This window comes from Nelusetta ayraudi, unplaced genomic scaffold, assembly GCF_046127955.1.
Source record: "Nelusetta ayraudi isolate G7.1 ecotype Tasmania unplaced genomic scaffold, CSIRO-AGI_Nayr_v1 ptg000090l, whole genome shotgun sequence".
In the NCBI taxonomy this organism is placed as follows: Eukaryota; Metazoa; Chordata; class Actinopteri; order Tetraodontiformes; family Monacanthidae; genus Nelusetta; species Nelusetta ayraudi.
In genome coordinates this window covers 3,562,533-3,850,890 of record NW_027466140.1, presented here as the reverse complement: position 1 = coordinate 3,850,890, position 288,358 = coordinate 3,562,533, and the positions used below count along the sequence as shown (strand labels likewise).

Sequence of the window (288,358 nt, the reverse complement as noted above, 5' to 3'; positions counted from 1 at the left end):
TTGATGTTTCTATCCCTCACCTTCCAAAGCAATTGCTTGTGTTTGTGGAAAGGCATGCAGCCTAGTGGGGTGTATTGACTCAGCTTGTTGACTAATACTGCTCTATTGGCATGTTTTAATGCTCTCCCTTTGTTTGACGAACAGCCTCGGCCGTCGAGTCGAAAGCACACCTTTAAGCAAGGGGCGCTTCCATACATTTTTCCCAGCACGACAACGAGTTGGAAATAAACAACTTTTCTGGCCGTGTGTGTGTGTGTGTGTGTGTTTGTGTGTGTGTGTGTTTTCCATGCCTGCTTTTAATGATCCGGCTTTAAGGCTCGGCTCGGCAGATTATCTGCCTCTTTGTGTTAATGGAAGTAAAGATTGAATGAAATTCTGCCATTAATCAGCCTTCAGAAGGTGCCTGTGGAGCTCCTTCTTCAACATTATTGATCACTGACTCGTGTCACGCAACAGACCAACGCACGGCTTAAAATTCATGCTTAATAAGAATTTTTGTTAGTTTAAACTAAAAACAGTGGATTTACAACACTTTACCTTCATTTAAATCTAGTATTTTAATGTTTAAGTAATGTATGTATATGTAGATATGCTCTCGGAATGACTTTACTTTTAATTTCAAACTTAATGGATTTTATTAATCTAATGACCTGATTTACTGTGGCAGTATTGCCTTACTGATGTCACTGATGGTAATTTTACTGTGGTCAGATACCGATTGAGCCAAACATCAAATTGCTTCTCGTGTAAGTAGTAGGTACAAGAATTTGCTTCTTAGGTCTAGAATGAAAGTAGCAAAAAAGACAATATGTTTCATGATATATGGTTTAATTATGGTAAAGATACAATGGAAAAATTGCAAAAACAAATGTTTATATCATAACAATTAATATTGTCACTTTTTTTTTCCAAAAAACAAGCTGCTAAAGACATTGTTAATATGTTAGTAGTTAAATGACATTTGAAAACATCCTCAACAATATACAATTGCCCTTTTTAAAATTATTACTGTTACTTTATGAAGCTACAACGTCGCCTGATGTCGTTCCCAGAAATATTGCAGCACTTTCAACATCATTTTAATAAAACAAAACACGTCCGTCTGCATACAAAACAGTGTTGTCTCTGCCGCGCTGCCTGTAGCTAATGTAGACGTTGTGGTATTTGTCTCTGCCTGCTCCGGAGAGAAGAAAAGCCTCATATTTCATCTGCTTGCCGCCGTGTTTGTGAGCAACACTCGTCTTATAGCTATTTTGGTTTGTCAAAGCAAAGCTGCGGCAAAGCAGGATTTTTTTTATTTTTTTTACGGAGGTGTGTGTGTGTGTGTGTGTGTGTGTGTGTGTGTGTGGTTGGGTTGGTACATTTGAAAGAACTACCGGGGTGAGAGGGTGGGGGTGGGGGGTTGGTTGGGGGTTGGGAGGTGCAAAATAAATAAATAAAAGTGGTCCCAGCTTTGCTCTCAAGCGCCTGCATCCACTTTACACACTTAAGTCTCGGCTTCGTTACCTCACAGTATTCACACAGCTTTATTGCTCAGCACCAGACCTGAGGCGGAGGGGAGGACGGTTAGCAGCGCGGCAGAGGGAGATAAACAAAAGGTTGCGCTTAACTACAGAGAGGTGCTTGGATATGCGGACCCTTACCTTTTAGTAGCTCTGTGACCTGGAAAGACCAAGAGAGGTTTTCATTTGGCTTTTAGCAGCAGGAGCTCCCCATCACCCCACCGCCTCCCACACCAAAACGTAAAGGTTTCCTCTGAGAGGAAGGAGAAGGAGAAGAAGAAGAAGAAGAAGAAGAAGAAGAAGAAGAAGAAGAAGAAGAAGAAACAGAAGAAGAAAAAAAAAACATTTTTATTCCGTCTTTTCCTCCGTCTCCCCCTCTCCCTCTCCAAAAAACCCACTGGAATCCAGTTTAGCATATCTATTTATAACTTGTTTCTGATTCATGGCATCAAGTATCATCACATTACCCCTGACAAAAAAAAATAAAGCATGTCTTCATGCTTGTCTCCCCGAACCCCACGCAGAGTTCTAACCCTCTGATAACTGCTCGCGCCATCTGACTCTGACAACAATGTTGTGGCTGAGAATCTATTAATATCCTCCTGAGCCCAAACGCGCTTACTTGCTGCCACCTTAATGCATCCGTTTATACGCTTACTGTGGCTGACTCGCAGTGGGCTCCTGTGCAGGGCCTGCGTTTCAGAGGTTCTTTGTGCCGCCTGGAAACGCACCTCCAAAACACGTGGATGTGTTTAGGGTATGGCAACGCAATGACTCAAGCATTAAGATTATGACTCCAAAGTAGAGAGTTCTTAAAATATAGTGGATAGCCACTGGCATCAGAACATGTTCATCACATTTTTCTTCACTGCTTCTCCTTTATTTCCCCCTCAACGTTTTGTAATGACACTTTTTTCTTTTTTTTTTTATAAAAATGACATATAGACATTGCCGTGTCGTGCTCTCGTGCATATTTAGCCCTCTGTTTGCAGCCTGTAGCTAAATAATGCACAGTTTTAGCTGATTGTCCCCCTCCACGTGTTTGGAAGGGGACAAAAGTGAGGCAGCTTCAGCAAATGAAATCACCACCCAGCAATTTACAGAACACATCACAGAGAGTTGGTTTCCAGAACTTTGTGTTGAACACACACTACACAAAAAGTGGCGCAAGATAAACAAGCAAAGGCTGGACTTTTCTCATTTTTCTGGGAAGTACGCTGGCAGATCGGAGACACTGACTGTTGAAAGAGAAAAAATATTGGCAAAGCACATTCAATTAGAATTGAGTTAGATTTTAGCATATAATGGATGGTGTAAGTGTTGCGCTCAGAAAATTCTGGCACTCCAACAGCTCTGCTGTGGAAACACAAATTCGACGCGATCCTGTAGATTAATCTGAAAAGTCAGCCCCCCCGCGTGCCAGTGCATTGAAGCTCGCTGCCATTTTTAAGACCTGCCAATGACTCCAGTCTTCAGATACAATGTTCTCCTGCCTTAAATAGCTCTTTTTGGAGGGGCAAAAGGAAATTTTAACACTGTCGGCACCTCATCTATTTCCCCACAACCCAGCAAACAGATCTTATTTTTGTAGCTTATTTAAATTGTCCACCAAGTGTCTTATTCCTTCTTTCGGTGTTTCTCAGTGAGTCACTCTAATCATTATGTATCAGGCCACCACGTTATTCCTGTATTCCAGTCAGTTTCTTTAATGTTACTGCTTATTTTCAGATAATTTGGTCCCGGCAACAAAACCACCCACACTTCATCATGCCTGCGTGCAGTTGTTGTGGCAGCATCGACAAACTTCAGTTAACCTTTGAAATGTTACATCTTCTTCATGTTTTTACAAGCACATACAAACTTGCTCAGTTCAGGCTTTGTGTGTAGCGTGCTGACAATCTGAAAGAGACATTCCCAGAAACTCTGGAAAACAGAAGAAGACAGATTTACTCAAAATTGGAATTAATTAGCATTTTAAACTTGTGTTTAGCATAGGATTTGTCTGTAATCTCAGAGGATTCTTCTCTGCACTTTCTGAACATTTCACATTTAAGGTCTTTCCTATAGAATTCGGTCTGCTAAACCTGCCCAAATCCGTGAGCATTAAGGAAACTGACAGTGTTTTTCAACTTCTCCGGCTAATTTCCATCTCACCTGTTCTGCTCCAGAGTTCCTCGTCGATTCCAAGTTTGTGGCTCCACTGCAGTCTGAGGGCGACAGAGAGAGTTTATAAAGCCCCTTATTGCTATTTAGGGCGATGCAAAGACATGTTGCACCATCTCAATCTGTGTCGGCCTTGTATGCTATGTACACTTGGAAGAGGGTAGTGTCTGTTTATGCCATATACATGTGACACCTCTTACGTTTATGACATTTCTGGAGACTAACACACACACAAAAAAAACAAAGCGATCATGCCACAGACGGACTGGGGGTGGGGTGGCATTTGTCAGTGCTCTGATTGGGGTTCAGAAGAAGAATGTAAATATCTGTCTTTGTCTAATCCAACACATTTTATTTCTGTAACTGAGAAATCTGTTCAGCCCCCCCAACCCTAACATTTTTACTTCCAACTGTCAGGGTGTCATTTGTCAGAAATGATGATAAAAAAAAGCAAGAAGTGAAACTGACTCCCCACCCCCGATCCTTCTGTATGTTGCGAGGGCATAGCTGATTGAAACATGCGAGGTGGGGGCGTGTGAGGAACACACGTGGACGTCGTCGACCCATGCAAACCCAAACAAGCACTACACGGTCACCTCTTGGCTCATCTCAGCACTCCGTCTTCATGTTGTTGTCGTTTTAACGAAGAGAAGTATCACTCTGGGAAAAGACTGATTGAAACTCTGACATTCAAAACAATGAAAAAAGGTTCTCGTGATTCCAGGGGTTGGTTTTCCCGGAACACCAGGCAACGTTCCTGGCAGCAAGAAGAGCAGCATTACGTTGGTGTGAAATCTGCCCTTGTTTTTAACCCTGAAAATTAAAAAAAAAAAAAAACAAAACCTATCACTACCTCCTCACCCCAGCACCAACTGGCCAAGTTCTTCAACTTGACAACACATCTAGATCTCCACCGTCTGTTTACGGCCTTCAGTAAAAGTCCTCAGTTTGGCTGAAACTGGTGCTCGCTGTGCTTCTCCAAGTCTGAAACGAATATTGTTACTGACCTTAGATTGGTGTGAGCCCTTTGTGGCATCATTATTCTAATTTCTAGAGTAGACACTGGCACAATGTTGTTGGGAAACTGGTATAATTTATTTAGCATAATATGGGACATTCAAGAAGACAAATTAAGTTTTGGCTTGAGATAATTGAGATGTCAGCCTTCAGGGCGAACCTTTCTTCTTAAGTGCCTTCTTTTCTTTATTTCTCACGTCTTCCTCCTCCTTGTGCACCTCCTCAACCACCATCTTCTTCCCACCGGTTGGCCCCCGCCAGCAGCGGCAGCCTGCGCAGTTTGCGGCAGGCGAGCCATTAGCGAGCTCCAGAGTTGATAATGAAGCCTCAGAGGTGGTCCGAGACGGCGCTGCACAGGAGCTGCATCGCAGGAAGAAGGTAGATTAGGATAATTACCCGGCCACGGGGGGAACAAACGTCGAGGAAGGTGTCTCACTTCCTGCGGACCTCCATCAGGGGGAAGGACCCAGTGCAACATAATCAGGCCCTACTCCCGTCGCCCTGAATCATCGAAAATGTGAAACGATGCTGCCTCTGATTGCATTTTTCGCACTGATTGCTCCGTCTGCGTCCTTGCAGGTGTCCTGCCAAACCTTCTTGCACTTATGCATTCGCGCTGCCTCCGCTGTCTCTGCCCGCGCTCCAGCGCTGTACATAAGTCCCTAAATATCCACACCGGCACGGCGACTTTGAAGAGCCCGTTAGGGTCAAGTTTTAAATTATGGTCTGCACCCACAACCTGGCAATTTTTTCCTCCCGACTCCTGTAAATCCATTTTCCACACAATGCATTTCAAATCAAAGCGGCGTCACCATAACACGCCTTAGGAAACATTAAGCCATAGTGCATTACTTTCATGTATGATAGCATAGCCCCCTGTATGCTTTGATGTGTGCTCACTTTTTTTTTTAATGCTTTATTAATAATAACACACTGGGCTCCTTCTCACACCGGCATCAGCTTCTGGTGCTCCTTTTTCTCTCCTCCCGAACTGCATCCCTCTCTCCTTCCATGCCTCACGTCTCCTTTCATCCCTCCCCAGCCCCTCAGCCTTGTCTTGGGATTGGCCTGTTTGTGTTTGGGAGGGGGGGGGGGGGCGGTGGTTACAGAGGCGGTGGTGCGGCGGTGCAGGGTGGAGCCTCTTTAAAGGGGATCGGCACGGATCTGGCGATGAAGAGAGAGCCAGAGACCTATCAGAGGGCAGCGAGCGAGAAGCGCCGCATGATCATTGGTCGCGGCGAGAATCAGACACGTCTTCATTTATCGCAGCCATCCTCTCTCTCGCTCTCTCTCTCTCTCTCTCTCCAAGTGCCTGTGCTTTTATTTACATGCCCGAGGAGAGGGAGAGAGAGAGAGAGAGAGGGATGGGGGTGGCGGTGGCGGTGGGAGTGGGGGAGGCGGGGGTAGTGTCAGGATTAGAGTATGTGTTTGCACATTTAAGTGTGTGCACATGAGTGTTTGCTCGCCATGTAGCGTGTGGTAAACATCCTGAAGATACAGTAGGGGAGCCGCGGTCAACACGAGATGGGTGAGCAGATTCCTGGTGTTCGGGCCGCCTCGCAGCATCCAAATGAACGAGTGGTCGGACGCGCAGGGAAGCCCACCCGTAGGAAATGGATTTCACAGTGGCTTAAAGATGCCGCGATAGGCGCCTGATCAGATCAAAAAAAAAATTCACTCCCGGACGCTAGCGTGACCGCCAAAATAAACGATCGATACTGCGTCTGGCCCTGTTTGCACTTGGTCATTTCATGCGTTTTTCGTATTCCGATCAGCAAAAAACACATGAAGTAACCAAGTGCAAACAGTCCAAATCCGTATTGTCATCCGAATACCAAAACCACCTCCCGAGGTGGTTTTGGTAGTCACATCACATAAAAACGCATTTGTCACGGACGTGCGAACAGAATGCGACTTCAGTCCACATTAAGGACCGCCTACTCCACTCACCTCTCCCGTGTACGTACTTGGTCGGCGCCCCACCTCCCGGCGTCGTCATTATAAAGTTACAAACAAGAAAACAAATCATTTTTGTTAGACTCCTTTATTAGGATGCTAATAAATGTCATTCCGCATTAGCGTATTTTGGCAGTGGAGCAGCGGTCGCAGTTTCCCACATATGAGATTAAATGTGCGACGTTGCATCCCAAATTTACCAGCCACTGTTGATCCGAAAATAAAGTCGTCACCACTCTGTCCCACCAGTCGTTACTCCTCGTTCAGATCCATACGAGCTGTAGTAGAGTTAAAACGAGTGACTTGATATAGTCCGCAAACAGGAAGTTGATTCTTATTCGCTGTCATGTAAAACTCGCCGTGGTTTTGCGCTTTACTGCCCCCAGTCGTTAAAAACGGAAATGACGCATGTTGCATTTGCATAGGTTCGGCAGGGGGGGGGGGGGGGGGTGATGCGATCACAAATGGCACGTCCGAGACACATGTTAATGGCTAAGTGCTAACAGATGCTTCGAGATCCGTTCTCGTGATCCAATCCCCCAAAACAGTTACAAGTGACCAAGTGATAACAGGGCCTAAAAAAATGTCTCTATTGTCACTGGCCACCAATAGGTCCTCTGAAGGTCCCATAGTAACACCCTGTCTCAGATCCTTAGTTTTCATCTTCGGCAAAGGGGCGTCACCTTTGAGGATTCAATAAACTCTGTACATCTCCAGAAAATTGCATCATTAGCCCTCTGTTTGTGGCCCCCTGGCGGGAAAATGCCTGGTTTTAACTCTCTGCTAAAAGTTGTACTTTGTTGGGCCTTCCACATGTTTTCAAGCAGACATACCAAGTTAGCCGGAGGCAGCTTTGGAGTGGAACAGATGTGAGTTCTGTCAATGGCCTCGGAGAGTTATGAGTACTCATTGTGACATCACAAGGGGCTGATTGTCAGCGTCAGGAGGCCAGAAGGTTTTTTTTTTTATATCTCAGGGGGGGTTCTCTGGCGGAATATAGAGATAAATATTGTTGTTGGAAAATGTTGTTTAAACTGAATTTCGGATCATCGGGGGCCTTGAAGGCTTGTTAGGAGACATTTCGCGTTGAGAAAACAGAAAACTGCCGAAGCACCGACTGGCTGTAATTTACTGGTATTTTCTCTCTCTCGAGATTTCAAAGCAGTGTTTCCTGCCTCCTTTGGCAGTTGCCTTTCGTCGTGAGCGTGTGCGCTCGGGTGTTTTGTGCGCGAGCCGCTGATTTAACTCCCTGCCTTTGTGATATGTTTTTGTTTGTCATCCTTCGTGATTTATGTTTCTTTTGCTTGTTCATTTATGTCGTTACCGGATCTCAATTTGTTTTGTTTATTATAAACGCGGCACCTGCAGCGGTTACGCTGCGCAGCCCGCCGTTATCTGCTTCCCTTTGATTAAATAAACATTTTTAAGGTTCTAAACTATGTGGTTTTTTTTTGTATCTCCTCCAAAGCGCTTTCTAGGCGGCTGCCTTTTCCAAACGGTTAACTGACCCGCTTTTAATTTGTTGCAACTGTCTCGCCGCCATTTCTGCACATTCACACCAATTATTCAGCATCCTGCAGTGATTTATTCACGGCACTCTCTGAAGGAAAGTCTCCTAAAGAGAATATGAAAAACACGACTGTTGGGCCTCCTGCTGCAGTGCCAGACTGCTGTCGGTCTCCTTGTTAGGATGCAGCCGGTCTCGACTTGGTACATCTGTGATGGAGGAAGAGGCAATAGCTTTAGTCTTCTCTCCTCTTGATGGCCAGATCGATCGCTGAAACCAGCACTAGGGTTCCCCTTCAAAGTCCTCCTGCCCACTTCTGGCCACCAAGGGTGCCAGTTTTGGACAAAGGGTCCGTTTCTGTTCATTTCAGCCTCCCTGCTCCGACCAGGTCAAGGAGGGTGAAGACCACTGGTGCTCCACCCTGCCGTCCCTTGTCGCGAGTATGAGAATGAAGATGAAAGAACAATTTCATCTAAATACCTCACCATCAATTGATGCGATACATCCTCTCTTGACTTGATCGCACCTGGAGTTTGCATCCCTGGTGTCAGCGTGCCTTGAAACTCCACTCTTGAGTTCACTCTCTTGAGCTCAAACATTCTGCCTTCAAAATCTGGAGAAATAACCGCAAATCGTTAACACCCATTTGGTGGATATTATTTTAATCAGTCTTTTTGCACCCCATTGGGGTGGGATGGGAAGTTAATTAAGGTAATGCGGTGTTTATAATGATGCATTAAATGAATTGAACTTTTTGGCACCCACTTGAAACACGTTTCATTATTAACTGATCAACAGATTTGCCGTGGTAGGAATATATTCCCCCTTTTCCTTCCCCGTTGGTCAAGTAACAAATGGCAGGGCTATCGAACACACATTTTATCTCCATGAGGGCTGTTGGACAATTAGCTCCAAGAATACATATTAATCAATCGAGGATTCTGAATCTGCTTATTAAGCCCAGCCATTTTTCCCTCTCCCTCTCCCTCTCCCTCGCTCTTGTTCTCCCTCCTCCGATACATTAGCGGATCTCAGTATGTCCGCTACTCTTGTGAACAGGGATGAGAAGGAGCTAGAGGGAGAGGAAATAAAGGTCTGACGAGTTTGGCAGGGAGAGGATGGAGGCTGAGACAGATGGCATGAAGTCTGCAGCACTCTGGCGTGGCTCGCCTGGTGCTAAAATCCTCCTCTCTCACATTCCAACAAATCCTACCAGGAGGCTGGGGAGTCTGTCACACCACTCCAAGGATCCACACGGGCTCTCTTCACCCCTCTACCCTCCCTCTACCCCCACATCCAATATATATATATATATACACACATATATATTTATATAGACGGGTAGATATAAAAATACACTGCGCCTCCCCTGTCTCCTCCTTCGCCCAACTGGGCTTCTGACCACTCCAGCATCCCATTCCTGTCACTTTGGCCTCACATATGTGTGCGTTCACACTGTCACATGTATGGAGGTGGATCACTTGGAACATTTCAGGCCTGCTACGACGGGAGAAGCAGCAGCAGCAGCAGCAGCAGCGGGGAGACTGCCAGTATGAAGAAACACCGCCTGACTGCTCTTCTGCGCTGGGGTTGCGGGGCTCCGTTGACAGAGGTGGCCTTTTTCACTCACTCCACTGTAAGGAATCTTGTTCTGTAAACTGGGCCAAATCATGGGGGCCTGGGGGTGGTGGTGGTGGTGGGGGGGTTTGTACAATTCATTTATATCAGAGGAGGAAGACATAAGAGGCTTTTTGATTAGTCTCAGCACAGCCTGCATCAGGCGGAGCAAACACTGCAGCCCAATCTCGGTCCAAACATGCAGCGCTTAGGCCCCAATTTTTTTTTTTTTTTGGGGGGGGCTCCCTGCGGTCCCCCCCCCAACAATCCGAAGTGGACAGTAAGTGTGATTACACACATCGCAAACGGCCCAACAACTGGATCACTCGGCTCCACGTGACATCTTCATCTCGGCAACACTGCGCCGTTAGACACCCCTTTGAATTTATGCCGAAGTCTTTTTTTTTTCCTTCCGCCCCTTTTTCTTGCGTCTCAGGCGGCTTCATCCGCTCCCTCTCACGTGCGCAATCTCATTTATTTTACACGGCGCACCCCTCGCTGTCCCCCTGCCTGCCTTCTGCTAGTTCTAATGAATGACTTCTGAGATGAGGTGCCGCTGCGAGGGGGTCACGCTGGGGGGGTGGGGGGGTTGGGGGGGCCTCGAATCACATTACCGTTAATGATAATAAAATGAACAATCTGCGCTGAACCTCGCCGATGCCCCCCCCCCCACCATCACCACCACCACCACCACCAATCCCTCACCACATATGGGATGGACGTTTTATCTGCTTTTGTTTTCGAATGCTACAAAATGCACCCACCCCCTGCACCCCCCACCCCCGCCCCCACTAACCCCCTGCGGAAGCCATGCTATTGAAATACACTGTAAATACCTTCCCGTGCACATGTTTCTTGTCGACATAAAGGCTGCTGTGATACGGTTTTGCAGTAGTGAGTGAGCCATCTGGGCAACAAAGTAACATCAGGGAAGACACAGGCTGCTGTGTGTAGCTGCGTTTCCATTACCCCTGGAATTGCGCAAAACCTAAATATCGCAATAAAAAACTGGAAATGGAAAAACCTAAATTTCGAAAAACCTCTCAAATATGGCTAAAAGGTTTTTACGCTCTCATGAGGTGGTTTTTCAGACGTATCGATATATAGGTATGTAACAAGAGTCATGGAAACACTTTTTTTTACACACTTACGCGTTAGCGGACGTGACATACGGGGTCACGTGACCAGTTCACTTCAAGTGAAAATCGCACGTCATGTTTGGACGGAGGAGGAGACGGAATATTTTTTAGAAGTCATCAACGATGACGAGAATTACGTCCTGCGAGACGAGATTTTACGAGAATTACGGCTTATGCGCTTCACGCCATTCAGTGGAAACACCTGCTTTTATTTTGTGAAAAAATGTAATGGAAACGCAGCTCGTGGGAAGACATTCCCAATGGCCTTATTTTAAGTGAAAAGAATGTTTATAACGCCTTCAAAACAACAAAAAAAGGTTTACAGGAGTTCTCGGCTTTTGCTGCGTTATAAAAAGCACTTGAGTGCGATCCGTCTTGCAAGGCGTGCGGCTGAAGGACGACAGCTTTATAACTCTTGACAGCTGCGTGCCTGAAAACGCCTGCTTGGACCGCTGAACTGCAGGTTTTTGGCCGCTGCATGTTCGCAGAGGTTTTACTCTGGATGAAATCTGACATTCACAAGCAGATCACCGCCGTCTTCTCCGCACGTCCGTCACTGGCCGCCCTTCCTCTGTGGCGGGAGCGGCATGACAGGCGCAGCTGTCGCCCGCAGGTTGGGAGAGTGGCGGGGTCGATGGCTCCGTGGCGAGGCTCCTGGCAGCGTCCCACCTCCTCCACCACCACCACCACCCCTCCCACCCCGGCTGGCCCGGGAAAGGGCAGGGATGGGGAGTCCGATCTCTGGGTGCATTGATCCGGGGCCAGCTCCTCCATTAGCCGCCGTCGGGGGATAAAGGTCATCGAAGGCCAGCGGAAGGGTCCCGGCCCGCGTGTGTCTCCTGTTGGGTGACTCGCTCCCGCGGCCGGGGGAGGAAGTCCTTGTCACTTTTGGTCTGCGCTGCGCCCCTCCGCTCCGCTCTTTGGCGGCCATGCCGCGATGACCACTCCATCAGAGTGGGCCCCGTCTGCCCCCTCCCTCCCCCCCCCACCCTGCCCCATTGTGTCGACGTGTCAAAACACACTTGAATGTCCTCATCCCTCTTTGATGTCGGCGACGCCGTGCATTATTGCTGCTTTTAGTAATATTACCGCCTCCTCCCCAATCAAAAGAGCCTACCGCCACCACCACCACCACCCCCACTTCTAATTTCCCTCAAACTGAAATTGCTTATAAATAAGCGGGCCCTGATTTGCGCTGATGATCACACGGCTACACAATTGCACCAAAATTGCTCAGCCGGAGCTGGTAGCACCCACATCATGCTCATCAATGAGTGGCAACCACTGCCTGGTGTGGTTTACATTAATGCAGGCCGGGCTGTGAAAGAGGGGGATAATTGTGGTGCTAAATGCTGCAGGGGTTGACAGGATCCATTTCTCGACTTGTCAGGGGGAGCGGTGATAGAGTGGGTTATGCCACAGTCTGCACACTGGCAGATGAGCTTTTTTTTTTTTGGTATGGCAACATGCTTGCACACATGTGCGCGCAGACGCACACACACACACACGCACAGACTGACGAAATCAACCACAGCACTCCACATAGAGATGATTGTCTCTTGTCTCTGTCAGGTTGTGCTTTTTATTTTTTTCTCTCTCTCTCTCTCTCCAGCCATGGAGACCTCATCCTGGGAAATTGAGCAATTTCTGATTGAAAACAGTGCCGGCAATTAGAGCACTCACTATTTGTAACCACTTGGCATTGCATTAGTATGCAAAGCTGGCAGCCAGCTTATCTTAGGGAAAACGTTTGTTTCCTTAATTGCCCTCTTAGGACAAAAGTGAAAGGGGGTGGCGGGTGGGGAGGGTGGGGAAGAGACTAAATGTTAACGTGCTGCAGTGAGAATGGAGACTGGTGTGTTGAGGGGATGTGACTCCCTGAACACTGGGTTAAACTCCACTAATGGGGCTGCGAACAACACACATGGGCACTAACTCACACACACACGCGCGCGCGCACACACGTATGCAAGGCACAGAGTGGCAGTGGAGCACTCACATATGCGCGCGCGCGCGCACACACACACACACACACACACACACAGACACTGGCGTTGGCACATGCGGGGCACATGGAAGACAAAAAGACAAGAGCGGCGAGCAGGCATTCCTGGATGGACACACACAATTAGGCACAATTAACTGTGGACATAATGCACGCTGTAAAAATAACAATATAAAAAAATAAGCGTTCTCGGTACTAATTAATTAAATGACCCGGCTTTCAATAAAGGATCCATTAAGGCATGATGCAGGTAATGAGTTTTCTTCAGCTCAACAAGATGGTTAGATGAATAAGTAGCGCGCACTGCACCCACACGCTCAATCACATCTGGCAGCTTCAGCTGTAATATGAAAAGTTTTGTTCACATGTTGGTATCACTTGAATGTGAAGTGCCCTCAATGGAGGAAAACAAGGAAAATTTGCTTTTTATTCATTAAGGGATTCAAGTTTTTAGGAACTTCTAAAAGTGTCCTAAAAGAGACAAGAATATTTGTACTTTAAATCTCGTATTTGCAGTATTATAAACAGTGCTAAATCAGGGCCATAAAAACGTTTTGTCAAGTCTAGGTAGAAAGAGGTTTTCCCATTTTATAAAACATCAATAATTAATAAATAGTTCTAAATACAGACGGTGGATTTAACACTGTCCTTCATTTTTTGTTTTAGCTTTCATTGAGCTGATTTTTCCTTCAATGCTGACATTTATTGTTTGCTCATATTGAGAAAAAAGGTGTGGGTAAAAAAAAATATTGTCTATTAAAACGACAAAGAGTCACGATGTCTCCGCAAGCACGTCAGAGATGCTGTCATCTGTATTTGACAAAGAGATGTTTTTTATTTCCTCTGTGAAATAGGTTTTCTACAAGTTGAAACTTCCGAAGTCTGAGCCGCGCACTCTTAAATAGACACAAAATCACGTCAAATCAAAGTCAGTCATCCAGGGATTTCAGGTTGAGTTTAATCAAAAGGTTTTTTTTTTTTTTGTATTTTAAAAAGACCGTTTTATTATCAGAAAGTTTAAAAATGAATAAATAAATATATAAAAACGACCGAGTATATAAAAGAATTGTTTTTCTCCCCCGTGTAACAATTAGACGGATCAAAAAGCATACAGGAAGAAGTTGAAGAGTTCTGATTTAAAAAAGCGAGCGACTGCGTTGAAGAATTAAGTCATGGAAATAATAATGGAAATAAAGACACAGTCATATAAATTAAACAGCTCATTTTAAATATCATAACTCACATGTTTCACATTGTTCAAAAATTGATAAGACCGTTTAAGATATATTAGTTAGAAAAGAAACAAAACAAATATAAAACAATATCAGAATATTCCGTTTTATTGACGTTACACGCACCGAACAGAGCAGCAGAAGCGGTGCCACAGGTGGATGGATGTGGCCGAGGGCCCAGGGGCCTTTTTCCCCGGACTTAGAGAGACAAAAATAATCTAATTAAAACTTTAAAGGAAACAACTTATTACAAATGTTTAACAGATGCCAACTATTATGACTAAAGGTTCAGAGATCGCGGCGGGTTTTTTTTTTTTGGCTATTAAAAAGTACAATAAAGCTGTATTTTTGCCATTGTAAAAACAAAACAAAAATAACCATTACAATAATTATGGTTACTAAATCACCTCAGGGTGAGGGGAACACCTGACAGATGAGATCAGGTGACCACGAGCCGCCGCACACACCTACCTGTAAACCGTGTGGACTAATAGCGTGACGCTGATTCATCGTCCGTTTAATTAGCCGCAGCGAAATAAATCAAACGCGTTTATCAGTCCTAATTGGCCCTAAAGCGACATTTGGTACAAATATGTGCACTTTTTTGTTTCGGAATACTGCATGCACGTGATGGCCGAGCTCGGAGGTTGCGTGCGTGCGTGCTTGTGTATGTGTGTGAGAGAGAGAAAGAGAAAGAGAGAGAGAGAGAGAGAGAGAGAGAGAGAGAGAAGGAAAGGGAGAGAGATGGTGCCGATCTTGTCACTTAAAACCATCAAATTAATTATTTTTGTCATTTGACATTTATTTTTAAACAATTTCGAGCTTTATTTTATTTATTGTTAGTATTATATTTGATTTTGCGACTGCATCTGCACCAATACGCGTTAGTCAACACAACGTCTGAGCTTTTCTGGAGCGTCGTGAGCTCGAGGTTCCAGACTTTCCTTAAAGAACGAGTGGAGCCAAAGTGGCTTTTTTTTTTTTTTTGTGGCGACTTGAATCGCCGTCCGTGTGTACACAGCACGTCCGACAAAAGCAGAGGCTAATCCAGCTAATTTACACAATGCACAGGGTCCTGTTTACACGGGATATACCCACAGAGGGCCTCAGTCTCGTCCTCCTTCAGTCTCAGACCGGACGCACGTCTTTTTGTTCTCGCTTTGCAGGATAAAAGGCAAAGCGAGTCAGCGAGCAGTGGTACCTTCAGTCGAACAACAAAGCAGGCGGCGCTGCGCGGAAGAGAAAAAAAAAGCATGGGGGGGACAAAACATGCACACTGTTTCTCTCACATCACAGCTCGCATGTTTACATCTTCTTCTTTTTTTTCTTACGATCTTCTAATATGCATATGTGTTGTTTTGCGCGGACATAAAGGGAGCTCAAATGGGTTTTAAAAGTAGACACAGTATCTCTTGCCGTTCAGTTAATAGTCTATTTATTTAACCCTCACTTCGAACAACAAGAATGGACGCAGGCGATCGCGGCAGGCCTTTTGATAAGATGTAGTCACCACATACACACACACACACACACACACACACACACACACACACACACACACACACACACAGCCTAAAGCCGCTCAACACACCGGCAAAAGTATCATTGTAATTATTTCAAATGTCATTATTTCAATGTAAAAATCTAAAATCCTTTTGTTGCTTCGTGGCATCTGTTTGTTGAGATAGATAGATAGATAGATAGATAGATAGATAGATAGATAGATAGATAGATAGACTCGTTTTCTTTAATTAATGTGTTGTTATTAATGTAATTAGAAACACATTAAATACAAATTTAACAAGTCAGACCAAATTAGTGAAATATTACATTATACATTATTATCATTAATATTATACTATTACATATTTTCTAATGTATCATTTATTAAGCGCGACGCGCTCTGATATTTATCTCTTTTGTGGGCACACCACCTAATAACCATTCACCATGTATCATTTAATCTTGGCTGTTGCGAAGACTTGTAAAAAAAAAAAAAAAAAAAAATGCAAGAATAAATCCATACCATTACACTCTTAGATTTTCCGTTTATTTGTCTTTTGCACCTCTTTTTTTGCTTTCTCCCGTCCGTAGGTGGTATTTCCCCCCCTTTCTCCCCCGTTTTTCCCCCCACTGTTCCCTTAATTGCATTTTGCTCAGTAGGGGTGGCTAATTCCACTGGCGCAGCCAGGTAAATTCCGGGTGCTAAATTGAAATATTCCGCTTTAATCCTCACCTAAATCCCGATTGTCATGACACGGGAGACGCGAACATGAACAGCTGGGAGAGGTGCGCGCGTGCGCGTGCGCGTCTGTGTGTGTGTGTGTGTGTGTGTGTGTGTGTGTGTGTGTGCGCGCGCGCGCGCGCGCGCTCGATTCTTCAGGTGAGCGGCGAGACGCGGAGGGGGCGGTGCGGGGGATAAGGAGGATCTCCTTCCGCCGTCACGAGCATAAAACAAGATTACTAGATCCCGATAAAGCGTTCCATCACGCACCTCGCGCAGATTGAAACGGGAGATGTTGCATAATGAGATGAGTGTTTCCCAGGTTCCCTTTGCAGTCAGACGCATGAAGCAAGCATCTTCGTTTTGCACGAGAGAGAGAGAGAGAGAGAGAAAAAAACACTATTCTCCAAATGAGATTGGACTATTTTTTTTTTGCTCCTTTTAAAAACAACAACAGCAACAACACAACATGACATTGGGCCTGCAGACGCCACTGTGAGCCGCCTCAGTTGCTCCCGCAGGAGTAAAATCTGGCACAAGTTTTCTGCTTGTCATGGTGTTGCCTGATTTTTCTTTTTCTCCTTCTTCGTCTTTCTTTTTCTTTTTTTCTTTTTTTTTTTTTACCTTCACCGCATCTTTAATTTGTAGTCACCAGGAATGAAAGGCTGAGTCTCAGCAGCTGGCAGCTCCCATGTCAGTCTTTGCAGGAGTGGGTGACAGAGAACAGCAGAGGCGCGTGGCATGCTAAAATCGCATCGCTAGAGACCCCACATCAAAGCGGACCCCAACCTCATCTTGAGTGAACTTTTAAAGCCAGAAAAGACTGCGTGACATCAGAGCACCTAAAATGTGACTGTCATGTTTTTCAAACTTTTGCTGAACACCCGTGCCTCAAAAGACTTGAGAGGCGTTTTCGACGGCGAGCGCCGTTCAAACGCGCGCCACGCTAAGATTAGCCGCCTTTGTCTTACCGCCGCTTCAAAGGCCAATTAGATTGAGGGACGGCTTGTGGCGAGTTTTGTCAAAAAATAAAGTTGATCGACGGCGCTTTTGGCAGCGAACAAAACATGGCTGGGGATTTCACTCAAGGCGCGTCATTGACAAGGCTCTGTCAGCGAACGTGTCATCTTCAGCAGACCTGCCAGCTGACAAGGATGGAGTTTGGGATTGAGACTGATCAATTCCCAAACTGCCAGGCGAGACGTGGCTCTGATAGTGTCACTTTATTTTGTCAAGTGAAGAAAAAAAAAAAAAGAGTACTTTTTGTTTGGGATGTATTGTCAACTTTTCTCTCTTTTCTCTTCTTCTTTTCATTCGGCACCACGAGCTCGCTCCATCCCTGGATGCCAAAGTCAGACAAAGTGGGCCTGTGAGTGTCAGGTTGGGCACAGACCCGGCGCAAACTTTTTTTTTTTAGTGCTCTGACCCTCCTACCGTCGCTTATTTTTCTTCCTCACCGTGCAGTTATTGCTGTTTACGTGCACTGTCTGATCATGGCTCTTATTGCTTTGGCTCTCCGGGCCGCATTTTTCGATCGCGAAACCCGATACTCAAAGCATTTTCCCTCTTCAAAGTAGCTTCCTGTTGTGCTTTGTGACCACAATAGTGTCAATCTCGCGGCTTTCAAAGCCTCATCTGTGTGTCAGCGTCGAGCCGCTGTCTATGCATGTCTTTGGAATGGTGTCGAAGCTTTGATGGCTGCAGTTTGGGAGCATTACGACCGAATCAGAAGAGGAGGAGTGAGGAGGAGAGGGAGAAAAAATAGGCATTTCTATTGATTTGGCTGCACGTGAAATTTGACCCGAGTTTTGTGAAATCGCCTTTTATAAGATTACAGATGTGTTTGATGGTTACAGCAACCCGGCGCACATCAGCTCGCGAGCTGGAAAAGCACCCGTGGGAGCTATAGGTAGGAGAATCCCAAACAGCTGTGAGTCACACATCACAGAAAGTAGAACAGCGCGTTTGTACTGTACGCTGATTTGCGTTTGAGCGCAGTGGTTGGAAGCAACTATACTTCCGACTCCAACTGCAAACTGATCCGCTCAGAGCGACCAACATCTGGCGCCGCGTTCGTAATGACGCTCGTTTATCTGTATTACAAAATCCGAGATGCTAACGCGGGGCAATTGTTATGGTAATCACAGCCTTAACAACATTTTTGGCACAAACACTTTCAGCCGCTGCCTGCCTATCAGGAGTTACCGGTTTTGGCTTTTTCCTTCTTTTTTTTCCCATTAAAACCTCAAACCAGGCTCTGAATCATTGGTCAGGAAACACGAGACGGCCGTGGTTTAAACAACGGCCTCTGTCGGCTCCTAGCGAGAGGTTTCTCGAAAAACTTGCAGCACTTTCAATGATTAACCCCCCCCACCCCCCATCAAACTAAAGAAATCTACAGATGAGACGAGCTTCAACAAACGAATCAACACAGAGAAACCTTTTGGATGGTCCAGTCTGGTTTTCCCTCTAATAATAGTCACAGATGAAGTTTTGGGTGGCATGTCATTACAAAGGAGCGGAAAATACTCTCAGTGTTGTCCTAAACAATGGCCATTTGAAAAATAAAATAAAAACAAGTGCGTCTGAAGCCGCGCCAAGTGATTGGGAAGAATCGGAACGACGACAATCTGAGCCAATCTCAATAAACTTGGACCATTCAAGGTTCAATCATATCAGTGTTTTGCATAACTATGAAACCTCGGTTCTAATCCTCAAAGGCTTTTTGGGGCTACTTGGCATTGCACTGTAGTCATTCAAGGTCTCAACCCGGTAGGAAATATGGGCTGCCATAGCAACACAAAGATGGCCTCTGAAGGCTTAGCATAATTCTTCCCTAATAGAAAAATAACAGCGGCAAATCCCGTCCTTAGTGAACAGGCTTATTTGACAGAGGCAGACTCCCACCTGTGAAGCACATAGTCACCACACCACTGCGCTAAGACGGCGATAAGATGAAAAAGAGCCCATCTCTGGATGGGGATGGGCGGCCTTAAGCTCAAGCCAAATTCTTTCTCTTCTCTGAAGCTGAAAACAGCCCACAGTGTGTCTCTGGCTAGCTTTAGCTTCTTCTCCTTCTTCTGCTCCTTTTTTGTTTGAAGCTGGACAATATGAGCTGCCAAATGAATCATACTCTCCATTAGTACCTAACTTTGAAGTGTTTAAGCTACACTCTGAGCAAGAAAGCGGATGGGGGGGTAGAAAAGAAAGCCTTTTTGGCAAGAGAAAAGGTGGTTGATTATCAAATTTTCGGTGTTGTCTTTTAAACTTCTTGAAAGGCCTTTTTGTGCCGGCTGTGTAGTCAATGAATGGCAGGAGGAGGCCAAACGCACAGATTAGAGCTTGTCAGAAAACGAATTTCCTAAAAACCTAGGGAGTTCTCAAGAGTTCTTTTGGGGCGGTGGCGAACTGCCTGCGGCAAAGAACCGAGAGTTTCAGAGAGTGAAAGCTACTGCGGCCGGTTCTGGATGGATTTGGGGTGTCGGCGGGACAGTTTGTGGCGCTGATGGTCAGCTTGATGCATGCTCCTTTGAAAAAAATCAAGGCGTTGCTCGTTCACATAACAGTCCCAGTCTGGGTGAAAGGACTGGCGCCCTACTCATCAGTCTGAACGATGAGATTTTCCTCCTTGTGAACCATTTTCATGCGTCCAGGCCTTTATTCTCTACACACCGATGTTCCTCCAGTCCTAGAAATCAGTCACGATCAAGTTCTAAACACGCCCTCCGCTCCTGATCCCAACCCCCACCACCCTCACCCCCGCTCCGCTCGCCCTTCCCCCCCTCACGCTTGTTGCCAGGTATCCACGGCGATGGAGTCCTGTCACTGCGCGAGTTGCATCAGGATGATGAGCGCCGGGGCGAGAATAAATTACTGGCACGCTTTATAGAGCAGGAGGCATGTTGGTATCAGGCACCACAGCAGCCCGCGCTCTTGCCCTGGCACCCCCCCCCCCCCTCCTCTCTCCGCTTATGGAATGGCTAATGAGGTGCGGTGTTGCGGCCCCGGCGCTGATCGAGCTAAAATCAAAGGCTCTATGAAATCATTACTGTCAAAGGCAGCCATGGAAATGAAGTGACTGGCCAACGAGGATTCCCCGTAAGAGGCTCGCACCGCTGTTTGGTCACGTGCGCGCGGCTGGGGCTCTCCGGCGGAAGCGGCGAAGAGTCGCTGCCGAGCACCTGAGTCAGCCATTTTTTTTTCCTTACAGCCCCGACTGGATTTACATTTCATTCGCCAACAGCCGCCGAAACCTCCTCGTCTTCCTGTCAGCGTCTCCATTGTAGACGCCAGCCACTTGGTTTTCTTCCTTTATTTCATTTGTTTTTATTCAGCTGCTCTCCCAGCCTGCAGGGATGAGTCCTGCTATCTCATGGCTGACTGCGTATAATCTCGTCATTGTCAGCGCTCTCTCTGTTTTTACGGCGTTCGGGAGAGAGCGTGCATGCCGAGATGACGGAGCAGAACTGAAGGGAGGATTATTATTATTATTGTCGCACAATGTCCTTTCAGCGCAGGGGCAGACGGGGCTCCATGCCTCTTGACTTGTTGTCTCCGCCACAGAGTGAAGAAAAAAAAAAAAAAAACGGCAACGCGTTCCAGGCATAAAATCTCGATTTTACCGAGGGTGAATTATCCCCATATTAACATCTGGTTCTCGCGCTTCCATTAACCACCAGGCCGATGAATTAGCGCTCTTAAGAGACTTTTTTTTTTAGTCATGCAAATGGACCGCCTTTCTTCAACCCTTATCACTTCATCTTCATGTTGCTTTTGGGCAAATATGCAAAAATCCATATATTAATATTCAATTCCCTCCCCATTATATTAAGAGATATTCAATATATTACCATTAAAAACAATGTATTTTTCTTTGTGCTTCAAACCTGGAGATTCTGCCACTGCCACCTTTGAAACCACCGGTAGGAGAACAAGAAGAAAACCTTTTCGCCCGGATGGTCCTCGTTCCTGCGGCTTGCCTACATAATGGGGCTGATTTGCGCGGCGTTAAATGGCCGAGCGACGTCCATAATGGCCGTCTTTGGGGCTGAATCTGTTTTATAGTGGCTTCCCGGAGTAGCTGAAAAAGATTAATTAAATCAACAGCACGCCGACCGCTGTCCAATGCCAGGGCCGGACTCCCTCATCCCTGAAGGGAATCCCTCTGAATGTCTCCCCCCACCTCAGAATAAGCTTCCCTGCTCCGGCCCTTCCGCCGAGCACCTTTACACATCAAAGCTGGCAGCGCACCACGTCTCAAAGATCCACATCTCCAGGAAAGAATGGCCTCTGCTGAGACGAGGACACCTCTGGCCTCATTTAACGCCCCCTCCCCTCCCCCCACAGCACCACCACCATCCCCACCATCCATCCCCACTGCCGCAGCCTTCAACGCCCGAAAATCCGAGGATAGAGTGGCTGTCTTGGTGAGATCACACAGAGGAGGTACGGGAGGGGGTGGGGTTGGGTGTGATGGTGGTGGTGGTGGGGGGCTTAAAGGCAAAGAGTTAGCGCGCATCCTAGCAAGAGTCTCCCAAAGAGGCCCTAATAACGCACGTTCAATATGCCGGTCAGGGCTTTCAAAGTGCTCGCACACCCTCTAGCCCCGTCAAAACTCAAAGGGCATCAGTCCACATCCAGTGGGGTGGGGTGGGGGATCTGGCCCCCATTAATTTAATGAGTCCAGGGTATTAGTATGCCATAGCCAGCTGTGAAGTCTCCCCTGTTTTCATCTCTGCCATATAGTTTTAAGGAAAAGATCCAGCAACTCGGCAGTGACAAAAGGCGAAGGGTGGAATCCAGGGGGCGCTCGTCTAAAATCTGAAATCAATTTCTGGCTGCCGGTTCCTCGGAGGGCAGTTTTCCGGCGGGGGTTAGGGGCTGCAGACCGGGATTGGTGGATGTGCAGCGTGACACTTTTACGATCACCGGGAGAATCGCCGGGGGTCTCTACCTCAGACGGCGGGCGTGACCAAAAAAAAAACAACAGGCGGAAAGAGCAAGGGGACGGGGGCCCGGGATTGGCGCTCGGAGACGTATTATGCATAACATATTTGGAAACACGCTGTGGTCATTATTGTGAACCCCCCTCCCCACCACCTCACTGCTTGTCTACATTCACGTCACAGTTAATTAGCTCGGAAAACAGCGGCGTGATTTTCCAGGGCTGCGAGGCCCGACTTCCAGGAGAACACACACGTCCACGCAGCCTGTCAGTGTGCGACGGGGGCCGACGTGCGACTGACTGTTCACCTGTAAGAGATTACAAAGACAGCAGAGTTTGAGAAAGCCTGTCAAGCGGGAAAGTAGCAGCTGCTGGAGCTAATTAAAGCCACGGCAACGTGGTAGGAGAGCCGTCTGAGGGCCACATCAAACGCTCCTCCTCATGCCAGCCTCGGAGTCTCATCTCTGGGATGTTTGAGGCCCCTCCGTGACCCGCGCCGGGAGCCCGCTGGGCCCTGGGCCCTGACCCCGAGAGACACGAGGCGATTGGAAACGGGTCGGCGGCACGGCAGGGTGCACCTGGACCCTCCTCACCTGCGTCGGCGCATCTGCATACCAAAAAGCGTGGCCGGCGTGGGCACCCGGGGTTTTGCGCGGAACTCTGACCCGCACAACAAAGCAAGCGGAGGGATCTCGGGGGTCGAGAGGTCAGGAGAAGAGAGGAGGCCCAGAGAAAACACAGCGAGGAGGACGCGGCGGCTGGACGTGATCAGAGAGAGACGCACACATGGCTCGGCTGAAAGGCAGAACCAGATGATCTCAGAAGGGGGCGGCTGAAACACGAGCCCAACGCAAACACCGTCGCCCCCTCCGACCAAACTTCAAATGAGCGACGACGGAACGTCGTGTTTATTCTCTTGGGACGAAGGTGCCGCAAAACTTTTCGAATTAAAAATTTTTGCATTAGTAATTTGGCTTTGTCGGGAGAATTAGAACTCCTCAGAGATGGCGACGAGCCCCCCCCCCAGTCGTAACGAGCGCTCTCGTCCAGGAGAAAGTACCTTGAGCCCACAAGGTTGTTGTTGCTGCCATTATTTATAGACGTGCGATAGAAGAGGAGAGATGAAAAAAAAGAGAGCAAATAGTTCTCGTCGCTCTTGCCGGTCCGTCCTCGGCAAACCTCTCCTGAAGTGTCGCCCGCATGCACTTGGAGCGATAATATAAATAAACAACATCAAACCTTGAGGCAGGATTTTCTTTTTTCTTTCCCTCTATTACTGTTTTGCCATTTCGTCCATCTCCAAATCAAGTCCGCAAGTCCTAAATGTTAACTTTCAGCACAAACTTTCCTCATCCTCAGAATCCAATGTTGGGTTTATTTTCTTGGAGTGAACGAGCAGCATTTCACTTCACGAGTCGAAGAGCAGTTTTGGCGCAGTGGCGGCGCTGAGTCAACCTCTCGTCTATAAGGAGGTTGTTTTTTTTTGCGACAGACGGGTCGTGGGTGTGAACCCCAGGTTGGGCGATCTGGACCCTGTAAAAAAAAAAGTGTGAGGTTGCGCACCTGCGCCGCAGAGCTGCGGTGGCATCTCGGCGGGGGAGAGGGGGTGGAGGATGTGGAGGTGGAGGTTGGTGGCGGGGGGGCACCTGAAGCAGGGCTCCGTTTCCCACCTGTCACAGCGGGGGCGGGGCTGATAAACGCAGAGAGCAAAGTGCGCTATTAAAGCCGCACATTTTCATTTATTTATTTATTTATTTGTCTGTTTGTTTACACCGCCTGCTCCTGCGCCTCGCCGCTGATGTAACCATAATTCAATCCGCCCAGAGGTTTGATATTTTGTCTGCCTGCCGAGTCGCACGCCCGGGCAGAACAACAACAACAACAACAACAACAACAACAACAACAACAACAACAACAACACGAGAAAAAGCAAAAAAAAAAAAAAAAAAGCCCTCGAGTGAGTTTTTCCTCCCGGGCGCCTGATTTTATTCTGCCACCGTGGGCAGCACCAGGTTCCCTTGTTGTGTAAAACAGAGTGACGGAGGCAACTTTTTCCTTTCTCTTCCGCTTCATGTCTCCTGAAGCTGAGGAGGCCTGAGGTCTCGGTGCCCCCCTACCCAGCCCCCGGAGTACCGCTGCCAGGCTCCTCGCCACCAAAACTGACTCATCAGCAGCTCTTCACCTCCTGACCAGCGCCGCCCCGTGCCACGCGTGCAACCCGCCGCTCTCTGCCCACTTCCCATTTTGCCGACACGCACAGTCTTTCCTCTGCCCTGCTCCTCGCGGCGGCGGCCATGTTGGTTTTTTTTTTCTTTCTTTTTTCGAGGGGGTCCCGCCAAATACGCCGTCGCTCAGCAACTTTCCCAGAACGTCCACGGGGGCCGCGCTCGGGTCACGTCGGTTCTATTGTGCCACGGTCCTGCTGATTCACACAAACCGTCCCCGCCGTAGATTCAACACAATCCATCGACCCTCATTAAGACAAAGTCAATCCACCTGAGCGGGTTTTTCCCAGCCGAACGCCCTCGGCTGGGAATTGATGTGAGGTGACCCGGATTTCTCTTTGAAAGCAAGACTAAAAAAAAAAAAGGAAAAGGCAAAAAAAGGAAGAGAGGCCGAATTGTAACTCAGCAAACATGAACTGTATGATAATGACGGCGCCGCAAGTGTGAAGCAACAGCGTCTTTATATTTCAAGGTTATTTGTGGGGAGAAAATTGAAAAGGGATGTGTTTCAATGAAAAAAAACACTTTTTAAAAACATAAATACTGTGTGTATTGGGTGCATTATTTTGGAGAGTGTTAGGTTTGTATTTATATCTCTAGAACAGCATCTCTCAGGGGAAAATATTGTACTTTTTCTTTACAGAAAAAAAAACCAAGCTTACTGTCTTCCTAAATGCATATCGAGGGGATTCAACTTTGTAAATATTATAATTCTCAGTTCTAGTTTTGAGATTGTTACTTAAATTATTTACTGAGATATCCTTTGTCTTAAATATATATATATATATATATCTATTTCAAAGAAAAGCCGGTCAACTTTATAAGTGAAGAAACAAATAATGCAGGAATGAAAATGAACTTAAACCAACCAGGCAGTATAAAGAAACATTTTGCTTCTTTTTTTTCAAATGTTTGGCAAAACTGGTGTGGCTGCGGTTTCACGTTCACCACTCCATCTCTGCATAACAAGCCCAACTGCCAGCACATTTAAAGAGAGCGCTTGCAGCTCTGCGTTCCGCAGGGAAAACAGTTTGCGAGCCTCAACTTTTCTGGCCTGCGCACGGCAACATCCATCCGGCCGTGCGTGGTGGCAGCGTGCATTCTCGGGCCGGCGAGCGCCACCTGGGCACCATCAGGGCACCGACATGGCAACATGCGTTGTGCGTCTGTCACCAACACTGCTGCGGAAGGCGGCAGACAGACGCGCGGAGGGCCGGGCGCTCGAGAGGCGAGCCGTCAAAATTAGCAACATTTTTTTTTTCTGCTTAAGAAAAAAAAAAGAAAAGGCAAAGCGGGTCACACTAGCAGGGCCCAAGAGAGACGCCGGCGACTTCATTACTGCATGTTGCCACGTCGAGGAAATATTTTCACGTTTTTTTTTCTATTTTCTCCCCCTTCCTTTCCTCTCATTACCATGTGAAATGACCTGGCTGTTATGGGAGCTGATTATTTCACTGAACTGTGTCCCAATAAAGTCAGATGACAGTGGAGGCGTGTCCTCTGCGTCCGTCGTGACCTTTGACAGCTATCGCGTTAGCAGCAACTCCTTCAATTCACTCTTCTTCTTTTTCTTTTTTCCATTAATTTGCGATTTTTGCTGGTGTAATGACACAGTGATGGGTGTATGTGTGTGCGCGCGTGTGTACGAGCAAGTGTGTGTGTGGTGTATTGTGTGTATGTGTGTGTGTGTGTGTGTGTGTGTGTGCGCGTGCTAGTGCCATAACTGGCGATGTTAGACTTGTGCACTTGGCAAGCACATTTTTCACTCCATTTGGTGACAGATTGGGTTTAAATGATGTTACATCTTCACAGTTGTGACTCACAAGCTGCGGCGACACAAAGTTAGGGTGAGCTTTAGCACTTCGCATGAGGAGAACCAGGTCGCCTCGCCTTGTCTTTTAGTTTCTCATTTTCAGCCGGGCCTGGTCTCCGTGGGCTCGGCAGACTGAGGCCTTCCTGAGCATCAAAGAAGCAACTTTACTGAGTATATTGAGGCTAAATGCTGTGAGCAACTCTAGAATAATCAGAAAATAGCTAAAAAAAACAAAAACAACAACCAATACTTCAATCGAAAATGAACTTGCGGATATATAATCACAAACAACACCGGTGCGGTAGCATTACAATGCCTGCTTTGGACAAGAAAAACCATTGCGGCTAAGAATGCTCACACCTGCAGTAACTGTTTTTAATTTTTCTTTTTTTCTTTTGCAGTACTCCTGGCTGAGTTAGTGGGAATGTGGGCAGTGCGGGGAGGGTGGACAGGATCTTTACGTCGATGCTCCCGGCTTGTAGAGCTTCTTTAATGCTAATGTTGCACTGAATCTCCCAGCCAGCTTTGCGCTACCTGCCCCGTCCTGATCAGCCATGTTTGTTTTTGCCGCTGTAGCGCTATCAAAAGGCTAACTGCTTTACAGCACCTCCTGGTGCTTCTCACTAGGAACATTTTTTTCCCCTTTCCTACTGGAATCAAGAATTCAGGCCACGCATTTGAGAGTAATAAAATTCTCTCCTCTTTTTTTCCTCTGCTGTTGGGTGAATAATTGTGGTTCTCTGTTCACTTGCCTGTCGACAGGATGCTTTGGTCGCCTTGATCTGGTCTCAGCGAATGGGTGCATTCGAGTTGCTGTTTACAAGAAAACATCGGCTTACTGGCCTACCATCTGGAAGATAAGGCTTTACCTATGCCATGTCTTTTTTTTTTTTTTATGTTTGTGTGTGTGTGTGTCATATTTGTTGTCCACGTCCCAGACTAGGCTGCTTGAATGTGTCCTCGTGCTTCGCTTGCGTTCTGCTTTGCCGCTCCTGTTCTGTCCTGAGCTGTCCTTCAAATCCAGGGCTTAGTATGAGGTGGGGCACCGAGGAGGGGATCAAGGCTGTCATTGCTGCTGCCGCTGGGGCGCCCACGCCAGCAGTGCATGGAAAAACTAATAAAGACACATGCTGGTAGGGACCCCGCCGACCAAGCAATGAGATGTCACCGTAAACAAGCTGCATGATGTTGGCAGTCAACTTTATGGTTATATAATGCTGACCTATTTTCTACCGAGCGGAAGATCGTAAGGTCTCAATCGAGTGTTCCACAACATTCTACTTCTCTCTCTCTCTTTCTTTTTTTTTTTTTTTACGCAAATATTTTAGAATTACTTTCACATATTGTTTTTGTTTTTTTCTCTTACATCAACGTCAGCTGCATGCGTGTCGTGTAGAAAAACAAGCTTAAGATGCCAACATCTGCATGTCAGAGTCCTTCAGTTTTGCATGTGCACCAGGACACACAACTTTCTCTGTTTGACAATTTTTGAAACTAACTGAGTGACACGCAACAGACACTCCCGGAGCAGAGAGTCACAACATGGCAGCGCTCGGCACGTGCAAGTGTCGTGAGGTGTCACGATCTCGGGACAGGTAACGCCAATGCGTGCAAAAAATAAAAAATAAATAAATATGCCAGCAGTCAAAATACAGAGCTGACGGGTGACAAAAATAACCACACTGTAGCCCAGATGTGACAAATGACAAAAAAAAAAAAGAAAAGCAGCGGTTGGAAAGTGTCAATCTATCAAAATGTTTGGTTAAAATAACTTAAACTGTAAAAATAATTTAGCATGTTTGTAAAAATTTTTTAAAAAAATGATGGAGTTCAAAGTGTCTCAGATTGCGTAAATTACATGCTGTCAAAGAGGGGGGAAAAGGGCTGAGGAGCAAACAGCAGGAAAAAAACACACTAATGGAAGTAAAATATAAGAGTGGTTTAATGTGACAGTGTGAAATTGGAGTGCCTTTGAAGAACATCCACAAAAACCCACACCCCGTTTCTCTTTTCCTCGTCGACGCTGCGACTCTGACATCCCTATTGTACACTAGAATTATGGCCCGGATCATTAAAGGTGCATTTAGGGAAATGTGCAACCAGCAGCTTCAGGTAAATCAATTGAACTCATCAAATCAAAAACACAGGGGCCTTCCTGATTTCAAACAGGCCTTCGTCCTTTTTAAATATCCTGACGAGAATCTTACTCTGCATCCTGACCACCACCACCACCATCATCAGTTTCATCATCTTAACTGTCTATGCTCACCGTCTTTGGACTGAAGATACACAAATATTTTAAAACTTCAAAAATTGTGAATAGAAAAACCTTATACATTTTTTTTTCTAAATTTGAATTTCATCGTGCCTTTAAAAAAATAGCCGAGTAAGAATATTTAAAATCAAACTTGATAATATTTATATACACTTTTAGAACAAAAAATAAGTCAAATCTTTGCTTTAAAATTTCAATTGACAATTTTGAATGTAAATTTAAATTTTTTGTATAGAACTTTCAATGTGAAATTTGATGCCGTGTATTTTTTTTCTAATCGGCTCTACGAAAATGTATTGAGCATTTATTTTTTTTATAAAAACAAAATATGTTTGTGATTGATATGATTGTGAAATATGAAGTGAATTTTGATTTTTTTTTTTTTTTATGATAGAAAATGTATCTAAAAATATTGGTTGAATGGACGTGAGCCAAAAGAAAGACCTTTAAAGAGCACAATTCAAATGAAGTCACTTTTATATTTTCTTAATTGCATTTGAAACATTATTTCGAAATGTAATTAAGAATATTTTTATGCAAAATATTTTATCGTAATTATAAAAATTGGTCAAGGTTGTTTCTTCGTGAGAAATTTGAATTCGGTAACAATTTTATCTGGATCTTATTGCAGTTTGTGGTACAGAGAGGGGACAGTTTGCATGGTGTCGGCTGGTGGAAAGAGGATAAGTTGTGCGTGCATCGCTAAACTTTTCCAGCTTATGTCAGACAAATACATGCAATCAGGAGACGATTATGCATTCTATGTTTTCATTTATCTGTTTGTTGAAGGAGCCATCTGCTTGCAAGCTTCTACTGCGGCTCTTTTTAATTATTGTTGCATTTTCAAAACTTCGCCCGCATCAAAAGATGAAATTCATTAGCTCTGCATTTCAAGATGGTATCTTACGGGGCAGAAGATTCTTTTGTTTCAAGCCTTTTTATTTCTTCAAGGGACACTGTGTTTGCAGAATGGGAGGCATCTCATTGTCATCTGATGATGTGTGCCGATAAATAAGACGCAGACTTTTTGATCAAAAACAGCAAGTTTGCTTTTTTCTCTCTCTCTCTCCCTTTCTCTGCGACTGAAAGGTGAAACTTCTCTCAGTTTGCAGACTGAAAGGCCACCATCTGTTTGTGTGTGTGCATGGAGAGAGGGCACTTTACTGTCAGCGGAGACCCTCCTACTTATCAGGACACGAACACATCCAATCGTCCCTGCTAATGACTCTTTTGTGTTTTATTTCCACGGGGAGGTCATCCGTACTGACAGCGCTCCGTACAAAACATTGTTTTACGCTTTAACGTGGCGTTGGCAAATTACAGAAGCCTGTTGTAATGTGGCAGTGGTTGAAGTGCATGATACAAAGCATTTTTATCTTTTGTAAAAAATGTATGCAGTCAATTGTCAAACTTCTCCAAACTTCCAATTGCATTAAACTCAATAATCTGCAGTTTAAAATCTGAGACCAGTTTGAAAAGTACAGTGGGAGAGAAAGTTCTGTGTTTCTCTCGTGATTTCCCAGAGTTAGCGCATGGTGGGGTGTCGGTTTGGCGGGTGGGGGTCGAGTGGTTCGGAGAAAAAAAAGGCAAAAACTGCGAAGCCTCTCCTTGTATCACATAAAGCTTTCAACTCCAGAGTGTCAAACAGACTTTCTTATGAAGCTGTCACATTTCTCTCGTCTCTTAACTTAATATTTCGGCTGAAAATATTTACGCAATCATTTTGATACCGAAATAAAAGCATTTGCGGCCTTTTTAAAAAAAAAAAAAATCTCCAATTTTTTTTTTCTCTAAATGCTGTAAATTATAAAATATCTGATGTCAAGTAAACAAAACTCATACTTTAGCGATACAAGAAAAATGTGAACCTGTGATGTCGGGAGAAGTGCGAGCGGGCGGTTTCCTGGCGTTAGACGTTCTTTATATTTGAAACAAGGTGTTCGAAAGAAACGTTTAGCCGCTTGCAAAACTCAACAGAAGCAAATGAGAGAAAACGCTCTTCCCTGCGCCGCTCGCTTTCGGCGTTTGAACGAAGGAGTTCTGCATTTAAAGTCTGCTCACAGAGATTCAGCTCCATCTTCTTCCGCCTCCCCTGTTAGCTTAGCAACAGCGGCCATTTTGTCTGCTCTTTGCATTGGTCCAGTTTTTTTTTTTCCTAACACCAAAATGACATCAAAATCCCGGCCGAGCAGTGGCGACTCCACTTCATGGAGGGGTGAGCAAGGGTGTAGGCGGGGGGCGGGGGGGGGGGGATTTCTTGTGAGCAGTGAGATCTCTTCATTTTGCGCCTTTAGCCCGACACGTATACGCCGCAAAGCGCGACTGATATCAGGACGTGCGTCGTGCATGTCGGGGGGGGGGCAATGCCTTCATTTCCTGCTCCGAGCGGCGGGCGGCGCGAGTACGTGCGCACGCGAGACCGCGTTAACGTGCGTGGGTGTGCGCGTGCGGCCAGCACAGGCGCACGCACACTTACGCAAGCGCACATGGAATAGGATGAGCTGATCCCTTCTTTTCAGTCTGCATCAACCACCCGCTGCTCACACCACCACACGACGTAGACAAACCAGCCACAGGACGTAGAAACCTGCCGTCCAGAGGTCACCTTGGCTTGTTTACTACGACGGCGGCGGATGCACAGTGGCCAAGTGAAGTAGGACCCCCCACCCCCCCTTTCCTCCCCCGCATCCCACCACTCGCACTCACACACGTTCGCCTTGTGCAGCCCGTTTGGGTAAGTAACACAATCCGCACTCTTACTTCAGTTTATTTTATCTTTTTTTTTTTTTTTTGCGCAGAAGGGAAAAGCGTGACGGGCCGACCTGCAGAGGATTCCTCCAAATTGGCGCGCGCAAACTCTTTGAAAATCTGTAATTTGGACACGAGCGCGTCATCAATTACTCATAGTTTTACCAATTAGAGGCTTCCTCCTCAACTTTGACAGAATAATTCAATGGAAATCAATGCATTTTTAAATCGGCCGGTCCCCAGCAGCGCTTGACTCAACTTTCTTCCGATACTTTGCTAAAATCAAATGATGACAACGCCATATGCCGGGAGATCTCTAAATCGCGCCTCAAGAGGAGGACGCGCGGCTCTGCAATGGGAAACGGCTGCTGCAGCTCCGACTACCTCTTCATTCCGCAGGCTCCTGGGCCCGCTGTCACATCACAGGCCGAGGCAGCAGCCCCTCCACGCGTCTGTGCTAGCTGTCTGTTGTAGCAGACAGCTCGGCTAACAGAAAAGACACACGCACACGCTTGTACGCACACACACACACACACACACACACACACACACACACCAGACACTCACCTGCGACGCTGAAACAAACCACCACGGAAATGGTGGCGTCTCATCTCATCCTGGTAAGTTCCAAAACAAAAAAAAAAAAAAAAGAAAAAAAAAGGAAAGCGTCCGCCGCCGTTGCTGGCACACGGAAGAGGGAAACAGGGGCTGCAGTCTGGGACGTGGGACGACTGGGACTCTGTGTGTTTCCAGAGAGTTGCCCCTGACCACCCTGGCAAATATAAGAGAGCAAATCCCTTTCAGGTTGAGAGTATGACATGGGAGTGCCACATGAATCAGTGCAGGGCCCATCCCGGCGCAGGCTGGGAGCGCCGTTGGGAGTGGTAGGCGGCTCTGGGGTGAGGTTTTTTGGGGAAGGATTATGGATTGAGACGTACAGCTGGGAGGCTAAAGTTACACTTTTCATTAGCACTTCGAGGGGGTCTCGGCCGCCTGGAAGCCACTCAGCTTTGCTGCGAGGACCCCCTCTCCCCCTGGAATAGTTGTAATTCTGCAGGCGCATTCTTCTTCACCTGGGCACAATTGTTTTTGATCTGGCTGGGGGGGAAAAAAAGAAAAAAACAATTTGACAAAACATGACGGGAAATACAATTTTCCCCCCTTCTTACCCGCCCCTTACCCCCCATTTTTTTTTTTTAATCTTTATTTTTTTTTTTGCCAACGGAAGAATGAAAGAATAAAGAAAGAGAAGAGGGCATTGTGAAAAGTCCTCATTCAACCAAAAGACCAGGGAAAGAGAGAGCAGTATGCCCCCTTCTGGCTCTTTTCTTCTCTCCCTCTTTTCTTCTCCTTTCTTCCCTGGCGTCTGGAGATGTGAAGAAATGTCTTTTGATCAGCTCTGACAGAGCCCGGGCCATGTGAAGTAGGGTGGCTGGTGGCTGGTGGGACTCTGCCAATCCGTGCGCGACAAAAAATGTTCCTAATAAGAGAGTAATAAGCTAACGGGTGCCGGGGCGTCCGTCTGATCCGCAGACTGGGCCGCCGCCGCCGCCTGTGCCAGCACACCCAGTGCCTTTTTGACGCGGACCCGACTCTCATCGTTCAGCCTTTTGGACCGTTTGCCAGGTCGCTGCGTTTCACCTGAACTGTCCCATATGCTCCCCGACTATGGCGCAATAGGCTGAAATTTGGAGAAAAAAAAAAAAAAAGAAAAACGTGGCGAAATTTGAAAAGTGGGCGTGTTTGCTGCCTCTGGTTTGAAGACACATTGCAGGGTCTTGGACACCCAGAATGAACAGGGCTGTTTTCTCTTTTTTTTCTCTTAGAGGTCTGCAAAAAAAGAAAAAAAAGGTAAAGGTTGTGTTTTTTCAACTTGGGCTATTTCCACAACTGACTGCCTTCATTGTATGTGCAGGTTTGAAGCGGTCATATATCAAAGGGCTCCCTCTCGGCGGGGTGGATCCTCTGCTAGTCGGCGCGGCACAACAAGGAGATAGTTACCTCTCACAACTTCTGGCCGCGGCCGCATCCCACACCAAATAAACACATCACCTCCGCGGCAGGGGGAGGAGGACACTGAGCACGGCCGCCCAACTGCCCCCCCACCCCTCCCAGCAAGGGTTACCCCGCGGCTCGACAGGTGCATCCCCGGTAAAAAAAAAAAAAAAAAAAAAAAGAAAAGAAAAAAAAATTTGTGTGGTTGGGTTTTTTGGGCCCCAGCGCTGAGTGCCGGATGTGTGAGGCTTCGTCTGGCCAGACTTTAATGGTGTGTGTTTGGTCGAGTCCTGCATGGGCTCACTGCTGGTAATTATGGTGGAGAGAAGGCGATTAGGCTGCGCTGAGCGGCCCAGCGAGGGGGGCGGGCCCACGCCCAGCGGGGAGGGGAGTCTTGCCGCGGGAGGGACCAATCAAGTGTGAAGCCCGGTGCAGACCCTGGGCCTTGGTTCAGTGGGAAAAGGCTTGGCCACCGGTTCAGAGCGCCGCAACTTTCACGGATTAGTAGAGACACTATTCTGAAGGCTGAAAGGGGGGAACACAGCACGGAGGCGGCATCAATGCATGCGTGCACGCACACAAACACGCACGCACGCACGCACGCAGCTTCCCTCTTCCCTGGCTTTCTTTTCCACTTTGCTCTTTCGCACACAAAACCCACCAACAGCTGGGAGGAGGTTCTCCAGCCATTGCCACATTGCCATGGCAACGGCATATCTCACATTTGAGCCCCAAATGAAGACACTTTGGATATTTATGCTTTCACTTAATGGAAGTATTTTAATAGATTTCTCCCCCCCCACCCCCTCTTCCTGTGTGTGTGTGTGCGTGCGTGCATGTGCGAGCGCCCCTGCAGAAATCTTCCCCCTGACTGAGTTGATGAGCTGGAATTGGGGATGCTTTCTGTCTGGGACAAGCATCCAGTCATTCCGCAAAATAACAGGATCGTTTTACTTGTGTCTCAAGCCGGAGGGCTTCCGTATGCATACAGCGCACAGTGAATTAATTCTGGTTCCTCTTTTTTTTTTTCTCCTCTCGTTCTCTCTCCACTCTGGAATAGTGGATCACAATCTGGAGAATCGGGAGTTTTAAAGTACTGTTTCAAGGCTGCCTGCAGTTTGTTCGGACTGAAGCTCACTGACACTTTCCAATGCAGATTAGATTAAGCGTAGTGCTGTCTTTGATGAGTGGGTGCTTTACTAGAAAAATCTTTGGTCAGAACAAAGTGTCCCTTTGAAGCAGGACATTTTGAACTGAATACAAGTGTATTTATTTAGCAGATGAAGTCGCTTAAAAACTGATGTATTCGCCAATGACAACCATTTTCATTCCACTTGAGAGGAGGATGTTGCATCTGCGTGTATTCACTGTGGCCCAGTCTGCGGATCTGGCCAGCGAGTCTTGGTTTCACCACGAACATCCCAGCTGGCATAAGAAAGATGTGGGATTAAGCCGAACATCAGAAAACAGGGATTAGCATCAGCATTGTTGCGCGGTACAAGTTCTTACCCTCAGATGTTGCTAAATCTCACGCGCCGGCCCTTTGAACCTCATTCAAATGCGGCACTTTTGGGATGTAAGTGTCACTTACCAAACTGCCTGTGTTGATACACTCTCCCTGAGCGGCGCAGGTAGTAAAAATGCAGAGTGACTCTCAGCCGGAGTATTTTTTCAGCGGTTTCGGGTAAATGTCGGTTGCTGATTTGTTCCTAAATGGTTTCGGGCTCCGACTCCAGATCCTCCATCTACTCTGTGTTTTGTTTAATGGTGTCTCTTCCACAGACAGCCTGTGTGTGTGTGTGTGTGTGTGTGTGTGTGTGTGTGTACGTGTTTGGTGTTTGTGTGAGTGCATACGTGTGAGCGCATCTGTGCGCGTGATTTAGCGTTCTTTGAGTTGAGCAGAGAGCAGCACGTCTGTATCCACGGGCCTCCACCGCCACCTCACCCCTTCACATCCTCGCCCCCTCACCCCCTCACCCCCGCAACCTCACCACCATCATCCCCAGCTTGCTTAAGGTACCATCATCCTGCAAAGCCGCCTTTCCCCTTGAATCTGCCGCTCGCTCACACTCACTTCCACTCTCTGCTTCCCGCTCTCTGTTCATTGCTCATCATGCTTTGACTTTGAAGTCACAGCTTTCTCTCCCCCCACCCTGTTTTTTTTTTTTTTGTCTCTTTGTGGCTTTGATGCACTAACATTCTGTGCATAGTTCCTCTAATGCCTGTATCCTTGCCGCGTTATTCTCTCTCCTCGCTGCCGCCGCAGCAACGGTGAGTCTCTCCTCTTTGAAAGAGCGTCCATAATTTACAACTTGTCAAGTGTCATTTTCCTTGTTTACAGCCTTTTTTTAGGGGGTGGTGCAGGGAAAGGAGGGTGGTTGGCGGCTTCCACTCCCCCCTCCCCCCCCCCCCCCCCCCGCCGGCCGACCCATGTCTCCCCTCTTGGGTTTCACATTTAATTGCACCAATAATCTTGGCGGGGCTCAACCCGCTCTGCACATGCAGCTTGTTGCCGCTAAGGGGGAGCGGAAACTATTAAAATATTTTCCAGGCTTTACGAGTTTTATGTGCGTAATTTGTGTGGATATGTCCCACTGTGTTACCACCAACTAGGAGAGCAGGGAATGAGATTGTGCTGTGGCCTGTGTTACAATGGGGAGCCAGGAAGAGACGGGGGGGAGCAGGCTGGAGGGGACGAAGAGGAGGAGGAGCAGCGGAAGGGGGGAAGGAGGGTGAGGTGAGTCTACAGGAAATTTGCGCCAAGTGTACCTAAAGAGCTGCCGTTTCTCCCTCCCCTCCTCGCACAAAGAGCCTAATTTATTGCATGTTCACTCAAGTCAACAGCGCTTTGCAACCCCACGATAATTTCCCATATGGTCCATATATCACCGTGCCGAGGCAGCAGCGAGGAGAGGCATAGGTGAAAAAGGACTGAGGCAGCAAACGTGGTCCAGGCCCTTCTGTATATTAATAGAAACACACACATGCATGCACAGGATAGCCAGATGCAGCAGGGACACCACCCTCGCCTTCATCAGACCCGCCTCTCTGTACATGTATGTGATATTCCCCAAACACCTTCAGTGGGTGGGCCATGAAATATTAAACAACCCAGTTTGTGTTTACTTCCATCATTAAGGTGCAGAGCGAGCGCCTGATAATAGCGAAGTGTTCCTCCTCTGGATCTGCGGGGCGGCTGCACCGGTCGACAGGATCTGCCGCGACCTGCTGCTCCTCCAGCAGCAGGACCAGTTTGTTCTTGTCAAAAGTGATGTGCCCAAATGGGGCTGACGAGGCGCGGGAGTTCTAAAATAAGAGGGATTTAGGCGAGCTGCCGTCCAAATCTCCTTCTTAGTTCCCGTGTTTCCGAATGACCGAGGATGGGCTGAGTTAACGTGCGCTCCAATGGCTACGCTCCATGACTAGCGAATTATATTTTTATCTGTGACTGAGTGAGTCGGTGTGTGACCAATGGCGTGTCTCAATATAGAGGCTCCATGCACATAAAGTTGCATGTTTTTTTCTGCGATAAATTTTAAAGTTATGTATTTTATATAGGTGCCCAAATAAGGAGATTTATTCACATTTACGTCCACATATCAAGTCACAGTTCAAATCCATATTGTTGTTGTTATTATTGCAGAAATTCTGTTAATCAAAAATATAATTGACAATTAACGGCTGGAAATATGTTTTAAATGACCTAAAACTTTAAAATACTCACATGTCACAAATACTTATAATATGTTCTACAGGACTGCACTTTGTCCTACAGTCCACATTTCCCCTTCAGTGAAGCACATTGTGAAGTACAGTATATTGTTCGTCACCGGTTTTCATTCAAATCTCGCACTGCGTAGTACTTCACAGAAGTGTTGTTTGTTTTTTTAACTGTCACATTTTTTTGTTCTTTGTTTGTTTTATGACATTTTAACAGCAAACCGCCGACAGACTGTCGACAGCAAAGATGATACTTCATCAATGCTAAACTGACGGCAGCTGTTGATGATTAAAGCCTGATTCAAGCGTGCTGCCATAGCTTAATGTTAATGGTAGCTTGCTTGTCGATGCTAATGTTAGCTAACTTGCTAACAGTGTTAAGCTACTTTCACCACTAGCAGCATCGCTTTGCTGAGGGCAAAATCTCTGTGCAAAACTCAATCTTTGGACAAGAAGTACACTGGATTTTGACAATATTATCAGTGTTAACATACTTTGCACCTTAAAAGAACTATATATCTACTGCTCAATTTGACACATGCCTTTTTTTTTATTGCTATTGTGTATCTGTACGGCAGTAATCTCTGCTTTCTGCAACATAGCATGCATTCTAATGCCACTCATGTAAGAGAAATGCAGAGACAGGCCATGGAGCTGCTGGAGATAGAGGGCGGTCCTGGTTGGTTTGGGGATTGTGGGAGTGGGCTGGGTAGCCGGAGAGCTGATCGATCCCCAGCTGCAGGTGGCAGCGCTGGAGAACAGTGCCGAGCGCTCGCGAACCTGCTCTGACTGCAAAGCTAACGGCATACACACAAACAAAACCGCGCGCACGGGTGGGGGAGGGGGGAAGGGAGCGTGAGCTCTCGCAATAATCGCACCGACTTGAGAAAATAGTTCAGAGATTGAGAGTAGCTTGATTTGATCTTTTGCTGTGATCCTCATACGGAATGCAAAATTCGATGGCTCATTTGTTAAAAGGGAGCAACGGTAGGAAAAGTTCTACAAAAAAAAAACAGAGCAGTATTTGAGGTGCTCAGCGCGTGCTAACATGTATTTATTAATTCATGGATGGCCGTTTCATTTGAAACAGCTAATAAACCTCCGATCTGTTTGTTACTGTGCGGTGAAGGCTTTTGCAATTTCCCACTTTTTTTATTGCAGCACATTTGAAGACGGAACCCTGCGAACTTCACACACACACACACACACACACACGTACCACTGATAAGAAAACATTGTCACAAACAACCAATAAGGTGAATCGAGCAGCAAAATGGTTAAAGCTATTCCCGTCGGCACGCGGCGAAAGAAGAATGAATCATCAAGTTCCGCGGCGAGAGCGGCCTCGTCTCCGGCAAACTCCTTCTTATTCATAAAGAAATAGGTTAAGCCTTGATGTTTAAATCACAGGCGGTGTGAAAATCTCCTGAAATCCCTTCACGCGTGTTGAGACAAAATGTTCTTGTTTGGTGGAAACGGGCCTCTCAGATCGCAGTTTGCCGCACGGCGGCGCCAGGGACGGACGAGAAGACGTCGACGCGCCGGAGTCGGACGGGAAGAACGAGCGTTTTCCAAACTTCAAAGCGTGTCTAACCTGAGCGCTCCGGCACCTCCGCAGACATCGGGAATGCCTAAACAAACAAAAATAAATTGAGGTTTGAATTTAGCGGGGCTCTCCGGGGGATGTAGCCTGTCTGGACACAGTGTGCACTCGATAGCCGATCAATACACTGCAATATAAACCTGAGCCGACCTGAGCTCCTCCCACCGTCCAAACAACACGGAAGCGTGTCTGACGGGCCACCACCACCAGCAGGCGATTGATGGATGCCTCGGGCTTGGAGTGGATTCTGTAGGAAGAGGGAACTTAAACACACCGCTGGTGGTAAATGACTAATTATATCCGCAGGTGCTGCAGTGAAACGTAATGACGTGTTTATGTGAGTGGATGTCAGTCGAGGTCTGTTTCCCGCTCGGCTGCGTGAACATGCTGAAGGTCACGCCGGACGCGGATATGAGCATGTGAAAAAGTCACATTTTTTTCATAGCATTTTTTCCGAATTTTCAGAAATTTTGAGGTTAGCAATTGTTGCTGTGGCCAGTTCCGTTGAAACACCAATGATGGTGGCAGTGTGAACGATGGTCCCGTCCGGAAAATTTTGCCATCTTTCAGTTTATGAAAGTCAAAAACCAACTGAAGGGAGCTCTCAGGTTGTTTTTGTACAACTTACTTCCCAATGTCAATGTTCAAATTTGACCATATCCTTCACTCCTTTTTCCAGTGCAATACCCCAATATTTTCTTTTATCAACCATCCCAATGTCATCTTTAAACACATCTGGAAGTGGCAGCAGGAAAGTCAGCAGGTGCAACTCTTCTTCTCTCTGCTGCTGCTGCATCTGGAGTATGACCCAGTCTCACCTCCCTCCACCTACCCACCCGCCCTCGTCCTTATTTCTGAGGTTTGCTCTCCAAGGATTTGGAGCCAAGTGCATGCTTGCTCCCTTTTTTCTAAATCAAACACTCTTCCTTTAATTCCGACGCGGGGAAATGATTAACCGCGGCACGCGGCGGCAGATAAGTAGTGATGATTCAGTTTGTTACAGCTGCTCATCTCGCCGCCGTCGGCCCCCTGAAAGACTTGCGTGAAGACCGGGGAGGCTCGGCGTGGCTGTGGCTTGAAGTGATTCACCGGCTGCAAACTGCCACTTGGCCAGATGAGTGCTTCTTCTTTTTTTTCTCCCCTCCTCCTGGGGATGGATCCCTATAGCATAAAGCAAAGTCGACAACGACGCAGAATGGGACGGAAGCGGCTGCAGCTGATTGAGGGAAGCGAGTGAAATGTCAAGGGCTTCTCTTCATTACCAGAACGGCCTTCTCAAAACACTGAATGAACCCTTGTGAAAAGGCTGCCGCATTCAGCCGCCGTCCTATGCAAACAAGCTGTACAAGAAGCGCATTGTTTCAAAGGACCTTGTGACACGCAGGAAAAGCGGCCAGTGTCTTGGACGACACATGCGATCCCCCAGACTCTTTCATGGCCAGGCTAAACGTTTAGCCACCCCGGCTAATTAACCGCCGTGAAAGGACGGCCCATCAAAGGGAGGCAGAGTTTGGAGTCTCTGTGACCAACCCACGGGTCCAGAGGTCACCCCTCTCCAACACAGAAGTTAGGACGTCCTGGCCCCGGACCTCTGGACGCTAACCCCTAACCCCCGCCAGAGCAAATCAAAGCCTGGGCTGCACAGACGTCCCCCCCCCAACAATAACAGGGGGACATCAAAGGGCTACTTGGAAAAAGACGAGAGGGCAAGAGAGAGGAGAAAAAAATGATCCAAAACGGCAGCCAATATCAAATTCCCTCTTATTCTGTAGACTTTGGAAAAGATGAATATAATTAATCTGGCCGAGATGTCGCTGGTCTAAAGGGGCCCGTGCTGCGCCGCTGCCTCCTTGGGGCACTTGAGGAGAATTATGTGATTAAACAGACCTGCGAATTTCTGGACACATAGGCAGCGAGAAGAAAGCTGCGGTCCCTCTTCATAATGCTCCTAATGAAGTGGCTGGTGGCTCCGTCATCCCTGGCCGGGGCCCTTGTGCAGCCTGTTCACAATCTGTCTAATGACAGAGCGGGGGCCGCCGAGCGCACCAGTGCTTCCCAATGAGCCACAAAGGGAGATCACAGGCTCCATTGTGGCCAGGCACAGGAGCTTAGCGCTCATCAGGCCCAATAAACCTGTCTCTAGTCAGGGCGGGACACACCCCTTCCCACCGCCCGGCCAAGATCCTGCAAGCAGCACACTCCATCAGTCGGGACCCCCCCCCCCCCCACACACACACACACACACACACACACACCCCGACCCCACCCCTGTCATCGTGACCACCGGGGTGACGCTGTCTTATCACAATCGCAACCCCTGAGCGTTCCTGACGCCGCATTGTTTATTTACACTGGAATAAGGAGGTTCTTTTTTTTTCTTTTTTATTCTCCCTTGGTTTTTTTTGGTTGGGGTGGAGGAGTGGGGGGCTCTGTATACAATGGTGGACATAATGTATGGGTATGTATCTGCACGGAGCGGGTGTCTACTTTACTTGCCCGCCCTTTTGCCTCCATTTTAAACGGGCGTTGGGCGATGGGGCGGGGGTGCAATGAGGGTGCGAGGGGGTGTGGGGGTGGGTTCGGCTCCTTCTCCTCCTGGCCCGGTGCTGCCTCGCGGGCGCTCCCTGCCAAACGCATGCAAATGAGCGCGTTGCACAAAGGCGCCCACAGCTGCACGCAGCCGCCAAAGACAGAGGGACAAGGCGGCCGTCCCTTTCATCCGTAACCTCTGATCCCCTCTCAATGACGCGTCGTGTTCACACCAACATGCCCCCCGCCCCCCCACTAGACCCCCACCCCATCCCCCGCCAAAGAGCCGTGTCACTCGCCGCCACCGGCCCCCGCCCACCGCCCGGTTGCCCGCTGCCCGCAGATGATGCTTTGGCCCGGAGACTCTCGCTGGCGGCGCCGTTGCTGCGGCCTGTCTGGCTCGGACGTTCTTCCTCTCACTCAAGGAGCGAGCTAGCGAGCGGGTAGAAGCGTTAAAATGTAAACAACTTGTACTTGTTTGTGTGTGTGTGTGTGTGTGTGCGATCTCGCTCTTTTTCAACAGGCTTTCCTCCACGGTCATTATTTGGGCTGCGCTGAGCGGACAGGGATGGGGGAAGAAGGAGCAGGAGGAGGAGGAGGAGGAAGGGGGCTACCCCCCCACACCCCCCCCCCCAAAAAAAAAAAAAAAAGAAAAAAAGAGTGGGGGTAAAGAACCTGATTGCTTTAATCTCAGCGCTCGCGGCGCACCCCTTTTCATAAAGCTCTCTGGCCGTGTGATTCAGACCCAGGCCCCAGTGTTCTGCGGCCCCGCCATTGTTCTCATCATGAAAATCAATTCCCTTGAAGACCCTCCTTAATCCCGTTTTTGGCGTCAACAATGGCCACTTGTGCACGGCCTGATGGACTAAGAGCCGGGATGATGCGGCTGTCTGCTCTGATTCCAGCCCATTCAGGTAACGGCGGACCCCGCGTCACTTTGTAGTGCCGAGCGCGGGGACTCGACAGGAAGACGTTTTGCGATCATAATTTCCTGCCGAGCCGAGGCCCCGGCACCGCTCAACACCCGCAAGACTTTTAATTAGGACAGACAAGCACAGAGATTAGAGATCAGCCTGTGACAATGACTGTCCCTTTGAACAGGCGTCAGCCTCTGTCCCCACTGAGCCCATATGGAGAGCGCAGTGCCATGATCGCGCTAATAACGATCAGCTCAGCAAGAGCACGCAGCGAGTCGCCTTCCACGCCGGGCCGCGTGTTCGGCGGGTCCGCGTGCTTCTCCGAGAGCAAACCTGATTACCCGAAACCCGATCCGAATTCCTTTATTGGTTTTGTTTATTGTTGTTCACGTGGAGCAGTTTGAGGAGAGTTTCTACGGGAAGGAAGTATGTTCAGAATTCTCCAAAACTCTTGTTGTTTGTGTTCGGGAGAATAATGATAATAAAAAAAACACAGTGTCTTGGCCTTTCAGCTACTGGTTTTCCTGTAAGTTTTGATGTCTGATGCTGATCCTTTTTATTGGCTCCACACATCAAAAAACAACAACGTGCCGTTTCCGCGTTTGCTGGACTCCAGATATGAGCTTTGATGCCGTCTTCCTCCAACTCTCGACAGACCAACAGGAAGGGGAGCAGAGAGCAGCATCACAGCAACAGTCCACCTTAATTACAGTCAGAGCTATATCTAAAAATCCTGATGAGGGATACAAAGGCCCCCGAGTCTACAGAGGCGTTTTCATTACTCGTTCCTCTCCCTACCTTTTTTTTTTTCCACGTTTGGTGAAGAAAAGGAACAAAGGAGGTACCCTACTGATTGAAAACTAGCAGAACAGTGAAACAACAGGACACAACTGATCGCTCATGCATGGCTGGGATTAGGATAAAAGTAGAAAGAGCGTGGAGAAGAAAGCGCACAACAAAAGAAACAGGGGACTGACAAACTTTTTTCTTCGTCTTTTGTGCTGAAAAGGATGGAATGAAAGGTCTGGTCATATGAAAAGATAAAGAGAGAACGATTACTAATCAGAGGCAGTCCTTTTTAGCCTCTGCACGCATCCACTCTGGGCTCTTTTTAACCGGCTACATGAAAGATGGAGTCTCTCGGGTCTCTGGCGACCAGTTCGGAGACAGATACGCCAGATGAAAATTAATTGTTTATCCCGCCATACCTTTTAATTAATTCATCATTTATTTGGGGACAAGCGACGCCAGCCGAGAATCTCCAAGAGCGCACCAGCGGCGCGTTGCGGCTGCCATTGACCAACCGGCTGGTGAAGCTTCTTCATAGCTCACTAACTAGCAAGACAGCGCCTCTTTTCAAAACTCTGCTAAGTGGAGATCATCCAACAATACTTTCTGAGTGCCTCCCCTGCCTTTGGCCCCGGTTCAAATTGAATTCTCCTCTTTATTTATCTCACCGGACAAAACAGGAGGGGAAGGCAAGTGATTAGAGCGTCCCGTCTTTTGACTTCTCCTCATTTAAGAGGGTGTTTGTGAATGCGGGGAGGCGAGGACTACGCCTCTCTTTCGGCTCGTTTTAAGTGGTGTGCCCCGCTCGTCCGCCCTCGGTTTGGAACAAGGAGGAGACGGGGGAGGGGGCGAGGGCTGGTGGTGGTGGTGGTGGTTAACTTGTCTGGAGGTGAATGGGGTCATGGCATGAGTGTGAAGAGGAGTGTTGGCTTCCAAAAGGAGATGCCGAAGGGTTCACAATGTGTTAAGGGAGAGCAAAAGCACCAGGCCACTCAAGAGTGTAATCAGATAGTCAGTAATAGAACATGTTTATCCCAAATGATGACTGCCAGACAACATTTACTGTTCATTACAAGGAGAAAATCTTATGAATCGATATGTGATCTGGTTTGTAACTTCAATATTATAAAAAATATAAGACCAAACAAAGTGGAAAACTCTGTTTTGTTTGCTTCCTTATTTTTTTGTGGTATCATCAACATAATTAATGTGAAACAATATTAATAGACAGTAGCAATAAAATTCAGTCTCTTCTGCTGCTGTCCGCCACTCTTTAATTCGACCTTATTAAAACCCAACATGCTGACAAGCTATCCGAGTGATAACCCTTTGCTTGGTTGCAAGCTGGACTTGCACATTTGGTGACAGGTGGCAAAAGCAGGAGCACTGCCATGACCCTCACCATGGAAATAAATGTGCCATGCTGTATTGGTCATTTGGCATAAAACAATTGAGTAGTTCCACTGAATTGTAGGGCAGATATTACTTACAATGTGTTATTTATGTTGGAGGTCACTTGCATCCAAATGAGGGTATTATCGCATTAATGAGCTCTACATAAGGAATCTGTGAATAGCCAAAATCCAGATTGACTTTCTTTTGTGAGTGTTCAATGCGAGGGAGCATTGAGGGACATTACTGCCCACTATCAATCACAGACACGCAGATAAACAGACACCATTTACAACCGTGATTAGAATATCACAAGGATTATGCTGCGAGCGAGTCAGTAAAAATAGGAAATGTCAGCGAGCGTTAATATGATGTATTAATCTGGATTTTTTTTCCCTCTCTCCCCCAGTTGTGACATACAGCGTTTGGCTTCCAAAAATACTTGGATTAGTACTGCAACAATTTGGGATGTTTAAAATTGGACTCAAGTTATTTAAACGGTTTCTTGTTGATGAATTTACTGTCGGTGTTGCTGTCGGTGGAGAAGGAAGTGAGGCCAATTCCACCAACAACAAACAAATAAAGATCAGCAGAACTATGTTCTCTTTCATTGGTCTCCTCTTATCGCTTCTTTTCATGAGCATTCGCCGAAGAACCAAAAACTGAACATTAAAAAGTGGGTTTGATAGATAATGTGGTCAGCGCTCTGGAGGGCGTAAACAGTAGGAGTGAGAAGTGGCTGCTTGAGAGACGACACTTCTGCCCTGTGACCTGCACACGCCACCATAAACACGCTGCTACTCTAATGCTTTTCAGACCCGACAGTAAAGGTTATTCAGTCTGCGCCACTCAAAATGCAACATTCTGCCTGATTGTGGGCACTTTCTACAGTTTCCAGTTCTTCCATTTTTTTTATTTTTTTTTTATTCAGCACACACTTTCTTTCCTTTACCCCAGGTTGTTTTCCTCTCTCTCAAACGTTGCATTCCCATCTAAACAATGCCCCGGTGGATTAAAAGAGCCACAAGGTATTGACAGACGCAAAACGCGACCGTGCAAGACCCAAAGAAAGCTTTGTCCTCTCACAGCCGGAGGAAAAATGGAGGATAAGATAGGCTAAATGCACGTCAACGACACCGGGGAAACAGTTGCATTGATCGTACAAAACCACTTGTGGGCATTCAAACACGCACGAAGAGCGATCAAAACACCCGAGACTGACATCGCTGCACGCTAGTCACATGCAAGTGTAAACACTCCATCCTCTGGAGGAGGATCTCGCCATTATCCCAAAGTAGAAACAAACCACGCATGTCGTCAAAGTGGGTTTTTCTTTTTTTTTTTCTTTTTGGTCGGAGGGAAACAATAGCGTCTGTTCTCTGAAGAAGGAGTCCGTGGGGATTTCTGTGTGCCACCCCCGATTCTCTCGCGTCTTGTCGATGGCTCCTCTAATCGCCATGACTGGCTGACCTCTAGGCTGCTCCCCTTCTGGGATTTACAGCTTTCACTGGCTTGACCTTTGGCTCGCAACACTCCTACGCCATATACCCTTCACGTGAATCCCACTCCGGAGCTGGACGGCAGCCTTCACCACCGCCGGCCGGTGTGTAGGCTGCCGCTGCTACCTCAGCATGTCAGAACCTCTCTAGGTGGTACGCTTCATTAAGCCCTTGCCTCCGACACCCCCATCCCCTCCCCTCCTCCGCCCCTCACAACCTCCATAAAGGAACTTTTGGCCTGGAGCTAGGTAGACCTGCTTAAAGGCAAGCCTAATGACGTGTGCCGTGGTGGGAGGTGGGGCGGCGGGGCTGAAAAAAAAATGCCACCGCTGCCGCCACATGTGGGGATGATTACAGGAAGTAGTGCAAAGTTGCGGGGGACCTCGGGATTTCTTGATGGTGGCGGCGGTGGGTCGGACTCCCAGAGGCTATTGTGTCGGAGGGCAACTCAGCAAAAGCCCCATCCTGACCAGGTCACGCAAATTTAGGAGCCAATGAAATGTAGGTGTGACAGCGGGGGGGTCACGCTCTCTTAATCTTTAATTAAACAGCCCTCGCATTTGTCTCAGCAGATTTAAAACGGAGGAGAAGAAGAAAAAAGAAGCAGAGGTGTTCCAGCCGTGGGTTGTGAATGCACAGAGGGCTCACGCTGCAGCTCCGGAGGAGAATGCCGGAGCGGAATTTAACATTCCCTCACAGGTAGGAACCAGAGTTTGATTCAGCAACAACCACTGGACCGCAGAGACTGGAGAACTATAGCTTTTCCTCCTTTCTTTTTGCTTTTCTTTTCTTTTAGTGGGGGGCAGGTGAAGGGGCGACTTACTCACTGATGCTCAGACATGTGTACCGGACCGTGAAGGCACCGTTTCTCGCACACTTCACAATGAACCTTGTTTTACTTCACCTTGCTAGACTGCCCATTATCGCCGAGCCACCAGATTGTTTTTCTGTGCTGACCTGCGATCATTGCAGAGAAAAATAATGGCCCGCGGGGAAAAAAAACAGGTTTGTCCTGCGCTTGGCACACATTTCTAATGGACCAAAGGAGTTTCCTCATTTAGACTTGCCAGAGCGACGCTCATTCTCCCCTCTTTCTCGATCGGCGAGACTTCAAAGGTCACAAGTTATTATTTATTGCCTCGTTTGATTGTGGCTAATCAAATCCCCAGTGTCTTAATAGAGCAAGTCGGTAACCTCCTACCCAATGAAGTGGTCTTTTCTCACCGACAAACAAAAACAAAACAACAAAGAGAGGCGGTACATAAAAGAGCTGTGGTCAGATGGGTCACATGCTGTCTATTGAGTCGCGGGTCCATCAAGACCATTCAGCTGCCGCTATAAAACCGGCAGGCTGCTTAAATGCCTGACAGTAAGAAAAGAAACAAAAACAAAGAGAAAGCGGGGAAACAACAGACAAAATAAATAAGACAGTCTCTGTGACTGATGTGTTTAGATGGTGCCGGAGAGTCACTGACAATTCAAGAAATGTGGCCGCTGCCACAAAAGGCCTCCAGGAAAATACTGAAGGAACTTGCTGGGTACATTTTTTAGGCCTTTCCCACTTGGACCCCCTTTTGAGTCTTTGTCTGCGCTCTGGCTCCGTGAGAAAAGTCAATCACAAGACACTTGGCTGCAGACGCTCGGCTCTCCCACTGCCCTCCCAGTGTTAACCCACAACAAAACTAGATACTTTATGTTGGCGGAACCAGCCAAAGACGGGGATCTCCTCGGCAGCAACGGAACAATTAAAGGGAACAGCAGAAAGAGAAAGAGTCCTTCCCCTGTCACGGCCTGATTAAGATGTTACTCATATTTTTCGCTTGAAAAATATGAGTAACATCAAACGGCGAGTGGAGAAGAAAGATAAATACTGGCCAGTGATTAAAATCCATATTTATGCAGCCCAATTTTCCTTGCCACCGAATTCAATGTGTTGGTGAGCTGGCTCCATTTGATCTTTGTGGAGGAAAGAGATGTCTGAACCTCCAGGCCCTGTGATCTGGGGCTAATGCATGGGCAAAAACAGTCAATTATATTGTAAATTATGGAGAAAGGGACATAAAAATGTTTGACCCTCTCATTTTTTTCTTTAAATAGACCGAATTAAAAAAAAAAAAAAACAGCAGCACAGCTCATGAAAAAAAAATAATGGAATAAAATAAACAGGTGGCTCCAGTCAGGATTTGATGAATCAGGCTGATTATGGTGAGGCATTGCACACTTTTTTTTCCTTTTTTTTTTTTGCGGCACGTCAGCGCAGGCCGACGGGGAGCGGTGCCTTAAAATACCTCTTCAGCCTGACACAACAGTAACACAGGGATTCTTGAAGAGATGAAGACGGGAAGTTGTGCGTCAGTGCCTCTACAGCCGACTTCCATATCTGTCGGTGCTGCTCTGACTCAAAGAGCAGAATGGATGACTGAATGGTAAGATGCTGTTTAGATCTCCCGCCCCCGCCTTTCCCCCTACACACACACACACACACACACACACACACACACACTCTTCTCCCTCCCCATAAGCATTCAAACCACCTCCACAACTCAGAGCACAGATTCCAAAGGCAGTGGCAGCAAACAACGGTGTCAAAGTTTACTCTTAATATGAACGGGAGTGTTTCCACGTTCCAGCCAAGCAAGGAGTAAGTGTATAATTTCCCCAAGGCCTCATTTTCTCGTTGTGTTTGCCGTAAATCAGTGTGCGTGCCATGTGTGTGTGTGTGTGTGTGTGTTTGCCCTTGGGCTTAGCGGAGAGCGTTTACACCATGGCGTTGAGCTGGAATTCAGCTCGCCGCGTGGCTGCAACCCTGCGTCCGCTGGAACCCTGAAGACATCCTCTAAATCACAAATATTAACACAGCGCCGCTCCGCCGGGCTGTCAGACGCTCCACAGGCCTCCGTATACAGTGGCTTGTATTTGAACAGTCTGGCCCTTTAATCCAGTCCGAGACGGCCGGCAAACAGCAGTATCATCCCTCGACCTGCATCAGCGCGGCGTTAGATGTATCATCATTTGTCAGCAAATACCACGGCCAAAACCAATTAATGGTCTCACCAAGCTATGGATCAGTCAGACAGATAAATAAGGTGCCGCAAGCCTTTCATCTCCATGTTCAGTAATTGTCACATGAGGTAAAAACAAAGGATGACCAAGATTATTAGCAGAACGTAATGACAAGATTAATGACAATCCTAAAATAAATAAATAAATAAATCACATGCAGCGTTGCATTCTATTCTGGATGGATGAACTACACAATCCTATCACAGTTTAGCTGTTTTCAGGATCAACGATACGATGCATATTTTGGATTTCTTCATCCTTGGTCTATGTTTTTTTCTCCCCTCCAAATGGAAATTTCACTCTGTCGCCCTGACCAGTGGGCAGGGACTAAATACCAGTTAATTCTCTCGCTTGAAATGGCACGGACGTGATTCCATCTGTGTCATCTTTGCCGTGATCTCCAGTAATCAAATAGATATTATTTCTCGCCTGATGAGATTTGGCCGACTCCCTCTTTGATCTTGTGCACTCGGCGGGAAAAAATTGATTAAAATGCTCATGAAATCAAAAATAAGTCTTAAATTAGTTTTTAGCGGTGTTCTTGAATGAAAAAAAAAAAAAAAAAACAGAGCGCTTTATGCAAAAGACTGGGGGCATGTGCATATGAGGAAAAAAGTACCACCAGCTGTCTCGTACTTGTATAACCTGTAATATTTTCTGATGTCCTCATTTGAAATCCAATGCCAGGGGGTTGGACATTTTTTTAATACATTATTATTTTTTTTTTTATCATTATTTTTTTTACTTTAATTAAGGGCTCAGATGCAAGCTGGAAAAAAAAATCCACACTTTCAGGTTGTGCTTTTCCATGTTCTCTGAGATCACAGTCTATAAAATAATAAGCATGTCTTTGGTCATATCGATGTGTGGTCAGAGAAAGGATGAGGACTCCTTTTAGTGGCGAGGCTGAAGTCAGGGGGGTGGCTATTTGAAGTGAACACAGAGAGCTTGGCTTGATTGGATAAATCTAGGGCTTCACAGAGGAGCTGCCCCTGGTACAGGAGGGAGAGAAGATTTTTTTTCTTTTTTTTTTTCCTTTCCTGTGGCATTTTTCCTCATACGAGGAGAAGAAGAAGAAGAAAAAAAGATGGGCACTGGAGCAAGGCTGGAACGTGATCATAGGCCAGCACCAGACCAGAGAGCTCCCCATTAAGGTTTTGGGTTATAAACAGCATCTGTTTCAAATAGGCCTATAACTAGAGGAGTCCTCACTCCCTCTCTCCCTCTGCCTGCACCACAGATCTGGCACAAACCATCAAGTCTCTCTTCTCTCCTCGCGCTTCTTCCATCTCATCTCAATGAATCTCTATTCTCCCTCCGCTTAAGAGTTTTATATGCCTCCTGCTCATTATGGCCATAAAAGAAAGAGATTTATTTAGTGTAGAAGGAGATGAAAAAAAGAGTAAGAAAAGAAAAACCTTCGGCGCAGCAGTCGTGCGATTTTGTGCTTTGCTCCACTGTCTGCAGCCTTCGGGGCCATTAATGTGACAATATAAACCACAAAATCACCAGTTTTCATAACTGGTTTCCATAACCCATTATGCCTGAAAGCATAAAATTAGGACAGGGGTATTTTCGGCAGCGATGGAAATGACATGTGGCCCCCGTGGAGGGGGAAGAAGTCCTCACAGGTTACTCTCAAATCATCAGTAAAAAGCCTGACATTACAGTTTAAGCAGCTTCTCAATTGATTTTAAGTGAAAACAATCTGCCCGCTGAGGCTGTTTCTGGGCCTCTCAAATAGGCTGTGTGCCGCCCTCTGCTGTACAACATGCGCCACTAATGTGGGAAGTCGTTTTTATCCGGCAGAAGGCGTCACCGTTATACATTTTTTGCACACATATACCTGCGCATACATATGATGCAAATATCGCCACACGCATATATTGTTTCCACTGTGAGCACGTTGAAGTTATTGCTGCAGGTCATATGAGTAAAGAGACGGCATAATGGTCCCACACTGCAAAATTCACAACGTCTTCTAATGCTTGTCTGTAGACTGTCAGTAACTTCCAGAGAATTGAGGGAGTCATTTCCTCGCCTCTTTTGCTTGCTTCATTTTACATACACCCTTTGTGATGTCATATAGGGACCACTACCTCTTCCTGATCAGTGGCAGCATGACTAACCAGGTGTTTGTGCCACTCTCTCAGACCACCTTGTTGCAGCTTTTTTTTTTGTTTAGCAGGACGGAGGGCTTTTAAACAGAGGGCTAAATTTAATCTTTATCTAGACTCTTGTTTTATTTTTTCTTTATTTTTTGGTGGCATGGGACTGGGTTGATCTGTCGTTTGTGGCTGCACCACTCACCACAATATAATATGGGACCTTTACATTTGACCTAGTGGAAAAGTGTCAAGCCATTTCAGTTTTCCTGGCCGCTCAGGGATTCTGGGACGAGGACGGATGAATAGGTTGTTCCTTTAAACCCGGTGCACCTGTGTTGCTAAGTCATGCGGTGGCAGGTTTTCAAGTATACGGTAGTTCTTTGTTCCCAGCTTGCAGAGCTCTAAACTGCACCTATTTGAACACCATACATTGAGGTTTAGAGCAGCACGGGGCCCCTGGAGTGCATGAAGACGAGGTTGAAGGGAAGAGAGAGAGAGGGAGAGGGGGGGAAAAAAGCAAAACAAAAAAAAGTCACAGCTTTGTCTATCCACAAATGACTTGACACAAAGCGTCTGCTTTGTTCTTCCCCTTTTAGTCTGTGACAGCTGAGCTATGATAAGAAGTTTGCGTGGGGGAGTATGTATGTACAATCAGCCAGTCTCCTCCTGACACCCGTGTCAAAATAAGCCCCTTGCAAAACACACTCTCATCCACCAGCCCGCCTCCCCTCCCAGGCTGCCACAGGAGAGGGGAAAAAAAGACAGCGTGCATGACAAACAGTCCACTCCATCATTTCAATGTTTTGTCTCCTTTATTTATGGAGGTTTGTTACCGATACACTTGCCTTTGTAGGAACATTCAGCAGACGGTTACCTGCATTAAAATTACAAATTGATTTATCCAGTTATATCATAAAGGATGAGGCTAAGTCTTCATAAGGTGCACACGCAGCATTTGTCCCCAGAAAACAAACTCTTCTTTGTCCTCTGTGTTTCCATTCTGACCAAAAATAGAAAATAGTTATGAGTCTAACTTGAAAAGTTTGTAGTAAAAAAAAAAATGACACTACGACTCTGATGCAACTGAAGCAGGAGGTGGTCCTGATACATATTGCGTACAGAGGATGTAACGATTACAGCACCTGCCGTTTTGCAATGACCCTCCCAGATCCACTAGAGGGCGCTTCACCAGCAAAATAAAAGAACGGGGGGGAAAAAAACCCCTGCAACTGCTGCTCCTCTCTCTGATCTCTCCCCCTTGCATTGCACTGACTTCATATGAGCGGCAGAGTGGATCAAAAGTGGAGACAGTGTTTTGAGGGCACAGCTGATGAAATATGGGGGTCACAGCGCGAAAGGGGTGACATGAAAGTGCTGATGCCTCACTGTTCACGTCCTCTCTTCCTTCCCCGAGATCTGTCAGCACATCCACTACATCTGGATTCAGACGGAATTAAACGATCGTCGTTATGTGATTTCCCGTCCCGCTGCAACTCCCTTTAAAGTCTCGGCAAGTCTGGCCGAGCTGTTCCATTTGCAGCGTTGTATAATAAATGGTGTGTTTACCCACCTGGAGAGCCTCTTATAATGAGTGTCTGTGTTGAAATACTAACGTAACAGGATCATACAATAGCATGAAAGGGTTCCTGCCACGATCAGTCCCAGTGATCTTACGCCGTCAGCGCGTTTCCCGCGTTTCCAATTACGAAACCGTCTTGTTTCCCACTTGGATAAAAGTTTTCTGGCCCATGTTTGTTTGAAAGTGATGGATGAAAAGCAACAGAAGGAGAGAAAAAGCTTCTTATTTCAATTAAAAGAGAGCGAGAGAGAGTGAAAAGCGTATGTGTAAGCAAGAACAGTTGTCCATAGCAAAGTTCTGCCCTCAGTTTGGCTTTTTATACCGGAATTCTTTTAGCCGCTCGTCCGTTCAAGAAGTCCTCGTATGTGTATCGTGTTAATTTGGCTCAAAGTCATCGTATGGAAAACCTCTTAAATAGAGACTTTGGCGAGACACTTCTCAGTGGGGGGCATGTTCCGCTGAAGACACCCCCCCACACACACACACCCAACACACACAGAGACTGAGGAGTATTTGTTAATCTCAGCTACTCTTATTAATTACCTCTGTGTGGTCTCCTCAGGTTTTTCCCTCTTTTTATGAGGAGCTAGCATTGTGCTCATTTAATTCAATGTAGGTTAGTAAGAGAGTAAGACAGGATAAGAGGCCGAAGAGTTAAGCTGATCCCTCCCCCATCCCCCACCTCCTTCCCCAACTCCCCTCTGTCTTCCACGGCATCGCTCTGAAATCGCAGCCCAGCCAGAAAAGAGGATGCTGTCTGAGACGTGACTAATCTGGCCACAAACCTGAATGTTAGTCTGCTTGCAGAGTGTTTGGCATCTGAGGACCAGAGCGACTCCAGCCGTCGTCATTGTTTTACTACAAACATAGAGCCATTTGGCAGCTGCTAGATTAAAGTGGGCAGGATTAGATTGATTAGATGTCTGCGGAGCTCCTGGAAATAAGAGATTATTTCTCCTGACCATAAAGTCTGCTGCTGCTGGTCTCGGCCTAATTGCCGTTAAGGCAGTGGAAAATCTCTTGTCGTCGTATGATGGGGAGACAGAAAGAGGAGAGTTTAAGGTCACATGTCTTATTCCAGCTCGGCATGAGGCAGTGAGGTGCAACTGAACATGGAATTGCAGCCTCAGCTGCAATGTGCCACTCCCAAACTGTCCCAAAGAAACGCGACTTCCTGTCTGCTTGAATCCTCCATCATCCAAGTTCAAATGTCTTCCGCATCCGGTGCATTTATTTTTTAAAATAAAGTTATCTTTTCTCCTTTTCTTTTTTTTTTGCCCCTCTCCTTGTAATTCCCCACTAAAATTATTTTTGAGTGCTTCGCTAAGAATCTTTTCAACCAAAAGTCTGTTGCTTGTTCTTTACAGCAGGTGGCAGCATTGCACACAGAATGCAACCCAACGCAGTGAGACGCGAGAGATGTCAGTGGGGCCATAACTAATTCCTCCCGTCCCACTGATGTATTTTTATCTAGTGTATTTTTGTTATCTTTCGACGACAAATAGCGCGGGTTGCGTGGTGGCAGGCAGCCGGTCAGAACTTCCGGTGTCTTTAGAACAATGACAGACTGCAAGTGGACATGTTTTGACGTGAGTCTCTCGGGATTTTTGCTCACTTATTTATTTATTTGAACAGTGGGCACCTCTGTAACCCTCTCATCATCTCCTACTGCGCCAATGTTTCTCTGAACAATGACTACAAAAAGCACTCATTTATATTAATAATTATAACACATTTTTTAAAGGCAGGTGTGTAGTTATGAAATCTGCTGCAGAAATGCGGAAAAAAATTAGACATTGCTTTTAGCTGTAGCCGATTGTCTGTGTATCAGGACTCCTGTCATCCTAAAGATCCTTTACTCACTGCTACGTCTTATCATACGCGGCTGGTTATTGACTCTTTAGTGTGAAATGGATGAGCTCTGATAGGCCGTAACCCTGCGGGGAGCGCTTTCCACTCGTGTGAGGGCGAAACCCTTTGGAGCCACTTTGCGAGAGCGCCAATACAGGCTGCGGCTGCCCGTCTGTGGATGCCTAATGCAAAAAGGAAGTGATGGCCGGGGCAATTTCAGGAAGTCGGCGGGGAGCTATGTTGCTGAGGAGAAGGAGGAGGGGAGGAGAAGGAGGAGGAGGAAGAAGAAGAAGAGGAGGGGGTGATGGTGGAGTGGAGGAGGAGTTATGAAGCTGTTAAGAGAAACATGACCCCAGGGCATTTTCCTCACTGCAGAGCACTGCGTAAAGTGAGATTAGCTGGACCACAAGGGGCATTAACTCTGGAGTCTGTGGCGTCGGTAGTTGATTGACCAGAGTTAAGCTCTGAGAATATCACAAGATCAGAGGAGGCGAAGGCCGACGCTCAGGTGGAGCGCCGGCAACGGCGGCTTTCCGTTTCCCCCCCCCCCGAGTCAAAAATGAGCCGATTGCCATCGACTTGTTTCCGGCCGGGTCACATCGCTGCTTCTGTGGACTTTAAAGGTCACATCATATAACCCGCTTTCAAATATATATTCTTTTTGTTTGTTCATTTTTTTCATCCTGAAATCCAGGACAACCGCCTCATGAGATTAATCATCGGTAGAGTTCAGTAGAAGATTTCCTGGAAACAGCCTATTTAGCCCTGTCCTTAGAGCGTCCTACTGAAAATGACACTTTGTTCGACCTTCCAGTGCATTTGGAATCTGACAAACACAAGACGGCCTCGGAGAGTGGGGGCCCTTTATGACATCACTGTGGGATGATTCCCAGAACTGTGCGGCCTAGCAAACACGCTCTGGAAAAAAAAATTGACCAAGCAAGAAAAAAAAAAAGGGTGGACTTGATATGTCCCTTAGAAAACAGTTCAGCAACATGGGGAACCTTTAATTAGCGTTGACTGAACTGCTCTTTCAAAACGACTCACTGTTGTCTCCTGCAAAAATTGATCGTTGCTCTTTTTCAGGAGGAATGTGAACGAGTGCTGTGCAGAGAGAGAGAGAGAGAGAGAGAGAGAGAGAGAGAGAGAGAGTTTGCCTGTTTCTGGCTGCGACATGAATCCTCATGCGCCTCGCTCACTGTTTTCCCCCAGAGGAGGAAGGAGAAAAGTGGCATCAGATGTATCGTCCCTCCACAGTCACACAGCCGCCTACCTACCGCAGTCTGAGGATTGGGAAATACTGAGAATCTATAACTTCACCGATGACTTCATTCAGGCCAAACAGATCTGTTTGCTTCCTCAACCCAGTGGACACGGCTCACTGGACACGGCTCGACGTGGAAACCCCTTGCACCTGCAGCTCCAGAAGATATTCCTGACTGACCCCAAACGGCTCAGCCTTCACTTAGGAGGCGGGGACTGCCCTCAAGAGCTCACTCAGCCCCTGATCTCAGCTTTCAGAGGAAGAGAGATCCACATTCGCAGCCCCAAACATCCAACGCCTGTCAGCCTCCACAGTGCCGGCGTGCTGCGATTACATAACTGCAGTCTCCATGCGGGAGAGAAGACAGGAAGGAGCAAGACGTGCAGTCGCTGATGATAATCATCTTGCTGCTTTTTTTCAGGCACTGTATCAGCCTCTGATGATATCTGCCATGCTGAAGATCACACGGGCGCAGACTTCACTTTCGCAGTTCTCGGGCTGCTTTTGAAGGTGGATAGTCGCCTCGTTTTGAAGGCGACACTAATCTCAAAATAGACTCTTCTTTTTCTTTTTGCGGGAGTGGTGATTACACACACACACACACCTACAGTATATGCATATATGTATAAGCATATATAATGTAATGTTGACAGCACATCGCATCTGAGTTGATTTGTAGAAATCAATGTAAAAATCATATTATGTCATATAAATATCATATTAACACCTAAGAGGCTAATTTAATTAAAAGGAGACATTATTGTTTGCTCTCTGCTGATGGATGACAGTAACTTTCTCTGCAGTTTTTGGCCAGAGGGCCACAAGTCAAACAAAATGTGCCTCTTAAACTAAGAGACACATCATGACACTCCACCTGCCTCCTGCAGGAGACGTCTTTGTGGCTCTGCCAGCGTCCTGCTTCGGTGTTGCGGCTCTCCTGGGAGCTGGAAGGTCGGGGTGACGCGCCGTCAGAGGTCGGGTTCCGTTTAGGTCCTTCGGTCACACGGCTGCGCTCGTAAATCACATGAGAGAAGCACTGAGATAGAAGGAAAGTCAAGCGCCTCTGCTCGGAACCGAGCCGAGCGTTTTATAACCCCTCCGTGCCTCGTGGAAACTTCGCAACCGCATCAGGGCGCGGGTGAAATGAGCGGCTTTCCTGTGATGTGTCATTCCGAGAGAAGTTGAGACACGGACCCCTGGTGTGTCAGCTGAGGAAATGAAAAAGGTCTTTGGATGTAACGCGGGACCGTTAATCTCCGGCCACATCGTGAAACATGAAGCTGAGTAGTCTCACATTACACACGTTTTCAGATCTTTACTGATCGTCATGGATTTAACCGGCAATCATCAATTATTCAGAAAAAAAACAAAACTCTGTAATTCTGTAAAGCTCTAGAAAATAACATGTTTAGCCCTTTACAGCTGTTTGTGTTTGAAAGAGGATAAAAGCACAGAAAAGCCACAAGGATTCTCAAGGAGAGGAGGGCAATATTTAGCCGGACACTTGGTTGAATTTGGTTTGACCAGCAAGAGAGAACCCTTTGAACCACCGATTAAGTGAATTTTGTGTCTAATGCAGCACAAAGTGAGGGTGCTGGTTTTGTGGAGTGGCACATTTTGGAGGCAATAAAAAAAAAAAAAACAGGAAGCAGATTGCAAAAGAACAAGTGGGATCTACACGCTGCACTCCTCATGACGGCGAGGGCAGGCCGACTCTGCTGAACCTGCGCTGCTCTGCCTCTTACCCAACCCACTGAAAAGTGGTTGCTTTTCACTTTTACCTGTTAAATTTTGTATGCGTCTGAGCAAGCACTTACACATGTTTGCGGCTGCAGAATATTTGTGCCGTTGCCTCTCTGCCAGTGTGGTCAACTGTAACCAGGGCAACCTCCTTACAAAATATCTGTGGTGGTCTGCGTGAGGAGACTTTTCTTTTCTTTTCAAAACAGATCAGAATGTCAGGAATCACAGTGTCAGGAACACCATTATATACAGATATGCAATATATACAAATGCAAATTATATACATATATATATACATATATATATATATATTGTATATACAGATAAGAGAGTTTGAAGTTGCTTCAATCGACAGAGTGATTTGGCAAATCCTGGTGAATATCGTCTCGCTTGCATTCCTGCTCATGAGTTCATGTGAACGTTCATGTAAAAGACAATATTTTCTCTAGACAGTTTTCTTTGGTTCTAGGAATTCATGCCCATAAAAGTTTATTCTGAACATCACTATTTTTCATTCTGAAATTGACTTGAGCAGCCCTGCTTTTGTTTTCTTCCTATATAAGTTGATTTAGGCCACTTTTCTTTGAGGCCCAGCCAACATTTTGAGAAGAACAGAGTGAAAATAAAAGAATTGTACTGACAGAGAGAGCGATAGAAAAATAAATCCTTTGCAGTTTGATCTGTTAGTGAATGTTTCACACATTGAGGACAGTAATCTTTCACATCATTGTTCAGATGGGCTGATTCAGACTGAACAGAAGCACTGGTTTGGCCACGCCCCACCTCCCTTCCCTCCCAGCCTCCCATCCCAGCCCCAGGATCGAGCCTCCTTCTCTGTGTCTCCCACAGTGGCTCCTCGGCTCCTGTGCCAGTTGTCCTGGGTGACATGAATTAATGATAACAGCAGCGGCTTCACAGTCCAGGCTCATCCATTACGTATTCCTGGCAGGTCCTGCAGCAGGTCTGCGCCGTTTCACTGCTCACACCTCCAACCCCCTCACCCGTCTCATCCACCGTTCTTTGCTGCTTTTTACGGCTTTTCACAAGCGTTTAGCCACAACCTGTGCGAGCGGACGCTTTTCCCCTTCCGTCATGCAAGTTGCAAAGGGAAAGTATAAAGCAGAGGCAACCTTTCCAAACACTGGCTATTACTTAAATTAATGAGCAAAACATTTGATAATTGGCCGCTGAGACTGCGCTGCAGACACATGCAAGCAGGTTCAATCCTGTTACCAATTAATGGGAGTGGCAATCTGCTGTTTATGTTTCCACTGCTATTATGCAGCAGAAGGGCTGGTGTGCGCGTGTGTGTGTGTGTGTGTGTGTGTGTGTGTGTGTGTGTGTGTGTGTGCATGCGTGTGTGCGTTTGAGCGCGTGCATTGTGTGGCCATTAATAGAGATTCATCTGCCTCCAGCCCCCAGGGAGGACGGAACGCCTTAATTCCACTGTGCACCTGGATGCACCTCATTATATGAACTCTGCAAAGCCACACAGGAGATGCTAACCAGTGAGAGTTGCAGTTAGGAGGCGCTTTAACCAGCTAAGTGCTCTCTCCAGTAACTCTCCAGAAATATCCGTGCATCCTTTTTGAGATGAACTTGAACTTTAGGTGAACTCTCATTATCATAAATCTGAAGACAGTTTCTGTCTTGAATTTGGAATGCATTCAAATGTACTCTTATTCTTATTCTTATCTATTGGAATACTAATTTCAACTTGTCCCTTGCATGGTTGTTTGTCCATCCAAAACCCCTGTAGATCTCCTGAAATCAGTACATGTAGCCCTCTGTTTGCAGCCTACTCCTAGAAAGAGCTCAGGTTAGGTTCCTGAAAAAACTGATGCTTCCTTGGACCCTCAACATGTCTGGAAGCTTCACTGGGGTTGTTGTCACTAAGGTGGGGTCTGTTCCACTTCCAGTGAGGCGACATCAGTGACATTACAAAAAAAAACATAGTAAAGAATTATGTTCACAGACAGGATGGAGACACATGTTACTGTTAGAAAACATGGAAAAGAGAATTTTGGATAAAATGGGAACATGAGCTCGTCCCGGTGCCTGCCTGCTGTGGTGAAACCTTGAGTCACCTCAGGAAAAACACACTGACGTGCTAACAATGACTGATGGCAGCTTTCTGTAGAGGCTTTCTTTGTTTCCCGGCTGTTGTGCGAAGGCAGTTTTCACTCATAAGAGCTGCTTCTGTTTGGGACGTTCCTCACAACAAGCTCATGAAATATTGACTTCTTCTTGCACAACAGCAAATCTACAAGCTGCTGGCCGTTGTTTACTTGCACTCTTTCCTTGTTCCTGGGTTGTTGGACAAAGCCAGCGCACTGATACGGAACAAATTCGGTGCACTCCTGCTTGGGACTTAAAAACGATGAAGTCAGCTGCACTCGAGTCTGTTCAGGGGTTTCGTGGACAAATTGGTTTGGTTTTCTGTTTTTTGTAAAACAAAAGTTCAAAGAAAACATCCACAGACTCTCAAAGTTGTTCTCTATCCTGCCGGTGTTTGTGTTAAATCTCCTCACCCTGATGTGAACAATAGACTTTAACATCTTACGCTTTGCACCACTTTCCCCAAAGAGTGCAGCAGACTCCGCCAGCACTCGCACCCAGTATTGTGTCTCATTTCCTGCTTTTCAACAAAGCCCAATTATCTCCCGACTCAACTCTCCTTCTCTTGCTCCCGTCTCGTCAGTTTTCCGTCTGGCTCGGTCTTTCTGTCCTTCTCGTCTCCGGCGTCACGGTTGAAGGGTGTCATTAAAGCCTCGGGGGGATTTAAAAATAAAAAAACTGTGATGGCCCATTAACCATGGATTAGCCCTAACATCTCCATTTCCTCTTTGCCTGTGCGCAGTTATCACAGTCAAAATGCCCCCCAACCGCTAATTAGAAGCTAGTTGAATCATTGTCTTAGGACAAAGGACTGGGCCCAATCAAGACAAATTCAATTTGCAATTCAATTTCCCCCAGACTCAGAAGGTGTGTGCCACTTTCACTTTTGCAATATACGGCGAATGAGAGCGAACACGGGTGACTCTTGCAAGTGAAACCCTTTGCACGCGTCTTTTTGTGTGACAGCCGCTCACTCCATCCTCCTTCTCTCTTCAACGCGCACATGCTTGAACAAGTATGCTTGGGCCAAAAAAAAAAAGGTTGATCTTAATCGCATGTGACCTCACTCGCATGATGGCAAGTTTGCACAGCTGTTATGAAATGGGGGGCGGGGGGGTATGGAGGTAGCACTATGGCTGTAATGGAAGTGTCATAAATAGTTCATAGCAGTCACTACTCAGTCCTTCCCGGCCGGCCCGGCGGGCAGCAACACACCTTGCTGCCTCCGAATCTGCCGCCACGGTGACGACTCCTCCAGGATTACGTAACGCGTCGGAAGCGAGCTTTCTTTGCCCACCGTGCTGGCACGTGTTGCAAGCATGTTGCCCGCATAACGATGAATCGCTGCTATAGGTGCAGCAACACAAGGTGGATCTGCCTCCGTCTCTCAATTCATCCCTGACCTGTGAAATGGATATTCATGTACGGGCCCAGCTTGAGTTCCCACTTCGCACTGAATTTTAATCCCCCCGGCATGCTGCGATGATATTATAGAAACTATAACCTGATTATGCCGCCTCTCACCTAAAAAACACGGCAGAGAGCTCGACGGTAGGACGTCACGGCGTAAGCACCCTAAATCCCTTGTCTAAATGTTTGCATGAAACAGGTGGTTGTTGGTTGGAATTGCCTTAGAAAGCTCGATGTTTTGCCTCACTGCTGGCTGCAAAGCTTCATGAAAAATGTGTGAGAAGTTCCTGTTGATTGTTCAGTGCCATCACAGTTTACAGCTCTTGCAGAGATAGATGGAAAAGGAGGAAAGTAATATGAAACCAGGCCATTCAGTGGGAGGAAAAGTAAACAAATCTGATTTAAAATGACCAGTGGCCAAGATGTACTTTTGCAATTTTCTGCCGCTTGTGACCTTGGACTCTGCAGTAGGGATCTCATGTTTCCCACTAGGCTGAGAGCGAATTGATGAAATTAGGGGCTCTGCGTCAGTTGTTTTATGGCGTGTGCAGCCACAAGGCTTCAGATTGCCGAGATAAAGAGGAGGATCGGTTGAAAACAGCTGAGACAAGTCCTAACTGTCCTCATATCACTGTGAAGATGCTAACAGCTTTTATAAAGAATGGTGGGATGTCATGTTGGAACGTAAGGAGCAGCTCAGACATCCAAAATATATTTCTTGACCAAATGTTAACTTTACAAATTAACAATGAGCCCCTTTAAAAAGTAATTTTGCAACATAAAATTATTGATGCCTCTTAAGGCACATTTATCACCATCAAGACTTCAACAATGCATAATCAAAAAATGGTGAAAATATTTTTCTATTATTATTATTATTGTGAATGGAATTATTTCCTTTGCGTTTCTTATGCATATATATATATATATGTATGTAGACCGCTGCTTGTCTCACTGATGGACAGGTGTGCCGTCCCTTTTTGGCAGGTCCTCTGCCTGTTCTGCATCCCAGTCTGCTCCCAATCTACTACCTCATCTGTCTGGGCTGAAATAAAATGCAACCAATCTAAAAGGGAACACAGAGGGTTGCCTGCGCTTCCCCCATGGCGCCGTGTCGAGCGGATGGCAGCGTTGAGAAGCGCTTGTAGGAAATGTCATTCTGATTAATGGGTGTGGCAATACATCATCAGTGTCGAAAACAGTCACCACGTCCCCTGCAATCATCGTCTCACTCAGAGACGTGTGCCTGACCTATTTGAAACCAACAGTGAGATTTTATTTTTTTAAAGTTCTAGATTGGATGAATATTCGCTCATTAATGCAAGGAAATAAAACAAAGCAAAAGCAAACAAAAGGAATTAGCCATTTCCATGTCAGCATTATACCACAGAAATGCTCCCGTCATTGATTTCCACATTAGGGAGACCTTTACACTAATATTGTTCCCAGACACTGCTTGGAGAGTTTATTGATTGCGGTGTGCAGCCAGACACCACACATGCATCCTCAATCGCCAGGAGCAAAATTAAACATGTCCTCACTGTTACAAGGCGCCTTATTCTGGTTTGGTCGTAGGGAAGAAGGGTGAGTACGGCAATCAGTGACAAATAAATAAAATGATATAGAAAACTATTAGCGCCGAGTGTTGTCCATCGCACAATATGCAGATTTTACATTAATGTGAAATCTGCATTTATTACAAAACTTCCAACCAAAGTCCGTAAGTGTGTTAGTTACAGACTGGTATATGTTTACTTATTGCTATTTGTCTGTCCATTGTCTGATTGTCATCTTCTGAAAATGCCTCTGTCAGATTTAAGTATCCAAAATCTCACCCCTCTCTGCTGTTGCTGTGGCTGAAAAAAGTGAGGAATGTAACTAGGACTGATAGACGTGCATGAACTCATGGTAACTAGTTCCCTGTTTTGCCTGGAGGACCTTTCATCTGCATTTGCCGAACGTCCACTGCTTTGTTATGACTTGATTCATTTCAACATTTCTCATGTTTGCCTTCTTTCTCTAGGTTCAGTCAGCGCTACGTGCTACATGCTATGTGCTGCATCATGACTCGCCAACCTTTTTGGCACTGAGAACTACTTAATGGGTCCTGAGTCATAAGAAGGGCTACCAGTTTGCTAGACCCTCCTGAAATAACAGAGTTGTATATCATTGTTATTAATGGTACTCATCTATGTGAAGACACTTATCAAGTTAATGAGTTCTCAATAATTATTAACAATGACTTAACAAGGTTGGATAAAATTGAATTTTAGACGCAGCTCAACGTGTTTTTCAAACTACATGCTACGTGCTACATGCTATGCGCTACGTGTGCCGTGCTAGAGCAGCCAACGGTGGCTGCCGTGCCTTGTGAGTGTCGGAGTTCACCCCTCGCAGCACATCACAGCCGCGCAACACCGAGAGCCGACTATTAGCGCCGAGTGTTGTCCATCGCACAATCTCAAGACCGAAGAAATAAAGTGCGAGGAGTCAACTGCAGTCTCCATGACAGCGGGAGAGCGAGGTGGGCGTTCGAGCCATCCATCGGGAGGGGGGGGGAGCGGCCTCCGCAGAGTGACCCTGATCGCTGGAGTCGGCGCGAGCGAGACGCTTTTCGCCTCCGTTGCCTTGGACCCGAACGCAGCCTCTGGGAACGCTGCTCTCCTGCCGCAGGTCGCTCTCGCCTCAAAGGCGCATTAAGGCTTTTTGTGCGGCGCCTTTATCGTGGAGCGCAGTCGGCGCACGATTATAGCCGCGTGCACGGTGCTTGGATGCCGAGTGCAGGAGCCGGTGGGCAGATTGTGTGGGATTGGATCTGTGTAGTAAACTGTACTTGGCTCTGTGTGCGTGCGTGTGTGTGTGTGTTTGTGTGTGTGTGTGTGTGTGTGTGTGTGCGAGCACAATGCGCTTCGAGGAGCTCGGCGTGTGAAATACACATCCGTTGATGCATGCCACAAAAACCAGAGGAGATTTGATGGGTTCCGGATGTGTTCACTGTGCACGTGTAACCGTGTGGGTTGTGTGTGTGTGTGTGTGTGTGTGTGTGTGTGTGTGCCGCTCAGTTCGAGCGGAGTCGCCAGCATTCGGCGGCATGGAAAAACATCCTCCAGCGCTGCGACATTGGTGGCACCCGCCTCACTTGCGCTTGCGTGTATCTGTGGCTCGGGGGGGCCTTTGCCTACTGAGGGCCGCTCGGCCACCTCACGGGTGGCGGTGACACGCGTGCTGGATGGATTGCACTGCCCCCCCCCGCCACACACACACACACCCTCTAAAAAGTGCCGCGATCAACAGAGGGTGTGTTTCGACCCCCTGGCGAGGCGCTGCGGGGGAGGGGAGGGGCATGTAAAGGGGACGTTCTGGGTTTCAAGGGGTCCACAATACGGGTGAGGGGGTGGTGGGGGGTGCCCGGGGAGGGTAATCACCATGGGGCCGGCAACAGTCAGCGCCCTCCCCCCCTCCCCCTCTTCCCCACCAACCACCCCCACAGTCACAAAGACACTCCTCTCCGGAGACACGGCTGCGCCTTTGTGCTCCCGCACACTCCGAGTGTGTCCCACTCCGGGGGGCTGGAGAGGCACTCCGGGGTGCCCATTAAACCATTAGGAGTGGAGGACAGCCCTGACAGCCGCGTACACAAAGATGCGCGCACGGGCACATACACACACACACACACACACACACACACATGCACATACAACTCTCACACAAAGCGTCTGAGAACCTGCGTGCTGTACTGTAAGTACACGCGCGCGGCGTGCGGTGACGGCCGCCGCACATTGTTCACTTAGCGTCACTGTCAGCCGCTTAGAGCATGAATTGCGGAGCAATCTGCCCCCCGCAACACCCCTCCCCCCCCCTTTATTTTTTTTACTCGCTCACTGACTTAGCACTCATTGAGCTGCTCGGGCGACTGACTAAGTCGCTGACTCACGCGCTCGCTGTTTGTATTCATGAGCTAATTGTTGTGTCGCCCGAGCGGAATAATAAAAAAAAAAGTTTGCCTGCTTGCGGCTGAGAAATGAGACTGACTCAGGATGGTGGCTGATGAGTGCAATCATGATAGGTTAAGAGACACACTCAAATATTAATTGCAAAGTGTCATCTTGAAGTGTATATATTTGGGGGAAAAAAAAAACTCACCTAAAATCAAATTAAGTTACAATAGAAGAGAAGCTGCTCAGTTGCACTAATATCATTTTTGCTCCTTTGCACCATTTTTTTAGCCTGAAACTTTCCGCCGTCTGGGACGTCCAATCTGAAGCCCTGCTTCGGGGGGTGCGTCTTTCGATGGGTAACAATGCACGGCTTTGTTGTGAAGAAGTTCCGCAAGTCCTGAGCAGCCACGCGGTCTGGTTGATATTTTATTTTATCCAAGAGTTTGTTGCTCTTGATTAAAATGTCAATATGCAGTTAGGGCAGCCGCAAACAAAGGACCATCTCTAATAACCCCGTCGAAAACAAAACAAGCAGGCCTCCCGGAAGCAACTTACTGTCGACTTCGCCCCTCGATTTCTGCGCACGTGATGCATGAGACTGACGCCGTTAAAACCAAGTCGGGGAAAAAGGGATTTTAAATGGACCTCAATGAAAAATGGCAGCCGCCCCCCCGCAGGACTACTCGCGCTCTAGAACGGCAAAGAGATGATTGCCGCACGCGGACCGTAATGCCTGTCGTCATTAAGGCCGCTGGTGTTTTTCCTGCGGCGCTGAAATAACGAGCAGTACTTAGAGCCCACAGGAGCGATTACAAATGCTACTGAGCGCTTGGAGGCTAAGGGCTGGCTGGAACTGGAGTGTTGATGCAGCCGGCCAGCGTCCGTAGACAGTAAAAGATGCAGATGTCCATTAGTGGGGCGTCGGTAGGGGGCGGAGCCACGGTTCACATCAGCGCCGATCGATAAAATCCATTAATGCTGCTGAAGGGGGAGAGAGGGCGATTCAAACGGTGCTCGGTGTTCTGCGACTATTAAAGGCTGCAAACTTTTTATCTCAAATCTTTCTTCAAAGCTTTTATTTTGTCTTTTGGAATCCCTTTGGGTCATAAGTTTACTGCGCGTCCTTTACGTTACTGAAGACAAATTTTGTTGCAGTAAACTTTTTACTCTTTGGTAATTGTTCCAGTAAATAGGCTTAGTCAGCAGCAGTGACACAGTCAGACTGGTTGGATGTACATTTATGTCTAACATTTCTTCGAAATATAGGATTTACAATATTTTAGTGCAAGAGCAAAATGTAGGAAAGTAATCCCAAAACAGGAGATAAAATGCTGACTATGAAAATTGTGTTGAGGTGCACTTACAATTGTCAGAAGAAAAAAAAAATGCAGAAAATTGGTGTAAACAAAAAAAAAAGTTATATCTAACTTTTTTGAAATTCAGCTGTTTAAAGTTTAAAAATTGGAACTGGCCTTAACATAAACTGTAACACTGATGCCAGTGTTATCATCTGGAGCTGCAAGCAGTTTGTTATCTTTATATTTTTCTCTGATTACTGTGTAACTCGATACAGTAACCTGCTAATGTGAGCAGCATGTTTTGCTCCACAGATGTTTTTCTTCCCTCAAACAAAAACACTTTTAGAAGCACAAAATATTCTGTTGTTGTTTTTCCAAAGCTGCGACTCGATGGGTTTGTGACTCACAGCGGATGTGTGATTCAGAAAACGAGACAAGTGGGTGAGGAAGAAAGCCAGGCCTGTGCCAATCGTGATTTTCATCTCGTCACTACTAATTTATTTTATTTGTCTTTGTCAGAGCACAGTGGGCAGCAGCCTGTGGTGTGTTTAGCCTGGAAATATGAAAGATGCACACTTCACTTTCACTTTCAACTTGTGACCAGGCTGTAAAACGGAGCCAGTGAAAGGTTGGAAGAAATAACATACAGTTATTTTAACCCTGCAAAGAAGCAATTGGGGCAGCAAATAAAGTAAATATATTGAGAAAAGTGCAGCTGATCCTGAGGATTCTGAATGGCTACGTGCTCTAATGTGCAGTCAATAAATCCAATAGAATTGTCTATAGTCCAAGCTTCCCTTTCTGCTCTTCTCGAAGATCACTTTTATTTTCGGACCGTGCCAAGTCTACAGCGAAAATCTGCAAAAGTACAGAAAGCTGAAAGGCTGGATAAATCATTTTATCACACCCGGGGCGTTAGCTTGAATGAGTCATGCTCATTGTTTTGCTGAGGCTTCATTATGCTCGGGACGAGTGTTTTCATATCAGTGCAAGTATAAATGTTGTGATTCTGGTTTGCCTCCCGGCACCGGCAGAAAAATGGAGAGAATGGATGAAAAGACTTCATCATTCATCCTCAGACCGCATGCACGTCATCTTTGAGTGGCATCAGCCAGTAGCCTGGTAAACTCTGGGGGATCGCCCATCAGTATTTCTGAAAATGTCCTTATTTTGAACTCCATGCCACCTTGTTTACATATAATTCAGACTGTAGTCACTGTATAATTTGTTTCCCAATAGGATATAATCTTCAACATGTATGAGACCTGGTTGCCAAAACGTTTGGTCACAAAAAGTGTCTGCGACTCTTGATTCTTGGTTTGAGATTTTTAAATATGTGAATAAGGTAACAGCAAAAACGGTGACATCACATGATGACGTCTGTGCTTATTGCACACAGGATCATCTGTCGGCTTCGTTATGACGTGCATCTCTGACAGTCAGTGTGCCTAAAGATGACGTATCAGCCGCCCACAGCACAGGAGTCACTGCTCGGTCACACAATAACTGCTGTCACACAGGCTACGGCTGTGTAGTGGGTGAACTCTGCCTCTTTGTGACACTATTCTTTGTGTGTTAAATAGCTGGTCATTGCTTGACTCCTTTTATGAACATATTAAGTCAGCCAGTCCTGGTCCTGATGATGTCAGTTACACAAGATTAGATATGTATTCCTCTGTGCCAAGTACAGTTGCGGACTGGTCTATACGGTCTATTTGTGTCAGTGGACAATGCAAATTTAGGGTTAGGGTTTTGGAATTGGGGTTAGGGTTTCGGGGTCCCTCAAGTGCTAGAAGCCCCAAACTTGACGTAGGTGTGTCTTGAGGGATCCTGCTAAACCTGCAAGTGGTCCCATGTCTCTATGACAAAGTTGACCTTTGACCCCATATTGGAACTCAGGGCTACGGTTGGGGTTTAGAGTTGTGGTTAGGCTTTGGAGTTGGGGTTAGGGTTAGGGTTAGGTTAGGTTTTTATGTGGCCTACCTGGTCGCCCTCACCGACAAACTCTGCTCTACACATCACATGTTGCTGCAGCTGGTTCAGCTTTATTCTTAGCAGCCTCTTCTGTCTTTGTCACGGCGGGGGCTGTTTTTGGAGCAGCGGGCGCATTATTAATAATGCTGTCACATCCTCATTTGGCCCACCGCGGAGAAATTAATTATTCTAATTGGCACAATTCCACCGCCGCCGCCATTTCCCCCCACTGCCCAGTGCACGCATGGTATGAGACAGATGACATTGAGCGACTGAGCAGGGAGAATGAATGCACCGCTCAGTGTTCTTAAATATGGTTCGTTGGACCGAGTGCCTCGATGGTCTCGGCCGATGACATTGAAAATCAAGAGTTCACTCACCTGTAGGAGGTCAGCCAAGCAGGTTGCCATGCAAATAGCAATAAAGCCGCTTGACTGACCGCCACACACGCTTTCTGCACTAGCTCCTTCCCCTTCCGGACTCCGTGTCTCTCTGTCTGTCTCCATCTCCCGGCTCTCCTCCACACGTCTCTCCGAAAAACTGCACCGTCCCCAGCGTGCAAACTGTCGCTCGGCTCTATGTGAGATGCTCCTAATTGGAATCACAGACATCGCACCGGCCTGTTGTTTTTGCGGTTTCCATAGCAACTTCACAAAAAAGTGTAAAGTTGTGATGGATTTAATAAGGGGGGGGGGGCAGGATAAGTGCTTCACAGTCTGCTGTTGTCTTTAGTTTAATAACAATTTCGCCCAGCTGCACGGCCGAGAATCGTGGACCAACTTTCATAAGCTGCAGGAAGTTCATCCTCTGTGTGTGTTTTCATATCTCATGTTGCCGAGCTATTATTACAGTTAGCGGGGCTGTGAAGTTATTAAAGTTCAGAGTCGTGGGTTCAGCGATCCGCTGCTTATTGTTTTCAGCTGCCTCCTCTGCTCGTCTCTGCGTCTTAAGATTGAAATAACAGCTTGAGCGCTCACGCACACTCTCACACACACACACACACACACACACACACACACACAGAAATGCAACAACACATGCCCCACACAACCTGCACTAAACTGCATCTTGCACGTATATTTTCGGGGAAACAGCAGAAAACTGGGACTGCTAGCCAACCTTGAAGCGCCGCAGAAACTTGGCCGCTTTGCGTGCGTAGGTGTGCACACGCTTGTGTGTGTATGAGAGCGTTTTTATGACAAAAAAAAAAAAAAATCTCCTTTGGGCTACTTTCATGTGCTTTTTTTCAACAAAAAAAAAAAAAGTACAACAAAGACATGCTACTCCTCTATTTTACAAATCAACAAGGACAAACATTAGCAAAATAAATAAAAGAAATAGAAAGTTGAACAAGTAAAAAGAGGGTCCGTGTGCGACTGCTGAGGTCTGCGTTGTTTTCAGATTATTCCATCTCTGAGATAAAACAGAGAGTACTAAATCCAGCTGCAGTTCTGGGAACCCACTCTGCTCTGCGTCCTGCTGCCACATGAAAGACTGAACCAGGCTGCAGAAACCGCGGCCAGGACCAGCCGTCCATGGGGTAGTGGGAGGGTGTGGGTGGGGTCTGGTCTTTATCCTGGGAGCGTGTGAGCGTCCCAGCCTGAATTTGCCATGTGTGAGTAGCTGGGAAAAAAAAAAAAAAAAAAAAAATGACAGTAACGATATGACACATGTAGGCGAGGAGCGGTGCCTGTGTGTTCTTGGAAACCTGCGCTGCTCCATCTGCTGCTGTTTGCCGACCAGCTGCCTGCCTCCCGTTGGCGCGGCTGCGCCAGCCGCACAACAACTCGGGAACCATGGCAACTGGCTCCGTCTGCGCGGAAACCGCTGACCCTCTCCACTTCCTTCTTCTTTTATCGTATCTTTTCGTGTAAATAATGAAAAAGGGGGGGCTTTAATATTTAAGGTGAACCCGGGAAACTTTTGATCCTCTTGGATTTCAGACGTCATGCGCGAACACTCTCACACTCTCACACTCGCACACACACACACACACACACACACACACACACACACACACACACACACACACACACACACATGCGCACAAATTCAGAGCCCAGTTCAGTTTTTATTGACTGTGTTCGCATTTAAAAGGTGACATTTTGGGGGATTTTGGTGCTCAGCTACTTGAGACCCTCTTCCAGTCACATGTTTTTCTTCTTCTTCTTGCTCTTCCACATATAAAAAGCTAAATTTACCCCTGAGTTAGTTCCTGTAGTGGCTAAAATGCTTTTGTGTGCTGCCAGATGTCTCGGAGGCAGAGGGGAAGACAAAAGGATGCAGTGTGAGAACTTTCGCCGAGCAGGCTGAGTGCTCTTGGCCGCAGCGGCACAGGCAACGTCAGGCTCCAACTCTGATGGTTCATTTCAGCAGAGTTCTGGCGCAAGGATTCATATGATGGATGTGCCAACAACTAATGGCGTTGGTGTCGTTATTCTGCGCCGAGGCTGAAGGAAAAGGCTGGAGAAAAGAGAAAAAAAAATGCACACGCCGCAAACAATGGCAAGATCCTGGTTTTTGCTGCCTTCAAATGTGTCAGACACATAATTGGTTGGCGCCTGCTGAGTTACTGGACACTTAAAATTCAGTGGGCAGATAGACGTTGTAATAAGGGGGGAGCCAGAATTTAAAGGATTTAGTCTCCTGCACAATAAGGTTGTCTAGAGCGGGCAAAATCACGTGGCTATTTGTAGATCGCTTGCAGGCTTCAACTGGCCTCAAATCTCCATTTAAAACAAATAAAGTGAGCGAGATAAAAAAAAAATAAAATCAACAAAGATGAATACATCGGTTTTTTTATCACACCAACATTTATCTTGCCACTGAATAATTGTTTTATTGCTCAAAAGGCCATCTGGACTCAGAAGACGGCTCATCAGAAGAACAGGCTGACCTCTTCACACTCGACCTGTTGACTCTATTCGCTGTGGAGCTTCAGATTTCCAATGCCAGGTCTCAGCAACTAACACTTGCCAGAAGCTGTAGACTCTGTGCTGTGACCTATCAAAACTGTCACTGTGTCACTGCAGTAGAATCTCCAGCGCTTGGAGTCCAACGGGCAGCAGGCACCTATTTCAGCCGGGGCCGTCCTGTCACAGTGCACGTGCTGCAACATGACTCTTGTAATGCGCCCCTCAAACTGCATCGTCCTGCAAAACTCCTACAATGCATTTGTGATAAACGCATGCGATGATCTTCTTAGGTGGAGAAATGGTAAGTCTGGCTGTGTTTCTGACCTGTCTGCCAACCTTTGACCTCCCATCCGTGTGGCTGGCTCGTGCTTTGCACTCCGTCCTGCACCCCTGCACATCAGAAACAGGAAAGCATAACTCATACTCACTTAGTAAGTGGACAACCTAAATGCAGTGCAGATATGAGTAAAAAAAAAAAAAAAAAAATTACAAATGCACTTGTTGCTCTAGATGCTCCCTGATTTAACCCCAGAACTGTACTTCTGATCCCAGCCAGTGTGATCTCCCATGTGTTGGGAAATTGGCTCCGACTCGACGAGTCCTCTGTTGCTGAAAGGCCTATTCACCATCGTGTGAACTCGTTTGGCAGTAGACTGGAGGTAACAGATGTCCAGTTTTTTGTGGGTTGTTTTTCAAAGTCCCACACTGCAGGTTGGTGACACCAGAGAATTATTTTCCAACATCTGCAGCTGGAGAAACATTGCTCTTGCGTCACTGAATCGCACTTTCAGGACGTCGAAAAAAAGAAAGAAGAAAAACAGGACTCAAAGAGCAGAACTCCTCCGTCTCCCTTTGCAGTTTGTGACTTGATCTTTTTCAGGAGGGTCTAACAGAGAACATTTCTCCCTTGAATATGAGTTGGCATTTGTGCTGCTTTAATTTGTCCTGCAGGCTCATCTCTTCACTCATCTGCTCAATGCTGCTGTCACCGATAACGCCGGACAGTCCTGCGTGTCAGTGCTGAGCGTCTGTTTCGCAGAGCTTTGCGCAGGGCGGGACACACGTGTTGCTGCTTTCCAGTGGGCGGCGATGATGCCGCTCCTCCTGCCAGCTCACCCAGAGAGGCCGGCAGACAGCACTGCATCCTGCTGAAACAAGCCAAACTCACTCATGGCACAGCAGACCATTGTCACACACATAGTGCAAGTGTTGTACCTCTAGTCCACACTTGGATTAGATTCCGTGATCACCAAGTTTGGAGTCAGTATTGCTAACAACCAGACCGTCTTGAGCGCTCACAGCCAAGGAATTTAAAAGGCGTCAGTTCTTCACCCGACACACATACTTGCAACCAGCAGACGCCGCATTCATTTGTTCACTTCGAATCTAAACAGATATTAACTGAAGGGTTCTCCACTTGTGCTGCAGGATCCAAAGACCGAGTTCATTCTGCGGAAGCCTTGTGTAAATTGGCCGCAATGCCTGCCTGCCTGCCTGCCTGCATCTACTGCTCCACTGTTGGCTCACTGTGATGAGTGCGAGTTGTCTGGCTCGTCCGGACCCTCTTACGTAATGCCTGGCCTCGTCCACTGCAGCGAGGCAAAAGGCAGGGATTCCCTCCTGCACATGGAAAAGAGCTGTTGGGGGGGGGGGAGGAGTGCGGAGAGAGGAGAAGAGGAGGAAGAGAGAGAGGACACCGTTGCAGCACACAAGGACAGAGCCGGTTCCCAACTGAGAACTGTGACTCATCTGAACCTCAGATATGCTGGATGAGATGTAAACAAACATTAAAAAAAAAAAAAAGAAAAGAAAAGAAATGGCAAGAAAAGAGAACTTGATTTTGTGCTTGGGAAAAAGGCTTTGGTTGGATTTATTATTTCAGTGGCTAATAAACAGGGTGATTCATATTGCCAGAGATGAGTGAACTGAATTGAACAAAGAGCGCCTCCTGGGATCCAAAGGGGGTCGCTTGGCTTTGCAGAATGAGGCATTCGAATAATTTTTAGGTGAAAAGTATTGAGTGGTTTCCAGTTGGACCAGAAAGAACAAAAACAGGTATGGTGGGGTGGGGGGTGGGGGTGGGGCGGGTTTAAAATGTGCAGTTGCATAATACACCATGGTGGTTGTTTGGACTTCTCTTGAATTAATTCTTGTTTCAACATTGGGTCTTTTTACTTCCTGTTTGGGATAGCAATTGCATGAGCCTCAGACTGTAAATTAGGCATTTATTTATACCGTAGAAAATAAAAACATTGGAACAGATTATTGAAGCAGCAGAAACAACATTGTTTTTGTTGTTTTGCTGTCGCTCTACCTTGTTTTTTGTGTTGTTATATTATTCATAATTACCATATAACACTCATCTTTTGAAAGCTGCTTACATTAACTGAGATTACTCATTAAACTAATGGGCCGCTGACGTTTTCTGGATTACAGTGACGTTAATCTGTCTCTCCTGGCCCGAATTGGGCCGTGTAATAGCATTGGTTGGTCAAATGCTTTTTAAATCAGTCTTGCTGCTGCAGCGGCCAATTACTTTGCCCTTTGTTCAAATTACCTCCTTATTTTTTTTTATGTAACATTTCATACAATAGCTCCAGAACTGAGCCAACGTCCGGCAGGACCATCTGTGCAAACCGCAGCATAAACCGTCGGGATGCAAACATCCCTGCATCCAGTGCTTTGACTTTTTTTTTTTTTGCATTAACTTTATTCAGTTACTGAATCAACTCTTGCCTGATGAAAAGGAGAACGTGACACTATACAAGCTGCACCGCATCTCTAATGGGAGAAGCGGCCTGGCCGTGTCCGCCGCTATTTGTGGTGGATGTTATCACCGCGCATGCAGCCTGTCGCTGGCTCTCACGCTGCCGGGGCAGATAAGCGGAGGTGCCGGACGCTTTCTGCTTGGGCTAATCTGCCCTGTGCGTTCCCCCGTGCCAGCCAGGAGGGCATCGGGGCATGAGAAAGGAGGAGAGGTTGTCAGACGGAGAAGCAGCAGACACGCTTTGGATTTCTAAGCTCTCAGAGGGTCGAGGCATTTGGGTTAAACTCTGACTTACACGTTTGGGCAAAGTGCAGTAAGTCAGAATGCATTTTCTGTTGAAAAACCTTAAAAAAAAAAAAAAAAAAAACATTTTCCTGTGTCAGCCAGCACTTTTCCCAATGTTTTTCTCTCCATTGATACCTAGTGGGCATCTTTTCTGTCTTTCTGTTCACACTGTCTTCCACTTCCTTCCACTGTATCACATTTTCCTCAAAGTCGCTCCTGCCAGTTTACCCTTTTCCAAGGTGTGGAGCCATGCTGGCTGCCGTCGTTTCACAACATGTTGGCCGTGAACAATCTGCTTTTGTTTGGCTTCTGTTCGCAAGATGAGGATCAGGACCTGTGAAAAATAGCAGTAAGGAAGAATATTTTAATATCGTTAGTTGTTGCAATATGTTGTGTTTTTGTTAATAAATCATGTGTCAGTTTGTGGGTGAGTCCATTTTTTTTGGTTTTAATGCCCACAGCAGGCAGCCAGAGAGGGAGAGCAGGCGACGAGATGTAAATGAATCAGAGCTGCAGATGCCCTTCGTGGGAGGCTGGTGCACGGCGGTCAATTGGATTCCATTGTCTGTGTCTTCTTCCCAATCGTTGCAACCAGCACGCGTCGTTCCCAGGAAGCTTCATCAAACCCCCAGCCCGTGGCGGCAGCGAGTCACTCTTACATTTTTCATAATTTCAAGAGCAAATGTAACGCCGACTTCCTGATTGGCAAGTGGAAAATTGTTTTATGTATGACACAGCTCTTGAGAGATTACTGTCAAAAAGGAGGAAGGAGAAGAACGAAAAGTGGGGCGGACACAGCCTTCACAGTGACATCCGCTCGTCCCAGAAGAACGGAAAATGAAAGCAGAGTGAGGGGAAACGGGAATGGAGTTAATTTAATTTAATCTGCTCATGCTGCGCATTGTACTTCACTGTACATTACATAATGCATAATTATAAAAAGGGGATTTGTAACTTGTTTTTCAGAGATTTAATCCATTTGTATAAATGATTCAGCACTTCCTGTGTTGTCTTTTTAAGAAGCTCTCTGAATAATTCAGTTTTCCATGATAACAAGTGTTGCGCGATGCCAAAAGTTCAACTTGCAGACCTTGCTTAATGTTCGGCGGAGGAAACTAAAGAAATCTCATTCTTGATTGTGTAACTTTGCAGGCTGAGTTGCGACGGGGAAGCAGAGGGAAGGACGGTGCTGAGAGAGTAAAAGACGCAGCTGCTCAGTATTTGGAAGCTGTTATGGAGGGTAATGAGTTGGAGCTTTCACAGGTACACGGTGCTCAGTGCACAACGCAGCAGCAGCACGGCGCGGCACCAACAGCTGTGTGACAGTTTACTGCACGTCAGTGTCACTGCAGATGGAGAGACCTTGAACGCTGTGGTGCGATGTTGCTGAGGAACGTTTGAGGTGTTGCGAAACAGCACTTGCGCCTCAGACCCATATATCTATAAGTTACATTTAATGTATATTCTCTTCATTTGCGGCTTTTTTAAAAAAAAAAAAAAAACTCAACACCATGTGGGAAGTTTTTTTAAAACTAATGATGAGTTGGAACACTTTTACCCACACTGTAAAATTATAAGTTTTTAATCTTTGTCTGTGAAATGCTCCCTTTTTACTCAATTTCCAGAAAAATGTTTCTATCATATTTCACTGAAGCTATTTTGGTTTTTTCCCCCCAATATAATGATTTAAGATCTTTTCTCCTTTGCCCCATGTTTAATAATTCAATGGTTGATTTTGACTCCTGACTATTTATCACACAGAAAATGAGTCTGGTTGATTGTTTTCAAACCATCACACTGTGAACAAGTGGATCAATTTTCTGTCTTTAGGAATATTTTCCACCCTGTGAAGCGCTTTTTTTGTAAACACGTTTTTTTTTTTTTTTTTTTTAAATCTCTTTTAAATTCATATCATGACTTGTGTAGAGAGTTTTGATCAAAATGTTGTTCATTGTCTCGTCTCGTGTGTCTCAAACATCAGACTTAGAGATCAACAATTGTTTTTGCATAATTTCTTTCTTTGCTTTTTATGACATAGCCATTTCTCCCACCCGAGTTTTGATTTAAATCATTTTTGCCTTTGGTAATTTGAAACTTTACTTGGAAAATTTGATTGGTTATTTGTATCTGGTCTGAACCTTTAGCACTGCCTTGATGACCGGAAGTAAAAGGAGGAAGAACGGGAGCTAAATGGCTACAGACATGAAGAGACTGTGAAGAAGAAAGAAGAAGGGCTGCAGACCCTCAAATGTAATTTCAGAAGGAGGCCCGGCGGCGGACATTAATGAATGGAAGTGTCCCACACTAATGAATGAGGTGTGTAAAGACAAGGCAATCGGAAATTAAGGAAGAGGGGGACATGAACAATAGAGCAGCTCGTATGAGGCCCACAGTACAGGCGCCTATTAGTTTTCCTGTCTCTGCTGGCAGTGCACGTAATGAGACAGTCTCCAAAGACCAAATTGATGGCCACTGAACCGCACACTGCAAGAGTGGGGGGGACGGCACAAGCATGAGATGTCTAATACACTTGTGCTTCTCTAAATCAAACATTTTGAGAAAGAACAGGATTGAATCTTTTACATTAACTACAGTTTAGAACCAGATTGTTAATTTCATCTTTCAAGTTTTGCCTCTGCTTGACAAATATTTTATACTGGTTCTTTATCAGATGAAAACCTAAAATAATCCACATGATATTTTGAAAATGTTGCACCCGGTGTGCAAACTTCTCTCTGTAGGGGCACCGGACGTCTGCAAACCCAGCCTTCCGTACCATTTTACACTACACCAGTGAGACAGTGTTTTGGACAAAAGAACAAAGTCCGACACATTTTAAAAGTAAATCTTAATATAAACATTTTATTCAGTGCATTTTTGTGTATACAACAAATAATAAACAACTGGAAGTTAGCAGGCAGCCACAGCGTCTGCCTGTAAATGTTGTTTTATCAGATTTAGCCTGGAAGTTTGGAACACATGATCCAACATGGGTTAATACACATAGCCTACATCATGCATCTCTAGACCAGAATCTTCCCTGCTTTCTCCCATGCAACAGACAGGTTCACCCAGAAAACAACCTCCAGAGTACCAAGAACAGAAAGCCTCCCAGAAGCGTGTACCAGAACAGAGTAATGTAGCTGGAGGGATTAGTACCGAGGCCATGGAAAGGGTCCATTCTGTACATAACTGTGTTTGTACATGTCCTGTGCAAGAAAGGGAAGGTCTTCATCATGGTTTTTTTTCTCCTTTTTCCCTCAACTTTTACAAATATGACAGGTCCTATAAAATGTTAAGCCACCTAAAAGTCCACAGTATTCTTTTCTTTCTTTTTTTTTTAATTATAGAAAATGTCACCACAATAAGTTACTAAAACACATAACAGGCATCCTAGGAAGGGGACTTGCACCATATTCCTATGGTGAGCTGTATCAGTCAATATAATCTGACGAAAAAGGATGAGGGGTTGGGGGGGTGGGGTGGGGGTGTCGGGGAGGGACAGGTACCAAAGAATGACACGAGCACAGAGAAGAGGAAAAAGATCACGAGGACAAAAGGCAACATGAGACGTCATGACACAGGGGGACAACAGAAGGCGCGGGACACACACACACACACACACACACACACACACACACACACACACACACACACACACACACACACACACACACACACACACGGACGAGTCGTTCCAAACCTCGGTCGTCAAGCGCGTAACGGCAGAGAACACAACATCAAGCGCGCTGCCAGCTCCCAAGTCTTTAAAATCACTTTCTTAGCCCATTTTTGTTTTTCACCACAAAATGTATGCTTTCTTAATCAAGAAAAAAAAAATTGTCAAAGAAAGAAAGAAATAACTTCCAGCTTGGCCTTTACGCTGGCTTGGATGTCAGCGGCTTAAAGGGACACTCTTGTTCTGTCTTTGGTTTGCTGGAACCCCTTTTCGATGATGAAACGGCAACTGAAGTACACATGCCGAAAAGAAGAGAAGAAAAGAACAACGGCGAGGGAAAGGACGAAACCAGCCATGAAATATGACATTTCTCAGCTAATTTAGAAATCAATTTAAAATAGAAAGAAAGAAAGCAAACAAACAAACAAACAAGGTGCAGCTGTGGCATTTCTGAAAGGAAACAAGAAACAAGCTGCAGAGAGAGCCACGCTGTCCCTTACATCTCAGGTCAGCTGATCATAGGCTTTGTTTCCCCATGCTATAGAGAGCTCAAGTCTCTGAGCGTGTGCACTAGGACACAGGAGAGCTACCGTCTGGCTGCTGGCGGCCACAGCGGCGGCGCTGGGCGCTGCCACACCAGGGACTTTATAGGCTTCGTATTCACAGAAGAGTGGACGGGACAGAGGTCAGGGCTCGTGCAAAAACACTGTACCGCTGCACTCGGGCCAGACCAGCGCCGACGCGCCGGCCGCCGAGATATCCTACCGCGCCTCACTTCCTGTCCCTGTCTGACAGATGCGTGACTGCTTAGTGTCAACATGACCCAAGAGGGAAAACAATCGCTGCCTTTTAGCAAAAAAAAAAAGAAAAAAAGAATTAAGAGAAAAAAAAAAATCAAGGTTAAAAATGCTTACTTGGTGTGTGATCGTAATAGTCAAAAAATAGTGTGAGTAGATAAGTCTCAAGCACAAAAGAAAATGTTTTTTTTTATTTTTTTATTTTTTTTTATCATTTGTCCAGAATGGTTAATGTGTTCTTTCTGTCTCCTCTTTAATGCTATTTGTATGATGATGGACGAGGATGATACTTAAGTGTTTGTTATTGATGATGTTTGATTGTTTGTGTGTGTCTGTGAGTGAGTAAGTGAGTGAGTGTTCTTTTTTTTCATCATTTTTCTTGTAGCTAGTCCTGAAGCGCTTATTGGTGATAGGAGTCAGCTTGGATTCACGCTCTGCTGGAGGTAAGGTTATTGGAGGTTCGGCCCCAGGCCTTAGTTCAAACCGCCGGGCTACGTCGACTCGTTCTGGCTCACGGTTTTGCCTCCGTTGAGCACCGCCGAGGCACTCCTGCTCTTGGTGGGCGTGCCACTGCCGGAACGGGAGAACTCCGTCAGGTCGTGGAGGGACGGCTCTCTGTACATCGCCACTGCGGAGACATGGAGAACAGGAGAGTCAGAGCTGAGGAGGTAGAACGTGAGATCTTCCCCCGCAAACTGCTGAATCAAAGACCGGGCTTTTGTTGCAACCGTCAGCGAGTCATTATAAATTCAGGGCGTTTTTTTTTTTTTTTTTTTTAAGTTCTGCCGTAATGTTGCTGCCTATGCATCAGCGGGCCGATCTGCATCTGCAGCTGCAGCTCCTTTCTTTGAAAGAAGTGGCAGAAATCTGAGGTCCGCATTCTTTGGTTTCAGGATGTTGACGACGTCCTCCTGCCAAGGAGGCCGTTTGATGCTCGTTCCTCGGGGAGCTTGTGGCTGAAACAGCAAACCCCCCCGTCCCTCTGACGCTTCACTTAGCCCAGCACTTTCAGTGAGCAGCAGCGAGCCACAGACCATCCTTACATGCATCAATCAATGGGAGGGATCCATGGAAAGAAAGAAGAGGGGTTCAAAAAAACCCTGCTGATAATTGGTTCCAGTCTGGTTAGCGAGGCTACTGTGTCAATATAAAGGGTCATTTCCAAGCAGCGTTAATTATAAAATGCAAACATTCACATACTTATCATTGTATTTATCATTATTACTATTGTATTACTTTACAGATTTTATATTGTTTAATTGCTGTTATTTTTACTTATTTACTTCACTGCAGATTTTGTTCCAGATCACGTGATTTGAATTTGGGTTTCTTGGCCCAAATGCATACTGCCTTGTTGAACGAGGTAGATTTTTTGTTTTTTGGGGGGTGGAAGTAGGGGGATGAAAATTCATGCTTCGAAAACAACTTTTTGAAGTGGAGTCCTTTTTACGAATGCATGACAGTGTAAACTAGGAAAAAAAACTGGTCGTCATGGAAACAGTGACGTCTGGGCTCCTTCAGATGTGTCTCCACAATGAGATACATCTGAAGTCAAGTCGCCTCACACAGCCGAGGAAGAGGACACCAATACCTGAAAAGATTATATAGTTAAAAATATCAATTGCGCCCACTGACGTGTCATGCATGCTGCACCATTTCAGGCTACTTTTGTGTGTGTACATGCTGAGTCTATATAGGAAAGTGTACATTTAAAAAAAAAACAACAACAAAATAAGACGGTACAGATATAATACAGAATCAGATAGCAAACACCTACAGTAACATTTTTCAATTTCCCTGCACACTTATCCCCCTTTATTGCGGCAGCATATACACTGTATTTTAACCGTCTACACATTTCCTCAAATTAAATAAGACAAAAAACAAAAGCAAAGGGTTTCCTTCTTTTGTGTCTTGCACCAAGGCTTTAAGATGAAAACCATAAGAGGATTTTCCACTTTGGGCTTGAAATGGCGCCATGTGAACTTGCTTCATCCAGAGCGAGACAGGCTGAGACGCTGTGGGCTGTGAGACGCACGGACTGGAACCGGAGAGTAGTGAGTAATGGCTGCGAGGCAGGCCATCGCCAGAGCACAGACAGCTTCTTAATTGGTGCCCTGTAACACCGCTGCTGCCTCTGAATCCCACCAGTTACTGGAACAAATTGTCTTTTTTTTTTTCTCTCCCTGCCTCCTTTTTTTGGTGCAACGCTTTCCAAACCACTTGCTACATCTGGGAATGTAAATGTGCAGAACTGTATTTGGAATACATTGCATGTTGCTTGTGGTGCAAGGAATTCCCACCATTTAACATCAAATATATTAATTGAATTTATTTTTCCCCTATTGGATTTTCTCCACTTGAAAACACAACCTCTGTTGCGGGAGATTAAATGAAAAAAGGCAGCTGTGCAAATTGGTTTTGGAAATGTGTTGGAAGTGCTGTCCCCCACCGCTGATAACCACCTTCACCATTCTGCTTTTAAGTCTCAGAGTATTTTGCTTTCAAGCGTAACGCAAGACAATCATTCTCCGTGTCATGCTATGGAGGTGGCGTGAGGTGTAAAAAGAAAATTAAACAAGTAAATAAAAAAGAAGAATGTAAAGTTTACATCAAACGCTTTAATGTAAAGCAGAAACACCTATGCTGCATCCCAGAAAAACTACCTCATTTCATAATTCAAAAAAAGATAATAAAAGTAAATGTTTGGCATCTATTCCTAGCTTACGTCGACTATAAACACTTAGCACTCTGGTTGAATTTAATGATGAGTGTAAAAGTTCCAATAAATATTATTGTATAACAGCTTGCGAATAATCGTTTTTGTTAAAAACATCCAATGATTGTCCAGGTTCTTTTTTTTTTTTTTATAAAATTTTGATATTCTATAAAGCAAATGATACCAGTGGGATTATTATTTAATTTTCCTTTATGAACTTGGCAGTCGACCTCTGCAGCCCCGGACTGTGTGAGTCGTAAAACTGTAATGTGCCACATGTGACAGAGACAAAGTCTTTCACTACTCATCCAACAAGAATCGGCAGATTCGGACTGTTGCTGCTCTTTCATTTCTCCCACTGAGAGAAGAAGAAAAACACGGCTTTTATCACGGAAACTTTCCTAGCTGCTCCTGTCGCCATTAAATCTGCGACTTTACTGCCGGAGATGAAAGGACTGTGGCCCTTTTAGCAGGGGGAGCAGAACCGCTTCTGCAACTGTCCTCCACACTCCCTCCGCTGTCCGCGATCATGCACATGACTTAAGTCTTCTGTTAGCAAATAAAATCTTGGGTGAAGCGGCCGTTTGTTCAAAGCGTCGAGATGTATTGTTCCTGCTGCCTGCGGACACAGGAAGCGGTCCAGCCTTCTCCTCATAAACTGTGTCTGCAGCAGAGTGCCAGCCACCAGCGGCAGCAGCCTCCAAAGGTCCATGTTAGTGCGTGAGGAGGGGAGAAGCTCAGATTGGACCGAGACGTTCAAAGGCACCTCGTTTTGTACTTTTTCACGTGGACAGAAAGTGTACCGAGAGAGTTTCAGAAAGGTGGAAATCATAGGGAAAAAATTGTGTGTGAGACGTGGACTTTCCGAAATAGATTAAAAAAAAATATCTATGTAAAGCAACTTAATCCGTGATGTCAAAAACTGATATCTACCCACACCTTTCCAGCAGCAGATTGGGTGGGCTGTATCTGACCATTTCTGTTTCTCTCTAAAGGGAACAAGCATGACTTTAACACCCACTTCATATAGCCGGCAGGGCCGCTGGGTAAAATATGAGAAAGCAGCCAGAGGAACGAGTTTTGTTTTGTTATGTTTTGCAGCACGTGCCATTATTCCAATATCTAATAGTCCTCAGGCTGATACCACAAAAAAACATCTGACTGTTCATTACCTCAAAAAGCCACAAATAGTAGACAGTGTGCGTCCACCAATTTGAAATGACTATGTTTGTGATCTGCTTAAAAAATTTGTAGTAACAAAAAAAAGCTTCATGTCAAACTCAGTGCAGTGTGCAATAATGATACTGCATTTACACATATATTCCAAATATGAGAGACGTGTGCCAGTACAGTCTGTGGCTTTCATCTCTCCCATCGCCAGGATGGCTCACCAGTCGCTCAGCTATTAGATGCTTTCGCGCGAAATCCCGCGGAACATTTTCTCTTTTATCTCTGATTTTATCGCAGTCTGTGCCTCAATGTGGAAAAGAAAGAAAAAAAAAAGTGAGCGTGGAGGAGGATCTGGGCCGAGTTACCTTTTAGAGGTTTGGGAAGGAAGTGGGCTGCTGGCTTGTTCTTCTTGACATGGTTCCCCTTCATGATTTCTCCCTCTTTGTTCAGACCGAGGTACCAGCCCCTGCCCGACTGCTGCTGCCGATATATCATGGAGGAGTATGTCACATAATAGTTCTCGAACACCGACTCCTTGAATTTGCACTCTGGCGTAAAGTGTTCCTGTGGGGAGAGAGGAGGGGGAGGGAGACAAGCAGATACGGTGTAAAGTGGTTGTCAGACAGCAGCTCGCAAGGTACCAGGAGACTTTAACGTCCTGCCATGGAGCAGACACAACCTAAAGTACGAGTTAATTGCTTCGGAGCGCAAATTCCGTCGCAGTGCAAGCAGGAGAGGAGGGGAGATCCATCTCCAGCCCCTGATTTCAACTTTTTCGGTCCCTGGAGAATCCTCTGAAACCATTCTTTCCATTTACCGTGGTGAATAATGTAATACTTCCATGGCATGATATGACAGATACAGGGGAGCATTCATAAAACATACGCGCGAGATGAAGAGCATATTCTCATTCTGCCCGATGCAGTTGATTGTGTGGGTTCGCTTCCCTGCAGCCGCCAGGGTTTTTGCGCTGCAGTTTCAACCCGTCGTTCTTAAATGTTTTGGATTGATCTCGCGAATCCAGCTGCTAACGAGCTCCTTAAACTTGTTTGCGAGCTTTTGACGCCGGCCCACAGCAGCATTTAGATTACTGCGTGCTGTTTTGCTGTGCGCTGCAGCTTGGAAATAAATAATTCAAAAATGAGTCTGGAGGCGAACTGTGTGGAGTGGCTAGCCGGGACCAAACGACGGCTAGCCTAGCGCTCTTCCTTTGTCTCATCTCCAGCTGTTTCTCACAGCGTGTTCGCCGCCACCGTCAACCAAGTCTGAAAAACGTCAAAGAGCTCTTGAGTAAATACAACAATTGCCTCCAACATCACAGCAAACTGGGTCGTCGCAGGCTGGACTGTTTCCTTCCTCTTTGTTTCTTCTGGTTAACTGTATAGTGCAGTGCTGCTCACTACATGTTAAATTAAAATAAAAATGCCATTTGGTCTTTACGGGCATGTGTTTATTTGCGTACTGAGCCGAGGAGATTGACCCCAGAGACGGGAAACTGATACGTTTTCGCTCACGAATGAAAATACACAGAAGATCCAACCACATCTCCAGCGTGTGAGTATCATCTCTATTTTGGTCAGGACGAGATCATTAGCGATGTGAGCCGACGAGGAGATCACATCAAACTTGTCACCGCTCCACAGAACCAGGCGTCGAAACAAAACCCTTATATTTTTAGAGACCAACGGCGCTACGTGTAGTGGAGCAGACGTGTGAAATCAACGGCTCGCGAGTGTGTGGTCCGTTCTGTTACTAAAAGCGTCTGCAAACAATTCGGCAAGAAGGGTGAATTAAAAAAAAAAGAAAAGAAATTAAAAAACGCTGTCACACAAAAGCAGGACACGACAGGCTGCCAAATGTTCACTTGTCAAAGTTGCTGAACACCATCCTGGTGTACGGCCATTCTGTATCACAAGCAGCATTACAGCCCATTAGAGCCTCATCATAACCACCACCACCACCACCACCACCATCCCCTTCACAAACCACAGGAACCGGTGATGGGAAAAGGTGCAGCAGTCCGAGGAAGCCCGTGACGTGTCACCGCGATGGGACGCTTCCTGTTGGCTCAGCGCTGCTCTCCTGCTTAAGCTGCAACTTGACATGGGGTGCAAAATTTTTCGATTGGAATAAATAACAAAGCCAACGGGAGGTGCTTCGAAAACCAGCCGGAGGCTCACCGAGTCACAGTGCAGCAAGACGTTAATCTCTCGTTCCAGCAAATTAAATACTTAGAGTAGGAAATACGTGGAAGGAATTGATGACAGATGCCCTGCGCAGAAAACATTTATTTTTGTGTATCTAATAAATGTATCTATAGGTCACTGTCACCACTAGATTAGAGTCGGAAATAGAGGGGAAGTATTGCAGCAGTTAGTACAAACGGACTTTGATGAGATCTCTGGGGTCAGTCTGCTGATTATTCTTCCTACGTTGAGGTCAATTCACATTCATTAACACGGCAAAAGAAATCCAGTTATTGAGCTAAACAAAAAATCTCACTCAATATATCATACCGAGGCCGCATTCTATGCACATCTATGCACATTTCTATAAAAAAAAAACATATAAGGGGGAAAAAAACAGAACAAAACACGAACCTCCAAAGTTTAAAGGTTACTAGAGGTCACATACAATTTTCGTTCAAATCTTTCATCTGGTCTATCAGTGCAACGTGATGTAAAGCTCAACTGAGGTCAAGGATAGTCGCCTTCGCACCAACACACACACACACACACACACACACACACACACACACACACAGTTTCCTTTCAGCAGCTGAGGTTCTGGGCCGATGCCACAGGAATCAATATGTGTTAGAAGCCATGTCTGCACTTAGTTCCTCCCTTTGATCTGAGCCTTAGTGCAGTGATAAGCATCTACAGTACATCTATGTGCATCCACGTAAGATTAAACCTGACTAGCTTCTGGAGATTGTTGCACACTCCTCCAGTTTTTCCACTGGTTCTGTGTTTAATCCTGGGTGATGGTGATGTATCCTCACAAGCTTTGTTCAAACAGAAGGTTAATGTGGCGCCGCTGGACTGATGGCTGGTTGGATTATCTCATAATGCAACTGAGAAATTAATAGTATTTGATAGAATTGATGCAACTTTTTTTTTTTAATTTAAACACCTTATATACTAAAATATAACCAGTGCACATAAAGAGCACAAGGACGCAGGTTTTTAAAGCAGTAATGCATTGAAAACACATGGCATGTAACATTATGTTGGTTGTCCACCTTACAATCATACTTTTTAAAAAATAACAAGGACTTGTGACAGGGATAATACTACCCCTACCACTGACACAGCACCCCCTGCTGGCCTGCTACAAGACCATACATCTTTGCTCACCTGCCCTGTCCCCTCTTTTTTTAATAGATACTTTTACTTCCATACTTACAGCTCTGTCTTCTTGTTTTCCTTCTCACCTTCTTTGTCGTCTTATCTTCTTTTATCTTTTTGGCACCTCTGTCATTACGAACATACGGGCACTGGGAAGGCAGCTTTTTCTATCCAGGCACGAGGTGTTGATGTTGGGGTGTGAAGTGTTGCTGCAAAGCCGAGCGTGTTCTTGCGAGAGGGTGCCGGGCATGCGACCAAAGTTGAAAAGTATCTACTGTGAATTTCTTTATTTGTTTATTATGTCAGGTGTGCTTTTATGAAGCTAATAAATCGTAAGAAATATTTTTGGTAAATAAAGGTGAAAAATGCATGATATTAATTAAACTGTATACAATTTATTAGAATAATGATTAGACATCAAATATTTCACTTTGCTTGCTTATTTCATTATTATGATTTTTTGAAAGCTCAGCAAGCTGACTGTCTTTTTGGCTTTTTTGCCATCTGACTGTGATAAATAGCCAGCGTCTTTGAAGGACTTGGCAGCGTCCACCTCATTTATGCCTAAACAGCAACTGAATCCTCCACAACAGGCTGCTCGCCTCTGAAGCCAGGAATCCTGTTCTATCTTTAATAATGAGCTTATGTGGCTCTGGCCGCTCGCACTCAGTCTGGGGAAGAATAATGCTGTATTGATAAACAGATGCATGCAGATACAAGGGACGTCTAAAGCCAAGATGGAGCAGGGAGTGGCTTCGCAGGCGGAGAAAGTTGGGCCGAAGCAGAGTGGGGGCGGAGCGGGGTGGGAGGGGGTCCATGGCGGGGGATCCCCACTTCTGTTTCAACAGAACAGACAATCAACCTGGTTCATTTGAAAAGGCTCCAGTAGCATGTTCATCAGTAAATGGCTTATCTATTGTTCCCCAGTATGGATGGAAAGACAAAAAAAAAAAAAAAAACAACAATCTCACATCACTTTAATCACGACTCCGATGCCAGATGGAGCGGCAGGAAATCACTTTCCAAATGAAACGCACCGCAGTTTGTGCGCACAACTACAATCGGATCGTGCCGAACGCCTGCGCTGCTTCAGTTGGATGGATTTTTAATGACAACGTTGCACTTCCTTGTTTTTTTTTCTTTTCTTGAATTATAGAAGTACGGCTCACCCCTCCGCTGAAGGATGCATAGCAAGCGAGCTCGGTTACACAACAGCCAGGCAGCCTGCTGTGGAGAGCGCTGCTTTATGCAGAGAGGCTGCAGGCAGGGCGGCTGCTGCTCTGTGTGGTCCAGTAGGGGAGTTAATCTTAATTTAAGCTCTTAGTTCGGCCCGTGTCTAATTTGATGTGCATTCATCCATCTTAATATTGCCAGCGGTGGAGAGAGCTAATTTCACGCGGCTAGTTTGCGGGTCCCTAATGTGCCGGTGGAGGGATGTGACGGCATCGCCATGACCAAACGGCTGGAACTGACTAAAGAAATAAAGAACACACGTAAAAGTGTCAGGCTATTGTGTACAACTTTCTTGTGACTGTGTGAATGAAAACGTTCTTGCTGTTATCACATGTGATCTAGATTTACATCTATGGCGCGGTAGCAGTGCACTTCAATGGGTAACAAACACCTACAGCTCTGTTTTTGAACATGTTAAGAGATTCATTTCTGTCCAGTGCACTCCTTTTTTTTTTTTATTTAATTAAGTCTTCATAACTGTCACTCTACAGACAAGATTTTATTCTCAGTGTGCAATGATGTTGTGAAAGTAGCGTTTAATAATACTAGAAGCAATAACAGTGTTGGAAAGATGTCGATTTGTAAAAGTTAAATATGTTTCTGCGTTTATCGTGTCAGGATTTCTGAATCATCTGCCGCAATGTAACACATCTCATTATATTTTTAAGGAACAGCAAGGGGGAAAAAAGCCCTAGAAGCTTACAACAACGCGGTTAAAGAGTCTTTCCATTTGTCAATTTTATGTAACACAGTAACAACCCTGTTTACTTACGGAACATTATGAAAATAGTCAATGTAATGGGCTAATGGCCTGCACGTTTTCAAGGAATTAATTTGCACTCTGGCGTGGACATATAGAACCATGTTGTTTTAAGAGCAGGGGCGAACCCTCCAATTTAATCATAGTCGCGCCGCCTGAGTTCTTTTATGATCCAATAACGGAGACAACACACTCAGGGAAGCGATCCGGGTGAGAGATTAAGCTGCGTTCCCTCCTTCTATGAGTAATTTCCATGAACATAAAACCGTAAACACACATGCGCTGCTCACAATGCACACAATGACCGCCCTTCCACCGCCACCACCCCCCCCATCGAGCTCCGCCACGGGTAAGCATATTCCATTAACGAGGCCGGTCCTGTCGCGGGGGGGGGGGGACGACAGGGATCAATTATGATGGACTTCCTCGCAGTATCGTGCGGCGGCGAAGACGCTCCTGGCCAGCTGATTAGAGCTCGGCGGCAATTTTGCTGATCCAATCAGGCCAGAATACTAACATGATGGATGTGATCTCCTCCGCGAGAGATATCGGCAATCGCTGTCACATGACACGGCCGATCAATGCCGCGCGCTGTCCCGTGTGTGCTCAGCTGCCACGTCCAAACTAAGATGACACCAATTATGCCGATAAACATCAGGAGCGCCGGAGCGCCGGAGCGCCGGAGCGCCGGAGCGCCGGAGCGCCGGAGCGCCGCGCTGCCGTTCCTTTGCTGCGACGCGGACGCTATTGGGAGACTCACAAAAGGGCCGACGCCGCAGCCGGACAATGAGGACGGCGAGGCTTTCAAAATCAAAGCCACGGCCTTTATGGCTGGAGTGGAGGCGGATTAAAAAGCAGCTTTTTTTTCCTCCTCTAGCTTGACATGAAGTGCTCCCATTGTGTTAATTGGTTTGTGAAAAGCGGCCGGGAAACTGCCTCGCAAACATGAAACGCAAACAGACACACCCACAACAGAGGGCACGCTACAGCCGCTCGCACACACACACACACACACACACACACACACACACACACACACTAGCTAATGATGTGGCTCGTTGGAGTGAAACTGCAGGGGACTGGCTGTTTTTCAAAGGCAAGCGCGCTCGCTAAATGCTCGAATTTGGAAAAAGAGGGTGTGTGACATGTGTAACAGCAAGCGCGTTAATATCTGAGCGCACGACGGCGTGCAGGATTCTTCCATCATTGATCTCAATGCCACACACAAAGGACAAAATAGCCTAAATAAAGCACGATTAAACCCAAGGTGAGGATTCTGAAGAAAAGTCTGACTTGGTGAGAAATGAAGAGGGCAAAAATGAGTTTTAAACTTTAATGCCGGTGTCACATTCATCTCCTTACCTATTTTCGCCTCCTCTTTCACGCCATCGCCTCCTCGACCTCTCGTGCTCATCGCTCACGCAGAGCAGAGCAGGCACCCAACGCACTCAGCCCAAAAAAACGACCAAAACTGTGATTCTGTGTTTCACTCAGTCGCCGCCGGCCAGGATTCGGGTGAGGAGCCAATAGCCTCTCGCCAACCTGACAGATGGGTCACCTCTTCACCCAGAGCGCCCTGAACTCTCCATCACATACACACACACACACGCACACACACACACACACACACACACACACACACACACACACACCGTCTAGACAAAACTCCACTGGAGCCTCAGTGACTCACACAAATTCAAAAATGACCCAGCTGGAAATTAATAACACCGCTTCAACTCCTCATTACTATAAATCAGTTTTTCCTCATCTCATCTTTTAATTTAAAGCATCTGCTGTACATATGTTATTCAGCCTTATTTTTGAATTCACGCATTATTTTAGGTGTTGCCTGCACTTTTTTTTCCTCTGACTGCCTTGCTGCTGCAGAGGCGAGCAGAAAATAAAAACAGATAAAAGGGAGAGTAGTAAGGCATGTAATATCTAATGACTGTTTATTAGGCTCCCACACGTTGGTATGGATAGATGGATGATACTTCCACTGCATTCTGCCTCACCCACACATGTGCATTCCTCTTTTTTTTTTTTCCCCTGCGCTACTCATCTCTCTGGTCTGACAGCGTCTCGTGTTTTTCGGTGCAGGCTCCCAGCGCTGCGCTCGTGCTGGATGCACGACGGAGAGGGGAAGGGGGGGGGAGCTTTTGTCTGCACGCGCTCTACAACACACACCAATGTAACGCGATGAGACAAAACATCTATACAGCCTGCATGTTAATCACACCGCTCCCCCTTCACCGCGTTGCATATTCTCAGCCGCCGACTCTCTCTGGCAGCGGCAACTCATGCATACATTTGTGCGCTCACATGGACGAATGTAACGGGTGTCATGCGGCAGCGTCCCCTCCCCCCACCCTACCCTACCCACCAACCCGCCGAAACCCAACCGAGCCTGAATTACGTCATCTGTTGTCTCCCCGCTGTTGATTGGGAATCTCCCTCCGACGCCGACCTGCTATTGGCTGCCTGGTCGCGTGGCTCCGAGGCTTCGACGCAGCGAGGCAGCCGCGCAGCTCCGACCCGTTCCCGCTTCAATTTGGCTGCGAGAGCCGCCCGCCAACCCGCCCGCGCTCTGTCAATTTGAACGCGACCGCTAGCACATGACGGCCTGCGTTTGAAGGCGGCAGTGCTCTTCTAATGAGACTTGCAGCCGGTGCGCTCCACAAGCATATGATAAAAGACAACATGTTTACATATGACGCGTGAGTCACTCGTCGCCGTATGTCGAGGAGGCCCTTTAATCTGTCTTCTAATTTCAATGCTTGGGTTTAAATTGAAATCTGTTTCATGTTGGTTTCTTGGCGGGCCAAACACAAGACCTTCAACACCAAGAATCCACTGTGAAATAATTAGCACAGCAGGATACAAATGACATAGTGGCTCAAAATTAAAAATGAAGCAGGCTAATCAGCGATGACACAACTCATACGAAATCACGCATTCGCACATCAAAGCTGCACCGCGTTCGCCAAAGAGAAGCTCCTCGAGCGAACGGACGAGCGACGGTACTCAGAAAAAAGAAGGCGAGAGAGGTGGGATGAGTAGCGGCTGACAACCCGGCAAGTTCAAGCTCCAATCACGACTGGGGAATCTTTAGCGGTGGCGCTACCCGTGGCGCGGTGAGACGTTGTGGCTCTTTGCCGAGATGCCAGGCCACTCGTTCCAGCCAATAAATAAAATTAGTGTAAACAGAAGCATCTGAGTGCGCCGCAGTAGCTGCCATCGTTAGACGGCCCTGTTCTGCTCGCTGCCTCTCCTGACAGTTTCCATGGGTCTCAGTCACTTTGAATATTTAGCATCCGACAGTAGCGAGAGGTTTATGTTTTACCATTAGCAGGACGTCGGATAAAAAAAATAAAAAGAAGCTGTTTAAAAATGACGACCTACTAAGGCAAAACGCCACCTTATGTTGAACATTAGGCCAGTATAAGTTGTGAGACGCTTGGCACCCACCTCATGCTACAAACTTGAGGGCAGCTCGTCAACAAGCCAGTTGCTGCCACAGCTGAGTCTTTGCCCAGCAGAATTTTCATCTATTAAATTAATCTTCATCCATTAAATTAACCCCTCAGCCTGCCGCACATGTTTTATCACAGACAGCCAAGCGTTAAAATCACTAACCGGGAGTGGCAGACTGCTGGGGAGCCTTGTTAAATACAGCACTGAAAAAAAAAGCATGCAGCGTGTGTGTGTGTGTGTGTGTGTGTGTGTTTAAATTATGGCAAGGAGGCGAATTATTCCTGTGCACTCCCAGCAGTCGTTGCTTAGCTGAGACAACCTCCATTACTGTGTTGTCAAAACAAATGCACGCGCTCATTAAAGTGTAATTACAGTCGACCACACACTCACTCACTTCAGCGTTAATGTTGTCATTTTTTTCGAGGGTCTTACTTAAGAGTATGTTGACTGTTGAGGGGTTGTTTTTTTGCTTGTTTGTTTATTTTACGGATCACAGTTGGCGACTTTCACTCCAGCTAAAGAACTACTAGCTATCCAGCTTTGCATTTATACGATGAACATGAAACTCACAGTGTACGTCGATGACAGCCTATTTTGGATTAGATTTTGAATAAGATTTAGAAATAGAAGGAAACCTTATGCAAGCTACCGTTGTGACATCCATTGTTCGAAAGTGTATAATATACTTGTACATAATACATAATATACATAATATACTCTGTAGCTATTTCCATTTTGGAGGCATGTTTCTAGGGGAGATTTACCTCTGATAAGACTGGCTAGGGACAAATTACTTGCGTGCAACTAAATAAATATGAGAATATTAGAACAAAAATCAGAAATATCAGAAATAAAATTAAGTAATCATCTATCCATCATCCATCTATCCATCCACTATCAATAGCCACTTTTCCTGCACTCAGGGTTGTGTAGGGTGGAGGCCACCTTGCGAGGGTGAGGGCAAGTTACAGAAGTAACCAGTTTATCGCAGGGCCACACAGCGAGACAAACAACAACTCCCACTCCCACTCACACCTACAGCCAATTTAAGTAATGATTTAAAATAAAAGGTTATATCCCTTGGCGCAAGTGAGTGACAAAATAAGACAAACAAAATAAACAAAATTCATGATGCTTCATAAATTCAGCTGGAGACAGTCTGCTAAGGACAGTGGAAGTGTAAGGAAACAGGCTAGTAGGGCTTTTATTGCAACAAACCACCCAGTTATTCTCTTTTCCAGATGAAGGTAACAGCAGTTTTCTGCTGCTCTCCATCAGCCCAGTGCCGTCAAGCAGCGCTGCCGAATGCTTCTGACGGGTGCCTGGCGAAATCACATTTCACCCGTCGTATTAATGCAATTGCGTGTGTTTACGAGACAAATCCGGGGAAACCTTTCCCTTTTCCCTTGTCACATTATCGCCTGAGTACATTACAATGGGTTTGAAGAAAGAGCCTCGCCGTCGCTGGCTTTCCTCGGCTCTCTCCCATCTCGTCCCCATCAATCACTATTGTTTCAGTCAACCTTTCCCCTAATGGACAATCTCTACTAATCTGATTATGATGATTGTCCGTTAACGGTGAACGTGTATTTTTTTGGTTGTTTTTTTTGTGCCATGGACCGGCCAGCCAGCGTGTCGCCTGCCACGCAATTACATGGTGGCATTTTAGAGGAAGACTTAGAGGGGCGTCTGTCTGGCCGGCAGCTGAATTATTCAACACATTGTACATTTAATCAGAGATGAAGAGCCAGCTGCGGCGATAAGATATGCCACTGCACCTCCCGCTCAAACAATCCTTGAACTTTTAATCGACACTGAAATATATCAGAGGGCGACTCGCTGGCGTTTGGCCTCGGAGAGTCGAGTCGTCATCTCTGCAGATCCTCCGAAGGCACCAGAAAGTTATCATTTTCTCGAGTTTTCTTCGGCGGTGACATGGTTACAAATTGAGGGCAGGGTGCCGGAGACATGCATACAGTACTTACTGATGTATACAGGAAGCCCTCGCTGTTCATAGCCAGATAGAGTTTGGTTTGCACCCCCTGGATGGCCACCACTCGCAGGCCCACTGGAATGAGGTTGAACATGGCTGAGGGAGGGAAAGAAGAGGAGGGGGAGGAAAAGGTGTTCATCAAATATTATTATTAGGATATATTTAGTAAATTTTAAAAAGTGAAATAAAATAAGTAAATTCCACCAGTATGGATGTTTATTTCTTTTCCATGATACAGAAATAACTTCCAGCTAGACTGTAAGTTAAAGCTAAGATCTCATAACCACAGAACAACTACACACACACAATAAGCCAAAGCCTGGCAACATATGATACAAGTACTATTTTACTCCCAGTTGAGTCGGCTCTTTTCCTCTACTGGCATTGTAAGTGTCAACAACGTTAGACAGTTGCGATATAGCAGATCAGTGGCCAATGAGAAGCAACAAACCGCGACGTATCAGCTAACAGATGTTGCATGTTTTTAATTACTTTCGCAGCGCTCATACTGCCACGACGGTCAGGATTTCTAAGGTGTTATATTTCCAGCTTGGACGGAAGCTTGACACTGATCTGCGTATTGTTTATCTACTGAAGTCACGTTTGGTGACGCGAGTGTCTGAGCAATCTGTGCGTCTGTGTGAGTCGGTGTGAGTGCTTTCTCTGGAATCCTCTTTGGATTGTTGGATTGGATTAGATTGGATTGTGTGGTCTTGTGTCCTGGACAAAATGTCTTGTGTGTGCGCACAGATAATTATGTTGTTGGTGAAATTGGTTGAAACAGCCCTGCAGTCTCTCCATGTTTTTTGGTTTTTTTTTTTTAATTGGTCGTGGCTTGATAATCGTCTAGTGCGTCGCCAGCTTTCTCTCCGTCTCAGGGGTGTTTCATGAAACAAATGAGCAGCGCTTAAAAAAATAGATAAATAAAAATAAACGGAAGATGGAGAAAGCAGCTGGCAGCGCTCCGCATCACGTGAAGTAAAAATCACATTTCGTGTGGAAGGACGACGAGCGCCGCTCAAAGTAAACAAAGTGCGCAGCCAAATGTAAATACCGATGACACTGTTGTCTGCTGGCGGTGCCGACGATCTTTTATTCCTCCCCCCGGCAGCTCATATTGTGTAAGTGAGGAGGAGAAAGTAAACACGCTGCGCAACCCCGCCGATGCTCAGAGACACAAACATGAACTTGTCCTGCGGCCGGCCGGCTGCGTCGTGAGGCTGCAGCAGCAGCAGCCCAGCTGGTCAGCGAGGAACACCTCCTCCCAATTAATGGCGGCCTGCGCGGTGCGTCTGCTCTGTGTGTTTCATAAGACACTGGCAGAGGACTCAGTCTGAGCTGAGGGAGGCGCGTGAACGTCCACCTGAAAGAACACAGTCATGCCTCAGTCCTCCCAAAAAAGAATCCGGCCTCTTTGTCTGACAACCACTCAAATGCGGCTGCCGTCACCGCCGCTGCAGATTTTAGCTTCACCCCCTTTCACTACTGTAAATAATGGCCAGAGGAGAAACATAACATAAAGTCTTTTTTTAACTGTCCATCAGGGGTTTAGACAGGAAGCTGGCTCAACAGCTGGGAGATTTCCTTTATTTCACTCATCCATCCTGCAAAGAGATTATGGAAAGAGTTTGCAAAGGGGAGGAAAAAAACGTGAAAGGTGATTGGCCGAGTCAAATTCAAACCCTGAAGAACTTCTTTCTTCTTTCTCGCTCTCATTGGTCGAGAATTAAACCGAACCGATTCATTTTCAAGTTTGTCCAAAAATGATTTCTATGGGAGTTTTTGGCCAGAAGGACGAGCAAATACAGCAACAGCCGTTCAACTTCGCTTGTGAGGTTGTTTCGGCAGCCAGGAGGCATTAAATCACACTTATGTCTTGCATCAAGCGAGGCTGTGAGTACGCTGCGTCCTAACATTGAGGCCTCTTGTCAGGCACTTAGTAAATCCTGGTCTGCAGATGCCTTTCGAGTGCTCTACAGATGGACTGTTTAATCTAAGCCGCATTGCTTCAAGATGGCAAACCGCCGTCTCCCCCCGGCCTCTCTGTTTGTGAACAACAGCCTTACGAGCGATGCATAATACATGCACTTGATAAAGTGAACGGGCACTGACACTGTATCCTTGGTTGAGTGTAAAACTATATGAAGTCTTTCACTTGTGCTGCTCAACTTCCTGTCCTCTGAACCCACCCCCCCCGCTTTTTTCACTTCCTGCTTCCTGCTAAGAGTGACGCCTCGTTGCACCACCTCACCTGTCAGAGGAATCAGTGATGCATCGGTGCCCTTTTGTGACATCACAAAGAGCTCGTTCCCGGATCACTGATTTCCAGCACAAGCCTTTGTTTTTCAGGGATGTGGAGAAATCGGAAAAAGCAATGACTGGCCTTGACTCTCCATTATTCCCGAGGAGCTTGTTGACAAGTGAGAGACTCAATATTTTTAGAAAACCGAGGCACAGTGAAATTTGCATAATACGAGACCATTACTGACTAATACGGTCTGAGCATTTGGCTCCCAGGGGAAACATCTTTCACACCGGTGCAACTTTGCGGATGAGCTTCGGCAGTGATCTGTAAACACCACGACAAACATTTATGTTCTGCACTGTTCATCGTATTTATTTTTTAACATTTTCCAAAGAATTGCAATATCTGTCCTTGAATAATGTTAATATAATTCTTTTGGACATGATACTTGTCTTCCTCTCCAGGAGGGTTTTTACGAGGGAAGCTGTTCTGGTCTCAGTGATTGCACCGCTCCAGCTCTACGGAGGGTTTTCTCCCGGTGCTACGCCCCCACTGATGAATACGTACGCATCTGCTGTCCACCTCATGTCAGGGAGATTACCCGCCGCTGCACTGATGGAGATTTTTTCGAGAGGGGAAACTCAATTACTTCCTGGCTCCTAGAAAACACCTGAGCACACTGAAGGGGATGACAGGGCCGCCACCCACTCACAGACCTTTTGTTAGAGGCGAGGAGCATGCGGAGCAAGAAGCCTGCGGAAGCCCGGGGGACATTTTTATGCTTTTCTTTTTCAAACCTGTTTGCCTATTTCATCCTTTTGATTACTCATTCTGGGAGCCGCAAGCCCACAATTACAGCAGCAGTATGACAGTGTGACATAGCATTAGTAGGCATAATATTGGCTCACTGGAGTGCAGTGTAATGTTATCACAACAGCCAGTGGCTTTTATTGGCAGATACGTTTTGTAAAATATATTTCTCAAGAATTAGACGGAGAAAACTAACATAAGTTACTGTGATTGAGAAATGTAAATCTCATATCAAATATATATATATATATATAAATATATATATATATATTAGAGATAACTTAATGGGATTCGTGACACTTAGGGGCTTTAAATGTTTTCCGTTCCTCATGAAAGTATCACACTCAACTTTTTTAGCAACAAAGTCAAAAGGCACCGTGCATCTTCTCACTTAAAAATCTTTGTTTGGTTGTACGTGTGAGTGTGCGTGCGTGTGTGTGTGGGTCCTCTCCCACCATCACAAGACACCAATAGCTCCAAGAGGACTGCGCTCTCCGTCGCCATGGAGACAAGCGCACCCAGCGCCTAACAATGCTATTTTGGGAGCAGCGCAAAGAGCTTCACTCTTCCTCCTTTTCCTACTCAGCAGCACTCTTTAATTTTCTCTTCAAAAACTATTTTGGTGCCGCTGCGGGCCAGTTGTTATGTAAGTCAACAAGCAGAGCGAGGCCACGATAACGTGACGGGCGCGGTGGTCCGGAGCGTGTCGCCCGAGCGTGGACAGCACAGTTCATTTTTAATTTGATTTTTGTTTGTCTTGACACTGAGTCTTTGCCAACCTCATCGAATTAATCTTTATTGTCCATTTACTTGTGGACGGAAACCTCCACACGGTTGAACTCTCCCTGTTTGCACAGAGAAGCTTCTAATAAGGCAGGTACCCACCATCTGCACCCAGGGAGCAATTCAGCAGAGGGCGACTAATTCAGCGGCTCCGGAGGGAACGCTCCGGCTTATTGCCAGGATTACACAGCAGCCTCTCTTATTTGACAGCGGGCGCTGTCCGTTGCCTTGTCTACATCCAATTTCAATTTAATTTAAATTCATTTTAAGGTGGTGCGTTTCTACCGGGACCAAACTTCCTCTCGGCTCAAGGGCTGCACTCGAGAAAACAAAGTGGGCAGGGCAACTTAATTAAAGTAGATAATTAAAGTTTTGGAGCAGCTGGATGTCCCTCAATAATCCAAAAGAGAGCAAATAAACAAATAGTATTGTTTTTTAAAAAAAAGGTTAAAATCTATTCAAAACTTATATTCACCTATTAAATATAAATTGTGTGCTTACAACCTTAATTTTAATTCTGCAGCTAATTCTGTCCTGCTTGTTGTACATAATCACGTCAGATATAGTTCCACTATTTAAGATGTACGGGGCTATAGGTGACAACATAGAGCTGTGAAACTTACTGTAACCATTGTCCTCCTCCTTCGTCCCATCAATGGTTCCATCTGCCTGCAGCTGCAGGTGGAAGCCTTGTCGACTGTACAGCTTCGTCACGATCCCCTTCAGCTGGGGCTCTGTGGAGGCAGAGACAGGGAGGCAGGCGCATTAAAACCACTGGCTGCAGGCACGCACAATGAAACTGTCTTTTAAGGGAACGTTTGGCAGCATTAGTGTCAGTTCGCTGCTTGTAACAGTTGTGGAAGAAATGAGACACAGTGATAGATTAGTCAGTTAGCTTCAGCGGAAACGAGGCCGGGGCCATCAGAGAGAAACGGAGCAGCATGTTTAAAGGAATTCAGACTCCTTTAGTTTGAGCTGCTGGGAGCTGCGCACACAGAAAGATGTTGCACACAGATGTTGCAGCCACTTTACACCTGCTGTGCTGCTCTTATTTTCCAGGGGATCTAAGACTGATTGCAAATAAACAAATCTGCCATGAATGAACTCGAAAAGCAGCACAAAATCTTTAGTTAGTTGATGACTCTACCTGACTTCATAATTTAGAAAATCTGAATCTTAATATTAAACAATTCTAGTGTTATGAATCAACTTACAGCATCACTGTGGGAACATAATATTCACCCTAGTTTATTGGCACTTTAAACAAGTAAAACAAAAAAGACAAAATTATAATTTAATATAAAGCGTGAAGTTTTATGGATTTTCTATCAATCAAATAAAAAAAAACAAATCTAGAAAACCTATAAAAACAACTGTACTACAGTGTAAATGAGCTCAGCACAAGCGTGTCATCACATTAATTAAAGAAGATGTAAAAATGTAAAATCAAATGAACATGTCTATAAGACAATGACAGTTTCAGAGGGCAGAAGAGACAGATTCCCTTTTGAAGTGTCTGTGCAGCCCGTCTGTGTTCCATCAGTGACAAGAGCTCTTTGTTCCCTGGTCACTGTCCTCCTCTCTGGTTTACCACACCTCATCTATCCTTTCATCTCATCTAACTTCTGAGCCGCCGTTTCTAACCTGATTGCGGCTGCAGGACCCAGAGAAGACTTTACAGCATAATTCCCAACACGTTTGTCTATTAACACAGAACTGGATGCCTGGATGGTGAGAATAGAGAATATGCTTCAAGAAATGCATGTGCACATGCCAGGTTCCAAGTTTAAGATAGATAACGAGTTCCTGTTTGTCATTGGCTGCTTCTGACACAGAATCAAAGGGTCATTTTAACCCTGAAATGGTTCACTTGAATCAGGATCAGGATCTTTAATTAATAATGCCTTTCCTCGATCTTGAAATGTAAGACATGAAATATGTATCTTCAAGCAAATCCCTTTATGAACTATAATATGTCATCGCAGAAAATCCAGTTGAATGTGAGAATATGTGAGCTGAATTATCTTTCCCCCCTCTAATTCTTATTCTTAGCTACAACTACCTAGAATTTGGATGACAAATGGATGACAAAACATGGACACTTTCACCACCAATCACAATCAAGACAATCAAGACTGGCCACCAAAACTGGGAGATAGATGTTGCATTAGAGAGGCACCACAATGTCTGTGCGCTTCACAGTCAGGAGACAGGCTATCAGTTAAGTGCTTTTAATTTGCAGAGCTAAATCTTGTAAGGCCCATGGTGCACATCAGGAGGCTGGAGACAAATAATAAAAGACGAGCTTTGTATCTGCTCAGATATGCAGAGAAAATCACTTTGGCTCTCACCCCAAGAGTAAGTGGATGCTTCGGCTGTTTACGTACTTCTGAAACTGTGACAGTCACTAATATGGCCACTCATCCATGACTTATATTCACATAATACTCAAAGACATGAACCAACATACTTTGTTGGGCGAGCACCTGCAATATTATGAGATTACTCAAAAGTTGAAAGTATAATTTATGAATTATTAAAATTATGGAATGTCAAGTGCATCCTGAAAGTGACAGTCATAAGTGAACTGGTGAAAGTCAAACTTTGAGTTCAAGTCCAGCACCTCACAGGGCAGTTTGCAATGGCAGATGTTACCTGACATCTTGACAACTTCCTTCATTCTGCGATAAACTTTTGGTTCAGAGCAATAAATGGAATTTTAATTTTAATGGCGTTTGCACTATTGAAATTCAAATGCAATGATCGCGACGACAGCCTGGTGGTGATAAATGCGCAACAGACCTGGTCGTCTCCTCCGCCTCTTCTTGGAGCCAAAGAGTTTGACTCGGGAGAAGACGTTAAGTCGACTGGGTTTCTCACAGTTTCCTTTGGTTTTACTGGGGCTGCTCACGCAGCGGCAGGCATTCGTCTTCTCCCGCTCCCTCGCCTGCCTTTTCTGCCTGATGAGGGAGCTGGCAATCGCCGCAGCCATGGCCAGTTTTGCGGCACTCCGGAGAAAAGAACTCCGGTTTGGTGGGAAATCAAATTAAAAATCGAGCAGTAGACAAACACAAACCCTTCAAAATTCCAGAAAACTGTAATTCTAGAAGCCAGAGTCCAGGCGACGGGAGGTTTGAATTACAGTCTGAGGTAATGACGACTTGTTAAGTAACAGGAAAGACGGGATATCAAATGTCAAATAGTACAGTTGCAATTCTTTTGTTCATGAGGCACGACGTGTTTCAGGTAGCATCCGCTGCGTCCTCGGGAAAAGACGTGAAAGTTGAGCGATAAAAACGGCCGGTCCACCGCCACGGCAGGCTGCGTGTCCCCCCCCAAACACTCTCATTCTCCCGGCATCACAACAAACACCAGTCATCCCGCTCGGTCCGTGCATGCGGTCGTGCGTCGCCCACCCGGTTGAACTACATGGCCGGACACATGGAAGGAAGGCAGAGCGAGTCGTTGAACGGTGGCGGGTGAGGGGGGAAAAAAGCCCCCGAGGCACAGCTGGAGGTGACGGAAACACCTGTTTGCAGAGGCCGGGAAGTAGGTCTCAGTATCCCGCGTCCCTAAACCTCTCACGCCGCGGAAGAAAAACAAAATATCTGCATCTGGTTAAAAAAAGAAGGAAGAAAAAAAGCTGAATAGAGGGATCACTGAGGAGATCCTTCCGGTTTATCTCGCTGCTGTCGGACGCCGGGAAGAATAAGAAGCGGGACGTGCCTCATTGTGGATGCAGCAGAGCGCAGACTGCCGAGAGCATCCAGCCCACCGCGCGCACAGTGAGCAGTGGGGAGGCGGAGGGAGGGAGAGGACACGGAGGCCAATTATAGGGAGGCACAAAAGCAGCGCGCACGGGGGGGAAATGTGCATTTTTCACACGGGGGTCGTCACATGAGATTCTTCATGTTGCACGGTGGAAGGGTGCGCGTTGTGCGTGTGTGATGGGGGCGGGGTGGTGCCCAGAGGAAGAGAGACAAAGGAGTGGGAAGGAGGAAACAGCGTGTTTTGTTTTTTTTAATTACTGTTTCCGATCGGCTGTTTTAAAAGAGCAGACGGTGACAAAATGACGAGTAAAAGTTAACCGTCGTGAGCTGCTGGAACAGTTTGCAGTAAAATCTTCTCCTGAATGACTTAAACCGCGAGCATCCCGCGCATCATCTATTGGGAAATTGTCCACTCATTTGATAAAATAAACATTATTAATTTATCACACGGTGAGGCAGCAGGGGGAATAAGCGAAAATCACAGATGATGTATGCGTTATATTCATTTATTATTTGTAATCTTTTTACTACAACTCATCTCAATGTGGATATCAGTAAACGGCCAAATACGACTATAATATCAATTAGAATTTAGGGCGTCTGGACGTTAAACCTTCCTTATGAATTATGACTTTACGGCTCAACTGCAGCATTTTGTAAAGCCAAACTGAAAAAAAAGAAAAAAGTTATGCTCTGCTTCATGTCCCTGACTGTCGCGCGCCGGCACCATGCTGCTCGATGACCTGAATGATGCCGCCATCTACAGGGCTCCCACGGAACTGTCATTTTTAGACGGCTTTTCAATATTATCCATGAATTAGATTTCAAGTGAGCCCGTTTTTATTCGAATTTGGAACTTAAATTTTGAACAGGTCGTTAATTTGAACATCAGACACAGAAATATATTCTTTTAAACAGCATCGAGATATTAGTTAAGCCCAAGAGCTGTTTCAGAAAATAAACAAAAGCTTCTGACAAGAACTTTTGAGCAAACCAGCTGCGCATCAGCACTTCAGCACCGGACAGCTCCTCGAATTTTCACCAATCGCCGAGAAACAAAAACAACCCAGATCTCTGAAGATTTAGCGGCCGAATCGTTCACAGACATCATACAAAAGTGTGTCACCCTAGCTTTGGAACACACACCTCAAAGACATTTACAACTGTAATTTAAGCTAAACAATAACAACAACAAAAAAGCGTGGGGGGGAAAGCAGTGAAAACCAGAATCATCAGCCTACCTGATACCGTTTTTCTCAGGGGAAAAGTCATAATTCTCTAGCGGGAAGCAGGAAAAAAAAGCAGCGAGTGGGACTCTTGCAGTCGTGGAGCGAAGCCGAGTGTTGTCTACAAGCAGCAAAGTTCAAACCATTGTCAACTGTCAGAGGCGTAGTGGAGGAGAAAGCATCGAGGCGTGGCCATCAACAGGAAGATCATTACAGGACATTAGCGACATGCCATTACGACTTCGAAAAAATGCTCATTAAACATTCATTTGGAGGTCATGCGGATCGGCAAACACGGGCGTGTGTTCCATGTAATGCTGCGCATGCACGGCGGGGGGTCGGACTGCGGGAGCAGTGATCGAAAGTGGCGGCTGGGATCGCGCTTCCTTCATGGTGCAGAGGAGACTTTGCTCTCGTGTTACAGCGAAAAATGATGTAAAATGATCCGATAATGCGTCGACTAAACCGGTTATACGGGCCTGTCTACTTTGGCTAGAAAAAAAAATATCGACGTACAACCCACGGAAACAACATGCATTAGGCAAATCGGGGGGATGGGGGGAGGGTGAAGACACATTTCTGCATCCTAGCGAAAGTACAAAGTCTCTAAGATTGACTAGATCACTTCTACGCTGAATATCTACAGCAAGGCATAATATATATATAAATATGTGTACATACATATATATATATATGTATGTACATATATATATGTATATATATATATATGTATATATATGTATATATATATATATGTATATATATATATATATATATATATATATATATATATATATATATATATATATGTATATATATATATATGTATATATATATATATATATATATATATATATATATATATATATATATATATATATATATATATATATATATATATATATATATATATATATATATACATACATAGTATATATGGTCGATTATTAAGTCTAAAGCCGATACATGTGTGATTAAACAGTGAAAGAATAAACAGTGATCGATCAAACTTGGAAATCAGCCTCACTGGCCATCCAATGGCCAGCGTCCACTGGGACTCTCTCTGCTATGCACACCTCTGGACACTAGATGGAGTGAGTGCACAGCGATCAAAAGCTGTGCATTCAGCCTGGAGGGACAAACCACCGAGAATAACCGCCCGTGCCTGGTCAGTTCATAAGTTAAAAACAATAACCCCTTGCAAGCAGAGAGAGCAGTGATTTATGTACAGTTTTGTTAACAGCCAACACGTGTTGAAGTTATTGGACTTATCTTGACCTTGGCCACACACACAGCCGATTAATCTCGGCTAAATCAAAAGCTTGTGAATCACAGATAGCAGTCGCGCTTCACAGATCCAGTTCAACACAGATTACAACAACACAGACACCACAAATCACTCACGTCCCCGCAGCAATAAAATTCCATTTGGTGCTGGAACGATTGAGAGTGAGCCCCGAACCAACCAAAAGGTGCTGACCAATCAGCCGTGCTCAACATGGTGCCATTATATTGATTTTCAGGGACCATGACGCAAGTGACAAAAGGCGTATGAAAGCGGCGCAGTAAAAGTGTTTGTTTTTGCCTTTTACTGCCGCTGATTGATGTCCATGTGTGTCCGGCTGAAATGGAACAGTAGTGGGAGTATGACCTTTAACCCCACGCAGTCAAATAACTGCCACTCGCAAAAGTTGCTTGAAGGTTACACAGAGATTTATGGAGTCTTGGAGAATTGTTTGGAAACCTGAAAAATAAAATACAAATATTTTGTCATGTCAGATTTTTGTTTTCCATCAGTGATTATAAACCATTATTTCAAGTAATTTTATGTTAAACCCTCAGACAACTGTTTAGAGAAAAAAAATGTGTCACAACAATCTCCTGTAAAACTTTGATCATAACATAACATATTAATTAACTAACTACACAGGAACCGCCGTCCAGGACGGTGCAATATTGTTGTTGTTTTTTTCTTTTTAAATCTCACGAAATGTAAACCACAGCAGCATATCAAAAGCCGGGTAAACAGCAGCGATTCCTGCTCTGTGTTGTGCTGTGAGACAGCGGCCTGGAAAAGGTGCGCCCTAATCCTCTTTGCTGATTAAGGATGCAGCGAACATTATCTGCCTGGCTCTCAGTCTGCGGCGAGCGGGGCACACACAGGTAGGTCTCGGCGAGCAGGCGTGGGGCCCGGGTTCCCCTGAGAGCAGACGGTGTGGCCCTTCGGGAGGAGTTTATCGGTGACAGCTGGGAGGACGGGGTGGGTGACGGATGTCAGGCTGGCGCTCAGCTCCAGCCGCACTAATCGAAAACCCCTGAGATGATACCGAGGGGGGCGCCAGTGTGTGCGAGCCTGATAATGCCCAACAGAGGACTTACGAAACACCACACAGCGACGCTCTGGGTGTATTTAGACCATTACAGAAGGGATGCAAATACTTTAAATAGATGAAAAGGCCCTAAAAATAGGAAGGTAGAAGTGAGAAGAAAATAGAAATGTGACGGACGGCCGTTTTATCCTAATTCTGTCGCAATCAGCCGTCATCAAATATCTTTCTTTTGGCAAGATTACAGAGTTATATTGAAAACATTCATTCTGTCTTCGTTGGTACATACACTTGGTTTCCTTTGACTCAAGTGAAGTGCAGGACGGAAACAGAGTCTGTTCCCTTCTTGAAGATGCTTTTGTCTTATTAAATGTGTAACCTGAAACCTTCACGTCTTCCATAATAAAATGGAACTCAGTAAAACAAAGAACATTTGCGCAGACAGGCACGTACACACATACACACTCCTAATCATAAATTGAGCCATTGGTATAATAATTACTAAAGTGAAGCGTCTGCTCTGGGCCTCCCTGCAGCACCTCTATCGCACTGCACTTCACAGCAACACAAAGAGAAGCCGAGATTTTCTGCCCGCTTAACCCTCGCCGCACTCCAGAGTGCATCCAATAAACTCCGGCCGTGTCACTACGACACAGTCCAAAGCAGCAATAACATTTCCCCCTCTTCCTGTTCAGCTAAAAGTTTTATCTGCAACACCTTAGCCAAAGAGAGCCTGCGGAGGCACCGTCCACTCCTTTATTACACCGTTACATGTTTAATGGTGCTGAAAAAAAGCAGTCCCAGAATGCCCCAGTGTCCTGCTGCGGTGCCATCTGCGGCCACTAGGGAGCCTCAGAGGAAAACCGGTTCATGTGCTGCCAAGCCAAGGATGGGTCAACCTTTTATGTTATTGAATATTAGTGGCACGAAAAAGAAAAAAAATCAATTAATTCTCATTCTCATTAATAACCTGAGGCTATCGCCATGAGGGCGTAATCAATTTAAACATATCAGAGAGGAAAGAAAAGGAGGTCAGGGGACAAACGCTGAATAAGAGGAGAGGCTGCGCTGCTGTTGCTGATAACGGAGGGACTGACTGCGGCCTGGATTACCGCATTAAATTTTATTATGAACCGAATTCTATTGACAGCAACAGCATGCTGCGCTGACGCTGACGTTTGGGTGTTCAGTGATGCAAAATATGACCGGGACACAATGGAACGATCGGCTGGAAGCCGCTCTGCTGTTGGCAGCGCTGAGCTGGACGACGGCCGTCTCTCTGCCTCAGTAAATCCACCAACAGCAGCACGCCGGGGCCACCAGTGCCATTTTGATACCACGTGTTACCATGGAGACGGCACATACGTAAGAGGGGCGTGTGTGTAAAAAGATGAAGGGGGAGGGGGAGGTGGAGGAGGAAGAAGAGGGGGATGTGCGCTGAGAATGGAGGGTGGCGGGGGTGGGAGGGGCTGTTGGACGGATGCCGCAGAGCAAGAAACCATCAGTCACTCCAGAGTCCAGCAGAGGGAAGGAGGAGGAGGCGGGGGAGGAGGGCTGGGAGGGGGAGGGGCAAGAATACAGTCACGGCTGGCTGGGCGACTGGTGGCGATGAATGTGTGATCCGTCCAAGCCTGTTGCCGCCTGGACAGCACGTCCAGGACATGAGAAGCAAGCGGCCCGAAACCAGGCGGAACATGAGTCCCATTACTGCTGCCAGCAGGTGAACCAGGATGCACTGGGCCTCCAGGACAAACAGCATGGACGATGAGGGGAGGAAGGGAGGAAAAAAAACAAAACATAAAGTAGCCACGACTTCAACAGGGGGGACGCAACGCTGAGAAAGTCCTCAGCCGTGAGAAGTTGCAAAAGGCGTCCGTTTGCGGCGGGCAATTATATTTTTAATGGCTTCACTCTGTGTCTGACTCGCTAGAGAGCAGTGGGAAGGTTTGTCCCGCTGTTGATCAGACCAAAAAAAAAACAACAACATAAAACATATTTTTTAACAACATAAACACTCGATCAGTGAAAGGATGTGTGAGCTGCCAGCCAGTTTTCTCCTCATTAAACCGCCGAGGTGTCAATTTCTGTCTCGCTTCAAAAACTGGCGAGGAGCAGAGAGAATTTCAGGAATTCTTTTTTTCCCAGTCCAACCTTTTACCTTTTGTGGTAACAAGCGTCTTCAAAGTCTCCATCTACCTATCAGCGCTCTCGACACAAGATATTTTTTTTTTTTTTGCCATCCAAGGGAGAGGGACTCTATTCTATTTTATACATCAATAAAAAGCTAAATGTGGCAACGAGACAGAAGTGAGACATTGTGCGGAGCGGAGCATCTGCCGCATCCTTTGTAGCGCTGCAGCAGAGAACAACAAAAACAGATAATGAGGCACAGTGTTGAATGATTCTCCTTTTATTTACTGTTAATTCCAAATGTGGACTTCGTCATAAAGAGGAAGAAGGTCTGTGATTATCCCACAATGTGGCTTTTAGCTTCATCTTCTTCAACTCAGTGTTTATTCTCTTCCTTCTCTGAACATAATCATTATGTCATTTGTGAGTACAGACACTGTGTCACTGGGATCCGTTCTGAAGGTGGATGTTACTTATGGCTAATTTCAGTTTGAGCTCTTTTTTCAGGGAAGGAAAATATTTTTTCTATTTTGAAGGAGCAGGCTAACTCATGGGGAAAATATGATTAAAAATACATCATGCAGTGAAAAAAAAAACTGATCTAAAAGAGAATTTTCTCTTCCAAGAATGCTGTCAAGAAAAAGGCTTTTAGCATGTAGCTGATAAACAGGAATATCCTCACGTGGTTGCCAAAGATGTCTTATTATATACATATATAAATATATATTTAGATCGAAGTGATAATTCTTTCAAACTGCTTAAATCCTTGGAAAACAACATAATTAACCCTCTGTTTACAGCTTCCAGCTGGCTTTTTACCTTCCTGTTGAAACGGAAGCTTTGCTGAACCTTCCACACGTCTGGGGGGAGAGAAAAAAACCAGCACCGCATAATCCATCTGTATATGAAGCGTGTCATTTGGCCTGGACGCCTGTGGTGTAGTAAGCCTTCACATGCCGTGCTGCTCCCTCCGAACCTGTGTTCCATTTGTAGGTGTGCTTTTGTGAGCGCGCTCCAGTGCAAGCGTGATGTAATGACGCTGAGAAATCTCAATTAAAAGTACCGGTGTGTGAAATGGCCAGAGTTCAGATGGCAGCATGCTCCCCGAATGACTAATGCCGTGGCATCGATGTGCTCTCATTACCCTCAAGCACGCACACAGGCAGGCACACACACACACACACACACACACACACACACACACACACACACACACACCACAGAAGGTCCACCATTCTCTCATCGCACCGACTGACCCTCGTGTCTCCTCAGACCTGAGGAGGACTCATGATGACGACAATGTTCCTGTAGAGTTGTCGGTCAAGACCCTGAACTTCAAATTCTTTGATTAGAAACAGAGTTGCCCTGTGTTGTTTTGTTTTTTAGTAGCTGAAAAAGTACCCAGTCTATTTAAGACTCGGGATAAATCATGAAGCATCAACAAGATGGTGTTGGCAGGGTATTGAATCTGGCTACTCATTGGATATGTTATATCTCATCTCTCTCATCTAGGGGTTTCTATCACCATGTATACTGCAATCAGGGTCACAGGGTTGGTGGAGCCTATTCCAGGTGTCTCAACCCTCAACACGGGTTGGAATCAAACCCACAACCTTCTATAAAATCAGCTCGTCTGAGCCTACACAATGCTACTTGAGTTAAAGCTCACGCAGCAGGACGTCCACAGTCTGATGCATGGACACACATTAGGCAGACGACCTACTAGGAAAAGCTGCAGTAACAGAAAGTGTCAGAACAGCATCCAACGTCCCTCGCGGCCGGTTTTCCCGGCAGGAGGCGGCTGGACGAGGGAGGCGACTGCGAGAGGTGGACGGCAGCTTAGCTTGGCAGCTTCCACGTCAGCGAGGAGGCCACAGAGAGGCCAGGTTTCAGGAGTTGAAAGACGGTAAAAATAACAACAAGCGTCTCTATTCTCCGCCACCCATCCATCCATCCTGGCTTTGACTGAGTGTCGCCGTGCAGAGGGACATCTGGCATCAAAGAGATATCAAGGAGGAGCCAAATAAAGACGCTCGCAAAATCTTCTGTAAGTTCAGCTCCACGCTAATTATACCCCCTCTTCTCATAAATAAGCAAAGAAAAAAAAGAAAAGGGTCTGAGTCTCAGAGTACAGTGGAGTGAAGTGATATTGATGTCCGAAATATTCCTTTCGTTATGACACATGAAGGAAGGGAATGGAACGACATTAGAGGGCCTTGTCTCAGACACCAGCTGGCTGTAAGTGCCGACTCAGTGAAGAAGACACAAAGGGAAGCTCTGAGATCCGCCTGAGGAGAACAAGGTTACGCTTTGGTCTTTTTTTTTCTTTTTTTTTTTTTGAGTTGCTAACTTGGGACGCAGCAAAGTCTTGGGAGATGTGAGTTTCAACAAAGAGAAAAAGAGAACAGCTATTTTTTTTCTTGAGACAAAAATAAAGGCATAAACAGTCTTTCTGGTCCACTGGTCTTTAATTCCAAAGCTGAGAAATTAGGGGGATCAAAGGTCACGGTATTAATTAAATAAGGAGAAATCAATGTTTTAAACTTTACTTTAAAATAAACAATTAACAGCTGAGATTCAGAGGTGTTACAAAAAAAATGTGTCTTCCACGGTTGGAGCTGCAGGACTTCGAAGCAGAAAGATGTTAAAGTGTTAGCCTCCACCGCGTGTGTCTGTTTTCAGTCGCGGTGGCTGTTAAATTAGTTGTGTGGCTTGCGTGAACAGGCGCTAACAGCTCACCCGGAGCAACACTGAGCGCTTTTTCACACTGCGGCCCTGATAATTGACCCGAAACTGGCTCGCACCCGTTCTCTCCGAGGAGCGCGTACGCGAGTGGCGAACGTCGCAGTGCGCCCCCCGCCAATGAATCTGGCTCTGCCCCCAAACCGCCCTAATCTGGCGCTCCGGTGCTGTCCACGGAGTGGCTCCTTCACATTCACAGTCAGGCTTTGAAGTTCACGCAACAAGGTCATACGTGAAGCGCAGGCACTGTTGACAGCGACGCTGAAACGAGGGTCTGTTGTTGTTGTTTATTTTTATAATGCAGTGACGCACACTCTGGATTTCCCCCTGCTGCGGCGGCATTATCGCTGATGAACGGTCCTTATGTGGGCTGCACATCCCTGGCATGAAGTTAAAATGATCATTTTTGGTTGTTTTTTTTTTTTTTCTATCGTCACTTTATCTTGCGAGATTATCGGATCGTGTGTAAACATGCCAGCCCCGATTGCACGCTTTCAGACCGGTGCTGGATTATTCCCGCACACTTAAAAGCCAGACGTACGAGGTGGAACAGATTGACTAAGCTGGAAATGACATGACTCAACTTGTGAGAGTGGGTGGGTAAAATAGGTCATGTTCCCGGCCTGCCACGGTGCGTCCCGCTTCTCTTTTTTTTTTTTTCTCCATTTCCATCCAGCCCGCTCGTTAGCCACGCCGCCACGCGGTGAAATCGATGGGAACGGGGAACGACGGAGGTTTGGAACGCGGACAGTTAGTTGTCAGGTCGCTCACAGGTGGGAGGAAACCCCCGGAGCGCTGCGCAGAAGTAGGACAAACCGCGACGGTAGAGCTGCTGGCGGCTCTCTGAGGCCTGTCACAGGCCCGCAGGGGGTCCGGAGCTCTCGGAAAACTGTGGTTATCACCGCAGGTCGGAACAATCCAACATCGACATTTAATTATGGCAGCAGTAAAACAATTAGCCAAGGTTAGCAGCATCCACAAACAGAATGATTTCCTGCCCAATACCCTCAAATGTGAATTCAGATTGCGCTCAAAACAGTTATTTATTCCACTCTGTGATTCGGGCTGCCAGCAGTTAAATGGGAATGAACCGTGCGCAATATTCATGCCTTTTCCAATCCTGCTGTCTTTATGCGCCCATCAAAAGAGAATCCCAAAAAGCCAGAGCCAGTGCGTGTGTGTGTGCGTGTGCGCACGAGTGTGTGTTCTGGCAAAGACGATGGATCTGAGGCAATTTCAGTTCACTGTGTACCTTTTTAGAAATAAATTCTGTCCTGGATTCACCTGAATGTCGGTTAAACTAGAGATTGCAGTGTGTGTGTGTGTGTGTGTGTGTGTGTGTGTGTGTGTGTGTGTGTGTGTGTGTGTGTGTGTGTGTGTTTCTCCCTGCACTAAATTTGAGGACCATTGGATTAAGAGAATTTTGCTTGATGAGAAAAAAAAAATCCATTGTTTTTTTTGTTTGTTTTCTGTTCTCTTTTAAAGGGATATGTGAAGGACATTGAGTTGTCACACAGTTCAGAGTTGCAGATATTACAAGTCCTATCAAATAGAGACAGATATTGACATGTGTCTGCAGATTACAAACTCCGTGTAGCATGAGTTAGATTTCAGTATCGTGAAATAAAAAATAAATAGTACTAAATCAAATTTATTACATTTTTATTAATTTATTTATTTATTTTAAAAAATAGTTTTGGATTTCTTGTTTGTCCGTGGTTAAACTGCTACATTAAAGGAACTATTTGATTTGCATTTAATTCTGATGCCGTGCTTGCTATTATATACTTCACAAGTTATTTGGTTAAATTTAATCCAGCTCAAAAGGGCCTCACAATTTCTTTCCAATTTCAACATAATTCACTGAATATCAAGATCTAGATGGCCACTGATATCTAAGGAGAAACTTTTTAGTGGAAGTGAAGATTAATTCCCCAGTGCAGATTACTCTGAGGTCAAGTGTGTTCTTTTAATGACTGATGGGGGAATAACAGCTCAGTGTCGCCGCTGCACTCCGGGCTGCCACACACACGACCCGGCGGGGCACAGTAAGTCAAGGGTCACGCTTTAACTTGATTGAATGATCGCACTGAGCCGCCTGCTACCGAGTGAGGGATCAGCGCAAATGACTGGGGCTCATATCATATTGCCGGGGTTAAGTTCAGTAAGAAGCACAGCTGCTGCGGCATTTTTGAAAGGCTCTGTCGGGCTCACAAAAGCAGCGGCGCGTGCACGCACGCGCATGCACGCGCACGCACGCGCATGCACGCGCACGCTCAAATTTCACAAGCGCGAAACTGGGGTCAATTATTATTTCTCGATCGGATTCGATGGCGCGATGGTGAGGCAAAAACCGGCTCCTGGGCCGCAGCCTTCCAACACCCACCGCAATCCAGGGCCAACGTGTGTTTGCCGTTAAGATTGGGAATGACTTTGCCGGCGCATGAGCAGTTGAGGGGCAGGGCGGCTGCGTGACACCGGCCTACGTGATGGTTTTAACGTGTGATCATCTGTGCAGCTGACGGGTCGCGTCCCCATCTGACTGATTGCTATCTATTACATCACAGCGAACAGGGACGTACCGCAGCACTGCACGCGCCAGCCGAGCGGGGCCGAGAGAGCCCGTCAGCGTTTTCACCTTTCCCGCTACGACACCTGCTGCCGCCCGCACCTCATTTCTTGAAAGGCGATTTATTAGCCTCTATTCTCCTGCGCTCAGGGTCACGGCAGCCAATCCCAGCTCTCTTGGGGCGGAGGCGGGGTTACACCGTGGACAAGAGGCCAGTTCACTGCAGGGCCAACACACACACACACACACACACACACACACACACACACACACACACACACACACACACACACACTGTGCAGCCTAATGTCCATGTCTAAGGACTCCAGGAGTAACTGAAGAAAGCTCGAGGCCCCTGGTGGGAATGGAACCCACGACCTTCTTGCTGCTGCTCTACAGTGATAAAACACCACGGCAACCCCCGCTGTCTCACATATTAATCCTTATATTCTCGGTGCATGCATATGTGCATGTGTGAGAGAGAGAGAGACAGTCTGTTGGCACGACCTGATGAGACGTGCAAAGTCCAATTATCTCCCCAGTCGGGGGATTAGCGAGCTAACACAACTGGCTGCCATAAGGCCACAGGTCTCAAAGAACATATGCACACACGCACATGCACGCACATGTACGCGTGGTGCACGTCGGGCTCAGGGCCCAGCTTGGCTTTAATAAGACACAGCGACTGGCTGGTTCTGCAGGAAAAGCAAGATGACATTTTGCTGCCTGGCTGGACAACGAGCGGCTAGCGGTGCGGTAGTGGAGTAGTGCGCATGTGAGTGTTCAACCTACCGTGCAGAAGCTTCGCACAGCCAGACACACACAACACACACTCACTCGTGCAGCACCCCCCTCTGATGTTTGCTCGGTCCAATGCACAGTCCGGCCTTTCCTGCTTCCGCTGCTCGTACGCGAGTAGCGAAAAATTAGATTTGGGTCAAAGATAATGACTTGGGGGCCTCGTGTCCTCGGCACGCTGATGCACGACCCCCTACTGGCTGAAGGAGTGTGTTTACACTGGAGGTGAAGGGCGCGTCGGGCCAATTGAGTTACTCTCAACCAGCGGTGGTTCGACAAGCGCCTGCGGACGAAGCAGCCAGCCAGCACAGGGAGGAGGGGGAGGGAGTGAGAGGGGAGCTCCTTGACAGTTGAAGAATTATCATTTCATTAACAGTATGCAGTATTTATATTCATACCATATATTGTTCTGGCACAGGCCTCCTCTGTGACCTTGAGTGATCGCTCTGATGTCAGAGAGATGATAAAATGTTGAAAGGAGCTTTGTGCTCAAGTGCTTTCAATGAAAAAAAAAAAAGAAAATCCAGCGCTGTGCCTTGAAATCTGCCACGCGCTTCTTTCTGAATCTGACAAAGAAGAAGTCAGAGTTTGTGATGTGATTGGAACAGCCATGTAAAAATATCCATTTATCCATCGTCTCAACCGCCTCTCCTGCACTCAGGGTCGCAGGTTTGCACGCAGCCTGTCCCACCTGTCATGGGCCGAAGGCAGGGTGACACCCTGGACAAGTCGGCAGTTTTATTGCATGGCCACATTCAAAGACAAACAACCATTTGCACTTGCACTCACTCCTCCAGTTGATTTAGATTGCCAATTCACCTCCCAGGCATATTTTTTAGAATGTGGGAGGAATGTAAAAATATCAGAATGTCAAAATGATCACACTAAAATATTTGCTGTGTATTTTTAGGGACAGGGAAAATTGGCGGGAGAAAGTGGTTGCAGAAGGCTGCAGTGCAGAAAGCCAGGGTCGTTTTTGCAAAAAGGCCTCAAAGGATCCAGAGACTTGACTTGGTAGAGAATCCAAAAAACACTTGGATTAGGGAACAGTAAGTATCACTTTCTGGGATTTAACATTGTCAGCGATACTGTTCCTGAGGAAAAGTTCTCCAAAGTAATCTGAGCAGTTTTTACGCCGTCATCACAGTGCAGCGTTTGAGCAGCAAGGCGGTGGACGGCCACGACTTCTGCTGTCCTTAATCTGGGTTTCATTAAACTCCCTGGAAGAGCTGAGTCCTTTTTTGGTGTCTGGCAGGCAGCACGATGGGAGAAATTGGGTGTCTGTATGAACTGCGGCCAACAGCAGCGCCGGGCCGACAAGCTTGGCACGTCGCTGGCCGCCTCCTGAGAAGAAACATGCAAGGTCTTTACGTAACCGCCAAACCCCCCCGACTCGACCTCCCTGGTTGTCTGCGGCTGTCAGAGTCAAACCGGCCTGTTGTTTTCTCTCCATCTTCAGCAGATGTGGTCCAGCGATGGTGCGTCATAAACAGGCTGGACCCTCAAAAAAGTCCAGTCTTGTGGAAGTGAGGAGCAGTGTGTCACTTCACAGAGGAAGACCTGAAGGTGCTGACAGTCTAGGGGCCTAATAGGTGGAATAAAGAGGTTCCGTGTAGACAACCTAGCGACAAAAGTACCTTCTACTCGGAACATGTGTACTGTCCAGAGCCAGTTGGCACCACAGCCAGACTGAGCAGCTGTAAACAGTTGCACTTCAAGATGTCATTGGACGTGATTTAGTGCTTTAAAAATAAGCACTTGAAGTTGATTGAGTTGTGAAATATGCTGCACAGTAGAAACTAGCAGTTGTCTTTCTATGTCTTCAGGTTACAGCCAGCTGACGGGGTGCAAACTTAGTATCAACATGCCTCGCGTCAACTAGTATAACAAATACTGGGGGTCAGTTTGCTCTTTGACTTTATTCTGTCTGGCCGCTGCTGAGTCTTCGACACAGACAGCAATAGAAGAGAGAGTTCTAATTCAACAGACAATGGTGGAATGTAATAACTCTCACAACTTCTCCTTCGACTGATCATGCATCACGTTAGTGTTCTGCTAAAAATCTAAATACAATTTGATGTATTTTAGGTGGGTTTCAAAAAGAGCAAATGCAGGTGAGTGTTGCAGAACAGATGGACTTTCACTCCAGGGGCCGATTTTGTGTTCTGCTTCGATTCTACTCCGTCATAGCGTCAGTCGAGAAAAGCGGTCGAAGCTCTTTTTTTTTTTTTCCCCTCCATCTGCGAAAGGCTGGACGGCGGCGCTGAGAGGAGGCAAGCGTAGAGGCCGGATGAGGAGAAGAGAATTTACAGATCAGAGCCTCCCTTATAAAAAGAGACAAATGACGGACTTTGATCTCCGGCAGAAAAACATGTGACTAATTATTTATAAAACCACACTTTCAAGGCATGACGCTGCCTGCTTTGCCGACCGTCTAGACTCCACGTCGGTGATTCTCCCTGCTGGCATTTCGGGGTAATGCACTTTGGCACAGATTCAGCATCAAAGTCTTCTGCAGCTGTTACTTTCTGTCCAGCCGCTTCTGTCTTTTAGCTCTGGTTGTCCACAGGGTTGTCAGCCACCTCTTCAAACGCACCTCTTGACCCCTCTTGAGCAGATAAAGATCATCCTCTATTTGTCACTGGTGTCTGCTATGAAAGGGTACAACTCTGCCCAAAGATGAGAGACTTTCCGCGACACCAGTTTCTGCACAACAGCATCCAACCAACCGCGATCAGAGATTCACTGTCATTCTCACAATCTGAGCTTCGGGGGAAGTCAACAGTGAGTTGCGAGCTGAAATCAAACCACCTTTGCAATACTGGAGGCCTGCAGGTGCATTTCAAAGACGATGACGCTCCAAGGAGGAACATCCAGGAAGCGGGACCCATTCCACGTGGTCTTCCTGGGTCGGCGTCCCCGTGGTGTACCGCTGCATTTTCGAGAGAGGTAAAAGCTGTGCTGCGGTTGTGACGAAGCTTCGACGCAGAGTGAACAAGCCCTGGGAAACATGTTTGCCACAGCAAACAAGCTGTTTTCTCCTCCGTCAGCGTCTTTCAATAATTGAATTGAAGAACGGACGAGCGTTGATCATCAAGGACGGACTCATGAACGAGAGCCCCTGACGCGACACCGGCAGCCCTCCCTCACCTCCCCGCCCTCCCGGCATCAAATAACATTCCCATAAACATAATTTATTCATGCGCTCTATTTACGTATTGACTCAGTCGCACTGTCAACGCGGAGCGACGGCGGCGCAGGAGAAAGAGAAAATTAAACAAGCCGTTACTGGGGCGCGGGTGCATCCCGAGGCCGCGTGTTTGTCTCCTCTCGACTCATCGGCGAGTCGTCGTAATGGGAAACTCTGTCATGGAGAGCGACGTCGGCTTCTCCAGAAGAAGAAAAAAAAAAAAACGTATTTGGGACGTGGCGAGTCGCCGGTGAATCACGGCCGCCGGACGCTGCAGTTTCTTTTCCTTTTTTTAAAGCGGGTGTGGGAAATGGATGGGGCCGCTGCCCGTCCCTCTCGCACCTCTGCTTGCGTTGTCCTGGCTGAGTGGGCAGCGGATGAGTTATTTTGCCGCGACGGCTGGAATGGATTAGATCGCTCAGCAACACAGGTGCCGGGAATCATTCTGTCCTTAAGTGACGTGTCGCATTGCCGTCTTTATGACTTTGCTTGCAAATGACTCATGTTGGTGTTGTGATGAGTGCGCATGTAAAAAAAAAAAAAAAAAGAGAGAAAAAAAAGAGAGAAAAATTGCAAAATGAAAACTTGCAAAATTTAATAGCAGCTGACGCTTCCTGACATTGCAATTGTCAGCAACGTTCCTAAGCTGTTTGATATTTAGAGTTGTTGTTATTTCAACCGCAGCAACTTCTTATGTCAGTCAACTTGAATGCAAACAATCTAAGCGGAGGGGAACTAATTGAACCAGAATATTTCAGGGTTAAATTTGGTGGCAAACATGCGCTGCCTGGTTCAAAAGACGTTTTATTTTAAATACATTTGAGAAATGAGTGTTTACATGCCTGCGCGGAGACCCATCTGTCTGTGTGTACTAAGCGCGGCTCGCAACTATAAATACGCCGTCTTGCCACCGTCTAAATAATGAATGGGATATTGACACAGATCGGCAGCCGCAGGCAGCGTCTTTTCCTCCCGCCGCCTGGCGAGGAGCAGGAGCGGAGCGAGGCGGCGAAGCAGGAGCAGGAGACTCAACGGGAGGAGAGACGAGTAGCCGAGAGGAGGCGACGCTGATCGAACCAACAGTCAGACTGGCAACAGGAAACACACACAGTGAACCCACTGACGTCACCAGCTCACACGTGAAGCTCTCGCAGGGCAACAAGACTCATATGGGGGATCTTTTGAAAGTAAAAAATTAAATCCTCTGTACCATCTGCAGAGTACTTGTGGCCATTTTTTTTTTTGGCATTGTGATGAGCATCAATTGGCATCTAATGTGGGCTATCAAAAATAAGATAAAGTTTAATGTAAGATCAATTGTTTGATAATAAAATGTTGAATGCTGCTGTTAGCAGAACTACTAATTTGGCGTATTTTTTTCAATGTTGTACAAATGTACAGATTGTACAAATGTAAATGTCTGTAGAAATGTATCATGGCAACAAAGATGAATTCTAGAATTCTGTAGACTGCACTGACTGCATTACCTGTAATTGAGAGATGATGCACACAGCTTTTCTGTTTCTCTATTTATTCAATGACTACTCATTGTAGTTCACTGGAAGTTTATTCCTTATAATTAATTGCCTTATAATCAAATTCCTGTATTTTATAAATGCAAAAAAAGCATGGTATTTTCTCAGCGTTTCCAATTTGCACAACGTTTTTCAAGCTATGTAATAATTTTAACCTTTGCACTTTGTGTGTCTTGACCTGAGGCTGTTGTGCGTCCATCATCTGTTCATTTTGTTGAAGCTAAAACCTGTAGCACAAAACATGTGGCTCACACAAAGGACTGCTTCACATGCACGTGTCGGGGCAGCCCACCTACTGACTGCACTTCCTGTAGCGACCTGATGTGGCTGGAGCTCAGACTGTGCGCTGCTGATGCGTTACCCATGAAATCAGTACGTGCGTCAGCCATCCGAGCGTGGCCATCGTATGGGCAGACATCAGAGGAGGCAGCGATACCGCAGACGACTCTGTGCGCTATACTGTTCTTCGCTAATATGTGACAATTTTCAAATCAATTCAACCAATTTACAAATACCAATAAAAACCTTTTAATAGGGCTACCTTTGTACATGCAAGCTGCCGTTAGCCTTTAAACCAGACAATGAACCTGTTACACACACAAAACAGTGCATCTCATTGTTAATTTCCCTGAGGGAGTCATCCCAAAGGGATCAATAAAGTCTCTATCTATCTATCTATCTATCTATCATTTGCAGTAGCGACAAAAACAGGTTTTTGTCATGCAAAAATGCAAAAACCTCACTTAAATCCTACAAATGCATTTTTGCAGGATTAAATACTTCAGACTCACTGATTTCTCAGCAAAAAACAATCATGCTAAACATATATTAGCTGCAGTGTGAAATGTTTTCTATTCAACAGCCACTTGATGACTTAGACTCAAAAATGTTCTAATGTCTTCATTTTCCCTGCAACTTGGTCTCTGCTCGCTCAGCTTCTGCACCGTCTGAACCTCTGGTGAAATCAGCCTTGACGCTAAAACCCTGTGACTTGGTGAGTAAGTATTCTGGCAGCTCATGTGCCGCGCACACACTCGGGCTGCAATAATATCAGCGTCTGCACAACACGATTCGGCGCTGTCACCGTCCACATCGTGCATCAACGGTAATGACGTCCTTATGAGCGGCTTACATAACAGCCGTAGCCTCCACTCCTTCCTTTGTAAATTGAGTCACGTCCGAGCAGAGCTGCAGCCAAACTGAATAATGCATCTGTACTTTCCTAGCAAGACCTCTGGTAGTGTTCTTCTGATTACACCCCACCTCTCTCCCCTCTACCACCCCTCAGGCTGGAGGTGTCTGTGTGTGAAATCTTTCCGTCCGACAGGTGAAGCGATACCCAAGCGCAGTAATTCACATAATGTTGCTCTTCATGATCCAAACAGCAGGAGGCAGAGCAACACATTGCAGAAAGCAAGATTGAAATCATTAATATCTTACCTATTGGGCAGTCTGGGGGAAAAAAAGGAAGGCAATTTCTACAATCTTAGCACTCTATTGCGGGACAGATGATAAACGAGGCAGTCAAAGAGTCGAGCGCCGCCGCTGCGCAGGGTGCACGGCAGCATGCTCGCAGCGCGGAGGCATTTTCATTTATTTGTTCATTCATTCGTTCTGACGCCACTGCGTCTCCGAGCGTTCGGCAGAGTGCACGGCGGCCATGCGGCTGCATGCACTGGGGGGGGGGGGGGGGGGGTGCAAGATGCTGGGGAAGGGAGGCAAGGGAGGCGGGGCTGCAACCACCAAGACCAGGCAGGGAGCCGCTGGCAGAAGCATTTGGATTGCGTGGGGGGAGGGGTAGGGGGGCGGCAGTGGACTAGTATTGTTCTGCTACATCTCCCAGAGTTCTCCAAGGGGGGGCGGGGGGGGGTGCTAGTGTCACCTTATATGTCCTCTGAGGGTCGGGTGGAAGTGGAACAGGAAAGTGCCACATCACTGGAGTCACTGGGGCAGCACTGCCTGCATCTCTCTACCATAACCTCTCTCTCACACACATACAGACACACACTCTCACTCTTTTCTTTTTTTTGCACTTTGTTTTGGTATGTGCACGAGCCCCGGGCTGCTGGTGACCGAGTTAATGGTTCTGGGATGGGAGGGGGTGGCTGGGTGGTCCGGAGCTACAGATGATGCTGTGCTCCTCGGCCCAACATAAGGGGGTGTGCAGGCAGACACACACACACACACACACACACACACACACACACACTAAACTATACACAGTGTTATTGGGATTATTCCATAAATGTAATCCAACTACTGATTACTGATTACTCCTTTAAAAGTAATCTAATTACTTCTTTACCTACTTTGTTTCATAAGTAATCAATTACTAATTACTTTAGTTAAAAAAAGATAAAGCAAGAGTTGAGAACATCTTGTTTCCTGCACATAACGTACAACGAACCACAATATTCTTAAATGCTTGCCGTGCTTGTTTTGGTGCGTCGTCGCATAGCAATGACGTCGCATGCACGGCTGCATCATCAATCTGCAACGTCATTGTTTCGGTTGTTTTTCTAAATGTCAGACATTTTGTGGATAGTAAGACATTTTTAGCTTGCAAAATATTTCAGAAAAGTAATAGAATCGTTACTTGATAAAGTAATTATGATATAAGTACCAGTTTTGCCAGAGTAATCCCGTTACATTACTCTGTTACTAAAAAAGTAGTTTAACGACAGTAGTGGATTACTTAGTGATAGATTACTCACCAACACTGGCTATACAGAGGTGAAGAGAGGTCTGGGACAGATGACCTGCTGTGGTTACTAAAAGAAAACCTACGTTGGGATCGCTGGCATTTTCATGCTTAAAAAGGGGAGCAGATGCAGAAAAAAGGGAGAGACATGAAAGAGAACTTTTCTTTTGGGTGGGGTGGGCCGGGCGGGGGGGACTATCGGTTCAGACGGAATATGAGAACGGCGGGAGAAGCTGGGGGAGGGGGAGGGGTTGCGAAGAGCATCAGCAAATGAAAAAAAAAACTAAATGACAAAAAAAGAGGGGTTGCAGACAAACCTTCGGGCTCTGAGCTCTCTTTGTGGACGGCTTGCTTCAGGGGGCAGCAGAAGATTTCGTGACACTTAGCACGAAAGGGGGACCCTTTACTCCTTATATCCGCGGAGTGGATGGAGTCCTGCCGTAACATAATGTACTCCTGGGTACCTGGGGCAGCGTCATCCTGGACTGCGGTGGTGCCACAACAGAATGAAGTGGAAGTTAGAGAGCTCGGCACAGTAACGCACGTGAAATCAAAGTAAAACAACAACAACAACAACAACAACAACAACAACAACAGCGGCAGGAAAAGGGCAGAAACACAAGCAAATCAAAACAAGACGAGAGAAATTAAAGGGCGGTACAACATCAACACTGGCAACATCAATGGCGTTAAGTCACTGTGGTCGTGTAAGGAGAGAGAAGGGAGGGGGGAGGAGGGGCGGGGGAGGACGTGGAGCTGACCAAATAAGTCAGATTAACAGCAAGGGGCGCTCTTGGAACTTTATCCCGGTGGCTGAAAAGGAAGAAATATTAAAGGTACAGCACAAAAAATAGAATTTAGAGACGACTTAGGAGAACTGTAGTGTGTAATACTGCAAATCTTTTGACTGATAACATACCAAGTCAGTACAGTGGCAGTATTGCTGACACTGACACCAATAACCACAGGAAAGAAAACACTGTGATGTCAGAGAAAACAGGGTTTATTTCAGATATTTTAAAAAATAATTCCAGATTCCAGGAGTGAAAAGAAAGATTCTCTCTGAATGACGCGTCCGTCCGCTGATTGATGTGTGAGAAAAAGATCAAAGCCGGAGGAGTGGGAGGAGCCAAGTGTGCGACGCAATGTAGCGGTCAGGCGTTAGCGACGCGGCTCTATCGCAGCTTTTCATTCCGCTGTCTTCGCGGCATTGTTCCGCCCCGTTTCACTGCGTTTACGGGAGAGACAAAAGCACTTGTGCGGTGCGACGCAGCGAGCGAATGAATTGGAAGCGTAGCCTTCTTCTTCTTCTTCTTCTGGGCAGCGTCCCGCTTCGGCTTTCATCGCTGACCCATTTCCCCCCCAAAAACCCTCCCCGCCTTTCCCCGCTGATGGATTAGCTGCATGAGAACCAGCGGCCCAAATAAATTGTGTCTCCTTCTTTTTCCTTTTTTTTTTTTCTTCCTCCAAATGGATTTTTTAGCTCCGTGTCCCTCACTGTCACGTTTATTATTTAATGAAAACGGCCACGCGGGGGGCCATCCATCAGTCGTGATCCCTCGCCAAATCCGCGACATGTGTGACTAATATAATGATTTTCCAATTTAGGCCCTCTCACCCCCCCAAAAAAAAAATAATAATAGCACTATAAAGAGTGTTGCAAAAGTTACACTTGTGACGCATGACCCGTTTCCACGCTGTGGAGTTGCTTTTTTGGGTTTGCTCGTTTCTGATCACGTGACACCTCGCACCGTGCCAGTAATATCACGGCGTGTAACCCTCTGCCGTGTTTACCCACAAAGGCCCGAGATGAATGGGTGAGAGAGCGGCCTCAGTTCCCTCCGCCTGGAAGAATCCAGCAAACTGCTAAATATAAAGTCGAGCTGAATGCAGACGCACTCCTACACTCCCGTTGTCTCTTCTATTTTTTGCAGCTACAAGTGTCGAGTGCACTTGGAGCTCTTGTTTGTGTGAGAAAAATGCAAAGCTGATCTTCACATCGCAAAGTTCGCAAAATTTAACCTCCGCCTCTGAGTCCAACTATTGATGCTGAGTGCCAAGCATGGAGGCAAAGTCTTTGGTATGGGATTGAACCCACAACCTGCCAGTCACTCATCCACCAGGCCAATGAGCTGTATGCAACATTTCTAACAATTTTAATAACAAAGACAGAATGTGATGCTGTAAATAAGCCTCACGCCTAGACAGAGAGAGATGTTGCCAAGCTTTAGGGGCGGGGTCTGGCCACAGCCAATCATCTGGCTCCATCTCCTCTCCCCTCACACCAACCAACATCAAGTCCTCTGCAGCCACATCTTCTAATCTCCTCTTTGACTGGTTCCAACCTCATTCAGCATCCACACATTCCACTGTCTCTCCTCTGCGCCCGCTAATCTCGCTTCTCTGTGGCGCGTCATCACACCTGATACTTTTCTCTACCCCTTTCGAGCTGCTCGCGCGGCCAACAACGTGAGCAGCAGCAACCAGCTAGACGAGGCGTGACAGTGTTTTGACTGAAAAAGATGAAATCATCAAAGATAAAAAAACAAGCTCAAACGAGCCCGGGGAGTCTGAGTTTGCTCTGAGTTTACACAGCCTCAGATAAATGGACTTGTCATCGCTAATGATGTCAAGTCAGCCGTGAAATTTGATTGACAGAACTCTCGTTGCGTGCGCTGTGGTGATTGATTTACAGGATCGGACTAATCAAATTGGGCATGACTGACTTTTTTTTTTGTTGCTGTTTTTGTTTTAATCAGTGCACTGATGCGTGAAACCTTCTTCCTACTTCCTGCTGGAGACAATGAATGCGCACGGAAATATTTACGTGATCACTTGAAGACGTGAGTCGGATTCAACCCTGTTAAATACTGAACTTGCTTTTTTTGGAGCGCTGGCCAAACTTTCTGAGCTGTGCGAGGCAAAATTCACCCTGCTGGTCAAACCCGAAACTGGGCTACGAGGACGGCGAGAAGAGCCAAAAAAGACTCACACGCAGGCTGTCGCGAGCCTCCAGTTGGCTCCCTAGAGTGCTCAGTCCACACACACACACACACACACACACACACACACACACACACACACACACACACACACACACACACACACACACACACACACACACACACACACACACACACACAGAGGCAGTAGATAATCAGGGTTCCACACCCCGTGCAATTAATCACCGCATGTCTCTCCTCCTGCAGGACCTATCAATATCTCAGCGCCTGCTCAGGGCGCCTGGATAAACTGCTCCGCTCAGACCCGGGCAGTTTGCAGAAGGTCCTGCAGACTTGACAAAGTGCATCCAGCAGTGCAGCCTCCCTCTTTCCTTCCCTCCTTCCCCCCACTCTCTCCACTCCCTCGCTAAGAAACCCACAGAGCTGCTGAAACTTTAATGCTGCTGCGGGATGACGGCGAGAGGGTCTGCGTTTTCTTTCCAAGAAATTGACCCCGTTCTCTGCTTCCCGAGGCACAGAGGTGTCGCTAACCGCACCGGAATGTTCACAGTGACGTGCTAATGCTAATGTTGGACCTTAAAATGTATTTTTCTTTGTTGAAATGAAAAAAAAAAAAATTACCAAGTAGAAGATGCTTTGTTTTACAGCTTTTCTGTCCAATGAAAGATCTCCTACAGCAGACTCAACATCTCAAAATGGAATTAATTTGGGACCTTTTGCTAAATACAATATGTTGTCTCCTCTTGATAGCTGATTAATGTAAAAATCAGCCACTCTGACCAAATTTACCTTTTGCCTTGTCATTTTGTTTTCCACTTGGATGGTTGTGCTTTGTTTCACTGATCATTGATCATCTTTTTTTCATCCACCACTCTTCCTCTCCGACAGCCCTACTATTCATATTTCAACAGTTCCATCTGAGTGCACAGCTTCGGGTTCAAAGAATATATACATGTGCGTGACAGCCAGACACGACAGACTTCAGCTCACATTCTAATTTCCCGGCCGGCCCATTATTAATGAGCCGTGCTATCACTGTGGGCTCATCTGAGGTGATTAAGCCGAGCGACGGATGCCGGGACGGACGGATGGACGGAGGGAGGGGGGGCGGGGCCACCATCTTTCACAGCCTGTCTGCTCCAGCCTCACCCCTCTTCCCTCTTCCCTCCCCCAGCCCTGATGAAGAACCCATATTGGGATTGAGATGTGCGTGACGGATGACACGGCAGCGGCCTGTCGATCCGGGCAGCCACTCGGAGTGAGCTGTCACAAGTGTTCATGATAGTCAGCTGATCTACGGGCACCGCTGGACCTTTAGCGTGGCAGCGATAGATGTCCTTGCCCCGCTGACGGGAATAAATCTTGCCGTAAGGAGGAGAAACAACAAGATGGACGGGGCCGGAGGTGCATCTCGCGTCTGTTAGTTGCTCATCTAGTTAAGGCCTACCGCCTTCGAGGTTTTTTTTTACAGCCGATGGGAAGTCGGAAGCGCCGGGAGATATTTACCGTCGGGAATCAGGAGGGCGGTGATATACGCGGCGAGGGCGGCGTGTTTACGTTCTCGGGCGCAGATGCGTCAGCGGCAGGGAGGCTTAACGTGACAAACATCAGCGGTGACACCAGCGCCGCCAGCGTGGCGTTCAGCGAGGGTTCAAGGACGAGCGCAATCAGCCGAGTCGCCTGTCAGGTCCGCCGAGATGAAGCGCTCCTCCGCGTTCCCGCGCGTGAGGAGTCACCGCTGCCGCCCGTCACTGCAGGTGGAGCGCGTTGATGATCGGAGGATCGACGCCATCGCAAGTTCAGAGTCAGAATCGGGTGCAGAGGAAGAGGAAGAAGAGGCCTGCAGCCGCGGGGTCGTGTTATTTTTATTTAAATTTTATTTATTTCTGAAATAGCCACCTGGCCTGGATGTGGTTTGCTGGAGGAGCGGAATCTGGCACAGTCCAAGAGTATTCTGGGATGCCTTTAGCTTCAAGTGTAACTTTATCTCAAGGAGGAGAAAGAAAAGCGTTTTTATTGTGGCTGGAAGTCACCTTGCACGCAGCCGTGAGAGGGAGTCGCGCTGAACTTGAGGTGTTCTTTCAAACACACAGCGAGCTTGCGGTTTTTCATTTGCACTCCTCTATTCTCTCTTGGCTCCGTGTCAGTCAGTGTTTTTCAGTTTCTCTTGTTTATTGTTCTGTTGCCTCTACAAAGTGACATTATTACTGTTGCTGTAGTTAAACATAAATCCTAATATTTAGAGAACTCCACACCAAGCAGAAGGTAGAACAGAGTGTGAAATTGTAATACCGATGCAAACTTGGGAATTGTAAACTCTTTTTGACTTAAAATATAACTGAACACAAAAGAAAAGGGCACATGTGAGAACATGACAAATTCAATTCTGAACTGTTCTTTCCTAATGTATAAAGTTCAATTCGTTAAGTGACTAATATCCCCATGATTGGGGACTTTAGTGACCATTATAATGCCTTAGGGAGTAACTCCGCACTATACCATTTACTGCCATATTTAAAAACAACACAAAGACTAAAAGAAAGAACAGTTGGTGCAGACTGTGTCCTGTTCGTCACCTTTCCTCCTTTTTCGAAAGTGGAAAACTAAACCTTTTTGCCTCAGCGATGCGGCGGAACTGACATTGCCAACTCTGCGACGTGGCCGCATCCCAAGAGGTCGGCGGCGTTGATTTGTGAGTTATGTTGCCAATTCCCCACCAGGCACAGACAGTCCAGTCCAGAAATTGGAGTCTTTTATTCTATTTGGACAGGGGGTGGATGTGATCGGACTTACAGTGTGGGATCTAACTTGTACAGCTGTGAGGCGTCAGAGGGATCCCGACGTGGGGCAAAGTGGAAACTGGAGCCACATTCATACAGCGTGTGTCGAGTGTGTGTGTGTTGTGAGTCGGAGCGACCGCGGCGTGCCGCACGTCTGAGGAGATGGATGCGACTGCGGATGCTCGGTGACTGATATATTCAGTGTTGATATGAAGATGTATTGATCCTGCATGACAGAGAAGCCATTCTACCTCGTCCAGACTTTCCTCAGCGTCGGGGTCGGATGCTTTGTTTGTTTTGTTCTGTACACTCTATACACTCCCACATTAACATATGTTTAAGAATGCCTCGCGCCAAACCCGTGGGTGTGTGTTTGAGGCACAGGGGCAGAATATCTAGCTCAGCGCTTTAAAAGGGCGCCGCTGTAACATGGAGAAGAGCATCCGCGCCGCAGGGTGCGCAGGTCTACTGCCGAACAACTCAGTCGGCCCCTGATTGAATCTGTGTTTTCATCTGAGAGGGGTCGAACGCGGTGCGAGGCTGCGCAAGGTCAAGTAAGGGCACACGGACCATTTTGGGTGCATTAAGGGCCCGGAGTGGATGCCGTGCTGTTGAGTAGTCACGTCTAAAAGCAGCGGTCAGTTAACATCTCGCGGAGGTTAAGTCCCTCTCACCGCGCACGAGAGCAACGCGAATTCCGCAGCGTCGGAGAGCAGAGGGATAATAGCCTTAGCGTCTCTCAAATCCGACTGCAGCCAAAACCATTCCCCCCCTCCCCTTCACCCCCCGACATGAAAACCTCCAGGGTCAGCGTGAACTCTTCACCAACGGCTGCTGCAGCAGACTGAGCACCTCATCAATAGTTAACAGAGACAGTTATCGCAACGCTTTTCTCTGATTCATTATTCAAGGCCAGACACTGAACTTTGGATGTGGATTCTTCCCACTGGCTGACTGGCTTCACAAAAGACTTTCATCCATCCGTCCCTCCATCCATCCATCCATCCATCCAACCATCCACCCATTGCAGTACATCTGCATCCTTTCTTTGATTGATAAATAAGCAGAGAGATACACAGAAAAAAACACAACAAAACGATGGAGCCTTTCAAAGACAAAGACAATAGAAAAGATACAATCACAAACAGCTATTTCCGCTTCACCATTTCACCCTGAGTGCTATTTTTCACTTGGTATAATTTTATGGCAGCCCGGAGTGTGGAATGTGTGAAGTCGAATGCGTCACTTTAACTTCAAAAATATGCACAGTGGACCAGACTGTCTGCTTTCACATTCACAAACACACACACACACACACACACACACACACACACACACTTTTTCCCCTTTCCGCATTTCTGACTCTTCAATTAATTTGCTGCTCTGGGTAAGAGAGTGATAGAAGACATAAAAGAGAGAAACAAAGAAACTGATGAACGTTAAAACAAGCAGTCGTGGAGCCAAACTCAATGTCAGCTTCCATAAGAGGAGCGTTTCTTGTGAATGCAGAGAGCAATGCAGCACTGCGGGAGAATAAAACATCATCTTCACGAGTCCTGCAGAATCAGAGTCTTCTACCTGCTTATGAAACTGGCAGCGAGGAGCAGAACCAAAGACACTTCTATCAGTGGATTCAGAGGTTTTATCGTGTCAACAAGCGGCAGGGAAAGACCCACACCGCAGCTAAGGCGGATTAATGCCGAGGATCCATTTCATGGCAATTAACAGCTGACAAGAACAAATGGGATTTCAACACATCCGGCCTCTCCCGCCGAGAACCTGGGATCAGGGAAAACACCACTTTAAAAAAAAAAAAAATACATACGTGTACACACACGCGCGCGCGGTGGATAAAACCCCACTTAACACAAGCGGTGGCTTGAAAAACGTGTCCTTCAGTGACGCAGCGGCATAACTGGCCTTAAATGCACCAAAACGAGATGAAAAGCGGCTGCCAGCAGAGTGCTGTCGTCGAGCTGCTTACATAACGGGAGGCAATATCAGCGGCAGACCTGCGGCTCACAGCAACACAGTCGGGAGCCAGAGCTGCTGAATCATGAAGCTCGGCGTGTAGGTATCAATCTTCAAACACGGCGGCAAGTTTCACCGGAGAAACTTGAGTGTGTGTGTGTGTGTGTGTGTGTGTGTGTGTGTGTAAAGCAGCAAGTGTACACAGTCAGAGGAATGTCTCCCGGACTGAAAGCTTCCCAAAAGTTTTTCATTAAACTCACATGGGGTGTTTAGACTTTCACACTGACTGGGCAAACCAACTACACTCAAAGCAAACATCATATATAAATAAATTACAACCAGCTGAGCTCAGTAGGGACAATTCCGAGGCTTCCAATTGGTGTGAGGAGTAATTGTAAATAGATGTCATTATCCAGTGGGGTGCAGAAGGTTTACAGCCAGCGGAAGCAAGACAGAGGCCTCTTTTCTTTTCTTTTTTTTAATAAAAAGCCTCAGTTCTCTTCTTTGTTCGTCTTTTAATCTGAAAATCATTGTCTACTTCAGATAACAAAGGCTTACTGCAGCATTCACACCAATCTTCCACACAACCTCCCAACCTTTCTCTGCGTCATCCCTCATCTTGTGTCAGCAGCGCACGGCCCGTGTCACAACTAAAAGGAAGCTAATTGGCTACACAGCGACGAGGCGTTCCTGAAAATGCTTTGAGATTGAGCCGAGTCGGGCCAGCTGAGAAATAATCACCGTGGAAGAAAATAAGCAAATTCAGTGAAAAGGTTTGGAGCAGAAACGCCAAAAAGCCTCCCCAAGTTACGACAACGTTTTGTTTTTTTCCTCGAGGCTTCGGGGGTTGGAAAAAAGAATCTTTGTGCCTCTGCCAAGAACACAGTCGCTGGCAAAGTGGCTGATTTTGGAGGGCAGGATCTTCCTGCGCCCTCAGCCAAACAGAGCGGATCCCAGATGGGCATGGAGAAGTGCACACCCTTATGGCTCACTAGTGCGCATTTTTCCTGGTTAGTCACAGGAAGTTAATGGGAGAGGCGGTAAGGACGGAGACAGCTGTGGTGTGTTTGTGTGTGTGTGTGTGTGTGTGTGTGTGTGTGTGTGTGTGTGTGTGTGTGTGTGTGTGTTTGATGGGCAAATTCTGGACATCTGACAGCTATCTGGCCAGTTGCTCCTAAGTTTGAGTGGGGCAGCAGTGCAATGAGAGCCTGTTCAAGTTAGAATGACTGATGTTGCATGAGATTAACATTTAGGCCAACCTGGTAATCAATCAGGGTGTCATCATCTTGAGATTCCACAGGCCGGAACCTGGAGATCAATTCATTTCTAAAATTATCATTTGTGACCCCATAAATCTAACATGTTGAAATATGTTGTCAGTCACAGTATGTGTAGCGGAGATCAGCCTGTGAAAACAGAGGACTGAAGACCACAACAAGCAGAAACACACTCTGGTGTCACAGAAAAGGGATTACGTCCCTCTTACAGCGATCCCTTCTGCCATATTAACAGTTGAAGAACACTCTCAATTCAATTGACCCCAGAGTCATAACTAGCTTGGCCTTGATGCAGGATTACATAAAGCACTGAAAGCCCTGAGAGGAGATTTAGGAACAACCAACGCCAGCGCTATCTGAATCATCAAAAATATGGGATTAGTGTTTGATGGCTCAGTTTCCTAATGATGCATTCTAAGAGGGGGAAAAACACACACACACATACACACGCATGCCCGCACTAAGCCTTGTAATGGGACCTGAACCAGGAGACCTTTAAAAAAATGAAGCGGGCTGACTTCTGTTGGCTCCGAGAGCAGCCAGACCGGAACAAATGAGGTTATTCCGGACCAGTAGTTATTGTCAGAAACAGTAGTGTGTCTGTAGCGTAGCGACGGAGGAGGGAAGCGGACCGACTAACTTCTCTGGTCACACTGTCATGAGCTCTTTGCACCGCAAGCATTTGGGAATTCAATTTTTTGAAATGTTTTGAAAATATAAAAATAAAAAATCTTGAATTCCACTAAAAACACAAAAGCATGATCCTGAATCATCATACTGTAAATTCACTGCATTTAATGTAGCATGGCATGCATATACCATAAATAGCCCCCACAAAATGTGAATCAAAGAAATGATCACAACACTTTGACACAAACAACATATTTAGCCCTCTGTTTACAGCCTACTGCAAAAACAATTGTAAATGCTCGTATGTGACTTGTTGGACCTTCCACATGTTGGACAAAAACTAACAGTTGTCCACAAGGTGGTCTGAGGAGGGTTGGAGCTAACACCTAGCTGCTTATCCTGTCACGAGCCCCCTTTGTGACATCACAAGGGGACAGATTTCCAGCATTTTTATTGCAGACTTTCTAGAAAGTGGAGGCAACAAAAGAAGGTGAACGTTGGGTGTTTCTCATTTCTAGGGATCTGATCCAGGCTGAATGTTATATGAGGGAGCTCGCCGTGTTTGACTGAAACGAAGAGCATGCTCCCAGTCCCGCGCCCTGCCGGATACCGTTGACTCGCAGCTGTTCCCCAGCGCCGAACATTTCCCGCCACGTCAGCCAAGTCACCATCAGCTGCTCACCTGTCATGTGCGCAGCCCGCTGGTCTGAGCGCCCGTTCCGTTCCAACACAATAACGGGATGCAGGGGGGTGAAAGTGGGTTAACGTGCGGGTGGCTGTCAGTGGTTGTCAGTGGCGCTTCAACCATAATCTCATGTTGGTCCCTGAGTATGTACAGTAGCATCGTATTTATGCTGCTATTATTGTTCTGTTATTGTCCACAAAAACTTTCCTCTCTTCTCGAGAGGCCAGGACTGGGGGAAAGTGCTGTCACTTTAGACAAATCAGAGTGGCGCTTGACAACAGGGGCAACAATATATGCGGTGCAGTGAGGTCACGACCTTCCCTCATCTTGGTTTTTTGGGCTTCTCAGACGAGGGTAACACAAGCCCTGAGTGTGTGTCTGTGTGTCTGGAAGAAAACACTGGCGCAAGTTTACACAAAGCGCTTAGATTACTAGCTTACTCAATCTTTCCGGTAGCTTAATATGATTCCAGGTAACTAATTATAACTTGTGACATTTCAGCTGAATACGTGTCACAGGAACTGGTGTCACAGCAAGACCACCTGTCAGGAAATGGTTAAAATTTCCAAACTATATCATCACTGTTACAAAGGCCTCAGTGCCCACTTTCTCCCAGATACACAGCACATTAAGCTGGGATGTTTCCCAAACCAGTTGGATCTATTTCACATATCCTCCTGGGAAATAGAGGTGTGTGGTGTTTAGCTAAGCAAAGATTACTGAACTCAACCACAATTATATTTTTAGCAAAGGAAAACCTTGCAAAACTGTTGCTACAGAGGCTTCCATGCTAAGCTCTTTACCTATGAGGTTGGAACTGACTTTCTTTGCATTTGACATTCGGTTGGCAGTCACTTCCTTTACTTTTGCCATAAGGCTGCCAGTCACTTCCTATACTTTTGCCAAAAGGCTGCCGGTCACTTCCTGTACTTTTGCCATAAGGCTGCCGGTCACTTCCTGTACTTTTGCCATAAGGCTGCCGGTCACTTCCTGTACTTCAGCTATTAAGCTGGCAGTCATTTCATCTACTCTAGGAATTAGGCTGGCAGTCACTTCCTGCACTTTACATATTGGGTTGGCAGTCACTTCCTGTGCCTAAGGGCAGCCAGTAGCAGTAACTTCCTGCTAACTGATATCCAGTATGTTCAGGATTGAACTTGGCACCCTAAACTTCAGATATCAGCAGTCAAGCTGTACACAGGAGGGTAAAGTCTGCTGCATTCGAGATGTTAAAACTTTTTCAACAGGAATCACAGGTAAGTTTGTTGTTTTTAATGACAACAAAATCTGCCAGATGTATTATTTTATGATTTTGTTGTGCTTTGTGTTTGTAAACAGATCTTGTGAGGCCGATCCCTCCCCCGCTTGCACAGGGGTCAAGAGATACTGCCAGAGAGCGCAGCGCCGGTGAAGAGCTGGAGAGTGAATGAGAAGGAGTGAGAGCTGCAGGATTTAACAAGGCAGCAGTGAATCAGAGACGGATCCACGCCTCCTCCTCTCAGGCCCGCTGGATGGAGCCGCATCGACAGCTTCTGTCTAAGTGCATCAGAGGCCACTCGTCGATCGAGTTCAGTCTACTCATTGCCCTTCTGATCTGTGTGCGTGTGGTGAGGCCCCGCCCCTCACAGCAAAGGGCATGCAGAGTTCTGGCAAGTTACTATGCGCTCTGCGTTTAAGTGATGCACGCTAACAGAATCGGTTTTATTCACAAGAGGCCTGCAATCTATGGCGGAAGTTTTGGATAAAAACATTGGAATAAATCAGACAAGTGCTACGCTCCATCTTCATGCCAACATTACGGAGGCATGTTGGGTTTTTCTTCAATTGTGTGTTATGAGGGCGCACAGTGGGCTGGATTGAATTTGTCTCCGGATTCGAGTGTCTCTCTGTGCATAATATTCACTTTGTAGAGTGTGTGAGTGTGTGTGTGCGTGTGTCTGTCTGTCTTTCGATCAGCCTGTCTGTGTGTTTAACCTGCCTTTCCCATGAGCGACCCTCCCCTCCTCCCCTGAGACATGTAGACTACGCTGGTCTTATCTCAAGTGACGTGCTCTCCAACCTAACACTAATTCACTGCAGCAAACCCTGTCCAAACACAAGCCAGCACAAACACCACTGCCACCAACTTCAGGGCTAAAAAAAAGGAAAAAAAAACTTATTTCAGGCCCGAGGCTGTAGCTCCACATGCTAATTGCTTACGCGTTTCCATGGAGGTTAACGTTTGAGGACGGGCGAATACATTAAAGCAGCTTCTCGCGGCGCTGAGACAACGGGACCTGATGTTTTCTGTCGCTCAACGTGAGCGTGTCACAGAATAGGTTGCTGCTTCGGCACAGGAGGTCTGCGAAAATAAATTATGTTTACTTTGGCATTTGTAAAGCAAAGTATTTAACGAGCGATGCGATGAATAAAGAATCGCTACAAAGAGCTGCGATTGCGTGCTAAGAGCAGCTCTGTTTCTGAGGGTGTGTGTGTGTGTGTATAAGGGGTTGTTTGGATATTAGCTGAAGCTAGCAACATTTTATTATCACACAGAACCCATTACACCGTTGAGGAGCGCAGCAGAGGGAGAGGGAGGGGAGGGCTGGAGGATTTAGCTCGACAGTGAGACATGAATTATGCAGGCGCGACGTCCGCACACGTAGCTGTGTATCTTTTTCTATAAATGTCTTACACAAACAGAGCGAGTCGAGCCAACATTTCCCCTGCACACACAGAGGGAAACAGTGGAGGAGAGGTGCGGGGGGTACATACATACACAGCTCCAACCATCCTCAGCCAGAGCATTTTGAAGGACTTTTAAAGAAAAAAATCACGCCCATTGCCTCTGACTTTGATCCCAAGAGGGTTTTATTTTTTGTTTTTTTTCAAGAATCGCGCTCCGATCATCAGTATAAATTGCCCAAAGGCAACTGTGAGACGGGGGGGCAGAGCGATCAGAAGCAGTAGTCGCTGCACGTAGCCACTCGTCCGGACTCGTGTCCTTGCGGTTTGACAATATTTCCAAGCAGAAGAGAAACTCCGGGAGGCAGAGAACTGCTTTGAGAAGACAGCTGCTTCACTTCTCAAACCGCCCACACGCGGCAATGCACTGACACCACAACAACTGCCGCACTGTCACACCAACACGCACGCAGTAAATGATAATCCCGCGGCGTTTACGAGCCCCAGCAACAGGTGACCGTCCGGGGTGCCGCTAGTTTTACCGTCGGCATTTCTCCGGCCGTTGCTGCCATCGAGATGTTTTTACAGGAAGCCGCTCGAACAATGTCTGACAAAATGATCACAGTTTATTTTTAGAGTCCTGCGCGCGCTGTGCCAGAGAACAGTTTGGACAGTCTCCCTGAGTTTTTAAAATTAGGGCACCATCTGACGAAGCCATTAAATCCAACGGCGAATTAGAGTAGGCAAAAGGTAAACAGAGCTTCTTCTCAACTACGAGTTTATCATCAGCGCAATCACAGTTTTTACTCCACCTAAGCGCCGAGTGCAGTTCTACACACCAATGAAACCAGGAGGGCAACTTTTTGCTGTTATCACAACGAGAGGAACAACAACTGTTCATTGCGGCGACGGCTGATACAATTAGCAGATAACTTATCTTCGAGGCGGTTGCTTTCCTCCGCCACCGCCACCTACATAATTGGAAAAGCTGATACGTCGCGGCTCCCGTCGAACGCACGTGGAACAAGTATCCGCAGCGGCGTAATTGTTTTAGAGCACGTCCCGTTCAAGTTGCCATTAAATCACATTATTCCAGGAGGAAGGAATCAATGAGGAACGAAAAACAATTAGCCACCACACCTTTGACTGTCATATTAGTTATAAATGTCGGATCAGGTCAAGATTTACAAAGGGTGCCTATACTGGACAAGTCGTCAGGTCATCGCAGGGCCACATAGAAAGACAAATAACCATTCACTCCTTCACACATACACACCTACGGACAATTCAGAGTTTCCAATTCACCTCACATGCATGTTTTTGGACTGTGGGAGGAAGCCGGAGAACCCGGAGAGAACCCACGCAGACACAGGGAGAACATGCAAACTCCGTCACTGCACCACCGTGTCACCCTTTGAATTACTCATTCAAATTAATTTTTAAAAATGACATCAGCGTGTGGGAGCTGCACTGTTGCTACAGTTTGAGTTGAAGGAAAGGGCCAGTTGTTGATGATCTGGGGTAAAAGTGCCTCTGTAATATAAACCCACTTGTTACCCCGCCAAACTATTCCAGAAGAGTCTCACGCTGCTGGGAAAGACTGAGAAGATGTCAAAGCTTAAGAGGCAAGTTGTAATAAAACTACAGTGGTGGAGTTAAATCGTGCATTCACTCGCTGATTTATTGGCCATGAATGAACGAATCCCACGGCCGCATCTGCTTTGTCTTCCACCTGTGCAGAGAGATCCTTGTTCCCGCCCCCCACCCATTAATCTTCCCACTATCCTTTTGTGTGTGTACGCTTTCACAGCCTACACTGACGAGCTGCAACAGCAGCAGTAGCCAAGGCCACGAAAACACTTAAACTGCCTCGACAATGTTGCAGATAATTACCATGACAACATCGTTTGAAAGGCGAAACAAGGCGGAGCTGCGGAAAACATGCAATGTCACAGAAATCTATCAGATGTTTTTTTTTTTGTTTTGTTTTTTGTTTTTTACGGCCCTTTGGGATCTGGGCTATTAGCGCGTTCAATAGCACTTTAATGAGAAACAGTTTCAGCAATTAGGGATTAATTCCTCCACTGTAGTTATCTGCCCTGAGGACGAGGTTGTTACAAGTCATGTTGCCGTCACACTGAAATACGCACACTGCTGTAGTTTGTTGATTTTTGTGTTTTTGTTATTTAGATGGGTAGTTGATTGAGTCATCACCTCATTAAACACAAGCTTATGACGTGTACTGACGTGTCTCAACGTGTACTGTGTCGTGCAGGTGGGAGCGTTGTCCAAAATCACACTGCCGTTTTGCATATTTTGCATCCTCTGATAGTTTTTAAGACAGCAACTTACCAACAGGCGGTAAAAACAGCTTTTCACATAGAAACCTAAAACTAATCATAATAGTAATTCCTCTACAGTACCATAGCTGGGTTAACCATCACTCTGCCTCTGCTCTGTCATCTCTGTCATTTTTTTGTTACACTGTAACCCACTTAGCACAAGCACACTGGCAATCACTGCTCTGACCAACAGAATATCTTATTAGCCACTGGAGATGCAATTCAAGAGATCAGGTCAATTAATACATACATTTATTTTTTTTCTTAATCACGAAGCACAGCAGCTTCCTATCAGAATGTCAAGCTGTTGCACCAGAGCAGCAAAAAATGACACTTAAGAGAAGAGACTCTTCATAGAGCATCCATTTCCTCACATTATCTCAAGTCATAGGGCCAGATGTCCCATTCAGCCATGACGAAGAAAAGCTGAAAATAAACCCAACTTTCCTGGTGCTTCCTGATTCCACAGCTTGCGCTTATCATAACAGAGCTTTTCAAATTGTGCAGCATTAGTCAAGGGGCGCATCATTCTGAATGTCAGCACCTGTCTTGGAAAATGTTTTTAATGAGTTGAAAAGGTAATAACGCCGAACTCCAATACATGTTCTTGCTGAAAAAAATGTATGAAAAATATTCACAATGAAGTACTAAAGGGCCCCAAAAAATGAAAACGGCTAAATGCGTTGTTGTTTTTTAGAGAACTGCGGATATAATTTGGATTAATAAACGTGCAAGGTTGCTCCACTGGTGGAAAGGATGAAAAATAAGGTGGGCATAATGTGGGACCTTTAAAATCCCCTTAATGAGTCCCATCATGCATCTCAATAGTCAAACTGCCAGTTTATAACACTGGCTTTCTATTGAAATGTTTATGACCTAAAGCACTTTATCTTTGTAATTAAAAATAAATGTTTTCTTTTAAAGTTTGCAGTTTGTTACCCACTCTGCCATCACAGAACCATTAAACTGTTTTGGTTGATGGATGATTTCTTTCCCCGACACTGTGTAGAGAATGTGTGTCCTGCAATGTTCAATAAAGTCAGAGAACCACAGCCACACAGTGAACTGGCGGCACACTGTAAACAGGAAGAGCTTACAACTGCGACAAGACGCGCTAACAGGCTCACACCTGGGGCGTTCTCCACAGTCTATCAGCTTTAAATCTAACGCAGGATTAGCCTTCCGTCCTTCATGTGACCCAGCCACAAAAACTCCATTATGGCTCGAGGCTATAAAATCCAGTGGGACTGCAGTTCAGCGCATAAAGCACCTCTGCTCTGGTGCAATTCCCTCAACTGAACTTTTTTTTTTCCCCCTTCTTCACGGTGGTACTCTGATAACCAGGGAACGTCAAAATGCCATTAGGGTCGAGGAGCCATTCCGTGCAGCAAGCATCTAATTCTGCACAGTTCGCAGCGTCAGTCGTTGGTCAAGTCGCAGATTCCGATCGTAATAGCTATTTTAATATGTTGGTGGCCTTTCACAGCAGTTCACCATGCACAGGAATGTGGGTAAAGAAGTCAGTGGTGACAGGAGGCATCTTTGAGAAAAGTACATCAGTGAAATGTTGAACAGAATCGCAATAATGTTGGTCTAAATTCAAACCTCAACAGTCCATTATTGAATTAAAAGGTCAGACTTTAAACACGGACGCGCGATTAAATATAGCACCGAAAGTCTGCGTAACCTGAATTCCAGCAGCCCCACCTGTCTCAACAGCCCGAGGGTCACCCTGAAGGGTCTGTGAGGGTGGGGGGTGGGGAGGGATGGGGGTAGGGTGGGAGGATGGGTTGGGGGGGGGGTGTGAGAGAGCCGGTGGGTGGGGTATATTCAAAGGCAGCACAAGCTCAGGAAATCAGCTGGATGCCGCCACAGCAATCAACACCGGCTCACTCCATTCGTCATCATTCTCCTCACCCTCCTCCCCGACACCCCCACCCCCACCCCACCCCCGCCTCGGTGCCCTGCCCTCTGACCCGTTGCCATAAACAGCTGTAATGACACCGGCGCGCGAGCCAAACTGTGAACACGGCACCCCAAGGCCGAGAGCACGACGACAGCTTAGCCACCAATCAGGGCCTCAAATAAATCGGCTCCCCTGCGTCGCAGCGGGCGGCGACGGGAGACGGTGGCCTTGAGGCTTGACGGGTTAAACAGATGTCGTCGGGGCCGCTGACACGGAGACACGGGGACGAGTGATCTTTATGATGGAGCCGAGGAAGAGTGTCGTTGTGGGGGGCGTGGCTGCCGACAAAAAGGCAGCAATCCAGACGTGAGACTTTGAAAAGCTGCTAATGATGAGGCTCCAGTGGGCTACGTGGGACCCGCATCACCTCACTTATCCTGATCCCAATAGCCAGGACAGGTGCATTCCATCACTGGAGCACGACGTCCAACGCCGCGCTTGACGAGGCAGGCGTGGGCAGGTCGAACGGGGGAGGTCAAAGCTTCTCCACCTTTATGGGCTGAGACACGTTCAAAGCAAAAACAGATCAGGTGCGAATGTGAGTCGACTTGACGGTGCAGAGAGTGACACTCGGGCCTCGCCCACCTGCACGTTGGCTACTTGTGGTACTTTTGTTTTTCCGGACAAATTTTAGGACAATGGGGCTGAGGATGTTTTATGATAGTGGTGGTTTGTGGGACCCTTAACAACGCAGGATATAACCAGAGGAGCACGAGTTTAAAACTGACAAGCTGGTTGCAGATATACGTGTCTCTACAGTAAGGCCGAGACGCATCAGATTGCTTTGTCTCACATTTTCTATATATAATACCACACACTGGGAGTGAACTTCATTGCAGCATGTAGTGATGTAACTCCGAGCACTAGGTGGCGTATGTGTAGGCCACGTCAGGCCGCATGTCATGCAGTTGATGACAGGTGGTGCTGATTGGCGAGGAACAGGTCTGTGCTTGATTGGGTGACGGTTATGTACCTGTGTTATGTTTTTTGTGCTATATAAATAAAGGTTTTATCATTTGTATGCATGCATCAGTTATTTTTTTCCCTACAAGTTATTTCTGATATAATCTGGCACCTCATATAATTCTGTATTTATGCACGATGAAATCAATCTTAAATAAAAGTCAAAATCCACATTTTCAAACCCGACTTTAACTTTCTGCTTTTCATCTCCCCGAGCGCTGAGTGCTTTAAATTCATCAAACACAGAACAGAAGCCACACCAGGAACACGGCGGTATATTCAACAGGGATTTCTTTTCCTTTGTAATATTTAAGCGCGCTCTACTAGAAATAGGTTATTGTCGGCTCCATCTCGTCGAGTCGTCGTCATGAATAATTCAGTAAAAAATAAATAAATTTGCAGGTGAGACCGAGCTCTGGCTGGCTGGCTGGCCGGCCGGCCGGCGCTCCCACGGCCCTACGGAGGAGACGCACAGACGCCAAAGGCACGGAAGTCACATCCATACATGGCCAAGACTGTCAAAAACACAACTGCTGGCATTATTGCATGCGGTAATGTCACAGAGAAGAGCCGCCACTGGCGCCGTGCCAGCCTCCTATACGGCACATAACATAAACATTAGCTAACCCGCAGCCTACATTGTGACCCAGATGGGAGAAAAGCGGGACAGAAAGAAGACTTAAACACTTTTGTGTCTCTGCCGTCTCGGCGGGGAAGGCGAGGCTCTCACTCGGCGACACACTTAGCAACTTAATGGGGGCCCGCTCGCCACGTCCATGTGCGGGAAGGGTGGCGGGGGGGGCTCTCGGCGCCACGAGACACCACAGTCGCCACTTCACCAGCCAGGGGGCCACACTCGGGTGTAGCACACGCAATTCAATTATCTGGCACGCGAGAGAAGCGACCCGAGGGAAGTTGGAGCTTCGTGAGAAAACGCAGGCCGACCCTCGTCGACAGGATGGAGTCATTTCACCAACCCGTGAGTCAGGATTCCTCCTTTCTACGAACTCATTCAGTCAGTAGCTGTTGCTACGGCTAGCTCGCTAACTGAAAAGAAGAGACTGGACAGTGCGTTGCTGTTGTGCGACTACTATTCAAACTGCATCGGTTTAAATACATCACGTCCGTGGCTGGATTAGTCCTGAAAGTCTCAACTCAACTCAACAACTCAAATGGTTTGAAATTCTAATTCTTTGTTGAGTGACTTAAATCAACTCTGGTCAGTTTCTCATCACTTCAATCCACTGAAGTAGCTTCTATTTCTCCCGTCTGAACTGACTCGCAAAGCCTATAGTAACCTGGTCTTATACTTGCCCAGTTTGTTTCGGGGTCTGTCTGTTGAGTGTCCCTCACATGGAGCTCTGCCAGTCATCACCCAGAGGACCTGTTATTTTGGGAACTCAGCTGAGGAGAGATGACAACATCATGCACTGCTTAAGCCGCTTACATTTCCTCAAGCACTCCCAGCGCACCCTCGGATCTACACCCTTGTACTGCTGCTGCTGCTGTTGTCACTTGTGCACCACGTGCACCGAACCGCATGTGAACAGGCACGCTGACGGATGTGCACCTGCGTTTACATAGGCGGGTAATTAGGGCAAGAAAAATTGAAAACACTTTGGGGTCGGCGAGAGAAACGGCGCCGGGGAGCAACCTTTAGATGGCGTTAAACGTACACACTGGTCCTTTAAGTTTAAAAAATAGTTCAAAATAATATTGACCTGCATTAGCAGCAGCTCAACAGAGCCTCTGTGCCGCAGGACGACCACAAAGGCAGCAAATCTTTGGGCTCTAATTCCGCTGCAGTCCCCCGCAGTCACCGTAGCTCATCCTGCACTGGGAGCCATTGGCCCTGACGCCAAACAGCGGAGCGAGGGCGCCGTAAAAAAAAAAATTCAAATAAAAAACTCAAGCAGGGAACACCGCGGGCTGTTTGGCCGGCAAAGTGACGGGAAAATTTGTTAACACGAAATCTCAGCACGGCTGAGTCGGAGGAGGAGGAGGAGGAGGAGGAGGAGGAGGAGAAGGAGAAGGAGAGGGCCGATGTTAAAAGAGTAAGTTGAAGTGGAAGTGATAAAAGGCAGCGCAGACAAGCGGAGAGATTTAAGCCCCTTCTGTCTAGCTGCTGGAAGGAGTTTGGGCTGATGAGAAAAGAAATAAGCTGCGAGAGGAGGAAAGTGGAGTTAGTCGCAAACCACGGGAGTTCACTCGGGATCGTCGTCTCCTTTTGTCAATAGAGTGACTGACTGCAGACGTGGGAGGGGGAGGCATTAACCCCTAACAGCAGCAATGCATCTGCCAAAAAAAAAAACCCGCTCAACTTCTGCACATCTCCTGGTAGGCCGCAGATGTAACGCACCTCCCGACCCGCCGCCCCCTCAAGCTACACCGATACTCTGCAAATACACACAAAATCAGACAGGGAGACAGACAGAGTGAGATCAGTCGCAGGTTATCTGTGGCGACATTCATCAGCATTCAGACGGCTGCCAGCAGAGACAGCACAGCCCCTTCTCCTCCCGCCTCCCCCCTCAGCACTGCACGCTTCAAAGTGGGAGAAATGAGGGAGAGGAGGGGTGAGGAGCGAGCGGGAGGCAGAGAAACCCCCTCCAGCCCCCCTCCAAAATAAGAGTTGCACGAAGTCACCTCGGCAGACCCCACGAGCAACACCTGCACGACTGGGTCTTGTGCTGTTGATTTTGTTCAAAAATAAACACAGCTTTGCCATTTCTTTTATTTGGTTTGCCTGCATGTATTTACAGGAGTCCCACAGGACTGCTCCATCTTAGAACAGAGTATGTATAACAACAGCTGCAAGCTACAGGTATAAACTGTGTAGAAAAACACATACCTTTGGATTAAACAGTCAATAATTTTAGCCTTATTGTGTTCACACTGAGAAATGTGTAAAAATCCATCCATCCATCCATCCATCCTTCCATCCATCCTTCCATTTACTGTCAATGCTAATCCTGCACTCAAGGTCCCAGGAGTCCTGGAGTCCCAGCTGTCTCGGGGTGAAGGTGGGGTTACAGCCTGGACAAGCTGCCAGTTTATCACAGCACCGCAGAGAGAAACCCACACTCACATTCACACCTACACCAACTTAGAGTTGCCAATCAGCCTAACGTGCTAGAGTTCGGACAGTGGGACGGAGTCTGAGTAGCCGAACCCACGCAGACAGAGAGAGAACATGCAAACTCCTCACAGAAAGGCCTTGGGTAGGAATCAAACCTGCAACCTTCTTGCACTGAGGCAACAGAATTAACTATTGATAAAATGTAATGTACTATTTAAATAAAGAGAGAAATTGTGGAGGTATAGAAAGATGCAAACTTCACGAAATTAGCAAAAACTCATAACTCTTAATGGCAGCAGGCCGCCATTATTAGCGTTTGCCAAGCCTGTAGCCATTTGCTAGCATAAGAAAGGTAGCTAACGTTAACATCTGTGACCTACAGTAACACACGTCTTCAGTCTTTGTGAAAATGCGGCCACCAGTGTAAAACAGCAGCGCAGCTCTGGCCCACTGTTGAGGCAGCACAGTAAGTCGGTCGCTTGGAATGATTAGACAGCGACATTTCCCTTTAAATCGTTAACTTAAGGGGCTGAGCGGCGCAGAGATGTCATGTCTGGACCGACGATGAGCGTGTGTGTCCTACTCTGCGTGCCACCGCCTGCTCAGAGCTCATTTATGCAGGAGTCTTCGGGCAGCGACGCATGAATGGATCTTCATGCAAATGTTCATCCATATGCATACATCACACACACACATTTTTTTTTTTTTTCATTCATTCTGTGACTATAGATTCCACAAGATGTGGCCACAGTCTGACTCAGTTTCCAGTTTGCTCCAAGAATGAACTAGAAACACTGCAACCCTCCCCCCTCCACCACGCTTCTCCTTGTGGAGCTGCGCCCTGTATAAGATGACACAGTCAACAGCCAGAGCAACACTGCAGACTGGAACGCCATTAGCAGTTTATACCACCTGCACCGGTTCAGAGGGTTTAGATGTTTACAGTGTGAAGCATGGGCTCAAAATGTTGGACCTTCAAAATAAAAGTGCAAAAACCAAAAGTTATAGGCGACAAAAAATATATAAATTCACATTTATTCCATTCCAATTATTATCACTGCAGTGAGAGAACAGCTCAAAGCAACCTCCACGCTTTTCTCTCCGGCTCCCACACAACTGCCTGTTAACAAACGCAAACTGGCAGGACTCAGCGCCACTTGTTAGAAAATCTGCCACCGCCGGGTCAGTTTTGCTTTCCTTCCTTTTGGTCCCCCTGCTCTCAGATCCCCTTCAATCTGCGAGCTGGGTGCCGTGACACAGCCACTCATTAGCGAGCAGCAGTGGGCAGGCGGAGATCGCTTTGCATAAGACAAACAACTTAATTAGTGGCAGAACGGCCGTAATAAGTTCAGCTCAAAATAGTTTGGCGGGGAGGAGGGGAAGAAAGCAGGGGAAGAATCGTGTAACGCTGTAATTATGTCTGGGCTATTTCTGGATTTCACGTCAGGAGGGGAGGGGTTGTGTTTATTAGTGGCCAAGGATTGTGGGTTTTCTCCATAATGTCTGCAAGCAAACTGGTGATGCACCTGTTAAAGCCACTTTTGTTTTTTTGTTTTTTGTTTTTCCTGTAAAACTGGGTTGCTCAAAGAATCTGGACACATTTAACTTTAATCTGTCATTTTGCTCCCTTTGGACTCCAGAACTTGCCCAATGATTTGGGTTTGCTGATTTCCAGTTAAATCAACTCCATGACATTAGCTGTAGCCTCGTTAATTGCTCAGCCTATTAACCACCATGCTGATTCTGGGTCTGCTAAGTACCTACCGCACAATCCTAAAATCTCTCTGCATTAATCATGAAAGTTTACATTGACGTCTAAGCAATTTCACATTTGTTTATTTCTATCTAATTATCATCAAATTGCTGTATTTTACCCAACAACACATTGTGCTATCGGCATCACAGAATCCTGGCCAGTGGCTGACTTGCGATAAAAATTTCAGCATATCAGGGAACCGGCAAAAATTTGCCAAATATAATACAAACCAATTTAGCATAGTCCATTCATTTTTCATAAAGGTTGGCACAACAATACGAAACAGGATATATGTATAGAATATATGTATGTACAAAGCCTTATATTTACACCTAGGCCTTCTTCGTGATTCTACAGGATACGTCAGTAGCCTATTGGGCCATGCAGTCACATGACTGGCAAAAGAAAAGGACTGAGGAGATTAGAAATGGACAGGGTTAGATTCAAACTGCCACATTTTTAACAACAATATGAAATGAGTAATAAAATATACACATCCAAGTCTACCATGTGATTCTGGGATACTACAGGATACGTCAGGAAGTATTTCAATATGAACCATTATCTCTGACACACACACAGTGCAGGTCATGTGCAGCAGCAGCAGGGCTAACACTTATCCCCGCAGGCTCAATGGCTTGACCGCGTTCCAGTGCATGTGTGTGTGTGTGTGTGTGTGTGTGTGCACGTGTGTCTGTTTGTGTTGTGTAGAGGAGCAGGTACGACTCTAATGCCACGGCCAAGAACAGATCGAGACCCAGAGCCAAAGACGGAGAAACAACCATCTGTGTCTTTGAGCTTTGAAGCATCCACCCACTCCTCCACACAAACACTACATAATGCTGCGCAACACTGTGCCGCGTGCGTCCAGGCCCATTTGCCTGATGGCTACAGTGCGTGTGTAGAGTTGTATGTCGTGGGCGTCGCACGCTTGGGTGCCCTCTGAATGTCAAGGATTGATCTTTTTGCACCAGACGCATTTTTATTTTAGAATCCATGAATGACTGAGGGGGGGGAAATGGACGCATACAAATTTCCGATCCGAAATCGATATCCATCGGCAAAGTAACGCAGTCGCGCCGGTGACGCATGCCTACTGTGTTATGCAAGTCACATGGCTGGCAAAAGAAAAGGACTGAGGGGACAGATTCAAACTGACACCTTTTTAACAACAATATGAAACAAGTGAAAGTGCATTTTCTATATTTATTTGTTCACGCATAGACAGAGCCATGCACACGCCGTATTTAAACTGGGATGACGAATGATCTGAGGGTAAGTGTGAGGATTGCCTCCACACTGTGTTAACAACACCTTCTGTGCATGGGGACGAAAATGCCCCAAAGCCCGAAAACTATTTAAAGGATTTTTCATACCACTCGTTCGCGTACCGTACATGCTGTCAAATTCAAATAGGCGCAGTACAATGTACACAAGGCTCGGACAGTGCAAAAACAAAATACAAAAAAACAACAAACCTAAAAACCTGGGCTGTAAACAAACACCAGATGCCTCTTCACTGATCTGCTGGGAAGAGCCAAAAACAAAGAAAACACACAGGCAGAGTAGACGGGAAGCATGCGGCATTCCGCAGAAGCTGCCGTGTGAGAACAAGATCCACCTCGAGCTTAATGGGAAGGGGGAGTGTTGCACGTTGCTTCACCTTCACACATGCATGAAGGTTGCTGTGATGGAAGGGTCTGAGCTTTGAAGACAAAGGCAGATGCACATTGACTCCCATTTACAGCGACTACAGCAGTAAGTCTCATCTTCCTCATATTGAAAACTTGCTGGTTTCCGCTTTTGAAAAAAAAAAAAAACACCACAAGCGCCTGTGCAAGTAAGATGCTGGAACAGTAAACAGCTGTGTTGTGTGTACCCAGGCACACAAAATTGCAGGTTTTTATGTCTGTGTGTGTGTTTGTGTGCATGCGGCATAAACACCAGACACTCAACAAGATAAAAAATCAGGATGAGGCTCATAATCTGAACACTTTCCCAGCTCTAAGACGGAAGTCCAGCTAAAATTAGACAGTTTTCTTTGTTCGGCTGATTAAACTGGATTCATCAAAACAAACTTAACAGAAATCCTGAAATGAGATACTGAAATGAGAAATCCCAAACTGCAATGGTAAACAAATCTGTCTTTGACCTGGGAGCAACAAACAATGAGCACTGACTGCAGGGTCAAAGGTCAGGGACTTTCGCTCCTCTTTTAGGGAAATGGAATCGTGCTGGAAGTGCCGGTGAAACGGGCACTCGAGAGGGTTTAAGTGGCCGAGTGGAGTTAGCGGCCCAATTGGAGCAATTTGTCCATTGTCCCCGTCTCAATTTCCCACTGTAACCTTTCAGCGAGGCTGAAGCTTTTCCGTTGCCGGGTTGCGTGTAACCTTTTCATCTCGCCCACAGCTCCGCTCATCTCCTTTATGGGAGCCAGTGCCGCTGTAAAGGATTACTGTTAGATCACCGGCCGCCATCTCTCTCCCTCACTCGATCCCTCCCCCCCCCCCCCCCCATCTCGTTATCCCGCTCTCGCCGGGTACCGCAGCGAAGGCCTGAGAATTGTCCCCTCTAACTACACTGAAAACAGAAGGAAAAAAATGATGTGAACACTTGCAACATGGAATCGCGGAAACAACAACAAATAGGTAGGAATCTGGCTGCTGCAGGGCCACATAGTTAGCCATAGAGTTTGCAGCATCCTTGAATCTGAAGTTCTGCTGGCTTTTCCGGTGTTGTCACTTGCCTCGGAGAGGTCTCAATGCCATTTGTGACATCACAAAGAGCACATTTCCTGCTCCGTCACACTCCAGTATTAGTAGATGTTTTTCTAATTTCTGTGCAGTTCATTGACAGGCCGGAGGCGCATCATTGTTACAAAACAACTGTACAGTGAATATTGCCTCACACGGGGAACCTTTGAATATCGGTGTAAGTGTGCCAGGCAAAGTGAGACATTGTTAGTCGAGAGGGTACAATGGGGGTTAAAGGAGAGAGACACCAGATTGTTCTGACTCCTCCGAGCAGTTGACTGTTCATTGTCCAAAACATTTATTGGACAATTTTGTTCAGGCTCCATCACCAAGGCAGCACGTCTGCAGTTTATTTTGTTTGGCATCACTTTTGGGCGCGTGCCACCTCTATCATAAAAATTAGGCATACAGCTTTTGTCGATATTATCCTCTCCTTGGTCACCAGTTCTTGTTTTTTCTTCAACTGGAAGACAAACAAGGAGGCAGACTGGGCTCATCACTCTCACGGCCATTTGCAAACACGGTAGTACCTCTTCCAAACATCAACACAACAGTAACTGAAAGCTTTGAGAATTGTTTAAAAAATGGTGACATAACATCATAAAGCTGCAGAATGGTGAAAATTTGCACTCAGTTTGAAATCTAGTCAAAACAAGAGTCACGTGAAACATCTTTGCTGTTCACACACAGCGTATGAACAGTGCCCACCTACAGCAAACACGCACACACAACACACACACCCTCTCTATCTCTCCCCGTCTCTCTCATGCTCTCATGCGTTCGCGTGTGCGCGCACGTGCGATGGCGTTCGCAGCACGCATGTCAGGTGGGCGCGTCGCTCTCCACCCCCCACGGCTGACGACTCCCGCGCCTACAACGGGCGGCGTTGCCGTGGCAGCGTCTCATTATGCAAATTATGTCTCCCTGATGAGAAGGAGGCAGGCGCAGCCACGATGTTTGCTGCTCCAGACTGTGTTAAATTGGCTTCAGGGACCAGCGAAGGCCTGTTGCTATATTTAGCCGTCATTTTAACAATATGGGGTTGTTCTCCCCTCCGCTCCTATTATTCTGGGAAACGGCTGGACAGCTCACGTTTAGCACTTGCCTTTTAAGTTTTCACACACAGTGACGGCTGAGGAATGATTCAAACGTAACCTCGTAAAGCCTGGAAACTCCAGCTTGAAAAACTCACACCTGGATCATTTCCATTTGCCTGTACTGCAGGACCTGTCAGCATCCAATAAGGTTTAATTGTGACAACGTTGGCTGCAATGAGACAGTTTCAATTGTCTCCCGACTGGCAAGAATTTAGTTCAACGCCACAGTTGAGGAAAAGAAATTTGATTGATCCTCTTTAAATGCCAACGACAGATTATCCAATGTCCATCAACATTTCCTGTGGGCTCTTTCCTAGATGGATATGTGATATAAGTCCAATGGATTTGGGTAACGTTCCATCCGTCACATCAGATTAACTAAAAATCAAAACAATCGTGCGTGACATTTCTGTTGAGTCTTGGCCGCCGCAAGGCTTCAATATTCTGCCGTTTCCTGCACCAGACGGGACTATTCCACTCCGGCTGTGTTGCCCTTCCAATCTCCTGTCCTCATTATTGAATGAAGGCGCTTTCTCCAAGGAACGTCGCTAATGGCTTTCTGCAATATATCATCTTTCATGTTTGCAATGAAGAGAAGCCAATATTAAATGTCACGGCCATTCCAGGCATTAAACACAGCCCAGAGACATGGATCCATACGCTTTATACATGGCTATAATTTATTTGTTCTGACCTCCTCTCAGTGATGCTGTAATATAGATAATAATACATCATCAGGTGAGTTACTAAGCCTGTCCTATAATTAAAGATCCAATCCGCACTGCGGACCACGTTGACCCGGGTCTGTTTCTTTATACAGGACATGTGGGAGGTCAAACAAACAGCTCCAGCTCCAGTATTGTCCGCTTCTCCCCCCAGAGACTGAGTCCATGTCTTCACTTTAATGAAACTGCTATTCTCAGCCCAGAGACCCGGTAATCAATATGGTCAATAGCATTAACCTCAAGAGAGAACACAGCCAGCTGAAGATAAAAGAAGACACGGGATGTCCGCCGAGGCCTAAACAAATAGGCATCGACTGATATTGTTTGGTTTTTGCCCAAATTTCAAACCTCAACCAGTAAAAAAAAATAACTGGTTAATAAATAAATAAATAAAAAAAGACATCCTCATCTTCAATTGACTGAAAAAGCTTGAAGTGAGTGATTGCACTTAGTTTTGATTGTTACTAGTCCTGCAAATTTCTTAAATTAAATTGTGATCAGGAAAAGGATGAGCTAGCTATTGATTTCACATCTGTTTGGCTGACAGTTCAGATTGAATGCTGCATTTATTTTCCACACGAGATGATTCACCATTTGAGGATTTATCTCACCACTCCAGATTGATGGGAGGGGGTGTTGAGCAGTTTTCATCGCTCAAAAAAATTAAATGCAAAATAGAATTTTAATATAGCAGCAGAGGCAATTGAAATGGTGTCCTCAATATCTAAAAGCAGATTTTTAGATAAAAGCAATTGAGTCAACCGGACAAATATGTTTGTGAGGTCTGGCACACACTAGCACTAACTGATCTTTTTTTAAATGTCAAACTGTATAAACCGCTTATTTGATAACAAGCACCACAAGGTTTGCAGCGACATGACTAACAGAGCACACCTTAACAAACAATGTCTCCAACCAGATTCTTTCAGGTCAAAGCTTGATCTTCCTCTTGATCTTGAAAATGACTTGGCATGGTGTACAACTAGCTAGAGGAAGCACTGCCTGATTACCTCTAGATCTAAATATTGAACCAATCACAAAGTGTAAATTTGCTCTTCACACCGCACGGAGAGGATCTTTATTCTTGCAGGCGGCATCTTTGACTTCTAATCACTTTAAGCTTTTTAGAAAAAAAATCTAATACAACAAAAGCACAGCTGAGGAACAGCCACAAAATCACCTGCACTCTGTACAATAATAGTCTTGTAAACAAAAGGTTACAGTCAGAGGAAAGCCGAGTGGCTGGCTAGCTCAATCTTCTCATGTTAGATGCTTTGTTTCAGCTCCACGCCGTGCAGCTGCCCCACTGAGATTTTCAAGCCTGAAGTTGTCCATGTCCATCTTTAAATGCTCCAATCTGAATATTCCTTTCACCAGTATCAAGGAAGCGGTGTCGGTACATTTCGAGGTGAGGGCAAAGAGAGCCACAGCCAGGCTTGGTCACCATGCCAACACCAGCATGGACACTGGAGTGATGGCGGTTTTATCATGACTGTACACGCTAGAGAAGGACAGAATTACCTCCTGTCCTGGCAGGTTTTGGCAAGAGTTTAGCTCAACACTCCAGTACATCTTGCAACAATTGGAAGCAGCCTCACACAGACTCATCCAGTGGTGAAGATATAGATTTGCCTGATTTTAGGAACGTCAACAACCATGTCCATTAACCATGCTCGCTAACTTTTTTTTAAAATTACTATTTAAGCTCTTTAACTTCCATCCCGACACCTCCTCTTTTTTTGTCCAAAATGTCCAGACAAAAGCTTATAACATGACGGAATCGAGCAGGACAAACACAAACTTCAAACTTGACAGGATTTGACAGCTTTGGCCTGCTTGAAATTACTTCGCCAGTGACGCGTTGACCAGAAATCACTCATCTCCTTAATCTCTGACTTGCAACAATTCCACACTGGGGTCCTTCAGTCCCATCAGGCAGAGTGCAGGTTGCTATGGATGACAGCAGCAGCTTGCCACCACCAGCCTCAGCCTTCATACTCAGTAATTGCCTTCGTGACCTCTTTCTGCCTCGACCAAAAAAAGAAAAAGCACCCTGTAATAGCTTCTCACAGGACAAAACGCGATGCGCTGAAATGTTTAAAACTGATACACATTTAAAAAAAAAAAAAAGTTTCTATTTTTATCGCCTCCAATTGTTTCAAGGCTTTCTTTTCCCTTTTTTTTTAGATGTTACGCTGTGCTTCATTGTGCTTGGAGATTAATAATGAAGGCAGCCGATGCTGCTCTCGCTGTGCTTCGCCGCTACGAAGGCTTACAGACAAATGAGTCAGTGCTGCAACACGCTGAAGAGATGAGCTCGAGCAGCGTTGCCGTGAGCCCATTAGCACTCAGGTTGGAATTTTCTCATGCCTGGCGAAGGCATTAAATGGGGATGAACTGATTCCATGTGCTATCTGTCATCTCAGCCATATGTCGAGGATAAAGGAGAGCGAGAGGAAGAGGAAAAAAATTGGGCGTATTGCTAAGCGTTATAAAAGTGCAGCATTTCCTTGAAGCCGCAGTGTGAGAAAAAAAGAAATGAGACCCCGCCACAGATTCATTTTGGGAACATTTTCTGCTGATGTCATCGCAGTCCAATTTAGCTGATAACGGGCCAGAGGAAACTGTTATGTCATTCGCCCCTGCATTTGTGCTCCACTTTAAGAATCTATACCATGACCATTATGGCAGTGGATAAAAAGTGTAAAGCCCTGTGTGACACAGTTCTTTGATGTGATGGGCAGATGACAGCAGAGGGACGCTCGTCATTGTTCCCAGGACAGGTTGACACACTTACAACAATTACAAGGATTATCCTGAGATGGGTTTAGCGACAGGAACATAAGTGCATTTCTAAAAGTAAAAACTGCAGTAATGCAAAGGTAGCGCATAATCCCAAACCCGCTTTGTTTTTTCAGTTTTAATCAACCCTGCTTTTAGGATGAGGACAGAGGGGGGGAATTTAGGTGCAGGCATTAGATGATTTAATGGGGATATTTTATACCATGTCATTCACATATCATTATATGGCTGGATTTCTTGCTTTTTTCCTATGGATCATTTTCTCTTTCTGTAAATTGCAAGTTCCCACTTTAGCCGGTTATGTAACCGTCAGCATCGAGCGCTGTCCATCCGCCACTATCTATTGTTTACGGTGCGAAAAGCAGGAAGGGCCTCTTCTATTTGACGTCTCACATTGTCCTTTGAGGGTCATTAGGCAAGAGATAAACATTAATTGGAGGAAGGATTTCATCTCGGCAGTTTAAAAAGAAATGTTCTTGCCTCTCACGCGACCGCCGACGGCGCAGTCCCGCTTCTGAAAGAGGAGCAAGATTCATCAAGGGAGCCAAATGTTCCAACATCCATTACAGTTTTTATTAAGCAGGATGATAACTCTCCCATCTGTGTGATGATATCTTTGACTGAAAGCCAAATGACATCAGCAAACCGGACGTCTTCCCAGGATAGTTTCGCCGCATCAAGGAAGTGAGAAATTAGTGCCATTAAAGACGGAAGCCACGTGAGGACACAGTGACACCACTTCTGGTTTGGCCTGGGCGCTTGGCTGTTTTTTGTTGCCTTTTTTCTCAACTGCAGGGGCTGATGGGAGAGTCCATAAAACAATCGGCTCAGAAGACGCACAGCTTTGGAGACCGCCAGCAGCGAGGTGACTAATGCACCGGGGCAGAGTGCTTTTAAAAGAATTTAACAGAGATGACATGAGACAAGGAAGAATTCCACGTTAGAGGCAAGATTCCTCACAATCATCTTTGCGTGTAGATGCTGATATCTGACCATCCAGTCACTCCTAACCAGTTCAGCCAAGAGGAATTATACCAGGAACTAACGCGACGGTCGCACAGACCAAACGTCTCGCACAAACTAAAGATGACAAAGGATTAGAGGAGAGGGGTTGCTAACATTCGAGATCAGAGGTCAGCTGACAAGTCAGCAGCGGAGAGTGGCATGTCGCTAATACAAGGAGAGCCGCTGTCCTCCAGGCGGCGCGGCCGGGTCTGCGTCAGTCTCGGCTTGTGACGAGTAGCAGGTCCACCGTCCTGACAGGCCAGAAACCTCGTGAAGAACAAGTTCTCACCACACGCCTCCGCCAGCAAACACAAAGCCGTCGCCAGCTCTTGATGTTTGCACTAGTGACATGTTTTTAGTTTTCGTCTGAACTTCTGGAGGGATGTTTCTGGACGTCACATTTACAGCGCAGCTTGGGCAAACCGGACAGTTTCACACCCCAAACTGAACCCCAGGAGCTTCAAGCTGAAGCTCTGAGTAAGTGTGATGCAATTGCTGTTACCATGGTCACAGGCTGTTTACCGCAGCTACATATGCGCGGTGCCAGGAGCACCTTGGCCTTGCTTAAAATGGCTTTGCAGTCAGGTTGGCCTTGTGAGCGATGCCAGTACAAATGGGGAAAAGTGATTTTATTTATTTTGACTTTAACCAGACAAATGCATTCTCCCAAATATTTGCCTGAAACCATTCGACCCATGGGTGTCATTGGCCGAAGGCTGTACTTGACCTAGGGTATCGATAGGAGGATGAAAGCAAATCGCGACACGCATTTCCAAAAAATGATGATAAGTAGTAATCCATCCATCCATTTTTGATACCCGCTTATTCCTGAGCTAATGGTCACAGGGGTCTGCTGGAGCCTCTCCCAGCTTTCATAGGGTGAGAGGGTGTCCACCCTGGACAAGTCGTCAGGTCATTGCAGGGCCACATAGAACCAAAAAAACACCATTCGCACTCACATATACACACACACCTTCAGACAATTTTGAGTTTCCAATTCACCTCAGATGCATGTGTTTGGACTGTGGGAGGAAGCTGGAGAACCTGGAGAGAACCCACACAGACACAGGGAGAACATGCAAACTCCACACAGAAAGGTCCCAGGCCCAGAATCGAACCCACAACCTTCTTGGTCTGAGGCGGCCGCACGACCAACTGCACCGCCGTTTCACAATTTGTCCACCGCATTTGACCCATCCCCTGAGGGAGTGGTGGGCAGCAGCGGTGCCACAGGTAGGCAATTGGTACAACCCGGCCAGAGATCGAACCCACAACCTGCCAGTCTACAGGGTGGACACTCTACCACTAGACCACTGAGCTGGTATAAATAATAATCTTGGAGAAAATAATAATCACTCTGACCCCGTCAGAGAGGGAAAATCTGTGAGCTTGCCAAGTGTAAGATTTATCTGGAGTCCTTTTCCAAATGCCGGGATTACAGTTTGAGGACCTCGCCACCACAAATCTCTCCAACCAAACAGCGAGCGGGCAAGAACGAGGCCTTCTCTCGCCAAGGCAGCGGAGAGGCAGAAACATTGAGTTTGCAAACGAGTTCACACGCGAGATTTTAATCGCCAAGAACAACTGCAGGTGGTTCCCGCCGCTCAGAAATGCTGTGACGGATGGCGCCGCAGATACCGACCCGGCGTGCGAAACGATGTCAAGACGACAAAACAATCATCCCACCGCTGCGTGGGAAAAAAAGCACCGCAAGCAGCTTGGGCGGTGCAGCGGGTGGAAGTGGAGCAGGTGTCGGCGCGGTGGAGGACAAGAGCAGCCGCCTGCGCTGTGATTAATGAAGCAGCAGTCGACTCATCTGGGCCCATCGATCGATCCACGACCGGCTTTTCGTGCCGGATTTCACGGCCCACAAATATGCGAGACTAGTGCGCCCTCCTGCTTGCGCTCGGAGCTGCAGTTGTTACTAAACGCGGGAGGCAAGAAGCGGGGGGGGGGGGGTTATTGATAGGTACCGCACCGAGATGAAGAGTCGTGTCGAGTGACGGCAAATGACAGCGACGCAGATGTTCGCCTGCGAGATTGAAGCGTTTAGGGACGATATAAATGCAGGTTGGTTAAACGTCCTACGCTGTTCTGACTTTTTACACGCTGTACTTGCCATCCTAGAATCCAATTAAACAGTCAGAAGTCTCTCGACCTACAGAAAACAGCACATTTAGCCCTCTGTTTGCGATATTCTACCAAAATGCTATTCTAGCCACCTGCTAAAACTGATACTTTGTTAAAACTATAGAAGGGGACACGAACAATAAATAATTACCTCAGCGTTAGGGGTATTGTGTCTTTTTGTGACGTCACAAAGGGCTGATATTGATAACCATGTGTTTTAAGCTCACACTTTCTAAAACATGGATCAAGGCCTTGTGCATTTTTCTCTTTCCTGGAGAGACGGGAGGGAGGGTGGAAACAACACCTGGCCTGGGTTTCTGTCAGTAGCTTAGACATATCAGTGATTCTGTGCCATCACCAAGGGATGATATCAAGAGAAGTTTGTTTAGGTAAACATTTTATGAGGGCAAGGAGAGTTGATTCACTCTCAGCAGTGAATCAACATCAAGCCAGGGACACTTATTAATGTCGGTGAATGTAAATAAGAAGGATTTTGCATAATTCAGGACCATTCAGTCATCATAAAACTCCACAAGTTGACATTCCAGAGCCTAAGATGTAAAATGTGTTTTGTACTGCATTTTTGTCAGACAGTTAAAGTGGTAATGTGCCAGAAAGATAGAAAGATGCATCAGTGCAGCACTTACTGTACGTGGGTTTAATAGTAGGAAAGTCATCCTGCTGAGTTTTCAGGCTCTGTTAAGTTGTAAAGCTGAGACTGTGTGTGTGTGTGTGTGTGTGTGTGTGTGTGTGTGTGTGTGTGCATGTGCGTGTGTGTGCGCGTGCGCGCGTGTGTGTGTCTGTCTCACAGACTGTTACAGGCTGAACTGGCTGTTCCTACAGAGCCGTGGTGGGGAGAGCAGATTACTGTCCAAAAAAAAAAGAAAAAAAAGACTAGCACTCATTAAACAAGAGAAATATCCTGTCTCTGAACTGAGAAAAGTAGAGTCTCAGTGGTCTGACAGTTTTTTAATATGACTGCCGCCAGGACCAGCGCAGAGGACGTTTATCATTTCAGTGCGCTTTCATTGAGAGGAAAGCAACGCAGAGCTTCCTCATGTCAAATAAAAAAACAACGTTGTCAGGATGTCAGTACGTCAACTGACATCAGTCTAAGTCAACTCGGTTCGTGTTTGCAGGAGGTTTGTGTGATGTCACAAGGTACACTAAACTTTGTTAAAGCAACTCTGGAGGGCATTCATCCAACCCTCTGAGACTTAAGGTTGCTTTGTTTTTCTCTCCATTCACGCAAATGAAGGCCATAAGCATTGTGCAGCAGGCTGTAAACGGAGGGTTGATACCTGCAGACATTTTTTGTTCTCTTTTGTTTTGTTTTGTTTTGAGGGGGGCGGTGATTAATCGCGCAGGATTGCTCCACTGCAGCAAGCGCAAGGAAAAACACAGAACTGAAAATGGATGCAATATGGGGACCTTTAAAACTGAGAATAATTGTGCATTAGCAGATTGCAGGGGCCACTCTGGGATTGTCTATCCAAAAAAAAGAAAGGCTATTCAAAGTGATGACAGTAGCCGAGAGCAGGCTGAGCATCACTACAGTCCAGAAGAAAGCAGGGCAGTCCGAAGCCTCAGTGTTGGCCAACAGTTTGGAGCGGGAAAAAAAGATGGCAGGTGGTTCCGGCTTTAATGGACCGTTTCCCTGAACACTGCCAACATTGGCAGGGTCAGCGCTGATTTTCATCACGAAATTCCCTGCTCCTGTGCCATGCACCTCTTTGATGGATGGCAGCTGTCACTGTGTGACCCTCCCCACTGATGGCACATGCTTGAAATGCAGCTTTGTTGTTACGGCTTCATCCGCAATCTTTTTTTTTTTTTTTTCTTCCAGCATCCTAAATTGTTATGGCAGTACCACCCGGGACCGCTTCAGCCTCTCTAGACTGAACTAGACTGAACTTTGCTGGGCCTCAGGTATTTATTGGTGAGGAAGTGTTGTGTATGTGTATATGTATATATAGGGTTTAGAGATGAAGGCTGTTTATGAATCATACATCGATTTCCAGCAAGAGGAAAAGTTGAGGAAGAGGTTAACCTTCAAATTGTGTAATTTTTTACACTTGTTTTTTCTGAATGAAGCAGCATTGATGCAAGAAAACATGGACAGACTTGCACACTGTGACTGTTTTATACCCACTGACTGGGTTTACATGCCTGGTCCAGTACAATACTTGATTAAAGTTCTAATTTAAGAAGATAAAAACATATATATATTTTTTTTAAGTTAATTATCTGCTGTGCCTTCGTCATCTTCAAAGCTGCTGGACTCTGAAGAATATAACACAAAGAAACAACAATAAAAAAGTTGTTTTTTCTCAGGAGCTACAACTTCACTTCGCGCATGCACGGCTCAAGGCTGCACGTGGGGGTTGGGAGGTTGCCACCTGAGGCGGTGCTGTCAAAGACAATGCAATTACAATCTGTTGATCTCTCCTGCGAGCGGCGTGAACGAGAAAGTGAGCCGATGGCTGCTGTGGCTGTAAAAGTGGGCGAGCCGCCGCCGTGGTGTAAATATAGGCTGTTGCTCCGGGCTGCTCGTCAGGTGACACTCGCTCAGGTGACCCGCGGCCACGGCAGTATCTTTACACAATGGTGTCACGACTCCGGATTCCAATCAGGAGACCGTTAAAGACACTGGATTGCGCGCTGGGGATCTTTCCTTTGCCCCCGCGTGACCCACTTGATGTGCGTCATTTGAACAGCCTCGTGCTTTGCTTATTAAATGAGTGTATTTATTAAATATGGAAGGGACAGGGAGGTTGAAGGTGTGTGTGTGTGTGGGGGGGGGGGGGGGGGCACTGAGACAAAGGACCGAGGAGAGGTCTGTGTGCGCCTGTGCGTTTAACAGCGTCTTGCACGTCCTCGCTGGCGTCTCTCTGCGCCCATGGCAATGAAGACGTAATGGGTTTTTTTCTACGCCACTGGTTACAACGTGCCAACCCCGCCACATGTGATGTGAGCAGAATCGGAGGATGCGGACGAGGAGAAATGCGCTCCAACAGGATGCCAGTGGCGCCACGATCATCACGTCCAAATCATTTCAGATTTACATTCTGTCTGGTTTCGTCGCAATGCAATGGAAAGGCCTTAAACGATCTTTGGGAAGGCGGAGGGAAGAAAATGAGCACAATAACCACACGCTGCGATTTCTCCCCCGTCTGCGCTGGTTGCCATTGTTCCCAGTGTGAGGAAGCGCCGCGGTGAATGGGAGAGAGAGAGAGAGAGAGAGAGAGAGAGAGAGAGAGAGAGAGAGAGAGAGAGAGAGAGAGAGCGTGGTGGGTTCGGAAGAAAGAGAAAAAAACAAACAAAAACAAATCATCCCCCTCCTGGTGTGTGAATCGGCGCGAGGCTCGGCGTCTCACTTACCCTTGGAAGCATCCTTGTCTTCTTTGGGCTTCGCCACTTTTCCACTCATAGATCCCAGTTTGGATGTGTAATTCCCGATTTAGACAAGATTGGAAATCCTTCTAATTGGCGGCCGCCCTCGGGGGAAATCCTCCGCAAAGGTTCCAGGTGCCGAGATAAGGGCTCTGTTGGACAGAGAGAGAAAGAGACACACACGCGCACACACATACGCATAAATGTTCAACACCACTTTGCCGTTGCGCGCAGCAAAACGCGGGGCCATTCAGTCCGCGAGCAGGCGGACCGTGGCGGCTAATGAGGAGGATGGAGGGAGGGAGGGAGGGAGGAGGTGGAGGTGTTTATCAGTTGGATATCAATGGACGCGTCCATCCGGCCGTATAGCGGCTCCCGCGCGTGTCACAGACAAACGAGGCATTTTTGGGGGGGGTCTGCAAGCGGCGAGAAGCAGCGGCGTGTCTGCGCGCTGAGGAGGAGGAGGAGGGGATGCTGGGCAGGGGGGAACCCACCTTATCTCCTCCACGTTTCCCGCTACATCAATGCACATGGATGAAAGGAAACGCCGCCACCGTGAATCGCCTTGTGCGTGGCTCGCCGACCAACCCCGGCAAAAGGAGGGGGGGGTGGAATTAAAAATCAGGTACAAAAAAAAGAAAAGAAAAATCGCGACACGCGCTGCTGTTGACAAAGGAGCAACACAACCCGGAGGAGGAGGAGGGGGAAAAAATCAAGCGCAGCGCGTGTTTCTATCCGAGCGATGGTGAGGAGAATAGAAAAATAAAAATTTAAAAGGGGGAAGGAGGAGAAAAAATAATCTAGAATCTGGTCCGTCCTCTGTGTGAACAGCAGCCCGGGAGAGGAGCCATGAAATGCAGCTGCTGCGAGCAGGTTCCGCTGGTTCTACTGACGAGCCGAGAATCAACAGGATACACAACGTGAGAGGAGCTCGTTCCCCCGCGTCACCGCGCTCGTCTTCTTCCTCCCCCTCCCCCAGCCCCTCCTCCTCCTCCTCCTCCTCCTCCTCGGCTTCTTCTCTTTAGCGCGGCCACCGAGATGTTGCAGGATGAAGAGGCTCCATCCGTCGGTTGCAAGGCAGAAGCGTGGCCGAGCGGTGCGTCGTCGAGGCGGGTGGCAACTAGCGTGGCTGCCGCTGGAGCTGCAGCTGGAGCTTCTGGCCGCTCACCATCTTGCTGTTGCCGCTCATTCACTTGCGTATTTGTTTTTTTTTCTTTTTCTTCTTTGCACAGCAATGCGTCACCCCCCCCCCCCCCCCCCCCCCCCCCCACGTACAGCCTGTGCATTTCTCCCACTCCCCCACCCCCTTTATTCCTTTATTATCATCCACGCTGGTCACTTTGGCCACAGGTCCACAAATAGCAGGCGCTGAACTCTGGTGGCAAGGTTATTGATTTGAACGGTTAAAATAGGGGCGACTTGCCCCCCGAGTAGCGCTGAACTTAGATGTTTTCCTACTAAAGGTTGCGCAAAGATCCAACACAACACGTGTCGCCTTAAAACTGAACATTAAACGGGGTTTTATTATGTCCCCTTTTGTGTGTGATATTTCCACAGTGGTTTACCGTAGGTTACCTCACTTCACAGCCACTGCAACAGCCACCTCTACATAGGTCCATCATGCTTGGATGTAAGGACAAACATTTATTTTTTTTACCCTAATTTGTCATATTTTTAAGTGCTTCCTGTTAAGGAAGAAATCTCCAGGAGTGCAAATCAAAAGCGCTAAGTGTCAAAAATCACAAAAGTAAACAGCAGCCAACGTGTTGTTGGACACCTTGTCAGAAAATGTGCACTACTGCATTTGCAGAAGATTTGCAGAAGATACGCTGAGCTCACCTCCTTACTTAGAAAATAGACTCCTTACAGTTACTTGTTTTGACTAAGTTGCTTGTTTTCAAATTTTTAGGGACCAAATGATGAGTTCCTACCTTAAAGACCAGCGAAGCTGAAGCCAAAAAGTCGCATGTCAACCTTCAGTTGGGCCCAGATTAAAGTGTCCGGCAGCTGACTGCTGAGTAGGCGCTTCTCCGAGCCAGGGAGCCAAAGTGTTTTGGCTCTGACTTCACCTCTGAGGTCTCCCGGAAAGTTTTAATTTTCAGGATTAATTTTTATCAGCCGTCATCCAGAATCTTCCTCCTCCTGTCGGCTTTCTGACGCCCTTATGTCACATCTCTCAGCCTCTCGAAGGTCTTATAGTGCTCTGTGGCTCGTGGTGGGGGGGGAAGAAGACCTGTGGGCTGAGGGTTACAAGATCTATATAGAGGCTATTTTTAGAAGAAACAAGACTCCTTTCTGACTTTCTTCACATGCTCAAATCATTCTGACACGTCCCAGGCAGCGCTTGCGTTTCACCAAGTCACTCTGTGACAATTTGTCCAATTACTGCGTCAAATTTGGCAACATTTGCATGTTTTTTTTTTATTCCAGACCCAACATGTTAAATTACATCTGAAATAAATAAAATGAAGAGATCTTTGGCCAATTCCATTTTCACTCAAAATGTGACCCTCAGTTGATTTTATTTATTTCTAAGACATCAAATACTTTATCTGATCAGAAAATAAAGACATTTAAAATAAACGTGAAATACAAAGTTGGAGTACAGATTTTAAAAAAGGATCTAAATAAAATGTGCTACGTAAAGCTTTTACACACTTATTTACATCAACAGCAATTGGTTGAATCCCAATTGGTTGACATAAAGGAATGAAAGCCGCTGGATGAGGCCTGCAAGTTCCTTTCAAATGGAAAACAAAGTACACAGGTGCATTCCTTTTCTTCCCATTTTAAGGTGCGACTGCGTTTTAGCATTCATTGACAGGCAGAGCATTATTGTTTATGATAGTGACGTCCAAGTAACGGCTGCTAATCGATACGGGATGACCCATCGGCTTAGGGGTCGAAGAGGTCACGACTGGGAGGGACCATATGTCTTCATCAATAACACAGTCGAGCATCATCACACACATGCACGGACACAAACACGCAGGCTGCGGATATTTGCCTTTGAGTGTAAAGAGTCCGGAGTGGAAACGCTGAGTCTCCTCCGCTGCAGCCTTTTCATCTTCACACGAGGGAAATGTTTGCACGTCGTCATCACATCCCAAAAGGTGCTGACGAGTTCCCGCCGCACGCATTACGTCACCCGCTATTATGCAGCGGCGTGGGCTCGCGCCGTGACTCACGTCAGCGGGGCTTTTTCATGTTGCATGCATGTTGGAGAGAGATAAATAAAGAGCCGCTCACGCCAACGGCGACTTGTTTTCCATCTGCCTCCACGCCCCACGGCTCCCTCTGACCTTTCCCTAAGCGGCCGCGGCCAGCGCCGTCCTCGGCCCGAGTCAAGCTGGAGGCTAGAAGCCCCGCGGCCTGATGCCGTCCGCACAAAGGAACTCCTGACTCACGCCCTGTCACCTCTGATGCCACATCACTGACCCTGAATCATTTGTGTTTTCCTGCTGATTTGCGGATTTCTGCATCATCTGCTTTGAGCGCACGTTGCACGTTGCCGTGCATTTTTTTGCGAGCTCAGCAGCCTGAGCTGTTGTTAGATGTTGTTGTTTGCCGCAACTTGCATCGTGAATGTTGGGCTAATACGTCAAACTAACTCAACTTGTCAACTGCTGTGACTCCGGCATTTGTAAAGCATGAACTGTGGCAAGTCTGTCTTAAGTCAACCTGATCGTCACAACGTATGAATTATTGCAAGGCTCAAGTGGAGGAAGCGTCGCGGCTTTGTAATAATTCATTCTGGTTCCATCATGGTTGGCGTTGGATGTGTGGAAAATCACCGACTTTGGTTTTAATACAGATATCTCTGAATGAAAAAAAAAAAATAGTAGTAGTAGTAGTGGTAGTAGTAGTATCAGTTTTGTGCATTTTTTTTTGTCTTGCACACTCATCAGACCTGGGATGGAGGTCTTGATTTCCAGATTTCGCCGCTCAGCAGAGCTACTCCTCAATATTTTAAAGTCGTTTATGAGCAGTCTTTTGTTCTGTCACTCCAAATGCTGTGTTTTTTTCCAGCATCTGGTAAAATATTCAAAGTATGTAGCATTCAGCTGACTCTAGCGGCAATAAGGAATACTGCAAAAAAGAAATACTTTTTATTTATCATCCATAGTATTTTGCTCATTATGAAATCAGCCTCATCTGTCAAAGAAACAAACTCCACACTCTATCACTCTGCCTCTATTTCCTGTTAAACCTGTTGAAGAACCAGAGTGCAAGATTTGGTGTCACCTAGTGGTAAGAAATCTTATTTTAAACAAATTAATGCCAATACCTTTTCTCAATTACATTTCAGTATGAGCTAATAATTCCATGTAAATGCTCCTCTTTGGGTCTTTAAGGCCTTAAACTGTCTAAACATGGATAGAAAAAAAAAAAAAACAGCATCAGCCACAATGATATAGATAATGATGCTAAGGTGCGTATTATGTATTTAAACAGGCAGTCAAAGTTCAAAGTTGCCTTTGTCCACTTTGTTGTTTGGGCTGAATGTTGAATTAAACATTTAAAGTTTTGGATTTGCACAGAGTGAATGAAGAAATCTATTTTTGGTTCAGAAAGTTTATAGTCTTTGGGAGTCACAGCCCATTTCTTCCACTGAAAGTACATATTCATCATGGAAGAGGATCAATTTCTAATCAGAGGTATAACGGCCACTCGCCACCATCAGCATGCCGGCCCGACCAATGAATCAGCTGCATCGGATGATGGAGTAAAACGGGCGGCGTAGCAAAGGAGCTACTTGATTTGTAACTTTATCCAACTAGAAATCACTCAAGTTGAAATTTGTGGAGGAGCCGGTAATGGTTGCCAGGAGGGATCGGTGGTCCCGAGGACGAGAAACGACTGTGCGGGAGAGGCAGTGAGGTGTTTGTGTGTAATTAATGTTCCGTCATTTCGCAGCAGCCGTCTCTGCTGTTCTGCCTCTGATTGTAGCCCTGGTGCAGTGCAGTGCGAGGCTGATAAGGCAATCAGTCTGGCTCAGTTAGAGAGGTGCCGATCGCAGCTGATAAAAGCCGGAGGTCGAGGACTGAACACGGTGAATCCGTTGTCTGCGTATTGTGTAATATTCAGGGCAGTGGGGATGATCACCGCCGTCTTCTGTCTCACTGGCGGGATGCGCCAAACGTCGCATGAGTCAGAGCGCCGGGACACAGCCGCTCTTATCTGTGAACTGGAGCTTCGCAAATTGTGGATTGACTGACTGAATATAGAACACAAAGGGAAAAGCCTTATAGCAAGACTCACCCCCAAAAAGGCTGCGTTTTGAGTCTGCATAAAATGTATATGCACAAGTCATGGAGTCAGCATAGGTAAAGGTCCCGCACTATCCCATTTCCAGAGCACTCTTGCATAATGACAGTTAAAAAAAACAAAAAAACTGTGTAGATCTCCAGGAAACAATGGAATTAATCATTTTTAACCAGTTTTCAGGGGGAAAAATATCAGGTTTAAGCTTCCTGCTAAAACCAACGTTATGTTTGACCGTCAAAAAACCGCAGGAGGATGAAACAAAACTGGGTGTGGTTGAGTGGGGAGGCATCTGTGGCCCTTTGTGACATCACAATGCACATTTCCAGTCTCTAAGCACACACTTTCTGAACACTGGGGCAAGCTAAACTGGTAAATCACAGGGAGGGGGCTTCAGGCTGGAGACAAATGTTGTCCTTAGGAAACACTGATAAAGGGGACTTTGCATAATATGGGACCTTTAAGGTCCAACCTCCTTAATGGTCACCATAAAAATATAGCGAGGCAACAAATGCAGCCTGTCAAGGTGGGAAATAAAACAAATAGAGCCATGCATGTGTGCATGTTTATGCATTTCTGCAGGCTTGCCCATAAAAAATGATGGATTTCATCACGCGGCGTCTTGCAGGACTGTTGCACTTGCTCATTTTTCTCCGAGCCTCGCTGAGAACAGGTCCTCGCATCAGAGGGTCACAACGAGGTCGGCGAGTTATTTCAAAACTAAAGAGGTCAGGGTCCAAAGGTGTGACAGGACGTCGTATTTCTGTCACGTCCCGCTATAACGTAGCACATAATTGACTCGGCTGCTGCCCAGATTGCGTTTCTATATCACCGGCGTCACACACCCGGGGTGTATTTCAGAGGCGGGGACTGATGATCTACATGTGTTTGGTGCAGCCGCCCAGCGCCGCTGCTGGTGATGAAGACTTCATCAGCCCACCAGCAGGTGATTTATCAGCACCTGAAGCGTGCCAGGGTATGTAAAGAGTGCAAAGTTTGAAATGATTTATGGTCATGAAAAATTCATTTCTGCCACGCCGGATTGAGCCAGTGTGGCTCTTTTTTTGCGAAAAAGCGATTTTTGACGTGCAGCGGGTAAAATCAGCAGCAGCTTCACTCTGTCCAGAAGGCACGGAAGTTCCAGTTTTTATTAACGCTGGCTGAGCATCCTGGAGCCAGCAGCGACTATTAGCTGTGCCGCATCACGGCTCAACGATCCTGCTTTTAATTCTCGAAAAAACTCTAGTACAGCTCATGTCAGTAATGAAAAGAGGAAAAAGCGGTAAAATATTCGTGCAAACTCAGGTGCTATGTCGTGATAGTTCATTTATCCCACAGCAAACAGGTTTGGGACGAGTAAACACCCTTGTGAAAACAACACTTTTACAAATTTACAAATTACAGCCACACTAGCGTCAGCGGTTGCTTTGTTTATTGCATTAAAGGTCTGCGTTATGCAAAATTGCCACAGAAAGGAGAAAAGTCCATCCTGTGATTTATTTGTTTATTCCACACAAAAAAATGAGTGTTTACTGGGAGGCTGAAAACAGAAGAATAAAGATGCCGTTTCTGAAGATTAATCTTTTTTTGAAAAATTTCGTCCAAAAATTTAAATTTGAAAATCAGCACAATATAGAAGCTCTTATGATGGGACACACTAGTTTTGAGAGTAAGTCAGTATCAAGGCACACAGGTCTACGGCAGTCTTTTGATCAGGTCTTATGGTATAGATGGTGGTGTAACGTTTTAAATGCCAGGCTATCATGTTTTGGTGTCATTTCCAGTTCAGCTGCAACTGAGACTACGAGAGTCGAGTTCAAACGTTGCCTTTTGCGCCACAAACAAAATACCAAGTCAGCTGCTGAAATGTCAGAGTGTTTCGCTTGGCGGGGACGCACGCAGGCAAGGCAGGGGTGGGGCGTGAACCGCCAGGCCTTCAAATTAAGCAAGGCCGCTAATTACCAGAGCGAGACTCTTTCAAATATCACATTAATGTCAAGGACTTTATTAGGAGGGGGAGAGTGGAAGGGGTTTCCGGAGGTGAGGAGCGCCTCCAGGCGCCGCAGTGCTGCTTTTCACAGCTCACATCACAGCGGCCCCCTGAGGAGATGACTGCTCGCGCTCACTAGAGTGTCGTTAGAGGTGCCTGACGTCTCAAAGCTATCAGACAGGCATCCCATTGATCTTTACAGTAAAGTTTCCGCTTTGAGATTTGTATCAGAGTCGGTGCCGGTCGATGACAGGCAGGGTGTCACGGCTGCATACAGGCTAAATACGGTTGTGTTCTGAAGCCCCAGAGCAGGAAAATACAATTTTTTTACTCGTCCCCTGCCACAGACAGATTGCAGCTAATGACAACTGGCTGGTTGGCATGTGACCAGAAGCCACGTCCAGTTTGAAAAAAAAAAACAAGAGTGCTTTTTCAACATGTCATGCAAGACACAAGAGGGCCGACACGTTGAGCTCACGTTTGATTGAGCAAATTTATCCGAGATCTTGTCCTGCAGTCCCCCGGTGTAATGTGTGCGTCTAGACGATTAATACAGTTAAAAGGTTTTGAATAACAGTTCACGTCTGATGTCTCCTATATTCTAAACAGCAGTTATGATTGGAAAATCCTCAAATGTATGGCCCAAGGCCCTTAAAGGCCCTGTGTGTAAGATATAGCAGCACCTAATGGTCAAAAAGCGTATTGCAATGAGTCTGCAATGACTTTTCCTACATCGTACTCGTATAAATACTAACCAAATAAACCACGAGTGCAGACTTGTGTACAGTGTTACACAGCAGAGAACAGAGTGAAACTTGTGAGCGTGGCAGATGTAGAGATACCTGATTGGTTTCCTGCAGCCGTGAACAGATCAGCGAGGCCAACTTCTGTGTCTCCCAGCACTTCACCTGGGTAACAGTGAGGCAAGAAGACAAGTTGTAAACACAGAGCGGAGAGGCCCGGAACACTCTGCAAAAACGCCTCATTTGCCTACGGCACGTTACGTAAGCGCACACAACCTGGCACGTGCTCCTAATCCAATTCTGCTCAGTCACTCTTCTGTTCCATCAAGCACGGCGCACAAGAAAAGCTGATGCCTGTAGCAGATCGGAGTCGAGTGTTTTGCACAAAGTTTCAGTTAAGGCGCCAGAATGTGAGACACAGACTCAGACAGAAGACAATGTAAGTGAAGGGTGAAAGTAGCTTTTTTTTCTTTTCTTTTTACAGGAGTTGGCAGGCACACAATCAAGGATCCAAACCAGCAGGACAAGGGTTTGCAAACTGATTGTCCTCATTTTCTGCCCGGGTCTCGTCTTTTTCTTTCCTCACTGCGCAACAATAATCCTCACTGAGCACCAGTGTGTTTTAATTTGCAAGGAAAACACACACACACACGCACACACCACACAGTGTGGTTACTCTGTGGGTGGCAGCGGCTCATCTGTTGGCATTTACTGTATTAATATATGGACATTTGTGTGTGAGTTATATTTATGGCTCAGGCTGATTCTGTGTGTTTGTTTAATCGGTTCGCTGCGTGAAATTGATTTTGCTGTAATATGGAAGGAAACACGCATCAACGGCCATAATGCGCCTGGTGGTATTTTGGAGGGTACAGTTGGAAACACACGGCTGCAGCCAACCTGCAGCAGTGCACCATTCGCATGTTGACTGCTTTCAACCAGGGCTGATATTTTAGTGCTTATATCTGAAAAATGTTTTTTTTTTTTTTTCCGAATTGTGTATCTACCTGCTTGACAGCAAAAAGTGTTTTTATGTTACTGGTTGTCAGTTTGACGTCCCAGATAAAACCCATTTTTAGGTATTTTTACCACGGACTACAGTTGGATGATGAGACAGAAATCCCACATGACAAAGCTGATTTAGATGTGCTGATTGGGGCTCAATGACCTTTGGCCACGTGATCTTGTGCGTTGCAGGACGATTTGGTCAAGCTAGTAGCCAATAGCCTAACAAACAAAAATCTTAGATGATTGATTCCTCTGCAATTAGGGTTATTCTTGAAACAAATTCACTAAACGGACGTATCTTGGGTGGATCCTTTGTTGGTTTGTGTGATTTGGAGGGGAAAGGAGGAAGTCAGGGCTTTCTATCAGTTCAGGAGGTGTGGCTGTGGAACTCAGCTCATCATTAATCTCCTGCTAAGTCACGGGGTGGCTCACTGAGGTGGAAGAGACAGCAGTATGGTATCAGTGACCCTTTGTGACATCACAAAGGGATGATTTAGAGGAAGTGGCATGATTTTGCACAGATTTTCTGCAAACTGGAGCTCGCAGAAAAACTCCAGGACTGCGTATTCTCTGGTAGTGTAGCACATATTGTTGGTAACACTTTGGCAAAAACTTGTTTCATAACATGAAACCTTCCAGGTATGCAGCTCTGGGCAGACTTGAGTTATACCATCTATGTTTGCCATTGCTCTCTGTGCAAACGCTCTGGTCCTCAGAGTTCTCAGAGCAGATCTTCTCCTGTAGAACATAAACTCCCTGCAAATGGCGCGGCGTCTCCGGCGGTTGGGCTGAGGTCCTGGTCGTCTGCACCCCGCGAGACACAGAGCGGCAACAATCGATAGCACTGAGCAAGCATCAGAGACTTTATTATGTGCTATGCCCCGACTCGATCCTCCGCTGTAGTGACTAATCAAATTGGATCCGACACAGACTCCCCCAGCTGTGCCGCGCTGCCAAAGACAGAGGGGAGATGGAGAAGTCAAGCAGATCCTGAGTGAATCAATAGTCCAGTCAAAGGCAATTTTACTCCCTGCCATCCATCGGCGCGTCTGCGCTGCCCGCCTGACGCCGTCTCGTTAGCGTCAGCTCACAAGTCATCGCCTCGCCGCTAATAGCTCAAACTACTGTTGCTTTTTTTTCCTGCTCCAGAGAGGCCTGCATGCGTGGAAAGTGTGTCAGTGGCATCAGCGTCTGGGCAAGGCTTCAGAACAGACTCGCGTTGAGAAATATGACTCAACCAGCGCAGTTTAGTGTTTATATGCAACAATCAGACGAGACCATAAACGTTGCTTCCATAAATTAGAATGTTTGCCTCTGAAAACTGCAGGCATCAGATGACTTTAACGCATCCCAGTTGGGAGTGATTGAGCAGTCAGTGTTAATTACACCAGTGTGAATTATTCATTATTCGCTAAGTGACTCAATGAAATATAAATGGCTCCGGTCAATAGTTGCCAACACTTGAGATGACTTTGGACTCCCTCTGGGCAGATTTGGGAGCCAGTGATAGGATGCCTCAGATATGCCAGAGCACAAATGACATCAGAGTTAAATCTTAAGCAGCTTGCGCTGAGTCAGACCCAGATTCATTTTACCGCAACAATTATCATCAGCGTCCTCTGTCTTGACTGGCCACCAACCAAAGCACGAATTGCGATTTTAGCATAAACATTAAAGGAGCAACATAAAAAGTTTTGTAACATTTTTTTTTATTGTTGTTTATTAGTTTGTACTTGGGGTCCCCACTTTTAAAGGCCAACCCTCTGAGATCTAGTGGCATCTAGTGGGAATAAAGTGTGTTGCAGCAAGTGTTGGCATTGATTCCTGATTTTTGATGTCCATTCCGTTCCAACATTTCTCTCATAGCAACCGAAATGCCAGAGTAAAATAGTGAAACCCCAAGCAGATCTCCATATAAGTGGACCTGCTCTTTGTGCAATAGAAATGCTTATTATTAGCAAATCAAAATACAGTAATAAATATTTTTTTAATGACTATCTGACTTACAGTCACCAGACATATGTATTTTATTTCATTTTAATCAAAACACCCTAGCTGAAGAGTACGTTTGGCATTTAAAATGTACACCAATTAAATGATTCGCCTGATTTTAAACGGTGGCCTGTTTCACTTACAGCTGGGAATTCTTTTTAGCGCTTCATTTTGAATATTTTTTCTGTTTTGCTTTTAACGCTATACTGATACATGTCTGCGAACAGAGTTTGGGAACAGGATCCCGTCGTTGACGTTCACGACAGTTTAAATTAAAAATAGTGTCCATACGCCATCTTGTGGTGAAAAGCGATTAGTGCGCTTTATCTATCGGAAGTTTTTTCCAGCTTTATGACGTCAATAGACTGCACTGAGAAGAACAGTAGATTTCGATCTAAACATATAAATTAGAAAAGGTCAAGAAGTTAAATTATAATTGAATGACGGAAAGGAAATAGGCTTATTCCAGTCAACTTAAGTAGTACTTTCAGAGATCTTACCAATTTAGAATTCAAGTATTTTAAGAGATAAACATCCGCAGCAAAACAGACCATGAAGAATAGATTTAAAAACTAACAAAATAAAACACACACACACACACACACACACACACACACACACACACACACACACACGCACACACGCCCCAGAGCAGACCTGGGTAAATCGGTCGATTTGAACTACTGAAAGAGAACATGTGCAAACAGAATCTGTACTTGAGTGATACTCAGAGTGTGTGAGTGTGAGTTCTCAAACAGCGGAGTCGTTTGGGGATGGAACTCTTGTCCTCGTTTTTCCTGTGCTGGTTGCTGATAGACGCCCGCCTGGACTACCTCCATCTCCATGTGAGATGTTGTGATTCTCTTGAAGAGATCTCTTAAAGAGAATCACAACATCTCCAACTGATTCATCGTCCTTCATTTGTACCAGTTTCAAGCACAATCTGTTTGGGTGCAGCTGAATTTTGCCCTGTTGTCTTAAGAATCCGTTCCGACTTGGACGTAATTGTTGGAGGCCGTCCTGACCTCCAGACCACTCCTCCAGATCCCCGCAGGCGTCGACCGAGTGATGAGCTCCGGGCCAACCTGACACACAACGCAGACAACACAGCGGCCGTCACCGCCAATCGCCGGTCGCCTCGGTTCCCTCTGACGTCACCAAAAGTTACTGCGTAGATACTTAGTAACCACGCTGAGGTGACTCAGCACCTCCCGGCGTCACTTACTGGGATATTAACAAGAACGTGGAATCATAAACTAATCTCAGGAGTTGGACCCTTTTCCCCATAACTCCTCCATGAACTTGGTTCCTCAGGTCAAAGTACAACTGGACTGGTGAGGAGGGAAAAGTCAGATTGGTCAGAGACAGCTGGGGGAAAAAAATCTAATCCCGTGTTATTTTCTGCTCTTCCGTTACTAAGTATCTACTGGACTAAGAGGAGAAGCGAGCGGGTGTTTTTGACGGAAGTGACTCACTCCTGCAGTTGTGGCGGCTCCTCTGGGAGTGAGGCTGGGGGTCCGGGCTGCTCCTCCCCGACTCCGTGTCCACTGCTCACTGACGCCCTCTGCTGTTTGCTGGGGAGAACAACACACGTCACCTAAAAAGCTGCAATTTAAAATGGAAAGTATTTTAAAAGATAAACATCCACGGTTAACAGAACATGGCATAAAGTTAAAGAAATTGAAAATAAATAAAAAGAATAAAACTAACAAACTAAAAAAAACACACACACCTGAGAGTATATTTTTAAATGATGTATAACCTGCACTGGGAAAAACCAGGATTTCGAGGTAACTTGAGTAACACACATAAACACACAGTGGGCCAGCACATATGTGGGCTGACACACTTTCGTTTGAACTACTGAAAGAGAACATGTGCAAACAGAATTTGTACTTTGGAGTGATACTCAGAGTGTTTGTGAGTGTGAGTTCTCAAACAGCGGAGTCGTTTGAGGATGGAACTCTTGTCCTCGTTTTTCCTGTGCTGGTTGCTGATAGACGCCCGCCTGGACTATGGAGGTATTATCTCTCCCTCTCTTAAAGAGAATCACAACATCTCCAACGGATTCATCGTCCTTTATTTGTACCAGTACAGCAAAATCTGTTTTGGGTGCCGCTGAATTTTGCTCTGTTGTCTAAAGATTCCGCTCCGACTTGGACGTCACCTTTCGTGTCCAGTGAGACGGCCGACGGTGTTCTTCAGAGGCACAGACGCGCAAACACGGGCGTGTTTGAAGAACTGCGGGAGGGCGACCTGGAGCGAGAGTGTCTGGAGGAGCAATGTGACCTGGAAGAGGCCAGAGAATTCTTTGAGGACGATGAGAAGACTGTGTGTACTTACTTACGGTTATAGTTTTTCTTTTTAAATTCAAAATATAACATGGATTTAACACAACATGTTTTATTTGTGTTTCTGGTGATAAACTGTATTTTTTTAGATGGCATTCTGGATGGGATATATAGGTATGACTAATGATGAACATGTTTGCAATCTTGATATGTCTCTATGAATACAATCTTCCATCGGAAAATCTCTCTTCCTCTCCAGATGGCAACCAGTGTAATTCCAGCCCCTGTCTGCACCAGGGCTCATGCACAGACCAACTTGGCTCCTACGTTTGCACCTGTCCATCCGGATTCACTGGCAGGAACTGTGAGATCAGTGAGTGGACGGCTTGTTTCATCATATAAAAATTGATGTAAATGAATGAGATTATCGGGCCATGTTTGCTAAATCATCGGCGAACATGGGCTCTAATGTCAACTCATCTCCGTCTCTGCGGACAGACATCCACCCTTTCCCCCTCTCCACTTGCCAAATGGAATCAGCGCCTCACCCCCTTCGTCCCTCCACTTTTAGGTTACAAAACTGGACTGTAAACAGCAGCCAAACTTGTCTGTGGGTGGAAGGAGTGACGCTGCATTGAGTGGATTTTTTTTTTTTTGCTGTACTGAAAAGATGAACGTTTAGACAATTTTCTAGGGTCAGAATTAAAATCAACTTACTTGGTCAAGTTATTAAGACATAATAAAGAATTTATGGATCTATGGCTGTGGAGGAAAAGTAGATACCATCAATGGTGCAGCCACAGCACAGTCCATCTATAAAATCTTGAAATATGTCACACGTATTAGTGATTCAATGGCGTGACACTGTCAAGCCACCTGCAGTTGATCTGCAAAGGAAAACACTGCACGTTCTCTCACAGAAACACCGGCGAGCATGCCAGCCAGGGTTCTAATGCAAGAGTCCAAATAGTACCGTATGCGTAGCTGTGAGGGGATTTTTATATTAAATGAAGGATTTGACTCACCCTCAGTCATTGCAAAGCGGTGTGATGTGAACAACGGAGACTGCATGCACTTCTGCGAGTTGCTGGGAACCTTCGGGGCCAAGTGCGCCTGCGCCACAGGATACAGGCTGATGGGGGACGGGCTCAACTGCGAACCAGAATGTAACTTGCTCTTTCATAATATCTTATAAATGTCCAAAAAATAACTAATAATTAAAAAAAGGCCCATGCTTTATCTCACAACACCAGCGGAGTATCCCTGCGGCCGGACAGCTCTGGCGGATGTGAGCCACACTTCCACGAGGTCACTGCGCGGCCAGGGAAATTCCAGCCTGCATGACAACATCACCTCGGTCAACAGCAGCTACTCCACCACGCCACTGCCCTCCACTTCCACTGCCACCACCACCACTGCAGTGCCTCCTACTGTGAAAAACGAATCTGTCGAGAGTAATTTGGTATTCGAGGAGGTGGTGTCCGGGCCCGTCAAGACGCCACTGAACCAGCTAACACGCATTGTTGGCGGAGAGGTGGTGATTGCAGGCGAGATACCGTGGCAGGTATTCAAAGTAGGAGTGATGGACACAGAGTCAGAAAGGAAAAGGCCCAGTGGGTCCTCACATCTTCTTTCTCCTTCCCGTCACCCAGGCAGCCTTGGTGGAGAGGTCCAGTGGAGAGATATTCTGCGGAGGTTCCATCCTCAGCGAGCGCTGGGTCATCACCGCCGCTCACTGCCTAGGGGGGGCGCAAGGCTCCTACTACATCAGAGTGGGTAAGAACTTCTGCCATGTGGGCCACTTGATATTTTTACCCTGTTAGATTCCACTAAGAGGCTTTGGATGGTGCGTGACCAGTGTTTTGTGATGGAGAGCTGCAAATATCAGACCTTTTCACCATCAGTTATCAGCCCATTGGTGAACCGAACGCCCCAACAAATGAGGAACGAGTATCACTTTTCAGAAAGTGTGCACTAAGAGACAGAGTTCTGAAAGTCTGCCCTTTCTGATGTCTCAAAGGGCACTGGTACATGTATCTAGCTTGTGTAAACAACAATGATGATGGGCTCAGTAAAAGTCAATCAATCAGAAAATATGTTTCTGAAGCTAAAAAGTGTCCTTATTTTTGGATTGTGAAGGTGTTTCGTACCTTTGAGATCATTTCTTACTGAGCTCCCTGTTGCCGATGTGGCCCTCCAAACATGCCCCATTTGAGTTGCTTTCCAAAAGTCGCTGGAAGCACACGTTACCTCTGTGGAAGTCTAAAATACATCCCGCGGATATACCAACCGTTAAGGTAACCAGTTGACCTCATTTCTCACAGGTGAACTTTCCGTCGACATCCCCGAGCGCACCGAGCAGAACTTGGAGGTCTCGGAGGAGCGCGTGCACCCGCACTACAACGCCAGCCAGAGCCTGAAGAACCACGACATCGCGCTGATTTACCTCGGGAGCCCCATCACCTTCTCCACCACCGTGCGGCCCGTCTGCGTGGGGCCCCGCGATTTCACGGAGTTCCTGGTGCGCGAGCGCTCCCCGGCGACGGTGAGCGGCTGGGGCCTCTTGCGCTTCCGGGGCGCGACCTCGAAGACCCTGCAGAAGGTGAAGGTGCCCTTCACGAGTCGGACAGAGTGCAAGCGGAGCAGCAGCGCCAGGATCACGCCCTACATGTTCTGTGCCGGATACTTGACGGAGGCCAAGGACGCGTGTCAGGGTGACAGCGGCGGGCCGCACGTCAACACCATCCACGACACGTCGTTCCTCACGGGCATCGTGAGCTGGGGGGACGAGTGCGCCAAGGAGGGCAAGTACGGCGTGTACACGCGCGTGGCCCAGTACTACCGCTGGATCCAGCACGCGATGGGCTCGGCCGAGCAGGACCTCGAGTCGGACGTGGACGTGCCCGAGGACGAGGCTGAATGAACTCCTCGAGGGATGGTTGTATTTAAATGTAAAGAATTGAGGATGCAGTCCATAATCGTAAGGCTAGGGGGAGCCATTGCAAGAGTAATCAAATCAATGAAAAAAGACAAAGTATTACGTTTAAATAGAAGCCAACAATTTAGCAGTGAAGTACTATAAAGCACAGAGGGATATTTGCTATAATGTGTTTGTAAGAAACTTTAGTGAAACCTTTTTGGTGTATTTACACTGAAATATTAAAGCAATATCTAATAAATTTTAATCAAAATAATGCAATGATTAAAACTCTGACTGTGTTTAGCCAGGGCACATCACTGCCATCTGCTGTTGAGAGGGTGTGTTGCAAGTGTTGCGGTGGAATATGGGCTGCAGACCAACAGACTCGATAAAAGACAAGAGAGAAAAGTCGATAGACCATCACCTGGAGAATTTAGACTGAATCAAGTTTATGAAATGGAGTTTCCTTTTGTTCCCGCATCACCATCTGAAAAGTGAGAAATTAATCATTTTAAATACTAAAAACAGTTATTACAATAAAGACATCATCATCAGCTGTACTGTTTACCGCTGAAGAGCTGAAGGTTTAGATCAGTAGCCACCTGCTCATTGTTCGGTTGCCATGCATTTTTCATGCCAAAGCAGCTCAGAAGTCTATTTGGCTCATCAGGATACAGAATATATTGAGTATTTTATTCTTTTGTTTTCCAGCCTGGAAATCTGTGCAAAGTTGCAGCATTTTGGATGAAAAAAAAAAAAAAAATTACAGGGAAGCCATCAGATTTCTGTCAGATGAAGTGAAAATTTTTTTGCTTGTTTTTCCCGATGTGCAAGTTAAACATTGCTCCTGTAAATATACAGAGATGTACTTTCATTCCGGGGCAGCGCAGACACTTTGAGGGGAACAACATGACAGCAAAATAAATAAATTAAAACAATACAGGAAGTGTGTAGCGCGCCGCGGCTCCTGCTGCTTTTCCCAAACTCATATCCATATCAAAGAGCGAATCAAAGGCAGCCCCTCTGCCTGGGACCCTGGCGCGATGCGGTAAATTCATATAAGTCGGCAATCAATATTTAATTAAGCGCTCAACACAGAGGGTATATTTCACATTAGCTGTATGATCCCTTTTAAGGGGGAACCAGAGATTAACCGGTCCTTAATGGAGAGCAGGAAATAATCTGCCTGCGTGATGGAGGGCTGAACACGGCCTAATCTCTGGGCGTTACAACCCCCCCACTGCAAACTCCTCTGTACACACTGGCTGACAACAGTCTCCCAGAGGATTTCTGAAGGAGGCTGACAGCTTTTTTTTTGTTCGGGGGTGCGTGAGGGGGAGGGAGCTCCGTGGCCTCCCTGTCAGTCTGCGGCGCTCGCTCGCTCGAGGGATAACGTTGCCATCAATCTTCGTCGCGTCTGCCTGCGTCTTACATCAGCGCCAGTGACACGTCGACCGGCGGCTGCGCGCAGGGGGGTAACATCTCCCCTGCCTCCCAAACACGCCGCAAATAAAAGGAGGTAACAGCATGAGGGAGGGAAGATGCGCTGCAGGGGAGGATGTAAAGCCGCAGCAGCAGCAGCAGCAGCAGCAGCAGCAGCGGCAGGGGAGAGATGCATACATTCAGGGTTGTTTCACTTCTTTTTTCATTTAAAGGGATAGTTCACCCAAAAACTGAAATTTGGAGCCTTTTCTGAGTGGAGTGTGCATGTCCTCCCGTGTTGTAGGTGTGGTTGCGGATTATTGCCTGTGAAGGTTCTTAGTCATCCAGGTCATCTGAAGGCAGAAGGGTTGAGTTGGGGCAACTGGACTTGTTCTCGTGATCTTGAAGACGTTTCGCCTCTCATCCGAAAGGCTTCTTCAGTTCTGAAAAGGTGTTGGAGAGTCCGTCCCAGGTATTTAACCACCGAGGGGTGAGGGTGTGACTAGGCCCCGTTGAGGAAAGGTGTAAAGAGTGGTTGAATCTTCAGTGGACTCTCCAACGTCTTTTCAGAGCTGAAGAAGCCTTTTGGGTGAGCGGCGAAACGTCTTCAAGATCACAAGAACAAGCCCAGTTGCCCCAACTCAACCCTTCTACCGCTGTGGATGATTGTCAGTCTCTTGATGTGGCCCTCTACTGACCTGGCACCCACCTTCACTCTTAGACCACTGGGATAGGATCCAACACCCAGAGAGATCAGCCGAGATAGAAACTGTATTGATCAGAGTATTTGGCCAGAAATACTCCAGATGGGCAGAATTCATTACCTCTGTGAAAGCCTAGAATCGTCAGACGGATTAAAAACTGTTGCATCCACCTTCATCACCAAGATGGTGAGTAGCAAGTGGGTCAGATTTTGGGTGAACTATCCCTCTCAGGTTAGTAAAGTGCTCTATGAACATTTGCCCAGTTCAGCATCAAAGCTAAAACACACAAGTGCAAACAGGTGATTTGCAGAAGAGCGACAATTCAAATCAAGGCCTTGTGGTTATGGCACGTTTTGGCATTTGAACTTTCTGGACTTTTCAAGAGAAAGCTGCCGTACGAAATCAAACATGACAAAATAGTTTGATGGTTGGGGGGGGGGACTTAGACAGATTGCCACAAAGATGCCACTACGCAACGCAATAAATCATCGGGGACGGTCACGTCTTCACAAAATCTCAAACAAGTCCTGTGATTGCGATGACAACGACGACGATGAGATTGCGATGACTTTCAAGTGCGAGCTTCACATGTGAAACAGTTTTCCCAGACGTCCAACAGTCTGTAACGCTGCAGGGGAAACGTCACTTCTTGCCTGCGTGTGGTGCTGCAGACGAGAGCGGTGAAAAAGACCAAACACCAGGTTTGTCGGTAGGAAACGAGGAAGACCGAGTCCAGCCGTTGATTGTCCGAGAGGTCGAAACACCTTCCTGAGCCGCAGTGCAACTCCACCACCAGAGGAAACGGTGATCTCACCAGGTTGTCAAGAGGGACCAGGAAGACAAATCAGGTCCAAATATTCCCACCTAAGTCCTGTGATGAGCTGGAGAGTGGAGGAGGACGAGGAGGAGGAGGAAGAGCGTGACAGCCATGGCTCAGTCTGCTTCTTCTGTCTGTTCGCAGGTACAAAAAAATCAGAGACAGACTCTGTAGCTCTTCTTCTCTACGGAGAGCTGAGCTTCCTCGTCTTCAGGTTCCCCCCACCTGGAGGAAAACATTGAGAAAAATCAAGGAAAAATCAAACTCAAGAAAATTCAGCGAGGCTCAGCTGTCATCTTGTCTCACCTCGCAGTCTGAAGGAGTGTCCCCGACCGCTGTCTCCCACGATCAGCTGCAGATTGGCAGCGGCCATGAAGCCCTCCTGTCGCCGGCTCACGTTCCTCACCAACCTCAAAGATGAGGAGAAGTCAGAGACACTTGAAGAGGGGCGACGCGGCAACAGCAAAGTTTTTCACAGTTAGCTTCATCTAGGTCAACCTCTACTGTTTGTCTTTTTTTTGAGAGAGAAAACACCCTCAGATGTGCGTTCTGACTTTACCGCAGGCCTTGAACGCACCATGGCTGAAAACTCACCAGCGGCCCTCGTCTTCCCTCTGCAGCTGAATGACGTCTCCGGATCTAATGGCGACGCTGTCAGGGCCGTTCTGAAGGCAGTCAGCCAGAGCCACATATCTGCCCGGAGACTGGTGACACAGGAGAGGAGCTGCTTTTTCATGTCCATTTGTTTTAATTATAAAAATTACAATTAAATTTTATCTTATTTGTTTAGTCGTGTGATTATTGCAACCAATTAATTTGGGGTTTGTTAAGTGTTATAAATCAATAAAATAAAGTTATTATGTGTATATTTATATTATATTACATTATATCACATTACATTATATTATGTTATATTACGTTACATTACATTACATTGCATTGCATTGCATTGCATTATATCATATCATATTATATTGGTATAGCAAGTTATTAGTGCCTGTAGTTAAATTTGTATTACTGCCATTGGCAGTAATAGTAGCCTCACTGTTCATATCAGCTGATGTTTGCCGTACCAGTTGCACCAGAACCTCATCCTCCATGTCAGACTGCTGGAGGCCGTCCTGACCTCCAGACCACTCCTCCAGATCCCCGCAGGCGTCGACCGAGTGATGAGCTCCGGGCCAACCTGACACACAACGCAGACAACACAGCGGCCGTCACCGCCAATCGCCGGTCGCCTCGGTTCCCTCTGACGTCACCAAAAGTTACTGCGTAGATACTTAGTAACCACGCTGAGGTGACTCAGCACCTCCCGGCGTCACTTACTGGGATATTAACAAGAACGTGGAATCATAAACTAATCTCAGGAGTTGGACCCTTTTCCCCATAACTCCTCCATGAACTTGGTTCCTCAGGTCAAAGTACAACTGGACTGGTGAGGAGGGAAAAGTCAGATTGGTCAGAGACAGCTGGGGGAAAAAAAATCTAATCCCGTGTTATTTTCTGCTCTTCCGTTACTAAGTATCTACTGGATTAAGAGGAGAAGCGAGCAGGTGTTTTTGACGGAAGTGACTCACTCCTGCGGTTGTGGCGGCTCCTCTGGGAGTGAGGCTGGGGGTCCGGGCTGCTCCTCCCCGACTCCGTGTCCTCTGAGCTCACGGACGCCCTCTGCTGTTTGCTGGAGAGAACAACACACATCACCAAAAAGCTGAGCGCTGCCGTGTGAGTGCATACAACGTCATTCTCAGAGAATAATTCTGTGCCGTCTTCTCTCGCATCACTATTGACCACTCAGACACCGGCAGGACAACAACAGCAGCAGCAGAGGAGCCGTGTGCACGTGTCTGGGATCACAATGTGTCAGCAAAAGCAGCCAGGAAAAAAATAACATAGATATTTGGCTGACCTGCAATTAAAAGCCCCATATTGCACTCTTTATAGTCTTGCATTATTCAAAATCCCCAGAAAACTGTTGAATTCTGGAGAGGCAGCCTTGGTTTCAGCTCTGTGCAATAAAGCCAATTGATGATTTATGAAACATTCCATGTGGATTATAAATTGGCTGGTGAGCCACATGGTCACTCAGCCCTCTGAGAGGCAGTAGTGCCCTTTATGACATCACAAGGGACCTAATTGTGTTTTTTTTAAGCACACATTTTTTGAAAAGTGGGGCAAGCAAAAGCAGGAATTGATGGATTTCTTTTTGATAATCATGATTAGAGAGTATTGATAAAGTGAATTTTGCATATGAGACCTTTAATTTCAGAGTAATGATGATAGACTGGCTGACTCATCTCAAAACATCATCTTAAAACCAGGTGCCATGGAGAAAACAAAGAAACCCAATGGAATGGGAAGCTCCTTCCCCCTTCGTCGCATGCCAATGGCAAAGCCAAGATGCAGAAAAACTGTCAGTATTTTTGTCTTGCGTTTTTCGAAGATGACATGACTCGCAGCAGCCGCTGCGATCGCAGCTGATCCGCGGTGGGTGAGAGGGTCAGTTATGGACCAGGATGGCGGTCAGTATCAGAAGGAAGGAGGGGGAGCGGAGGGGTTTCGGAGTCATGCCAGGGCGACGCGAGCCAGGCTGAGTTTACCACTGAGCATTAGGGCAGGTCAGTGGCGCTGAGGGTGGAGGCGGGGCCGAGGCCGGGCACGCTGCCTGGGGCTTCGGGGGCGGGGGCTTCGGGAGCGCAGGCACAGAAAGACGTCAGCTGACAGTGAGACAAAGTCCAGCCCCGGCAGACACCCCCGGGGGCGGGGGACCCCTCTGGACGGACGCATGCCCCTGCAGCTGGGGATGGGAGGCAACCAGATAGCTGTGGGCGGTGTGTGTGTGTGTGTGTGTGTGTGTGTGTGTGAGTGTGTGCGTGTGCGCGGGTGTAGCCTCCAGTCACACCTCTAACACTGCACTGCTAACGATGGTAACAAGGCCAGCAGCCCACCTACTGACCTCTCAGTGAGCGTCTGAGGAGGCTGCACGTGTCCGATCATCTGGCCGTGTTGGTAGACTTCATCTGAGGAGGGAAAAGAATTGGAATTTCACTTTCCAATAAAGTTTAAAATTCTAAAAAAAAAAAAAAAAAAAATTGTTATTCTTGAGCATGTATTTATTTAAACTTGCATAAAAAATTATCTTTGATTTTTTTGGACTCCAACCTTAGGAAGCAACAAACAAAGAGCATATGTATGTGCGTGCATGCGTCTATTGTCAGACCTCTGAGCAGCTTCTGCTGGTTGGTCAGGATCCTGCGAAGCTCGCTGAGCCAGGCCATCTTCACTTCCACCGTGGGAGCCTGAGACGCAGCAGGAAACACAATAAATACATCTCCTGAATATCGAAATCACAACATTTCAGCGATTTCTCTTCAAAATACGTTTTCATTGAATCATCAACTTCTATCATTGAATGTCTGGTTTCCTCCAAGGACGAAACACGAATCCAAAGATTTTTATTTTATTTTACTGTGATGCAAATTACAATGAAGAATTTACACAAATTGCAGCTATACTCCTACATTAAGCTAAAACTATTCCAAATGTTCGCTCTCCTCACCTGAACCACGTACACTTCCTCCCTGCCACTGTACCAGATCTCAAACTTCTTCACATCCCCCTTGACGTTCTCTGTGATCCCCACCGCAGTCATCTGCCAAGACACACACACACACACAGCCAGCCTTACATCATGTAACACATCTGTCCCGACACACGCTGGCACCCCTCCGCTGCGTGGCTTCATCCTGCCTGCATCCTCAATAATAAATCAAGAGCAGCGGCAGCTGCTGCTGCGGCGGCGCTGGTGCGACTACGCTCGCCGCAAGTCAAGAGGAGAGAAGAGCTGCAGGAGCGCTGCCAGCAGGGCCTTGCACTGCCGTGCACGTTTAGGGGTTGTGTATCACCTGCAGGTCATTGCATTGTGTCAAGGACGTGACGTGAGCTCAATTCAAATGTGTTCAGCGGAGGGATGCCAGGTATGTCAAAATGTTCTCCCCAAAGAAGGTGGAAGATTAAAATGATGATAGTAAGACTCAGTTTTCTTTGAAAAATAAAATGTGTGTGTCAACAGACTTGGAAATACAACAGATTGAAGTGAAGACAGCATATATCGCTGCACTATATTCTGTTAAATTGTCACATTAAACAACCTTGAAAAGGAGGAAAGAAAGAAAAAGGCAGGAAGGAAAGTTTTTAAAGAACAATAGTAGCGTTTGATATTTTCATGACCAGTATTTTTAAAAAGAAAGAGTGTTGAAGCGACACCCTTCAGTGCATGTGCAGCACAAGTCTGAGTTGATCACCATGCAAGACCAGAATGCTCGTATCAAAGTACAGAGATCAGCAGCTAGTGATTTATTTAAAAGTCTTGCACTGTTCTTCCCAAGAGGTCAAGCAGTGGCTTTCTTCTAAAAAAAGAAAAACACACACACACACGCGAGCACGCGGTACCGACCTTCAAACAGTGTTTGAAGCTGTAGGACGGCGTCTTGTCGCAGCCGTCGCCGTGCTCCTCCCTGCGCTTGCACAGCAGCAGGGCCCTCTCGTACAGGAAGAGGTGGCGCTGCATGGGCTTGAAGCGAGCCAGCTCCTTCATGCGGGTGGGGCCCCTCTTGTGGCTGAGCCACACACTGAAGGAGCCCTGCATCAGCACGCGGCCCAGCTCACAAATGTCGCCCTGCCGGGGGGAAAAAAAGGTTGGAAAGCTCTTCTTCTTCATCAGTTTCCACCCAGACCCACAATTTGGACGCAGTCGCTGTTAAAGGACCTCGTATCCCGTGATGGCGATCTGATGCATGGAGTCGTTGACTGACTTGAGCAGGTCCAGCATCGCCGTCAGCGCCCCCTGTAGTTCAGACGTGCCCTCGCAGTCTGTGCTGTATTTGAGAAGCTCCTGAGGAATACGTGAGCAGGCCGGAGGTTAGAAAACACGACAGCGAAGACGACACAAAAGCAAATCAAAATTCTTTGTATAGAAATCTAGAGTTTCAAATTAAAAGTCATAATGTGCTTTGTGTGTTTTTGACAAAAACAACTGCCTGTCACTAGTTTGAAATTAGGAATTTGAAAGGCAAAGTTACTGAATGTTTCCATCATGTTCCTGAGTTGCATAAATTTGAGAATTCCTTCAGGTCAAGTGCACTCATATTTTTGTTACCTTATTATCTTAGCTCAATATACATATTACATACATTTCTATGTAACTCTATTATGAGCTGACACCGTTTCTGTAAGTGTTCAGTCCTACAGAATCATGTAGCTTCATCTGACCTTGAGCAGCAGCTGGTATTTGGTGAGTCGCTGGACTGGTTTCAGCAGGTAGGAGTCCAGGCCCAGTTTGTGCTCCAGCTTTTTTTGACACTCCTGCACAGCGGGAAAAGAGGGTTTGAGTCATGTGTATCACAAATCAGTGTGTAGATTCTAAAACTAAAGGGACATAAGGAGCTCTAATGCGGTTCGGTGCAGAATGGACGGAATTAGTCTACATTTCTGGGCCACAAAAGGCCTTTGAGACAAATATTCCGGGGCTGATGGCAGCAGCTCCCACCCGAAGGCCCGACCTGCCCTGGTCAGGAACAATACGTCTATCCAGTTTTTGCACTCACACACAAACTCACACACAGAAACTCACACAGCACAGGGTCGATTTAGCTCGACGATGATATGCAGGAAAAGAGGAATCAGACCTGGAAGAAGGAAGAGTCGGAGAACTGTCTCCACAGCGCCTCCGAGCGCGGCTTATTCTGACAGTAGCACTCATACATTTGGAAGCACTCTTTCTGAGGAGACAAGAAAGGGGGAAAACTGTAAAGAAATGGCCAAAAAAATCACAAATCGCACCCCCTAAAAAAAAAAAGCAACTCATCTCACCCGTTTCAGGAAACAGGCTCCGACTCTTTCCGGGCATTCCAGGCATCCTTCCAGGTCCTGGAGGAAAATCCTGGATGCCAGGATTTAACAGTTCAACCAACAAGCAACACTTAGAATCCCTCATAAGTCTAATTATTTATCAAATTATTTATTTCATACAATAATGTTTATAATTGAGGATCATCTTTCCAAATATGTTACTCAATGGAAGACTTTGTCTTTTTTGGTCTGATATTCATTAATATTTTGTGATCTCATGATCGATATCCTAAAAACAAACATAGTCTCACTGATTTTAACCAGAACACATTAGCGTTGGCTGCCGCGATACCAAACACCAATGACAGCGAACCAGCAGTCATGCTTCTATTTCATGTATGAGCACTTCACTGCTTGCCTGCTGTGGAAGTTGTAAATCTCGGGCATGTTTCCGAAGAGAATGTCCCTCTTGCTGCGCAGGATCAGCGGCAGGAGTCCCGACAGAGCCGGGTTGTCCATCTCCGCCCGGTAACCCTGACACACAATGCACAACATGCAAATAATACACAGAGGTGTGTACACCCCCCCACCAACAACCATAAAGTCTTTTTTCATTGCAGGTAATTTCTCACCAGCAGAATCGACAGCAGCTCCTCCACATAGATTCTTTCCGTCTCTATGAGTTCCCTCATCACGTGACTGGAACACACACACACACACACACACGTGCACACACACAGGGGAGGAAGAGAGGGCCAGAGGGTGTCATTTGCGCCAAACAAAGAGAAGCACTAGTGAACAACATCAAGAGCAGAAGTGAGGACAAGCAGCCTCCTCCTCCTCTTCCTCCTCCTCCTCACCGCTTCAGCTGATCGGGGCTGTCCTCTCCCTCCACACCGTAGGACACACAGCTCCGACCCTCCTGATAGTCGTGAATCACCTCTATCTGAAACCAGAGATGGACAGCCCTCAATCCGAAAGCTAGCTTTCCACAGAGAGGGAATGAAAGTGCCTGAGTGCTACATGACTGCACCAAGACGGCACGGTGAAGGTCTTCTGAGAAGACCAAGGTGCTTTACTGCTACTTTACTGAGGTTAGTTTGGGGAATGTATTGTGTTCTTACCTTCTTAGGGTTGGGACTCTTTCGGGATGCTCTCTTTCCGGGAAGGGAGAGGTCAAAGGTGAACTTCAAACTGTCCCCTGTTTAAAAGCAAACACCATTAGCAAGAATCAACGGTGTGTGAGTGATTCAAGCAAATATGTAGCATATGAATGTATATTTGGGTGACAACTTGTAACCTTTGGCAATGTGTTAAAAAAAAAAAAAAAAGTGAACTGAATGATAACAAGATGCCTCATTTGATGCTGCAGCCTGGAGACAGAATGTGAAGATCTGTCAAGCTGTTTGAACGGTCAGTGCTCTTTTGATCCCACCCTCAGCCCAGCGTGCACTACGTGCTCTTGTGCGGACTCACTGGTTAGAATCCATCAAAAATAACCACGTTTCCCTTCATCTCCTTCCTCAAAGGCCTGGTGTATTAACAGGGTGAGGCAGTCATTCATATTCTATCACTGGTCTTTTTCTCACTCGGGTTCATATCACGGAGGGAGGGGATGAAAACATTTACAGGCATGAACGGACGTGACGCCTGTTTATTTCTGTCCTATACACTTGGACAAGAGCACAAGAGATGCCTGCAAATAGAAAGTGGCGTGCCGAGTAACACATATACCGTAGTATTAATTGGGTTCTGCTGCTCTATACTGCTGGCTCTGCTCTGCGCATCCTCCCTGGAGACACAGTGGGAGACGAGAGCTCCTTTAATGTACACGAGCCTCACGTGGATCATAGCAGCTGCAGCGACTAATAGAGCAGTCAGATATCTCCCAGCAGACTGATTATTCTGCTCTATGGCGGCTACGGGCTCCTGCTTTGTAAAAAGGTGGGCCGCAAAACCCCAAAAGCTGAACCAGGAACACCTTTAGGCCCTGTCAGTGGGACCCTGTGATGTGTTAATGCAGCCGCGGTGCTTCAAGGAAAGATTCTGGGCGGTGGGGGAAAGGGAGGGGGTCTGTTGCCAGGCCTGAGGGGGGAACTAAAAGACCCCCAACCGGGCCTGGGAAACGAGGGGAGGGGGGTCAGAAAGGAATTACGGTTTGCAGAGAGCCAACTGTCGCGCATGTGTGAATGAAAAGGCACAGCTAGTTTCTATTAAAACCTTATGAACGTGTGTGTGTGTGTGTGTGTGTGTGTGTGTGTGTGTGTGTGTGTGTGTGTGTGTGTGTGTGTGTGTGAGAGAGACACAGAGAGAGTACCGTGCTTCGGGGAGAAGAGCGGGGACTTGGAGCGCGGGGGGTTTTCGGGCCGAGGGGCCACCAGCTGGACGGGCCGAACGTGCTTGTCAGCCAGCTTCCTCAGACACAACTGTCGGTTCTGGATCATCTGCTGAACGGCTGCGTGCTTGTCAAAGGTCTCCGCTATCTGGGCCTGGCAGAGACAGACAGGCAGAACCGGAACTGGGACAAGGAACAACAATGTTGTAATGCATACATGTGTCCCATAATCCTACTGACTGAATCCTAGAATTATTTTAACCATTAAATTGATCAGATTCTCTTATTTTTGAAAAACATTTCTCAGGTTATTTCGTTGTTGAATTCTGATTTATGTGGAAGGGTGCAACATTGGAATACATGCTGTGTTTTTCTCAGGTTCAGGCTTCTGTGTTGCTGGATCAGGTCTGTATTTCTTTCATCTATTTATATTTCTGTTCTGTATTTGTATTTATTCCGGTGTGACAAACTGTCTGTAGCACTCGAAGACAAAATTCCCCATCACTTCAGTTAAGTCTAACATATCTCATTAAAACACATATTGCTTTATACCTTGTTGCACTGCAGTAAGAATTAAAGATATTTAGTTTTCCTACCCTTAGAACGGTTCTGATATATATAAGAAGAAAGAGCAAGGGTCTGCTCCTGGTTAGCTGCCATCTTTTCAGTGGCCTAAATTCAAAATGTGCTGTCAGGCTTCCTTAAAAATTTTTACAGACTGGACCTTTAAATCTACTGGACGATGTGCAATTTTTTTTTAATCATTCTCAAATTCACCGATGAGAAACACTGCTGCTTGTGCCAACCTGCAGCTGGGGTGTGATGACGGCTTCGTACTCCATGGCCAGGACGTCGGTCCCGGAATTCAGCATGGACGGCGCCCCCTCCAGAAACCTCTCAATCTCCCTCAGGGCGGCCTGGGCTTCCTCCTTGGACTGCAGCTTGTCCACCAGCTGATTGGCCAGCAGATACGCCCCGTCATCGCACCAGGTTTGGGCCTGTGTGGTGATGGAGGATAATATCTAACAAACAAACAACCAACCAGCGACGCTGCAGACGCTACCTGTCGGAGGCAGAGCAGCAGCTGGTGCGTCTGCAGCAGACGGGCGTGTTTGGCCTGCAGGGCGGCGTCCAGCGTGTCGCAGAAGTGCCGCAGCTCGTTGCACCGCTGCATGATGAGCGCCACGGCGTAGTGGTGGGCGGCGGACAGCTGGTGTCCGTGGAGGACGATGATCTGAGCTCGGGCCATCACCTCCTGGCGGAGGAGCAGAGGAGGCACCCCTTCAGCACCCTGAGCCAAGCAGCAGGTGCCGGGATTTGCAAAATAGCAGGTGGGTGACCGACCTGCGCACTGGACTCCAGAACGTCCAACTTCTTCAGGGCCTGTTCTGTTTGAGGCAGGTTGTTGACTGAGGTCAATAGCTCCCTCTCCTGGGCAATCAGATGCTTCAGACACAGCTCCATCTGAGTAGAAGACACACATTTATCGCATAGAAACATGAAAAAATTGTAACATGAGCCGTTTTTTTGTTTGTTTTTTTTTTTCTTTTTTCATTCTGAAAGTAAAAACACAGGCCACAACAACATGTATGCAAAGAGATGAGAGAAAAAGCATCCTGACCTCCTGGAAGCTTTTCTCATATTTCAGCAACTGCTGGTACTGATGGAGTTTCAAGCGATGCTTCTCAAAGAAGCCGTCAAACGCCGACTCCATGTCTCTGAGCTGAGCGAGAAGCCTGCAAAATAAGAAAATGTTCCGTTCAGAAAAAACATGAAAAGCGATGAGGTTCCCAGGAGGAAGCGACCTGAGGACGTCTCACTCGCCTCTGTACCGTCTCCCAGTCCATACGGACGTCCCACTGGGCCTCGTCCTCCATCCCTGAGATCTCCAAACTTAAGAGAAGATGACGACCCTCCTTTGACACCGACTTGATTGCATCCTGTCAAAAAAGAACAAATGAAAAATAGGTTAATGGAATCATAATGAGGTGACGACAAAACCAACTGCCTAATTCTTCTTGAAACTGTGACATTGAGCATGACGCATGTTTCACAACATCTGTAGGACCTTACTTTGAGTTTCTTGTACTTTTCCGTGTGCGCCTGCAGGAGACGTTCGATGGCTTTGCCCTCCTCAGGCAGCTCCGCCTCTGCCAGCTCAGTGCCGAAGCTCTGCAGCATCTGTGCGATGTCTTTGACCGTCACGGCAAAACTTTCTATGGCCTGCAGAGGAGAAGAAAAAGCATCTCAAAGTATATTTGTGAAAAAAAAACAGTGCAGCATTTAACTGTGGCAATGCGACAGCGGTTCGCTGGAAGCTTACTGTTCGCAACACAATCCAGTCGCTGTGACAGTAGTCTAAAGTGCCCCCAAACTCTGATGTCAGCTGGTTCTCATCAATGTAGCGCAGGAGGTCTGTGACGGAGCTCAGCATCACCACCTAGAGGTGCAACAAAAGGACACTGGACTTTTTTCACATTGACATACTATTTAGAATATAAAACGTTTTTTTATAAACTGATTAAAAAATATATATGTATCTATCTATATCTTTTATATATCTATTCACACTACATATATATGAATATATGCTGTATGTCTGTATATATGTATATATATATATATATTTTTTTGTATTGCTGTTGTTGCTCTCCTGCTTGTTGTTTTATGAAAAAACTGACTATATATACGCAAATATATACATATATATATACACATACACATACATGTATATATGCATATACATACATTCATATATGTACAGACACAAACAGGCAGGCAGATATAGACACGCAGACAGACACACACAGCATAAGTCAGTCTTTGTAAATTTCAAAATCCAAACACAGTGAGTAACTTTGCTGAAGGCGGTTGCCAGATAAAAACCCATTTGGAATCACAAGCATGCACCAAGGCTGTTTCTAATGCTCACATTCTGAAGAACTTCTGACCTTTGCCCAGAATTCAGAAAAACACAACCAACGCGAAAAACATCTCGCACTATTACTATTACTAGCATGATTATGATTATTATTTTACAATATTAAAAAAAAAAAAAAAAAAAAAACGTGCTTTGGCTGAGTCCTCCAGTTCAGTATTGCACAGTGCACAGGAACGAGCCTGGTACCTGGTGGTGATGTGGGACATGTTTGGTAACTGAGGGGGAGCTGCCTTACTGGCATCTTGAGCATGAAGTCCTCCTGGCTGAAGCGGAAGCCGATGTCGGTGACGGTGCGGTGGAAGAAGCTGGTGGGTCGAAGCACCAGGACCAGGTGAAGGTTCCCGGGGAAGGAGGCCTGGGAGAAGGTCAGGAGAGGTTGGCTGTCGTGTCGAGGTGTCAGCGGAAAACTGGGCTCATCGCAGGGAGTGTAATGCTGATTTTACAGAGTTCGGGAAGACACTGTGCATTTGTGAGTGCAATTTTCTGGTTTGGATTTGGTTGTCTGTTTTGGTGTATTGTCCAGAAAATGTTGTAATGCCACAATTGCACTGTGATCTATCTATCTATCTATCTATCTATCTATCATCCGTCTTTTCTCTCTTACTGTCTATCCAATTATTTCCCATTAATCATCAATCAATCAATCAATCTGTTTATTATTTATCGTCTACCATCTATCTATTGACTCTCTATCCATTGACTTTCTATCTCTCTATTTACTATCCATCTACTTATTTATTATTTATTTCTCACATTCATCAACTCATGCAAAAAACATTAAACACAAGTTATCACTATGCAAGCACGGACATATTCTCCAAGGATCAGTCACCCCTAATATGTTACCTGATTGCATCACATTTTTTTCTCTTTTCCCTTCTTTTTTTGAAGAAAAACACATGTAATGATACATATAATCCAACGGTATGGGACCAATAGCCCCGGGACTGCTGCATATTCAGCGTCATGCACGGAACATGAAGCCACCTCTGACATTCACGCGCCCTGACTGCGCTAGCAGGTCGCCACCTCCAGCCTCACGTTTCGGGATGAGCATGCAAGAAAAAGCCTGACATGGCTGTGCCCAGGGTCCCTCTCTCAGTCAGCAGACAACCACTGGCATGACGAAGCAGAAGCCGCACCGCAGTGCCTCCCTATCTCCCTCCCTCCCCCCACCTCCTCCCTGCAGCCTCAGCCGCTGCCGCATGCGACCCGCCCGCCCGCCACCAAACGCGAGAAACTTCACGCCAAACTCTCGGCGCGGCGGATTATAAAGCTACGGAGGTCGACTCGTACCGGGCTCCGCTGGATCTTCGGCAGCCCCCGCCGGTGCGAGCGGTCAGCCACGGGATCAGACGACATGTCGGCTAAATGCTATGGTTCCCCCTCAGTCAGGACGGAGGTCGGCGCCAGGCTGATCCGGGCACCGAGCGGCTCCCTGGGGCTGCCTGATCCCAGCCGACCCGCTCCTCCTCCTCCACCTCCTCCTCCTCCACCTCCTGCTGCTGCTGCCTGAGGGCGGCAGCGCTGACTGCACCGGTTCTCCTTCTTCCCTCCACCTCCCTCCCTCCCTTTACATCCTCTCCTCAGCAGCAGCCCGCGTCATCGGACAATATCTGCTTACTCACACTTCTGGTGCTGCTGCTGCTGCTGCTGCTGCTGCTGCTGCTGCTGCAGCGGGATGCGGGCGCAGTGTCCGGGCGGCGACCCCTTACACTTCACACTACGCAAAACACTTCAGCCTGCCATTAACCAATTACTGACGCGTTAAAAAAAAAAAAAAAAGAGGAAAAAAAAGGGGGGGGGGGCGACGGGGGGAGTCAGTTTGGTCCCAGAGGCGTTTTCCCTCAGCACCATGGACAGCTCCAGCATAGAGGTGCATCATATTTTTTTTGATCTACCTGTCGTTACCGCAGTCAACAAGAGCTTGAACTTACTGCTATCCTGGCAAGTGCCGTTTTGATGGAAGCCCATGTGTCCAGTCTTCGGTCTAAAATGATGACGAACTTTACGCCAGGTTGCCTTGCTCTGGAGTAGATAGATAGATAGATAGATGATCTATCAACATGGTTTTTAATCAGACTGTATAACAATAATGGTCCCATACTATACATCACCATCATCAACAATGTTTTCTATGTGTTGATGAATGCATCATGCGTGAAAAAAGTCCATCATTTACTTCTTTAATTCTTTGTTTACTTTGTATTTTAGAAAGTGGATGCTCAAATGACCAGTTCTGGAAATCAGCCCCCTGTGACGTCACAAAGAGCATGATATCTCCCGAAGGTTAGTGACACACAACACCCCCTCAAAGCGTTTGGTCCACCTTCGACCCACTTTGTTGTTGTCCTCTTTCAAACAATTGGCAGGTTCAATAAAATCTCATAACTGAGGGTTTTTGCAGGAGGACGTAAACAGAGGGCTAAATATGCCCTGGCTGTGTGATATTGAAAATATGGGCGGTGCTATTTTCTTTTGGCAGAGTGGAGGATCAATGGAGGAGCGCTGGGGAGTAGCTGCAGGTCAGCTGTGCTCTGAATACAAGTGCTGGACTTTTGGTGCAGTGCAGAAACAGAGACGGGGGAGATTAAGACGGGAATGAGGGGAGGACGTCGTACCGAGGGATGAGAGTGAGATATGTAAACACTTTGGACAGAGCTTCCTCTGGAATGTCACTGAAAGCCGAGCACTCTGGGAGGGTGACGATGACGCTGGAGTCTTCGCCACGGCCCCCTTGGGGAAGAAAAGATTCATAGTACAATTACAAAGCAAACAAACACACAAATAAGCAAATACCCTGAAAGATATTCCAATAGGTTGCTGAGGACTCACCTGAGAGGTAAGCCACCTGTTTCTCTATATAGCCTCCCACTTCCTTCATGCTCAGGGGGGTGGTGACCTCTGAAGACAAATTAACAAAATAAACTCAACAAAGTTGTATTACTGTCACTGAGTCATATGATAAAGTCTAAGCTAAGTGAGTGAAGAGATTCAGTCTTGCAAGAGGAACAACGGCAGTGGTCGAAACAGCATTCGCAACAGAATGTTCAACACAGACAAGGTTGGACAAAGTTTTAATCCCATTGAATGTACATGAGAGTGTAATGAGAAGATAAATATGCCAGTCCCTCCCCTGCAGTGTCTTCTTCCTTTCCCAAGGTGAGATAAGAGAAGGACGCCACAAGAGGATGTAGCCCTCACAAGCATTGAACACCTCTTTCCATGGAAGAAACAGACATGAGACACTTCATACATACATACATATATATATGTATATATACATACATACATACATATATGTATATATACATACATACATACATATATGTATATATACATACATACATACATATATGTATATATACATACATACATACATATATGTATATATATATATATATATATATATATATATATATATATATATATATATATATATATGGACTCGCACGGTCGCCATTGCGCAAGTTCACAGAGGAAAACCTGAAATTTCCTTAAAAGAAAGAGAAAACATGAGAAATATTTTTTTTCCACTAGACAATTGGCTTCTTAGATCAATATCTTGAGGACAGACGCCAAAATTGTACTTTAGAAGACAGCATTGAAGACAGTGCGCAGTAAAAAAGGAGCAAACCCCATTTTTTTTTACTGTCTCAAAAAGCTGCACAACAATTGTTTAAAAAACCTTTTAACTGCTACCATTAAAAAGGTTTCAACTCGGTTTGTTTTACTTCAGGGTTTCAACTCTCGGCTTTGACATGAACGTGTTTACAGTAGGAGTCAACCACGATCACATCTGTCTGCTTTAATCTGAAAATAGCTTGTCAGAGGTGCTCAGCAGTGGGTGCCTTGTAAATCCTGGATGTAGTGCAAGTAAGACAAGGACATCATTAAAATGCATGAGGTCAGTTACTTATGAGTGTCTTCACTGACCATCAGGTTGCTGGCAGAAGTCCCAGTCGCAAATATAGTAGTGGCCAATGTTTGTGTGTGTGTGTGTGTGTGTGTGTGTGTGTGTGTGTCCTGTTATCTCTGAACTCAGATTTCCCAAGTTCATGACTTCTGTGTCACAAGAGAACATTTCAGGTGTGACAGTCAAAGGAAATAGGACAACATCGATCGAAATAATAATATAATACAATTTTTTATTTTATTTTTTTTAATCTCCCCAAATTTGGGAACATTGCAGTGGATTTTGCCATCAGTCTGGTTCGCAAGCCTAAAACTGTTGGTATAATTTCCTGATATCTGATGGCTTACAAAAAAATAGCTGTGAAAGTGCAGAGATGGAGGAAGTAGATGGCAGAGGATGAAAGATACAAAAGTGACAGGCGTCAAAGGTGGAGTAGGAGGTGTCATTTTCCAATTCATCCACCGGGGGAACCGTGTCTTTCCTGGAGCAATGAGCGTGACTTCTGGCTGCTGAATATTTGATGTGTGACTGTAACAGAGAGGAGCCGGAGCAGGACCAGACTGTGGAGCAGCGGCACGCAGGCTTACTGTTACCGTCACGCAGGAATAGTTATGCAAGCATCTCTAGCATGAGCTACCGGAGCTCCAGGAAGCAGAGGCAGGTATAGTTTGAAACTCTCCTTATTGGGGACAACGCCAAGGTCAGGACGATCATGTGCGTTGAGGAAAATCTGAGGGGTTTATTTTGGCTCTCAAGTGATAAAAGTTGTTTTTGACTGGGGACACACAACCTTAGCGCAACACACAACAGCGGTTAGGGCTCAGACTAAATACCGTCTGAGCTAAAAGTTGCGGCGCTATTAGAAACATTACGGCTTGTGGTGAAACTGTAGCCTCCTTTCATTCACCCTGCGGGAACCAGCCATGACTCAGATTAATCCTGCAGCAAGATAAGATGTCCAACAGTCTTTCAGCACCTCCAACACCAAGTTCACAAGTCATTAAAAAACGTGGAAGGAAATGCAGAGGTGACCGTTCCAGGTGGCTAGCAAGATAGCATGTTTTTTTTTCTCTCTTTTTCTATCTCTCTCTCTCTCTCTCACACACACACACACACACACACACACACACACACACACACACACACACACACACACACACACCAAGGAAAAAGGAATGTTTGCCAGTGTGGATGAACAGGGAGATTTACTAGCAGACCAAACAGTCGTAGACTCAAACCAATCCGAAGGAAAGGAGCTTATCTGTGTTGTCCAAACATTCTGAACCACGTGGACGGAATTCATTACACACGGGAACAACTCCTATAAAACTTGCACAGCCTGTATACAACTCGGCAGCTGCAGTGGCAATGAAAACCAAAAGGGTTCCATCCCTCCGTCGTTGTTTCAACACAAATATCTCCAAAGACGTTGGTGTCACAGGGATTCCTGTTGTAAGGAAGCATTTCTGAAAACGCCACCGCAGGATCATTCATGGCATCGTGCCACACTGCACTCCATAAACCAAAGTGAATCCCTATGAATCACACACACACACAATGGCAGCAAACAGCAGCTGCTTTCTGTTTGCAGAGTGGCCACCACCAGCAGCAGCAGCGGTATATTTGTATTCATATGCATTCTGATTTTACACGGGCCCAACCAATGTAATCCCAGACACACAGAGAAAACCCCTCGTGCACATGCAAACATTTTCACAGCACACACACAGAGGTCTGCGCTCATTCTGGTTTTAGGTCATGAGATATTTTGCAAAACAAAAGCTTTGACTGCTGAGGGGATTAGAGTGTCGGCTGCAAGCCTTCTGATGGGAAACTGAGTGGCGAGCGCGCCGGGGGAACATGGAAACTAGATTGGTTTGAGATCACGAAAGGCAGAGATGACAAACTGAGACAACGGCATCACACGGGGGCGGTTCAACATTCCGGCAAATTCTCCTATTGCCTTCAGTAGGAGATTTTCTCGCTTCAGTGTTGCCATGTACCATATTAGCTTTTGATGGTTAATGATCGAACATTGATTAAATTCTACAACAGAAAATTGTTCAGGAGAATGTTTCAAGAATTCTGGATGACCCACATGTTCACTTATCAGTTAAACTATAGCCGAGCACTGAGCTGCAAGAGAGATGCAAGCCATTGGTCAATGTGACTGTGCTAGCATTTAGCAGCCTGTGTGTAACCTGCATGTAAACAGCAGTATTAATCATGAAGAAATAAAAGCACCACAATAAAAGAAAAATCTGATGTAATGTTTTTGCAGAGCTGAGCTCAGTTATGAATTATGAACACTAACTGGAGACTGAAGTGTCTAAATACATCTTTCCTTCACTGATGACTCTTATGGAGCGTCCTAGTCCAAATGATAGCCTCCACCATAGAATTTCATATGTAATACATGTTTACAGTACACAGGGTTTAAGTGATAAGCGGCTATAAAGACTATAAAGGCGTTGCATGTTGTCCTAAAGATAAGGCAGCACTTTTCCACCGCCAGGAATAACAATGACGGGGTTTTCGTTACACACTTGTGTGAGCTGTTCAGGCCACACCCACAGGAAAATGTCTCAGGTTTCACACGGTGAACAGCTCAGACGAGCGGCCCGGCCCGACCTGGTCTCCGTTACCTGGAGCGCCCGGTCCAGGCAGGACGAAGCCACAGGAGACGTTGAAGAACCAAGGCGCATTAATTAAACACTAACCGATGCTGCTAATCTCTCAGCCTCTGCAGGTGGCTGATGGCACCACAGCGCCGCCCTGCCTGTCATCGGACCACTCGCACACTGATAATAACACCATCACAGACTGTTATTAGCTATAGAACTGGTCATCAGTCCTGCAGAGAGCAGTGGTTAGGACATTTCTTTTAGAACTGCCGCTTTAGGGTAAACAGATGACAGTCAATGCCGAGCACTGTCATATGATATACATATGATGCTCTAAAGAATAAAGGTTGGATTCACTTTCTGCACATCTTTGCCTCTTAACTCTGAGCTTCCCTCTCTCCCACCTCCATCTAGCACTGCTCTACTCCTTCATATTCAGGCTGAGAATCATTGCTATAGATAGAAAAAAACTCTAATATCCATCTGTGACGGCTTAAAACAGCTGACATAATCCCCCACGGCGGCTCCCACTAGCGAGGCAAATCAGCAGGAAATGGCACATCAGCCTGCTGCGGCTGCTGCTGCTGAAGCTTCAACCGGGTTGTGTTTCTCACTCAGCGGACGTCATAAAAACTGCAAATCAAACTTGTGTCTACTTCCTGTCTCCCCTGTGTGCAGACTTCAGGATTGAAACTGGTACTCAGAGGTGGAGCAAGGCCCCGTCAGCATCAAAAGTGGCGTACTCACGCTGCAGTGTGCTCTCCAGCTGGGAGCCGGCCTGCAGGAGGCAGCGGTAGCTCTCCATCTCCCCCTCGGACTGCTGATGCGGCTCGCCGTCCTCCTGCAGCGAGGCCGGGCCCATTCCCCCCCCGCCGACACTTCCACTACAGGATCAAGGCTGATGGAGACAGCATCGAAAATACAGGAAAAGAAAAACTAAAAAATAATAAAAAGCTGCAGCCCCGGACGTCACATCCTCCCTGGGACTCGTCGCTGAGTTCTTGCAGTCTCAGATCCAGGACAGTGGGACCCGTCCACCCCCACCACCACCGCTTCTGCAACTCCCTGTATATCCAGACGGGACGGTTTGATCCTCCTGACCTTGAGCTGCATACGGCGACCTTCACCAGCGCTAGATGAGATCGCGGTTTGCTGCACTGCTGCCGGAGTGTATGATGCAGCGTCGCGGACCGTCCTGCCCTCAGCAGCTACTTCACAACAAACTGGGCTCCATCTGCCCACTGCTGTCTGCCTGCCTCTGCTCCGCTCCTCCCCCCTCCACTCCCCTCTGTTTTTTTTTTTTTTTGCGCTCTGGGCTTTAATGCGTCAGCTCTGCTCGAGAGTCGGCCGCTGCGCTGACACACAGCCAGCTCACTCACAACTTTTCTTCTAATTCCCCCTCCTCTTCCCGTCACACTCAACCCGTCTCCACTTCTGCCTTGACTTTGCCGCTGACTCGGAGTGAACAGTGGGCCGGATTGTCCGGCTGCCACGCTCATGTCCACACTTTTCCCGCAGCTGTAACATACAGTGATGTGCCTGAGAATGGCTCCATTGTCGGACGGGGAAGAAAAAAGAAACTCTACGGCTCCCTCTGCCAACAAGTGCAGCCCATAATGCACAATAATGACATTCTTACAGAACAAAATACACAAGGGGTGTCATTGTGTATACACAGATACGCTCTCCGTTTCAGGTCGGGGCCACGCTACGGACGGGTCAACGCTGAGCATAATCAAATGATATGCGTAGGTGGATGTTTGTAGGCAACCTTTTTTTTCAGTTTCTTTTTCTTGTAACCGTTTGACAAAAGGCCACACAAGGAGCAGAGCGAGAGCAGCAGCGCTATGCAGCCACTCAGCTGATCCAGCTTAGCCTCTCAGCCATCTCATTAACTGCACAGCATCTGCTTAGTGTGGTCACACACACACACACAAACACACACAACAGCCGCCAACACATGGACACACATTCCCAGGTCAAACAGCGCACGCACGCACACGAACGCACACACACACACTCAATCGTAGTGAAAAGAACAAGCAAAAAGATCAATTTTCTTTAAAACAATGATCCTTTATTACAGAAAATCTTTTTTTTTTTTTTTTTTTTTAATATACTAGTTTTTAAAGAGGTACATTCAGCTTGGAGGTTTGGAGTGTTGAGGTTGGAGACCCCAGAAGGGCTGGAGGTGACATGATGCCCCCCGGTGGACAGGGGCAGCATCCACCTCCACAGGGCCTCTCGTGCTTTTTCCTTTTTTTTTTCTTTTTTTTTGACATTTTCTTACAAAAAGATGTTGGAAAAAAGGTTGCATTAAAAATACAATCCATTCTTTTATACTTTTTGTTTTAGTCAGGCAAAATCATTGGACTTAAAGATTTATTTTTTTGTATTCGTTCTTTTAAGCTCTGAAAATAGCATCTGTGATTTCAATAAAAGTTATTTATTCTTAAATATATTCAACAAAGCAGGCAGCCCCTCTCGGCGTGTCTTCGTGCACAAAATGTCTCCGGCGGTTGTGCGTTATGGAGGTCGACAAATGTCAATGAGGATAGGACAGATAGGACTTCCCGTCTGTGTTCGGAATTGAAAAGGAAACGAACAAACAGGTGCTTTAAAAAGGCCTCATTTCCCACATTTGCTGTCATTTGAGTCCCATTCGATCTTCACTTTGAATCGAAACATAAAAATCAACATTATCAATTAACCATCCGTTTCAACCGAGCGAAGAAATAAACCGTTTTATTGGAGCAGCTCTGGCCTGGAGGATTATATTCTGGAGTGCACCTGTCGGGAGGGCTGCCTGCCTGCCTGCCTTTGTGTTTGACAATCAGATGGGACTGGCACGGACTCACTCTGGGCCTGTGGTTACAGAACTCAACTGGAACACAGCTGACCACCTTCCACAGTATAAAAAAAAAAAAAATGTCATAAAAGTAAAACAGCTGTGAATAAAAGTACACTTAAGAATAAATATAGTGGAAACAGTATGCGAGTGAACACAAACAACAAAGAAAAGTCTTGAAAACAGTATCTTAAAGGTGTATGAAAGGTGTTTATATGGAATGTATGAAGCACTGAAAGTTTTTGAGGTCCAGTTTGTGGGATTCGGGGGGAGTCCTTGTCGGGGTCACAATTTGAGAAGCTGCTGCATCTCAGAGTCTTGTTACTGCAGCAGAGAACTGAAGTGATCCAAAGCTGTCGAGCTGATAGCAAATTTCTTTTGAGGCTTCAGACCGCTAAATCCAACAAAGGGGACCTTTAAAAGGACGGAACACGAGGCCGAGCTGCCCGCTCTGTCACCGTGACAGTCGGGTTAAAAAGCGCAGAGGGAAGCGGACGGGAGCTCAGAGCCTCGCGGCGCCCCCTGCTGGCCTGGAGCTGGCGAGACCCACCAGGCAAATTCAGGTGGTCGGTGATGGATAACACGCGTCCGAGCGCCTTAGGTCAGGCTTTAGTGCATGTGCGCATTCGTGTGTACAGGCAATTATTATGTGTGTGTGTGTGTGTGTGACGCGCGAGCGTGCATGTGCTTGCGCGCACAACTGCCCCCTCCCCAACCCCACCCCGACCCCCGCTGACCCACCCGCCCAGCGCGGTAAAGAAAACCAGTTTCCTCGATAGTGCAGGAAATGTCTGAGTGAAACTACGTCAACTAAAAAGGTTCAAGTAATCCTGGTTTTCGTGGCACGCAGGCGTTTCTCCCAAACGGAGCGCGGCGGCGCTCGCACGGCTCACGCACACCAACCGACTCGCCACTTTTAAGGTCACGGTCGTGTGGACAGAACACAATGGCATTATTCTCATCTCTCATCTGTTTTTGGCTTTGAGCGGTTACATCTCCAAGTTATATACAGTACAGCACATATATTAGTTTCTCTCTGGTCGGTGGGACACTTATATTATCTCTGAGGCTTGGAAGGTTTGGCCGGCGCCTCGGAAAACGATGCCGCGCCGCACCGGGAACCGCCTTTAGAATCTCTAATCTACCGCTCCATCTCACAGCCACGCACGCTTGTCGTTGTTTTTTTTTGGATTCAAGGGAAACTTGTTGAGCTGCAACGAGACCCTAGCGTATCACCTGGCACACAAAGCAAAAATTAAGAAAAGAAAAAAAACAAAAAAAAAACATAAAAAAACAATCATCATCTACAACCCTGAAATCAGTTCAAACAGTCTGTGTTGCTGCTCTGAGCAGAACTACTAAAAAAAACAGAAACGTAATCAAATCTTAAATAATTTGGACCCTGTGGGTGAGAGCACTTCCTGAAACACGAGATTCTGAGGAATAACCGTTCGATGCGTCTTTGAAGGAGAATAATCTTTAGCCGTCAGACCTCGTGAAAAACAATGCAGTGATTGAAACGTCAGGCGAGTGAGGCGTTCCTCTTATCTTTGTTTTTTTTTGTTTTTTAAGCCTTCTTCTTTCATGCAAGTGAGTCGTCATCGGGGTGAATATCGCAACCGCTCGTTAAAACACAGCAGCCGGGTGGCGCTACGGACAAGGCAGCCGTGTATGCATTCATTTCGTAAGCTGGTATTTGTCTTAAAGAGGGAAGGGGGAGGAAGAGGAGTCATGCCTGTCGTCTGAGTAGATATCTTCTTGGAAGGTTGTGCAGGGCGCAGCTCTGCAGGCATGCTGGGGAGGTTATCGGGAGGGGGTGATATATTTTTTCTTTTCATCTCTTTTCGCTCTTCTGTCCTTCTCATCTTCTCGCTCCTCTTCTCGAGGAACCTGCAGGACCGCAGATCGCTCCGGCGCGTCGGGCCGCCGCTTCCTGATGGCGCCGCCGTTTGTGCAAATTTCCCCCCCCCCCTGCTGGCTCTCACTCGGCCTCCCTCAGGTGCTTGTAGGACAGCGGCATCACTGGAGCGACCTGCGGAAAGCGAGCACACGCACGCTTGACGCTGGTGTGACTATGCGGCGAGAGCGTAGGAGAGCATGCGATGGGCTTCGACACAATCAAAGAAAATCATCAACACCAGATATGCACTGATTGGAAACAAATTGATCAATGGGATGACACTCGTCCCGCCACCAGATGCAAGCCACATTAGTAAAGCAGAGATTCCCTGATTTCACCCCAGCCTACTAATCTGGTGGGGCTCAGCGGGGGACAAAGGGAGGAGGGCACACAGTTAGGTTTGTCACACCATCATTTACCTGGACGACTGTAGCAGGCCAACCTTGGACAGCTATTAGGAAAATAAAGAAGGAGGTTAAACGGTGAGTTGCAAGAAGGGAAATATATTGGCGCTATATTTCAACTTTGGTGCAGCGTCGATGGGGAAAGGGAGACATTTAGACCAATGGAGGAGCGGAGGCGGGGCGAAAAGATGAAAATGTGGAGCAAGTTTTAAGAAATAAAAAAAAATCTACTTGTAACTTAAAACTACCAGTCAAAAGTATGGACACACCCTATGAATATAATGTCTTTTCTTTCATTCTCATGACTATTGACATTGCAGTTCCTGACTGAAGGCATCAAAACTACGTATAAACACACATGGAATTCTGTAAAATGTCTAATAATTAATAAACAAATAGCCACCGTTCATAAAAAGCATATTTAGAGTTATTTAAGGTGTTTTTTTTGCTGCATAATTACATATATCTTGCTCATATATTTGATGTTTTCATTATCTATCTGCAGTGAAGAAAGTTGACTGGTAGTGTACAATGAACAAAGATATTAATCAGCTTTAAATATCATTTTTGTTTGCAACAGCAAATTGATTTTTGTATTTCATGAAACCAATTAATCGACATACAGATTTTTTTTTTTTTCCTTCCATATCAAGCCACCAAAAAAGAAAAAAAACGTTACGATGCTTCCAGTCATATTGTTGCCCCGCCATCCCGCTGTCAATACAGAGAGCAGCTGTGTTTGGCCTCTGGGTTTGCACATCACATGGCATCATGCAGTGAGCTAGACTCCACAACGCCTAAGTTTGTCAGAGAAGGAAGCAGACGGTCACCACCAACCAGACCAGCGCAGGCCTTGCACGTGCAAAACTGGACAACAACATCCAGAACCGGACCGCCACAATGGACACGGAACAAGAATGAGACTTAAAAAAAATAATACATTAAGCAGTTTCACACACATGAAAACTCAGGCACACTGACGCGACATGCTCACACAGACGTCCCACGTCCCAAACGCAGATATAAGAAAATCAAAGTCTAGTGGATTTGGATTTTGGAAACACATGCAAACGGACAACATGGATTTCAGGCTTCATGAGGAGAGCTTATGTGTAAGAGAAGAAAAGGTTTGCAACATTAAGCCTGGGAGCGCCTTAATAAGGAGGAAGTGCACCATGTGGTGGTTTGTCTACTGGTGGGTCTCTAATGGCAGCCGGTGTCAGAAACAGGAAACACTGGCGCGGTTTATTCTGTTAAGCAGCTGCGGTCTTGGTTAAAAACTCAAGAGTTAGGGGCGTGGCTTCAGGGATGTCTAGTCTTCTGATTGGCTTAAAGAGCCTGGGCGCGGGGGCTGGTACCTGTTTAAATGACAGTATTGGACTCGTCTGAAAAGGTTCTCATGAGCAGGGGCCTGGCAGAGGACTGGGGAGACTGGTGGCCTCCTGCACCCGACTCAACCAGCTTCTTCTGGAAGGGTGAGACACCAAAGACATCACTGGGTGGGTGGGCGCACACACACACACACACACACACACACACACACACACACACACACACACACACACACACACACACACACACACACACACACACACACACACACACACACACACACACACACACACAAAGCCTCTCCAGTATTTTTTGTTGTTGTTTTTTGCTCTTCCTGATGTGTACAGACACACATATAAGTAAAAAACACAGACAGAGACCTAAACAAAAAAAATGTGGGCAGTTGGATGAAAACATTTTAGGTCCACATCATTTACTTCTGACAGTAATTCTCTCCAGAGAACACTGAAGCTAGTGACACACACACACACACACACACACACACACACACACACACACACACACACACACACACACACACACACACACACACACACACACACTTTTTTGAGCCATTTGTTTTTGCGGTGACGATCCGTGAACGATGACCGACTTGTGCCTCATGCAGACAGGACTTGTTGCTGTGAAATCTTACATTTTGCCCTGACTCGACATGCGGAGGCAACAGCCATTTGAGCAGCACAGGCAGACTAGCAGGAAGAGGGAGTGAGTGAGAGAGAGACAGAGAGAGAGAGAGACAGAGACAGAGAGCGAGAGAGAGAGAGAGAGAGAGAGAGAGAGAGAGAGAGAGAGAGCGACGCCGACTGGTGCGACACGACGGACGACGAATGGAAAACGTTTAGATGAAACACTGTCCCACTGAGCAACTTCTCGGCGGAGTTTGGTGAACACCTGCTGGGTTGCGCAATGAAAAATCACAGCCGTCTGACTTCACGAGGAGAACGGAAAAAAAAGACACAGAGTGAAAGACGGACGCAACAGGAAGGAGACGAGCGGGATGGGCAAGACGCAGGCTGTGCGGGAGAGGCGGACAGGAAGAGGAAGAGACCTCAGTCACTCCACGAGAAGCTGTGGGTGCTAGTGGTCTGCGACAACATGAAGATAGTCGACGTCCCCGAGGAAGGAAGGCGATGTTTCATCTTAAGGGTGGCGGTGCCGCAGAGGGAAAGTAAACCAGAGAGCAGGAAGAAAGCACGTGAGCGCAACAGCAGTAGTGGAGTTTGTTTGGGGGAAGAGAAATATTTACAAAAAAAAAAAAAAAAAAAAAAGGCATTGAACAGAATATCACTCTAGCTCCGGACAACCACGCAACATTATCTACAGTGAAATAAAGGAGGGAACAGATTCAAAAGCAGAGGCCACTATTGTTCCGGCAGATTTAAATCACATCAGGCTCAGCGGAGCTGCAGAAATGATGGCACCGTTATTTTCTGTCAGAAATCACATGAAGTCCCATTTTAACTGCCAAATACATTACAAGATGAGGTACTACTACCAACACTAAAACTGCTAATGATAATAAAAATAATGATAATCATCATCACTATGGTATTCATAATTATGATAATGAAAATAATAATAACAACAATAAATCAGCCTGAAATGCAAAGTGCCTTTGTCTGCCTACACATATTTCATTTAGTCCACGAGCATCATTCAAACCACTAATAAAAGGGGGAGGGCAAAATAAGGTAAACAGTTTTATTTGATGTAACCTTTAAGCACTGCTAGTGCCGAATGAGGACAGAGGAAGAACGAGGAGGAAAAGGGCCGAGAGTGTGTGTTTGTGTGTTTTTCACGAGCCGTACCTGTCGAGCGTGGGGCCCTCGGGGTTTGCGGAACACCACGAGCAGGATCTCTGGCAGCAGGCTGAGCAGAATGAGCAGGATGATGACCAGCCAGGCCGACACTGAGCTCAGCATGTTGGCGAACACAAAGTACAAACGCTGCTGCTTCAGGAAGGGCCTGAGTGAGGGAGGGAGGGAGAGGGGGAGGGAGAGGGAGCACGATTTTTAGAATAAACAAACAAACCAAAAAAACGACAGGTCAACTGTGAGTGTGCAGTTCATCCTGTGATATATTTTTCCCACCATATGATTCCTCCCCAGAAGAAGCTGAAAAACACATAGAAAGCCAAGGAGCCCCAGATGACAAAGTGGTTGATCCAGGTCCAGTGCCGAGTGTCCAGAGCGAGCTGCAAGGGCAAACACTCATCAGCCAGGGAGCTCTCTTGTGCACTTATCAAAAGTAACCAGCAGGGGGAGTGGTTTACCTTTAGTGTGACAGTGAAGACCAGGACGGTGAAGATAATCGTTCCATACGACCAGTTTCCAAAAACCTGCATTCAAAAGGACAACAAACAGGAAGGTGGAATTACTATTTTTTGCATTTGGAAGAGTGACTTAATTAGTGGCCTGTCAATAAAATCAAACCTGGCCGTTGTCCTGCAGTGCCGGGTTACTGAACAAAAAGCGAACTCCAAAGAAGAAGATCAGGCCGTGGAAGACTCCAAGTAAAGTCCAGTAGAGGAAGGGGCCCCAGCGCAACATGTGATTTTTAGCAATCCCTCTAAAGACAGTGATCAAAGTTAGAGATGGAGTTACTGTTGGAAAAGAAAATGGACATCAGGGCCTAAGACAAGCAATTCTGCTCTTCTTAAAGGTCTCATGTTCTATCCATTTTCATGTTTAACTCTCATCCTGGACATCAGAGGCCCACCTCATGTGAAAATGTTGTTTTAGCTGCTAAAACTGATGCCTTGTAGGATGGAAAATGAAAGAACGAGGTAGCCCATCAATAAAAGATGAACTTTTATTTCCGAGTAGGTCACTGACTAGACTACCCAGACTGGCTAGACTCAAGTGTTATTTTGAGAAAACACTGGAATCAGAATTTCTCCATATTTTTTTTTAAATGTATAATTAAAGGACAAAAATTATAGTTTATAGTTGCATTGCTTGAACTAAAAAATAAACAGCAGTCACGGAGCCATTCCCACATTGTACCTGTAGAGGGTGGCGTTGTCCAGAAGCACCTCCATGCAGATGTGCTGCTCCAACAGGCTGTAAGCCAGGATGGGCATGGAGGTGAAGCAGATGTTGTACATGGTCAGATAGGCCGCGTCATACAGGGGCTGGGAACGATGGGAGCGGCGGGGGTGCAGGGATGATAAGGAGAGCAGGGTGGGAGCAAACTAGGGGTTAATATCATGGACACTACATACAAGCACTCAAACACAACCATCTTGCAGGCACACCGCAGGTAAGCCTAAGCCTAAGGAGATGATGAGATGATGAGGAAATACATATTTTCTTTCATTTTCGTTTTATTTTATGAAATATGTTTTTTAAATAATGTATACTTTCAACAAATGCATGTATTTATACTTACTTATACTTATACTTATTCTTAATACTCAATTTTATCATAGCCAAATGTGAATGCTGAAGCCAGAGGAAGTGACTGTTCACACACACATACACACACGCACCACCATGACGCTGCTACAATCAAATGACATGATAAGAAGAGCTTGACACGCCTCATCACACTCAAGACACTGTGGGGCAGTACGGGGAGGGAGGGGCAATCGGAGGGAAGAAGCCCGCCTCCTTTCTGTTCACAACGTCTCCGAACAAACAAACAAACAAACAAACAAACAAACTAGGGTTCCGTGGGGACGCACTCACCTGCTGGGAATAGCCACAGAAGAACTGGTACAAAAACTGAGGTAAGATGAAGCAAAGGTTCTGTTTGGAAAGCCAGAGAACAGGGTCAGACTGGTAGAAGTGTATTCAAATCTGTCACATCCTCACTAGAAAGCATTTATTATATCATTGTTTCTCAAAAAAGGCAACACTGGAAACCAAACAAGTTGAAAGAAGGGAAACCAGTGAGACAGGATCAAACCTTGTAAAAGAAATATTGCACCAAGTGTGCAATGCGGACATAATAGAGATGTCCATGAGCCAAGAGGAGCTTCTTGAGGTGCTTTAGTTTAGGGATGGCGTAATCGCTGTTCCTCACAGCCTGCCGGCCTTCTTTACCCTTGATACCTGACGAGCGAAAAACAAAAATAAAGTTTCCTCTTCGGCCATTCAAGAGCAAATCCACACTCTCTCTCGTTCGGCTTCCTACCAATGCCGACGTGAGCTTCTAGAATCATGCTGACATCATTGGCACCATCTCCAATGGAAAGGGTGATGGGGCTACCTTTAGAGTTCTTCACCATCTTCACTATCTGAGACGCAGGAGGAAAGCACACACATTGAATAATAATAAAACAACAAAGTCATTCTTTTTGACTAACTGTCCACCGCATTGCTTGGACCTGCGCTTTCTGAAGAGGAGCCATCCGGCAGCACAGCACAGCTGTGCAGTTTTGGCAGGTCTGCAGGAAGAGGCTCTTATAGTGGCTGGTGTTGAGCACCATCGACAGCGTGGCCCCGTCTATGATGAAGCCGTAGTCCTTGCCAGCCGACGACCAGCTTCTTAAAAACACAGCGGCAAAAAGGAAAAATAAAGATTTGATAAAACGAAAACTAAGGACCCACAGCAGTTCAGCATCTCACACAGTGGAGACCAATGCAAGCCAACGTCCTGACCTGCTGACCCCCGCTCGGAATGACGGCGCATCCTGCACGGCCTTCTTGTGGTATTCCTGCAGGAGTTCACACAGTCGCTCCTCGCGCCTCATCTCTCCGTTTTCCAGCGTCCGTACCGTCAGCTCCAGCAGCTCCGTGTTCCTCTGGAACAACCTGCAGGCGTAACATGTGGACTTGGCCGTCTCCATCTTGTCGCCCGTTAGAACCCAGACCTTAATGCCCGCCCCCTGTAAGGCCTCCATGGTTTCTGCTGCCTGCTCCTGGAGCCTGTGTGGGAGGGACAAAGAACAAGGGGAGATTATTAAACTAGTTTTTACAGATCAAAGGAGCAACTTGGAAGAAAATAAAGTATTTCAATAGAAGCTGGAAAGTTTGCGTTCGAAAACTTCAAATTTGTAGCACATTGTAATGAAAGGGAGGGAGAGTGTAATAACAAAAACAATGCACAACTGCTGGACTACTGGAATAAACTTAAACTTGTCAAAAGTGATGAAATTGACATAAAGATTTATATCCAGAACAGAAACAACTTCAAAAGAAAAACATCATGCCTTTACTATACGAGATATCTAATTAAAAAAAAAACACACAATGATTTTAGTATGTTTCTGATCCATGCCATTTACAGGAATACTATTTTTTAGAATACATATTTTCAACTTTTTTAACATTTATTTCTATTTTATTTTAAATGTAGGTCCTTCAGACAACGGAGAACACAACGCCAACCACAAGGGGGCAGTATTTGATTACATTAGAAGTTACTCGTGCCTATTTTGATGACAGATTTTTTATTTATTTTTTTTTTTTTTAAAGACAAATAAAGAACTTGGGTGTTGCATCTCTCACATCTGGAAACAATTTGTCACAAAGTCACAGTGTTTTAGTCAAAGTCGGGGAAGTTGTGATAAAAATAAAATAAGCTGAACTAAATGAGTAAACTTGACCACAAAGTTACCAGGAACCAGAGGGGAACCAAACAGACAAACATAAAAAGAAAAGTTCTGAACGGAGAGAACAGCAGCAGGAAATTCTGAGATCTCACAAAACAAGGAGTGGCCAAACATTCCTGAGAGACAAAACACATATTTGCAGCAAAAGAACAAAAATAGAGATGAAAGTGAAGGTCCTTTGTTTTGTCAGTAAAAAAAATTATCTATGACAGGATGTTTTGAAGGAGTGGTCAGTATTCCATGTTATCTGAAACTCCCTTGAATTTAAAGGTTTCGGCAAATGCAATTCTGGCAAGTGATATTGGAAAATAAGAGTTGAAGGGACAAAAACCAGAGCGGCAGTTTCATTGTGCGACCATCACCCACCGGTCTTCTACCGCAGTGGCTCCAATGAGACTCATCCCCGTCTCCACCTGGTTGTAAACAGCCATAAGTTGCTCCTCTCTGTCCTGCAGAGCCAGTCGAGCTTCTCTCAGTCCAGCCTCTGCCTGCATGTACTCGTCCTCGCTGAGCTTCTTGTAGGCCACGCACAGTGTACGGTAGCCCTCCTGGACACACACCGTCAAAGAACATGGCATTATGGTCTGTGCACCGTCTTTCTGCTGCAGGACAACATTTTGTATCAATTACATGTTAGTCGTGAACATTGTCACCGACATGCATTCTCAGCATTGAATGCTCCTGAAGCTTTTAAAAAAAGAAGGGACACGATATATGTTTGGGACCCGTCAGATGAAAGCATGTGTGCAGTGAAAACGTTTTTGTGTGCGTTTGTTAGGTTGGCACTTTTTTTTCAATGTAAAATTTTTACTTTATTCACTAAATTTCATCTTTTTTTTTTTACATCAACACTATTGACGAAATTTTGTCTTTTTTACATCGACTTTTCACGAAATTTCAACTTAAAACTCGAAATGAAAACTTAAATAAAATTCTCCTTCCTGTAATATTTTTCTCTCTTCTCGAGGCCCTAATCTTCTTTCATTGGAAATAAATACACTTCCCCTTTAAAAAGGCACAAATGTGCAAAGCTTTTCCTTTTGCGCAAACCTCCATTGCATCATGTCAGTGACGGAGTTTGCCTAATGGGACATTGTGTTCTTTCAATCAAATTGTTACTCATTGGTATGCTGCACTTTTGATGCCAAAAATTGTAATCATATCCAGTCCGTCGCACAAACGACCCTCTTTTTCCTGTTATTATTGTTGTTGTTGTTGTAGCATCAAAGCCATTTTTGAACAAATGCCACAAGTTTGTCATTTCAACCTTCACGGCATTTTTGTGCAACTCGGCTATAATTATGGCAGCCACTCTTGGGTTTCGGCCAAGAAGAAAAAGTTTTGTGACCTCACGGTGGCCTCATCACACAGTTCAAAGCGGAGGTAAATGCCAAGAAGAAATGATTTAAGCCATTCCAGCAGTGTGTGCTCACAGAGCTGGAACTGGGCAAGTCCATAGGAGAAAAAAAAGATTCCAGCCAGGGCTACCCGCACAAAGTGTGTTCAAATGAAGTGCTTTCTGTTCATAAATTAAAATAAATTCCTGGGCTTGGATTCATACAGGAATGCCTTGAATTCAAAAGCACTGGTGGTGCAGAGGCTAGCTGCAAATGTGACCCACTGTTGCATTGCGCTCCACGTGCGTGCGTATCCTCTCCACCTCCTCCGGCTTGACACGGGGGAAAATGGAGGAGTCGGCGCCTTTGCAGAAGAGCAGCGTGTCGCCTGGGGAGGCACAACAAACACGCGGATGGGGTGAGTGCCAAAGGTCGACCATAAAATTGCGTGGGGCTGCAATAAAGCCGACAGTCATTTGGCGCTCACCTGATGAGGACCTGACTATTACACTCATTCGCCTTCTCACTGGGTCAAAGTTCAGCACGTGGAGCAGTTCGTACCTTGAAGATGCGATGACAGATAGGTCAGTGACAGCAATGTCACAAGACAAATTAACACGAAAGTCCAAGAATCAGAGGTTGTGAATTCAAAAGTTCAACATGAATGGAAATGTCCCATGCACACAAATTAGCATCAGTGCAATAGAAAGAGGCCATAAAATAAATATATAACTGACTTACTTTTCAACATCTTTGTTCCTGTTCAGAATCTTCATGGTTTTACTTTCAAGGCCCAGAAACGTGAAGCCGTACCTGCAGGTGGAGACAAATCCTCACAATCGAGCTCTCGAACGTGTGTCGGCAGTAATGACTCGAGTCCGTGACGTTATTAATATTCACACCTCGTGCCTTGTTTTACATAACAGCTACAAGTCGCAGCAGCTCGTTTCTCACCTCATGGCACCCTTGACCAGAGCCACCTCATCAGGTGAGGAGGCGATGAAGACCCTGGTCTCCTGCGGCGCAGATGCCACGTCGCCATCCGGCCGCAGGCCGTCCACCTGGTCGGCCAGCCCGTCCTGGTGGCCCTGGACCTGATCCGAGGGCTCCTTCACCTGGACGGTGTGGCAGAGACACAGGGCGCGCAGGAACAGCTCCTCTTTCTCCTGATGAATAATTAACGAGGCTGAATTAATTTAAAGGTGCCCAATTATGCAAGAAAACAGCATATTTAGCCCTCTGTTTACAGCCTACCACAAAAATGCTTCTTTTTTTTGCCTGCCTTTTAGAACTGAGGGTTCACCGACTGGCACTGTGGTTGAAGGAACAGCAACTTTACCTTGAATTCTTACGCAGACGCAAGTGAAACTGCTCAGCGTTGGAGGCTGAAAGGTGCAATCGCAGCGATGACGCCTGCGGGTCCTGACTTTCTCGCTGACCACAAGTCAACGAGCACTCAGCCAACTGACGTAAAAGCGAGGCACGCGACATGTGTTTAGTGTAGCGAGGTAAGGAATTTGGCGTGAGTGCCGCGGCTCACGGTGCAGTGACGCCGTTGAGGCAGGTCAACCGACTCAGAGGCTCAGAGACGCAGTCACTCGTTGGTTCACGACCACTGTGAAGCAGATTGCAGTCGGGTCACGAGACGTGAGCGCATTGAATTCGCAAGAAACAAACGCAGAAGGACTTTTTGATTAGTAGCTACTAATTAATAATCCATGAACGGACACATTAACAAAGTTATTACAGGTAGCCGTGAGATTAGATAGATTTACTACCATTTGTCTTAATAAAGTCTTATCGGCGCGTGCCTGTGTGAGTGTGAATGGCCTGCAAAGTGTTATCAGGTGTCCGTGTCAACAGCGCAGCAGCAGCAGCGGTTGTCCCCACCCCCCTCCTGCAGGCCGAGCGCTTGTGTTGACACGTCCCGGAGACGGGACGGCGTGTGGGTCACGTACGGAGGCGCTTCCTATGCGGCCGGCCGTGTAACGTCCATATACTGCGACCCGTGCGACAGATGGAGGAAGTGCCACAACACTCACCCTGCCAGCTTTCTGCTGCAGTTTGTTCACCGGCCCATCTGTGACGCAGAAGCCGTCCAACTCGGAGTTGGCGTCGCGGTAATTGTACTGGAAGCCGTCGATGCAGCACTCGATGAACTCCATGTTGTTCTGCGTGAGGGTGCCCGTCTTGTCCGTGAAGACGTACTCCACCTGCAGGCGGCGCGACATGGAAAGGTGACGGGTGCCGTGAGCTAAACCCCATTAATAAAAAGACGTTAAAGAAATAATAATCAATTGCCCACTTAGCTGGTCCCAACAAGAGGATTAGGCAATTACTCCAATAAAAGCAGCAGCACATTCATCAGCTTAATGAAGCATCACCTTCAATTAAAGTAATCAAGAGAACAGCAGAGTGTGACTGATCTATGCTGGCACCGCTGAGCTAGAAGTGTCATTAAAAAAAAAAAAAGCAAGGTGAGGGCAGGACTGCTGGGAGGAAGAGTTGAAATCTTTAGAGAGCCGCTCTTCCTCAGCTCGTCCCTCCCTGCCGCAGCGTCTCGGTTGAAAACAGTCCCGACGCAGGAAAACACTGAGCTAGCAGTCTGACCTGGCCCAGCTCCTCGTTGAGATCCGAGGTGTTGACCAGCGCGCCCTCGTTGATCTCGGGGTCAAAGAAGTCCTTGTCCCAGGCGATGAAAAAAGAACCCAGAAACTTCTGCATCTCCACCGTCACATACATGGACACGGGGATGATGAAGTTGAAGAGGACCATGAAGGACAGGAAGTCGGTGAACATCTTGAGGTACTGGAGGGGAATGAAAGAACAGGCACATGTTTAAAATAAAGCTGACAGGATATTTCTAACATCGTGATCAGAAGAAATTGAATTAACTTTACTAGAACCTTGCAGGAAATAACATGCCCTATAACAAGCACTCAGCGGCCACTTTATCTTGGAGCCTTTCCAACTGTATGCAAATATTTATTCAGAAAATCACCCAGCAGCAGGCCAATGGTAAACCTGAGCCAACCTGCTGGTCTGAGAAACATTTCACAAATTTCTGATCTACCGCGATTTTGGAAGAAAAAAAGTAAAGTAAGAAAGTAAGTAGCAGTTCTCTAGCTGAAAATGTCTTTTTGTTGCCAGACCACAGGGGAGACTGAGATGATAGAATGGCAACACAAGGGTATGCACCCTCTCTGCATCTCTGACGCCCAGAAATGCAGATTGTGTTGCAGCACTACTGTGATCAGTGAAGCTTGCACGGCCGTGCGTGCCTGTCTCAGCTTGGTTCTATGGGAGGAATGGGAGGAATGTCGTTACGTGCAGGTGCACGGGGTCTGGTCCCACTCCCCTGTCCGCTACTCAACACAATGCTGACAGATAGTCGGCGTGCATGGCGCAGTGTTTTCAGTAGTTCACGTAAACACGAGGGCACAGAGGATAAACCTCTTCTGTTTATAGCCGCTCTCGTCTAAATGCGACCTCAGGCGAACTGAAACCGCTCCCTCCGTTGTTCGCAAAGGTCTTCCTGGTGCGGTAGCGACACGAAAAACTGCCACAATAAAACAATCTTTGCAGATAATACAAACAATTTCTGCACACAATGATTGTTACTGTTACTGCTGCTGCTGCTGATGAAAGACATGAGGACCTGCTACCCAACCAATCCCTCATCCCTGCTCAGATGCATTCATCCAACTGTTACACGTACACACGGAAAAATTCCAACAACTTGGGCAGTAGATTGATGACGTTAATCATGTCCTTGTTAATGATAGTCACTATAGTCTACCTTTGTTTTAAAAAATCACTTTGGGCAGTAGTGGTGCAAAGTCCACCTCAAAATATCGAATGATCCAAACGTCATTCCAACAATACAGGTGGCGAGCGCCCGCTGAAATGAAGCTACGCTGCTACCAGCAGACTAATGCAAAGTGAAAATGAAATCATTTCTTTTGAATTCTTAAATTTCTTTCCGCTTTGGTGCGTTGCAGTATCTGCTTCCCCGAGGGGTGTGCGGTGCGCGACGAGGGTGCGCGGCGTCTCTGGCAGCGGCCGCCATTAATTAAAACCTCAACACTTGAATGTCTACTCGCCAAGTTGGAGTCCTTCTCTCTCTGCGTCTTCTCATTGTACCAGGGCTCGTCCTGGCCGGGCTTGCTCTGCCACACGTACTTGAGAGTGGTGCACACCAGGGCCTTGCTCACCAGGATGCACAGGTAAACGAGGAGGAAGGCATTGATGGACCTGAAGAAGATGGAGATGGAAATAAATAAATAAATAAATGAGGGAAAACGTGTGCGAGACGCCTCATTTCATTTGCAGCATTTGGTTTGGACTCACTTCTCCACGGCGGAACGTTTCTGAGACTTGCCCTGGTAGTTGAGAGCCATCTTGGTTTCCATCCCAGTGTAAATGGCGACACCTTCAAAACAAGAACAGACCAGATGAAGTGTTTTAAAGGACCAGTGTGTAAAATTTGGCTTCATTTATGAATTTTACATTGGTAAACACTTAACATACTGCTCATGAATACATTAATTAGAGTGTATACTCGCAGTACAATAAGTTAAAAACAATAATTTGGTTTTCCTGCCCTTAAAACTGCATATATATAAGAATATACATACAGCAAGGCTTTCGCTTCATTTTTGACTTACCACAGATTTTCTGAGTGTTCTTTAAAGTCGCCCCTTTCAGCAGAAGGTTCTCTGGGCCCAAGGACCTGCAGCGTCACATCAGGAAACCAAACAGCAAAGTCACAACACAGAAGCTGAGCAATCAACACACTCCCACGCTCTCCGCACGGGCGCCCGGCAGGCGCTCCGGCATCCGCTCCAAGGGACGGCCGGCAGAGACAATACGCGGCCTGGTGGCCGTCTCAGCCCGCAACCGGCTCCAAACGTTCTTGAGAGGGACGCCGTTGTTTTGTTTTTGTGTGGCTGTCGCAAAGCAGTCGGCGACAAATGCCAAGTGGGAGTGCTTTTAGGAGGAGCGGCTGAACTTCTGCCAGCCAGATTTATTTTTAATGCTTGTCTGCCGCGAACGATCGATGGATTAAAGAGCGGTTCCTTGAGACGGAGGGGAGAGGAATGAGTGTTTTGTGCTTTTGTATGTGGAGCTCGCTTTTAAAGGAGACAGGGCAGTGACTGTTGTGCGCGAGTGTCTCTCACCTCACGACTGGTTCCTGCTCTTTTTTGTCTATGTGAATGCGTCCGACGAACCTGAAAGAAAGTGAAACAGTGCACTTAGAAATCAGGCTGTTTGTTTAGGTCTTGAAGGCAGCAAGAGTCCAGTTGTTTGCTAGCGAGCAGCGACACGTTAGATTTATTGACACATAATTACACAAGTTTCAGCGTAAATCTTGTTTAGCCAAGGTCCTGGAGGCACATTGCGTTGCGGCTTAATGGCATTAGTCCTGACCTTTGGGCCCATAAGGGAGCGAAAGACGGAGCCGAGATTCTGCCTGTGAATAATGAGCTACAATCTTCAAACAGACTGGAAAAACTATGATGCATTCTACCAAACACATGTATCTCATATCTTCACCTAATTGCATTATTTTTCTAAACGTGCACTGGAATGAATCCTCTCTCCACCAAGACATAAGAAAAACCTGCGTATAGTGTAAACTTGTGTGGGCCACATGATGAGTGCCTACTTGTAAAGGTCAGGCTGCGGCTGTTCGCACTCGATGGTGCCGCTGAAACTTTCCAGATCTTTCTCCACGTCTGAAACGGCGTAGTGTGTCTGCAACAGGGGAAGAGGCAGAGAGACGGCGAGATCATCGGCTGGCTTAGGTCAACTGATAATTTTAGCCCTATTCTCCCTGTCGCTCTCACTCATGCTCACACACAGACAGACTGCCAACAGGAAAATGGTAGGATACAAGATACAGATACAAAGTCTGAATCACAAAGCCAAGCAGTAAATGCTACTCCACTCTCTTTAGAAAATAACCCAAATGAATGGATAGGAAACAAAAAAAGAAAATCGGGAGCTCGTCAGGCATTTATTTTGAAATCAAACATAACATCAGAAATTAACCTGAACAAATCTATTCTATCTATGTAGAACTTTTTGATGCCAAAGTCCAGCCAGCTTCAGGCCAGCTTTACGTGTTAGTAGAAATAGACGGTTATTTGAAACTTAAGACTGAACAAATTTTGACAATTGTATAAATATTTTGTTTTGCATTCCAAACAGGGCACCGGGCTGCGGAAGTGTTGCTCTTACTTTATGGTTGGACTCTCCATCCAGACTAGCTGTGGTGACGAAGCACGTGGCGTCCTCTCGACACGACTGGAGGAGGATCAAATCACAGGGAAAGGTCTCGTCTTCCTCCAACTCCACCACATCTCCAACCTGCTCGGAGGAACCCAACCAAATGACGCTGCTCGTCAGTGTGCTTCCTTCTGCTGCCCAGGCACAACATAAAGTTTGCTTTAACAAACTGCTAAAAATTGGCCGACGTATCGCTCTTGGGATTATTTTTCAAGCACTCAGTTTTCAGGATCATGACATTAACTTCATTTTCTTCTCTCTTTCTTCATTCAATCTTAATGGAAACTTTTTTTTAAGGTGACCTACAGCTCCCAGATATGCACGCACAACAGGAACAACCTGAATCCAACACCATGGCCACATCACACCCATGTTTAATAAACTGAGCAGTTCACACTCATACATTTCCTTCGCTGCGGGTGTCTTTTAAACACAGTCTGGTCCGGCCGCCCTCCGTATTACCTTAATCTTCTCGCTCTCCTTCCGTATGCTCTGGCCACCCTCCAGCACCGTCACCGGATACTTATTAACCTCGTTGTCAGCTTTGTGCCGTAGCCAGTCTTCATAGCCCTGTAGAGACACGTGCACATGTTTGCATCATCATACAGGAGATGGTACAGTGATACATCTTTGGGAGGACTGAACTCCTTGGACAATTACGAGCACAGGAAAATAAGACGGGGGAATATCAGGAGAGGAGATTTGATCACAGGGGGAAAACTGACTTGCAGGCATGCAGCTATATCCCTCTACCCACCGGGCATCTTCCACCACATGCTGCAGTGGCATTCAACGTGAAGCCAAGTTAAACATCAACAAACTCAAGAGAGCTTTTGCTGAACTACACTCACTTTTAAGTTGGAGCACGAAACAGCAGCCCACCGAGCGTGATAAGGAAAAGTCTCGGTGGGTCCCAGAGACCCCGAGGTTTTCATCTGAGCATTCTCATCAGTTTATTCTTAGAAACAAGTGGACATTTGTGCCAACTTTTTTTTTTTTTTTTTTTTTTTTTAATATCCCATGGAGCGTTTCTGAGATATGAAGGTTACAAGTATAGAGTGGCGAGGAGCCCAGAAAGGCAAAAAAAAAAAAAAAAAAAAAAAAAAAGCGCCTACAGCAGCAGAAACGGACAGTGATTGCAGCGGTGCGTTCAAAAAGAATACCAAAAAATTAATACTGATTCAAGCAAAAAATGTAATTAACTCCTGAGGGCAGCAGCACCACCAGTCCAAGTGCAAAACTGACTTTACCACTGTGTTCAATGGCATTGTCTTTTCTAGTGTGTAAGGGAGGGACCTTATAGTCCATCCTTCTGAATCCACTTCCAGCGAGTGTGTGCCAATCAATACACAAGTTCAGGAAATCAGCCTTTTGTGATGTCACAATGGGTACTGATTTCACTGATGCCTCTCCTCGGTTACTGAGGATAACAAATAGAGTAAAACAAAGGGTTTTGAGGGAGACTGACAACAGCGGGTTAAATATACTGTGCTTTTTTTTTGGAGATCTACAGAGTTTCAGTACATAAATATTGAAGTCTTCTCCACTGGAGTTCAAGAAGGAAAAAAAAAATGGAAATTCAGAAAAAGTATAAAAACACATTTGTGTGCATTTCCATCCACTGCAGCTGTGGAAATACATGGGAGTTAGTTCATCGGCATAATCAGCAGGATGGTTAAATATTTTCCGTCAGATGTCGCTCCACCACCCGCCGGAGGTGGGAGAGGACGCACACGGTGGAGTTTGGTCGCCTCTTCTCATCTGTTACGGCATCTGAGTTTGCACTGCATGCTAATTCTGGAGCTGTTGCTATCTCTTCATCACAGTGAAGGCAACAGAGGCGAGGGCAGGAATGCAGAGGGGAGAGAGTGAAGTGGCGGCGAGGAGGAGGAGGAGAATCTGGTGAGTGATGCAGGGTTAAAAAAAAAAAAAAAAAAAAGATAATTAAAAAAAGAAATCATGGCCAGGTGGATGAAAGGAGGAAAGAGAGGCGAGGCGAGAACATTTCCTCGGACGGCCGATCAAACTATACAGCTCAGCCCAGCCTGACTAATGGAGTCAAGCAGACCACCGGGGTGTCCCACTTCAAAGCCCGGCTCAAGGCACTCCAGCGCTATCGCTGCATCCCATATATTTTCAGGAGGAATTCCGCCCACCATTGTGCGTTTCAAAGCCCCAGCAGTAAGAAAAAAAAAAAAAAACCTCATAAGCCAAGAAGCCGAAAAACAATGCACCTAAAGCTGGGACACTGTGGCGGTGGTGCAGGCACACACACAGACAGGGAGACACGCGCTTCCCTTTATAATTTGTATCTCTGTAATAGACTTGCTCGCCCCCCCATCCGCTCTTCCTTCTCCATTTTCATCACATTCCCTTGGAGCTCATTTCATCTGCCCCCACCTCACCCCCTCCAATCAGAATTCACCAGCAGAGCGCATTAATACAAAACCCCACGAGAGCATTAGTCACGTACTTTATACAAAAATCCCAGCGAGGCAGCCAGGACTCATCGTGTTAGGCGGAGGTGGGAGCGGCGTAATGCGGTGAGGGAAACAATGTGGGGGTGGAGAGAGGGGGGAGACCGTGGGTGGGAGCGGGAGGTGGGGGGAGGGGCGCTTCTCACCTGCTTGATGGCGGTTACGGTGATGACGAAGAACAAAGGGAGGCCGCTGGTGACGGGGCTGGTCGGGGTGTCCACGATCACCTGGTGGGAGAAGGAAGCACATGCCGTGTTAGGCCACAACACTGCACACATGAAAGCTGCTCCACAGACAGCCAGGAAGTCAACCCAGCACAAACAGGAGCAGGAGGTGTCAGTCTGTGGCCTTTCTGCTGCTCCAAACTCAACCATCAGGTTAGGAAAACACAGGTGTTTTTAACATACGTTGGGAGGTTCTACACTCATGTCATGAGCTGATGTCCATGTTAGGCTTGTGCAGCAGCAAAGTAGCACTAAGTCTAATCAGAAGAACCTCTGCAGATTTTCAGATTGCTTAGGACGCCGCACTCATAACGCTCAGCCTCGGCTGATTAAGAGCCTCAAATGGGCAGAGTTGAGGAGGAAAGTATCAGTAGCTGCGTTTCCATGACAGTGTTTCGCAAAATAAGAGGGATATTTCCAAAATTTCAACAAAGTACAATTGCCATTTGCAGGTGTTTCCGTTGAAGCGCATACGCCGGAATTCTCAAAAAATCTCGTCCCGCAAGACCCCACTTTGGATGGAGGTACAAAACACTTTGCAATAAATCTGCATTTCCATTTTGTTTGGAATCTTGTTTGCTGCCAAGAATGGTTGCAATATTTTTCTCTTTGATTATAATTCAAAGAGAAGTTAATATTCAAGACGTAACCGGCGCCATCTTCACTTGAAGTGATGAGATATCAGTGCCCTCTGTGACATCACCAAAGGGCCGAACTCTATGCTTAAACAGACACTTTGGAGGAAGAAAAAAAATCATTTCCTGGGAGTTTAGCCGCACGTCAGAGGCAAGTTGCTGTTGTTGAGAAACATTGATAAATTGAATTTTGCATAATACGGGTCCTTCAATCGATCAAACCCGAGACAGAATGCTTAATTTGCAGGCACACAGGCACCTCCGCATTTCTGCAGGGACTCGGGACAAACGCCAGCACACGCACACATGCACAAACACACACAGGCACACACACACACACACCCTTGCCGTTGACATGTTTTTGTACAGAATCCTGCAGTGAAATATGTGCTGCAATATCGCACAAAAGCTAATCGTACGGAGGGATCAAAAAAAAAAGTGTAGGCGTCAGTGTTCCAGGTAATCCTGCACAATGAGTTTTGGAGCAGCACCTGACCAAAAGCTCCCGGTTAAAACCCCCTCGGTACACAAAAGGCCTTGTGTTTTGTGCGTTTCATAACGCCATTATAAGATGGATTTACCCTGACATTTCTGATCTGCGGCCTGCACTCTGCTCCAACATTAGCCTGTGTGCATATTTCAGCACCGGCAAGGGGGTGAAAAAAAAAATACAAGCAGCTCCACAGTCAGCTTACTGGTGTTCTGTACAACATTGCAGACAATTAAAAAGAAGAAGCCGAAGCAGGAAAGGCATTAGGGAGCAGTCTCTTGCATTTCACTTCACTTGGCTGTACACAGGTGCTAATACTAAAAACAACAACGCTAACCAAAAATAAACGTGAACGAAAGCGCACCGCAACTCCTCCCCACACGCAGAGGGAGAAAACAGGAAGTACAAAGCCAGCGAGCTTACCCAAGCTATACTGTAATTACAATTACTGCAGGGATGAATCAATAACATGACAAGTCAGTGACCAGTGGACATCGACCCTTAACGGCGCGCAGATCTGGAGACCCTGCAATATTTTTTGCAGCGCCCGGCGATTCCGGCCGGCGAGCGAGACGCAACAGTAGTGGAGTAGTTATGCCGCAGTAACCTCCAGCATGGAGCGCCGCAGGAGGGGGGGGGGGGCGCTGCTGAAGAGCGGCGTGCCGCCACGTTGACGGAGCGCTGTTTAAAAGACTTGTTAGAGCCGACGCATCACTAGAGCCCTCGCAACTCGGGGAGATTAATGAGGAGCAGAGACCAAGGAGGCCTAACTGGGTCTCCACTTCTAGGCTCGTGGCGTGTTTTTCTTTCCTCTCCTTCTTCTTCTTCATTTGTCTCAAGTATCACAATGAGAAAACATGTGTGATGAAAGTCGGGCAAAAGGTGATGAAGCAGCGCGTGAACGACGCAATTGCATCGAAGGACGGCTGCACGAAGAAAGGGACACAAACAAGGATGCAGAAGGGACGGCGGCGACTGAGAACAGCATGTCTAATGATGCAGCAGCCAGATGGCCAGACTTGAAAACGGGGGCAACCACAGCACGGAAAATCTCCACACCACACTTCCAGCAAACTGTTGTTTGATGATGGCATTATTTTTGGCGGCGCTGTCAGTTCGACGAGGGGAAAAGGAGGCCGATAATGATTTGTTTTTTTCTTCAAACACTTTAAAATAACCACAAAAAGGAGGAAGAAAAGCACACCTGACTGACACGTCCAACTTGCAAAAAATACAATCGATCACTTTTGGAACAGAGTGAAGGTTAAACGCCGCTTTTGATATACATCAATGTGAATACACAACAGCCTCCTGACAAGTGAAAAAAAAAAAATAAAACCCCAAGTTGCTGCAGTCAGTCCCCCTGCCAAAACCCCCACACCGTGTTCCCAGAGCACTTTATCTGCAATGATCCACGACAATCCCCGGCAAACATCCACACGGCCGACTACCTGCTTCCTGCTCTGCGCCAAAACCACACAAAAAAAAAAACCTGAGAGAAAACACACCAAGTGATGGATGTGAACTGTACGCTGCGCTGCCTCTGCTGCTGATGTGCCGCTGTGATATGGGAGCAGCGGCGGCAGCAGCAGCAGCAGCAAAGGAGCAGCGTGAAAATCCTTCATGTGAGCCGGCAAGTGTGTCACACAGAGTGACAGACGGCAGGTTTTTCCCGAGGTCCCAGGCCAGCGGCCGTCGTGGGCCCCGGTGTCCTCCTACCCCTTCATGCTCTCCCACACCCTTCATCCCCCCCACCCCTCTCTCTCTCTCTCTCTCATCCCCCTCTCGCTCACTCCCTGGCACCGGCTCTATTCCCATTTGATCACATTCGAGCAAAAAGACGCGCGGTGCTATTTTTAGGGGAGGAGTGGTGCTTTTTTATCTGCCCGCGTCTATTTGTGGCGCTCAGAAGAGTACAGAGGGCTTCCTGACTGCTGACGTCAGCAGTGCAGCGCTGCAGAGCGCTCGGCGGGGTGAGGGGGAGCAGTAAAAGGGGGGTGTGAGGGAAGGAGAGGCGGACCGAGCGAGATGGAATGGCAAAGGGAGGGCGGCGGAAGTCGGACGGTGCGCGACACGCGGCGGAGGATTTGCATGAAGCCTCGGCAGGCGAGGGTTGTTTCCGTCTGCGGGCTTGCACGTTTAGCCAACAGCTTGTGTACCTGTTTAACCCTCCCGGGCCGGCCCCTCCCTTCCTCTGTCTCTCCCTTCCCATCCATATTAGCAGCAAGGATGGACGGGAAACGCGAGAGGCTGGGATGAGGAGCCCCTTAAGAGGAGGCTGGATTAGTGGAGAAGCGCCAACCCTGCCAGGGCTTGGGTAAACACCGTCAGCACAACCAGGACACCCACTGAGTCACACTTCACAGGCACGCACGCACACATATACATGGACATGCACATCGCACGCATTGCTGCTAATCCCCGGGGCGCTTGTGTTTCGCGAATGACGCAAAAAAGGACGCCGGGTGGTTTCCTCCCACGAGAGAGCGCGAGCGTCGCTGCAGCAGCTCAAAATAATTGAGCACGCAACAGCTTTAAAAGCCCGCACCTGTTTTGCATTAGACAGAGTGGAAAACAAAAGGGCAGGAGAGAGAGGGAGAGAGAGGGGGAGACAACTGTTTGTACAGGTTGATCCAGGCACTCGAAACCGAGTGTATCCCGCTATTGATCCGCCATCGACTTGGGAATCCTTTGAGGCAGAGGCACGCAGGACACCTGCGTTTGCAACTGTGACAGAGCAGCTTGCGACGGTCACTGTGAGAGCTCAGTCAGTCACTCAGTCACTCAGTCAGGACAGAAAAGCCCGTCGGCCCCGGCAGACCTGCCACTGGCACGTGTTTACACAAGGAGCCTGTTTATCGTCAAAGCTGAGGGTTGGTTTCCACCTGCATGGATCAACAAGAGATGACGGAAGAGTGGACGCAGATGTGGGCAATGACGTGTCACATGACAAACTGGGAAAAGGGGAGAGGACACTTTGGAGCACGAAACCAGGGATCATGTTGAAGCAATTTAAAAGACCACATCTTATTAATCTTTTTGTTTTTTAAAAGTGATATATCTATTTTCAAATGTGGTAGAAATAGTGAGGGTGTTTTTTTTGCCCATTGGCTACAAAAAAGAAAATCGCATTGACATTACAGGGTACTGAAAAAATATAAGAAAAGTAAATGCCTGATAAAACAAAAAACACCTTTAAAGGCCACAGCTGGATTTGATGTTGGACGTGCTGGATGATGCAACAGAGATTAAAGAGACAGACTCCAGCCCTCCTGCTTGCGAACACACTCACTGTGTTGGGCAGAACAACATTGGGGCAGACAGGGACAGTGTGCAGGAGTTCAACGTTTCAGCAAACTGAGAGCAACCGCCCTCAACAGAGTGATGTTGCTGAGAGGTGCAGATGTGTTTCCATTTGCGGAAGGCGACGCCCGTTTAGCAGAAAGTCATTTTTCTCAGTTGGACGCTTTTGTTTAGTTCATCACTTATTGGACGGGCATTAACCAAAATGTCCCCACGTGTACAGGATGTGTCGCCACCACGTCTCGCCGCAAGATGTGACAATACACCAACCCCTCTGCAGATGTGTGAGTGGTTGGCGTGAAATTTAACTCCAGTGCCGTGTGAAGAAACACAGGTGTCCGCCGGTGTGCGCCGACAAAAACACACTTTGACGGCGGCGAACAAAAAATGTTCGGCAAACAACAACAAAAACTCTCGTTTGAAACTCTTGGACGATACAAGGTAAGATTCAGTATCACACTGTGGTTCAAAACAACCCTGATACAGACACACCCTTACAACGCTGTAGCCAAATCGCTGACAAACAACATTCTGAGTGGTGAAACGTTGATATAAAAAAAAAAGAAATCAATGAACCTCTGCAGAGAAAATGCACAGCAGTCAGTCTTCAAGAGAGAGCGATAGAATAATTTTGACACGTGGCTCTCACTTCTAGCTGCTGTTTCACACCAGCACAGGCTGCTTCATGCAAATTGTGTCAAATTCTCCTTTTTTATTTTAGACCAGGGGAAGTAAAGAACCTGTGCAGCTGAAGCAGCACGAGCTGCTCAAACAAGTCGAATGACACGTGTGCACCCCATAAAACAACAGTGTTTTCTCAAGTTAACAGCTCAGTTTTATTGCCCTGACAGACACTGATGTGAAGCTGTCAGTGTTTAACCTCTTGTTTTATCAGCACATTTTTCTCTCCATTTGGCTGCGGGATGAAAAGAAAAGCTCGTACGAACCTGCACCAGGAAGATGATGAGGAAGTAGAAGTTGGCGATTCTTCGGAACTGTTCAAACAGGTTCTTTGGCAGAAAGTTCCAGACGGTGTACTGTGAAGGAAGAAGACATAGAGCAGTAGCATGAGCCACGGAGAAATGAAAACACCATCACAGACACTGCTTTTAATTGCTTGTCTGTGTGGATATCCCGACCCCAGTGTGATGTAAGTTTTTTTTTTCCCCAAGCAAAATTAGAGGTTGCAGCAACTCTTGGCGAGGGGAAAGAGACCAGCGACATCAAGGGTCCGACTCTTGCATGTGTGCGAAAAGGCAACTTCAGTGGCGCCGAGGCCTCTGTTCTTTGGTTCTGCCGGGGGAGGCGATCCTCAGGGGATCGCAGGTATTCCATTGATTTAAATCAGATATTTATCTCCTTCATTTGGCGACGCTTGAATGCAGAGCCAATGAGGGTTTATTAGGTTGATGACTTTTTTTTTTCTTTTGAAGTGGCTGTGGCTGATGATTTGGTTGAAGCAACGCCTGCACTTACTAAATGGAACTAAACAAGACCTCAACAACAGCCGGCCTTCATCCATCTTGTTTGCCCCTCACAAATATGATGGAGACGTACAAGTTCTTAAATCGATAATACTCATAAAGCTATATGGAAATAGTAGCTATGCAGGCAGATAAATAAATTAGGCAAATTGAGTTTGGAAACCGGGTGACCTAAATCTTCCAACAACTTCCGCTCCACTGCAGACAAACAAACAATATGCAGGCAAACAATGTGCCATGATAGATGGGAAACGACAAACAAACACCACTGTTCCGCATCCTCTTCTTCTGTGGTGGACTAACATGCACAAGACCCGACTGAATTATTATTATTATTATTATTATTATTATTATTATTATTATTATTATTATTATTTCCACAGAGTAATGGGTGGAAACTTTACTTTTGTGTGGAATTTCAACAAAAAACTTGATAAAGGTCCCCTTTTAATTATTTGTCAAACCTGACCTGGTGGGGAAATCCTGTCCAAGAACTCAGTTCAGCGTCCTGCTAAAACGGACGCTTTCTTGTCATGAGCCGACGTCCGCAGCAGCTTGTTTTAGTACAAAAGTAAAGGATTATGTAAAAGAATTTAACATAATATAGGGCCTTTCGTATTTGGACAGAATCCTAGAAATGTAAGACCAGCAGCGGAGTTGTAAAAAAAGAACCAAATACAACTATAATACAATATCTAACTATGGACATATAGTTGCAAACACTTGCACTACGGCTGTGTTTACAGAGAGGAGGTGTCTGCATCGGAGATGGCCATGAAATGCAGCGCCAGCAGAATGGCTCCATCTCACTTTGCCAGAGAGAAAGAGAGTTAAAGTAATGAGAAAAGGGGGAGAGGGGCTGGGTGGGGGCGGGCTCAGCGTAGTGGTGCTGCAGCGACGGGAGCAGAAAGAGGGGGCTGGCGGTAGTGGTTGGAGGGAGGAGCGGTGGGGTTGGTGGGGGCTAAGTGCAAACTCTGGAGCGAAAGAATGAAGGCAGGCGGAGGCACGTAGGAGAGTAAACACTACAGCAGGGGTAATTAAAGGCTGGTTACCCCGGCACTCCACCACTGGGCCAATTGATCGGCCGCCCTCGTGGGGACCCGCTGCACCGCCATAAATTCCACCTCCGTCTCTCCCTCGCTCCCTCTCCCTCGCTCCCTCTCCCTCGTCCTCACCGCTTCCATAACCTCGCACCCAAAGGAAGCTGGGGGGTGGAGAAGGTGAGGCGGATCCATCCAGGTCCCCAGTGGTGGCGGGAGATTGGGGTGGGGGGTAGGAGAAAAGAACGGCAGAATTGCCCACCCGGCGAGAACATTAATAGCGGCCATGTATTTGGCTGCCACCGCCGCGGCTCCCCTGCCTGACAGACAAATAATCGCCCTCCGTTGGGAGCGGCGAGCAGCGGGAAGAGGGAAGAGGGAAGAGGGAACGGAGGACATAACGCTGAGGGGCTTTCCGGGCTTTATATCCTGTTCCTCGTGTTGGATAACAATCTGAAGGGACGCGACGCTACGCTAAAGGGTGAGGAAATACAGTCGAGGAATATGACAGTCTATTCAGACTTCCTCTTTAATGCACAATAAAAAATCTAAGAGGTTGTCGATGACATGGCGCACAGTGCTGACCAGCAGGACATCGGAGAGGTCACCGAACCGGTCGCACATATCTCTCCACCGAGTTGAGTCATATTTAGCTAGTCTTTCTGTCAAGTTGTTTCATTATTCATTGTGTGACGCAACACTTTTAAAACTGGCTTTGTCTCATTTCCTCGCCGTCTCAGCAAGACTGAAACTAGGTTTTTGGGCTACATATAAACAGCCGCTGCTCCTTCGATGTGTTTGTTTGCTTGTTTGTTTGTTTTTCACATTGCGAAGTCGCAGGAAGTGGCATTGTCGCGCTGTGCTGCTTCAGCATGGTGACGAAACCGCCTGGGCCAGGCAGCTCTCGACTAAACTGGGCACTTCTTGTCCGTGAGGGAAAGTTGGTGTTGATGAGAACACCTTGTAGCAACACGATGCTCATTGCCCTTCAACAGCAAAGGGGGCTGCTGTGACGCGAGCCCTCCCCAGTCAGTCCTACGATATCTCTGCCTCTGGTGAGACGCACTGCACCATTACAGGCTGAACCGGCTCCACCGCTCAGACTTTCAATTCAGTTGTTTTTTTTTTTGTCCTTTGTTTGGCATGACCATTGACACGTATTAACAGTATAATGTTCATTTGTTGGTCTGAACATGTTGCAGGCAAATTTTCTCTCATTTTTCCCTCCTTAAGACAACCGCAGTCCAGCTTCCAAACTAGAGTGTCGACTATTTTTAAAACGTCTCATGTGCATTATAGTTGATGTCATTTAATCACTAGCAGTGACATATGCTTATTATGTTCTGCATATATTTAATATGCATTGGATATACTGTCATTTAGTCACGGTGGTGTGCAACAACCCAATGGACTAAACTCTTGGTGGCCTGAAGTGTTTTGAAACGCTAAAAGAAGCCCTCGAAGTATTTTTCTCACACCTTCGGAGTTGGTTTGTGTTTTGGTGTGCAGACTTTTTACCTCCTTGTTGTTATTCCGAAAACAAAAAGTGAGACTATTTTGGTTGGTTTTCACATTTCTTCAGAGTGCTATGAAATTTTTGGGTTGAAGGTTTAAGCTTAAGAGACGAGAAAACGAATTGAGGCTGGGTTCATGCTACGGTCAGGATAACAGTTTGGAAGTCAATGTGAGTCCTCAGAATGACAGAGAGATGAATGTGTGGGCGTGTGTGTGTGTTCCTCAGTAGAACTAGGCCACACACCGTAGAAGCTGAACAGAAGGATGTGGGTCTAGTTGCGGTGTCTGACCTCATGGTACATTTGATGCTTTGTTTGCTTTGCACTATACTGTGACAAGTATCAGTCAAAAAAAAACATAAAATATAAATCTAAAATCTGCAGTTTAGCGCTTGACAAAAAATGAATAGTGTGATTCAGAAATGCATGGAAATACTTCTCTTACCTTGGAGGACACAATCCTGTTGTCACAAAACTTGGGCGCTTCAGTGGCAGAATACGTGCGAGGACCCACATAGATAGTTCTATTGTCGACTCGTCTCTCATCACCTCCAAACTGCAACAAGGAGGAGGGGAAAAAAGGAGGGAGGATATGTTAGAAAAATAAAGGAGCTTCTCACAACCTCAGGGGGAAAAAAAACACTATAAAGTGAACCCACGGTTAATGGAGAACACCAAATAAATCAACTAAGAACAAACTTAATTGCTCCGCGCTTCATTGTCCCTTCAGGTGCAACGATCACAGAGGAAATGTTGGCGTGAAATATGTTGCAGTCGAACGAGGCCTAAATTCCAGCAGCAGGTCAATAATTGGGAGATTAGAAATTCAACAGTGGTGCAGAAAATTAAGACTTGAAAAGCACTCTACTGGAAAACTGTTGAGCAGAAGCCAATAACTCAGAGAGGGAAAGGGAAAAAAAAAAAGAAAAAAAGAATGACACGGGTCAATGGGCTAAAATTGTGAAAGTGCCGGGTCTATAACTTAATCTCCTCTGCCTCCCAGGTGGTCACTCATCGATGATGAATGGGTAATAAATGTGGGCACAGGGCAGGAAAAACCCCCCGCTGAGCGCAGATTTACTGCCCAGAGGAACCTTGTTGAGGTTCAGATGGCAGCGGGGTAGTGGGGGCTGGGCCGGGAGGGGAGGATTTGTGCACTCCAACCCTTTCTGAGAGAGAGGAGACACTTGAGGACAAGGCTGAGTCACATAGGGCTCCCCCAAAGGAAGGATGGGGGCATTCCTCTTCCATAAAAGGAAGGCAGACGGAACAACACTGGCACTGTCGTCGTCTTGAGTGCACTTCAGATCAGCACGAGTCGCACTTGCGGACAATAAAACTGATTAAGAACAAAAAAGGGGGAACTGATAAAATGTCACAAAGGTGATTATTATTTATGGAAACTCGCTGTTGAGTCCGTTCTGTTTTTCCTCAGACCATTCTTTGTTTTGTGGAAAAAAAACAAAAATCTGGAGGGCATATTTTAAGAATTGGCTGAGCCTTAATTTCAGAAGAGGATTTGTGATTGAGTGCTTTCTCCGAGAAGACGAGCACACATATTGCGTGTTCAGGAGAACAATGCACCGTCTTCCTCCGTGGCCTCAATTTCTTTTCTGACTTTGGCATCAGGCCTTGAGTGCTGGACGACCACGGCGACGGAGCCGCTTGGCTGGCTCCGCCAACGCCGCTACACCTATCTTTTCTTTTTCCTTTTCACCTCCTTTATCCCTCGTATCCTGGGGGCAGGTTTCTTATCTCTTCAACAGCTCGGATGGGGACAGCTCCAACATCTTTAAGAAGGTGAACTAACTGAATAGTCGATAAACACTCCCAAGATATTGTAGTGCCATGCCATTGATCATTCCAGGTTCCAAACGGAGCAATATCTGTCTGCTGTAAACGGATCTCTGTGCACCGGGTGAGGGGAGCGTAAAATGCCTTTAATACCCCTCCACAACAACTCACTCTGTCATTGCAAGTTGTTAAGAGCAAACACGTTAAGACATACCATAAAATATATCAGTAAATACGATGAACTATACCTTGGCAGGCTCAATGGAACATTGATTAAATCCAACGTATCCATCCTGTTAAGAGCACGCTGAAAACATTTGTCAAGGGACTGCAAAAATGGATGGTGGCTGGGCAAACCTTCCGTCTATTACATTAAAGTGGATCAATCAGGTTTGTTACTGAACAACATTAGCAGCATGTTGCCGCCCCATGGCCAAACGCTTGAGCGTTTCATGAAACACTTGGTTCACTTCACTTTGGAGCGGTAAGTCTGGCCACAAGTGAAGTGAGACAATGTTGGTTTTGTCATTTAATGTGAAAAATCCAATCTAAAACTTGAGAACCATCCACACTGATGTCATCAGCACCAATGGGGGGCAGTGCCTGGTCTCCCTGGTCGTCTTCTGTGGTTTTCCAGTGAAGCACACCTCTTGCTCAATCTCCTTTTCTCAACAGGAATGTACCCGACTGGTTGTGGAATCTATTCAAATTTTAAGATTAACTGAAAATGCTTACCAGAGTTTGGCAAGATGGATGAGCACAATTTTAAAGTTAAAATCTGTGATAATCCAGCCGTCATGGAAGGTTACGATTCAATAATGGCATAATGAAAATCAAACGTCGGCTTTTCCCGTACATTTTCTCTGAGAATGCATCTTCTCAGACTTCTGAGAAACCTGACAACACCATAAATGTTTTATTCGTGAATATTCATGTGTAATTGGAGAAGATGCACATGGATACATAATGCACAAAATTAGATAAAAAAAACACTGACTGTGTCTTCTGCTTATGGTTCAAGCACAACTTTATTACGGTGACTGTGAATCATTAAGCAAGCACTGGCAGGATATACGTTTTACGATGCCAACATGTTGATCTAGGAACGGAATCATCACTTACAGCTGATCCTGGACCAGTGTAGGCACACATTTTGTTTCTAAATTGTCACAGAAAGAGATTAACTCAAAGAACAGCCCCCAAATCCTACACGTGGAGCCTGCGTGACTCCAATTATTAATCTTTTCAAATGATCAAAACCCACAAAATCCCTGCTGCAAAATCCCAATCCTAATTCTTAATAAATCTTTCCTGTTGCATAAAAAGCAGGGACTGGAAGACAGAGCAGGCAGGGTGGCGTAGCACTCGCCTTATCCATGAGCTGTGATGTTCACACCTCAGTATGGCTGTCCAATCCACCATCCCAACCCACTCACAACACTCTGACACCCCTCCCGCAGGACCAGCAGACCAAGCTGACAGAGGATGAAGGGAAGAGAGTGGGAGTACGACGGTGTGAGAGATTGAGAGAGAGAGACAGGATGTACTAAAAGGACCCAACAACACAAGCAAATTCAGGTTTCTCACATCAAACAATTTCTAACCTCTGAAGCAGGAGGCTAACAACACCTGCGTCAACCACCCAGCTCATCTGTCCGAAGTCCACCTATATGAGTAATTGCAGCATTTTAGTCATGCTCTACCTCCGATAACATGACTGCTATTGGGTAGAATCAGCAATTCAACTCTTGCTATCTCGCTCTATCTTCCTATCATTGCGAAGCAGAATTCAGCAGCGTTGGATTGATCACCCACTAATAGGGACCGTGAGCTGGGTTTAGACCGTCGTGAGACAGGTTCATTTTACCCTATTGATAATGTGTTGTTGCAATAGTAAGTAAGCACAATCATGTTCTTTTACAGACCAAGGTTGCAAGGCTTTTGAAGGGAGGTTCGGGACCATGTCAGATTAACAGTGAAAATTACGTTTGCGACTCTAAGATGTTGAAACAAATGTTCCGAGTAAAACAATCCAACGAGAATCTCTACGCAAGCTGCAAGTGCACGAGGTTCCATGATACACAAAGCATTAAAGAATAAAACAATGCTGTATTTTTTTTTCCTTTTACGCTTGTGTTTTTATAGCGCCGAGTAAGTGAGGCAAGAAAAAAGTCGGTGTTCGGTGTAAAGTGTGGCATTGCAGGAACACTGCAATTAAATTTCAAAGAAATGCTCTTTGAAAAATCTACTTGAGCACGTTTAATGAGGTGTGGGGATGCTGTTTGAAGAAGCGAGAGCACTGGGGACCATGCTCGTACAGCAGGGGTACTAATGACGCGGCGGCAGCACACTGACAAACAACGGATTCTCCGGCACGGCCATTTACGCAATTGACCTCATAGGCTACTACAAGCTAAATATCTGTGGAAGCAGGAAGCTGCACGCTGGCTCGTCTCTTGGGAAAATGAAAGGAGCTGGCTGTGTGTGAGTGTGTGTGTGTGTGTCCCTATACCTTATCATGTCCCACTACTTAACCACATCTGCTCTGACTGCATCTTATCTTGGTTATCAGGCTTTATGATGTTGCACTCAGCTCAAGTGGATTCATTATAGGTCACCATTATCTCCTGTTAAAATGTAAGCCATTCATCTTTTTCACCTCACACACACGCGCGTGCGCACACACATACACATGCAATGCCCTAAAGAAATTTTTTTTAAAAACAGCAGGAAAAAGGGAACTTCAGAGAAAGGGAATGCAGGCCTCTCCAGCGTCTAAGAGTACCAATGATGTAAATAAACAACACGCTGGGGCCACATGTCCAACACAAAAATGTTTCAGGAAATGTCGAAGACCTCAAATAAAAACAGCCTGACAGCAAGTTCATGTTGCTTTTCCGTGAGGTTGAATAGAGTTGAATGATCAAAGCTAAAATGCCGGAGAAAGAGATGCGAGTGTTCTAGTCTCAATCTGGCACGCGCTCCTTCCCGTTCATTCTCCCCCCCCACCCGTCTCTCTTTCTCTCTGTCAGCCAGCTCAGCCTGTCGTCCTCTTTCAAGCATGTCACTCCGTCTGACTAATTGTACCTCTCTTAGTTTTGATTACACATCCAAGAGCTCATTGTCAAGGCTTCGGCGGATATATCAAGAGGCTACGTCGCCGTTTGAAGAAAATATAGAGGCACAAAGACGAGCCGACGCCCAGCCAAAGCCGTTCGCTTGACACTACAATGACTTTCAGAATAATCTGCCTCTTTGTTGGTGGAGGTCTTCAATGGCAAACAACTATTCTAAATAAGGGACCATTACTGGGCAAAGACGGATACTTAAGCTTTGATTAATACCTTATAAAAAAAGATGTTTGCATTACACAGGACTTAACCAGTACTGGCCTATTCACCCAATACAAATACAGCCTGTGAAAAATGCTATGACTTGTACAATTACATTGAAAGTGTAGGTTTCAATGAAACATTGGTCAGCCTTAGAATAAAGCTCAGGCGGAAGCAGCTGACAAATGCTGTCTTATTGGTAGGCAGGGGGCATCTGCTTTTAGTTTCTAGTTCGGTCCAACTACATAAATTTTTTTTATCATAATTAAGTATGGCTGCCTCCTCTACCAATTTACTCACGTGGTCAAAAAATGTTGTCATGTTGCTTGAACGGTCGTAGTCTTCAGTGTGAAGAAACAATTATTGAATTTATAGCGCACAATAAAGCCTGGACCACATCAAAGTCATTTGGAACGGTGTGCCGCGCCATATAAACAAGAAGTGGTTTGATGTCACCCATTTAAGGAGTGAGCACTCAGTGAATTCCTCTTTAATGTTAGCGTGCACGGCCGCCGTATCCAAGCACCCGGTGGAATTATTTCCATCCCATTCCAAACTCCGGAACGCCAACGAGAGAGGTTGTCACAATCCAGTGAGCACTGAGAGGTAAAGGAGGTGAATTATTGTTTCGTAAGTGCTGAATATATAGTGACTGAGTTAGCGGTGCTGTTAATCAGAAATTCAGACTTGGTGACATAGCAGGAATGAATATTACACAATGGGAGACAGTGGCAAAGACTTCCACTTGAGGCAGACAACCTTCAGCGGTGCTGCAGCAAAAATTGTAAGAGGAAAGTTAAAGCAACACCTTTTATTTCAACACCTCTAGCATTGGCGTCCTGTTGCGCATGAGGAGCGACAAGGCAAGACCTTGGGAAGCTGAAGACATCGCGCACTCACGTCTCGAAAGGACAAAGATTTTTCAGTGTTTAGCCAAGAGTCGACGTCACCATGTTAGAAAATGACAAGAAAATGAGACCAACTAAAAGCCACGTAACCCCACAACATGCACATTGTCCCGTCGTGAAATATTATATTAGCATTTACCTCCATCATGGATTCACCAACAACAGGCAACACAGTCTACTGGGGCCCATGTCATGACAGCCACTCTTTCTTCTGTCCACTGTTGTCTCACAATGATGAATGGCACCACGAGTGGCTCAGTCCAGAGTGAGCCGAGGGCCGATGCTAAGGAGCTGACGTCGCGCGGCCAAAGCCTCATTGTTCTCCTGGCAGCCGCGCGAGAAGGCGAGTGCGCCGCGCCATCGGCTGGTACTGGCCAAGTGGGGGGGGGTTTAGCAATCACCCAGAGGGGGCCGCTACCTCGACGGTTCGTCTGACAATTAAAAGAAATGTCTAAAACAACACACCGGCATCTCGTGATCCGACTGCGAGGTCGGATAAAAAAGGCTTTGTTTCATTTCTGCAGTTTGAGGTCTGCGTCGATTATTGTTTGACACGTAAGCGCTGCAGATTCAAAGAGGAAATCACAGGACAAGTGAGAGGGAAAAAAAACAGTAGCAAGCATTACGACAGGAAATGTATCTGGTCGAATCATGCTGACACTGTGCAGCATCATGTTCCCTAAAACAGAAACCTTAGGCACGCAAAATAAAAGGCAGCGCCGTCGCACGAAACTCCACGAGAACAAGACGTCAGGACCAGCTTCACACTCACGCCTAAGTTATTTTTTAACTCAAGAAATCGTAAAACGCTGAGCGACCGACACTTTTCTTTTCAGCCAGCAGCTCGCGTGCGGCGCCATGTTAAACTTTGTCTCCAGTGGCACAGTCCTGACAAGGAATTTAGCTCTGTGTTTTTCCGAGCAGGAAAAAAAAAGTAAGGGATGGAGGGAAGGAGGGTCACGTGTTAAGAACGAGCAGCAGCCTATCGCGCCTTAATCTATAATTAAAAAGAACTTAAAGCAGTGTGGCCGTAAATGGAGTATGTTTTTTTTTCCAGTCAAGCGCGCGCTTTCCTTCTACGTGATGTGGGACGAATCACCTGATTCAGCTACTTGGACGGCAACTGTTTTTGTGTTGTGATTTCTTTGAACACCCCGACGCTCTCTGGCTGTCAGTGCCCCGGCAACACGGCTGGCGTGGAGCCCTGCCACGGTCAACAGAAACGCTGGATTTATGGACGTCCCTCCATCTCAGCGAGAGCCACGCTGATGACACTATCTGAACCATGATAATATACGAGGCTTCACTCTGAGTAATTGCCCTTCAATTAATTATCCTCAGACGGGTGTCTAGAGGGGCCGTGGCCACTAATGGCAAAAATCAATAGGGATCCTTTCCTTCATGATGCTGAGTGGGTCTCTGTCACGGACTTCAAACCCAGGGTTTCTTCATCCCGCTCGGCTGATGTCACTTTAAAAACAAGAGGCTCACTTCCGTCTTCCCATTTGGCAGTGTTTCTCAATTGGTGGGTCGCGACCCAAAAGCGTTTTGATTGGGTCGCAGCTTCGTGAAGAGTTTCCCTCTTCTTCTTTTTTTTTTTTTTTTTTTTTTTTTTAAAGGGAGATTTTAAAATATACGTATTTATCAGGGATGAAAATGATCAATTAATTCATTAATCGTTAATCGGTTAATTGATTAGCGGCAATCTTTCCTGAGAACCTAAATTTCACAATGAAAAATGTGTAAGGAACACATTTAACCCTTAAATAACGTTGAGGACCCAATGTGACCGATTTTTACATTAGAGAACAGTAAAAAAAAAAAAAAAAAAAAAAAAAAAATCTAAACATTTATCCTCTGACTTTAACAAACCAATTCAAAGTGGACTAGTCTTTTTATTTTTATGGAATAAATTTGAGCCGTGAAATCACGATAAGGAAAAAAATGTGGTTCCTGAGACTCCACCACTTGAGAACCACTGTCCCGTGAGACATCTGGGAGATAATAATCGAGGGGCCGGCGCTTAACCTGGCGGTTTATGCAACGGTGTGCGCGACACGTCTCGGCAGGTCTTTGCTGTCGTCGGCTCCTCTCTTGCGAGCGGGCACCCTATCATTTCAGATGACAATGGGAAACTAGGATGGCAGAAAGAAAAAAAAAAAAAAATCACAGACGCAGGTGTTTCACGGCGCAGCGCACCCAGAACTCAGTATTCCCTCCACATCCGCGCCGCAAAAAAACACTCTCCGGGTATCTCCGGGGCGCGGAGGAACTCCGGGATGAGCCTTTATACATATATGGATGACGATGATGCGTTTTGAGCGCCGCGCCAGCCTGGGCGAAGATGCATAGGTCAGGAGAGGGAGGGGCGATGTGAGGGGAATTCAAAATAAATGAAGGGGGGGCTGAATTATTTAAGGCTACAAACTGAGAATTCAAGCCGGCTTTTAAGAGGAAGTGGAAAATTGCAGCCGGTCCCCTCGTATCGGCGCCGACCGGCTCGCGTCGGTGCCATCCGGACGCTACAAGGAGCCTGAGAGCGTCCGTCCATTAGGTGGGCGAAGGCAGCTGGAGAGGTGCAAAGATAGTAAGAGCTCCACCCCTCCCCGCTTCCATTTTTGCAGTCACGCAGTCACGGGGCTCCCTCTGTTATTCCATCGTATTTCATCAGCCTGCACTTTTCTCCCTTCACACGGCCTCCGCTCCAGAAACTAAATATATTTATCATCTCGCTGTGTGTTGCATACGAGCTCCGCTGGCTGGCTGGGTTTCCATTACTGGGCAGAATGCTCGAGATCACATGGGGGGGGGGGGGGGGGGGTTGGGAAGGGGTTCGGAGGAGAGGGGGGGGGGGGAGAGGAAGGAAGAAAATAAAATTAGAGTAAGCAATTCTGTTTGCCAGCCGGTCGGTGTTGCAAGACTAATGGCGACAAAAGGAAGCGCGGCGCTAATCAATACACATCTCTCCTAATCAAGCGGGCTGGAGAAAAGAAATGGCCCTTGATGCTTTGTGGTCTGTGGCCTTCAGACATACTCTTGCAGTAATCTTTTAAAATTAACAAATCGTCGCATCCGCTCGGTTGACAAGTCCATTAATTTCATTTTTTGTGCGGTAGTGAAATGTTTTGCGCAGACACACACACCGGTTCGAGCCTTGAGACACGTCTTCTTTGTTGTCTGCAGCGTGGGTGCACCCAATTGTGTCAGCGAGTTTCTGTCATGATTCTTCCGAGTTCCGGTGGCGACCTGAGAAACAGGTTTCCCAGAGTGCCGGGGCTTGCAAATGAATTTTCAAAGTGAGTGTAAAAAGAAACCTGCCGGGTTAGAAGCCTGATGACTAATGCTTGGGGTCGCTCGTCAAACAGAGCAGAGGGTTGCATATGAGGTGCTCGAGTCACAATGTATGGTGCATGCTCCGGACGCCCGACAGGTTTCCAGGCTGAGCTAAGCGGCTAATGTTAGTTCAGCCCGGATGACTTACGATCCAGGCGTTTGTTGCTGTCGTCGAGCTGTTGCCTTCTCTTAAACGACGCGCCATATTGAAACGTGACGCCCAGGACTGGTTGGATTTGTAAAAATAAACGCACAAATAAAGCGACCTATAACCGCTGCAGTTTCCCAAACAACTATTCCACCGCTGGCTTGTTAATTTGTTATAAGGCCCAGTGGCTGGAGGCAGCTCCCGTCGGGTCGGACGTGTGGCGCTAAGTCGGACACTTAACCTCTTTAATGGCACGAGTATGTGACACTTGATCTGGCTGCTTTCTTTGCCGGCGATGACAGCTTAAATAATCTCAGCTGGCGGAGGGAGCCCGGGCCGCGACAGATTTACTGCAACAAAGTGGCGTCCCAGTGGAGGCGGCTGACCGAGGGGCTCCAGCAATCGCCCACCGAGATATTTCGCCGCGGCCATCATCAGCCTCAGATACATACCCCAAACACAAGCAGGCCAAGAGAAAACCTGACCTGCTTGACTTCGAGGTGCAATTACGTAACTCATAAAAACTTAAGAACCCACGTTCTATTTTAACTACAAACAGCAGGTTTATCATCTTCGACAGCCGACAGTCATATTCAGTGTTCTGCCAAAAATTTCATTCCACAAATGACGAATAAAAGGCTTTGAACCACCATCAATGCAAAAGGGATGTTTAAAGATTTTTTTTTTCTCCTTTAAAAGAAACAATTCAAGCAACCTCCCATCCTCTCTCTGCGCCAGTTGCGCACGTCGACAAAACCCTCAAAGCGATTCCGTCAAAGTCAGCGAGAGCCTTTCCTGTCTTTGTGCGCAGGACACCTGTTGAGCTTCCTCACTCCGAGCCAGCTCCCCTCACCGCCAAGCGGAGCCACTCTTTTCTCCCGTCCAACAAGAGTCAGAGGATAAATTGGAACTTTTAACTCGTGCGGTTTTGACCAATTTGGCGAGTGGGAGGAGGCCTGTCGGTTGCCATGGTGGGGAAGATACCAAGGTGCTGCTCCCCTCGTCGTCAAGGCAGGGGCCCCAGTGATGAATACTATCACATTTCTGCCAGGCTCCGCCTCTCACAGATTACACCGCTGCCTTCAAGGGCTTAAACGAACATCAAAGGAGAGCCGGGTGATTTTGCATTCCTGTGAGAGCGTTTACAACCTCTGGAGCTTCCCCTCAGACGGTGAAGCCCGGCCCCACTTGTTCCCACAACCATCTTGAACGATTTGGCGAATGTACACTCAGGGTCTAGTGCCACTCTGCGACACAACAGGCGAGGGGAGGCAGCCTCGATCCCCCCCACCCCACCCCTCGGGAGCATCCAGGACCTCCGGAGAGGAGGCGCGCGGCAGCAACGGGCCAGTGTGAGATTGTGAGGGTGTTGGTTATCGTAGGCAAAGCAGCTTCACAGTATTATAATTTAGACCTACTCAGTTGAACCCAATCTGCTTCCTTGGCAAAGAACATTAAAAATATTTCAGGACATTTATGAAATGCAGTTATTCATTGAATAATTGAATAGATAATGAAACAATCTTGGCTCTACTTTTACCAAAAGACAGAATGTAGAATGTGGTTTACCCTCACCCCATCCACCACCCCACACAAACATTCTTGAGAACTCAGATGGTCTTTGAACATTTCTGTATTCTATATTCCCCATCAACATGGACAGACTACACAAAAAAAGCCTAATTTCCGCACAAAGGTTGTTCTGAAACTGCTCAACCTGGTATTTTTGGGGTGGATGGCAGATGGCAGATGGTTTGTTTTGCAGACTTTTTTATTGGTGGGGCGTGGGAGGTCTGCGTTAACATGCCTGCATAGTTTGAGATGGCGCTGGGCTGTTTGAGAAGTGATGTGCAGGCGGTCCCTGAAGCATAAGCAACCCCTCCCCCAGGGAATGCACCCGCAAGGCTAAATGTTCTTCCTCCTCCTCCAGAAAACAGACTTTCGGTGGAAAAACGACCAATTCTGTCATATTCTGCGTTTTCCGTTTTTTTTTACGGAAACCAACCGCCAACCTCACAATCGCAAACAATTCTGCTGTTCGTGCTACGGGGAAAGTACGGCAGGAAACATTAGTGGGTTCGAAAATCGTGGCAACAATCACAGCCAACGTGGGAACCCCACCCACCCACCCACCCACCCATCCGTGCACTGCGGAGAGGTGGGTGAAGGGAGGGAGCCAAGAGTCCGGCAGATATAAATACAAAGGAGATAACAGCTGTGTGTGCATCAGTGACAGCAGGGCCTGGCTGCTGCACGCAAAATATTTATTGCCCGCGCCAGAGAGAAATTGCAGCAGCAGTTCTCCCCAGAAGCGGGAAAACGAGCTGACCTGGCAACACTTAGAGGGAGGCCGCCAGCAGGGTCAGGCACTATAATTATTATATTGCTTCCCCCCGGTTCACCGTCAGTATCTATACTGCTCACACAGCCGGCCGAGGATCGGAGCCGCCGGTGACAACAGGTTAGTGATGCACGCGAGCGAGACGGAGAGGCAGTAAAGGCTCTGTAGCATTAACAACACGCGCCGTCATGCACGGGCGCTCTGTGCTGAGCTAGGAGTCCCTTCGTGGCCGATTAGCATACGGCCAGGGCAGTGAAACCAGTGGGTGAACTTTAAAAGGTGAGGGCGTGAAACTGACCAATCGTGAAATACGGAATGGAAGCAGTTCGAGTTGGCAAAATACCAAAGCGCACTTCCACAGAACAAACCCAGGATACGGACACAAAGACGCTGGAGTCACTATCCTGTGAGGTGCCCACCGCAACTTCTGAGCCTCTAAAGTGATTTATTTTTTTAAGGGGGGTTGGAGGAAATTGTCCCAACAGCGAATGTATTTGGTTCCAACGGGATCACAGTAAACCCGAACATCAAAGAAACTGGAACAAGAGATATATTTAGCTCGTCTGATTGTGTGGCTCAGCTGTCAAAGTCAACTTCTTATTAAGTATGACATAATTTATTGTTTTAATTGGAATGCTAACCGTGAAAGTTTCTTTAAAAAAAAAAAATGAAAAGCCCACACACACATCACATGCGTTCATTCAAATGTATGTGGCCTTTAGACAGAGGATGTATCACGAGGCAGCTCTTCGTTGGCCCCGTCCGTCTCAGAAACACATCTGCCTCCACGCATATTCAGAGCAGAACTTGGAACTTCAGTGAAAAAACTACAAATGACTCAACAGCACTAAAACAACTTCAAAGGTCCCGTGCGCTCTCTTCACATGTGTCTCCAGCCTGTTAGCGACCTCTCCGTAAATGAGAAAATTCCACCTTTCACAAGCGATATTTCTAAAAATTTCGACAAAGCACAATTGCGATTTGTAGGTGTTTCCATTGAATGGTGCGAAGTGCATAGGCTGTAATTCTCATAAAATCTCGTCCCATGAGAATTCTCATAATTCTCATTACGAGAATCACGTTTGCTTTTGTGTGTTTACGTTTGCTTGCTGTCAAGAATGGTTGTTACATTTTTCTCTTTGATTACTTGTAAAAGATATTCCGTCTCCTCCTTCGTCCAGACATAACGCTCCATTTTCACTTGAAGTGAACTGGTCACGTGACCCCGTATGTCACGTCCGGTGATGTGTAAATGCAAAAAAAGTGTTTGCTATATACCTCTATATCGGGAAAAAACCACCTCATGAGACCGTAAAAGCCTTTTGCCATATCTGAGCTTTTCCAAAGTTTAGGCGTTAGCATTAGCAGTTTTTTATTGCGATATTTAGGTTTAGCACAATTCTAGGGTTAACGGAAACGCAGCTACTGTGGTCTGTTCCACTTTTTGGTTAACATGTTAAGATGTTGTTTATGGCCTGTCAACTGTCAAAAAAATGACCAAATTGAATTAATCTTGTAAAACATCCATCTGAGAACAAGCAATAATTGCATTCAAAACTTGTTAAGACAACCCTGCCCTGCACAGCTGAAGCCCAAGTGTTCCTAAAGATCCAAAAGACGTGCTCTGTGTAGTGCACTGCATCTTTCATTAAAACTACTTCCTCAACTCTCTACAGGCCTGTCAGGTTATACTGAGTGGTGACGCCTGTTTTCTTTCTTTACAAGCATTTGTAAGTGACAGGCCTCGAGTGTCTAAGGTGGTTGTTAGTGCAGGCGCTGGCTGATGCGGCGTGAACATTCAATGCCTAAATAGGAATTGTTGTGTTGAGCGTCAGCTCGACTGTCCGAGACAATTCGCTCTTGTAAAAGGTCCACGTAAATCAGCAACCAGTTTTATTCAAGCGATGTGAAGCAAAAAGAAACATTCAGATTGCTTGATCTTGATTTCCGAACTGTTTTGCCGCTGGACGCCTAACAAACTAATCGATTTGAAGCCACGCTTTGTTTTGCTCTTTAGCGATGTGACGGTTTCATCAATTTCATGGCAACACAGTGACAGAAGAGTCCCAGTGCCTTTGTGGACACATGACTGTGTCAAAGGGATAGTTCTACTGGAGCATAATCGAGTTGTGAAGAGAAGTGGGAGCTACAGATACTATATACGCCTATACTATATCATCTGCCCATCATCCTATATTCACCATTCACCCCGTACAGATTGAATAGTGGAACGAATGTCTCTTCAGGTTAGGATTTCTGCTCCAATGTGGTGCTAAACACATCTTTCGGCAGCAACCACGCTGGCTGAACCGTGTTGTGTTTTGTTTAATTTGCGGTTGGACTGCTCTCCTGACAAACCCTAACACATTGTTCCTTTTCCATACCCCCCCGTGTCTTCTTCCTTCCAAAATGCCGGTTCCTGACAAACCGCTGAACAGCTACTATAATTAGACTGCAGTACCCCAGAGAAAGGCAGCCCCCCCATCCTCTTGAGATAGTATGATGCTCTCTTCATTTAGCTTCAGGTTAGTTGGTTCCAGGATTATCTCACTTAAAAAAAAGTATAAATTAGTGCATGTTGGCATAGTTTAAACGTTCCACGTCATAATCGTTTTACAGATATTTATTTTTATCTCGGACTCAAAAGGGAGGAGCCTCACATGATTAGCTAGACAAAAAAACTCTCTCTCTCTCTCAGCTTCCTGCTAAGAGTAAATCTTTGTTGAACCTTTTGCATGTCTTTGAAGGCGACTAATACAAGCTGGGACGCTCACAAGGCGGCGTCACACGGTGGCGTCAAACCGCTAGTTGGAAGTGGGAAGTGACCTCTGAGCCGGCAAAGATACCAGGCGGTGCCCTTGTTTGTGATACCACAAAGAGCTACTTTTTCAGCAGACAAAGTGGCAAAGGAGGGACTTTTTCCATTCCTGGAGAGTTTATGAACAGGCAAGAGACACGTCACGTGGCTATAAAACAGTCACAGAGTTGAGTTTTGAATCATGTGGGGCCTTCCCTCAAGACACACGTTTGGGAGAGAAAAAAAACACCAACAGTGCAATGTGGTGACGGCTGCGGCCGGCTGCTGCTGCTGCTGAACTGGGTCGTGACTTCCTGGCTGGCCACGAGCAGTTAGCCGACTAACGTCAAAACCCTGGAGTGGGTGTCACGATGCAACAGTTTGCCACCAGTCACGCACGCGCCTCGCGAGGAGTGGAGGTGGGTCGCGGTGGGGTGATGAAGGGTGATGAGGGCGGCGGAGGGTGTGACAAAATGCCAGCTTACATTCTTCACGGCAGGGCAGTATTTAAAAAAAAAGAAGAAGAAGAAGAAGAAACGGCAGCAGAGAACGTCAGTTTCAAGCTAACAGTGTGTGTGTGTGTGTGTGTGTGTGTGTGTGTGTGTGTGTGTGTGTGTGTGTGTGTGTGTGTGTGTGTGTGTGTCACTCATACCAGACGGTTCAGCCTTCTCCGTAGCATCTTCTTATCTTCTCAGATTTCTCGCTCTCTCTCTCTCTCTCCCTCCGGTCTCCTCGACGCGGACGAACTCCTCGGATTCCGGCTCGGCTTCGCCTCCTCCTCCCGCGGAATAACTTTGCATGTATGTCAGTGAAGCTGGCTGGCCGCCTTCCTTGGCTATCTGCTCTCCACTCCACCGCTAGATCTCGCCTTGTGAAACGCCACGGCGACGCTACATCGCTCCCATGTTGTGCAATTCCGGTATCTTGGCACCATTCGCATTCGCATTCTCTATATCTCTCTCTCTCTCCCTCTCACTCACTGTCTCTCTCTCTCTCTCCCCCTCACACACACCCCTCGTCCGTGCACCTTTTTTTTCTTCAAATCTAGAGAATCTTCCGGGGTTTCCTGGTCGAGGCGAGGCGGACTAGTAGTGGCGCTTCCCGTCGCTCAAGGCACAAACAGTCCGTGACATTTCGCTCTGCGCCCTGTTGCTGAGACTCCTGCGAATCATTTGGTGTCGCTCCCGATTCCGCCTCCCTCCACTCGGCTCGCTGTAACAGACACACTCGCGCACGCACGCACGCACGCAAACAGAGGGCCGTGCGCGCGAATATAAACTTTGCTTCCCCTTTCAGCCCCCCGTGCGCTGCTCCCGTTCGCTCCCCTGTCAAACAAATTCTTCACTCCGGCGAGCGAGCCGCTGCAGCGCGAGCAGCAGCGTTCCCACGTTTACTAGCTCCACCCGGCGAAGGTGCGGCGACTTTTTTTTTTTTTCCCCTCCGCCTGCAGAACTCTGGGTAATGTAGTCGCGGCGCCAGATAGCCTCCTCGCTGCCTCGCCTTGGCCATCCTAAATAAGGGATGATACTAATGAATAATACATTTTATTTGTATAAATCAGAAAACTCAAAGACACTTTATAGTGCAACCTCTGCGCTGGCAGTTTGTCATTACATCTCAAGGATCATTAAGTTAAGATCACAATTTCCGTCCCTTCTAGATATTATTCATATTCGTCTTGGTATACACTTTTTATCATTGCTCTGCTGTTTAAATCTAATCTATATAGGATAGATAGATAGATAGATAGATAGATAGATAGATAGATAGACAGCAGGGATTATTCAAGAGTGGCGATCGATGTCATGTATGATGATTATACTGAAATATGTGGCTGCAACATGAACATGCAGCTCTTAGTGCAATATACAGCTTATTAATGTTTCATGAAAAAACAGCTGAGAATAAACACAGGGCATTAATAATATATTGAGACAGTGCACTTGATAATTGCCCATTAAAAATGCTGTTAGGAATATTTTCCAGTCAGGATCCACTTGATGTTTTAAACCAAGATGATCACTTTGAGCAAAGTCTGACAGTATCAGGGTATGTATGACTTGGTTGGTTACATTAGTAATGTGTATGACTTTGTGGTTTTGAAATGTCTTGATGATGAAACATTTCCTCCAGTGAAAACAAAACATCTGATTTGTAAACGACATAAGCTAGAATTTTCAGAACATGTGGTTGACTTGCCTTTCAAACTAGATATTGTATTGTATATTACTATGGGAAATATAAACTATAGCATGATGTTAGTGTTTCTAACTCTTTTACTTCTTCATATTACCGTTAATCTTGAAAAGTAACAAAGTCAACAACCAGAGTAGTGCTTATCATGCTTTTCTTTGGCTTCCTGAAACATGATGTGTTAACCACACAGCCTCTACAGCATTTCATTAACTGAGGGGTTTTCAAGCTCATAAGTACACTGTTAACTCATAGAGCATTTGGTTTGACAAAGCTGTGGGTTGCAAAGCAAGGGGGGCCACAAATAGACATCACAATGGCTTTTCTGCCTTGCAGAATCTGGTTTGCATTGTGTCAAAGTGCATGTGACCTTGATAGTTCTTTGCATGTGGGTCTAGTTTGCATTTCCTGTCCTCGTCAGAGCTAGAGAGTGGTTGCAGTAAATAAATATTCTAGCATAATCTTTGAGATCTCATTCATTCATTCAAATGCTGACCAACCATCAACTCATGTCCTGATCCTGCAACATATGGTCAATCGTCTGTGTGTAGTCATTAAATAACAAATTAAAACCAAATGTCTTTTTAATAATTAGAAGCTACCATCTGTCCTGGTGATAGATTTACCAAAAGGTTACTGGACAAGGATTTGTTGTTCTACAATTCAATTACAGGTAAAGAGGAAAATGTTTCTATTAAATAAAACTGAAATAAACATAATTGTAATGTTTAAAAAAAAAAAAAAAAACTACAAATACCTGAAAATATCATTGCTGTGTGACGATTACCCAAACGCACTTTGTTGCAACGTTCTCACTGACTTTGGTCTCTGTCTCCACCATGTGGCGAAATCAAGACATTACCTATTTCATTAATTTATCCATGGTCTTCCAAATATTTGATAGTAACTGTAAATACATGTATTTTTTATTTTTTTTTTTTTTATCTGTAATACATAAGTTCAAAGTTACATTTTGTAGAAAATGTTCAAGGAAAACAATGTTGGTCAAAGAGGACTGGTTTGAGTACACGTTAAATGAATAACTGTATTTAATCTGTTGAAAAATATTTATCATTCAGTGCGCTTAAATCCGAACTAAAATGAATGTATCTAAATGTTTGGCAAACATACAAAAAGGTTTATCCACAACAAACCTTGGCCTCAACACCTCCCTCTACGGTTACTGTTCGCCTTCAAACTAGTTTTAGCGTTTTAAGGTCAGCCCACATGGGGGCAGCACAGTAACATCAATGAGACTGACAGAACTTGTTGCGCTCTGCACAGGGACATAGAAGCGGCAGGAACGGTTGAGTACAAGTTAGGCTCTCTCTCTCTACACAGTTGTGTCACACACACACACACACACACACACACACACACACACACACACAGAAAGAGACAGACAGAGAGAGGGAGAGAGTAAACTCTATAAGATATATAGTTTTTTGTTTGTTTTTATTCTTAAATCACAGCTCAGACATTATGGATGTGTTGAATATGAAGGTGCTGGAGAAGAATTAAAGGTCTAATGTGTAACCAACCTTAACTTCTGAAAATTATTGTTTCAAGGAGTTAGAAAGTTTTTACCTAAAATTTGAAAATTTGTCATTTTGAAGCTCTTTTGAAGCAGTCATATTTTGCTGTCACATTCATTCAGCAGCCCAGATATCCAGATCTCCTCAGGGGTTTGTTGTTTTACCCTGACATCACAGCTGGTACAAGACAGATGTGACATCAAGCAGATAACAGGGATTTCCATCCTGGTTTTCTGGTTGGAATTTGCTGAGAATTTTTTTGCCGAATGATATGGAAGTCATCTGACTTCTGCAAGGTGGATGATTCAGCTCATCAGTCTGATTGCAAATCATCATCATCATCATCATCATCATCATCATCATCAATATTAGAATGAATGAAAAAGGCTATGGCCATAGGTATAGAGTGAAAGTGTGTTTACAATACACTTTCTCACCACTAGATGTCATTAAATCTTACAGGCTGGGCCTTTAAAGGCTTGTGTTTTGTCAGTGCAGGGAAAAGTAGCACCACAACATTCTATCGAATATTCATGACCTTTGAAAATAATGACGGAATAAAATCAAACTCTACATAGTTACATAAGTCATCATAGCTTTTCATGTCGGTACAGTCATTTAAAAGGCTGATTAGAAAACCCAGTTTAAAAAACACAGAAAAGTGACTCAACTAGTTTAAAAATATATAGTTTTCACTATTCTAAATTATTCTGAAATGTTAATAAACAGAGAATCACGTATTTTCTTCAGCGAGGCATTTGAACAACAACGTCAACGCGTCAGACGCTTTCATCCAATGTTGTGTCTTTGTCACCATTTCCAAATGATTTTTTTTTTTGCCTCAAATAGACTTTTTTTTCCCCCTCGGTTTCCCCCCATTGGAAATGCAGCTGGTTGCGCTTCCTTCTAAAGTTTACAGTAGCCGCTGCAGTTTTGGTGGGCATTCCTTCACTGGTTCTTCCCCTGTGTGTCTCATTCGAGGCCCTGAATGCAAACTGACAGCCCCTGTGGAGGAGTTGGTAGACTTCCCCAGCCATCTGTCTTGGAGCAGCGGGCCCCCCTACCCACCCTCGGCACCCCCTTCCCCTCCCTCTTACGCATCCCTCATTCCCACACTGGGCCTTTGTCAGCAGTTCCTGTCCCTGGACTAGGCGTGGCGTGCACAGAGGCTGGGGCGACCGTGGGTGCTTTCAGAGGCACCTGCAGATGGGACAAAGGGCCAAGGGTGCTGGGGCTGAAGACAGATTGATGCTTTGTGCGGCGGGCCTGGAGAGAGCGAGGGGCGAGAGAGAGGGAGAGAGAGAGAGCAAGAAGGAGAGAGAGAGAGAGAGAGAGAGGGGTTGGGGGTGTGTGGGTGGGTAGTGAGCTGAGAAGTTTTTCGGGAGAGGGTTTTTTTGGGGAGGTTGGGGTGCGGGGGGGGCGGGCAGTGGACAGGGTTGGATTGGAGGTGGGGGGGCCGTGGGGGTGTCGGTGGTGTCTGTCACTCCAGTCTGTGTGAGTCCAAGCTTTGGAGGACCCCGGAGAGATTGACAGCTTTTGTGGGCCGCATCCCCGCACAATGGTTGCGCTTTAATGGGCGGTAAAGCTAGAGCGGAGAGCTTTTGGGAAGGTTTTTTTTTTTTTTTTCTTCCCTTCCTCCCGGAGGGGAGGTGGTGGGACTTGGTGGTTGGTTACGACGGCGGTGGCGGTGCGGGGAGGCCAAGGGATGGAGATGGAGGGGGCGGCGGGGGTGGCAAAGGCTTTACTGCTTTGCTTGGTGGGGACCAATTCATGGGTATTCAGCCCGGCGCTCGTTATTCACTGAATGCATCCAGTGGAGGAATGCAGCGGCATCAATTAGAATGCGTTCGCAGATAGCAACGCGGGGAAGAAAAACCTTTCTCTCCCTTTTGCTCGTGGGACAACACAGTCCCACTATAGGAGGTGTCAGGGCTACAAAGCCTTTTTTGTGGGTCTCTCTCCATTACATTACCAGCGCAATATGTAAGGTGGGGACTCTTTTGATTTAAATTAAGTGGAAAAAACACTAAATCCTATTTTTATTCAGCAGGGATAATGGCGTTATACTCTATAAAGGTCTTTAACTACTTATGTGTGGCTTAAAATCTTCCCCAGCTCCCCTTTTCACTCCACCTCAGTGTCTTACTCTCATTGGGGGCATTATATTTATTCAATGGTGGAGGGTCAAAGACAGACTGTTAAACAGAGTTGCTTGTAGCCTTAACTGCCGCATCACTTCTAATTGTGTATCAGTGGGTCAGCGGCTTGTTGTGTTGTCCCCCCGCAAGAAAGGAAGAGCGGATATGAATTTAAACAGTATCTTGTAGACCATTGTCTGGAGTGGACTCAGGCCACCACTTCAGGCTCAGAGGGCCTTTTTGAAAAAGTTTTTTTCTATAACTTTCGAGGCAGTGATATAAAAGAGGAGGAAGGAGTGGAAAACACTTTGATGGCGATCACATGTCGGGGTTGACACACCATTCTGTGTTTTTTGAATTTGGAGAGGCTGGCCGCACATGCCTTTCAAAGTAATTAGGCTGCACTTAATTGAATGCTTTTTCCGGCCACGCACGGCAAACACGCCATTCGCCGTCTTTAAAACAATTGAAACAGCTTTATTTTCAATCAGCAATGTCCCTCGGTGTGTTTTGTGCGTCTTTTTTAAAACCTAGTCAGTCATTCACTGAGTGTGTGAGAAATTTAGAAAACAGACTTGATAAAGGGGGTGCGGAGGTGTGTGTGTGTGTGTGTGTGTGTGTGTGTGAGTTGGGGGTTCTGCACTGACTGACTTGAGCAAACTGAGTTTTAACTCTCTATCCATGCACTCAGCATCCATTTTGTCTCCAATTTCCCTGCTTTTAACACAAGATTATACAGATGTCACGCGCGCCGAAATTGAATCGGAAATGTTTGTTCCCCTTAGGTTTAATGAGAACTAACTGGCAGGAACCTCTCGCGGAAAGGTGTGGATTTCAATGTGAGCAATTATGCTTCATTTGAAGCCAAATGAGACAAATTTGCATCCCCTGAAAAGGGAAACCAGAGTTAAACTGTATGAAAAGTGCAGCAAATTGGGGCAAACATCGCGACGTGCAGAAATGCATCTCCGCTGTAATTGTGTAATCGCAGAAGAGGCCTAAATGCACGGCCCAATTAAACTGGCTTCTTCTGCGCGGCGAAGAATTGGCAGGTTATTATGCGCTGGAGGGGGGGGGGGGAGAGTGTCGGCACATTCATGCGGCTGCTGCCTCCCTCGCGGGTGGGGACGTCGGGTGGGATCATTCTGTGGCAAAAAATGAAATATCTGATCAAATGTGGGCAGATGTCTTCATACATGTGGCACAGCTGTGAACTGGATTGGAAGAGGCAAGATGGATGGGTGGATGGATGGATGGATGGATGGATGGATGGATGGATGGGTGGATGGACGGCCTCCTCCAAGAGATAGAACTTCCTGCCCCGAGTGCCGAGGGGGGCCACGGGAGGAAGAGGGTGAGAGAGGGGGAAGGTTAGGCTCTCAGTGGGGGGAGAACATTTCCCTCAAACACCAGTTGATGGGTTTCCTCGCACAAAAGCCGGAGTGACGCAGTCTGCAGCGCCGCAGAACAGCCTGGTCTCTGTCTGGATTAGGCCCTGCCGCACACAAAAGGGGAGCTCAAGTAAACGGTCCATGAATGTTGATTAATTGATGCAATTTTTTGCAGTGTGCCATGGAGATTTAGAGGGTAGAGGTGCACCAGGGAGGTTGTGTGTGTGTGTGTGTGTGTGTTCCGCGTGTGCTCCGACTCCCAATGGCGCTGTCAGATGTGCCCAGCTGGCACGGCGAGCAGTTCAGGTGGCAGAGGCAGCACAGTGGTTCCCACGATGAGGGTTTTAGGGGGTACAGGTGTGCCGGGAGAATGAGGGTGGCCCGGGGTGAGGAGGGGCCGAGCACTGGCCCATAGCCCACCTCAATGGAGGGATCCCAGGGGCCAACTCAATAGCCCGGGTTCCACTTGATGGAGAGAGAAAGGAACGTTTCAGCGGCTGCTCAGCAGGAAAGATCTGGTTGTGGGAGACCTCTTTCAGGACTCACTGTTTGTCTGGAGGCTGTCACAGCAGATGAGTACTCAGCAAACAGCGTGAACAAGGATTTGAACCAGAAAACCAACAGAGCCTTGACAATATTGTGATTGGGCCTTGTCTCTTTAGAGGGGGCTGAAAGCCGAATCGAGAGCGGTAACAAGTGCACATTCACAAGCGGGACAGGGACGTCTTTGGGTTGTGTTTTATGGTTTCGGAGGCTTGTATGTGGCGGATAAAGCAAAATCATGTTAATCTCCCCTTTCTCCCATCTGAAGGCAGAATGGGAGACGAGCCCGAGGCACTTTAATGGCGCAACTAGAGTGTTACAAAGTCATTGTTGGGTCTTGTTAAGTCAAACGTGAATGAGACCTCCGCCGCCTGTTCATTGAAGACGGGGGGGTGGGGGGGGGGAGTTTGAGAGAGGCCTCCGCTCTCAGTTTATCTGTTGTTTTCAGGTATTAGTGGCTTCTTTTCATTCAAGAGCTGATTTTAAGGCTTCATCGGCCTCCAGTGATGTTATTAAGGACCTTCTGAGAGTGTAAAGTTACCAGCAACTCTGCCGAATGCTTCTGTTTCGGTCCCTGGATTATCTTTTTAGCTTACGATGCACACACGCACGCATGTTATTTACATAGGAGGCTCTTACAGTCGGCCAAGCGATGTCCATTCACTTATTGTGACTCACACAAGGCCAGAAATACACGTTCGTTTGCCACCTGGTTTCTGCTCAGAAAGAGGATTAGAAGGGAAGCCACAGCATTCCAGCGAAGAGCAACAGGGTCGAGGGAAATCTCTTAGTCACATCTCACAACTGGGCCGTGACTGCGGCTGAACTCTTGCTTTTTTTATTCGCAACACAATCGCCCCGACGTTGGTCTTATTTTACTGTTCTCGTCGTAAAAATTCGTGCCACTTTGGTTTAAAAGCAGCGTCAACAGGTACGACAACATGGAGCTGTCAGGCCCGGACGCGGGCATAATGAGCGGTGGGAATCAGTGAAATCAGATTACACATAAAGCAAACTGATTATATGCCTCGGTTTTGTTTCCCGTCTGACTTTGTATACGTTTATCAAGCTATTTATCCGTTCGATGGTGAGCGAGAGGCACATACAAAGAGCGATGTTGTCCTTCTGGAGGAGTTGGACCAACTTTGAAGGTTTGTGAAGAGAAAGGCTTGTGATGGAATGGGCCGGGAAGGACTGTGACTTCTCCATTGAGAGCGGAGGGGCACGCTGGATTAGCTTGATTTGCCTGTGAATGGGCCTGTTCCATTATTCTTGTTAGGGAGCTGTCACATCAAATTGAGAAAGTGAAAACCTCCTTTTATCAACCTTTTCCAAGTGAAACTGAACAGGCAATCAATAACTGAGTTCAGGCCCTGGGGAAAGTCAAGCAGAATGATATGGGGCTGGTTAAAAGAAGGGGGGGTATTTGTCAAATTGCTAATGGAAAAAGAGGCGATAACTGGTGTAATTCTGGCTCCAGATGGTGTTGAATATGACAGAAAACACCCCCAAAAAGAGGGAAGCAAGAAGTCTTTAAGATTTTTTTTTTTTTTAAAGCCTTTTTGAGGAGCAGCAGCATAAATATCATACACCTAAAAAGAATACTGCTGAGACAGCCTATAGCACAATGAATGCAAATACAAAAATTAGCTGAATCTAATTAAATGGATTTCAGGGATTTTAACATAATTTTTTTTAATGAGAGGAAATTAAAAATAAAATAAAATAAAAGGCCACTCGCTAAACACTAATGCAAATGTTTAAAACTTTTAAACCTTTTTTCTTTTCTTTTCTTTCTTTTTTTTTTTTTTAAAAAGGTCAATTGATTCGATTATGAATGAAGTTGCTGCGTGTATTTCATTTTTCTTCATAATAACTTGCATTATGGCCGTGATAATTTTTACTCCAGCGCAACCCGGCCTCTATGACAAACCCAAACAAACCCAGAGTGGCTCGCTCCTTTTTTTTATTATACGAACGACACCATATTGTTTTGCAGTTTCATTATATTGACCTTATTGTGCCATTGTGCCTGTTCTGACACCACGATAAAGCCTGAATACAGGGGGAATTATGCTCTGTATAAATAGATCCCATAGTCAAGGATCGCTTCAATTATCCCTCTACACATTGACAACATGGAGAGAATAAAAACTAAAGCCGCAGTCCAAGCTGGTCTCAAGGCGCTCTTCAAACATTGTTCTGGCTATTGTCGGAGGGGCAGAGGAACATCGCCAGCATCAATGGCAACAGAGAAAAGGAATACATTCATCTGATACATTAACCTCTTTTAGACAATCGTAGCATTAGGTGGGAGATAAAGAGAAGCAAATAAAATCGTAGTTATGGCTGCTTTTAAATGTATTATTTAAATACCTGCTGGAATCGCCCTCTTAGTTAATCATTCCTCTTTGATCAGTGCGACTCATTTCCTGTTCTTAATACCCTTTTAAGAGTGTTTACAGCCATTTCCCATCAGATCGGATTGCACATATTATTAGGGAAAATCAAGTCCGGCACATTTGAGCCATTAATCAACAAATTTTTTCTCCCCCATATTGCTGCACTCAATTTTTTACGCTGGGTGGAGAAAATGAATTGGATCATTTGGCCTCATCAATCAATTTGGTAATTGACGCCTTAATCGTTATACACTTAATTGAGCACCTTGATTGTTGCCTGTCATTGGTCAAATTAACCCAATACATTGCCCCCTCCCGCAACCAGCCTGCACCATTTTAAAGAGTAAGAAATTTTGGCAAAAGGCACACACACACACACGCACACACACACACACACATTCTGTTGCCTCGCCATTTGAAACTCCACGTCTCAAATATTGAGAAGCCATTTCAAAAGCCAAAGGTGCTCCGGAAATTTTGTTGCCTTCGCTTGTTTTGTTTTTTTTGCTGAGATTTCTTTGGGGGAAAAGAGGGAAACTAAAAAAAAAATGACGGCATAATGATTTTGGCAAGTGCTCCATTTCTGCCATCGAGGGCCTGCGAGGTTTTGATCAGCGTAATTGTCATCCATCCATCTTCTGCGCACGGTGAGTTGATAACAGCCCATGAAAAATGACTCACGGCTGTAATGAGTGTCTCACCTCTGAGTGCTAGCCGCGTTAGCAGCCCTCCGTGGAACAGCAACTCCCCCCATTTATTCCACTTCACTGCGTCCCAAACCCCGCCCCGCCCTCGCCCCCACTCCCACCACCTCACTACACCCTTTTTTTACCTTCACATTTTCACAAAACAAAATCCACTTCCTCCAACTGAAAAACCAGTTCCAACATTAGCTAAACGCGGCGGCCCCGGGGGCCGGGGCCACGGGCTATCATGTAGACGCAGCCAGAGCTCCTCTAGCAAGGGGAAGAGGTGTAGGATGGCAGCTCCAGCCTTGAGGGGGGACCTTAATTGAGTTACAGAATACTTTAATTACAACTGTTTCCCACATTCCTGCTCTTAGCGTCTTACACACAATATGAAACGCTGAGAGGAGGAGGAGGACGAGGTGGAGAAGGTGGAGGAGGAGGAGCAGGAGGGAAAAATAAAAAGCAGCCGGTGCCAGCCCCAGAGTGCAGCTGCAAGGCAATTATCATCAAGCACCCCTGCATCTGTGTACAAACAATCCCACAGCTGCTGGCATTGATACTGTAGGCGCAGGAGAGGAGCGCCGAGAGCCCAGGTTTGACCCCGAGGGCTCCGGTGTCGCCTCGGAGACCGTGACCTATTCACGCGGGAGGTGTCTGTGACACCTACGGACGCGCTGTTTACAATTTTAAATGAGGGCCTCAAACATGTTGCATTTAGCACGAGTGCGCTCATTGTCAACGCGGGACATTGTAAAAAAAAACAACAAAAAAAAACGTTGTTTGTGTCATTATGCGGAAACGGGAATCATTAGGCGGTGGCAACGGCTGCATCGCACTTCAAGTGCGGCGCCGATTCCCACTCGTCCTGAATATTCTATTCACTCGCATGCAATGCGACACCTCTTTCGGAGATGCGTTCCAAGACAAGGACAAATTGTCTGCAAATAAGCAGAGAAGCTGCGACGCCTCGATCACATCCTATATCGTCCTATACACTCACACATCCTGTTGTTTAGGCAGCTTACGCTGCTTCCTTCTCTGCTGTCATTGCGCAGGCACATTTCAAACTTGAAAAGCAATAATAAAATGACGAATAATAATATGAATAATGATATAACTAGATTGTTTCCCTTCTGATTACATATGTTTGTGTACTGTCCTTGGCCTCATCACTGCTTCCACCTCCTGCGAGTTCAGGCTGCATCCTCATCATCGTGAAATCCTCCCCCCCCCCCCCCATAAGATATTCAAGAGACAAACAAATGGAATCATCTGCACACTTTCCAATTTAATAGGGTCATGTCAGAGAAAAAGTGCAATTATCAACAGTGACGTATTTTTCACCATTCAACCTCTGGAGATGTTGATTTCGTATTATACCGTTACATATATTGTGCACTCCTTTCAAAAACTACTGTTTCCCACAAGATATGTACAAAGAAGTATCTGCCGCCACACTCATACAGGCACAAATATACTAATTATGTTGACGCTCTGTAGGTTGGAGTTTGTATTCTGATTCTAAATCGGTTCAATTTTATAATCCCATTGTTTTATCCGTATCAGCGGAGGAGGAAAGTGTCATAAAAATCCAGAGATCCAGCGCAGGGCCTTTATTTCTGTTCCTCCCGTTGCTAAAGCCGTTTATTTACACAAAACAACAGTAACATTTAGTAACATTTATGTTTTGGATCTGCAACGGCCGCAATAATGTGCAAAAGCCTGTCGACACATTTCCAAGACATTCAGGCGGCGGACACTTCGGCGTCTGGGGAAACGCTGAGCTCCACCGTTTGGATTGAAGGCTAAACCGCATGGGTTTAAGGTTGTTTGGCTGCATGGGAACAAGCCTGTGAAGACTGAAGCGCCTGCAGGTCAGTCAGCGAGCTTTAAAGGATCTGCAATAATTACGGCATGTCACACTGTACACCCACAGACGCATGCAGGAACACGCTTTCCGGGATCACTTTGTTTTTCTCCCCATATTAAACGACATTAAATCACTGACACGGGAACACGGAGTGCCTGTATGTTCGCGTGTGTTTCGATCATGTTTTTATTTTTTACGCCCTGTGCGTGTGGAAGTGGGGCTGGATGTGAAGGAGGGGGGAAAAAAAGTGAGAGGGGCCAGCGAGATGGAGTGGGGGGGGGGGCTATTTGTGAGAGCAGCGTGACTGAGGGGGCCACTGTGGGATGGATGGGAGACGGAGGATGACTTTATGACACCGAGGGGACGGGATCAGGGGCAGGAACAGAGAGCCGGGCGGAGGTGGAGGTGGAGCGGGGGAGCGAGGGGGTGGGAGAGGGGGGCTGGGCCCTAGCTGTCAGCTCTGAGGGGCTGCTGGAAGACTCAGCGGGAGCCCGGCTTGGCCCCCGGGATGCCTTGTCGCCACGGCGAGGCCTTGGAATGCGCCGCCGCACAATGGACTCCCGGGGCTCGGAGGGCACTCCGATTTGATAACCACATTAAAGTCCCAGCAACATCTGTTGGTGCGCGAGAGAAAGGCCCACTGGCAGGTTTTAACCCCCCGAAACTGGGATCATTAACCCTCAGCCCTGTGAGAGAAGGAGGACAACGGCCCTCTATTTGTCAGCCGCCCCGCGCGGGGCTGCCGGGGCTGCCGGGGCTAATATTTTACCGAAAACAGCGTGAGAAGAGAAGCGGCCCCGGGCACCATGGAGAGCGCTGCTTTGGCACGTTGCACAAACATTTAGCTGGGAGGTACAATCGGATTTATTTGCTGCAGAAATGTGGAAAAAAATAAGGGATTGTACGGCCACTAAAAAAAACACACAATCACGCGTTGCCTGGTACCATTTCTTGGGCTGCCTGAGTTTGTGCAGAGGCAAACCTCAGACAGGCGCAGGAGTGTCGCTTTTGATTCATTAGCGCAGACAGCCGAGGTGACAGAGTGGCGGGCTTGATTAGCGGGATGCCGAGGACGGAGGAATAACAGGTGTCCCCGTCACAAAAGACGCGTCTCGGGCTCCAGGATGCTGGCGGTGCTTCTCGGGGGTCAGGGCCCCGAGCCTCATCCACCTCCGCAGGTTTCAAAGCGAAGGCCACCTCTCTGTGACGAATAATTAGGGAAACAAGGGCCAACCCCCCCCCCCCCCCCCCTGGAGGCGGTGGGGGGAAGTTGGTGGGAGGCTGCGGTGGAGGACCTGATGCGACCGGGGCCAGATGCAGCGAGGAGAGGAGAGGAGAGGAGAGGAGAGGAGAGGCAAAGGGGTTTTTCTGTTTTTTTCTTGTTTTGTTTTTTTTTTGGGGGGGGGGGGTTTTGCCGCCCTGCGCTTCATAGAAAACATCATCCTAAATGTATTCCCTGGAGATGAGGGTCTGCAGGAGGTGCCCCCAATGTGCAGGGGTCCTCAAGTGCCTCCGCACAAGTAATCCCATTCACTGCAGCTCATTACATGGGCAATTAAGTGGCCGGGGGTGGAGGGACGCGGCGGGGGGCTGGGAGGTAGGGGGCGCCGATGACGCTGAAGAAGCATGCACGTGCGAGCGTACGCGGGGACGTTGGCGATGGAGAGCCGAGGCCCGGCGGAGGGCTTCCCGGTGCCCACCCGCGCCTCCCAGCCAGACAGCCTCTTCACCTGGGCCGGGTCTCTGCGGACACCTGCCTCTCCTAATGAAGATCCATGGCCTCATTTCCATTTCTGGAGTCATATCAGACACTGCCAAGCACAAAACAGGCCTGTTTCCACCGCGGCCTGGAGAGCCGGATAGAATGACACGGCTAAGTGCTCCGGCAGAGGAGGGCAGCTGCAGAGCCTGGAAATTGGGATTTTGGTGGGGGTCTCTGAAGTGAAGGGGTTGGTGGGGGTGGGGGTGGGGGCGCTCTGATGGAGAGGACCTGATGTTTGGATTGGTCACAATGGCAGCCGCGCACTACCTCAGCGGCTCCTCGCCGCTAATGAGGCCGTCTGCGGAGGTAGAGGAGGAGGAAGAGGAGGAGGAGGAGGTGGGAGAGGGGAGAGCGGTGGTAAAGGTGCAGCGTCGCACACCTACCTCACGCAGGCACACACACGCACACGCACACCACGATATCTCTTGAAACACGCTCGCACAAAGGTTCGCAACCGAGCGCAGGTGCCAAGATGGAAGCGGCACGAGGTGACTGACTGGCAACACTGACGAGAGTCGGAACGCTCGATCACAGTGTTTACCAGTGGCTCAATCCATCCTGCACTGAATTGGCACTTGGGGGGAAATGAATGAATCAATCAATCGATCAGCTTTGACTTGCAAAGGAGTAAATCACATCCAAAGGCGTCTCGAAGAAGCGCACTACGCAGTCAAGAGCAAGCCAGCTGTTCCCTCCTGAGCATCAATAAATGTGAAAGTTTTCGGATCAAATGTTAAAGATGCGAGCATATTCCAAGATGCAAAATGACTTCTCTTGGGGAGTGAACGACATGGCTCAAGCTAAATATAAAATCTTGATCGGTTTCTATACGTTCTGTGACAATTTGAGGTTATTTCAACAAGAATTGCCAAAATTATTGGCCTGCGAAATGATGTCAAATTCTTTGGGGAACACCCTGTATATTTTTGTAAAACATCAACAAATTCCAAGTAAACAGCATATTTAGCCCTATGTTTGCAGCCTTCTGAAAAAAACAGACTTCTTGCTTCAGCTTCTTGCTGAAGCCAATGTTTCGTTGAACCTTCCACATGTTGTTGATGAACTGTCTCAGAAGGTGGAACTCCTATCAGCACAAATAGTGAAGGACGCATTGTTGTCAGAAAACACAAAATGGGACCTTTACCAAGTAGGATGTTGCCATCACTGCTGCCTCACTTCACTCCCAAATGACACGTTTGAATCTTTGGTGGCTCTCAACACAACTGCGAATCCACCCTAACGCGGCTCCTTCATGTAGACGAACGTCGCTCCAAAGTGCGGGAAGAAACTAACAACCACGCCAAACAACTGGAGCCTCCTCACAACCCCGACCTTGTTAGTCTGTGTGCAGCCAGCGTGTGTGTGTCTTTCAATACAGTGGCCGGTCTGCGCTTGTTAACATGTTCTAGCTCACTGACTCCTCTCAGCGGGGTTGGGAGGGGGGCGGGGGAGGGAGGGGAGGCCTCTGAGCCGGACCAGGTGAGGAGGAGGAGGAGGAGGAGGAGGAAGCGCTGGAAAAACAAACAAGGCGACGCCTTGGCCATATCACAGCTGCCTCTGGCCTGGAGAGGAAGCCTGTCCGTAAACTTTAGGCCCGTCTTGTTCAAAAGCTCTTCAGGCTGACGGACTGATGCTGCAGCTGTAAAAAGCAAGCAGACGCACACGGCAGGTCGGTTCCCACACAGTTTTGGGACGAGGGGGAACTTCAATCAGCGAAAGAGGAAAGTCGTGTCAGCCGACCTACATTAAAAGCAGGTCCCTGGTGGAAAACAGAGCATGAGGTGTTAAGGATGACCTGTTTGGTGTGTGTGTGTGTGTGTGTGTGTGTGTGTGTGTGTGTGTGTCGGGGGGGGAGGGATAGAGGCGGGGTCATCTCGCGGGTGCGCGGTGTCATTTTGCGGGCCCCTCTGCACTCACCTGGAACAGAGCACTTCCCCTCCCCGAGTCTTATCACTTCCCAGAGGAAATACCTGCCACAGGTAAACACGACCCCTCGACCCCCCGGCCATCCGCTCTCAGCCGTCCCCCGTCCCCCGAGCCCGGGCCGGGCCCGGAGAAAATCCGAGGGATTAGCCCGAGACGGCGCGCATTAACACAGGCCTCCCCCGGGGACCTCCTCGACCACCACCGCACCGCGAATCGACCGCCTACCGCCGTCCGGACGCCGGGTCTTCCAGCGAGCCCTCGGCCGGACTCGTCCCTGTTGTTCTTTCTGCACCGCTGAGAACATCAACCGCTCCCCGCTCCCCCCTCCCTCCTCCGCTAAGTCATCCCTCTGTCTCAAATTTAATCTTATCTACATATCACCAGGTGAAACCAAATATCCCCCCCCTTATCAACCTTGGTGTCTTTGCCTCTGTTTTGCATTGTCACCAGAGTGATTTATCTCGACCGGGGGGTGTCGGGTGGGGGGCAAGAATTGAATATTAACGGCCCTGCGTCACAATAATCACATGGCATTTTGCGGCGGAAGTCGGCTTCATTAGCCGCCGCAGCGAGCGTGATGGATTCTTACAAAGTGATCGCATTAAAGAACGACTTTTTTTTTAATGACTTTGGAGCGCAATTAATTCTCCCGCAGTATCTAGAACGCGGGTTTTCTCATAAATGCGGGGGGTGATTTATTTTTAATTAAGGAGCCAAGTAAGAGTTTTCCTGTGAAATATGACACAGGCGGTGATGGGAGCCGGAGCCGGTGCCACACCCTTTTCCCATTTAACAGATGACGTGTATGGACAAACTTTTGCGAGGTCGCGAATCGAATATGCATGCGAGCGTTTCGCTACCGCACATCGCTGGTCGTGCCGGTCAATCTGACTGCAGGTTCGCAAAAATTGACAAACTCTGACAAAAGAGAAAATCGTTGTTGTGGATAAACTGGAACGAAAGGAAGAAATCCTGCTGTTTTGTGTTTGAACTCACTCATTGCCAGTCCTGCTGTGGTAACAGTGGGAAGCATGAACTGGGACAAGCTGCCCATCAATACAAAGAGTGTGTCCATCTTTTGGGTGTTTAAAAATGTAACTCAAAAACGGGATTGGGGACAAACCGACTTGTGGACATTCTTGACAAAGCCAATTGTTGTGCTTTTATTTTTTTTGTTTATGTGTGTATGGTTGTATTTTTAACTATTTTAAACTGTGTGTTGATCTTTGCTCATTGTTGTATGTGGGGTCAATGGAAGAAATGTAGCATCCTTGCTAAATTTGGCTGTATTTACACTACATCTTGTATGTACTTTTCATTAGTATGCACTGTCCCGTCAAAATAAAACAACCAAAATAAAAGTAATATGAGGGGAGGCAGGTCGTCCCTGAATGGTGACCCTGCATGAAGGAGCGGGAATGTCTGGCTTCGGGACGGAGGCCACAGGGCGTTGCCATCCTTCCCTGTCTCCCCCCCCCCCCTCCTCTCCACCTCTCTCTGTCTGTAGGGTCAGGGTTACTCTCTCACCCTTGGGCCACCCCTCCCTCCTCAGCAACCCCCTCCCCCACCGCCACGCTGTCACCTGAGCTACGCAGGTAAATGCTTGACTTTATTTGATGGATGCGGTTTCCCACGGCGACAGTGATGTACACGGGGGCCAGAGGAGCTCCGCCCCACCCTCCCTCTCCCTCGCACTCACCCCCTCACCCTACCTCCTTCCCCCTCCTGCTGGAGTCTGGAGCTGCAGTGGCGATCGCCGGCGCTGATAATCTCCCCCGCAGCCCCTCTCGGCGGGGACGGAGGAAACCGGAGATGACAAGACATCCTGTGTGACGCACCTGAGTGCGCGCACGCCTCATCAGACTGAAACAAAGGGGTCTCCAGTCGGAGGGTCCGGCCTCTGTTCGCAGAGCGGCGCACTCCAACGTGACATGTGTAGGGCTTGGATGTCACTCGGTGGTGTAATGAGCTGGTGCGAGCGCCAAAGACATATTAACATCCATCCATCCACATTCTATCACTAAACATATTGACATATGAGGTGTGTGAGTGCAATAAATCAGCAGGCATCACGTACTTCCATTGGAACTTCATTGCAACTTTGTATCAAAGGTCATATTGCAAATGAAGGCCAAACTACTTTTTACTCCCCAGACATGTCAAAAGTCCATTCATGACTTCTTTTTGTTGCTCCAGTCTCCAACAGGCGTGCGCTACGACCGTCTGGAGTATGAGTATAAGCCCTTTGTGATGTCACAAAGTGGATGCACACCTCCGCCAAGTGAGTGACAGCACCCACAGCTAGGTGTTGGCTCCGCCTACTGACACCAAGTGTTGTTGGGATTACTCCATAAAAGTAATGCAACTACTGATGACCGATTAGTCTTTAATAAAGTAATCTAATTACTTCTTTAACTACTTTGTTTCATAAGTCATCAATTACTAATCACTTTAGTTAAAAAATGATGAAGTAACAGTTGCTCAGTGCTTTGGAATAAATTTATTAAAGTGCAATTTTTTCAATTCCAAATATTGTCTCTGTCCTCTTAACATGAATGAATCTTTGCTCTCTGAACACAAACTGCACCCTGAGCTCGGGAATAAGCGGGGATGGAAGATGAATGAATGAATGAAACTCATGTGCAGCACTGGTGCCTTTTGCACAGCCCATACTGTTGAAATAGTTAGAAGACTTTAGAAAAGTAACGAAATCGTTACTTAATAAATTATGATATAATTACCAGTTTTGCCACAGTAATCCCATTGAATTACTCCAAAAGTAGTTCAATTACAGGAGTGGATTACTTAGTAATAGATTACTCACCAACACTGCTTACACTGCCCCCTCATTACTGCCTTGTTTCTGTCACTTCCCCGATGCAGAAGGCTCAACAGAGCATCAGGCTGAAATTAATGTTTTCTGCTGGATGTTGCAAACACAGGGCATAACATGCAATCTCAATGGCACAATTACGAAAGGGCTTCAATATGTGTACATACATCTAAAAATCCCAAATTTCTTTTTCTTATCGGCGACAGCTCCTCCCCGTCATTAGCGAACGGCACCCGAGTGGAGATAAGCAGCACAATGGGCCGAGCGAAGGCCTGGATCACAGTCGTCTCTTATCTCTCACCTCATCTGCAGCCTGTGGTGTCTCTGTCAGAGGATGTTGTTAAACCAAGTCAAACACTCAAACATCCTGTGGCATCACCCTGCCTAAAGAGCCCACAGCCCCCCCTCCAACATCACGCGTTCCCCTCCCCTTTATGGCAGTTCACACTTAGCTGGGGTCTACGCCACGGCCGACAGTTCACGGAACCCAGAGATACTTGGATGTATTCCAGAAGGTGTGAAATCACAAATCTATTCAATCTTCTAGCTGTAACTATCATCTTAAAGTATTATTTTCGTTTGGATGACGATTTATGCACCATGCTTGGACACCATGTGTGATTTCCACAAGCTAATCGGCAGAGTTGTGAATTACTTGTGAGGATTAAAATTATGAAATAAATGAACCAAAATTAAAATGTCATCTGATCGGCCACAGCGATCAAAATGAGCATCTTAACACCACTTCAAATTCAGTCTGTCGTCAGGCCTGCGGACAACCAAACCGCAGCGGATCAACTTTTTGACCAACTTTCATCAGCAGCGGCCCTCATTCAACCGCACACACACATACACACACACACTCGGACACACCTCCCCGGTGAAGAGAGGCAGCCCCGGTGCAGGCAGGTTAATATCAGGAGCACTTGACAACAATGGCGTGTTATGAGGTGCTGTGGCGGTAATAAGGTCTTTGTTGGGACTTTAAAGCGCAGCCACATCACATCATTACTCATCCTGGGAGACCGGGTTGCCAGTCGGCATGGCAACCGGGACTTGGCTGAAGCCGGGGGCAAGACCAGAATCTCAATGTCCTGGAGGGAGAACACACACACACACACACACCCGCACGCACGCACACACACACACTCACACACACACACACACACACACACACACACACTCACACACACAAAGAATGTCCTGGTGCAAGGAAAAAGTTTACAAGTGGACAAAATGACCCCTCCAAAACCATAGCGTGCAAGACGGGATGGAGTTGACCTAAAACCATATAGAATTTAAAAAAAAAAAAATCATACAGGCAAAAACCATCTAAATGTGGACGGTTGCAGATAAAAATATTTACTGTACAATCTCCAACACTTCCTCCCTGTGAACAGAAACTTCTGAGAGCGTCAGACAAATTGAAGAACTAGCAGGAAACGGCTCCCGTGAAGTTTCTCTTCCTTTTCTCTTCTTTCGCCAGCCGCCAGGCGGAGGGTTCGAGCACCGCCACCCCCCCCCCGAACCCCCACAAACCCCCCCAAAAAGGAGGAGCGGACGTCGCAGCGGCCAGTGGAGGTATGCGGACGGCGGTGGCGTGAGGGCGTCCCAGTGCTCGCAGGTCCGCCGGGTGCGTTGGGTCAGCGAGGAGCGGTCAGCAGCTGCCGCCTGGCCTAGGTCCCACAGTTCCCAGGCTGGGGGTGGGGTGGGGGGTGTGGTGGTGGCGGTGGGGGGGGGATTGACAGGCCAGTAATAAAATCAGGCGCCCTGGTTGGTGCTGTGTGCGGCCCATTGTTCCCTCCCGGCAAGGCCCGCGGCTGCTGTTTACTTTCTCCCATATGCATTATTCAACGGCACAGGAGCTCCCGGAGAAAGGGGGCCCCATTCAGGGATCCTCTTGCCCTTGTTTTGTTTTGCTAATTTTCAATTAAAATAAACCATCTCTTGCCAGTGCCATGGCTGAGTGGGGAAGGAGAGAGGGGACAGTGTCCCTGCCACATAGGCCCCCGTCTGAGGAGATTAGACGGCGAGCAGTGAGCGAGTGAGCGAGCGGAGCGTTGTGTAATGTGCAGATGAGAAGAAGTGGGATGTATCATTTATACTGTCAGCGATATGTTTTCTATAGTGGGATTTACGCAGAGACAATGAATGGCGGCTGCTGGTTCAGTATTTTCACATCAACCCACATTTATATTACACTTGAAGCACGGACTGTGTTTTTATCATTATTATTGTTTAATTGATTATTTAAAAGAGAATAAAAATTTTTTTTTAAAGATTTTTAGACAGAAAATAAAAACACAAATTTCTTTCATCTCCTCACCAGTGGCAAAATTACAAATGTCACCCGGCAGCAGCAGCAGTAGCAGCAGGATTCCCCCATATGGCTGAAGAAAGTGTCAACTAATCTTAAAGACAAAAGACTTTTCAATAATGACTCCCAGAGGTCATTAAACCAGGCCCGCCTGGGCTAATCAATAAGTCCAGTGATGGCTTTCCCTTTCTAGCAGGCCCCCTCTTTTTTTCTTCACACAGAGGGGGGTTCAGGGTTGGGGTGCGGGGGTGGGGGTCGGGGCTCCGGCCCTGGCGGAGAGCAGAGAGGCAGATGCGGGGTTGGCGGGGAAGACGTGTGGTCCCGGTTAAAGATTCACCACCACACATCTGTCACTCTGACCGGCCGGCCGGCCGGATGGACGGAGACACAGACAGACAGACAGCCTGGCTGGCTGGCTGGCTGGCTGGCTGGCTGGCTGGCTCCCTGACGCCAGGCCTACCTGTGGCTGCGGTCTGGACCTGTTGGTGAAGCTCTGCCATCTGCTCCTCCATCCCTCATCCCACATTGACTTTCTCAGCTGCCGTTCTCACCCCACCACCCTGGCAACCCTCCTCCACGCATTCTCACATCCTCTCCTGGTCTTATACCTCCGTGCGCAAATGCTACACGTGCACCGACCCGACACTCCTCGCTGGAACTCAGCCCAAAAGCACGAGTTCGCTCTCCTCTGCCTGTCAGATTTCACGGGGCGGGGGGGATAATTGCGGCATTTAGCGGCAACCTGTTGCAGCCCGTTTTTTTTTTGTTTTTTTTCAAGCAAAACGATTTCCCCTCAGTTGACGCCGCCGCACACGCACGTCACCATCCTGACCGTCGGGGGAATGGGGGGAGGGGGCACCGGCGAGAGGCGTTCTGAAGCGGCGGAGGGCCTCTTGGCCGGGCCGACCGCGCTCTGTTTGTTCCCCTGCTGGCTGCAGGTGAGCTCTCAATGCAAGCCTCCCAGCACCTGCCCTCTTTGTTCCCTCTTTGATGGCTTTATGGCACGGAGGGGATCCGTCTGTCTGGCTCTCGTAAAGGCAGCGGTGCGAGGACTAGTAAAAAAAAAAAGCAAAGCCACACTGCTGCCAGGGTATTGTGCAGGGGCCCCCGTGGCTCCCAGAGTGACCCAACTGGGGGCAGGCAGGCAGGCAGGGAGAACGCCAAGTTTAGCACCCAGCACCAGTGACGCACACTGGGCCCAGAGGAAAACACAGGGAGGCCAACAGCCATTAAAGTGCTGCACGGGTTTGCATGACCGCACATAGGCACATTGCATCGGGATCCGGTACCTCGGAGCTCCGTAATGATGTGTCGGAGTCACTCGGCAACAACCGGAATCAGATCAGCAACGGAACCGGGGAAAATAAAAAGTCCACTGAAGCACGACCGCTATGGATAGTTCCTTGGAAAATAAATTGGAATTTTAAGTAAGTATGAACTCAAAGGTGGTGACAAATTAAAGTGATGACACTTGGAGAAGCTGTGAATATGAAGCCTTAAATAATTACAATGTATTGGGAAGAACACAAGATGGATTCAGATGCTGGACCATTGTGACAGACGACGGATTCAGTATCTTCGTCATAGAAATGTACCACCCAGTGAGAATTTTTGTATGATGTCTATTTAGGCAATTATTATTTTCTATGTCCTGGAAAAATGTTTTAAAATGCTACATTTAAAATGCTAAAAAAAAATATTCTTATTCTATTTTATTTGTTTGTTTTTGCTCTTAACATAAACGAACAAAGTGAGGAACCAGTTGCACAAAAAGGTTGTGATGCCTGTCTGCCTTACCAATGTAGACACAGCATATTTGAGTAAAACCAACTCAGTCATAAAGATTCAACTTTAATTGCATAAGGTCTTAAAGTATAAACACAAAGTCTATCAGTATCGTCTGACAACATGCGGCCAAATATCATTCTTGAGCCTTGAAGTCAGAGGAGGGTTTATGTTCATCTGCAGTTTGAGCGACAAACACAACAGCTCAACGACCACGAGAGGGGAGGAAGTGTGTGTGTGTGTGTGTGTGGGGGGGGGGGGGGGGGTGTCACGATGAAAAAAAAAAGCCCTACACTAATGTGTAATTTATATGATTTTCCCAGATATGAAATCTTACAGATATGCAGAAGCAAATTAAGTGGCTGAAAGGAAGGCGGCGAGCAGCTTGGTATTCGAGATCGGCTCTTTGACTGGGAGCATCTTAGAAACCAATTACCAGACAAGAAATAGATCATTATTTTTTCTTAGAGTATCGCGTTGTGGGGGTTGGGTGGGGGGTGCGAGGGTGTGTGTGCGTGTGGTGGTGGTGGAGGGGGGGGGGGGTGCAAAGGTGGTCGCTAAAAGGAAAGGGGGAGGGTGGGGGGTTTCTCTCGGTGGAGGAGGAGGAGGAGGAGGAAGAAGGGCACAATAAAGACATAATCATCCGGGCCTCAACTTTTTCCTATCCAACTTTCAGATTTTAATTTGCCGTCTGTGAAGTGGTACCTAATTTACTTTCGCCTCATCCCCTCAATGCGCCATTGTTGCCGCCGCTGAGATTCGGAGCTTCCTCTCTTAGCTCACCTCGGCGTGAAATTGGTTTAATGAAGCTGAAAGGTATGGGGCTCTCACAACACTGCAGATTCCAGTGACACTGCTTGATCCTCCCAACCCCTCCTCCCGGAACCCCTCCCCCCACCACCACCACCCACTCCACACACACATACACATACGCACACTCGCATTACGGCGACAATTTATAACACACACCACAAAAGATCCTTATCTCACACATTACATCAGTGCATATTACCGTCCCTTTCAGAGCGGCCCGGCCCGGCTCTCGGGCAAAACGCCAGCGGCAGAGAAAAGCCACCGGCTGATCACTTTCGGCCTCGCGGCATTTCATCGCCACTTGAAATTATGAGTTAAAAAGCGGGATTGGAACGGGGCGAGACGCCTCCCTGGTGAACTGGCAGCGGTACAAAGACAATAAAGTGGAGTGGAGTGGGGACGCTTTATTGATCACTTTAGGGGAAGCTGGTGAGGTACAGTTGTCCCATTACAGCAGAGGTGTCAAACTCAAACACACCGCGGGCCAAAATGTAAAACTTGGCCTAAGTCGTGGGCCAACACTGCCTCTTATTTATTTGCAGCCTTTGATTTACATTTCAACAGTAACCTTTTTCCACGGACTGATATTATATTTCAAAACAATAAAACAACAATAAACCAATTAACTAATCATAATATCCGTCAATAAACGTGCAACAATTCAAGTCCATGCCTTGGAGTAGCAAGAAAAAGTGCATAAAGAAAACGTTACGTATATTGTGTGAAAGTAATAGCCAAAATACCAGCAGAGGGATTTGTAGTATTAGCAGTACATGTGTCGTATAATACCGGCCGGCCAGCCGTTTTTTTTTTTTTTTTTTTGCAATGCCACGTGGGCCAAATATAATTACACTGCGGGCCAAATTTGGCCCACGGGCCAGAGTTTGACATCTATGCATTACAGTGTCAGAGCGGGGGAAAAAAGTCAGAATGGAATATTAAAAATATCACAGAAGAGATTTAAAATGTACAAACAGTGATGAAGTCTGATGGTCGCAGGCAGCAAACACCTTCCTTCAAGCACTTTTCCCAAACTGGAAGTGAGAGATGTGACCAGGTGAAACTGCCCCCCCCCCGCCCCCCTGCCCACACAAACACACACACACACACACACCTCCTCCAATCTGACCCTGTTCGAGGTGTTCTCCTGTTACCTGTCCTCCTGGGTGTGGCCTCTGATGGGAACGGGAAGGGAGGTCCTCTGGGATTTTGTGTGTGTGTGTGTGTGTGTGTGTGTGTGTGTGTGTGTGTGTGTGTGTGAGTGTGTGTGAGTGAGTGTGCGTGTACACATTGCATTAATATGATCCTCCTCCAAGTCATATCGCTTACTTCTTTCTCATCCCCTTTCGGGACAATCGGGTGGAAACGCATCCGTAACCGAATATTCCTCGTCTGTTTGGCTGGTTTCTGGTTTGAGGCCCAGCTTCAGCTCCGGCGCTGGTGTGAACAGGAGGAGGAGGAGGAGGAAAAAGGAAAGTAGGCTACGTGCGGGCGCTGAACCGGTAGCATATGAAAGGGTTTGTGCCCGTGCCAGAGATGTGGAGGGATGAGCAGCAGCTCTGTGCAAAAACAGCCTCACAGTTCGGTGAGTCTTCCAGTGAAAAGTCAGAATTGTCTCTAAACTGATTGTGAAGGCAATGTGGAAATAAAAATATCACTTTTAAAATCTAATTTAATATGGGATTTTTTTTTTTTACAGCCTGCTCATTAAATTCTACTTTGTTTGCATGTTTGTTTTTGAGTTTGTTTTTCTAAGTTAGCCTTGGACACATACAAAATATCACTGGGTTTCTGTGAGATCTTACCAAACTGTCCACGTCAGCCTTAATGTTGCAGAATGCCGCTGAAAATGTTATTTCTACAGCAAGAAACTACAATAGTAAAAACGATAAAAAATGAATACAAGATCATTTTTGAGCAGAAGGATGCGTTAGGTCAAGAGTCTTAACCGTCATGATCAACGTTACACATAAAAAATATTACTCACCCTTTCACCTTTCCATAACCATCCTTGGAAAAAAAAAAAAAACAATCACATTTTCACATCAGCAAGGCCCACAGTAAATCTGTCATACAAATATTCAGCACAAAGCAGCAAAAGAGAAGGTTAAGACCTTAAAACATTTTTAAGTTACGTAAAAAATATCTCCTTGCAAATATAACATTCAATTGTTTGGAATACATCTAGCACGGAAAGAAGTTAAGTTAAATTATTATTGCAACAATTGACAGACACTTTCAGGGGTTGGGGGATGGGGGCAAATACAATGATTTACCTTCCCAGATTAGTTTTGTCATGATACTGTAGATCTGGTCCTCTGCTACCAGTTAAAAGTCTCTCCTGAAGCCTGTGCCACACTTTCATTACATTAGTGGTGGTTCTCTTTCAAGCCACAAGTCCTTCCCTGACTGTGGCTCACTTTAGTTCCCCATCCACAGCCGACTGGGAACATCTCTACGTTTCCACGGCCTAAACCATGAGACCCAACAGGTTGCGTGCAAACAGGCTTTTGTTCCTGTGTGCCGCTGCATCGCCGTGTCTTCACTCATTAGCAAAATAACACCTCGCAGACTCGTTGCGCAGAGCGGGAAAGGTGGTTCCATTAAAACCAACACGCACGGCTGACGCAGCCAGCCAACGGGTCGGATTAAAAACGCTTAAGACAGGGATCGCGTCTGTCAGTCAGAGGGACGATCGCAACACGCCAAACCAGTTTGAACCGCTTGAACCCGAAATATTTTGTTTTGGATGGATTTAAAAGCCGCAAAGGGAGCAGAAGAGGAGTCAGAAATACGGCGGGAGCGAGTTCAAACATTTCAAGGAGGAAGAAGGGAGAATAGGCCGAGAAGACCCAGGAAGTGGACGGGGGGCCGACTCACAAAAGGTTCCTTTTACGGCACAATGACACGGACATTATGTTGAACTCTGGGCGCCGTAAGAGAAAAAGAACGAGCACTTTCACTGCTGCGAGCGGAGCCGTGGCTGCCTGGACAGCCGGCCGGTCGGCCGGGCAGCAGCAGCAGCAGCAGCAGCAGCAGCAGCACGGCTGTTTGTCTTTCAAATGCCTTTGTGAGTGAGGCCACTAGTGTACGCGCACAGTGCCTGCTACAACTTTCTATTCAGCGGCAGACTGCGAGTGCCACAAAGGCACGTCAAATCACACGTCATGTGACTCTCCCAGCGTCCTCCTCTGACAGGAGCGACTTTTTACAAGACCTGTTTTTTGTTTCTGTTTTGTTTTTGTGCGTCTGTTAGTTGGTTCTGTTTTTTTTTTTTACACCTGAGGGTTGGGGTGCTTTGAAAGATAAGCACGAGAGAGAGAGGGGGAGAGAGAGAGAGAGAGAGAGAGAGAGAGAGAGAGAGAGAGAGAGAGAGAGAGACGATTTGTGTGTTTACACACACAGAGAGCGGTCCCTCAACAGGTGTAAAGGCCCCAGCAATGCAGTGAATGGCAGAGCAGGCAGGGGAGATTAGAGGAGAAGCCAGGGAGGAGGGGGGGGGGGGGGGGGTTGCTATCTTTTACAGGTAATTACTCAATTATCAGCAAACACTGTCGCCGGGGACACAATGCCGCAGAGGGCGAAACACACAAACTGCTGAGTGATTCACTCCCGGCGGCTGAGCGTTCACAGAGAGGGCGGAGAGGAAGGGGAAAGTCGCCGCAGCAAGAGAAATTTCCCACGCAGGACGGCTTCTTTTCATTATTATTATTTTCATTTTTTCTTCCACTTTGCTTTCCAAAGGCCTCGCGTCATCGTTTGCCGCCACATAAGTGAAGGTCAACCACCTAAATTAAACTCTGAACGCATTCCCACTGTCAACAACTGAGCACCTCCCACGGCTGGCCCCACCGACGCTACCGCCAGGCGCCACTAGTGGGAGCTAGCGAACAGACCACAGGCAGGGCCCCGAGGAATCCCTGCAGGCAGGCAGGCAGGCAGGCAGGCAGGCAGGCAGGCAGGCAGGCTGGGGCCCAGAGGCCGTTTGAACAGGGATGGAAAACTCGACGTGGACTTGGACATGGTTTGCTCAGTGGCGCAGGGCGAGACACAGTTCAGTCTATATAGTCTATGTATAGACAAACAGATAGGTAGAGTTTGCAGGGCGAGAGGGGGAGGTCTATTAGGGTTACATTGGTGTCTTCTAATTACTCTGCAAACACGAGGCAGTTGGGGAGGAGGGAGGAGGAAAACGCAGCCCTGAAGGCAAAACGCATAAAAGTCGCATTTCAATGGTTCCATAACGTGCAAATGATAAGATCTTTATTTTTAAAAATAAACTGGACTCGTGTTGTAGCACTTGAGATTAAAAGATCTTTGATCAAGACCGGTTGAGACTCAGTCAACACTGCAATGACACAATAATAACAGAAAAAATTCCAGCTGCTTCCTTGTTTTGCTCTGTCTGTGACACCCAGAGTGACACACCCCCTTATTTCAAGTCAATTTGGGTTTTTTTAATATTATGAGGCAGAGCAGGTTTTTTTTAATGGTTCAAAATAGTTGGCAAAGCAGCAAGAACATTAAAGAAAAGTATTGAAAGATATCTTGAAAGAAAATGTTGAATTGAAACAACTTGAATTGAAAAAAGTGTTCTGTTTAGTTGTTATTTTTCTTTGATGTATACAGTCTCGGTCTTGTATCGGTCTCAATACTCTAATCTCGAGAAGGTCTTGGACTGGGTTGGTATAGTTTTGACTACAATGCTAAACTGGATTCTAGAGACGCAGACTCACATGATAAACAATCCGCAAACAAACCTTCCTGCTATAAAGTGATGCTTCTTTGGAAATTCCACAAGTTTGGAATGTGACAAAAACACCTGGCCGGAGCTGACCCAGAGTCGCCCTTTGTGACAACACAAAGTGCGCGGAAACCAGACGTGTCAAAAAAAAAAAAAGTCGAAGGGTCTCAGGCAAATTTTTTTTCACTGCTTCGGTGAATTTTTGCGCAATTAGCGACCTTTGAGGTTTCAACCGCAGCATCTCCTTCTCACCTGAAGCGCACAGCAGCTCACCCCAGGACGGGGACCCGCACGTAGCGCGACCCGCCTGTGGTCCGTGGTCTCACACCTGCCCCGAAGCCGCGGCCCTCCGGCCGTTCCCTGCGGTCCTGCACTGTCACCACAAAGGTCAACACAAACACACACACACACACTGCAAAACCCCGGTTTCTGGCGGAGCAGCCCCGCAGGCCCGTCTAAATCTCCCCTGAGACAACCTGCCGTGAGGTAATGAGGAATTAGAGGGGAGGAAGGAGGTCTGGCCAAGATTTACAGGTTTTAACTGCTGTTACTGTCACCCAGGAAGAGCCACAGGCCTGTGGCTATCAATAACAACACCACTCACCGGCTCCTCGCCAACAAAACACCACCTCGCCTGCCACGACTGCAGGGGATTTGTCGGTGGCGGGGTGGCAGCGGCTACTAAATGGGCCTTTAATTTGTCAGCTTGTCATACGCGCTAACCTCACGGTGGACTATTAAAAGCTCATGCGTGAGCGAGCTGAGTCCTGTGCTATATTTACTCCTGGGCGCTGTCATCGATGCACGACCCACCCTTTTCCTAGGGTGACTGACTAAGCACGTAACCAAAGCACGCACACAAAGATTTAAGTAACTCTCCCAAGGAGCCGCCTGGATTTTTTTTAGTTTTCTCTCCGATCACCAAAATCAATGTTTTGTTTTTTCAGTTAGATTCGAAAATGCGAAAAAAGTGAGTTGCGCTTCCCATTTCCTGTTTTCAAAAGTTAAATGCAGGCATTGTTATGAGCCTTTAAAATACAGATAGGAACAGCTCTTTGTAGGAATTAGACACTCACACTGCTGCGCAGGAAACAACCCATTGTAATGGAAAACACATCCAAAGTATTTTACAACATAATTACAGCCGTGCCGTTGACCTCTGCTGTTCAACTGGATTCACCGTAATGCTGATCGTCTGCTGATCCAGTCGGCAGTCGGACTGAACTTGTGCGACAATTTTTTCTTGCTGCCACTCCTCATTCCAATTTGCTTCTCCCTTAAAACAAGCAGCTCAATCACCATAATTATATTTATCCTGCCAACCATCTCCAGGTGCCTTTATTTATTTCAAGAACGGCCAACATCCTTCCCCTACCTTAATACACACACACACACACACACACACACACACACACACACACACATACATACATATATATATATATATATATATATATATATATATTTGTATACATAAACATGTCTATATAGACATATATATATATATATATATATACATATTTGTATACATATACATGTCTATATAGACATACATATGTCTGTATATTCAAATGTGTGTATTTACTGTACGTGTGTGTGTGTATATAAGGATGTACATACATTATACATATACACACACACACATACATACATACATAAACACACACAAATATTAATATTTAGATATATACAGATTTCCCAAATTTTGTACAACATATGTTGCATCTCACAGGGTTCATTTAGAGGTTTGTGTTGACACGATGACATTAAGAAGTGAAAGAAAAAGCGCAGGCAGCAGTGACGGCTACCACCTATTGTGCAAGGAAAAGGCTCGAAGAAATTCTTCAACAGTCTGATAAGCGCGGAGAGGAAAAAAAAGAGACACGCGGTGACAAATGGAAAAAAGATAAGCATCGTCTACGACTTCAAGTTGAAAGCCGGACTGATATTTGCGAGGGGGGGAAGAGGAGGAGGAGAGGGGAGAGAGAGAGAGAAACAGCACAACCGAAAAAAAAAAAGAAGAATTCCCTGAAGTGATATTTGCCGCGGCTCCGAGGTTGGCGACGTCTCTACTGTACGACCGCAGGCGTTCCCCGTCATCATAGCAGAGCGTGACTCACTCCAGTGTCATGAAAACAAGCGTGGGGTTGAAGAGTGCTGCACTGATTCATGTCAAACAGCCGCTGCTAAACTGTCTTAAAGTGCATTTTCAAGGCGTGTTGAGGAGGACGTGGGGGGGGGGGGGTCGGTGGGGGGTGGTTCTCCTCCCCCCACTGTGCTTCCGAGGTCGACGGAAAACTTCTGGGGCGCAGACAGAGCACAGCGGCCGTGAGTCCCATGAACAGTACAGTGGTTGGAGCTTCCACCCTGGACAGGTATGCTCTCTGCAATTACCAGGCCGGCTCAGAGCGTGCAATAATCAGTGGGTGTCGCGCTATTAAATGCAAGGGGGCGGCTGCGGACGGCTTTAAAGAGAGACCCCGACGAAAAAAAAACAAAGCTGCGCGAGTGTCAGGTGTCGAGATTTACTTCACCTGCGCGATTCCTCGACCTCTCCCTCCCTTCCCCACCCGGGCCGCGGACACTCGGGGTGGGTGTGTCCCCCGCATGGGAGAATGTGTGTAGGCGTGCTCGCCGCTTTTTTGGCCGAGCCGGAGAGACGAGTGCGGAGGCCACCGTGTTTACGTTTTCTTTTTCTTTTTTTCGCGTCGGGGAGGACCGTGTGAAATGCAGCCATGCTCGCGCCGCCGCCGCCGCCGCCGCCGGCTGACGCGAGGCGTGAGAGCGAGCGGCCGCTCCGTCATCGGCAGGCCAGAGATAGACGCAGCGCCGACGTCCCAAGAATGCGCTTGTTCCTACGCATGTGTGTTACGCACATGAGCACGACCAAGCCTACATGCTCGAAAACACACGAGAGATACGCAAGGATTTGTACAGTGTTTGTGTTTGCGTGCGTGCGTAGGTGCGTGCGTGCGTGTGTGTGTTTTTGCTCGCTTGCGTGTGTGTCTTCAGCCATGTCTGCAGGGTGAGGTGGAGGCCGAGCCTTTGGCAGCAGGTCTGGCACGTCTTTCAGGCCCAAACCTGCAGAGGAGAGTGTGAGCAAAAGTGGAGGAGAGGTGCAGAGCAAATAGGTGTGAGAGTCTGGCTGACTTCATGCCACACGCTTCACTTAGACCTCGCCGGCTTCAGAGAAACAAACAATTAAAAAACAAACACGGCGACGGCTCCAGTCGCCCCTCTCGGACCTGCGGCCGGCCGCGGGCGTCCCCAGGTGTCCCAGGTGTCCCCCGACCTCATTCGTTGTTGTTGTTAATTTTTTCTGGACTTTGGTCTCGCTGCCTTCCAGATTCATATCTGCTCACTTTTGCCTCACTTCCAACAATCCAGCCAGGCACATCAGCGCTGATGAACACATTGTGCTGTGGCAGTCACGCGTTGCAGGAATGCGTACGAAAACTATTTGCGGAGCTCTGTATTTTTTTTTTTTAGTCCCCACCACCACCACCACCCCAACATCCCCCGAGCGCCCGAACGCAGCGTTGCATCTATTTTGACTTGAGCTCACGCACATCTCCACCCCCCCAACGACACATACACTTTTTTTCTTTTTTTTCCGTGACACGGCAGCTGAGAGCTGGGACATTAAGATGGTTTTAGCCGGGTGTATTCAAGATTAGGGGGTGCGCCGGAATATTAAGTCGAACTTCTGCCGGGGATATATCAGATAAAAGGATTTCCTGAATAATATCCATCATAATACCTCCACCTACAGGAGAACACTTCTAAAGAGGGTATACCTGCCCTCCCCCCACCTCCACCCCAGCTTTCCCTAGGGCAGCCAATCACTCCGCATTGTGGACGCGGCACAAAAGTGATGTCTCAGAGTGTATCAACTCCATAAAAATCAAAGGGGGGAATCTCTATTCAGCCGCGATAAAAGGACGCCCTAACCCACTATCGCTATGGGCCCGGCCACAGACAGAGAGGCCGGATTAGGAGAGAAAACACGGCGGAGAAAAGTGAAGAGCGCACAGGTGAAGTCCAATGGCTGGCCCAGGTTTGCTCAGCTGCGCACGTATTCTTCTCTGCAAGCAGCAACCCCACCCAGTAACCAAAGGACCGGGATCTTTTTTTCTCTCCCATTTCGCTCTTTCTCAATCACTCCGCATCTCGCTCATATTTGCACAGGTGAGAGGACAGCAGTCCGGCGCATGCATGTGGGTGGGAGACCTGAAAGTCAGGTTTGCCCGGCTGCTGCTGCTGCTGCCTCTGCCGCTGCTGCTCCTGCTGCAGGAGGAGGACGAGAAGGAACTGTAGATGGATGGAGATCTGATGGCGGAGGCCCAGCCGGCCTTTTGTCTGGAGAGGCAGACAGCAAACAGGCAAACACACACTCACACACACAGACAGAAAAGAAAGAAAGAAAGAAAGAAAAAACAGGAATTCTGTTGACAAGCATTTCACTCAGAGCGTCATCAGTCAGCACGGCCGCTAACGCGGTGGGAAAGTGACGGGCAAGGTGGGCGAAGGAGGGGAGAAGAACACTCGTAAATCTGTCCTACGCCACAAACAGTTGGAGAAATTTAAAAGGGAGGGGCCTGGCCCGGCACGGCGGGACGGCCGGGGCAGGTGGAGCCCTGCCGGAGTCATGAGGGTGGGGTTGGCGTGGGGAGGGTTTGTGCACCGGCGAGCTGGAGAAGATCAGAGCTTGCAGGAAACCCTAGTCGCCATGTGCCCCGCGTCTCACGTGTTCCCTCGCATTGTCCTGCAACAGGGCCCAGCTCGGGTTTCTGCAGCTCGCAGGAAAATAGAGGAAGGGGCGTGTCCGGTGGGGTGGGTGGTGGGGGGTTCAGGGGGGTCTCAGGTTGACCACCGCCTACCTCCCGATCCCACCACCACCAGGACTCGTCGCACCTCTGGTCGTCTCATGTGTTGCACAATCGGTGCAGAACCTGTTTCCGTCTTGGCCGCCGTTCCTTCAGGGGAAGTCACGGCTCGCGTGATGCGCGCCCGCTATCACGCAACTGGAGGAACGAGTCGTAAATCTCATAATTGCCACGACGCCCATGTCGAGAGAGTTTTGCTCAGGCACATGAGGCGGGATTACAGCGCTGATGAGGATATGCAGACGCCGGAGCCAACTTTTTTCCTCTCTCGCTCTGTATAATTCCACTGGAGTCTGATTCATCCCCGTCGCCTACTGAATGCCAGGCTTCAGCATCTCCGTCGCAGGAGCTTGTAGTCAGGCTGAAAAAGAAAGAAAGGAAAAGGTTTGAAAAAGTAACTCAAACTTTTTACGGTCCTCAGTTTACATTTCCAAGACAACAAGAAGACATTTTGAGCACAAGCCATTGATTCTGCTTCTGCTGTTGTTGTCACACACAAAATCTGCTAAACACAACCAATGCAAATTGGTTGATATGGTAGTTTGCAGTATGAAAGTTCCAAAACAAAAAAGACTGACCGATGGCCATTGGGGGAAAAGAGAAATACCACCACTGCACCACTGAAACCTCATCTTTAGCTTTCAAGCTTTTCATGGGAAAGCATCAGCATATATTTAAAGACAATGGAGCACAAACATAATTTTTACTGCTAAATTCAAAATCCCACAAACTGTAATCTGAACGAGCTCTAGCAAAAGACCATGTCAATTTTTTAGGATGTCCTTAGGTGGCAGAAAATGTTCACGTTGACTGCTCAGAGCCGCAGTGGGACGTCAAAAGTTCTGGGACGTTCTCAGGTGAAACAAGAGCAGTCAGTGTAAACAGGCTACAATTGCAAAGCAAATATACTATTGAAACAACACTCTGGGGTAGTTTCACTGGTCAGGGTTTGCTCAACTTGACGGATGCTTCAGACCTTCAGTGGAAGATCGTTACCTCTGACATCCACGATGAAACCAATGAGACTTTCCTGTGTGGTGGATTGTTTTCTGGTCGCATGAACATCAGCGCAGATCTGCAAGAGATAAAGTTCCCTCCAGCATGATCCAAGTGTGTTTTTGTCGGTCATATCGGGGTTAAACGATTAAAACATTATCAAATAGGATTGATTTTGTCAAGATCTTCAAACATGATAGAAAATGTGTTAAATTGTCTCATTAATCCTCTTAGTCTGGGTGAGGAACTGAAAACCAGCTGTCGTGGGAGCTGGAAGGTCCGAGGCGTATCATCGGTAGATACCTGCAGCTCTCCGTTTGCTTTAAGGAACTTCTTCAACTGACACTGTTTACCTGAGGAAACTGAACCTAATTGACTTCCGTCACTATGCTAACAGTTTCTCCTCCCCTTCATGTTTGACTGACACAGAGGCACTCTGTACATTTCAGGCTCATTTTTGAGACCAACCTGCAAGATCACAGCGTGTCTGCTGGTTTGATGCCTAGATACATTGAGGCGTCGCTCAATGTCTCTTCCTACAGTTTGAGTTTACCAGCTATTTCATTGTCGATGCTGTGTGTTTAAATTTAAAGGACCCATATTACCCACAATTCACTTGATCAGTTGTTTCTCTGAATAGTACGTGTCTCTAACCTGTCGATGATATCGCCCTAAAAACGGGAGTTCAACCAGTGCTTATCTTGTATGCTCCACTTTTTACACAGTGTGTACTTAACATGCAGTGATGGAAACTGACCCTATGTGATGTCACAAATGGTGTGAAACCCGGTTCCCCAGCTTAGTGCTCGTTCCACAATCGGACAGCCTTGTTTTTTATGCCCTTCCGCCAAAGCATAAGAACTAAAAGTGGCTTCAAACAGAGGGCTAAAAGCTCTGAAGTGGTAGTTTTTTGGATTTCACAGTATAATTTTGCAAGGCTGATTAATTTTTAATACATTTTTCATAACATGCTCATCCTCCTTTAAAAAATGTTGAAGGACAAATTTTGCCCTTCGTTTTGCAGCATCAGTAGCACTGAAACACAGCCGTTGAATTCTATTACAGAAAAGGTCCCAGATCTGGGTCTTTTAACTTTTCTGAAAGTTTTAAAAAGCTATAAATAACTCCTGTTTTTTTTTTTCTTCCACCGAGCGTCAGAAGGAGGTATGCTGAGCTGAGCTGCGCTGAAGTGTGAATGCTAACATGCCTCAGCCTCTGTGCCACAGGGGGAAAAAACAATCCATGCTAATCTGCCCCCACAGACAGGAGTCCAGTTAGGCCAATCAGGGTTAGAATCATCTGGAGTGGAAGGGGCTGATAGGCCCAGATTGGGCCGCTGATTGCGGCGTGGTGATTTACTGCTGGAGAACAATGATGGCTGCCCGGCTCAGCGCTGATGGAGGCTGCGGTGGCTGCTAACGGCGACCAAACCAACAAGCTCACCTGACCAGTCGCCACGTTAAAAAAAAAAAAGAAAGTGCTGATGCCGTGCATGTGTGTGCGTGTGCGAGGGCGAGGGTCGGCGAAAACGGTGAAAAACACACTTTGTGTCAGTCACAAAGGCGCCGGGGTTCAACCTTAGCGGCTTTTTGCTCTTTGACCTGAACGCACGCCCCGAGGCTATTTGACCCGCTGACGATGACAACAACAACACACCAAGCACAACAAATCCAGCGGGCTACTTCCTATGAAGTCCGGGGAGGGGGGGCAAAGGTAAAAACGGGAAACTGCCTTCGCCCCGCAGCAGCGGCAGCGTATGTAAATACGGCGGGAAAGGGCTGAGGTCTGCATGAAAGAGACAAGAGGAGAGTTCAGATGTTAAGTGTGCATATGAGGGGTGTGTGTGTGTGTGTGTGTGTGTGTGTGTGTGTGTGTGTGGAGGGGGGGTTTGCCGTGGAGCATCCCCTCCTCCCTGCCCCCCTTTGATCTGCCCGGTCACCATTTCGAGGAGGAGGACGGAGGACCACATGGGATGAAAAGGTCACTTCAAAGTGTTGGAGCATCGAAGCCGCTCTCTGACTTCAGGAATTCAATCTAAATGCCAGCTGAGATCTGAGAGGGACAGATTTATCCCGGCTGATCTGGTTTTGATGTAGCGCTGCTAAAGTTTTGTCGTTGTTGTTGACGTTGTTGCGACAAAACCTGATCTTGCAGAGTTGTTGCAAAGTTTTGTCTACTGACGAAAAAAACATAAGCCTTCAGTTTAGTTTATTTTACGTTTTATGTTACGTTTTTTCTTTCACTTTCTTTAATCTGGTTAGCATCTACTTCCCTCTGGTTGCCTTTAATCATTTTTCGACCTTGTCTTGTGCCACCTTATCTGCGAAGGAAGTTGACTGGTCGCAAAATCCACAGATACTTCAAGAGCGTCAAAGTGATTTATGTCGCGGGTTGGTGAGGCTGATGAGTGTGATTTCGTGGATGAAAGCGGAGCGAGCCAGCTGACGCGCAATATTAAACAGCCACAGGGATTTTTACACAGTGCAAACTCAAGGAAATGGAGCCTTTAGCTGTTAAGTGTTATTCAAAGCAGCGCTTTATTCGCGGCATGTGACTGGTGCCAGCAGTAGCAGCAGCAGCGTCACATATTTAAAGAGCACCGGACTGATCTGACTGGCTAGCGCTGTTGCTACTGCTACTGCTGCTACTGCTGCTGCTCACACGCGCCGGTGGATAGAAAAACATTCAGGCCAACTAATTCTGGGGTTTGTCAAACTTGCCCCGGGTCCTCCGTCGAAACTGGGAGGCCGGCTGTGACGTGCCTTTGCACACGGCGGAAGAGATTATGCTCGGCTTCTAGAATAGGCAGGTGCGTACATGCACATGCTGCCCCGGCAGCGCTCACTCGTACGTACACACACGCAGGCACGAGAGGAAAAGTCGCAGGGTGAATGGCCGGTAGAGTCAGTGAGAGCAGGTCAAAAAACAAAAAAAAAGCAGATAAAAGTTGACGTGATGCCTCTGGAATGAGAAATAAATCTTTGTTAGCTTGTTTGTTTGTTTGTTTGCTTTTCTAGACTTTCAATGAAAATGCTGCGCAGGATTTTAAAGTCCTGGTCGAAACTGGGAGGCTCGCAGGGACACCTCACGACTGGGAGAGGAAACCATGACGACTGTTGGCAAACAACAGGGTGCGCGAGAACCTTCAGGGCCCTGTGAGTCACCGGCGTTAGAAAAATAAATAAATAAAAAAAAATAACCGCTTGTTATTTTAGCGGGTTTTGCTCGTCGGTGGGTCTCCTCGATCAATCAGCCCGCTGGGACAATAGAGCAGAGCGACTTCCAGCAGTTAGCAGCCGCGCACTGTACAGCAACCCCCGGAGCCCCGGGAACAGGAGGCCTGCTGGGGGGTGGCGGGAGCCGAGCGGAGAGGGTGGGCCGGCAGCGAGAGAGGCTCTCTTTTTTCATTTTTTTTCTCCTTACTCTTAGGGTGCCAAGAGTTTTTCGGGGGGACTGAGTGGGTCTATTTAGCCCCCAGCAGATTTCACCCTCACCCACCGCCTCCCCCCCCTCCACCTCTCCTTCCCCTCCCCCTCACCTCCACCCCTTTTTCCAACCCTCTCCTCCCCCTGGCTTTGTGCGCCCCTGAGCCCACTCCTCCCCCTTTTGTCACCCGGGCATTCCGCTTTGGTTAGCACACACAATGGGTGCTCAGTGCTCACCCTCCTGACACTGCATTCTGCCTGTGCACCAGGGAGTGGGCACGGGGAAAGGGGGTGGCTGAGTTAAAGGATGACAGCAACTCGCCCCATGTGACCAAAATGCCATCAAGTAACCCCACCACCACCACCACCCCGAGAGCCCACCCCCGCACCCCTCTCTTTTTTTCAGCATCGTCTAACTTCACCCACCCATACAGAGCTGAGCTGTGGAACGGGTGCCAGTGGTCGCGGTTGGCACGGGGAAGAAGGGGGAGAAGAAAAAAAACACAAAAAACACACACACACACACACACACACACACACACACACACACACACACACACACACACGCACACACCCACGCACGCACACACACAAAGTCGGCGGGCCAAACAAACGAACAGGTGGCTCTCATGGCTGACTGGCGATGTGCGGCCCTGCCTTCATCTCCAGCCCATGTGCCCGGCTACATCCTAAACGGAATTTTAAGACCCGACCGCAGAACATTTCTTCTCTTTTTTTCCCCTCCTCCTTCTACTTCTACTTCTTCTCCTCTTCGGTCTTAAAATCTAATCCTCGACGTGAACGTGGTAGGAACAAACTTGGCGCGGTCACAAAGTCCGGGCTTTTCCCCGCTTTGACATGTTTATCAAATATTTGGAACTCGTCCTGGCCCCCAGCAGGTTTTGCCCCCTCGGATTTTAAAAGCATGTCATTGCTTTTATTTCCACCTTCTCTCCTCTTGTCAAAAGCCGCCCACGCGGAACCGACGCTCGGATCCGAGACTGAGCCCCGAATTAATAAAACGCCGCTGAAAGATAAAGAGGTCAATGAGAGGAGCTCGCGAGGTTATCGATTCCCCCATCGGAGGCACAGTGGACGGCCGGGAGCCTCGGCGCGGCCCCTCGTCATCGGTGGGGAAGCCACAGGTGCAGCAAGAGTTGACGGCCGACTGACATATAAGTCCTATTTAAGGATCGCAACCGGTGGAGGGCAAAAAGGATGACTGGGTCTGTGTGTGCGTGTGTGTGTGTGTGTGTGTGTGTGTGGACCAGAGGCTCGGGGGTTGGGGGTTGGGGGGGGGGGGGGTTTGGCGGAGGGAGAGGGAGGGTCGGGGGGGTTAGTTTGGGTTTCAAAGACCTTGCTTGTTCGCCCATATTTCACACCACGGTGACATCTTAAAGACTAGACAGGCCTGGTTGCTTCGCCCTCTCTTTCACTTTCTGAGAAAAAAAAAAGGTTGGGGGTGTTGGTGGTGGTGGGGGGAGAGGGGGTGGCCGGGATAGGGAAGAGAGGGTAGAGGGAGGGGAGGGGAAGGGGGGGTGGGGTGCCACTGAAATATATGCAAATGGTCCCCCAGAGGGGATACGAATTTTATGGGTTTAGAATTTAGTTCAGCCAACCTGAATAATCAAATGTGGGAACAAAAAAAAAAAAAAGTGAACCCCCGCCTACCGCTTCTCGCCACCATCCCACCGCCACAAACTCGATATTTCGGCTTTAGCGCCCCCCCCCCACCACCCTTCCGCTCCCCACTCCTCCCCTCCCATACTCCCCTCCCACCTCAGGCCTCATCTCTGCTCCCTCCTGCCAGGTCCTCGCACAAGAGGAGCTCAGTGCGTTCAACCTCTTATTAGGATCTCCTTACGGGGCAGGCAGGGGAAGGAAGGAGGAATGAGGCGAGTGTGGGCAGGGGAGGGAGAGTGGGGTAGGGGTGTCGGGGGGGGGAGGAGGAAGGGGCCAGTGTACCTGATCAGGCAGAACTGCCGGGGCTCCTGATTACGACACCATTTTCTCAGCAGGCTCCTCAGCCTCATCCTGCTCCCGTGAATATGGAGCGGCGGTCCAGCCAATCCCCTCGCCGCTCCCTCTCATCTAATGGCAGAATTAAGACCGTTTAGAGTGATTTCCTCTGCCTTCATGGTCACTGCCTGAAAGAAAGAGGCAAATCTTTTTTTCTCTTTTTCTCTCTCTCTCTCTCTCTCTCCTTCCCCCCTTCTCCTCCTTCTTCTTCGTCTCCCTTTGCGCCGATTTACAATGTGGGGGGTCTGGCATGCAACGGGGGTGAGAGAAAAGTTCTACATGACTGAACATTACAACAGGTGGGGAATTGAACGGGGATTCTGCACAACGTGTCTGAGAAAAGTTTTGATTTTTTTCTCCTTTCTTTTCTTTCCTTCACTGCAGCACTCTACTGGCTCTGCTATTTTTCACCTAATGCCGCAGTTTCATTTCGGGCTGTTGCTGTTGTGGTTCCCTTGCCTTCATGCGGGGCTGATGAGAGTAGCGCCATCTTCCCTCGGGGACGGATGTTCCCAACCAGAGCCCCACCGCCTGCTCCACTCCATCACCCTGGTTCCGAGTCTGCGATTCAGACGTCTGCAAAGTGACATTAAGGCAGCATAATGGAGGAGAATCCAGTGGTGGAACTAAATAGTCAATGCATGTTGTAAAAATCATTTTCTGCCAAACTACATAATCAACCTGCACTTTAAATCTGCATAGATAAAGAAAGCAGCTAGGAACAGATGTAAAGAAATACTGACTTCAAAGTTTACTTTATTAGTGCTCAGTATTTCTTTTTTTTTATTATTTAAAGTTAAGAGTCTGTAACATCTGTTTAAAAAAACAAACAAACTTTGCAACAGATTTTGACAAACTCTTGTTGCCGGCCATGCCATAAAGTATCTTAAAAGAGCACCGGGATAAAGAAAGACAGCTATAAAGGGATTAGCATCAAAAATCACATCTACCAGCGCAGTGATGTGATTATGCAGAACAGCCTGTGGAAGGACAACAGATTGTATTGTTGCGCTGAAATGTAATTATTTATGCATGAGATTTATCGAAAACAAAGGCCTCTGCTGCTACATTTCATCATTTGATCATTCGTACTAATTGTATTTGAGCATAAAGGGGAATGAAAAAAATGTTTTGCTTCAATACAGTTGGATTTGAAGACTTGTTCTTATATCAAAACAATAAAAAAAAATTCAAAAGCATAACTGTCACCAAAATCAACTCTTCTGCAAAAAAAAAGAGCCCATTGCACACTTCGGCGCTCCGATCATGTCACACACGCGGAATGCAGATAAGCAGCGCGCGCCATAAGCTGATCTTGGGTCACATCAAAGAGATTCGTAATGACACAAACCCAAACAGGGCGCAAATCTGGACACAAATCTGCTTAAACTCACTCCGTCCTGCGTCAAACTGCATTACGTCAAGCCCATCGCTTGGGAAATATGGCGGGCGCACCATATCAAACGGCCCCGCAGTTGGAACCTGTTGCTTTTGTGCCGCTCGGGCTTAATGATTCCCCCACTTTTCCTCCGACCTCCAGTAGACAAATCCTTCAGCTTTATTGCCCAGACTCAAGGGCTGCAGGTGCACAGGCCACAAAAGAGGGAGAGAAGAGGGAGGGGAGGTAGGGGGGAGTAGTGGGCGGGCGGGCGGGTGGGCTTGGGAGGCGAGGGTGATGGCTGGGTGAGGATGGGGTGAGGGGCTGGGGAGAGCGGATGGGAAGGAGAATGGTCAGTGGGGGAGATAAGAAGAAGAAGGAGCCTCGATTCCTCCCCCTTCACACACACACACACAGCCCGGTTTAACCTCTGTACCCACCCACCCATCCTCAGCCTGACCCCCGGCCACCACCCGGGGGCCCGGCTCTCCCAACTCTCTGTTTTGCTCTGCCACATGTGACGGGAGCAGCCAGCGAGTGGTGCCGCCTGGCGCTACCAGGCCTTCCTGGGCGAGCGCGTGTGTGTGTGTGTGTGTGTGTGTGTGGCAGCAGGACGGGGGTGCAGCCGTGGCACAGTGGCCATGTGGTGGGAGCAGTATCACCCCCCCTCCCCCTCCACCTCCTCAACACTCACTTTTTTTCCTTTTTTCTTTTTTTCTTCAGAAGCAGCAGAGGAGCAGTAATGACTGCGGCGAGCTACAGCTGTGCCCACTGAGGCTTGCCCTACCTTGGCCTGCAGCGGCCCCTGCAAACTTCCTTTCACCAACTTGGCCTCCCCAGCCGTCAATGGAAGGCGCAGATTAGTTGTTCTGTCGATGAAAAGGGAGACAGATTATGTAGTCTCAAAGCTTTGTGCGCCTTAAAAGCAGTATTCGCATTAAAATCTATCGGTTTAGGCGCTTGAAAATAACGACTGATGCCGTCAATATTGGTTCAGTCTTGGGGTTTTTAGAGTATCTCTGACTTGACTTACGTTGTCTGGCGGTCAATTTAAAAAAGAAAAAAATGTGACTGAAAGAAAAACGTGCCGATTAGAGAGCAACAGGCTGGGGGTTTTTTGTTGCTAAAAACAAGGGTGGCTCGGCTTTTCTGTCACGTGATTCGGCCACAAGTCAGTGGAGATGCCGATGAAATCACAACATCCATCAGCCCTCACGTGGTGGTCCTCCGTCTGATGTCTCCTTTAAAATATAACTGCATGTTAAACCAATCGATATGATCATCGAGTTGACTGGAGCTTCTTTAAATCTTCCCCGAGCCATTCAAATTTGAGTTGTTCTTGTCAAAGCAACAACATTATTTAAAAAAAACAAATCAATGCATTGCTGTTTCAGACATGCTGAATTAAAACTCTTGTTTGCGGTGAGTTGACTTTAGTCAATGATGTTAATGACAGGTTTAATTGAGAGGAATTAAAAACCTGACTGAGCTGTTTGGCGGGACTAATTCGGTGGAAGTAAATATTTTTTTTTGTTTGTTTGTTTGTTTGTTTGTTTTTTTTCCTTGAGTCACATTCACAGGATTAGAAGTCTTTACATTCTGGATGTGGCTGCAGACTGGATCTCCCAGGCTACAGCGGTGCAGGGATCATTCAATGACATCATTGCAAGGACCCCTTTAAACTCCGCCTTAATATGCTGATGGTGAAATTAGATGAAGTTGTGGCACATTCATGCAGTCATTTTATTTTCAAAATGACTGGTTGTAAATTCAACAAGCCAGTCACCTTCTGTGGGAAAGAACTGAGAATTTTAAATAACACATATGGTGGTGCTGGAGCTGCTGAAGCACTTTGGGCTGTTTGAACTTAAGAAAAGTCCACAATCGTATTGATTTAAACCGGTAGCAGTCGATTATGGTAAAATCTTGGTGTGAACAAGAAAATGTCACGTTGGATCCAAATACAATTCTCTAAATTCAACATTGGTTAAATGACCCTAAGGAGGAATCATTTAACCTGCTTGTAGTGGTGATAAATCAAATAGTTTGACAATTTGATGGGCGTGAAAACAAAAGCAAAGCAGCTTCTGTTTGAATGGCACAAAGAGGGAAAAAGTGAGGTGCATACTGTATCATCTGGGAAAGTCATGGGATTAATTACTGTGAAAAAGGCTTATAAAAGATTTTACATCCTGAATCTCTGGGGTCGACAACAAAGATGCTCTTTCGGTCTGTTATTCAATATTACCTACCTGTGTCCGTGAACATTTCTTTTTTTTTTAATTCTGACATACGGTAGCCATGCGACACTTGGGATCATTTATCTGCGTTGCGTGTTGTGGGTGTTGCTCGCGTGCTCTCTCAGGAGCCTCGAGCTGTTTGTCGGCTTTTTTTTAACAAGACATAAAACTACACGTAATTACGGCAGCGATTTCAACAAGATGTCACGCTGTCCCTTTGATCACCTTTTTTACCTTCACGCCGTTGATATCGTAAAATAGAAAAGCCTCCCACGCGCGCTGCAGAGGTCCCACACACGTCACACCAGAGGAGGGGAAGCAGGGCCAGGCCCAGGGCAGGTTGAGTGTTGTGAGTCACAGGTGGAGCAGCTGACGGCGCCGCGCCGGTGATTAAACACCTACACACATGTAACTGAAAAATTTCCTTCTGAAAAAACAAAACAAAACAAAAATTTTTTTGCATGCGAGATCTGTGATGCCTTCGATGCCTCGTACAGGAGAGAATATGGCCAATTCACTTCTCTAAACACGATATGCGAGCACAATACCTTGCTCTCTGCTCACACTCTCTCACACACACGTCCGTATATAAACACGGCGGCTGGCTGCCACGCTGGGAACACGCCCTCGGGGACAGGAATAACAGGCCACTCCAGAGTGCGAGGACAGCAGAGACACAGTGGCACCACACAAAGCGCCGTGACTCTCTCAACGTCTCCTCCTTATCTCCATCCCTAATCCGCGGGCGGGCCGACGCCGACGCCGACGCATCGTCCGTACGAGCGCGGTGACAAAGTCAAGAGCGGGGACGAGGACTCGTCCCTATTGGCCCCCTCGTCCCCTCGGCCTCCCTGGCCCCAGTGAAGGAGCGGACAGCACTGGGACCGACCGGCGGTGGAGCGGAGAGCCGGGCCTGCTGATGCAGCGGGAGATGGCCCCGGCATGCAGTGAATGCCGATTGAAATTTACATGACAAGTTAGGGAAAAATGCTTTTTTTATTACTCATTCATCCCCCTAAATCACTCGGCGGCGCCCCCCACCTCCCTTTTCCTCTGCCCGAGCTATTAAATCACCATCTTGACCCCGCGACCTGGGGGCTGCGGCCATAAAGAGCCCCCCTGTGGGTCGGAGGGCCTGATTGTAACATTTGAATATGAAATGGGTCCCCGGCCGGGCCTGGAAACAGCCCCATGCGCTGAGACACAGGCCGACCCCCAGGAGAGGGGGCCCTCCTCGGGGCCCGAGGCTCCTTCTTCTCCTCCTCCCTCTTCTTCTTCTTCTTCATCCTCTCCTGGGCCACTACAGATTTACTTGGACTTGAGAGGGCGAAGGGATGGCCGGGGTTGAGGTGGGGTGGAGAGGGAAGGGGCGGGGAGGGAGATTTGGGGAGAGGGGTTCGGGGGTGTTGGGGAGGCGGGGGGGGGGGGGAGGCAAGGGGGTAGAGGTTGAGCGAGAGTGAGGGAGGGGAGAAAGAGCGAGGGCAGACATTTGAATAAGACAAGGAGCGACGGGCGTTTGCATGACAAAGGAGCCCGCCATCGGCCCTGATTGGTGTCAGAGCGCTGCACTAAAGCCACGCAGGCGACCCCCCTCCCCCCCCCCCCCCCCCCACCACCACCACCACCACCACACACACATACACACACACACACACCACCCCCCGCCGGGGGGAGGGGGCGATGTGTGGAGCGCATGCATGTTTATGCACCCCAAGGTGTGATATCAGGGGAGGGGGTGGCGGGGGCCCCCACCGTCGTCAAAAGTTTCGGGGTAAGAAGTTTGTGCGCATATTCCTGCAGGGACGAGAGGCGGCGGCGTTATTTACATCTGCAACTTTCAAGTCTAGAGACGGGCTCTCGCTCGCTCCGTCTCGCTCTCTCTCTCTCTCTCTCTCTCTCTCTCACTCTCTCTCCCTCTCTCTTAAAAGGCCACACTGGGAACTAAAAACTAAGAACTTTAAAGTAGCTCCTCCGTTCGTTCTAACCGAGCTTTTATCGTCGCTGCGCCCCTTCAGTTCTTACCTGACGCCAAGACAAATCCTGGCGCTGCGCGAGACGTTGGGCTCATTCAGGCTATTTAGAGAGATTTCAATAGGTTTCAGCGCAAATTGGCCTTGAAGGCTAAAAATCTCCATGCTCAATGGGGAGAACGAGTCGATAAACACAGAAAAAAGATGCAAGGCCATAGGTAGAAGTTGCAGTTAAACCTGTAAGTGAGGAAAGTTGAGGTGAAAATGTAACTTTGACTCCACCCGAGTCTTTGAGGGACTTGGAAGTTTTGTCCAAAGCTGCAAAACACTGTGACTTTGGCGTTTTGTTATGATGCACATTGGATGCTGTACATTATTAACATGTTACCTGCGCTGAGAGAAGACATTCAACATGCTGCGGGCTCGCCACCCTCTTCCCCACCTGACCCTCGTCAGCATCCTCATTATTCCACAGAGGTGTGAAAAACACCACCCTCACCACCAGCGGGGCCCCTGCCGGGCTGTCGGCTGGGGGCCGTCGGCTACTGCAGGTGGACCCTCCAGCATCGCCGAGTCCGCTGCCATCCAGCACCCGCTCCTATAATCATCATCATCATCGTCATCATCATCGTCATCCTCTTCGTCTTCAGCAGGGCCCCCGCTCCTCTTTCCTAACGGGGGGGAACAGGGACAATACGGAGAAGTGAGATGAGAGGGGATCATATGAGTGGGCAAATCCAGCGGCCATAAAGGGGGATTTCACAGCTCAATAAGTTTGGACAATTTGTTTACAATCCCCATTATTACAGTCCGCCCCCTCGGGAGTAGGTGTATGCATAAACATTGATTAATTTCAAATACGGCAGATAAGCCGGGAGTAGGTCCACTCACGAGAATGGCGCAAAAGCTCCTTAAGTGAAAAAAAAAAAAGGGAGCGGGGGGGAGGAGAGGGAGGGAGTGGGGTGAGGATGAAGAAAGCTGGAGTGAGAGTTGGCGGGGGTCTCGCACGCACACGCTCGCACACACACACACACACACACACACACACACACACACACACACACTGAGACACACGCACTAACCCCCTGCGGACAAAGCCTCCACAGGCTCATCTGGGCATCGCGGCCGGCCCTCGGGGACACACCTCCAAGAGAGATGGCCCGACTAACTCTCCATGGCAACTAATCAATAAGTGACAGAGTCAGTCAGGGCTGACCCGTAGCCGGGCGCTCCGCCGCCCCCTCCCCCACACCTCCCCACGTTCCCAGGGTAACACTCCCATAAACCACACACACACACACACACGCACGCACACACAAACATAAAACTAACACACGTGCACAAAGTGCCTCAAAGTGCCTCAGACTGAAATAAATCCCGCGTTCATTAGCGTCGTTTCCGTTTCAGTTTTTCGCCAAATAAAAGCGATATTTCTAAAAGTTGGACGAAGTACAACTGTGATTTGCAGGTGTTTCCATTGAATGGTGTGAAGAGCATCAGCCGTAATTCTCGTAATCTCGTGCAGCGAGATTTGACGAGAATCACGTTTGATTTTGTTTATTTATGTTTGCCTGCTGTCAAGAATGGTTGTTGTATTTTTATCTTTGATTACTTGTAAAAAATAAAAAAAAAAATCTGTCTTCTCCGTCCAAACATAACGCCTCATTTTCACTTGAAGCGAACTGGTCATGTGACATCCAGTGACGCAAAAATGTCCATGACACTTTTGCGATATACCTCTATATCCAAACGTCTGAAAAATCACCTCATAGGAGCGTAAAAAACCTTTAGCGATATTTGAGAGGTTTTTCAAAGTTTCCATTACCAGTTTTTTAATGCGATATTTAGGTTTTGCGCAATTCTACGGGGAATGGAAACGCAGCAACAGAGCGGGAAAACTTTTTTTCTTCTTTTTATAAATGTGCAAAAAAGTTTGTGGGTTTTGCACACGTGCGTGCCGTGTGTGCGTGCATGGTACAGGAGGACTCCCCCCCCAACACACACACACCCCACACAGGACAATAGCCCAATGATCAGAGGGGCTTGCGACGGCGCGGTCACCACACCTCCTTTGTGCGTCTGTCAATCTGTGTTCCTTCTCACTGTCTGCAAGGAACACTAATCAATATCTGTGGCCTACATGAGAGGCCTAATCTCCCTCCCCAACCCACTCCCCCAGCTCCCCTAACTCCTCAGACCGCCCCCCCTCCCCCGACACTGTATTGTCTCGCGGCCCTGTCCTGTACTCCCTTCACTGTCCCTAGGCATCGTCTATACGTTAGCAGTCCATACGCTTGGCCCCATTTCTTTTACTTTTTATACGGCTCAACAAGACGGGTCAAGAAGCCGGGTCACAACTCCTGTTTGGCAAATTAAAAGAAGACGTGACATGCTCCAGTGTCCATAGACAAAGTGTGTATCGCGACAGAGATCGGACCATCTGCGGGGGAGACGCTTTTTACACACCAGGTTTCTCTCGCCGGGCGTCTGCGCGGGCTTCGCTTTAGCACGCAGCTCAGGGGCCGTTGACGCGGAGATGGATTTTTTTGAAACCGCACATTTTCGAAAACGCTCACAAAAAAAAAACGCGTTTATACGAAGCCGTATTCCAAAAAATTCCTGTTTACATGGATACGCTGGAAAGGACTGAAAACCATGTAGTACCTATGCCAGGCCTGGTGTGGTGCTACAAGTTTACTCCCTGAATGCAGAAGAAGAAGAAGAAGAAGAACACCTGAAGCACACTGTTGTTTAAAGAAGCAGGAGTTCGCTAAAAACATAGGCACCACTCATCACAGAAAGAAAGATCGCTTGTGAAAAGATGGCGTGGATAAACATGGACGTGAATAAACACTTCCAGTTACTCTAGAACACAAAGCCTTACGAGGTCTATGTCGAGGTTGACTGGGAGTCGTGCCAGTCAAAGTTTTCTAACATTTTTGTCATTGAGGTTTCCCGCCTCAATATTGCGATATTGAGTCCGCTGAGCCAAAAGACAATGAATAAAAAGTAAAGGTTTAGAGCTGTGACATCAGCGTTTCCAATAAAGATCGGTGTCTGCGTTTATATGAA

The 288,358-nt window shown here is 46.9% G+C and overlaps 4 protein-coding genes across 13 annotated transcripts; 1 reads left to right on the top strand and 3 right to left on the bottom strand.

The window, feature by feature from the left end:
* Positions 1-76,957: 76,957 nt before the first annotated feature.
* fgf13a (fibroblast growth factor 13a) lies at positions 76,958-159,296 on the bottom strand. 4 transcript variants are annotated; one of them, XM_076046587.1, is made up of 7 exons: positions 159,038-159,296; positions 157,095-157,258; positions 120,443-120,610; positions 97,761-97,871; positions 93,292-93,395; positions 82,855-83,053; positions 76,958-79,228 (listed from the first exon to the last, which is right to left on the bottom strand). In XM_076046587.1, exons 2-7 carry the CDS (start codon positions 157,141-157,143, stop codon positions 79,092-79,094), a joined length of 768 nt encoding a protein of 255 aa, XP_075902702.1. In that variant the 5' UTR covers positions 157,144-157,258; positions 159,038-159,296; the 3' UTR covers positions 76,958-79,091. The 4 variants fall into 4 exon arrangements, with proteins under 4 accessions (XP_075902702.1, XP_075902701.1, XP_075902704.1 ...); XM_076046586.1 differs by lacking the exon at positions 159,038-159,296 and adding an exon at positions 157,601-158,221; XM_076046589.1 differs by lacking the exons at positions 120,443-120,610; positions 157,095-157,258; positions 159,038-159,296 and adding an exon at positions 102,149-102,403.
* A 10,659-nt stretch (positions 159,297-169,955) lies between these two features.
* On the top strand, positions 169,956-173,589 carry f9a (coagulation factor IXa). The gene is made up of 8 exons (XM_076046735.1): positions 169,956-170,125; positions 170,248-170,435; positions 170,545-170,569; positions 170,655-170,768; positions 171,427-171,561; positions 171,649-171,959; positions 172,048-172,171; positions 172,720-173,589. The coding sequence occupies exons 1-8, from the start codon at positions 170,062-170,064 to the stop codon at positions 173,316-173,318; spliced, it is 1,560 nt and encodes a 519-aa protein (XP_075902850.1). The 5' UTR covers positions 169,956-170,061; the 3' UTR covers positions 173,319-173,589.
* A 151-nt stretch (positions 173,590-173,740) lies between these two features.
* On the bottom strand, positions 173,741-195,202 carry mcf2a (MCF.2 cell line derived transforming sequence a). Its single transcript, XM_076046736.1, has 30 exons — positions 194,669-195,202; positions 190,217-190,285; positions 190,003-190,117; positions 189,319-189,409; positions 187,617-187,736; positions 186,764-186,880; positions 186,514-186,663; positions 186,265-186,380; positions 186,062-186,176; positions 185,785-185,904; positions 185,504-185,695; positions 185,247-185,438; positions 184,423-184,594; positions 183,230-183,306; positions 182,966-183,051; positions 182,738-182,804; positions 182,524-182,639; positions 182,127-182,196; positions 181,943-182,035; positions 181,527-181,619; positions 181,024-181,149; positions 180,712-180,933; positions 179,815-179,907; positions 179,476-179,554; positions 179,212-179,275; positions 177,836-177,936; positions 177,332-177,444; positions 176,853-176,962; positions 176,565-176,668; positions 173,741-176,483 (listed from the first exon to the last, which is right to left on the bottom strand). Exons 1-30 carry the CDS (start codon positions 194,781-194,783, stop codon positions 176,443-176,445), a joined length of 3,339 nt encoding a protein of 1,112 aa, XP_075902851.1. The 5' UTR covers positions 194,784-195,202; the 3' UTR covers positions 173,741-176,442.
* A 2,743-nt stretch (positions 195,203-197,945) lies between these two features.
* On the bottom strand, positions 197,946-240,820 carry atp11c (ATPase phospholipid transporting 11C (ATP11C blood group)). Of its 7 annotated transcripts, none has more exons than XM_076046727.1 (31): positions 240,084-240,820; positions 225,224-225,334; positions 221,688-221,777; positions 216,235-216,315; positions 214,074-214,181; positions 213,564-213,692; positions 212,989-213,077; positions 212,501-212,551; positions 211,988-212,052; positions 211,671-211,752; positions 211,424-211,574; positions 209,931-210,128; positions 209,363-209,533; positions 208,275-208,486; positions 208,062-208,133; positions 207,808-207,881; positions 207,605-207,708; positions 206,350-206,531; positions 205,031-205,297; positions 204,757-204,916; positions 204,564-204,666; positions 204,336-204,481; positions 204,116-204,175; positions 203,432-203,559; positions 202,859-202,994; positions 202,699-202,764; positions 202,517-202,620; positions 202,235-202,391; positions 200,432-200,540; positions 199,089-199,120; positions 197,946-198,801 (listed from the first exon to the last, which is right to left on the bottom strand). In XM_076046727.1, the coding sequence occupies exons 1-29, from the start codon at positions 240,108-240,110 to the stop codon at positions 200,436-200,438; spliced, it is 3,429 nt and encodes a 1,142-aa protein (XP_075902842.1). In that variant the 5' UTR covers positions 240,111-240,820; the 3' UTR covers positions 197,946-198,801; positions 199,089-199,120; positions 200,432-200,435. The 7 variants fall into 7 exon arrangements, with proteins under 7 accessions (XP_075902842.1, XP_075902845.1, XP_075902846.1 ...); XM_076046730.1 differs by having other exon boundaries at positions 204,757-204,913; XM_076046731.1 differs by lacking the exon at positions 240,084-240,820 and adding an exon at positions 230,205-230,240.
* Positions 240,821-288,358: the final 47,538 nt, after the last annotated feature.

What these genes read in the sequence shown, in the direction of transcription:
- fgf13a (XM_076046587.1), bottom strand. Translation starts at nt 157,143, where the DNA reads ATGAGTGGAAAAGTGGCGAAGCCCAAAGAAGACAAGGATGCTTCCAAG. An exon ending in AGAGAGCTCAGAGCCCGAAG is followed by an intron (nt 97,872 to 120,442) that starts GTTTGTCTGCAA and finishes CTGCCTCCACAG; the next exon opens with AGCCCCAGCTGAAGGGGATC. An exon ending in GGAGGAGGACAATGGTTACA is followed by an intron (nt 93,396 to 97,760) that starts GTAAGTTTCACA and finishes TCCCTCCCTCAG; the next exon opens with CCATGTTCAACCTCATTCCA.
- f9a (XM_076046735.1), top strand. Translation starts at nt 170,062, where the DNA reads ATGGAACTCTTGTCCTCGTTTTTCCTGTGCTGGTTGCTGATAGACGCC. An exon ending in ATTCTGGATGGGATATATAG is followed by an intron (nt 170,570 to 170,654) that starts GTATGACTAATG and finishes CTTCCTCTCCAG; the next exon opens with ATGGCAACCAGTGTAATTCC. An exon ending in GCTCAACTGCGAACCAGAAT is followed by an intron (nt 171,562 to 171,648) that starts GTAACTTGCTCT and finishes TCACAACACCAG; the next exon opens with CGGAGTATCCCTGCGGCCGG.
- mcf2a (XM_076046736.1), bottom strand. Translation starts at nt 194,783, where the DNA reads ATGGGCCCGGCCTCGCTGCAGGAGGACGGCGAGCCGCATCAGCAGTCC. An exon ending in AGAGTCCCAACCCTAAGAAG is followed by an intron (nt 183,052 to 183,229) that starts GTAAGAACACAA and finishes CTCTGGTTTCAG; the next exon opens with ATAGAGGTGATTCACGACTA. An exon ending in CCAGCAGAAGCTGCTCAGAG is followed by an intron (nt 179,276 to 179,475) that starts GTCTGACAATAG and finishes TTCCCTCCTCAG; the next exon opens with ATGAAGTCTACCAACACGGC.
- atp11c (XM_076046727.1), bottom strand. Translation starts at nt 240,110, where the DNA reads ATGCTACGGAGAAGGCTGAACCGTCTG. An exon ending in AAACGTTCCGCCGTGGAGAA is followed by an intron (nt 211,575 to 211,670) that starts GTGAGTCCAAAC and finishes CATCTTCTTCAG; the next exon opens with GTCCATCAATGCCTTCCTCC. An exon ending in GACAACGCCACCCTCTACAG is followed by an intron (nt 202,995 to 203,431) that starts GTACAATGTGGG and finishes CACTGTCTTTAG; the next exon opens with AGGGATTGCTAAAAATCACA.